We start from the raw sequence: 288358 nt of genomic DNA on the forward strand, positions 1-288358 counted from the left end.
TTGTCTATTCTGAAAACTTCCTCCCAGGCACCTGGGTACCACAGCACTGTGCTCACAGTCTCTTACAGAGGCCTGCAGACTGAACTCCGGTCTCTCGGGGTAGGGGGTGGGGGGATTGTCCCACACTGCAGAGGAGCCTGCTCAGGGACTTCTAGGAAGTGGCAGATCAGAACTCTGTGTGGGAAAATTCTACTCCCCCTTCGGTGGGGCTTCCCCTGCTGACCTGGCTTCTCTGCAGAAATGATAAAATCTTCTGGGGCCAAAGATATTGGGAAACACAAAGAATGTCCCACGGCGCTCCACGTCCATCCTTGAATGGATGTAGCTGGAACTTCCAACAGCAGAAGCTGCTGGAGCAAGGAGAGAGTGCATATGAGGAGTTGGGGCACCCCGGAAAACCCCTGGCAGGTACCAGGTACGCATGGAAGAGAACAAGCCTGTCTTATGACACCACCACAGTCACCCTCCCAGGTATTCAAACAGGAAGAATAAAAATAGTGCTTTTCCCAAAAGAACTGCAGAATAGTGCCAGAATAGTTGTTATTTGTAACTGCCAGGACCTGGAAAAACTCCCAAGGCCCTTAGCCAGGTAAAAAGAAAAGCTATGCTTTTCCTATCTAGAACTATGTTAAGGGGGCCAGGCAGTATCACCGCGGGTTAAGTGCACATAGTACTAAGCACAAGGATCCGAGTTTGAGGGCCCTTCTCTAGCTCTCCACCTGCAGGAGGGCCTCTTCACAAGTGCTGAGGCGGGTCTGCAGTGTCTTTCCTTCTCTCTTTCTCCACCTCATCTCTCAATTTCTTTCTGAACTATGCAAAAAAAAAAAAAAGAAGAAAAGAAAAAATGGCTTCCAAGAGCGGTGGATTCATAGTGCCGAGACCGAGTCCCAGCAATAACCCTGGAGGCAGAAAAAAAAAACACAGATAGCATAATGGTTATGCAAAGAGAATCTCATGCCTGGGGCTCCAAAGTCCCAGGTTCAATCCCCCGCATCACAATAAGCCAGAGCTGTACAGTGCTCTGGTATTTCTCTCTGTCATCTCTCTCAAAAATAAAGTAAATGAAATACTAAAAAAAAAAAAAAAAAAGTTGTTGAGAAAGAGTTGGGGACTTAGATGCAGGGGTCCTGCAGGACCTTCAGTTCATATATATGGCAACATTCTTGTTTTAAGTTTTGGGATACACTTTGAAAAGGGGTCCCAGGTAGAAAGGCTGCATTTCAGTAGGGGCTTCCTGAGAGGCACAGTTCCTGATCAAGGCTACTTGTGGTGGCTAAGCTTTCAGTTCCTGGGGGCCTGAAGAGACAGCTCTTAGGGCACTAGACCCAAATAAGGAACTGGGTATCCGAGAAATGGGGAGACAGTGTCGTGGTCAGATCTCTGCAGAGTCCTCTCCATCTCTCTCCCCCCAAATTTGAGGGAGAAGAGAGAAAAGCACTGAGGTGAAACAGAAGCCATGAGAAGAGTTCCCACCATCCCTCTGTCCTCTCTCCTCCTACTTCTGGAATACCCATCACTCCAGACCTTTCTCAGATTCAGCCTAAATCGACTTCCAAGGAAGAAGGTAATAAGATTCTAGCACAGATGCTGTTAGACGTCCCAGTGCTATTAATGTCTGACAGCCTGAGGCTGAGGAAATGGGTTCTCAGTGGGGGAGTGGCAGCGCCATCATGGAAGAAAGGAGCCCTCCCCACAGCCCTAAATCCACTGCCGCAAAGCTAGATTGGCCTGTCCCTTCAGGGAGGTCTAAGGTTTCTCCCTGAGACAGACTCGGCCCTTTAGATGAGGGGAAAAGAAAGACAAAGTTTTCCAGAGAAGGAAATAAGGTTTCAGGAAACCAGAAATAACAAGCCACAAGCTTCCAGAAGCTGCAGCTCCTTGGGAAGGCACGAGTGCCCTGATCTCTTCCACAGGCTCCCACTCATCACTGTCGTGTGAATAGCAGGTGCCTTTAGACACAAAGTGGGAGAGGAGAGGGGAGGAGAGGGGAGGGGAGGGGAGGGGAGGGGAGAGAAGAGAGGGGAGGGGAGGGGAGGGGAGAGAAGGGAGGGGAGGGGAGGGGAGAGAAGAGAGAAGAGAGGGGAGGGGAGGGGAGGGGAGGGGAGGGGAGGGGAGAGAAGAGAGAAGAGAGGGGAGGCGAGAGAGGAGAGGGGAGGGGAGGAGAGGGGAGGGGAGGGGAGGGGAGGAGAGGGGAGGAGAGGAGAGGGGAGGGGAGGGGAGGGGAGAGAAGAAAGGAGAGGAGAGGAGAGGAGAGGAGAGGAGAGGAGAGGAGAGGAGAGGAGAGGGGAGGGGAGGGGAGGGGAGGGGAGGGGAGGGAAGAGAGGGGAGGGGAGGGTCATAGTTCTGATCCTGGTTACAAGCAGTTTCACACAATTAAATGAAAGCAAGACCTGATAATTGCACAATAAAAATAAACACAGAAGACATATGAATATACCAGCCAAACAAGAGTGCTTTCTTGTAGATCCGATGACAAATATATTCTCTTCTCTAGAAGCAGAAGACACACAGTATTGGTACAATTTTACTTTCTTTATATATATATATATTTTTTAATTTAATTATCTTTATTGGATAGAGTCAGCCAGAAATTGAGAGGGTAGGGGAGATAGAGAGGGAGAGAGACAGAGAGACACCTGCAGCCCTGCTTCACCACTTGCAAAGCTTTCCCCCTGCAGGTGGGGACCAGGGGCTCAAACCCGGGTCCTTGAGCACTGTAACATGTGCGCTCAAGCAGGTGCGCCACCACCCAGCCCCAGCAATTTTACTTTCATATTTAGAAGCATAGTTAAGGAATGTCATGATAGGAACCTTTTGCAATTCAGGGACTTAACAGGGATGGGAGGACCAGCAAAGAAGAGGTGAAGACCTATACTGGAACCCATGAGAAAAATCCCTATTTTGTCTCCCCTGGAAAATACACTAAGATCTGGGAGGGAGTAGGCAGTGGTAAATGCACACACTACAGTGTGCAAGGACCTGGGTTCAAAACCCTGATTGCCACTCACAGGTGGAAAGCTTCATGAGTTGTGAAATAGAACAAAAAGTATCCCTCTGTCTCTCTCCCTTTCTGTCTCCCCCTCCCCTCTCAATATTGCTCTATCTCTATCCAATAGTAAATAAATATAATAAAATAAAGAAAAATAATTTAGACAATGGCCTCCTCTTTTAAACTACTAGGTCCTGTGAAGCGCAAGGACTGGCATAAGGATCCCGGTTCAAGCCCCCAGCTCCCCGTCTGCAGGGGAGTCACTTCACAGGAGGTGAAGCAGGTCTGCAGGTGTCTTTCTCTTTCCCTCTCTGTCTTCCCCTCCTCTTTCTATTTCTCTCTGTCCTAGCCAACAATGACAACAATAATAATAACTACAACAATAAAACAACAAGAGCAACAAAAGGGAAAAAATAAATAAATAAATATTTTTTTTAATTTAAAAAAGAAAATAAAGAAAAAGACAGACACCTATAGACCTGCTTCACCACTTGTAAAGCTTCCCTGCTGCAGGTGGGGGCGGGGGCTCGAACCCGGATCCCTGTGCAGGTTCTTGCACTTAGTACTATGTCTACCACCACCCGGCCCCTGAACTGTTTTCAAGAGTAGTTTTGGGGCTTGGAGGTGGCTCAGCAGATAAAGTGTATGCCCTGGGCGCAGTCCCCAGACTGCAGGAGGACACCACAGACAGCGGCATGGATGATATGGCTATGCATGGCACCATTTTCTTTTTTCTCTCTTCCTTTCCCTCTCTCTCTCTCTCTTTTAATTTCCCTCTCTTTTTTAAAAGGAAGAGTTCTTTTTTTTAACTTTTTAAATTTATTTTCTGTTTTGTTGCCCTTGTTGTCTTTTTATTGTTGTTGTAGTTATTGTTGTTGTCATTGTTAGGACAGAGAGAAATGGAGAGAGGAGGGGAAGACAGAGATGGGGAGAGAAAGACAGACACCTGCAGACCTGTTTCACCGCCTGTGAAGCAACTTCCATGCAGGTGGGGAGCCGGGCCTCAAACCAGGATCCTTATGCCAGTCCTTGCGCTTTGCGCCACATGCGCTTAACCCGCTGCTCTACCGCCCGACTCCCGAAGAGTTCTTTTTTTTAAGTTTTTAAAATATTTGTTTATTTTCCCTTTTGTTGCTCTTGTTTTTATTTTTTTATTGTTGTTGTAGTAGTTATTGTTGTTGTTATTGATGGCGTCATTGTTGGATAGGACAGAGAGAAATGGAGAGAGGAGGGGAAGACAGAGAGGGGAAAGATAGACACCTGCAGACCTGCTTCACCACCTGTGAAGCGACTCCCCTGCAGGTGGGGAGCGGATGGCTCGAACCGGGATTCTTATGCTGGTCCTTGCGCTTTGCACCATTTTGCTGCGCTATATCACCCAACTCTCTCTCTAAAGTGTATAGAATGAAAATAGGGTAGCTGCTCAGCTTTGTAGCACATGCACAAGGCTGTGGGCTCATTCACCGGTTAAAAAATGTATATAAGAAAAATATATAAGAGGAATTGGTTTATTGCACCAAGGTAAAAGACTCTGCGGTGGGTTCAGGAAAACTGGGAAATGTTATGTATGTACAAAACGATTGTATTTTACAGTCAACTATAAACCATTAATCCCCCAATAAAGAAATTTTTTAAAAAATAAAAACATATAAGAGCAATGTTTGCTTCAAGTTCAGGTGCATCGTATTTATAACTTTTGAAAGACAATATGTGTACTTTTAAAATATATATATTTATTTGTTCCCTTTTGTTGCCCTTGTTGTTTTCTTGTTGTAGTTATTGTTGTTGTTATTGATGTCAATGTTGTTGGACAAGACACAGAGAAATAGAGACAGGAGGGGAAGACAGAGATGGGAAGAGAAAGACACCTGCAGACCTGCTTCACCGCCTGTGAAGCGACTTCCCTATAGGTGGGGAGCCGGGGGCTCGAACCGGGATCCTTACTCCGGTCCTTGTGCTTTGTACCATGTGCACTTAACTCGCTGCGCTACCGCCGGACTCCCTGATAATATGAGTACTTCTGTTTTCCCTCTAAGACTATTTGTAGTTGAAAAGAAAAGCACTACATACGACACATTTCTTTATCAAATGTTCTGTTAGAGACTCCCAGAATGTAAGCCCACTTTCCTCTCACCAGCTGCCTTGGTGTTGCTCGTTTCAGATCAAACAGGAGATCTTCTGAACTCAACAGTGTCCCAGCCTACCCCAAAGCTCAATATGGCATTGTATACCAAAGCCTTGTCCATTCAAAGTCTGGCTGAAACATGCTTGTTGCCCTTTTGGGGCTCTACAATTTACCTCGAGCTGAGCTCTCGGAATGTGACAGTTTGAACAGATTGTGGTAACAGATGGGGGGAGGGGGATCACCATCTGACATGGAGAAACAGAATTTAATGAACAATAATTAAAGAAGTCACATTTAGATAGAGAAGGCCGTGACAAATGAGAGAGGTCTGAGGCTTAAACATAGAGAGGTAGGACAAGGGGATGGGGGAGAACTTGTGGAAGGGCATGGAAAATAAAATTCTGAAACAGAAAAGAAGCTGTTTACAAGACTCACTGTCTGAGAGTCGGGCGGTAGCGCAGCGAGTTAAGCGCAGGTGGTGCTAAGCACAAGGACCAGCATAAGGATCCCGGTTTGAGCCTCCGGCTCCCCACCTGCAGGGGAGTGCTTCACAGGCAGTGAAGCAGGTCTGCAGATGTCTATCTTTCACTCCCTCTCTCTGTCTTCCCCTCCTCTCTCCATTTCTCTCTGTCCTATCCAACAACGACAACATCAATAATAACTACAACAACAAAACAACAAGGGCAACAAAATAAATAAATAAATAAATAAATAAATAAATAAATAAATAAATAAAAGACTCACTGTCTTTCAAAGGGAGTGTACACTAATTGGCATCCTGGTTTCTTCTAAGGGTCCTAAAGAATCTCAGGACTAGCTACAGCAATCATTTCTATAAAGTCTAATCCCTATAAAAGCATACATAGCATGCCAGCACACACACCTGCAGTTAAAACTGTGGGTCATAAAACACCCACTGGAAGGGCTGGGAAGACAGCAGAGTAACTATGCAAAAGACTTTCATGTCTGAGGCTCTGAGGTCTCAAGTTCAGTCCCCAACATCACCATAAGCCAGGGCTGATCAGTGCTCCGGCTACTGCTCTCTCTGTATCTCTCTTTCCTTAAAAATAAATAAATAAAATATTTTTTTAAAAAACCCACCAACTAGGAGACGGGCTGTAGCGCAGTGGGTTAAGCGCAGGTGGCGCAAAGCACTAAGACCCCTGTAAGGATCCCGGTTCAAGCCCCCAGCTCCCCACCTGCAGGGGGGTCGCTTCACAAGCAGTGAAGCAGGTCTGCAGGTGTCTATCTTTCTCTCCCCCCCCTGTGTCTCCTCCATCTCTCTCCATTTCTCTCTGTCCAATCCAACAATGATGACAACAATAATAATAACTACAGTAATAAAACAACAAGGGCAACAAAAGGGAATTAAAAAAAACCCAACACCTATGGACATCTAATCTTTGAGAAGGGGACCCAAAGGATTAAATGGAGGAAGGAGGCTCTCTTTAATAAATGGTGTTGGGAAAACTGGGTTGAAACATGAAGAAGAATGAAACTGAACCACCTTATTTCATCAGAAAAAAAAAAAAAAAAACTCCAAATGGATCAAGGACCTGGATGTTAGACCAAAAACTATCAAATACTTAGAGGAAAACATTGGTGGAACACTTTCCCACCTAAACCTCAAGGACATCTTTGATGAAACAAACCCACTTGCAAGGAAGACTAAAGCAGAAACAAACCAATGGGACTACATCAAATTGAAAAGTTATGCATGTAAAAAAAAAAAAAAAAAGAAGTAGAAACGCAAAGCAGAAATTGACTGAGTTTGGAGTATGGCACCAAAGTAAGAAAGCAGAAGTACACTAGAGTTTGCAGTGAGTACCTCCCTAATACTTCCTCTCCACTTTTCCAAGCTTTGGGTCCATGATTGCTCAACAATTTGTTTGGCTTTGTATGTTAACTCTCTTTTCAGTCACCAGGTTCCAGGTGTCATCAGGATGCCAGCCAGACTTCCCTGGATTGAAGACACCACCAATGTGTCCTGGAGCTCAGCTTCCCCAGAGACACACCCTACTAGGGAAAGAGAGAGGCAGACTGGGAGTATGGACCGACCAGTCAACGCCCATGTTCAGCGGGGAAGCAATTACAGAAGCCAGACCTTCTACCTTCTGCAACCCACAATGACCCTGGGTCCATGCTCCCAGAGGGATAGAGAATAGGAAAGCTATCATGGGAGGGGGTGGGATATGGAGATTGGGCGGTGGGAATTGTGTGGGGTTGTACCCCTCCTACCCTATGGTTTTGTTAATTAATCCTTTCTTAAATAAAAAAGAAAAAAAAAAAAAGAAAAAAAAAAAAAAGAAAAGCTTCTGCATAGCCAAAGAAACTACAACACAAACAAAGAAACCCCTCACAGAATGGGAGAAGATCTTCACATGCCATGTCTCCTTTTTAAAATTAAAAAAAAAAAAAACACCAATTATGGTTATTCAGGAAATGTCATGACTACTGCCTTGAGGGGGCTTCACTGTGCCAAGTGGCCCTTGTGCCCTACAGGTAAGGGCTTGCTGTGTCTATTTTTTCCCTGTACTGTGTTGTAAATACTTGATGTCAGACTCTAAATACCTGGATGAGAAGTTTATTCCAACGCAAGGCCCACACAAGAATTCAGTTGATATAAATGGCGCCACCTGTCATTATTAGTTTCTAGAGCAAGCTTGCAGATCTGGTAATGTAAGAGAACAGACAGGCAGTGCCTCTGAAGTCCTGCCTTGAACTCCAGAAAAGCCGTGTGTGTGTGTGTGTGTGTGTGTGTGTGTGTGTGTGTGTGTGTGTGTGTGTGTGTGTGTCTCCAGAACCTGTGTGTGTATGGCTCCAGAAAGAACCTCTGTGGGTGTGGTGCGGTGCGGTGTGTGTGGTGTGGTGTGTGGTGCAGTGCAGTGCGGTGCGGTGCAGTGCAGTGCGGTGCGGTGCGGTGCGGTGCGGTGCGGTGCGGTGCGGTGCGGTGTGGTGTGGTGTGTTGTGGTGTGTGTGGTGTGGTGTATGGTGTGGTGTGGTGTGTGTGGTGTGGTGTGATGTGGTATATGGTGTGGTGTGGTGTATGGTGTGATGTGTATGGTGTGGTGTGGGGTGTGTGGTGTGGTGTGGTGTGGTGTGGTGTGGTGTGGTGTGGTGTGGTGTGTGTGTGTGTGGTGTGGTGTGGCATATGGTGTGGTGTGTATTGTGTGGTGTGGTGTGGTGTAGTGTATGGTGTGATGTGGAATGGTGTAGTGTATGGTGTGGTGTGGTGTGTATGGTATAGTGTGGTGTGTGTGGTGTAGTGTGGTGCATGGTGTGGTGTGTTGTGGTGCGGTGCGGTGCGGTGTGGTGTGTGTGGCTCCAGAATTTGCAGGGAACTGGGAGGAGGTAGGAAGGAGCCATGAAGCACCCAGAGCATTATGTGACTGAGGCACAGAGAAGGGTAATGCCCGTCAGGATGTGTACAGCTTAGACTCTCAGGCTTGTGTTTTTCAAGTCTGATGGAGGGTTGCAGCTAAGTCAACAAAGCCCCAGTTTCGCCTGGCAGGCAAATACCCTGAGTCATTAAGTAGTATTAGGTATATTTAATTTAATTATAAACACAGCAGGACTTCTTCTAGCGTTTGCCCTTCTTCCGTAGCCAGTCAACAGCGTCAGGTTGAGCCTGATGTAAAGTTTTGAGACCTCCTTTGAATCTGGAGAGGTGGCAGTTGTTGACTATGTGGGTCATAGTCTGTAGCCGCAAGGGCAGTTTAGCAGGACTAAAAGCATATTATTTCTAAAGAGGAAGACATGGAAGCCAAGAAAATAAATAGAAATATCCCTGTAAAATGTGTTGTAATGCTCAAGGCAATCAACTCAGTAAGGTGGATGACAGGGGGGCCTAGTGTGGGTGGGGATGGTGGGTTCCATCAGGGGGTCATGGAATGGGGTGCACTGGGGCTTCCCCGCACATGTGTGTGGTGAGATCCTTGCTGTCACTGGAGGCCAGGGGCAGGCACGAGAAAGGCAAGTGGATGTGAACAATAGTTGAGGCATGGGCCAGCAGTGGGTCACTCGGTTGAGTGCACATATTACCAAGTACGAAGACCCGGGTTCGAGACCCCACTCCCCACCTGCAGGGCGAATACTTCATGATCAGTGAAGCAGGTCTGCAGGTGTATGTCTTTCTCTCTCACTCTCTAACTCCCTTCCCCTCGAAATTTCTCTCTGTCCTTCAAATAAAAATAAAGTAGAAAGAAAAATAATGGCTGCCAGGATTGAGAATTCATAGTGCTGGCACCAAGCCCTAGCAATAACGCTGGTGGCAATAATAGTAATAGTAATAATAATAGTGCAGACTAGCAGGGCCCCAGACTGTGCTCTCTGCAGCCAGCTTGGGTGTGGGACCTCACACAGAACAAGCAACACCTGCATTTGGTCAGAGGATGCAGAAGCAGTAGGACGCAGAGCAGCATCTGTATTTGGTACCTCTGTTCCCATGACAATGTTCAAGCACCAGGGGCTGTCTCTCTGCATCTTTCCCACCTTTCCAAACAGCATGACCCGGGCAGAGGGGAGATAACATAATGGTTATACAAACAGACTCTCATGCCTGAGGCTCCAAAGTCCTAGGTTCATTCCCCCACACCACCAGAAGCCAGAGCTGAACAGTGCTCTAGTTAAAAAATAAAAACAAACAAACAAACAGGAAAACAAATAGCATGACCCATGCTGACACCGTACAGTGTGGGGAAGGTGAGCTAAGGGGACATTGTAGCTACCCATCAGGTCACCCTCATGCGGCAACCTGGTTCAAGCCCAGGCTTGAGCCACCCCCTACATATGCCACACCCACAGCCCTCAAGCAGCATGCTGTCCACCTACAGTTAGCTGCAGAAACCATTCTCTATGGGGCCGACAGACAAACATACTACAAGGCAGAGGACAGCCAAGCCAGTCAGCCCAGTGTCTACCTTGGACAGATATTCAAGCTCATTGTCGACCTTGGAAGAGCAACCTCAATGGATAGGCATGAGAGACCACAGAGAAATCATAATAACTTAGGAGACAGAGGAGAATATCTATTCTCACCACCCTCCTCATATGCTAGGGAAGATACTGAAATCAGAAAAAAATTAAAAGTTGCTACTGACAAAAAATGTTTAGGGGGAATGAATGGTAAACTGGTATTTACCATTACAGTGCATTTTTTGTTTCTTCTAAGCTTTTCCCCCAGTTTTCTTTGATAGAAAGTGAAAGACAGAGAAGGATACAGGGAGAGACAGAAAGAAGAAGAGATATCTGGAGCGCTGCTCCACAGCTCATGAAGTTTCTCCCCTGCAGGTGAAGACATGGGGCTTGAACCCAGCTCTTTGTTCATGACAACATGTGAACTCTCACAGATGTGCTGCCACCCAGTTGCAAAGTGTATGTTTAAAATAGAGCTAAAAAATAATAACAATAAGGGCTGGCGATAGCGCAGCGGGTTAAGCGCATATAGCGCAAAGGCCATGTACGATTCCCGGGTCGAGCCCCCAGCTCCCCACCTGCAGGGGGTCGCTTCGCAAGTGGTGAAGCAGGTCTGCAGGTGTCTGTCTTTCTCTCCCCCCCCCTCTGTCTTCCTCTCCTCTCTCGATTTCTCTCTGTCCTATCCAACAGCAACAACAGCTATGACAAGAACAACTACAACAAGCACAACAACAAGGGCAACAAAATGGGAAAAATAGCCTCCAGGAACAGTGGATTTGTAGTGCAGGCACCAAGTTCCAGCTATAATCCTGGAGGTAATAATAATAACAATAACAATAATAATAATGAAGGCTGCACACTGGGATGAATGGATGTGAGATACAGAATGTGGCAGGGTGCTAATGACAGAGTGAGTGGTAGGTATTTGTGCGCTTACTGTCCAATTCTTGCAACTTTTCCGTGCATTTGGAATCTATCTGAACGTGCTGGGGAAGAAGTGAGCAATCAGGAGAATGAAGACGAGATGACAGAAGTTGAAAGATGTCAACATTTTGAAAGTTAGAAAACAGATGGGTAAGCAGTGGCAACCTGGGAAAGGTTCAAGACAGCTTTGCCACAGAGTTCCAGGCTGTCTCAGGATCTGCAGTCCCATGTTCAGATGGCATGGAGAGCAGTGAGTGGAGAACTCAGTGAAAACCCAACAGGACATGAGAGCTCCACAGGCACTCCACGTCATTTCCGTGCTTAGGGCAGTAGGGCATGGGTGATGTGACTAAAGACTGGCATTGAAACAACAGAATGAAAATCATTTGCTGGGGGAAGGGGGGCAGGCAGAGGTGCACCTGGTTGAGCGCACACATTACAGTATGCAAAGTTCCAGGTTCAAGCCCCTGGTCCCCACCTGCAGCGGGGAAGCTTCACGAGAACTTCAGGCATGAGAGTCTTTTGCATAACAATTATGGTTTCTCCCCAGTTTTACCAAAAAAAGCAGGACTTTCTCCTTCTGTGTCTCCCTCTCTTCTGTCAATTTCTTTATGTCTCTACCCCATAATAAATCAATAAAAATAATAATAATTCTCAAAAGAAAGCCACGTGTGGTCAACAAGAAGCCCTCCTGCCCTTCGGATATATTTGGAACAAGGCAGTCAAATCCATGTCCAACCAGGAGCTGAGCAGTTTCTTTCCCAGGGAGAAAAGAAAGAGTCCAAGAGAAAATACTTATTTAAAAAGGAAAGTTGGAATGCAGAAAAGTGTTTGGTCCCTTCCCAAGAATTTCTTGCCTGAGAACAGAGAGATTATAATAACCAATTAGGAATTTGTAGACTTTCTTTTCTATTTATTTTTTATTAGATATGACAGAGAGAACTTGAGAGAGGACAAAGAGATAGAGGGAGAGAAAAATAGACACCTGCAGACCTGCTTCACTCCTTGTGAAGTGGCCTCCCTGCAGTTGGGGAGAGTGGAGCTTGAACCTGTATCCTTACACTTGATAATATGTGCGCTTAACTGGGCACACCACCACCCAGCCCCCAGGAATTTGTAGACTCAAGGATGATTTTAACAGCATAGCATACATAGGTCACTATAGGATAAGCTCTGCAACTGAAAGAAATAGACCAAGGAAAAGGAACTTGGAGAAATATTGAAAAATCACATTGAAATAAATTGTTTTAAAAAAAGAAGCAAAAATTGATCCCCTTTGGATTGAATCTGGGACTTGAAAACTTCAGGCAAGAGAGTCTTTTGCATAACAATTATGGTTTCTCCCCAGTTTAAAAAAAAATTAGGGGGGGAAGGGTTGCTACTTCTTATTTTGCCTAATTTGTGTTTACTCTTAGCACCATCATTGTTTGCATACTGATTTTTTTAGTATTTACTTATGTATTTATTCCCTTTTGTTGCCCTTGTTGTTTTATTATTGTTGTTATTATTATTGTTGCAGTTATTGTTGTTGTTAGATAGAACAGAGAGAAACGGAGAGGGGAGGGGGAGACAGAGAGGGAGAGACATCTGCAGACCTGCTTCACCACCTGTGAAGTGACTTCCCTGCAGGTGGGGAGCCGGGGGTTCGAACCGGGATCCTCACACTGGTCCTTGTACCTTGCACCACGTGCACTTAACCTGCTGCACTACCACCTGACTCCCTGCATACTGATTTTAAAGCAAAAACTGGTACAGTCCTTCACTATGGAGTATTTTCTGTTCAAACTTAGGTTGTCTACTTGGACCTCCTTCTACATATTTCATTTCCTCTTGGATTTTTTGCTTCCAAGAAAATCTCCCCTTGATTTTGGTTAAAACACAGTCTTTGCCACAGCAAGCTTGGCTCCATTGAATAAAACACAGGCAAGCTCTCTATAGGCAGGCAGTGCTGATGCTGTGGAGGCCTCCCATCCCAGAGGGGCTACAGCCAAGATGTCGATGGGAGTGACCACTTCATATTGGTGGCTTAGATGACAGCCTGCCTTGAACATGCTTTTATGTTCTACAGCAAAAATTAAACACTATGTATTTTTCCCAGCAGTTCAAGAGTTCGTAGAGTAGCATTTTTCAGTAGGTTTCTTCATAAAATCATCGCCCAAAATGGGTTTGTGGCAGGTAGGGTGCTGTTTATGGGGGACATTTTGCTCCACCCTGCTGGGACAATGACAGCATGGTCACTCAGTATTCAGTTAGCACAAAGGCTCTTCCACAAGAGTGAGTGGGGCTGGGCAATGCATGAGAGGAAGGCGGGAGCAGGCAAAGCCCTTGACGGAAGGAAGAGAAGCCATGGGGGAGGTAGAGCGGCAATGAAGACTTAAACTTTCCTCTCTGAAGAGTCCATTCTGTGCGCTCTCCGAATCCTGACTAAATAGAGGAGAATTAGGATCGCTGAGTTCTGGTTTCCCAGCAGGAAGCAAACGAGGGGGTCAGGATGGTGTGAGGCTGTGGCCCATGGGATTCAGGGAGAGAATCTTGGACCCATCACACAGTGACCTGTGTCTGCTGGTAACTCCTGGGATATGCCCCTGTTGGGAGGCACCAGCAGCGGGCTCTGCTTGCTGTCAAAACATGGGCTGGGTGCCCGCCGGCAGGTCTGCATGAGGAAATCAACCCTTGGAGTGGAGGCACAGTGTATCTGCGACAGATCTGCCAGCCAGGATGTTCCAGAGAGAAAGAGAGTGAGATTCCATAACACAAAAGCTCCCCAGCCCTATGCCATGATGTCACTCCCTAAGAAGTACTAGGGTTTGAACTTGGGATGCACATATCACAAGGCAAGTGCCCTGCCAGGTGAGCTATGTCTCTGGCCCTGAGTATTTCTTGACTGAGGTATAACTTCCAGATATAGCCATGATTCCCGACATGGCAAATCTCAGAGAATTAACATCTACACATACGTGCAGGTATTGCTGCCCAGGGCCAATGAGCACACATCTTCAGCCTCCATGTGGCTTTCTCCCACCAGATCCACTACAAGGGAGAGCAATGTTGACACTGTGACTACATTTTCCTACTCCAAAATGAGAAGCAGCATCTCGTATGGGATTTCGAGTGCAACTTGTACCAAATTCACCTGTCCCCATGTGTGGGTCTCTTTCTTTTTACTACTGAGAAATATTCCACTCGATGTACTTTTTTATTGTTTATTTTTTCTTTTTCACTTTTTTTTTTGCCACCAGGGTGATCACTGGGGCCCTGGGCCTGCAGAGCAAATGCATTGTTCTCAGAAGCCATTCCTTCTTCTCCTTTTTCTTCTTTTTTCTTTTTACCTGATAGGACAGAGAGAAATTGAGAGGGGATGGGAAGACAAAGAGGGAGAAAGAAAGATAGATAAAAAACAGATAGATAGATAGATAGATAGATAGATAGGAAGATAGATGGAAGCTTTACTGCTCATAAAGCTTGCTACCTACAGGAAAGGACCAGGGTCTTCAGCCCACGTTCTTGTGTACTTTTATGTGTGTGCTCAACTAGTGCACCAGCCTCTGTTTTGTTTGTTTTTAAATTTTCTACTTAGCTCATTCCTATTTGGAATGCCCTCAATACAATTGTTATGAGCTTCCTTGTACGTGTCTTCTGATGACCATACACAGTTAATTTTGTTGGGCACATACCTAGAAAAGGAACTGCCATGATATATATCTATTTCCCTTTCATGGAGCTACTGAATGTCTCCCCATAGTGGCTGCAATGGATGAGTGATCCATTAACTCCACAGCCTCAACACTTTGAGTTGCAGATGTTCCAGTAGATGAGTACCTGCCCCTTTATGTTTACTGTAGCACTGACTACACTAGAATGTTTATGGCAGTCTCTAACTGTTCACCCACATCTACTTTCCCCTCCCCAACTGCCACAGACACCAGCTAGCAGCAACATGTCTCCTGCATGGCTGATGACAGGTCTGCTTGATGGAGTAGGACAGAGATGATGTGGCCTGTGCTTTTCCGCCTTCCAGTTGAAGGGGTGGTGACACTCTGGTGAAGGCTGGCAAAACTGGCTGCCCTAATCTGTATGTCTACGTGACAAAGTTATAGATGAAGTCAACTTCTATCTTGTTTAAACCACTGCATGGTAGGTCTCCTTATCACAGCAGGAAGCCCTCTGATTACTCACTCCCCCTCTGGCTCTGACACAGCTGGACACATGCTGTTTTGTCTACTCAGCTGCACGTGTCTAGGGCACAACTCCTCACCCAGCGCCCAGATTCTGTGAGATTGCTGGCCACGACCAGCTGCAGGTGTAGGCATGCGGCCCAGGTCTGACCTGTTACGGTTCCCCACCCCCACCTAGGGCTAAGGGTAATAAGTATGGTCACAAGACCCATCTGAGTTGACCCATGTTCTATGAGAGTTTCAGAATGGTGAGAGAGAGAGTCTCTGTTATCATTTTGGATGGAGATTGCCAATAACTGTGTGGCAGGAGAGAATGGAATCAACTTCCAAACAGAACGAGAATCAATCAGAGGAAAAGGAAATGAGTCAGGAAGCCAGGCAGCTGAACACCTGCAGAGTGTGTGTGTTAAGATGTACAAGGACAAGCTCCATGAGAGGTGAAGCAGCGCTACAAGTGTCTCTTCTTCCTCTATCCCTCTCTATCTCCCCCTTCCTTCTCCACTTCTCTTTAAAAAATTTTTTTATTTTTTATTATTGGATAGAGTCAGAGAACTTGAGAAGGGAGATAAGGAGGGAAAGAGACAGAGAGACAACCTGCAGCCTTTCTTCATCATTCATGAAGTCTTCCCCCTGCAGGTGGGGACCAGGGGCTTGAACCCAGGTCCTTACACACTGTAATGTGTGCATTTAACCAGGAGCACCAACACCTGACCTCCCCTCTCAATTTCTCTTTGTCTCTATCCAATAAATAAATGGATAGGATACTTAAAAAAGAAAAGGGAGGAAGTTGGGCGGTAGCACAGCGGGTTAAGCGCATGTAGTGTGAAGCGCAAGGACTGGCGTGAGGAACCCGGTTTGAGTCCCCAGCACCCCACCTGCAGGGGAGTCGCTTCACAGGCAGTGAAGCAGGTCTGCAGGTGTCTGTCTTTCTCTCCCCCTCTCTGTCTTCCCCTCCTCTCTCCATTTCTCTCTGTCCTATCCAACAACAGTGACATCAATAACAATAATAACTACAACAATAAAAAAACAAGGGCAACAAAAGGGGAAATAAATAAATATAAAAAAAAAGAAAGAAAGAAAAGGGAAAGGAAAGGAGTCAGCCAGAGGGGGAAGAGCCAACAATGGCCTCTCAGTCCCTGGATCAAACTGTTCCTACAGCACCTTTGATGTAAAGGGGCCAAAAGTTTGAGCTAAGCATCTTGCAACCAAGAGTCCTATAATGTTTATTAAGGTAAGGCAATAAACATGCAATAAACATGTCTAAGGTGATTTTGTACAAGTATCATGGTATGGGCGGGGAATACAAAGTCACTTCCCTTTAAAAATGTAATTCTCTACAGACTCCAGATGGAACTGATTAGAATAAAAAAAAAATACATTCCTTCCCCCACTAACCTCTAGATGAAATTAAGCATTTCCTTCAAGTATCAGTGCAGACAAAAAAACACAGTCATGTTGGCAGAATGTGCAACCTGCCCCCAAGTAGAAATCACAGATATTTTCACATCACATCTCAAAATACCAGGCAGCGTATTGCGACTTTCAAATTACTAGTTATCAGGTCTACTGCGAGACTGTGCTACTCCATGTGTAACCAAGGGAGCAAATGGAATTCACTTTAAAATATTCTGATAACCAAATGTCAGCAGAATCAGCTTCTTGTGTGCTTTGTGTGATGCTTTTTTTAAAAAATATTTTTATTTTTATTTTTTAATATTTTTTATTTTATTTATTTATTCCCTTTTGTTGCCCTTGTTGTTTTATTGTTGTAGTTATTATTGTTGTTGTTGGATAGGACAGAGAGAAATGGAGAGAGGAGGGGAAGACAGAGAGGAGGAGAGAAAGACAGACACCTGCAGACCTGCTTCACCGCCTGTGAAGCGACTCCCCTGCAGGTGGGGAGCCGGGTTCGAACCGGGATTCTTATGCCGGTCCTTGTGCTTTGCACCACCTGTGCTTAACCCACTGCACTACAGCCCGACTCCCTGCGTGATGCTTTTAAGAGCAGAGTTTGGAAAGAGAGCAACGGACTTCAGTAAGCTCTAAAAACGCAAGATGAAGACCAGACAAACAGGAGCAGACGGAGAAAAGATTGAGGTGGTCCCCGCAGCAGCTGTGACTGAGAGATGTGAAGGGTGATGTCACAGTGGAAGAAGGACGGACACTGCTCTACCTAGGTGTGGGGGTGGCATCCCAGGCTCACTCTTGGAAATCATACCCAGTGTCAGAGAAGAGGCAGGAAGCGCAGGGTAATGGTGGCCACAAGGGCTAGGGAGGCACAGCTAGGGCAGGTCACTTAAGGATGCCAAATTTGACTAACGGATGAGCTAACTAAGAGATTCCTTTCACTGTCCCTCCCCCAGCCTAGCATGGCCTTTCTACCGGGAGGCTTTTTTTTTTTTTTTTTTTTTTTTTTGCCTCCAGGGTTAACGCTGAGGCTCAGTGCCTGCACTACAAATCCACTGTTCCTGTGGCCATTTATTTTATTTTATTTTTTTTAATTGAGTAGGACAGAAAGAAATTGAGAAGGGAGGGGAAGATAAAGAGGGAGAGAGAAAGACACCTGCAGACTTGCTTCACCGCTTGTGAAGTGACTCCCCTGCAGGTGAGGAGCCAGGGGCTGGAACCAGGAACCGTGAATAGGTCCTTACGCTTAGTACTATGTGCCCTTAACCAAGTGCACCAATGCCTGCCCCACAAAGGCATCTTTAAGGTAAAGGGCCCTCAGGGAGGCAAGATAGTTCACTTGGATAATGCCCTTGTTTTGTTACAGGTACAAAACTGTTTTGTCACAACAAGTGCAGAACTTGTTTTGTGGGAGTCCGGCTGTAGCACAGCAGGTTAAGCGCAGGTGGCGCAAAGCGCAAGGACTGGCCTAAGGATCCCGGTTCAAGCCCCCGGCTCCCCACCTGCAAGGATTCACTTCACAAGCGGTGAAGCAGGTCTGCAGGTGTCTGTCTTTCTCTCCCTCTCTCTGTCTTCCCCCTCCTCTCCCCATTTCTCTCTGTCCTATCCAACAACAGCGACAACAATAAAAGAACAAGGGCAACAAAAGGGAATAAAGAAATAAAATAAATTTTAAAAAAGATTAAAAAAAAAAACTTGTTTTGTTAACCAGCTTCAAGCTCGGCTCCCACTACCCTGAGGGAAGCTTTCGTGCCTTGCTGTCTTTTACTCTGCCTCTCTTTCTCCAGCTGAAAATTAGTCCCCTGGAACAGTGACAGCATCAGAAAATAAAATAAAATAAAATAAAATAAAATAAAATAAAGTAAAATAAAATAGATGACAGGCCCTTAGAGGCCTCCAAAGGACCCTGACAGAGAACCCTACTCAGTAAGAGAGGGGAGTGTCCCAGTGTCCTCTAGGGCCCACTGGACACAGGACATGGAGGACTCTTTCCTTAAAAGCCACATCCTGGGGAGTCAGGTGGGAGCGCAGTGGGTTAAGTGCACGTGGTGCAAAGCACAAGGACCAGCAAGGATCCTGGTTCAAGCCCCCGGCTCCCCACCTGCAGGAGAGTCACTTCACAGGTGGTAAAGCAGGTCTGCAGGTGTCTGTCTTTCTCTCCCCCCTCTGTCTTTCCCTCCTCTCTCCATTTCTCTCTGTCCAATCTAACAACAACAACATCAATAACAATAATAACTACAACAACAATGAAAAACAAGGATAACAAAAGAGAAAATAATTTTTTTTAAAAAAAAGCCACATCCTGGCAGCAGCATATAAATGAAGGGCTGTGGGCACTGTCATTATTCTCTGTGCTCTGTGCAACATGTTATCTGTCAGACCACTGAGTGCTAACTCCATTTTGTGAAGGAATATAATCTTACCTCCACTTGTACTTTTTTTTTTTACTATCTTTAATTATTTATTGGATAAATAAATAAATCCAGAGGGGAAAATAAAGAGGGAGAGATACATAGATACACCTGCAGCACTGTTTCACCACCTGTGAAGCTTTCCCCCTGCAGGTGGGGACCGGGGGGCTTGAACCCGGATCCTTGCGCACTGTAGCATGTGTACCCAACCAGCTGTGCCACCACCTAGCCTCCACCCATCCTCTTTTGTAGCACCTTCAGCATTCCTCAGTACAGCATGGTTTACCGCGCCATCCTTTGTGATATGCAAGCAGTGCACATATATTACTGTACAGAACTGGTAAATGGGGCCCAGCATCACTCCAGTTGGAACCAAGAAAAAATTCACACTGGGGATAGCTGAACTGGATGTTGGTATGCCATCATGATTGACTGATAGCTAATAGAGGCTGCAGATACGAAGGGAAAAAAAAAAAGGCCACTGGGTAGAGCTGTATGTCACCCCATGAACATACTTGAAGGAACCTGTGTTCCTGGAACACTTGCAGGTGATGGGTGGTGAAAGGCTTTCATCTCACTGAATTCTTTCCTCCCTCTCATACAGAAGTGGCCCAGCAGTGGTGTGATGAGTAAGATATTGGACTTCCAACATCTGAGATCCTGAGTTCCCCAGCACTGTATGTGCCAGGGTGATACTCTGGTTCTCATAAATAAACTTAAAAATAATTTTTTAAGAAGGTAGAGAGATGGTGAAATAGCTCACTTGGCTAGTGTGTTGCTTTGCTGTGGGTGCAACCCACGTTTGAACCCAGCCCCTGATACACTGAAGGAAATTTTGGCACTGTGGTCTCTTTCACTCTCTCTCTTCCTCTCTGCCATACTGTTTCTATCTAAAAACAAAACAAAACAAAACAAAACACCCCCTTGGAATATACCTAAGATAGACCTGCTAGCTTTTTCCAAAATGGAAACTTCCAAATCTTCATGGGCAATATTCTTGTCTTTAGGTCCATGATTAGTCAACAATTTGTTCTGCTTTATATCTTAACTCTTTCTCTGCCACCAAGTTCCAGATGATACCATGATGCTAACTGGACTTCCCTGGGCAGATGACCCCACCAATGTGTCCTAGAGCCCTGCTTCCCCAGATCCCTGCTCCAGTAAGGAAAGAGAGAGACAGGCTGGGAGTATGGATCTACCTGTCAATGCCCATGCTCAGTGGGGAAACAATTACAGAAGCCAGACCTTCCACCTTCTGTACCCTGGGTCCATACTCCCAGAGAGATAAAGAATAGGAAAGCTATCAAGGGAGGGGGTTGGATATGGAGTTCTGGGGGTGGGCATTGTGTGGAAATATACTCCTATTATCTTATAGTCTTGTCAACATTTCCACTTTATAAATAAAAATTTAAAAAAAAGAAAGGAAGAAAAGTAAAAGGATAGAAGCCACCAGGAACTTTCCAAAGATAGCATACTAGCTGGGGGTCACGCATGTTAAGTGGAGTCTCTGTTCTATTCTGCAGAGGACTGAGAAGCATGTGGACAAACCATGTGCACAATGTTACAACATGGTGTCACCAAACAGCTGGGCCAGGGTGCAACAGTCACACCCCCACAGTCCCCTCCAGCAGGTCCCTGCTGTGGCCCCAGAACCTGTCTAGACACTGGCCCTGAAGGACATACTCCTCCAGCCTGCAGATCTGCCAGAAACCTTTCCTGATAGGTGGAAATCCACTTTCTCATCTAATATCCACACATCTGTCTTCACTCTGCCCTTCAGAACCATACAGAGTAATTTTTCTTCCCTGGACAGTTCTGCAAATATTTGGATCTGGCTGTCTTGTGCTCTCTACACATCAATTTTTCCAGGCTGAGGTCTCCCCATGTGTCAACTACACTTCCATGGCAAGCTGGTGGCTGTCCCCTGAAACCAAACAAGGGCACTGTGTTTAAGACATGTTCAACTAGGGAAGAGTATAGCAGAGGCCCCTATCTCTTGCTAACTACCCTAAGAAGAGTCCTTTCTCTGGGCATGAAATGCATTTCAAACAGCACTGCTTTTATCATTTACTGTCAAATTTTAATCCAAATAGGACGAAAAACATAGATTCCCTTAGAGAAGTCAACCACCCTCTTCTCTGGAATAGTCACTGACACTGAAGGCTTTACCCACCATTTTTCCCCCTTTGGGTGCTTGGCACATCTTGGAGATGGCCCTCATCTTTATCTTGAGGAGAGCAGGGCAGGGTTCCCAAAGTCACTGTAGAAACATCAGACCAAAGATTCAAATTGGAATTTACTCCATTCCAGGTCTTGATCCCTAATCACTGAAGGAGAAGAGTGAGTTTCCTCCATGCACACTCAGCATTGGTTTTGTCTTCTTAACCTTTGGTGGTCCACTGGCCATCAGAACCTCAGCACTGAAGGTCAGGAAAGCCTTAAATGGTTGTACTCTGAGGTTTCTGGGCTTTTCCTGTTTTTTTTTTTTTTTTTTTTTGATTTCTCTCTACATCTATTGTTTTTCTTTTATCATTGTATTAGGGGTTAATGGTTTATAGAACATTGGTTCTATAAACATGGGTACAATTTCTCATCTCCCCATGATAGATGTCTGCAAAAATCTCTCACCTCCAATTTAGGGTCTCTTCATTATGCTTGAGGGCCCCCAAAGCCCTTCCCCCCAACTCACACCCTTTTTCCCCAGAGTCCTTTGCTTTGGTGTAACACACCGCACCCAGTCCAAGTTCTACTTTGTGTTTTCTCTTTCTGTCCTTATTTATTTATTTATTTATTTATTTATTTATTTATTTATTTTGTCCTTGTTTCTTAAATTCCACCCATGAGCGAGAGACCATCTGATGATAATTCATCCTTCTCTTTTTGATTTATCTCACTTAACCTCATTCCTTCAAACTCCATCCAAGATAAGATGGAGAAGACTTAATTATTTTTAACATCAGTTCTGGCTTTTAATAGCCTGTGGTCATTAGTGAAATGGCTTTTGGATAGCTCAGTTTTAGAGTATAGGCCACGTAAGCTTAGGACTCCACGTTTGATCTACCCCATGCCAGAGCTGAATGGTGTCCTGGACTTTCTCATAAAAATAAATCTTGTCGCACCAAAGTAAAAGACTCTGGGGTGGGGGTTGGTGGGTGGTGAGAATACAGGTCCAAGAAGGATGACAGAGGACCTAGTGGGGGTTGTACTGTTATATGGGAAACTGGGGAATGTTATGCATGTGCAAACTATTGTATTTACTGTTGAATGTAAAATATTAATTCCCCAATAAAGAAATAAAAAAAAGGAAAGGAAACGGCCAAAAAAAATAAATCTTGTTTATTTATTTACTTAAAGGAAATGGCCTTAGATGTCCACAAAGGCATCTCCAGCTAGGGAGCTCTGGTCAGCCTTGATAAAGGGCACACACATTTGCAAATCTTACCTGGTTCATAGGAAACTGTGTCACTTTAGACAGCAGCACTCAGTAAGCTTGTCGGCCCCACCAGTGCACAGCTTTTGTCATTTCTCTTTCCAGCGTGTAAGCATCACTTAGTTTCCCCACATCTATGGGAGGTCCCATCAAGGGCCACAATGGGGAACCCTTTATTCCCTCCTGTAGAAAGTTGTTTAGCGAACAGTTGGAGATTGGGGGAGGGGGTACACAGAAGGGTAGCAGGCCATGATTTGGAGGAGAGGTTTGTCCATCTCACCCTAGGAAAATAGCAGGGCCTCTGGTTTGGACTGTTCTAAGGTCAGATTAGGTCAGAGGCAGAGGAGCCAAATGTTCTGGGTGCCAGTCTTTTGCCTACTCTGCCCGTCAGTTTCCCCAGCAGAGCTGGCAGTAGGGTCTGCGGGTGTGGAAAATCTGGCGGTATATGTGCGTGGGGAGGCGGGGAGGGGCTGAGGGGGCTGATATGTGTGTGTGTAGGGGGGCGCCAGTGGAATCGGGCCAAGTTCCCAGAAGAGCACACTGGGCCATCAGCAGGTGAAGAGGGGTGAAGTTAGTTCTGAAATTTCAGCAGATTCTCTGCTCGACCCAGCAGAGGCCGGAGGCGGGCCAAGGGTAGCTGGGTAACTGGGCAATTGGGGGCCCAGGGGGCGGGGGACGAGGACGTCGGGAAAGTGAGATGAAAGAGAGGGAGGGGAGGAAGTGAAGGGCTGGTAAGGGAAGAGGGAGGAGTGGAGTGCAGAAAGGTAAGGAGGGGGTTGCAGAGAGGGTGGAGAGAAGCCCGGAGCCGAGGAGAGGGAGGGAGGCGGGGGAGGAGGCCGGGAGGAGGGGCGGAGGCGGGAAGGGGCGGGGGCAGGGGGCGTGGCCTGCGCGCCGCCCCGCGCCCTCCCTCCCGCGCCGGCCTCGGAGCCTCAGCATCCCCGCGCCGCGCCGCCGCCGCCGCTTCCCCCGCCGGGCCTCCCGCTCCGTCTCGGGCGCCGCCGCCGCCGCCGCCGCCGCCGCCATTCCTGCGCGCGCTTGGGGCCGGGTTCCGCGGGCCGCGCGCCGGGACTCGCCGCGCCAGGTAAGCGCCGGGGAGGACCCGGGCCACGCAGGTGCGCGGGGGCGCTGGGACTCTCCCCAGACCCTTTCGGAGTCCTCCTCCCGGGACCCTCCTGCATCCCCCTACCGGCACCCCAGCCCCTCGGCCGGATCCTCCTCGGACCCCCTCTGCGCACCCGCCGGACTTCTCCCCCTCTCCTCCCCGGAGCCCTACCGGGAACCCACCTGGAGCTCCCCCCACACCTTCTTTCCGGATCTTCCCGGAGCCCCTCTGCGGAGCCCCGGAATCTCCCCCGGCTCCGCTCCCGGGTGCAGGTGACCCGGCGCGGGGGCGCGGGGCGCGCAGCCGGCTCAGGCCGGGGTGCGGCGGGGGTGCGTTTGGCCAGGCCCGCGGCGCGCTCGGGCTCCCGTGGCCAAGCCGGCCCGGCGGGCTGCCGTTTCGGTGGCGGAGGCCGCGGCCCCGGTGCTGCAGCCCGCGGAGCGCGCACTCAGACAGGTGGGGCAGGTCGGCTGTGGCCGAGAGGGCTGCAGGCCTCGGCCGGCGTCCTTTTGGGTCTGGGCTGCGTGATTCTAGAACAGCCAAGGAGAACCGCCAGCCCTAGCTCAGCTGCACCTGTTGCTGCCGCCTGGTGAGCCTCTGGGGCCAAGTCCACGGGGTTCTGCCAGTGCAGATGGGAAAGGAGAGTTATGTCGAGTGTCCTTATTTATTTGATCTGGTGGGGGGTGGGAGTGCGTAGGAATCTGCAGGTGGGCACTTGGCTCCAAACGATGCCCATTGTCTCAGGCAGGGCCCTGCTTTCTGGAAGTGGGTCTGCTTTTGTTTTGAAAAATCTCCTTTTTTGCCTTGAACACAACCCAGGCCGTGGGTGGCCTGGTCCCCACAAGCTAAATTAGGCCCAAGACCAAGTAGCTGATCCTTCTGTTCTGACTCTATTCATGTCCACTGGGCACTGTGAAGCGGAAGTTTCCTCTCCAGGCAATGAGGCGAGATCAGTGGCCTGTCACCTCCTATCTGCCCCAAGTCTGAGGCCTGCCTGCTGACTGTCTGGGTGCCGTTATTTGGAAGTGTTTACTGTGTCCCAGAAACAGGCCACCTCTGCTGTGATGGGGCCAGGATTCTGGCAGAGATAATGCCCTGATTGTCAGTAGAACGGTTGGTGTTTGTGTCTTTGGTCTGAAAAAGAATAGAGGATAAAGCAGACTGGTCCTGAGGACCTTGGGATTGTCTTCTCCCAGGGAGCAAGTCTTCAGAAATGAGGGGTGGTGAAGGAATTTCTGTGGCCAAGGGCTATTCCCTGGAGAGGTCAGTCTTTCAGACAGACCTGCATTTCATATAAGTGTCTGTACTCAGCAGGTGATTGTAGAAATGAAATTGGGGGCCAGCCAGTGGCGCACCTGGGTATGCACTCACGTGATAGTATGAGAGGATCCAAGTTCAAGCCCCCGGTCCCCACCTGGAGGGGGAAAGCTTTGCAAGTGGTGAAGCAGGACTGCAGGTGTCTGTCTATCTCCCTCTCTACTTCTCTTTCTCCTCTCAACTTCTCTGCCTCTATCCAGTAATAAATATATTTAAAAAATAGAAATGAGACTAATTGCTGGTACTGAGGGGCAGCTTTGCTGGATATCTTTGCTGGGATCTTACCCTTACCCAGTGTCCTTCCCTTCTATGGCCTCCCTCCTTTAATGAGATTGCTCTGTTGTATGTAGGTCTTCATTTTTTGCCTGGGGGCCCTCTTTTGCACAAAGACCTATTTAGCAGAATCTCTCCTTTCCACGGTGTTCCTTCCTTGAATGGAGACTCTCCCTTTTATGAGAGTTTCCTCCCTGACACAGTGGTGCGGCATCACGGTCTAGCATGGGATGGGGACTCAGGTTTGCCATCTGTCCATCTGTCTGTCTGCCTCTGGAATCTTGCCAGTGATTTCCCCCTGCTCACCTCTTGACTGGTATGTCTTGGAAATGCAGCCTTGCAAAGACACTCCCTCCCCACCTCCACCCCCCCAAAAAAATGACCTAAAACATCACCAACAAACCCTGGTAGTGGGGGCCGCTGCTGGTCTTGCTGGAGGTCCTGGCAGGCAATGCACTTGCCCAGACTGAGGTATGGGGTGCAAGGGCATGCTGCTCAGCTCAACACTGGGCCTGGGTGCAGGGCAGTTGTATCAGGATAGCATCTTGTGAGCCTTTATTTATGGCTATCCAGAGGATCTCATCTGAAATCCCTTCTGCAGGAAGTGGCTTCTGTTTCATAGCCTAGAACAGGCTGGGATGTCTAGGCCAGTGTTTAGGAGTGCTTGCTAATGGCTGGCTGGATGAGGGGAAAGGTCTGCCCACTTGGTGCTAACACATAGCAAAATCAATAACGCTTTGCAAAGATCAGTGGCTTTCTCCTGGGTCCTCTGTGTTTCTGGAGGGAGCCTACCTCTCCCATACCCACAGTGGTCGCCGGCTTCTGAGCTCTCTGTCTCTCTCTGGATCCCATTTGATGTGGTGGGGGAGGGGAGGGGTGGGTGTGGCCCCCTGAGCCTCCTCCTGAGCCTTTGCTTCTTTGCCCTATTTGATGAGCCTGGGGTCAGAGCTCCTGGCTGAGCAGCTGGTACCCTGTGTCTCCCCCATCTCATCCTCTTTCCACCCCTGCTGCTATGCCAGTAAATTAGCTATCTGATTGTTTCATTATTTACAGGGACCTTCTTCTTCATGTTCATTTGTTTGGTTAGGAGAAAGGGGAGGCGAGGTGGCATTGCCTCCAGCCTCTTCCTGAGTGTTAGGGCTAACCTGTTATCAATCCGGGTGTTCAGGGAGCCATGGGGGTGAAGTTGGCTTTGTAAACGTATATGCGTGAATTTGCAATTGGCTGGCTCTCAAGGGTGGTGCCTGGCTGCCATCATCTTGGATCTTAACTGGCGTCAGTTGTTTCTCTCTTCATGATCTCAGTTGCAGAAGGCAGGATGGAAGTATAGAGAATGGTGTGTTGCACCAAAGTCAAAGACTCTAGGGTGGGGGTGGCAGGGGGTTCAGGCCCTGGAACATGATGGCAGAGGACCTAGTGGGTTGTATTGTTATGTGGAAAACAGGGAAATGGTATGCACGTACAAACTGTTGACCATAAAATATTAATCCCCCGATAGAGAAATAAAATGAAAAAAGAAGTGGAGAAAAGTGGTCAAACACAGTGACAAGGCCCAGGTGTGGAGCCCCTGTCATCTTTGGACTTGGTGCCCTCTGGCCTTGACAGGTGCAGCGCTGATGGCTCTAACAACACCACTGAGGTCTGTGGCCTTTTAGGGGACATCAGAGATCAGGGGCAGAGCTCGTCCAGCAGGTTCCCTTGCAGCAGAGACACTGTCAGCCATGTCCAGCTGTCCTGTTGCCAGAGGCGATTCAGGGAAGTCAGGGTTTTAGGAGGAGGAAATATCTGCTGAGTTGGTGAAGAATCTGCCTCCCTGCAGCAGCGGTGGCATTTTCATTATGCCAATTAAGGACATCCTTGAGGTGAGAAGATTGGCGCATCCCATTTTCCTGGAGTGGTCTGCTTTCCTGCTTGCCTAGCCCTCCCCATGTGCGTGCATGTTTACCTGGCACTGCCGCGATGCGCCTGGCAAGCTCTCTGTTGGGTTCCTTAGGATATATCCCCAGGGGGGGAATTGCAGGGTCATAGGGTAGGTCCATTTGTAGCCTTGTGAGAGTTCTTCAGAATGTTCTCCACAGGGGTTGGGCTAATTTATATTTCCACCTGCAGTGAAGGAGGCTTCCTTTGCCCCCACAACCTCAGCAGCATTTGTCGTTGTTATTCTTTTTAATGTATGACAAATCTCTGAGGAGTGAAGTGGTATCTTATTGTTGTCTTTATTTGCATATCTTTGACAATGACTTGGGGCATTTTTCCATATGTTTATTGGCCTTTTGAATTTCTTCTTTGGTGGATTTTCTGTTTATATCTTCTCCCCATTTTTGGCTGGGATCATTTTGTTGTTGTTGCTGCTGAGTGGTGCTGGCCTCCACACAGATACACCCTCTTGTGCCTCAAGTCTGCCTCTCCAGGACCAGGTTCATTGTTCTTAATGTCACAGACATCCGTAAGAGCAGGTAGCCATTCCTGGGTGACTTCTCTAAACAGCACGGGAACTGTAGGCTCTGAGTAAGACCTGACCCAGGCAGGGTTCATGTCAGACAGCATTTGACCTGAGCGGCACTCTTTCCCATAACTATGATATTTATGAGACAGCTGAACATTGGTTGAGTGAATGATGATTTTATAGAATGGTTATATTCCTTAATAACAACGCTGTGGTTGTGTTAAAAAAAAAAAAAGCTCCTTACCTTTACGACACAGATGCCAGGGCATTTGCAAAGGAAATGGTGTAGGGTTTGGGCTTTGTTTCTGAATAGCACAGCTGGGAAGTGGGCGATGTTGGTTGTTGGGGTGTGAGGGTACCTGAGGAGTCACTACTGTGTTCTGCCCACTTCTATGTTAAATTCTTCACCATAAAACAGTAGTAATAATCTTAAGAATTCCAAGTTTCCCAAAGAAGCTTGACTTGGGATCCTTCACTTTTGAAAGAGGCTAGAGCTCTACTTTAAAAGAAGTGGCAAGGGGCCACTTCTTTTAAAGTAATGGGTGGTGGTGCATCTGGTTAAGCACACATGTTAATAGTGCACAAGGACCCAGGTTCAAGCCCCCGGTCCCCACCTGCAGGGGAGAAGCTTCACGAGTGGTGAAGCAGTGTTCCAGGTGTCTCTTTATCTCTCTCCCTCTCTATCACCCCCTTCCCTCTTAATTTCTGGCTGTCTCTATCTAATAAATTAAAAAAAAGAAGAAGAAAAAGAAGTGACAATATACTAAGTAAAAATATCACTCCTTAGTGGATAACTAGTCCAGTTGCATGCGTATACGTGTGTGTCCCCTACCTGTGGAAAGTCTACTGATTACTGGACAGGTAAGTATGAGTGTCCTCTGTGGAGAGGGGTCAGGCCCCACCCCAGGCTTTAGGCAGACAACAGTAAAAGTTACCTGAAGTTCTGGGAGTTTTTTGTTTGCTTGTTTGTTTTGTTTTGTTCATTCCTTATTTTTTTCTGTCCTGTCACAGGAAAATCGGGTTGCTCTAATAGCCAGAACACAATCTACTTTGATGTAGTAGTATTGGGATGTTTGGCTTTCTGATGTGTGGATTTCCTTTGGAAGGACATAAGGTTCCCAAGGGCCTACTCTGAATAAAGGACTGAACCAGGCCCCTCATGTGTAGCCGTGTGGCTGGCAATTAGGGTGGTGGTTTCCCAGTGTTTTCCGTGGCCGTGGGAGGGCATCCCAGGCTCTGATTTCAGCTCAGCCCAGGGTCATATCTGTGTGCCCCTGGACCACCCAGCATCTGACGACCTGACGGAACAGTCTCACATGGTCCTTTCCTCATTCACATCAGACGTATTTTTTGCACCCCAGTCCTTTGAAGAGGCTTTGGTGTCCTGCCTGAATTGAGCTGGACTATCTGGGCTGGGTGACTCTCTCTCTCTCTCTCTCTCCCCTCTCTCTGTTCCCCCTCCTCGTAATTTCTCTCTGTCCTATCCAATAAAATGGAAAAAATGGCCTGTGGATTAGTAGTGCCAGCAGTGAGTCCCAGCAATAACTCTAGAGGCAAAAAAAAAAAAAAAAAATCTATGGTCCGGGAGGAGGTGCAATGGATTGGACTCTCAAGGTTGAGGTCCTGAGTTTAGTCCCTGGTAGCACATGTACCAGAGTGATGTCTGATTCTTTCTCTCCTCCTAACATCCTCATTAATAAAAAAAAAAATCTTTTTTTTTGAAAAAAAAATCTCAATTCCTTCACCTCAGACAAGGATACACCACCTACATCCCTTCTTAACCTTTTTTGCATTCATATCCATGCAGTCACTCATCTGCTGACATTAGATGACAATAGAGAGGGCTTTCATTTTCTTTGAGGCTATCAAAAGAGAAGCATGTATTACTGACTTTTGTGTCGAGTTTCCTCAGTGTAAAATTCTAAAGGTTCCAAGGCTGAGTGGTGGTGCACCAAGCTAAGCGCATATATCACCTGCCAAGTGCAAAGACCAGAGTTTCAGCCCCTGGTCCCCACCTGCAGGTGGGAAACTTCATGAGTGGCGAAGCAGGTCTGTTTTTATCCCCTCTCCCCCTCAGTTTCTCTCTGTCCTATCTAATAAAAATCAGAACGGAAAGAAAATGAGGGAAGGGGACTGGGAAATGGCCACCAAGAGCAGTGGTTTTGTAGTGTCAGCACCAAGCCCTGGCGATAGCCCTGGCAGCAATAAAAAATATTTAAATATAGGTCCCTACACATCACTACACATATGGACGTTTCATATGCTTTGTTGTCGAGTCCTCATTTGTGGTGTCAGTGTGCATAGTCTGTCATTTCACTTGCTTGCTGGTGGGTGGTTGGATCATTTCCCAGTCAGGTTATTGTGAATAAAAGTTCTGTAGCTACAGTTCAGCAACAAAGAGGCAAACAGCCAGTGAAAGCATGAGCAGACAGACATAACTCTTCAAAGAAGATATGTAAGAGATGGATAAGCATATAGACTGTTTCCCATCCATCAGAGTGGCATATATATATATAGAAGGTGAGGGGGAAGGGAGAATAGTGTTAGTGAGTATATGGAGAAATTGAATCTCATACATTGCTATTGGGAAGGTAAAATACTGCAATTTTTGGAAAATAGTTAAACAGAATTCCCTTGTGACCCAGCAGTCTCACTCCTGAAGTATACACCAAAGAATTGAAAATAGATACTCAAACAAAAAATATGGTTACAATTGTTCATAATAACACCATTCATAAGAGCAAAAATGTGGAAACAACTTAAGGTTCATCCATAGATGGATAGGTAAACAAATATGGTCTTCCCAGATAAAAGAATGTTTTTGGGTTTTTTTTTGGCCACAAATGAAATACTAACACACACTATAACACCAATGAACCTTGAAAACACTATAGTGAATGGAAGTAAACATAAAAGAACATGGGCCATAGGACTTTATATATCAGAAAGATCCAAAGCGAGCAAATCCATTGAGACGGAAAGCAGACGAGTGGTACTGGAGGTGGGGGAATGGGATGAGAGAACAGTGACTGTTCATTGCATCCTGCAGCCAGATTCTGGTGATGCCAGAGTGACTGTGGAAGCACTCAGTGCCATTTTTAAATGGTAGATTTTGTGTTATGGGTATTTTTACCATAATAAAAATTGTATGAAAGTGCTATGAATACTCTTGTACAAAATTTAGTCCAGGTTTTAGTAGACATGATTTTCCGTTCTCTTGGTTATGAACCAGGAGTGTATTGTAGGGTTGTATGGTAGGTGTTTATTTAACTTTGAGAAACCTGCACACTTTTCCAAGGGGGTGGCGTCATTTTGCAAGCCTGTTGGTAACGTGCCAGGAGCCTTGCGAACACTTGCTGTTGTCAGTTTTTTTAATTTTAGCTTTTGTGGCCAGTAAATTGTGATGCTATTTCATTGACACTTTGGTTGTGCAGTTGGCTTTTTGTTTTGTTTTTACCAGAGCACTGTTCAGCTCTGCCTTATGGTGGGTGGTACGGGGGAATTGAACCTGGGGCTTTGGAGCTTTAGGCATGAGAGTCTGTTTGCGTAACCATTATGCTATCTACCCCCGCCTTGCTTTTTTTTTTTTTTTTTTGATGTGTGTGTTTACTATCTACTGTTAGTGTCCTCTTTTATGTGTCTGTTTAAATTTTCATCTACTTTTTTTTTTTTTTTAACTTTTTCATGTGATGTCAAGGACTTTGTGCATATATGACTAATCATTTTTCCAGCCTGACTTTTATCTTACATATTTTTGAGAGAAAGAGACAGGGAGAGACATCAGATCATTGCTCCACCATCCATGCACCTACAGAGTTTTCTTTGTCCTGTCCATGTGGCTCTCAGATGGTGTTCGAGATGAAGCCCAGAGCCTCATGCATGGGAAGACGTGCTCCCAGCCCATGCCCATACTAAGTGGATTATTCCCTTATAATTGGTTTTTAAGTGCCTCAGATTCAAATTCTTTGTCAGCTATTTATATTTAGATATTTTCTTTTAAAAAATTTTTTTTTTAATTATTTATTTTCCCTTTTGTTGCCCTTGTTGTTTTGATTGTTGTTGATGTCATCGTTGTTGGATAGGACAGAGAGAAATGGGGAGAGGAGGGGAAGACAGAGGGGGGAGAGAAAGATAGACACCTGCAGACCTGCTTCACCGTCTGTGAAGTGACTCCCCTGCAGGTGGGGAGCCGGGGGCTCCAACTGGGATCCTCACGCCGGTCCTTGCGTTTTGCACCATGTGTGCTTAACCCGCTGCGCTACTGCCCGACTCCCCCTTTTTAATCATTTTATCTTATTTACTTATTATTGGATAAAGACAGAGAGAAATTGAGAGGGTTGGGGCAGATAGAGAGGGAAAGAGACAGAGATACCTGCAGCTTTGCTTCACCACTCATGAAAGCTTTCCCCCTGCAGGTGGGGACCAGGGGCTTGAACCTGGGTCCTTGTGCACTGTAATGTGTGCGCTTAAGCAGGTGCACCACCGTCTGGCCCCTGGATTTTTTTTAAAGCCTATTTTTCACTCTATTTTATTTGATAGGACAGAGAGAAATTGAGAAGTGATGGGGAGATACAGAGGGAGAGAGAAAGAGAGATACCTGCAGACTCGCAGGTGGGGAGCGGGGTTTTGCACCTGGTTCCTTGAGCTGGGTAACGTGCACTCTACTGGGTGTGCCACTGCCCCATAACTGCTTGGATTTTTTAAAAAAAATATTTATTTATTTATTAATGAGAAACATAGGAGGAGAGAAAGAGCCAGACATCACTCTGGTACATGTGGGATTGAACTCAGGACCTCATGCTTGAGAGTCCGATGCGCCACCTCCTGGACCACATCTGCTTGGATTTTTACTGGGTTGCACTATTATAGATCAATTTGAATGCCATCTCAATAATACTGAGTTGGTCTGTTGGTGATCACTGACTCTCTCTATTGGTGTTCATCTTCCTTTATCTTAACAGCAGCTTGTCATGGTCAGTGTACAAGTCTTATGCATGGTTAATCTTATAATTAATATCTATCGTAAGATTATATATTTTGAAATGTTATTATGAATGAACTTTAAAATTGTACTTTCTCATTGCTTATAGTTGATGTATAGAAATATAATTGATTCAGGAACAACTTAACAGACCCCTTTGTGGGCCCTCCATAGGATCTTGCCCTCAACTTGGATCAACAACAGTAGAGAATGTTTCATCCTCCAAAGGGAGGCTGGACAACATACTCTATGCTACACTTGAGGAAGATGGGTCAATATTGGGGCAGCTTGGAATGTTCCTACTCATGACCACAGAAGGTGAGCTCAGATCTACAGGGATGCAGAGGTCACATAGGCTCCTAAGCTGAATTTGGGCCCCAGATCACATCAAATCGATGGGGTTTACAGTCAACAATATCTATACACCTTTCCCATATTTGGGAGCTACTCTCTTCCCTGATCCAGCTTTCTGGTCCTTTTTCCAGCCACAACAACATCATCTCCCCAGACAATAACTTGGATCCACCTGCATTTCAGATTTCAGGCTCAGGGGAAAAGAAAAAAACACTATAGCCCCAGGCCCTTTGGAATACAACTAAAATATATGCCTACTAGCTTTCTACAGAATGGAGACCCCCCCCCCCAATTCATCTTTACTATTCCAGCCTTCAGGTTCATGATTAGTCAAAATTTGTTTGCCTTTATATATTAACTCTTTTTCAGCCACCAGGTTCCAGCTGCTAGCATGATGTCAACCACATTTCCCTGGACAGACAACTCCACCAATATGTCCTGGAGCCCTGCTTCCTCAGAGCCCCACCTCACTAGGGGAAGAGAGAGACAGGTAGGAGTGTAGATAGAACTGTCAACGCCCATGTTCAGCGGGGAAGCAATTATAGAAATCAGACCTCCCACCTTTTGCATCTCACAATGACCTTGGGTCCATACTCCCAGTGGGATGAAGAATAGGAAAGCTATCAGGGGAGGGGATGGGATATGGAAATCTGGTGGCAGGAACTGTGTAGAGTTGTACCCCTCTTATCCTATGGTTTTGTCAATGTTTTCTTTTTATAAATAAAATTTAAAAAAATAATTGATTTTAAAAAGGCTTTATTAATGAGAGAGAGGGAGAGAGAGAGAGAGAGAGAGAGTGAGAGAGAGAGAGATGCAGAGCAGCACTGGCACATACAGTGCTGGGGATCGAACTTGAGAGTCCAACACTGTCCATTGCACTACTTCCTGCGATACTGCAGTTGATTTTTTAAAAATATTATTTGTTTATCTTTGACCTTTTTAAGTTCACTTATTTGAGTAGCTTTTTTTGGTGGTACTTTGAGATTATGTACATACCCAAATATTGTGATCATAGTCTACTTTCTTTCTGATTCACTTTTTCTTTCTTGCCCCGCCCCCTTGACCAAGACATTTCATCAGTGTTTTAACTGAAGTAATAAAAGTAGACATTCCTACTATAAAGTAGGAAGAAAGCTTTTAGTGTTTCTTTCATTAAATGTGTTGTTAGATGAAGACTTTAGCTACCCCTTTTGAAGTTGAAGTTTTCTAGTTTGAAGGGGTTTTTTTATTATGTAGATTTTGGGTAAGATAGATTTCTTTATCTGCTGAGATGATAACCTAATTTTTTCTTTTCTGTAAATATGTTGAATTACATTTTCACTGTCAAGCAGCCTTTAGTACTGGCACAGATCTTAGTCGGACATGATGTAATATCCTTTTTCTGTATCTCTGGATTTTATCTATGTATTTATTTACCAGAACTCTGCTTAGCTCTGGTTTATGGTGGTGCTGGGGGTTGAACCTGGGACCTTTGGTGCCTCAGGCATGGAAGACTCTTTTCATAACCATTATGCTATTCTGTAGATTGGGTGGGTTACAATTCTATTAAAGATATTAGTAACTATATTCCTGAGGGCTGTTGTGTTCTTTTCTTGTGATTGATTCTCTAGTGTCAAATCAGGGTATTGTTGGCCTCATACAGTGATTTGTGAAGTGTTCCCTCTTTGTTTACTTTTTGTAAACAGGTTTGTATAGTACTGGTTTTATTTTATTTTAATTAATTAATTTTATTTGATTACCAGAGCACTGTTCAGCTCTGGTTATGGTGGCATGGGGTATTAATAGTAAACCTGGGACCTCAGAGCCTCAGGCATGAGAGTCTCTTTGCATAACCACAATGCTGTCTCCCCTACTCTATGGTACTGGTTCTATTTCATCCTTAAAGTTTCAGTATAACTTAGTAGTGAAACCACCTGGGGTTTTCTTTAGTTAAGGTTTTGGACTTTGAAGTAGAAATTACATTTATTACGGAAGGATTAGAAGGACTAACAGATTTCTTCTCGTGTCCATTCTGGTTATTTGTGCATCTCAAGGACTCTCTCTCAGCCTTAGCTGTCAAACTGGTTGGCATAAAGTTTTTCATACTATTCCTTTATTGTTCTTTCATTGTCTGTAGTATCTGTATGATGTTCTGCCTTCATTTTTTTGAGTCTGGGATCCTTTCTGAAATAAAAAGCCATTGTTTGTCCCTTTAGTAGCAGTTACATCAGAATCTCTTATGATGGAAGGATGGTGTAGCCCGGGAAGGTGTGGACCAGGGCTTGTTGGGCTGTTGAGGTGACTCTGATGTGCAGAGATGACAGCCTTCTAGTCGATCAAGGAGGATGAACCTTCCTTCACTCACTGGAAGTTAAGAGAGACGTCAGAGGCAGTTGTGGGTGTGGGGGTAGAGGTAGAGGGGTGGAGGGTGTGAAGCCAGGTCTGTGTGGAAGACTCCACTGGGTGGGTTTGGCGGGAGCATGTGGTGTGTCTGTATCTGCAGCCTGTGCAAATGTTTGCTTATCCCTTTACCTATGTTAACTTGATTTATTTACAGGGTTATCGCTAGGGTTTGGTGCCAGCACTACGAATCCACTGCTCTGGGAGCCATTTCCCCCTTTATATTTATTTTATTTATTTTTAAAATTTTTACTAGAAGAGAGAAAAATTGAGAAAGGATGGGGAGAGAGAGTGGGGGGAGCTGCAGACCTGCTTCACCACTTGTGACTCGGACCCCCTGCAGGTGGGGAGCTGGGGGCTCAAACTCTGGTCCTTGGACTTGGTAATATATGTGTTTCACCGGGTGCAGCACCAGCCGGCCCCCTACCTATACTAACTTTAGAGTGAGGTATAAGCTTGAGACATCTGACCACAAGACTTACATTTCTCAGCAGAGCAGTACTGAAAATCAAATTGCATCAAGTATCCTTTGTATCCAACAAAACTCACCCCTTTTTTTTTTTAAAGAATTTATTTATTTATTCATGAGAAAGATAGGAGGAGAGAAAGAACCAGACATCACTCTGCTACATGTGTTGCTGGGGATCGAACTCGGGACCTCATGCTTGAGAGTCTAGTACCGTAGCCACTGTGCTACCTCCCGGACCACATAAAACTCACCCTTTTTCATGTTCTATTCTGTGACTTTCAATGTGTATGCACGTGACTACCATCAGAAATCAAGATATGGAAAATTTCCATCACTCCCTCTTTTCCCTGGTGTCATGACCTCTCTCCTTATAGACATCTCTAGAATGTCTTGTAAGAGGAGTCACAGGTTTGTAACCTTTGAGTTCAACTGCTGTCACTCGACACAGTTGTGCAGTAACTAATGTTTTTAGACCCAGGCCTAGGGATAACAGCACTTCTAAGCAAAGAGCGAGGAGGGGAGGGGCAGTGGTGGGGACGGATGGCCCAGCAGTCTGCACAGTGCCCTCATCCTAAGTGTCTCCCCTCACGCCTTCTATGCTTGTCCCATCAGTCTACCTATGGACTGCCCATTGGCACAGTCCATCTCTTTTTGGTCAGATGAGAGAATAAGAAATATGTTCACAGGGTCACTCAGCCAGACAGTGGCCAAGCCAAAATGTGACCCCGGATTTTTTTTATCAGAAGGCTGCTGGAGATGTTTTCACATGCTTCTAATGCTTGTGTGGACTCTGGGGAGGTGGAGAGTAGTAGTGACAGCTGATTGGGGAGTTTCAGTGTTTTTATTTTGAAAGAATGACAGCAGCTGGGGGCGGGTGGTGGTGCACCTGTTACAATGTGCAAGGACCAGGGTTTGAGCCCCTGGTCCCCACCTGCCATTTGAGCGGTGAGGCAGTGCTACAGGTGTCTCTCTATCTCTCCTTCACTTCTCAATTTCTGCCTGTCTCTATCCAATAAATAAATATAGTAAAAAAAAAAAAATGACTCAGGCTTAGCCATTTTGTCTCAACTTCTAGAAATTTGAGGAATCACAGCTGTGAAGGAGCATTTGTTGGAATAGAAAAACCCATCTATATCTTTGATGGGAGGCTGCTAACAGGATGTCAGGCTTGGTATAGTTAGCTGGACAATCTCTAAAAATCATAGTTCGTGATCAAGGTGAGGAACACTGAATAAGTCCAGGTTTTTTACAACTACTCCTGTAGTAGTGAGGACCCAGAAATGCCTAGAAGCACTAGGTAGGCTGTGTCCAGAATGGTAAGCATGTCATTACTCGGTGCTGGTGGCTTTGCTTCTGCTTCATTCTTGTTTATGTGCTCCCGTTTCCTACAGTAGCACTTGTTATGGAAATCAGAAAGGAAAACACAAAGAAAATGAGATTTCTCTCTCCCCTTTTTAAAATATTTATTTATTTATTTATTTATTCCCTTTTGTTGCTCTTGTTGTTTTTTTATTGTTGTGGATATTATTGTTGTTATTGATGTCATTGTTGTTGGATAGGACAGAGAGAAATGGAGAGAAGAGGGAAAGACAGAGGGGGCAGAGAAAGACAGACACTTGCAGACCTGCTCCACTGCCTGTGAAGCGACTCCCCTACAGGTGGGGAGCCGGGGGCTCAAACTGGGATCCTTACGCTGGTCCTTGCGCTTTGCTCCACCTGCACTTGATCTCAACCTGCTGCACTACCACCCAACTCTCATGAGATCTGTTTCTTTGCTTGAGCACTGATCAGCTCTAACTTAAGGTGTTGCCAGGGAGGGATTGAACCTGAGACCTCAGAGCCTCAGGCCTGAAAGTCTTTTGCATAGCCATTATGCTATCTCCAACAAAGAAAATTAGAGAGAGAGAGAGAGAAAAACCCTGTTGATCACACACATGAATGCATACATACACACTGTTGGTCTTGAGAGCCTGACACACTCGTCCTAGACTTGTTATACCTGCCTTGGTTAGAAAGCATGTGGCTGTTCGGCTGTTCATTGTACCTTTAAGTGGAAAGCACTGTGGGAAGCTAACCAGCAGGTCGGCCTGTCCCAGGCTGGGTGAGCCAACTACTGAGGCAGGAGTGCGTGACCACCTCACGCTGCACTCGGGAGAAGGGAGTCTTCAGACTGGCCTCCCTCATCTCTGTTCCAACATAACCTGTTACACGCCTGTGTGCTTTTGGCCTGGAGTCCTGTCCTGATCTGTCACCCCACATACATAATGCTTTAGGAAGGCCAGACCTCCTTTGTGGGAGAGGCTCCTGGTGTGGGGGATCTGCAAGATCCCAGAATGACAGGGCACTTGAAATACCCCTTCTTGGCAGAGATTCAGCTGGGATGCATGTGGAGTTCAGTGTCGTGTTTTAAACTCAAGCATCAGAGACATTGTAGTGCATATATAATGCTGATAAAAGCATTAGACTATTAAAATTTGAAAACAGGGAGCCTGGCTGCTGTCATATCCTCAGGATGACTCATAGTAAGACCTGTAGTTTATACAACAGTGCACATGTGTGTGTGCACAGGGACATGTACCCACTACACAAAAATCATGAAAAATCATGTATGTACACGTAAGTTTCCCTCAACATGACATGCACCCTTCACAAAATGTGATGCCCTCTGAGATTTTGTGAAATTACATCTTATTTCAAAAACCAAGTTTCTACACCTCGCCTGAAAACTGTTGACCCCTTGATTGGCATCTGACCCTGTGTGTGACTACAGGCTACTTTGAAGTTGTTTGAATAAATACATACAAACCATGTGTTGTCCTGTTATTTCCTGTGTCTGCCAATCTGCCTCTGAACTCCTTCCCTCTTGCCTTCTCCAAGTTTGAGCACAAGCTGGAAACCCAGGAGCACAGGGAGCTGGCTGGCTTCCCCCTAGTGGAGCTGTACTCTCAGGAGATGCACAAAGATGGAGGAACTGGGTCAGGCAGGGCCCCCCAAGCAGGCAGAATCAGATCTCTGAGTGGCTTTGAAACCGATGGCTATGGCTTGGGTTTCAAATGTGGGATCTTGGGAAGCTGCCCAGCTCCCTCTGGCCTCCTGCTTTGTTTATGTCCCCCTCCCTGTGTGGGACCACTACCCTCACACTCATTGGACGAGATCACCGGGAACTGGCTTAGCAAAACCAGGAGGTGGGGAACAAGATTTGTGAAATAGACGCCGAATGCTGAGGGGAGGCAGTCTTTGGGGAGATGCCAGTTCCCGTTCATCTACCAGTGATGTTTTGCCCTCCAAGAGTCCATAGTGTGGTGGTTCCCTGTGAGCACATTATTTCTTCAGAGGGATGGACGGCCCAGCTTCCAGAGGGACGGAGAACACAAACACTGTCTCTGCTTTCGTCACAGAGGAGCCAGCACCAGGCTCCTGAGTAAACATGTTGTGATTTTGAGACTACTGATGAGATGTTTTGTGTCAATACTATTTTGGGGCATTTCGAACACTTACAAAACACTTGCTAAAGTAGGAAAAACACTTCTCCCAAACACAGTCCCGTTCATTGATGACATCAGGTGTGTCAACCTCCTAGACTGCTGGGTGGGAGCACAAGGAGTGCCTGTGGTCCTAATGCTCAGAAGCTGTTTCCTGCAGGCTGAATTTTGTGAGCTTAGTTTTAGCAGTTAGCTGATTCTGCTGGGAATGACTGGGTGCATGTTCCCCACCTCAGAGCCAGAAAATGGAACATGATTTATGCTCATCAGTGCTGTACAGTGGTATTCCCCCTATCTCCCCCCTTTTTTCTTTTTCCTTTTCCTTCTCTTTCTCCTTTCTTCTTCCCTCCCCTCCCCTGCCTTTCCCTTTCCCTTTCCCTTTCCCTCCCCTCCCCTCCCCTCCCCTCCCTCCCTCCCCTCCCTTTCTTGTTTCTTCTCTCTCTTTTCTCTCTCCTCTCCCCTTTCTTTCACCAGTGCACTGTTTAACTCTGCCTTATGGTGGTGCTAGGGATTGAACTTGGACTCTGGGGCCTCAGGCATGAGAACTTTTACATAGCCACTATGCTTTTTTCCCAACCCTAACTGCACTTTTCTTTGTGCTTTGATGGTGCCAGTACCTGTCTGTTCGTCTCTGGAGGGGGCTGCATTTCATGGAGGTAACATGGGCTGACTGTGGTGTCGCAGGTATGTTTCACCTGACTGGGAGAGTGGCCTCTGTGTGCCCTAAGTCCACCCTTCTCTCCTGGGGCAGCCTTTCTGCCTACACACTCAAGCAACCCCAGCAGAAGACAGTGGCAAGACAGTGGCATGTGCCCATGGCATGCTGTGACCTGTGGGAGCTTGGTGGAGTAGCGGACATCTGGGAGAGGCCTCTGACTAGGCATTGGGTTCCTTTGATAAGCCCAGCATCTTGGGGTCTTGTTCTACCCTGCTTCCTTTTGTATTTGGAAACACCATGGAAGGTGTCCAGCCACAAAATGGCAGTGGCAATAGCAGCAAAACCATCTGGCTTTCCCCCTCTTCTCTCTTGAGCCTCATCGAGTTCCTTCTTTCTTCCTCTGGGGGGACATCTGCAAACTTTCCAGCCAAGTGCGTATAGCCTAATTTTGCTCCCAGCCAGAGCCCAATGGTATAGTGCTCAGGACAAGAGCTCCACCAGCCTGACGGTGCTGAACCCTTTAGTCACTGTTCCCAACCCTTCACACAGAAGCACATGTTGGTTGGGCTTTGCTGGGTACATCAGAGCCTGCAGCACACACCCAAGCTCCTGTGTGTGTTGTGGGGTGCTGGGCTAGCGTGGGGATGCCTCCTCCCAGGTGCGTACTCTCTGGGTTGGAGAGAGTGTGACCAGAGCCAGCCTGGGTTGCTACTCACTCAGTGATTCAAGGGAGATGACTCAGGAACCAAACGTGCTCGAAGCAATGCAGAACCTTTATTAATCAGAGAGCCAAGGGTTTTAAAAGGCAGACCTGGAAGTGGCAAGTCGGAAACAGAAATGGCTAGGAAAGGGGCGGAGAAAGGCTGGAAAGGTAGGAACTTCCTTAGCAACTGTTGCAAGGGTTTTAACTGGTGGGATTAATAATACCCTGGAGGCAGGGAGGGTCTCAAGGGTAGAAAGAAGATAGATCAAAGGAATGGAATGGGTTGGGATCTTTCAGGCAAAACATTGATTATGTAGATAGGCCATAGTATCAGGAATGCAGGGTGCTTTGTAAGCCCTGCCAAGCTCAACCACATCCTCACAATTTCCTGACATCAGGGCCATGTGTGCGGATGGCCAGGTCTCATCCTCTGCCCCACTCTCTGACTTTCATCAGGTGCATTCCTCACTTCCATGCCCACTGTGCTTTAGGCTTGGTTTCTGCCTCGAATCCTTAGGAATGTGGCCCATAAACATTTTCTTGTTAGGACACTGGGAATCCCCAATTTTTCATGGTTCTACCTCCCTTGCAGATATCTTGCCTCTGTCTCTAACTAAGCTTCTGGGGTTCATCTCTTAGACCTCATTGCTGACACTGTCCCTAACTCTGTTCTGAAGCCTCTCCCCTCACCATGAGCTGCCCTTGGGAAGGGTTTTGGACTGGTGCCCCACCTGCCCCTGGCTCTCTGCCCCCTCCCCTCTACCCCAGGAGACATAGGGAATCTCTCTAACCACACCCAGCTCCTCTGAGCCCTCTATATCTCCCCACCTGGAGGCTGGAAGAACTCTCCCTACCACCGTAATGTGTCTCTTGCTGAATCATGCCCTGTCCATCCTTCGTGCTACCTTTCCTCCATAGGCAAACAGGCCATCGATGTGGTTTACCATGCGTGTCCCAGGTGGGCAGAAGTTGAGTAACAGGACCGGTTGCTTCTAGTCAATGGGACAGTAGCAGAAAGGCACAATGATGATGGAGGATGCAAATCCATCAAGCAGAGGCCACTAGAAAGCAGTGTCTGTCTTCCCCAGGGGTCACTGTAGCCTCATGACGGCCCGGAGCCCTGAGATGACACGGAAGGGGTCAGTGACCTTGAGGGTACCATGCTCGAGCCCCAGCAACCCCCCTGGGTGTTTCAGGGGACCCTGGTGTGTGAGAGGGCCAGTCTTCATATCCTTGCAGACTTTCATAGCAGGTGAGATCTCACTGGAGCAGAAATGAGGCTCCCTGTGCAGTAGTTTCTCTAGAGAAAGGACTGGGATTTGGGGGTGGGGGCAGCCCAGACACTCTGCTGAATGGCAGCTTGGAGCACATTTTCCTTCCTTCCTTCCTTCCTTCCTTCCTTCCTTCCTTCCTTCCTTCCTTCCTCTTTCTTTCTTTCTTTCTTTCTTTCTTTCTTTCTTTCTTTCTTTCTTTCATATTTATCCCCTTTTGTTTCCCTTGTTTTATTGTTGTAGTTTTTATTGTTGTTATTGATGTCATTATTGTTGGATAGGACAGAGAGAAATGGAGAGAGGAGGGGAAGACAGAGAGGGGAGAGAAAGACAGACACCTGCAGACCTGCTTCACCGCCTGTGAAGCGACTCCCCTGCAGGTGGGGAGCCGGGGCTCGAACTGGGATCCTTGCGCCGAGTCCTTGTGCTTAGCACCATGTGCGCTTAACCTGCTGTACTACAGCCCGACTCCCCAGTTCTTTCCTTTTTAATCAGTTTGGGTTATGCTCTTTTACACATTTTTAAAATATTTATTTATTTATTCCCTTTTTGTTGCCCTTGTTTTATTGTTGTAGTTATTATTGTTATTGTTGGATAGGACAGAGAGAAATGGAGAGAGAAGGGGAAGAGAAAGGTAGGCACCTGCAGACCTGCTTCACTGTTTGTGAAGTGACTCCCCTGCAGGTGGGGAGCTGGGGGCTCTAACTAGGATCCTTACGCCAATCCTTGCGCTTAACCCCCTGCACTACCACCAGACTCCCGCACATTTTCATAGTCTGCAGCTAGGAGGCCTTCCTGTCTTCCTTCTTCACACACTCCCACCTCATAGAATCACGAGCACAATTTTCTGGGCCTGCTGTAATGAAAAAAACCCTACCTGGAGAGGTAGAACAGGAGAATTGGCTGGACATGAAAAGTCAAGGTATCTTCAGGGATGCTCTCACTGGGCTCTAAGGGCATGCACCTGCCTCCTCATTGCTTCCAGCTTCTATTTGCCCTAGGGGTCCCCTGCGGCCACCTAGCACCCCTCTCTACTCCATCCCAAGGCCTTTTTCCGTTGTCCATGTCTTTCCCTGTGTCTCCTGTAAGGATACGACTCACCATTGAATTTTGAACCTTCCTAGAATGATCCGGGATGATCTCATCTAAACTGTCTTACCGTAATCACATCTTCAGTGACCCTTCTGCAAATAAGGTCGTGTACACAGGTTGTGGGTGGGTGTGTGCTTTGCTATTTGCCCTAGTGCACCAGTCCTGCCAGGGCCTGGAAGGGGTGACGGCGCTGGTGGGGCAGGCAGGGCCCTGGCAGCCAAACACCTTCTCCAGGATAGGTTCCAAGGGAGGCCTTATCAGCAGGAAAATGGAAACGGGGCTGCTTTCTGCACTCCTGGGAAGTTATAGAAATGAGAATGTGGTGGAAACTCTTGGCTTTGTAAAATAATTTCGTATTGACTCAGACAGGAAACAGGAAAGGCCTTCTATCTTTTTATGGGAGTTTTATCTCTGCCAGTGGGGCCCTTTCTTTTAAGTAGTGTTTCTACAAAAGTGCTTGCTGAATCCTTAGCGTGAGCAGGAAGTTTGATATGCTGACAAACTTTTCCTCTATTTTAATGGAGTTTTTTTTTTTTATATTTATTTTCCCTTTTGTTGCCCTTGGTTTTTATTTTATTTTATTGTTGTTGTAGTTATTAATGTCGTCATTGTTAGATAGGACAGAGAGAAATGGAGAGAGGAGGGGAAGACAGAGAGGGGGAGAGAAAGATAGACACCTGCAGACCTGCTTCACCACCTGTGAAGCGACTCCCCTGCAGGTGGGGAGCCAGGACTCGAACCGGGATCCTTATGTCGGTTCTTGTGCTTTGCGCCACATGCGCTTAACCCACTGAGTTACTGCCCGACTCCCTTTAATGGACTTTTTTTATGGCGCAGAAAATAAAGCGGGTAGAGAGTGAAGCCACCTTCTGTGCCTGGGCTGGCTGCCCCAGACACCTACAATGTCCCATCTTCTCTCTGCCATTTTTACACACCTGTGCCGATGAGTGTACACACACCCAACACACTTGTGGCAAGTACTGCTTTCCCCAAGATGTAGTCACACCCTGAGCGACGTGTAGCTGGCCTGGTCCATTCTGCATGTGACATAGACACGTGTGTGATCAACCTCATACTATGAGCCACATGTGCCTGTACCCACCCCTTCCACACCACCCCCCTGTGCGTGCCCCTCGGCTCATAGTTGAGGTATGATGTCTCCCCTATCCTGTCCTATCCTCCTCATATATCTGTGAATATCTTTGTAGCAAAGAATCTTAGAATCTGGATATTTGGGGCTGGGGAACATAACATCCTAGTTGTATAAAAAGGCTTTCATGGGAGTCGGGCGGTAGCGCAGCAGGTTAAGCACACGTGGCACAAAGCGCAAGGACCAGCGTAAGGATCCTGGTTCAAGCCCCCGGCTCCCCACCTGCAGGGGGGTCGCTTCACAGGCGGTGAAGCAGGTCTGCAGGTGTCTGTCTTTCTCTCCTCCTCTCTGTCTTCCCCTCCTCTCTCCATTTCTCTCTGTCCTATCCAACAACAATGACATCAATAACAACAATAAGAACTACAACAATAAAACAACAAGGACAACAAAAAGGAATAAATAAATATAATTAAAAAAAAATAAAGTTATTTAAAAAAAAAAACTTTCATGCCGGGGCTGGGTGGTAGCGCACCTGGTTGAGCGCACTATACAACGTGCAAGGATCCGAGTTCCAGTCCCCAGTCCCCACCTCCAGGGGGAAAGCTTTGCCAGTGGTGAAGCAGTGTTGCAAGTGTCTCTCTGTCTCTCTCTCCCTCTCACCCCTTCCTCTCTTGATTTCTGACTGTCTCTAGCCAATACATAATAATAAAAAAGAGACTTTCATGCTTAAGGATCTAAGGTCCAAGGTTCAAAGGTTTAATCCTGAAGACCACTGTAAGCAAGAGCTGAGTGTCATAGAAAAATAAAAAGGAATCTGGGTGTTTGAGTCAAAGTGTATGTGCCTTTTTAGTTTTGAGGGGAGTGTCTAGACCAAATGCCAGGGGGGCCGTGGTGCTCCTGACTCCCGTGTTGTCCTTGCTCCTCCCCAGAGGAGTAGGTCTTATGTCTCGTCTTCACAGTACAACTGGGAGAATGGAAGACCAAGATTCACCATCCTGATGGCTTCTTTGCCGTTTATTGGTTATTGAATCCTTAGTGTGAACAGGAAGTTTGATGTGCTGATGATCTTTTCCTCTATCTTAGTGGCATTTTTTTTTCCTCCAGAGTTCTGCCCTTGGGTTCTTTCTTTTTAATCAGTTTGGGTTATGTTGTTTTATACATTTAAAAAAATATTTATTTCTTCCCTTTTTGTTGCCCTTGTTTTATTGTTGTAGTTATTATTGTTGTTGTTATTGTTGGGTAGGACAGAGAGAAATGGAGAGAGGAGGGGAAGACAGAGAGGGAGAGAGAAAGAGAGACACCTGCAGACCTGCTTCACCGTTTGTGAAGCGACTCCCCTGCAGGTGGGGAGCTAGGGGCTCGAACCGGGATCCTTACGCCAGTCCTTGTGCTTCACACCATGTGCACTTAACCTGCTGTGCTACCTCCCGTCTTTTACACATTTTACTGAGCTAAAGCATTTCTTTCATTTTAGAATATCCTGGAAAAAGAAACACCTATTTGAAATATTTTTTGTTTGCACATTTTTAAAGAAATAGTTGTGATATGAATAAACTCAGAATGGAAACCAGACTGGAGCTGGGAGTGGTGACCTGTGATACCAGGACCCCTCCATGTCCTTTCCTCTTGAATAGCCATCAGTTGTGACTGTGCCAGCCTGGCCCCTGCCTGTAGCACGTGCCCAGTGAATGGCAAAACCTGACAAAGGTACAGGTGCCGCTAAGTCTGTAGTGGTTGGCTATAGCCAAGCATCTGGAAACATGCTTGTATGTGGGAAGGCATGACACAAGTGTGCACGTGTATATGCATGCATGCGTACCTTGTGTGTACACTTGTTCAGATGTGTGCTTGCATGTGTCTGTATAGCATTTCTGAGAAACATTGCCCACCAGAGCTCTACCCATTAGAAGACTTACAGAACCTGTCTGCCTTAAGTTCTGGTTATATTTTAGTCTAATGATCACCTCACCCCTTTCTCTCCTGTTGGCTAGAGAGATAATGCATGGGAGAGGATTCATCCGTCCTAAGTTATGCAGCACGCTTGTTGTTTTAGCTTCCGGACAGACCCTGGTCTGTGTGCCCCTCACCATTTATTTAAGTGAATTGTTTTGGGGTGGTGTGTTTCCATGGAGTTTTCTTCCATAGTGGGGTTCTGCTCCAAAGTAGGCATGGCCGAAACTAGTCCCCGGGAGTCAGGCTATAGCGCAGCAGGTTAAACACAGGTGGGTGGTGCAAAGCGCAAGGACCGGCTTAAGAATCCTGGTTCGAGCCCCGCTCCCCACCTGCAGGGGAGTCGCTTTACTAGCAGTGAAGCAGGTCTGCCGGTGTCTATCTTTCTCTCCTCCCCTCTGTCTTCCCCTCCTCTCTTCATTTCTCTCTGTGCTATCCAATAACGACGACAACAATAATAACTACAACAGTATAACAAGGGCAACAAAAGGGAATAAATAAATAAATAAAACTAGGCCCCGATTGTGTTAGTTCAGGTTTGCCAGAGAAACAGCCAACAAAGTGTCGAGAGAGGTCCAAACAGAAACAGGTGCGGGGGGAGGGGGTGGCTTATTTTTATTAATTTAGTTATTTTTTATTTTTTAGTATTTATTTATTTTCCCTTTTGTTGCCCTTGTTGTTTTATTGTTGTCATTGTTGGATAGGACAGAGAGAAATGGAGAGAGGAAGGGAAGACAGAGAGGGGGAGAGAAAGACAGACACCTGCAGACCTGCTTCACCGCCTGTGAAGCGATTCCCCTGCAGGTGGTGGGGGGAGATCCTTATACCGAGTTCTTGCGCTTTGTGCCACATGTGCTTAACCTGCTGCACTACCGACCGTCTGAGGGGTGGTGGTGCTTATTTTCAGGAATTCTTTCACATGACTAGGGAGGCCCTTGGCACACCCGGAGTCTGCAGGCCAGGCCAGGGGAGGCAGAATTCCTTCAACTGGTGGGAGGTCAGTCTTTGTTTGTACTAAGACCTCAGCTAATTGGGTGAGGCCCACCCACATTATCAAGGATAATCTGCATCACTTAAAGTCTTTTGATTTAAATGCTAATGTCATTCTAGCACTGCTTTCAGGGAAGCCTCTGGAGTAATGTTTGCCCAAATATCTGAGCATCATGTCTTAGCCACTATAGTCCCTAAGTTTGGTCACAGGTAAGTTTCCACAGTGACTGAGTACACGTGGAACTTACTACTCCCTGACCTGGCAGGACTGTGTTTCATTCCCAGAGGCTCTGGAACTGGCTTCGTGGACAAAGGCTCACATTGCTTTGCTTGCATTTTGGCAGCGCTGCCGATGAGGCTCGACCGGCTGTGAGTATCCCTGCCCTCAGCTGCCCCCAGCCTAGTTGGGACGCCTGCCCCGTTGCTGTGAGCAGCTTCCCTGAACCTCTGGTGAGGATTCCTGTTGTCCTCCCACCAGAAATCACTTCCTTTCCTGACTTGGACTCTGAGGGGCTTTAGTAGCAAAAGGTCCTGATGCGCTTTCCCTTTTCTTGGAGAAAAAGTCTCTGTTGGGTCGAAGTCTTGCTATGTTGTTCCACCCTTTGTGAACAGTTGCCTGGCTGTCTCTTCTTGGGCCACTTGACCCTCCTGTTTATTAGATGATAAATAATCTCTGTAAAACAGAAAAAATGCCATGGAGTGTCCAGCACTGGCTTGTTGCCTCAATTCTAATATTTGTGCAGAATTGGAAGTGACCTGTTTGGTAGAGGAGTGGGGCAGGAGCACTGAGGGGCTCTGCAGGGTTCCCATGCTTCTTTGCTGATGGTGTTCAACGTGGATGGATGGGTGGATGGATGGATCAGTCTCAGAGTGGGTAAATGTGTGAGTAATGAACAGATGCATGGTGCTGAAGGTGAATGAATGATTAGATGCGTGGATGGATGAGTGTGACTGAGTAGAGCTGGTCCCAGAGTTGGGGAAAGTCACTGTGACTGGCCATGTGACAGGTGGGTGTCTGGAGACATGGGTGCTGGGGCTGTGAGCCCAGGCTGGGTAGGCAGAAGTTGGCAGTGGTTCTATGAACCTTGATGTGTCTGGTAGGTCTGTCCCCCACCCCCACCCCCCACCCCACCTAGAGTGCTTCTGGACACACAGACTGCAGGTCTTTGCCTTGGATGTGCAGAGTGTGGGCACTTCTCTTGAGGTTTTCTACAAAACTTCTATTCTTAATTCTTAGAAAAGTAAGGCCTTTGGGGTTTTCCCTGAGTTTTGTGGCTCCTCTGATGTTCAGTCTAGCCCTTGGTTCCTCCTGGGCGAGCTGGCAGGGTCTTTGTGGTACCCTGAGCTTAACCTCTTACTCAAGCTAGGATGCTAACTCAGTGGTAGACTCACCGGAGAAGGAAGAGGGGTGGGGGATGATGATGTCAGCACTGAGTCCAACTCCAGGTCCATCTGCCAGGGCGCTCCCCTAACAGTGATGGGACCCGAGCTCACCAGTAATGAACCTGGGTCTAGGTCTTTGGACTTCATAGGAAGGACATACGAGTGAAGTGAAAATTCTTTTTGTTTTTCTATTGTTATCACTTAGGCTTTATTGCTCCAGGCCTTTTTCACATAGACAGGAGGGAGAGAGACCACACCAAAGCTTCCTTCAGCCTGGTGCCGGGATGTGCTTCGTGATATTTTTTGCCCCTCTTTTTCAAAAGACACATATCTGTGAAGAAGAGGCTGGGGAATCTGTCGCTTGATTTTCTGGTTTTTTTTTTTTTTTTTTTTAACCCTGTTCTTGGAATCCTAAAGTTTGAAAGAGAACAGAAAGTGTGTGAAGTTTTACAAAAAGGGCACCTGTGTTCTGAAACTTGGGTTTTATGGGGGAAGTTGAATGGTTGGAGGCCCAAGTAGAGACGAAAAGAAAGAGAAACCAATGTTAGTACTGTTTTCCAAAGGTTATTTACTTGGTTCCTTTATCTGTGTGTATGCAGGAATATTGCTAGAAAAAAAAATTGAAAACATTCAATTCGATTTATTCTTTTTTGTCAAGCATAACGTCTATGATGTTCTTATTTGGATTAAAATGCCAGAGAATTCGTGACTCAACCCCAAGTGCAGGGTTTAAAGGAAGGTTAATTACAGCTGAAGTGCCTGTAATGCAGAGATGGGCAAATGAGTCAGGTTGTGTTTATTGTTGGTGTTTATCGGTGCCAAGTGTCTAGAAGTTTTAATTTGCACTTGGCCATCTTTGGGGTTAAATCTCTTGGCAACCAGTGATAGGTGGGGGGAAGAATTTTCCTCAAAACTGGTATCCAGGATCCATCAAGTGACTGGAATTTTTCCAGATGGGGAACATGGATTCTACAGTGCAAACTCTCAAGCCTCTCAGCATCCAGAAGAGAGAGAGAGAGATCCCTTCTTTACATCAGCTACTGGCCCCACTCTCCAAAGCATTCTGTCTACATGTGGTTCTGTTTAACATTCTGACCAGCTCAAGTAGAGCTACAAAGGCCAGCACTTCTCCAGCTTTGAGATGTAGGTTGCTTAACTTTTGTTTGCCCCCGAGGGAAAGCTAAGCCTGATTCTTTGAAAGTTCAGTGGGTTGGAGGAACTGATGGGCCGTTCACTATCTGATGGGCTGCTGTGTTCATGATGGCACTATGACTGGCCGTGTCCTGTTGGTAAGGGAGGCAGTGTGTGCATCACTGGTGCAGGGAAAGGCTCAGGTGTTTATTTCAATGCCACATCGAACAGCAGTGCACCTGCAGAGTGAGCTTTAATTAAGGTCTTTAATATTTTGTTTTTAGCCATTCTTTTTACTGTTCTCCTTTTTTTTTTTTTCAGTGAAGAAGCATTGGTTCACAGCATGTAAATTGCAAGTATACAGCTTGATTAGTCAGTATTTGTGTGTATCCTACCTTATATTTGCCACCAAAAGTCTTAATTTCCAAACACTGTTTTGTTTTTATTTGGAATATTACGTGTATTTTGTAAACCTGCCCTTTTATACAAAGCAATTTCTAGATTTACTTTTCCAATGAAAAATAAAGATTTGCTTATTATGGTAGGTACACAGATTAGCAAACAAAATGTACTGCCTTATTAATTTTTTCTTTTCTACATTTTAACTGAAGGGTTAGAGCGTCCCATCTTTTTTTAATGGTTTTTATGGGTTTGGCTTAGCTTCGTGCCAGTAAGTACATGTGCCGTGTTCTTCATTTATTCCTGCCATGGTCTCCAGAACTCTTCATCTTGTAAAACGAGAGCTCTAGCCCTCTTAAACACTAACTCCTCACCCTAAGCTCCCTCGGCTCCTGGCAACCACCATTCAGCTTCCTGTCTGAGTCTATCTGAGGGATGGATCTCACAGGAATGGAATCATACCGTACATGTCTTTTTGTGCCTGGCTTTAAAAAGGTCTTAAAACATTTAAAAAATGTTTCAGTAAAGTTGATGTCTTTTATTTTTTTTTCCTATAGAGTTAAAAAAAAAAAAAACAGGGCCATGGAGCTCTGAGTGCTAAAACCTGTAAGATGTGTATGACAACTAAGAAACAGATTACTCTCATCCCCAGAAAATTCCTTGTAATGCTCTATATGGTGAAACCATCCTTCAGCCCAACATACAGCTTTTAATCTAGTCTGTCCCATTTGCTTACTTTTATATATATTTTGCCATTACCATGGCTTCAGTACTCTGGTGAAGCTGTGCATATGTGAAGGCACACCAGAAGCATCTTTTTGAGGGGAATAACGTAATGGTTATATAAAGAGCCTCCCAAGTCCTAAGTTCAGTCCACAGCACCACCATAAACCAGAGCTAAGCAGTGCTCTGATGAAAGAGAGAGAGAGAGACGAAGAAGGAGAAGGAGAAGAGGAGGAGGAAGAAAAAGGAGAAAAAGAAAGAAGAATGAGGAGGAGAAGGAAGGAGGAGGAGGAGGCAAAGGAGAAGGAAGAGGTGATGAGGGAAGGAAGGAAAAGCTTTTAGGTTGCCTTCTTTCACAAAGTCTTTGAGGCTCATGCAAGTTGTTACATGAGTAAACAGGTGACTCTTCTTCCCCACTGAGTAGTATTTCATTGTGTGCTTAAATAGACTGCCATAAATGTGTGTGTGTGTGTGTGTGTACTTCTATGTGAACATAAATTTCATTTTCTTTAGGTTAAAGTCTCATAAATGGGTTTGCTGGTTATGTTATAGGTGTGTTTAACTTTCTAGAAACTACTAGGGGCCAGGAAGTTACTCCATTGGTTGAACATATACAGTACCATGTATAAGGACTTGGGTTTGAGCCTCGCTCCCCACCTGCAAGGGGAAAGCTTTTGAGTAGTGAAGCAGGTCTGTAGGTGTGTGTGTGTGTGTGTGTGTGTGCCTGTGCCTCCTCCCCCTAATTTCTATCTTATCTAATAAAAAATAAATAAAGGTGGGGGGTGAAAGAAAGAATAGTCTCTAGGACTGGTAGATTCACCGTGTAGGCATGAACCCCAGTGATAAAAAAAAAACATATCAACAAACCAACCAACCTTCCAAACTGTTTCTGAGCAATCACAGTGTTTTATATTGTGACTACATGATTTTAAAAAAAATATGTACTTATTTATTCCCTTTTGTTGCCCTTATTGTTTATAGTTGTTGTTGTTATTGCTGTCATTGTTGGATAGGACAGAGAGAAATGGAGACAGGAGGGGAAGACAGAGAGAGGGAGAGAAAGATAGACACCTGCAGACCTGCTTCACCACTAGTGAAGCGACTCCCCTGCAGGTGGGGAGCCAGGGGCTCGAACCGGGATCCTTATGCCAGTCCTTGTGCTTTGCACCACCTGCACTTAACCCACTAAGCTACTGCCCGACTCCCGAGACTACATGATTTTGTGATACCCACCCAACACCGTGCCCCACATCTTTACATATACTTGGTGTGCCTAGTTATTGTTTAACTGTTGTAATCTATATACCGTATTTCTCATTGTGATTTTCATATGGATTCTCTAGTAGTTCCTTATGGTGAGTGTTATTATCACGCCTGCTTATTGACCATCTGTGAACTGTCTGCTCAAGTCATCTGCTCATAGTTTAATTGGATGGTTTATTTTCTTCCTGTAGTTTTGGGAGTTCATTAGGGATTTAGAAGACAAGTTCTTTGTCAGATACGGGATTTACAGGTATTTTCTTCTAGTGTGTAACTTTGTGAAATCCCTTCATGGCCCCCTTCACGGGTCCAGAACATTTTAATTGTGGTAAAGTCCAATTCATCACTTACTAAATGTACAGAAGACTGTAGGGAAAGATGGCTCTTTGCATGTCCCTGTGATCCTGCTAGATTTCTTAGTTCCCGGAGCTTGTGTTTCAGTTTTCCTGCTTGACTGTGTTGTCCCTTTCCTGTGATCATGAGCCCCCTAATGACCTTTCAACAGAGAGTCCCAATAGGCAACTCCATAGAGCTGTGGTATATAGTAGACTTCACCATCTAGGCCTGTATAAATATATTCTCTTAAAAAATCTTATTAGTGATTTAATAGCAATCAGATTGTAGGATAATAGGGATATAATTCCAGACAGTTCCCACCACTAGACGTCCATATCCTATCCCTTCCATTGGAGGCTTTCTTGTTCTTTATCCCTCTGGGAGTATGGACCAGAATTCTTTTTTTTTTTAACTTTCTTTTTTTTTTTTAAGTATTTATTTATTCCCTTTTGCTGCCATTGTTTTTATTGTTGTAGTTATTGATGTCATCAATGTTAGATAGGACAGAGACAAATGGAGAGAGGAGGGGAAGACAGAGAGGGGGAGAAAAAGACAGACACCTGCAGACCTGCTTCACTGCCTGTGAAGCAACTCCCCTGCAGGTAGGGAGCCGAGGGCTCGAACTAGGATCCTTACTCCGGTCTTTGTGCTTTGTGCCACCTGCACTTAACCTACTGCGCTACCGCCCAACTCCCCAGAATTCTTTATGGGGGTACAGAAGCTGGGAGGTCTGGCTTCTGTAAGTGCTTCTCCACTGGACATGGACAGCTACTGCCTGACTCCCAGGGAGACTAGTTCTTAATGCCGGTGAATTTTTATAAAAGTTTAAGAATTTTAAAAATTCTTAGAGATTTAATATTGATTTACAAAATGTAAATGTGATTCTGCACTGTTCCCACCACCAGAATTCTTGCCCCCATCAAGAGGAACTGCAGTAGTTCTCCTCAGGTCACAGATATGTATTATCTATGTGTATCTACTCTCTCTCTCTCTCTCTCTCTCTCTCTCTCTCTCTCTCTCTCCTCTCTGGCCTTTTTATTCACTTCTACAGACTTACCTTCACTTTCTTTTAAAGTCACACCTATGCCTATTACTACTTCTGAGTGTCCTTCCTTTTTCCCCTTCCCTCTCAGATAAGCGAAATAGTACCCAACTTCCTCTGGTATTTTCTGGATTTGCTTTGCTTTCAGTGATGGCCTGAAAACAAAGATTTCTGGAGATAAATGTTTTTGAGTCCTTGTAGAATTGGGTTCCCCCTCTGGTAGTAAGGATCAAAGTTCTTTTAGGGGTGCAGAAGGTAGGAGTTCTGACTTCTGTAATTGCCTCTCTCTCTCTCTCTCTCAAGATTTTACTTATTCCTGGGAGTTGGGCGGTAGTGGAGCGGGTTAGGTGCAGGTGGCGCAAAGCAAAAGGACCAGCGTAAGGATCCCAGTTTGAGACCCCAGCTCCCCACCTGCAGGGGAGTCACTTCACAGGCAGTGAAGCAGGTCTGCAGGTGTCTGTCTTTCTCTCCCCCTCTCTGTCTTCCCCATCTCTCTCCATTTCTCTCAGTCCTATCCAACAACAATGACATTAATAATAACTACATCAATAAAACAAGGGCAACAAAAGGGAATAAATAAATAGATAAAAAAATATTTTATTTATTCCTTAATGAAAAAGATAAGAGGAGAGAGAGAGAGAGAGAGACAGAGAAGAACCAGACATCACTTTGGGACATGTGCTGCCAGGGATTGAACTAGGAACCTCTTGCTTGAGAGTCCAATGCTTTGGACTCTGTGCCACCTCCCGGATCACTGTAATTGCTTCTCCACTGAACATGGATGTTATGCCAATGCGATTTGTTTCTCACTTTAAACCATCACTGCTCTGGGTTCCCTTTCCTCTGAAATCTGCAGCTTCACCCCTCTCCCTACTTCAGCCTTTGGAGTGAGCATCCTTTGAATAGAATATTAGAACTTCTGGAGTCTGTGCTTTTACAGCTCTGTCTTCCGTGTAAAGTAGCAATGCAGATGATCCAAGAAACGTGCACGTGAGCTTTTCTTAGTGGCTGGGCACTTGACTTTCCCCAGTAAGAAAAAAACGCTCTTTTTTTTTTTTTTTTTTTTTTTTGCAAATTAACATTTATTTCTTTATTCCATAATTTTTGTTGTTGTTGAGCTGAAGTAAACATAATGTGAAATTTACCGCATTACAGTGAAGGATTCTGTGACAATTCACACATTTACAGGGTGTAACCAAGTGTCTCTAATTCCAAGACATTTTTCACACCCCAGAAGGATGCCACATCCCCATTAAGCAGTCCCTCCCCCCCATTTTTCTCCCTCAGCCAACTTCATGTTATTTTGAGGTGTTTTTTTTTTTTTCCATCTCCCATGAAGGATTGTAGCATCTCATTAGTACACACACAGGGTTAAATAATATTTTTAGCACATGGTCATTTTTAAAAGCATCTTAAAGCAACCACTGCACCCATGGCTGTGCTGGTTTCTTGTGAGTTTCGAACCACCTTTTGTCTGTACTCAGTGGATGTCATGTGCTGGGGACTGGTTTGGGAATGCGAATCTGATATGAGATCAAGAGGCTGGCTGCTTCACATGTGAGCTTTCACCACTGTCAAAGGAAGAGTAGGGCCCAGCAGCTATTTTTTTCCATTTTATCGGATAGGACAGAGAGAAATTAAGAGAGGAGGGGGAGATAAAGAGAGACACCTGCAGGCCTGCTTCACCGTTTGTGAAGCTTCCCCCCTGCAGGTGGGCATCAGGGACTCGGACCCCGATCCTGGTGCGGGTTCTTGTGCTTAGGACTGTGTGTGCTGAACCAGGTGTGTCACCGCCTGGCACCCCTGTCTGTCTTTATCTGAATAAAAAAAAGCCAGGACAGAAGCAGCAAAATCACTAGTGATCAGAAAAATACAAAGATGCTTTCATCCCATCCAGAATCAGCAATAAAACAACCAGTGGACTCAAGGATGAGTCCCTCCTCACTGCCACTTTTCTGAAAAGCCACACACAGCAGGACTCGCTGGGATCAACACAGCTAAAGAGCTTCATTTCTGTGATAGTACTGTAGCTAGGTTTTCAATCAACGTTAATCAGACTGCCTATGCCTATTAGGAGGAGTCAGCATTTGCTGCTAATGGTGTGAAGTTGATTTCTAAACATTTCTCTTCCGATGGGCAGCTCCTGGGAGCATGAGTGCTTTAGGCAATGTGCAGTTTGGCTCTCAGCAAAGCCTGCCCCTTCTCCTTCCTGACCCAAAAGGAGTTTCTTTCTTTCTTTCTTTCTTTCTTTCCTTCTTTCTTTCTTTCTTTCTTTCTTTCTTCCTTCCTTCCTTCCTTTCTTCCTTCCTTTCTTTCTTTCTTTCTTTCTTTTTTTCTTTCTTTCTTTCTTTCTTTCTTTAATATGTATTTATTCCCTTTTGTTGCCCTTGTTGTTCTATTGTTGTTGTTATTGATGTCATTGCTGTTGGATAGGACAGAGAGAAATGGAGGGAGGAGGGGAAGACAGAGAGGGGGAGAGAAAGATAGACACCTGCAGACCTGCTTCACCACCTGTGAAGAGACTCCCCTGCAGGTGGGGAGCCAGAGGCTCGAACTGGGATCCTTGCGCCACCGGTCCTTGCAAAAGGAATTTCACGGACTGCGGCATGCTGAAACTCTTCCCTTCCTTTTTATTTGCCCCCATGGGTTGACTCATCTGTTTCTGAAGAAACACATGGGAACTCCAGGGGTTATATTTTGAGGCCCATCATTTCTGTCCATATTGCTTCTCTCCAGCATCGGAGGGTCTTTTTGAGGAGAAAAACTTAAGACAAGAAGCAAATGAGAGTAGTTCATTTGGAGATTTTCCTCGTGGCCAGGTCTTGGGTAGAGTAAGGGGATCATCATTGCTTTCTTGTTGTCAAGTAGCAAGCACAGTTGCTACCAGAAAGACACACACCCACTGCTTGTGTCAGCCACGCCTTTGTGTATCCTCTGCTTAGGGAAGAATGTCTTTATCTTTGTACAGCTGCGGGCATTTTAATCACAGACTGTATATATCAAAGTGTTACTGCCTACAACTCCTCTCCCTGCAGGAACCCGGGGAACCTGGGTGCAGGCACATAGCTGTGTGTCCACCTTAGGTGGCCCACAGACCCCTGCCCACCACCTGGAAGAATAGCCGGCTTATGTCATGTGCTCTTTGCTATTCCTAGGAGCTGGATTTGCATGGTGAGGGGAGGGGCTCACCTGTACATGTGATTTTCCTCTGAGATCTCTTGCCTGTCTGTTGACTACCAGAACAGCTATGATGTGGGGGGTCTCTAACTTGCCCCTGCCAGCCTCCTTATTCATGCTGGACCCTGAGCTCATGAAACCAACTATCTCACCTGGCCATCCACCAACAGCTATCGGGTGTCAGCTTGTTTGTAATTGGTTGTCAAATGAAAAACTTAGTAAAACACAAGGGGAGGGGCAGGTATGGCAGCCTGTTCTCAGGGAGTCCTCCACAGACTAAAAATAGTGGTGGATCTAGGGCTTGGGGGTTGGGGGGGGAGGGAAAAGTTGAGCCCAAGTGAGAGAACAAGCATTTTCTTCCAGTTAATGGCTAGGGATGGAGTAATTTTCTTTTTTAAAAAAATATTTATTTATTTATTCCCTTTTGTTGCCCTTGTTGTTTTATTGTTGTAGTCATTATTATTATTGTTGTCATGGTCATTGTTGGATAGGACAGAGAGAAATGGAGAAAGAAGGGGAAGACAGAGAGTGAGAGAAAGATAGACACCTGCAGACCTGCTTCACCACCTGTGAAAGGACTCCCCGGCAGGTGGGGAGCAGGGGGCTCGAACTGGGATCCTTACACCGATCCTTGCGCTTTGAATAATTTTCTTCCAGCTGATGGTCAGGGGTGGACAGTGAGCTCAGCACTGACCAGGCACAGGGCCAAGATCAGAGTCTATGTGATGGAGGACAGATCTGAGTCTTCCAAGCCCTGCTCACAGAGCCCTTTCTGAATCGCAGAGGGACTGAGACCTTATCCCTGCTAACCACAAGTTGGGTAAAATTGCTTCTGTCAGGCAGAATCCTGTCTATGTTAGTGAACTGCCCTGGGCTGTACTCCAGCCACCTGGGCCCAGAAACCTCAGCTGTCACTGCCCGACCAGGCCTGCTCTGCTTGGACCTTTCTCTCAGGGATCTGTTCTGGGGAGGTAGCACTTGAACTGACTGTGACAATGGGAAAGGCTTGTACATGCAGGAGCAGCTCTGGGCACAGAAAGCTGGTTCACCTTCTTCTGGCCCTGCGTTATCAGGCACCTCAGCTCCCATGCAGCCATGGGAGCCCATTAGGGTCTGGAACCACTACCAGGAGATCTTAGTGGGCAGAATGGAACCCTTCCTTGCCAGGTAATCTTTCTGTTTGTTGCTCTGTGTTTCCCCTGCATAGTTGAGCTCCATGTGTATTTGTAAACCTTTCTCTGCCTCTATGATAAGAGACAAAAAACAAACAAACAACCTCCCCCCCAGATTTCTACATTTTTGGCTCCCTTCCTTTCTTCTTTTTTATTGACCCTCCTCTGACACTTCCTCTTCTCTTTGGTCTTTAAAGTCTGTAACTCCCTGAAAACTTAAACATTGCTGAAAGACAAAGCTTAAACACCACATTTTCTTGCTATTTTCTTGCTAAGTGAGTCTAAGTTGGGAACCAATTTGGAAACTCTGTGCAAACATGTTACAGGCACACCTTGTTTTACTGTGCTCACTGTAATTATGCTTGGGAGATGCTGTGTTTGTTCTAACAATTGAAGGTCTGTGACAGCCCTGCCTCAAGTAAGTCTGTCAGTGCCATTTTGCCAACAGCATGTGCTCACATTGTGTTTCTGTATCATGCTTAATTAACGTATATGTACTACATTGTTTTCTTAGACACAATGCGAGTAGACTCCAGTGTAATGTAAACATAGTTGTTTTGGCACTGGGAAACCAGAAATTCATGGTGGTTCACTCTGTTGCCACATTGGCTTCAGAGCAGTGGTCTGGAGCCATCCCCCTGTGTCTCCAATATCACCTTTATTCTGACTTTACTGTAGCTCGCACTGTTTCTGGTGAGGCCTGACTTGCTTTGTACCCACTAGGTGCTCACACTCAGTGTGTACAGGAGCCGTGACTGAGGAGGTGGGGGGGGGGGGTTCAGGAAGTGTAGACTGTGTCTGCACCTCTCAGTACATGCTAGGAGGCTGCAACTGTCTTACCTGGCTGGGTGAGACATGACTGAGTCCCGTGTGTGTGTGTGTGTGTGTGTGTGTAGAAAACCTAGCTCAAAGTTTGCCCTGCCAACATGTTCCTTTTCTGTTTTAGACTCTGCCACCACTACTGGTAGGAAGAAGCCTCATCCTGAGAGCTGAGATGTTTGACAACACCAGTCCTCAGGTAGGGATGCCCTCTAGTTGGAGATCCTGGTTCTTTCCTTTTTCCTTTTCCCTTTCCCCCTTCAGTTTTCCCCCCTTCCCCCTTCTCCCATCTCCAGTGATAACCCTGGTGGCAAAAAACAAATAAACAAAAAACTAAAATTAAAAAAAATGAATAGTAATAAGTAAATAAGTTACCATGACCTCAGAAAGGCTGCATTATTGAGAGCTGTTTTCAGGGTAATGGCCCTGCTTGTTCCCTTGGCCCCTGGCCTTGAAATCCCCCCCACCCCCCCAATTAGGAACCTCCCCCAGCTTTACCCGTCAGTTATAAATAGACCATTTACAAAAGGTGATTTAAAGATTTATTTATTTACTGCGAGAAAGGGCTTTAGATAACAAAAGATGGCTTAAAAGGAAATGCCTAAGAAGATTAAAAAGTATTCTAGAACTTGTTTTGACGTGAAAGGGACCCACTTTGCCGGTTTGAAATGGTTCATGCCAAAGCTTTGCCGTCCGTGGGAACAGGACAGCAAAATATGTCTGTCCCTCCATTGCTGCTGTTGACACTGTCTGTAAGGGTCCCAGGACACTGTGATGAGGAAAGATTGAGCTCTGGGGTCCTGTGTCCTTCCCAGGAAAGCAAGGACCAGGTAGTCCTGCAGGCCCAGCTACAAGACACAAGTGGTCAAGGGCTCTTGGTTGCTCACAGGGGGCAACAGCTTGCCACCAGCTTCTCCACAGCCTAGAGGAGAAGGAACTAGAAGGAACCCTGCCGCCTCACAGGAGTGGTTTCATGTGGTTGGCTATTAGGAGGAGCATAGAGTGGAAGGGCTTAATTTCATGTCTTGCTAGAGAATTCCTCTCAGACTCAAAAGTCAGAAAGCCTGTAATTTTTAAATTTCTTTCTTTCTTTATGTATTTACTTATTATTAGAGACAGGGAGAAATTGAGAGGGGAGGGGGAGGTAGAGAGGGAAAGAGACAGAGAGACCACTCATGAAACTTTGCCCCTGCAGGTGTGGACCAGGTGGTGCCATCGCCTGACCCCTTGAAAGCCTGTATGACTGTGTTGAACTTGATTGCAGAAATGACTTACTTGAGGGCCATCAAAATGGCTCAGCTGGGTAATGTCCTGATTTGTTATGTGGAAGGCAAGAGTTCAGGCCTGGTCCCTATTGCCTTGGAGAAAGCTGTGGGATCTCTCTCTCTTTCTGTCCCTCTCCCCCTCCCTCAAAGAAGTTGGCTTGGAATTGGATGAGGCCCTGCTAAAAATAGAGAGAGATAGAGTGCTGGGCTAACGTGGGGGTGCCTCTTCCTGGGTGCGTACTCTCTGGGTTGGAGAGAACGTGACCGGAGCCAGCCCGGGCTGCTACTCACTCAGCAATAAGGGAGAGAGATGACTCATGAACCAAACTCGTGGCGGGGCAATGCAATATCTTTATTGATCAGAGAGCCATGGCTTTTAAAAGACCCAGAAGTGGAAACGGAATCGCTAGGAAAGGGGCGGAGAAAGGCAAAATGGGGCTGGAAAGGTAGGAACTTCCTTAGCAACTGTTGCAAGGATTTTAACTGGTAGGATTAATAATAATACCTTGCAGACAGGGAGGGTCTTGTGGGTAGAAAGAAGATAGATCAAAGGAATGGAATGGGTGGGGATCTTTCAGGCAAAACAATGATTATGTAGATAGGCCATAGTATCAGGAGGTGCTTTGTGAGTCTTGCCGAGCTCAACCACATCCTCACAATTTCCTGACAATAGAGATAGAGACAAAGGTAGATAGATAGATGAATTACTTGATCCTCCTGGTAGTTTATAACAGTTCCACAGTCATACCAGCTGGAGAGCTAGCTAGCTAGATAGATAGACAGACAGACAGACAGACACCCAGCTTCCCAGGAGTCAGTATGGTCCCCAAAGTAGGTTGCTCCAAGTGCATGAGATGGGTCACCCATTCACAGGAAGAAGTCGGTTTTATTTTTAGTAGCTGGTGTCCTGCAGAGCAGAGTAAGACAACCGTAGATGTAATTACACATATCTGAGAGAGGAGTTAAAGGATGTTGACGAGTGTCTGGAGGCCCAGGAGGATGCCTGCAGTCCTCCTGCTGCTACCTTAGGACATTGTCACCTGGACAAACTCCAGGACTCATATTGGAGGGCATCCAGGGTGCTGTGGGCACCGAGCTGACCAATTTCACATGGGCTTGAGCTTTTGATCCCTGAAAGTGATCTGAGGATAGCACCCCAAGGAACTGGGCAAAGGTCGTCACTCCAGGACTTCCTGTGTGATAGTCATTCAGCTTGGACTTCGCTGGGTCCCTTTATGGTGCCTGGAGCTTTCACACCTTCTTTCATGCCAGGACCTCACTGGCTCCTACATCGGAACTGCATGTGATAGTGGGGCATGTACATGTTTTAAACACTCGGTGCCTGGTGCAGTGGCCAGTGCCATGCCAGGCCAAGCACTCCTGGCGGTTGGTCAGAGCCAGTGAGTCCTGGGAAGCTGGGAGCATGAATCCAACATGTACTGTGAAGACCTGGACATGGAAGGGACTAGGAACATTTCTTGTGTGAGTTTCTATTAACTGTGTGAAGGGGACTGTGTTTTGGTTATGTCATGGATTAAAGTAAAAAAAAAAAAAAATATATATATATTTGTTTAGCCTCCAGGGTTAGCTTTAGGGCTCAGTGCCAGCACTATGAATTCACTGCTCCTGGCAGCCTTTTTTTTTTTTCTTCTCCCATTTTATTAGACAGGACAGAGAAATTGAGAGAGGAGGGGGAGGTAGAGAGAGAGGAGTGAGTTCTCTGCCGCTTGTGAACTGACCCTCCTACAGGTGGGGAGCCGGGGACTCTGAACCAGATTCTTGCACAGGTCCTTGCGTTTAATACTTTGTGTGCTTAACCAGGTGCACCACCACCCAACCCCCAAGTAAAAATATTTTATTTTATTTTTATTGATTTATTTATTTTAAATATTTATTCCCTGTTGTTGCCCTTGTTGTTTTATTATTGCAGTTATTGATGCCATTGTTGGATAGGACAGAGAGAAATGGAGAGAGGAGGGGAAGACAGGGGGAGAGAAAGATTCCTGCAGACCTGCTTCACCGATCGTGAAGCGACTCCCCCTGCAGGTGGGGAGCCGGGGGCCAAGTAAAAATATTTTAAATAACCAACTTTACTTATTGGTCTTTTCCCCTCTCTCCATGTGCTGTGGAGGAGCACCTGAAACTTCCACTGTGACCCACAGGTTCAGCTTGCCTGGGGTTTCTGTTGGAAGCACAGATTCCTGTTCTTTGGTGCACTCTGTATTTAAGTCCTCACTTGCATTGCGGCCCAGATCATAGGGTGGGAGACACTAATTAGTAACAGATCTATCAGGCTTTGCAAAGCCTGATATACTCTCAGCTAGTCCTAAGGACTCTTGTTTCCGCATTGCTTTAGAGTCCCATGTGGCCGACAGCCCCAGTGTCAGTGTCTCACCGGTTGTGCAGGCCTGGCTTTTGCCTCCTGTTTTCTGTAGGAGTGTTCTGACCCCACTCTCTGTTTATAGTAGTATCCCGTACAAGCTGATTTGCATGAGCCTCAGGATGGCTTTGATGAAGCTCCCCGGCCCTCCCTATTTGGGGTAGTGGGAGGAACCACAGTTGAACCTCTCCTGCCCCTGCTGGCTGTACAGCTGTGGGGCACATGGCTAGAGCCCTGGGAGAGACCCGCAGGCATCCCCACATCTGGCTGTGCTATTTATATCCCACAAAGGCCTGTTTTTCTTTGGCAAGAGTGGGCATGTGGTGATGTTGTCATGCACAGGGATGAAGTCAGTGAAATGAGCCTTTCATTAAGTGAATTTTTGGTGCGACCAACACATTTTCATCCATGTGCACAGCTCGGGGTGGGGGGTGATGGTGGTGGTGGTTCGCATCTGCTCTGCTGTTGTTGGAAGAGCCCTTGTGGAGAGCACAGTCCTCTCTCCAGCACAGGGGGAGCCTGGCTGTGCACTGCACAGAAGCAGGAGTAAGTTCTTAAACAGTGCACTGACCCCCTGCACCAGGCCTACGTGTGCTACATACGGGGCCTCCACCATGGAAAAAGCAGCCCAGTGTTGGGGAAGACAGACCACAGCTGCAGAGGTCAGATATGACAGGTGAGATGGTGCCGGGTGCAAAGAAGTCAGGCTGGGCGTTCCTGGCTGAGAGAGAAGCTGGGGAAAAAGCTCTGGGTCTGGGGCAGGAGTATACCTCAGTTCATGAGACACAGGAGGGTGGGTGAGCAGAGGTGGAAGCTGCAGATTTGGACACAGTCCTCCCTGGGGAGAGTCGTCCTAGGAGGTGGGAAGGTGGACCATTTGGGCTTTTTCTTGGAGGTAAAGCACAGGGAACTTGGCTGCCAACCACATCGGATCTGGGGTGGGTTAGAGCTGGAGAGCTGGAAGGTTCACTCACTGGCCAGCAGCATCTAGAGACTTGACAATGTGAAGAAGCAGGGAGCCTGGTTTGGGGGGCATGGGGAACATGGGGGGGGTTGACTTCCAACTGGCCAGCGTCCTCTGTTATGTACTTAAACAGGCCCTGCTTAGGATTCTTAGCTCCTAAAGACTAGCTCCCAAAGAAGGCAGAAGGAGCCCTCCCCACCACCTTAGTGATGGGAGGGACAAGGACATACAAACATAATAATACAGGGGTGTGATCAGTATAATGACCCCCCACACAGGTTACAAGTGGAGTGAGGTGGCCCTTGACAAATGGGAGACTCAAGCAGGAGGCTGAATAGGAAGGGAGAGGATGTAGGTGTGGGAAAGTGAGTGTTGGGGTGCACCCTTACATGGTCTGCAGAGTAAATAAAGCAGGGGGTGGGATGGTGGTTAAGCTGACATATTATAGTCGCAAGGACTCAGGTTCAAGCCCCATGGCCCCCACCTGCAGGGGGGAAAGCTTTGCAAGTGGTGAAGCAGGGCTGCCGGTGTCTGTCTTTCTCCCTCTCTATATCCTCCTCCCCTCTGGATTTCTGGCTATCTCTTTCCAATAAATAAAGATAATAAAAAGAGAGCAAGAAAGAGTAGATAAAGCAGGACCTGTCCTCTCTGTAGGCCATCCTAATTTGGCAGTAGGAGGTGGATTTAAAAGAGAGGCGCCTTTTGTAAAGGTTGCTTCCCTGCAGACCTCATACGGGAATAGTCTGCCTGCCTTATCTCCTTCTTGCTCTGTCACCTCGGGAAGGCATGACTACCCAGGGTCTGGAGCAGCTCACATGTTTGAATCAAAGACACACTCATTTTTGCAGAAATCTCAGAGCCCTATAAATGCTATGGGTAGTAAAAATTTGCCTGTCTGTCCTCACTGTAAGCAGAGAGAGGCCAGGTAGCATTTGTTGTGGTGATGAGATTATGTGACTTCCTTCTTTTTTTTTTTTTTTCCATAAAATACATATTTTATTAATAAGAGGGATAGGAGGAGAGAGAGAAAGAACCAGCCATCACTCTGGTACATGTGCAATGGGGGATCAAACTTAGGACCTCATGCTTGAGAGTCCAATGCTTTATCTACTGCTCTGCCTCCCAGACCATGACTTCCTTCTTCCCTGACCTTATTGATGAGGATGGGAGTGAGTGGTTGATTACCGTGTGGCCAAGGTTTTCTTAGGAACTTGGACCAGGCCCTATGCAGAATATTTTTAATTATCTTTTTTTTTTAGTATAAATATTTTTAAAAATATTTATTTTTTATTTTCCCTTTTGTTGCCCTTGTTTTTTTTTAATTTAAAAAAATTATTGTTGTAGTTGATTATTATTGTTATTGATGTCATCATTGTTAGCTAGGACATAGAGAAATGGAGAGAGGAGGGGAAGACAGAAGGGAGAGAAAAAGACAGACACCTGCAGACCTACTTCACTGCCTGTGAAGTGACTCCTCTGCAGGTGGGGAGCCTGAGCTCAAACCGGGATCCTTATGCCGGTCCTTGTACTTCATGCCATGTGTGCTTAACCCGCTGCGCTACCACCCGACTCCCTTAATTATCTTTATTTATTGGATAGAAACAGCTAGAAATTGAGAGGGAAGGGGGTGAGATATATATATGGAGAGAGAGAGAGACCTGCAGCCCAGCTTCACCAGTCGTGAAGCTTTCCCCCTACAGGTAGAGACTGGGGGCTCGAACCCAGATCCTTGCTCACTATAATGTGCAGTCAGCCAAGTGTACCACCACCCGTCCCCTTAGAAATGTTCACTCCAGTTCCAGGTTTGTGTTGGTCCCTTGTAGTCTGAAGACAGGCCTCCAGAGAGGTTAGGTACTAATCTTTGGAACCCGGCAAGTAGTGACTTGATAATAGAAATAGGGTCGTGGCAAATGTGAGTCCTGTGAGGATCTTGAGATGGGGAGGTGATCCTGGACCTCTTCCAGTCAGTTGACAGGTCTGAGTGAAACAGAAGGAAGAGGAAGTTCCCTCTTTTTTTTTTTTAACTTTTTTTTTATTGGGGAATTAATGTTTTACCTTCAACAGTAAGTACAATAGTTTGTACATGCATAACATTCCCCAGTTCCCTCTTTCTACCAGCGTGTTGAAGGTGGGACACCTGTCTCCTGCCTTCAGGTTTGGACTCAAGCGGGAACCTGTACCACCCGCTCTCCCAGTCTCAGCCTTACCCAATGATGGATCTAGGGGCTTGCGGGTCGGTTTCATAGTCACGGGCTCAAATTCATTTTTGATAAATATCTTTCTGTGTGCACATGCTGTTTCTCTGCCTCTGGAGAAGCCTGTCTAATTGCAGTGACCACAAACTCACCAGTGCTGGAGCCACCAGAAGCTGGAAGAGGCCATAGAGGTCCGTCCATTCATCCGTCCTTTCCCCCCAGCCCCCTCCAGCCTGCTCTTACACCAACTTCAGCCGAATGGAACTAATTTCAGGTCTCTGGCCTCCAGAACTGTGAGAGAACACACTGGGGTTGTCCTAAGTTCACAGTAATTTGTTAAAGCAGCCAGAAGAAAAAAGTCCAACCAGTAGGATCAGCACAGCTGTGACTACCCACCCGGCCTCATGCAGGAGCTGTTTTGTTACTCCGTGCGCAGATTTTGGGTGCTGGCATTAGTGGGTCAGGGCGTGTCTCTTTATCTTAGAGATCTTCTCAGATCCATTTCCTAGAAGGCCTGGCACTTGGGTTTTTCCCTTTAAGGACCGTGACTGTTCTCAGAAGCGCGTTCTTCCTGATCTTGTCCCCCTTGCATGGGGAGGCGAGGGGCGGAACCGCAGCATTCTGACTTGGCGTGTGCCTCTCCCCGAATGCTGCAGAGTGTAGAGTTTGGCTGGACGCTTCCTAGTGCTTTACATGCCTCCTGTGAAATAGCAGTAGCCAAGGCAGATGGCACTAAAAGGAGAGGAAGTCTGTTGTGGGAGAGTGATGTGGTCACGAATCAGACCAACTGTGCCATTGTCAGGGACATGTCACAGTAGGGCTTGCCCCTGGGTGTGGGTACCCACCTCTGGTACTGTGCCTGCCGGAGCATATGCGTGCATGATGGGGGTGCCTGTGCACAGTGGGTAGGGGTAGCGACTCTGCCCTCGGTGGATACACTACTAGCTTCAGCTACCTGGTGTCTGACCTCTGGTTCCTGCTGGTGGCAGTGCCCTGTGTTTCCAAATGTCCCCTTCCCTCCCCTCCTGTGTTCTCTGTACCTGCACTCCTGCTGGGCTGGCACCAGCCACTCTGACAGCCTGGCGAGGTCATGGCCGACACTTACCCTCTGGTGGCCCAGGCTCGCCCAGGCTGCGGGTGGAGGTGCAGCTGGAGCCAACCCCACATGCGGAAGCTGGCTGGGCAGAGACGGGTGTAGGGGTGGGTGGAGGTACCGCAGCCAGAGCACCCAGTCACTCTTCGGGGTTCTTTGGCAGCTGCTACCAGCCTAGCCTGCTTCCTGGGTGGCTGGCATGGGTGGGTGGGGTCTAGGCTGCGCTTTGCAAGCAGAGCTGATTTGTTTCCCAGACACCTGTGTGATCAGAAACCGCAGCGGACCAAACCACGGTGCATGCAGCTTCTAGGTCAGTGAAAGCTACACCAAGAACTCCCAGTGGGGAAGATGGGGTGAAGGCCCTTGAGAAGATGGGGGGCCAGGTCCTGTGGGAGGTGGAAGGATTGGAAGCAGATGGTGCTGCTTTAAGAGGCGTGTCTGTAACTGTGATGTAGCACTTGTGGCAGTGAATCTTGTTTATAAGTGGGAGTGGATGAGTGAAGGTTTCTCCTGTGTGTGGTGAGTGGGTGGCTCGCCACACGTCAGGGCCTTGCCTACATAGGTGAATCTGAGCCCAGTCTGACCAAAGTCTATGCAGGGAGATCTGGCCTGCTTCCTTCTTGGAGAGGGTACAGGATGGCCTGAGGACCAGGGCCATGGCGGGAGCTGCCCAGTGCAGGGGCCTTGACCCCCGGTATTTGCTCATAGGGACAAAGGAACGGAACGGGTAGGCTCTGAATCATTGCCTGCTGCTGGGGATCTGCAGAAGCAAAGCTCCTTTGGCTTTCCAGATCACACCATTGGCTTCCTTTCTCACCAGAGGGAGTGGGCGACCCAGGCCAGGCTCAGTTGCTCTCTGCATGGGTTTCCTTTTTTGCCTGTGTCTCCTGCTCCTTGCTACGGGGCCTCCTTCCTCTGTAGGCATCCTGCAGGCACTTGATGCCATGTACTTCATGTGCTGCTGGGCCCAGTGCACCACACAGAACTGTGTGCAGTTAGTTAACACACAGTGAGACTCACAAGCAGAGTAGTGGGTGGGCCAGTAGCATTTGGCTGGCTCTCTGGGTCCTGGTAAGGAGTAGGGGGGAGCTTACTAACAGGTTTGTGCTTGTCTCTGTGTGTGGCGTTAACACAGGATGTACTTGAGGAGAGGCTTGCTTCCCCAGTGGGGAAGAGAGGACTTTAAACACAGTCATGAGAGTCCATGGAGGTGAATCAGCAGCAGAGTCCATCCCCAGCGCTGCACGCAGAAAGCCAAGAATACAAGCAGTGACCTAGTGCCTCTCACCCTCCTGAGAAGAGCTTTAAAAATAAACACAGCCAGGAAACAGGTGGCCAGGGAGATGCTGTCAACCCTCTCATCTGCCTCTTTGTGCTTATGGTGGGGCTTGGCCTTGCATTGCTGATCAGAGGCCATAATTCAGTGGCTTTAAAACAAGCACAGCTCAGAAAGCTGGAAAACAAAGCTCTGGGCTTAGTGCTGTATGCTGCAGTGCAGGTGGGGGTGGCGGGCGGAGCTGCGTGAGTGCCCAGGGAGCCCTGGTGGCCAGCGGCCTGGGCATAAGACATTCTGGACCCCACTGAGCCGAGGAGGAGCTTCTGGTGCCTCCTGCCTCAGGGATTCCCTCACCCACCTCGTCTCTCATCCCGGCATCCTGGAATCACACCACCCCTGACACTGGCTGGTCTTCAGGTTGATGCTGGATGGGCTGATGACAAGGCATTGGAGACCCAGATCTGAGAGGCTTTCCCCATGTTGTTGATACTTGAAGGAACATTCTTGCTGGCTGTCAGTCTCCTTGTGTGTTCACCACCAGGCTGGGCACTTGACTTAGCGACAGGCCGCCATCACCGTGCTGTGTTCCTCGCAGGCCCTGTGGAATGGTCAGGCCAGTGCTGTTTTGGAGCCCCCATGGGTCGCCACCCTTACAGACACTGTGGCTATCACTGTGGGTGGCAGTGGACAGTACTTGCTTCGGGGGTTGTCCTCATTCTCCCCATCAGTGCTCTGGAAGGGGTGCTAACAAAATTACATGTCAACAGGGTTACAAATCCACACCATTCTCACTACCAGAGTTCTGAATCTCCCCCACTGCAAGCCACTGCTGTTCCCCTAAGCTTGTAGACATGGGCCAGCCATCTTCTCTACAACTATCTGTTCCCATTTATACACAATTGCCCCCTTTTCTTCCAATTCTCTCTTCCCCTCCAAGATACTCATGACAACATTGCAAAGTCTGTATCTGACACACTCGTTGTACTTGTTAGCACCTCACTTACCAGCACTGTGACCATGACACCAGGCCTGTGGCTTTCCCTGTGTTCAAGGCTACTGCTATCCTCAGAAGGGCTGTGTAGCTTGTCTAGTCTTGAAACTCATGTAAGCAGTGTTGGGATCCCCATCATGGCTCCCTTCTGAGGCCTCTGCTTTTCAGAGATGGGCAGGGCTGCTGGGTCCTGCCTTTGCACACTTTCCAGGAGAGCCTGCTGTCTCCACCCCCCAATCCCCAGTTCCCTACAGCTGTCTGTAACCGGCATGCCTAGGTCAGCATCATCCTTGCACCCCGAAGGACCTATCCGTTGTGGAACTCCGTTGTCCTCTCTACACAACTCTGTCTATAGCACTCGAAGGCACCTTCTTCCTTCCTCACCCTGCTGGGCCCTGCCCCGCACCCCTGAATGAACCCACACAAGAGAACAATTGGGCCCACATGACACACAGCATGCCATTCAAAGGGACAAGAATGGGACCAGCGTGTTCCATGGCCCAAGGGGGACTCACTGCGAGGCCTTGTCCCTCTCTTGAATGGTTGTGCCTTGTTGCGGCTCAAGTGGGCCCAGCTGCCCACCACTGTCCCCGTGACACCACCCGGCTGTACCTAGGATGCCTCCACAGCAGCAGTCTCGGGAGGATGCGGTGGCCAGGCCATCATGCACCCTGAAGCCTGTGAGAATAGAAGCAGCCCAAAAACACAGCCCTGGGAGAGGTGAGGCAGTGGCCAGGCAGGACGGGCTCTTCACAGCTTGCTGTCACACCCCCAATGCTCTTTTTCTTCTTTATTTTCATGGAAGATACGATATTTTCTTTCTCTATTTTTTTCCACCATCAGGGTTATCTCTGGGGCTCCGTGCCTGCATTATGAATCCAACATTCCCAGTGGCCTTTATTTATTTATTTTTTCTTTTCTATTTGACAAGACAAAGAGAAATTGAGATGGGGAAGGGGAGTTAAAGAGGGAGAGAGAAAGATGAAGCAGACCCCTATACAGGTGGGAAGCCGGGGCTTGAACCTGGGTCCTTGTATATAGTGATAGGTGCTCTTAACTGGGTATACCACTGCCTGGCCCCCAGATATTCTGTTTTCTATGAGAAAAAAAAAAATCTCTGGTGATGATCTGGAAACTCCTAGGCAGAAGAATGTAAAACCCAGAGTGAGATCTTTGCTGAGTGCCTCTGTGCTTGGTTGTGGTGAAAGTCTCTGAGCAGTGGATACTTACAAGCCCATTTCTGTGTGCGGTAGTGGTGCAGGGAGTTAATGGCCAGTACGCTGGTGTTTTCTTATTATTTGTGTAGACAGGTTTTGTTTCCCCGTTGTCGAAGCCAAGTTGAATGGGAATGAACTTCTAGTCCCATCCTGAGTCACCTTTTTCCAAAACTAGAGAACTTCATCCATGATGTTCCTCTGTCCAGCTGGTCAGCTTCTTCTTCTAGCGTTTGCCCTTCTTCCGTAGCCAGTCAACAGCGTCAGGTTGAGCCTGATGTCAAGTTTCGAGACCTCCTTTGAATCTGGAGAGGTGGCAGTCGTTGACTATGTGGGTCATAGTCTGTCTGGAGCCGCAGGGGCAGTTCGGGTCGTTTCTGGCTCCCCAGCGATGGAACATAGCGGCGCACCGGCCATAGCCTGTTCCATAGCGATTGAGGAGGGCCCAATCATAACGTGCTGGTCAGCATGTATCAAGGGCTCTAACTCTATACCAGGTAACTTAGTTGGCCTGGGGATACTTTTGGATCCTTCCCCTGAGTAGTGAATTCTGGTCACAACAAGATGTGGAGATGGTGGCATGGAGCATTTTACTGTTTAATATGCTTCATCTTTGGGATTCTCTGCTTTGTATGAAGCCCATAAGGAGGTCATGGCCCCTAAAGGACCTGTCATTTCTGGGTGTGGCCATGGGGACTATGTAGCAGCACTGCTTCTGGGCTGAGGGCAGGTGAGACAGGATGAGTGGGAAGTAGCTGGAACAGGTGGGGCTGGCCTGAGGCACTGGAGGCCCTGCATGACGTAGAAACTGACTGGGACCCAGGGTCTCTATTGAAATGGATCCTTCTAGGCCAAGTGCAAGGGAGTACTATATATATGTATATATATACATATATATATATGTATATATATATACACACACACACACACACACACACACACACACACACACACACACAATATGTCTCATATGTGTGAAGGCCAGAAAACTAGGGACAGAGCCTTTCCTGAGGGCTGAAGCCAGTTTGAAAAGGCCACCAGTTGTTTGGCATAAATTATTTTAATAGAGTTTGGTTTTCTTGGACTGACCATTCTATGTTTGCTTTGGTGGTGGTGGTAGGTGGGTGGAGTAAATTATAGGCCCACAGCTGTCTCGTGTTGGTCAATAATCTTGTTGGATTAGTTTTGACCATAAACTTTAGGTTCAGAAAATGCCCTTTTATAGAAAAGTAGACACTTTGGGACAGTAGTGCAGTAGAATAACTGATGTTTTAATTTATATCGAGCTGTCAATGCCAAAATTTCGAGGTGGGGGGTGGGAGAAGGAAACAGGTCTCACCCATATAAACAGTGAAGGAAGAAGCTGGCATGAGGTTTGGTGGAGGGAATGCTCTCAGATTGGGATTTCCATAGGACCTGGCTCTGAATAGGGGTGCTTGTAATCCTTCCAGAATTAGGCTAAAATTTGCATCTGAATAACCAATCGAGTCGAGATGGCCTTGGAATGTACTGGTTTCCTGGTGCCTGCTAATAGTCATTTGCATATTTTATTCAACAAGCACGGTTAAAAGTAATGCTACCTTAGGACAGTGTCTTCACCCTGACTTTCCCTGCTGTAGATTGCTGTGTGGCACTCCTCATTTTGTCCCCGAGTTGTGGGTGGGGTGTCAGCAGTGCCTCCTCCACCCCCCACCCCACCCCCCTTCTGCCTGGCTGTTCCCACTGTCAGCAGAGTACAGGCTGTGAGCAATCAGCTTTCATAATTAGCTTTTGCCTGGAATTCTCAGGACTAAAGAACATATATGAACTAGTCAGCATCAAGAATCAGGAAATCAGCTAAAACTCTCATCTTTTTTCCCCTAGAAAAAATAAACGTGTTACTGAGTGGTGGTGGTAGTGCTGGATTCTGCAGAAGGTAGAGGCAGAGTGATGGTCCTGTCAGAGGCAGATGACCACAGGAACCTGAACCCAGTTGCACCAGGACCTGGAACCTTTACGACCAAGAGCCTTTGTTTCACCCCCTCAATGAGAGAAGGGAAGGAATTCCCCAGGACATCACGCCTTATTTTCCTAATCAGCAAGGGAGAGGGGTAGGGGTGGGGGAAGAGTTAAGACCTGGAAGTTGTGGGTGTTGTTTAGAAAGGTAGTGAAAGGGAGGGCCTTACTTTATTTTTATTTTATTTTATTTTATTTTATTTTATTTTATTTTATTTTATTTTATTTTATTTTATTTTATTTTTGGCCTCCAGGGTTATTGCTGGGTTTCAGTGCTTACACCACAAATCCACTGATCCTGGAGACTATTTTTTCCCCTTTTGTTGCCCTTGTTGTTTTACCGTTGTGGTTATTATTGTTGTTATTATTGATGTCGTTGTTGGATAGGACAGAGGGACATGGAGAGAGGAGGGGAAGACAGAGACCGGGAAAGACAGACGCCTGCAGACTTGCTTCACCGCTTGTGAAGCGACTCCTCTGCAAGCATGAGGGGGGAGCTCTAACAGGGATCTTTATGCTGGTCCTTGCGCTTTGCACCATGTGCGCTTAACCTGCTGCGCTACCGCCTGATTCCCAGGACCTTACTTTATAAAAGCCAGTCCCATTACTTGCTAGGGGGTCTTAACACTGCCTGCCTGAGAGCTTCGACATTTTAAGTAAGTCTCTCCTTCTCCCTCACCCTCTCCCAGCATGTGTGCTCTCACTTTTCCTGAATAAAGTTTAAAATTCCTGAAAGTCATGCTTTTTCTTCTCAGTTCGTCTTCCTTCCATTATGTGGGTTCCCTGGTCCAGCCTAGTGGGAGGCAGTCAGTCAGGCGAGCCATTAAGTCCCTTTGTACGTAGCTAGATGTTCTTTTGTTACTCAGGATTTGCAGCCTGCTATTCAGGTGTTTATAAATGCCTATTTGGGCAAATGGATTAGTTACTATCTTTCCCCCCCTAAGAATTTCTTTTTTCCTTTCCTGCTGTCTTTTACTGTCTCACCTGAATGTAATCATAAAACTTGTTATATGAGATGAGGGCAGTAGCTCAAAGGGTTAAGTGCACATGGCGCAAGGCTCAAGGACCGGAATAAGGATCCCCATTTGGGCCCCGGCTCCCCACCTGCAGGGGAGTCACTTCATAGGCAGTATAGCAAGTCTGCAGGTGTCTATCTCTCCCCCCCCCCCCCCCGTCTTCCCCTCCTCTCTCCATTTCTCTCTGTCTTATCTAACAATGATGATATCAATAACAACAACAATAACTACAGCAACTATTTAAAACAAGGAGAAATAAACAATTTTTTTTAAAAAGTTAGATGAGTGAAGGCAGGAGAGAAGATGCTGTTCTGATGGTGTAAAGGAGGAAGAATACCTTTTCCTTCAGCTTATTTTCACTTCCTGGGGCCTCTCCATTAAAGTGACAAGAGACAGACTAATAGGAGAAAAGACATACACATTTGAATATTTCTTTGCACAGAAGCTACAGGAAATAAAACTAAAAAAAAAAGACAGTTATATTTGTGGCTTTGATGTCCTTTTTAACAAAGGATGGTAAACTGCAGAGATGTGAGTAGATAAGGAAGAGGGATTTGGGCTTCTGGGAGCCTTGAGTAGTGGAAAGGTGCCTGGGGTGTTTGGAGAAGTTTATTAAGCACCTTATTGTCATGTAGTCTCTGGAAGTCTTTTTCAGGTAAAAAGAACAAAGCAGGGGGCTCTTCCTGTGCCTGCCCTTCTTAGTTGTCCTCAGCCCCAAATAATAGCTATGCTAAGGTGGCCTGTTCTGACCCTTCAATGGCTTTGAAGGTATAGGAAAGGGCCTTGAAACAAGGAATGTTAGCTCTTCCAGAAACTAGAAAAGGTAAAACAGATTCTTTCACTCAAGCCTCTAGAAGGAATGGAGTCAACTCTTAGCCTAATGAGTCCCACACCAGACTTCTAATCTCTAGAGCTGTTGATAATATATATACACTATTTAATTTTTTTTTTTTTTAACCAGAGCACTACTCAGCTCTGGCTTATGTTGGTGCAGGGGACTGAACCTGGTACTTGTAGAGCCTCAGGCTTGAGAGTCTTTGCATAACCATTATGTTTTCTAGCCCCATAGTTTTTTGATAATTTTTACAGCAGTCATAGGGAGCCAATACAAGTACCTGAAGAAGAATCTTATGCCCAAAGGAATGTCCCGACCTAAAGAGACAACGCATCAACTGTGAATGAATGACAAAGGAAGTGAAAATCTGGTGTGAGATTTATTTCATCCTATGTACCAGTGGTGGTCTCACCTGAGGGTTGTGCTCACACATGGGGGCAGTGGCCAGTCTCCATGTGTGCCAGTGCAGTTGTAGTTGGTTTTGGCTGTGTTTAACAGGTGCTGTAGGAGCTTGGACAGAGAGCAGCATGGAGGAACTGGAGGTGACATGATCTCAGCTCCACCACTAGACCAGCGGGTGCACTAACAGTCAACAGAGTGTAGGCCAGCTGACAGCCCTCTCCCCTCCCTCCATCCAGTGCTGGGAGTCAGGTATCCATGCTTATGAAAAAGAGAGGAGGGAGCCGGGCGGTAGCACAACAGGATAAGCACACATGGCACAAAGAGCAAGGACTGACTAACCATCCCAGTTCGAGCCCCCAGCTCCCCACCTGCAGGGGAGTCACTTCACAAGCGGTGAAGCAGGTATGCAGGTGTCTGTCTTTCTCTCCCCCTCTCTGTCTTCACCTCCTTTTTCCATTTCTCTCTGTCCTGTCCAACAACAATGACATCAGTAATAACAACAAGTACAACAACAATGAAAAACAACAAGGACAACAAAAGGGAAAATAAATAAATAAAAATTAAAAAAAGAAAAAGAGGAAAAATATACTCTCAAAAATTATTATGACACAATTGCTGATAAAAAAAAAAATAGCAAAGATGTAAAGCTTAAAAAAAACCAAACCATTGGCCATTGGTGTATTGCACCAAAGTAAAGGCCTTTTGGGGTGGGGGAGAGTTCAGGTCCTGGAACATGATGGCAGAGGAGGACCTAGTGGGGGCTGTATTGCTATGTGGAAAACTGGGAAATGTTATGCATGTACAAACTACTGTATTTTACCGTTGACTATAAACCAGTAATCCCCCAATAAAGAAATTAAAAAGAAAACTTGGCCAATAGGAGAAATGAAGATATCTCTCTCAGATTATGTCTCTCCTCCCTTTTTGTCATAGTTACATAGTTATTCTCTTCTCTGTCTGCCTGCAGGATTTCAGGCTTTTTGGCTTCAGTCCTATGTGGAAAGTCATTCTGTGGAGCCGAGTGTTTCTTTTTCAGTGTAGGGTAGTTTCTTTCTTAAAGTGTTTTAATGGTTAACTATTGCACTAATATGTGCAAAATCCCTCCCTTAATAATAATAGATGCCAAACTAAATTTCTTTCATTTATATATTTATTATTTATTTAATAGAGACAGATATTAAGAGGGGGAGAGAAAGATAACCTGCAGTACTACTTCACTGCTTGTGAAACTTCCCTTCTAAGGGTGGGACCCATGGGCTTCAACTTGGGTCCCTGTGCTTGGTGATGTGTTCGTGATACCAGGTACGCCACCTTCAGCCCCCCCCCCCCCAGTGTTTCTACCTTAACAATAATGGATGTTAGTTAGAATTTCTTTTCTTTTTTCCCTTTTTATTTTTTTAAGGAGAGTGCTATTTTTAAAAAAAACATACTTATTTGGGAGTTGGGCAGTAGTGTAGCAGGTTAAGCGCACGTGGTGCAAAGCACAAGGACCGGCATAAGGATCCTGGTTCAAGCCCCCTGCTCCCCACCTGCAGGGGAGTCATTTCACAAGTGGTGAAGCAGGTATGCAGGTGTCTATCTTTCTCTTCCCATCTCTGTCTTCCCCTCCTCTCTCCATTTCTCTCTGTCCTATCTAACAACGACGACATCATCAACAACAACAATAATAACTACAACAATAAAACAACAAAAGGGAATAAATAAATAAAGTTAAAAATATATTTATTTATTGGACAGAGACAGCCAAAAATCAAGAGGAAGGGAGTGATAGATAGGGAGAGAGACAGACTCTTGCAGGACTGCTTCACCACTCATGAAGCTTTCCCCCTGCAGGTAGGGACTGGGGGCTTGAACCCGGGTCCTTGTGCACTCTAACATGTGCACTCAACGAGGTGCATCACCACCTGGTCCAACAGTGGTATTTTTTTTTTAATTTTATTTTGTTTGATAGAAGGAGAGAAATTGAGAGGGAGGGGGAAGACAGAGAGGGAAAGACAGAGAGACACCTGCAGTCCTGCCTCACCATTCATGGAGCATTTCTGCAGAAGGGGACCTGCGAGCTTGAACCTGGATCCTTGTACCTGGTAATACACATACCCAGTGTGTCACCACCTGGCCCCACTAAAATTTATCAGTAATGTTTTTTTTTTCTTTAGTTTCCTCTTGCCCACATGTACAGCCAGATAAATGACCACAGGCCCAAGCATGTCAGAGGGAACTGTGTGAACATGCTTGAGGGGTCCCATCACCAGTGTCTCCTGGTTGACCTACCCAGTCATAAGCCAGTAGCCCTCCCTCCTGGGACTCACGAATTCACTCGCTAATAGTCTCAGTGCGCCGCCTCCCCCTACACTTATCCCTGGTGGGAAAGTGGGAATGTGCCCTGTCACAGGCTTTTGTGTGTCCTCACCTGTAGTTCGGTTTGGCTTATGTGGACGCCAAATGACCTAGAAATTAAGCAAACCGTCCCAGTTGGATATGGGCTGCTTGTTCTACATAAATCTGTGTGTATGTAGGCCTTGGGCTGTCGGGCACCATAGGAGGCTCCACTGACTGGCCTGGAACCCTGTGTGAGCCTGGGGCAGCCTCGCTCTTAAATACTGAGACTCCCTACCCAAACATAGGGGGGAAAAAAAAAAACAAGGTTTGGGGCATCTTTTCCATCTCACACATTTCAGTCTTCCCTGCAGCTGTGTGAGGCTCTCCAGAATTGTGCCCACAACTGTAATTTTTCTTTGTAAGCTTCCTTTGTGACTGTTTTTGGCATGTTGGCTAACAGTTCCTGATCGTGACTTCCCCTTCCTTGCTGTTCTTACTGGGGTTAGGAGGGTAGAAAGGAGAAGGACAGAACTCTGCCCTGAGACTTGTGAACTCAGTTCACTTGTGGAGTGACATACTCTCGGCTCTGTATGTAGGAAATGGTTTTAAGGTAGGAACAAATTTAAGCTAGAGTTATAATGTCCCTGAATATGCCTTTTTTTTTTTGTCAGAATTGGCTCCCAGATTCCACACTAAGAAAATCCTCTTTCCAAACAATACCCAGATTGTGTGTGTGTGTGTGTGTGTGTATGTGTCTGTGTGTCTAGTTCTCCTGCAGTTCTGCCAGCTCTTTGTTTACTTCAGAACACAGACACCAAGATAAGCGTGTACATGTTCACATAGACACATACAACATACACTCACACGCACAAAGACACAAGTTTGCACATACAGATACCACATACACACCTAGACATTCCAGCTGAGCTTAGGTCTCTGGTGGATGTTAGACTGGTTTATGGTGGAAAGAGTTAGTCCCGATGGTGACCGGTACATTTTTTTGGGGGGGAGAGGTGCTCATTTCTACAAGTCTCCTGGACTTGCCTTGCTCGGCGGCCATGACTTCTGACTGTGTCTTCCATGAAGCTTCCTGGGATGCCTGGCGGGGCTGGGGTCTCACGGTGGGTTTAGGTGGGGCCTGGCTGTTTGTGCAGGTGACTTCAATCAACTTTGTAGGAAATATCAGTACGTCTCCTCTCTCCAAGGCCTTTTCCACTTGGAAATGAGTTTCCTGAAAGGTACCTTTTCCACTGCAGAGGTCTGCTTGGCAAAGTTAGCCTTAGTGAACAGGCTGGCTGACTCAACAGGGCAGAAGGTTCCAGAAGGTTAGCAACTGCTGGGGACTCAGTGCTGTGGAGAAGTTCCCTTATGCCACCTGACACTCCCTCTCCCCATGTCAGTGACCTGTGCGCCCCCTTTTCATCCATCTTTTGTTCACACTCATGGGTCAAAGAAGGTCAAGAACCAAGCAGCCCCCCAAAAAGTACTTCCGTGTCAGTGGTGGCACTGTGCTGCCTTTGTGGGTTTGTGGCCCCTGGATTACCAGGCACAGTGCAGGGTGACTCTGGGGGTGTTTGCTGGGCCTCCTTGGGAGGAGCAGTGGACTCGGGCGCCTGTGAGTGTTAATTGAATGTCCCTCCCTGCCTGCAGGGATGGAACAACATCTCTCTGCATGTGTGAACTTGCTGTCTTTTTTTTTTAATTTCTTTTTTTGTATATATATTTATTCCCTTTTGTTGCCCTTGTTTTACTGTTGTAGTTATTATTATTGTTATTGATGTCGTTGTTGAATAAGACAGAGAGAAATGGAGAGAGGAGGGGAAGACAGATAGGAGGAGAGAAAGATAGACACCTGCAGACCTGCTTCACCACCTGTGAAGCGACTCCACTGCAGGTGGGGAGCTGGGGCTGGAATCAGGATCCTTACGCCGGTCCTTGCGCTTCGTGCCACGTGTCCGCTTAACCCGCTGCGCTCCCGCCCGACTCCCTGAACTTGCTGTCTTGGCCATCCTGTTTCATCTTCTGAGGATCCCCTGAACCATTTCCCAGGGGAGGGGCATCATTGAACACTTCTTCCAACCCTGTACCAGCTTCCAGTTGCTCCACAGCCTGGTCGGCACTTTATCATTATTATTGTTCTGAAAGTTGCTATTCTAAAACAAAGTATGGAGTGAGGCTGAGGAGATAGCATAATGGTTATGCAACAAATTTCATGCCTGAGGCTCCAAGGTCTCAGGTTCAGTCCCCAGCACCACCTTAAGTAAGCCGGAGCTGAGCAGTGCTGTGGTAAAAAAAAAAAAAAAAAAGAAAAAGAAAAAAAAAGTATGAAGTGATTGCCTTTGTTGCTTGCTTATTTCTTTCTTTATTTATTTAGATAGAGGCAGAAATTGAGAGGAAAGGGGGAAGATAAAGAGGGAGAGAGATAACCACACACTGCTTTACTACTAATGAAGCTTTCCTCCTGCAAATGGGGACAGGGTTTGAACTTGGGTCCTTGAACATGATTGCCTTGTTTGTTTACCAGAGCACTGTTTGGATCTGGCTTATGGTGGTGCAGGGGGGTTGAACCTGGGACTTCTGGATCCTCGGGCATGAGGGTTTTTTTTTTGCATAACCATTATGCTATCTACCCCTGCCCAGTTGCCTTTCTTTTGAACTGGCCTCCACTTAGAAACTCAACCTTGCCTTCATGTGGTTATCAAGGACCATTTTGCCCCGCCTAAGTGGTACTGCATCTCCAAGGTGTTCTTTCCATGCTGCACTGGGGAGTGGACCAGGAGCAGATGTGGAGGAGGCAATATGGAGTCCAGACTAGCTGGCCAGGTTGCATGGCTCCTGGCCTTCTGCTGCGTCAGTCCCAGCCACCAGCTGGCTGTGTACACTGGCCAGGGCACAGCTGAATAAGGTCTTGTTCTGACCCTCTGAGGACCTTTCAGGTTGAGAAAGATCAGGCCAGCCAGCAGTTTGGGCTTCTCTCTTCTTCCTTATCTGGGGAACCTCAGTCCTCACTGTGTGTTACCTGTAGCATCCCCACATGAGTTGGAAGTGCGGGGCCAACCAATTCCTTGGCGTCTGTGTTTGTGTGTGTATGTGCTGTGAGCATTCACATGCAGGTAGTGTGTGTGTGTGTGTGTGTGTGTGTGTGTGTGTGTGTGTGTGTGTGTGAGTGAAGATCCTTTGCACCTGTACCATCAACCAGTCACCCAAAGTCTGTCAGAAGTGTATAGTGAACAAGCAGGCAGTCTCTACATGAACTCGGAGGAGGGTGCACTCAAGCACTTGCCTCTAGGAGAGCTAATAGCGATGGAACAGCATCATGTCTCGTTTCCGGAGACCCTCCCTTCATCTGAACGGGAATGGAGCTCATCGTCCCTCGTGGGAAGAGCTGCCCCTGGGGGTGGGAGAACCGCAGAGGAAAGGTCTGAGCTCTGAGCTGCTGGGGAGTCTTGGCAACAGATGGCCAGGCTGTGCATGGGCATGGGGGCACCAGGCAGGGGCACAGCCTCTCCTGACCCTTGTTCTCTTTCAGCATGAGGCAACAAATTTGGCTGGTGTCCGGAGAGGGAAAGCTGAGTGGCAGCTTGGCCAGTTCTCCTGCTTTATGGATTATAATAGCTCTTCATCTCTTCTGAGGCTTAAACTCCAGCTACTTACAGATGCTTAAAAGGCATCTAAAGGCAGCCTCCTCCAAGATTGGACGGAGCTGTTTGATTTATGTTTTGAGAGATGGCCATCTCACTGAGAGCCATTATGGGGAGTTAAGTCAATATTGTGTTTACTGAGCAAATGCAGGTGTCTTGGAAGGCTGGCAGCTGTGGGCTCTGCTCCTGTTGCCCCTGCCCTAAGCCTCACTCTCTAGGCCCAGGACATGGGTGGGAGCTCACAGTGGCCAGAGCTCCAGGCACTGGGAATGCAGCACCATTCCCCACAAGTGCAAGGCGCTTGGGCAGGGGACATACCCTGGCCAATCTTGTGACCTCACCACACCCCTCTGACCCTGCAAGAATGGCTTTTGGGAGCCAGGTGGTAGCACAGCAGGTTAAGTCCACATGGAATGAAGTGCAAGGACTGGCGTAAGAATTCCAGTTTGAGCCACCCTCCCCACACAAACACCCCCCCCACCACCACCTGCACGGGGATCTCTTCACAAGTGGTGAAGCAGGTCTGCAGGTGTCTATCTTTCTCTCCCCCTCTGTCTTCCCGTCCTCTCTCCATTTTCCTCTGTCCTATCCAACAACAGCAATAACAACAATAACAGTAACAATAAGGGCAAAAAAAAAAAAAGGAAAAATGGCCTCCAGGAGCAGTGGATTTGTAGTACAGGCACTGAGCCCCAGCAATAACTCTTCCTGCATTGGAATATGAAGGTTTGGGGTCACTCACTTCAGAACACCTGTTCTGAGGTGAGCAGATGCCACGCTTCTGGTGATGTCATCTAGGACAGGAGGTGAGAGGTCCATGTTGAGACTGGAGTCTGTAGGAGATGCATAGACATGGTGAGTGTCTTCACTGCTCCCAAGACAAGGTCTATTGCTTTCCTGTTTCTTTAGTGAAAAGTCTCAGAGAAAGAACAAACTTTGCAACTTGGCAGATTCATGTTTTGTGACTGCCAGACAGCTGCAGTCTGACCATCTTGTGAAAAGCTTTTAGCAAAGAAATGGCCCAAGCCATGTCATCGTAGCAGGTGTCAGTAATGTTTTATTTATTTATTTTTTATTGTTGTAGTTATTGTTGTTGTTGTTAATGGATAGGACAAAGAGAAATGGAGAGAGAAAGGAAAACAGAGAGGGGGAGAGAAAGAAAGACACCTGCAGACAAGCTTCACCGCTTGTGAAATGACTCCCCTGCAGGTGGGGAGCCAGGGGCTCGAACCGGGATCCTTACGCCGGTCCTTGCACTTTGTGCCACATGCGCTTAACCCACTGCGCCACCACCCGACCCCCGTCAGTAATGTTTTAACCAACACACCTGGTTGTATATCCGTTGTCCTGAGAGGTGGTGTAAATTGCCCGCACACTGTTTGATGCCAGCACCATCTTGCATTCAGAATCGGAAGGGCAGTGGAGGTCGAGTCACTGACCTGGGGTCTACAGGTGCTGAGGAGACCCAAAGCTGGAACCCTTGTGGCTATGCCCCAGTGCCCAGTCTCATTGGCGTGTCTTTGAGGAGCAAGTAAGTGGTCCGGCTGGATGGGACAGGGCATCGTCATGTGGGTTGGGAAGTGCTCATCTAACTGAGGAATGCAAGGACTGGAGTTGTAGCCATGAGCACTGCAGTCTTGAGGGTTGGGCCACCTTTCTCTTTTCTCTGACGTGGATTGGAGGGGGAAAAACGAGAGAATCTGATGAAACTGCTTACGTTTGGAAATGACATACTGTTTTGTAAGAAAAAAAACACCCAACATGCATTTTCTAATGTAAAGAGGTTAGGCCAAAGGGTCCAAAAGCGATAATTAAGTTGTCAAGTCCCTGACTAGAGCTGAGCTATGCTGGCCCTCTCTCACCTGTGCCAGGTGGGCACAGTCAGTCTACTGAAATTTGGGTGCACCTGCAGATCTCACCTGCAGAAGCTGGTTTGAACCACACCCTCCCAAGACCCAGAGTCTGTGGGGCAGGTGTGGGGTGTGTGTCTCCCATGACACTTCTGGCGAGAGGTGCTTATGACTTTTTTTTTGCATGAATAAGATTACATTTAAGTGCTGTTTTATCATCTCTTTGCATTTAATAATAACGCTGTGTTGATCCACACCTGTCAGTTGACTGTATAGTTTGTTCTGCCTGCATCATGTTATTTATTTAGGCAGTTCCTTATGGGTGCAAATTTAGATAGTAAATCTTTACTAAAGCTATATGGAGGTAAGCCTCCCTGGGCTGACATCCTCCTGAACTCTGGAGATTGCTGAGGCCCAGGAAACAGGGGTGGCAGAACTAGTTTCAGACTTGCATCAGACGCTCCCAGAAAGCCCTGCCATCTCCACCCTCTGTTGTTAGCAGTAACCTGTGGATCCTCCTCTCACCTGGGAAGCTGGGGTCTCTGAACCCTGTGCTACCTCTTGTTCCAGGTGAGGACTTTGTAGAAGATGGCAAGACCCTCATGAAGGGAGGTGGGGCATTGTTTCCTCCTAGACACAGAAGAGCGGCTGGCCCACCCAGTGGTGGGATTCCCGCAAGCGTGAATGCACGAGGGAGCAGCCCAGCGTTATGCCTCTCAGATGGCTTTGGGGTACAGCAGAGAAAACCAGAGATCACAAGGGGTGGGGGACTGGGTGAGCTGTGATTTCTTTCTGATCTGCAAGTTGGGAGACTGTCGAGAAAAGTAATTTTCCTTCCAGTTCTGAAATTTCATGATATAAGTCCTCATCGCTAAGTAATGCCCTTTGCTGGGGTTGCAGTGTGTCTAGAACCTTCCCTGTGAATGCTTTGGGCTGGCAGACCAAGTCTGGGGCCTGTCGTGGGCAGTCAGGCTGGGGACCTCGTCCCTCACAGGCCCCAGTTCTCCCCAGGGTGGGATAGCAGCATTACTGTGTACAAGGACCCAGGTTCAAGCCCCCTGGTCCCCACCTGCAGGGGGAAAGCTTCACGAGTAGTGAAGCAGGGCTGCAGATGTCTCTCTGTCTCTCTCCCCCGTCTCTCTCAATATCTCTCTGTCTCTATCCAATGATAAATAAAAATATATATTTAAAAAATTTTATTTTCCCTTTTGTTGCTCTTGTGGTCTTTTTATTGTTGTTGTAGTTATTGTTGTTGTTGTTATTGATGTCGTCATTGTTAGATAGGACAGAGAGAAATGGAGAGAGGAGGGGAAGACAGAGAGAGGGAGTGAAAGATAGACATCTGCAGACCTGCTTCACTACCTGTGAAGCACTCCCCTGCAGGTGGGGAGCCGGAGGCTAAAACCAGGATCCTTATGCCGGTCCTTATGCTTTGTGCCACGTGTGCACTTAACCCGCTGCGCTACCGCCTGACTCCCAATAAAAATATTTTTTAAAAAGAAGACAATCTGGAGTTGGTCAGTCGGTAGTGCAGCGGGTTAAGCACACGTGGCACAAAGCACAAGGACCTGTGGAAGGATCCTGGTTTGAGACCCCGGCTCCCCAACTGCAGGGGAGTCGCTTCACAGGTGGTGAAGCAGGTCTGCAGGTGTCTGTCTTTCTCTCTCCGTCTCTGTCTTTCTCTCCTCTCTCCATTTCTCTCTGTCCTAACAACGCCAACATCAATAACAATAATTACAACAACAATGAAAAACAACAAGGACAACAAAAGGGAAAATAAATATTAAAAAAAATTTTTAAAAAAGGAGAGAATCAAGGGTCGGCGGTAGCGCAGTGGGTTAAGTGCACATGGCGCAAAGCACAAGGACCAGCATAAGAATCCTGGTTTGAGCCCCCAGGTCCCCACCTGCAGGGGAGTCGCTTCACAGGCGGTGAAGCAGGTCTGCAGGTGTCTATCTTTCTCTCCCCCTCTCTGTCTTCCCCTCCTCTCTCCATTTCTCTCTGTCCTACCCAACAACGACATCAACAGCAATAATAACCACAACAAGGCGACAATAACAAGGGCAACAGAAGGGGGGGAAATGGCCTCCAGGAGCAGTGGATTCGTGGTGTAGGCACCAAGCCCAGCAATAACCCTGGAGGCAAAAAAAAAAAAAAAAAAAGAATTATTCTGAGCATGAACATAGTCACTTTTCCTTTTATGTGGACTTTCAGTTTGGTGTGAATGATTTCATTTCATGTTTATGCCATGCGCTTAAAGCTAGCAAGAAAAACTGTGCCGAGTACATTCTCAACCAACCTAATCAGCAGCACGTGTCTGTTTGGAGAGGTAGGATTGCTGCTTTCCCCCGAGAAGCGGCTGCAGGGGCACTTGTGGAAGCCTGGAGCCGTGTTTGCAGCATCCTTGCTCAGAATCCAAGCTTCATAAATGTCCAGTGGACACTTGAGATCTGGACAGTATGCTGAAGCCACGTGAGCACAGTAAGACCCAGTTGTGCCTGCTAACCACTGTGACCCCTGACAGGGATTTCTGTATAGGAAAAGGGATATCTGCTTTCTGCCCCCAAGGAGCAACAAGGGTCTCAGGGACAGAGCTGGTGTGGGTTTTGGAAGTTGGTTCTAGTCTTTGACACTGGTATGGCTGTGAAAGCTCCCAGACCTTGCTGTTCTTCTCTGAGGAATAGACATAATGATGGTGACAGCCATGGTTGCTGGGGTACTGAGTCCTGGGAGAACCCCTGGAAGAGGCCAGTACATCCCTGGTGTTGCCTGGTGACTAGCTTCTTTCAGTTCCGGAAGGCACTTGCTGTGCCTGTGGGGAAATCATCCCCAGACACAGCTGAGTTGAGATCGCAGACAGCCAGAGGCCGTGGGCTGGCCCTTGGGAGCTGGGGGTGGGACAGGACAGGGTTACTATCTACACAGATTCTTTCTTGAAGGTCACCTGACTACTGAGGCGCCAGGATGCTGCTTTCTGGGCCTGAGATGGGGATTTTCCCCCCCAAGATGGGGACTTCCTTCTGCTTTCTCCCCACCCCTTCCGGCCAGAACATTGATGACCTGACCAATCAGAGCTAGGGTCCCATAGACCAAAAGGGGACTTGACTGCTGACAGGTGGAAAATGAGGAGGATCGAACTTTCCCTGTGAGGCTGAGCTCAGATCTCCTTTTCTGCTCTTCTAGGAGACGCTTCCTATCTGGGGGCCACCACTTCCCTGTACTGGAGGTAGGGTTGGTGGTGAGTGTTGTTGGAGTCCCTGGGTGGGGTCCTGGTGCCTTGCAGGTGGGGGTTGAGTTGTATAGCGTAGGATAAGCTGCTAGCCTCACTTTGGTTGCTTCCTGTGTGAACTGTAGGGGACAGGGCCTTGGGGCCTCTGAGGGTTTTGAGAGTTGACATCATGTAGATCCCCGGAAGCCTGACCACTCCCTCCCATCCCTCTGCTGCCTGCACCTGGAGCGACCCTGTGCCTTTACTGCACAGCATGTGGGGGCTCAGGTATTCCTGGGAGGTTGTTCATGGGGCATGGTGGGGAGCAGGTACTGAGCCTGGTCTCCAAAAGGATGTGTGGAGGCGGTGAGGTAGTGGTCCTGAACCTGGGACTGTGGGAGGGGGTGAGGAAATGCCACTCGGGAAATGGGCCCCATGAGTGCTCCCACGGCCATCCGGGGAAAGCAGAACTGTGGTGAGGCCTGCTGGCTCCAGCTTTGTGGGCAAGGAGAAGGCTTGGAGCCAGGGATCAGGGACGAGGCCACTGTGTCTGAAGCTGAGCTAGGGGGCTTCCCTCCTCACAGAGCAGCAGCCCACCAAGGGTGGCCACTTGCCCCCCACCCCCCAAGTGTTTTCTGACACAAGGAAAGGCAGGAGCTTGATGGAGTCTCCCTTCTCAGAGCTCCCGACGGACCATGTCACCAGGGACCACTGGACAGGAAGGCCTATACTTGTATTTCTGTGACACCCAGGGACGGCCTTCAGCCATAGCGGGTCTGTGTGAACAGCTATTAATAATAACCCAGGTCCACCTCTGCAGAGACAAGGTCTCCACATTGTTGCCTTCCACAGAGTGGTGGTGTTTGATGTTTATAATCCCCTTACCACGATTACCCGCCGTTTCCATTAGCTTAAAAAACCTGGCAGCCAGAATATAGATTAAGAAGCATAATTATGGGGCCGGGTGGTGGCGACCTGGTTAAGCGCCCGGCCCCCACCTGCAGGAGGAGAGCTTTGCAAGTGGTGAAACAGGGCTGCAGGTGTCTCTCTAACTCCCCCTCCTTTCAGTTTCTGGCTGTCTCTGTCCAATAAATAAAGATAATTAAAACATTTTTTTTTTTAAAAGCACAGTTACTCACCTCTCACTCTTTAGAAGCCAGTATTTCTTACAGAAAGCAACAACAAGAACAACAACAAACACCTCTCTGTGTTTCCCTGGTTTGGAAAGACTTTCCAATGTCAGATGCTATCCGCAAGCCATATTTGGGGTTCCTTCTGTCTGTCCTTGCACTCATGCCTACGGTGGGTGCAAGTATATGGCACCTGGTGTGACTGACCCATATGAAAGGGCATCTTACCCTCTGGGCTGTTGCCAGCAGTCAAACTGCTTGGGTTCAGGGCCCTTCTTCCAAAAAACAGGTGACTGAACTCTGGCACAGAGCTAAGGGATGGCTAAGGGATGGCCTGGCTTATGTTGACAGAAAATGGTCTAAAACCTCTTTCAAATATTTCACTTGAGGGGCTGGGCTGTGCACCTGGTTTAATGCGCATGCTACAATGTGTAAGGACCCAGGGTCGAGCCTCTGATTCCGACCTGCAGGAAGAAAGCTTTGAGTGGTGAAGCAGTGCTTCAGCTGTCTGTCTATCATCTTCTTCCCTCTCGATTTCTGACTGTCTCTATCCAATAAGTAAATAAAGATAATAATAAAAAGAGAAAGTCTACCTAAACATTAAAAAAAATGTTTCAGTTGATGTTGGTTTCTGTGAGCCACAATCTGGTATTGCATTCTCCCAGCAGCTAGTCAGGGCTCCACAGACAGATAGTAAAGCTGCAGGAGATTGAAAGAAGCAGGGACCCCATGACACCCTTTTCTGGAGTTTTCCTGTGTGGACGACGATGATGATTCTTTTTTTTTTTTTTTAAGTGATTTAATAATGATTGACAAGATTGATTCTGACAGTGATATACCAGCCACCACCTTGCTGTGTCTCACACATTCTGAGTCACCAGGAAGGTGGCATGTGGCTCAGAAAAGGAAGCTTTCGGGAGTCAGGCGGTAGCGCAGTGGGTTAAGTGCATGTGGTACAAAGCGCAAGTACCGGCATAATGATCCCGGTTCAAACCCCTGGCTCCCCACCTGCTGGGGAGTCGCTTCACAGGTGGTGAAGCAGGTCTGCAGGTGTCTATCTTTCTCTCCTCCTCTCTGTCTTCCCCTCCTCTCTCCATTTCTCTCTGTCCTATCCAACGACGACATCGATAATAACTACAACAATAAAACAAGGGCAACAAAAGGGAATAAATAAATATTTTTTAAAAAATTATTTAATAAAAGAAAAAGGAAAAGGAAGCTTTCACACCCCCTCACCCCACCCCCGAGATTATTTACACTGCAGGAGGGACAGGACAGGGCAGTGTTTGGGTGGGGAGGGGTGCCGAGACTGCTGGCCCATGAATGGGGTGAGGGCAAGGACACAAAGGAGGTGTTTTTGTGAAGGGTGGGTGTACACCACCCCAGGTGAAGGCTGTGGAGCAGGTACCCTGGGTCACAGTGTGTGTGGTCAGTCACAATGGCCACTAGGCCTCAGGCTGTGCTGTGTGTTTGCTGGACATGCGACACAGGCTTCTCACAGTCTTTTTTTTAATATTTATTTATTCCCTTTTGTTGCCCTTGTCGTTTTATTGTTGTAGTTATTATTGTTGTTGTTCTTGATGTCGTCATCATTGGATAGGACAGAGAGAAATGGAGGGAGGAGGGGAAGACAGGGGGAGAGAAAGATAGACACCTGCAGACCTGCTTCACCGCCTGTGAAGCGACTCCCCTGCAGGTGGGGAGCCTGGGGCTGGAACGGGGATTCTTCCTTGCACTTTGCGCCATGTGTGCTTAACCCGCTGCACTACTGCTCTACTCCCCCTGTCGCGGTCTTGAAGGACATGGGCATTTGACTTTTCTGGGATCACCATCCTGACAATCATTTTCCTTCCATCTGTGACTGACCCTCTTGTCGCTTCTGCAGTTCCTTAGGCTCAACAGACTCAAGACCCCTTCAGGCTGGAGTGTGTCATTTTAGACTTCCCCTCTTCTGTCATTTTTTTCTTTCTTTCTTTTTAAAATTTTATTTACTATTAGAAACAGAGAAACCGAGAGGGGAGGGGGAGATAGAAAGGGAGAGAGACAGAGAGACAACTGCAGTCCTGCTTCACCACTTGTGAAACTTTCCCCCTGCAGTTGGGGACCAGGAGCTTGAACCTGGGTCCTGCCCCTTTGTGTCCGTAACATTCATTGCCCTGATGGTCACACACTAGCGGCGCTACATCAAACCCACCTCTACATTTTAGATTATTTGGAAGGTAGAGGTGGATTGAAATCCCAGCCATTAACACATTACACAGATGATCGGACAACAAGAATCTTAGCCATAGAGGAAGCACAGTGATCCCAGGTTAGGGAAAAAACAGAACCCTTCTTAGGTTTTACTGTGACCCAGGAGGCACCCACCCCCCCACCCCCTGCCCCAGTTCACAGTCAGACCTGTGGTTTCACTGTGTGTCCTTCTGAACGCTCCTGGGTAGCCAGTGTGCCTGCCCGCAGTGACCATGTGGCATTTGTCTGCAGTGTGTGGTCATCGTGGTTGAAGTGTGTTTCTGAGGCCAGAGACTGTGTTAGCACCTTTGCTCAGTTAAATTCAAGGTCTAAGGAAGCACCCCTGAGGTCCTCTTGAAGGGTATAGGAGCCAGGGAACCAGAAGGCAGTGTTTGTATTTGAAGTGTATGCACAGAGTAGTGAGCATGGGGGAGTCGGGCTGTATCGCAGTGGGTTAAGCACAGGTGGCACAAAGTGCAAGGACTGGCGGAAGGATCCCGGTTCGAGCCTCTGGCTCTCTACCTGCAGGGGAATCACTTCACAGGCGGTGAAGCAGGTCTGCAGGTGTCTATCTTTCTCTCCCCCTCTGTCTTCCCCTCCTCTCTGCATTTCTCTCTGTCCTATCCAGCAATGACATCAGTAACAACAACAATAACTACAACAACAATAAAAAAGGGCAACAAAAGGGGAAATAAATAAGTATAAAATTAATTAATTAAAAAAAAACAAGGGCAACAAAAGAGAATAAATAAGTAAATATTTAAAAAAAATTATCACTGAGATGGGGATTTGAAGCCCAAAATGATGAGCTAGTCCACCTCCTTTTGTGTCTTGCCAGGAGGGAGGTGATGTAGGGCCTTCATGGTGCTTTGGCTGGAGCCTGTGAGTTCCCTGATGGAACTGCCCTGCCACAGGAGTGCAGGCCTATCTCCAGAGAGATGCTAGTTGCAAAGGAGAGACTGATCACATTTTGGCCCAGACCTTTAGCCTGCTGAGTGGGATGCTGTGCTGTGGTCGAGCCAGCCTAACTTTGTAATTGTGCTATACATTTTTAGGGAGTCACTAAATCTGGAAGCAAAGAGAGTGGCACTTTGTGGCTTAGAGACCAAAAAGAGGAATACCATCTGGTTCTAAGCTTGCAGAGGCTCCAGGGCTGGGTGTGTCCTTCTGCAGCTGGCCTGGCTCTGGGGATCGCCTGCAGGGCCAGAGGACCATTGCCCTAACCACACCCAGTGCTCTGGTGGACACTTGGAGGGGCCATGACCTGGGCACCCAGGAGTAAGGTCCTGCTGCAGCCTAGGTTCAGCCCCTTGGTTCAGATGGCTCCAGACAGATTCTGAAGCCCCTACTAAAGATTGCCATGCAGGTCTGTGTCTTGACCTCCAGTCTCAAGAAGTGCCAACTCTGCACAGAAACAGGATGTTCTGCAGATAGAGATTTCTAGCCGAGTTCGCCATGCTATGGCTGCCCCAAGCCCATGTCATGGACAGTCCTAGAGCCTCAGGACATGCCAACAGACCCAGAGGCACTGCAAAGCCATAGCAAGGAGGTCATCTTCATCCGACTCTAAACCGGTTGTATTTTTGTGAGTTTGTCTCACTTCTGAGACAGCATTGTTTAAAAAATAACCTTACCAGGGGTTGGGCGGTAGCACAGTACTTTCAGCGCACATGGCGCAAAGCACAAGGACCAGCTTAAGGATCCCGGTTCGAGCCCCCAGTTCCCCACCTGCAGGGGGGTCGCTTCACAAGCAGTGAAGCAGGTCTGCAGGTGTCTATCTTTCTCTCCCCCTCTCTGTCTTTCCCTCCTCTCTCCTGCTATCCAGTAACGACAATAATAACAGTAATAACCACAACAATGATAAACAAGGGCAGCAAAAGGAGAAAAATGGCCTCCAGGAGCAGTGGATTCATAGTGCAGGCAATAACCCTGGATGAGCAAAAAACAAACAAACAAACAAACAAATAAGTAACCTTACTAGCACACTGAGGGGTGTGGGACTTCTGGGGGGCTGTGTTGCCTCTGCTGCTGTCAAAGCAGCAGGGAGGCCATACAGCTAGTATTGCTGCATCAGCGCCGCAGGCCTGTGGCTTTCTGAGGCTCTTTCTCTTGTCTCACACCAAGGGACGCCTTCTAGCGCTCCATTTCTGCAGCGGGGTACGTGCTAAGACAGTAGCTGAAGGGGCAGAGGTGCCGTGCCTGGTTCTAGTTACACAGTGGGGCATGTCTACACTGATTTGGGGGCCCAAACTCTGGTCACCAAACTTGGCCATTAGATGAGGATAAATACAAATGGAACTCATGTCTAATTGGTTTGAAAAAAAAAGTATAAAAAATGATGGTGCTTGGTGACTGGGTTGTGTTTTAAGGCAGAGAACGATGTTTTTTCAAAATAGCTCAGCCAACTTAGCAGACTATAATGAAGTAAGTCAAGGAAATTATATAGCTGTTGCCCGTGGAAGGAAGCAGACCTGTGAACGTGATGCCTAAGTGTCCTAATCTTTCTTTCATGTCTGTGTGTGGGTCCCCACCCCACCCCCAGATGGGAAAAAGGACAGCACCAGTGACATGTCAGGATGTCCTCTGTGTGACCCCAGGATCTGTGGCTGTAACATGAAACATTCTACAGTAGAATGGTTTCTTGGTTGTGTTTTGCTGGTGGTTTCAGTCAGCCTTTAGCCGTGAATTTTAAGTAGGAAGCTGGCAAGATCTGCATGTTCCTTTGATGAACTTGTCACGCTGTATTGTGCACACCACACAGCCATGAAATGTGTTTAGCAGCATTGGATGCACCCAGCAGGACGCCACACAGAGCCTCCCAGGACACGTAGCGTGATTCATGCACAGTGCCTGCCCCCACTGCCAGCCCACAGCCCACAGGGCCTCCTCCCTCTCTCCTGGGAATTCTGGGTCAGGTTCTGGCTGCCGTAGAGCAGCAAGCCCACTTGCCCCTCTCCTGGACGCTGTGTTGCTCTCACTGCTGCACTCAGAGACACGAATGCTTTCCTCTCTGCCAGGGTTTCTTAGGAAAAGAAGGGGCCACCAGGCTGTCAAAACCACCAGAAATGACATCAGGTCTGTCTCACAGGTTCTTCACAACTTCCAATCTGATGAAATCTGTATAGTATGATTCAAATAGGACATTGAAGTATAAATCGTTGTAACCCATGTGCGATTGGTAAAAATGTTTTCTTTCTCTGACCTTTTCTGTACTGTCTCTATATATTTCACACTTAATAGAAGGTTTAATCAAATTAATGGCAAACTCACTGACTGAAGCCTGGGAGGTGGCATAGTGGGTAGAGAGCCTCTGACCTGTGAGCAAAAATCTATAGGCTCAAGGTATGTGTAGTACTCAGTAGTATTCAGGAACCAAATAATTTCTTCTTCTTCTTCTTCTAGCGTTTGCCCTTCTTCTGTAGCCAGTCAACAGCAAAGCTGTCAGGAGCTGCTTGTTGCTGGCTTTGAAAGTGACTGGGATCCATGTGGATTCAGTTGGCTAGGAAGGATCGTCAGTTTCCCCAATGAATGGGTACTCACGGGATGCACCACGAGAAGGTCGATCCAATGCAACCCAAATAATAAAAAATGGAAACACTTCTCTCTCACTGCTGCACTGGACACTCACTGCCAGTAGGTGCTTGATTAGATTTTGATCTGCTCAAGTCACCTTTCAGATTAAGTTAGTTGCAAACACACGCACATACGTCCACACACACATGGTCATAAGCCATGTTGTTTTCATGATGGGATCCTACTCTACACATTATTAGAAACTTAAATTTTACTGTGTCTTAGACCTCCTTGCTGGCAGTTTTTTTTTTTTTAAATCTTTATTGATTGTACAGACACAGCCAGAAATTGAGAGGGAAAGGGGTGATACACAGGGAGAAGGACAGAGAGACACCTGCAGCCCTGCTTCACCACTTGTGAAACTTTCCCCCTGCAGGTGAGGACTGGGGATTCGAACCTGGGTCCATGCGCACTGTAACATGTGCACTCAACTAGGTGTGCCACCACCCGGGCCCCTTGGTGTCAGTTTTAATGACTCTATTTATAAAGATTCATTTTGTTTCAAATGAGGAGGATCTCTTTCTCTACTTCTCCCCCTAGCCCAGCATATGCAGCCTGGAATCAAATCCAGGGCCCCATAGAGCAGTTCCTGTGCTCTACCTGCTGAGCTTTCCCCTGATACCCTACAGATCTCTCTCTCTCTCTCTCACACACACACACACACACACACACACACACACACACACACACACACACACACACACACACTCCCTTTTGTTGCCCTTTTATTGTTGTAATTATTGTTGTTGTTATTGATGTCATCGTTGTTGGATAGGACAGAGAGAAATGGAGAGAGGAGGGAAGGATAGAGAGGGGGCAGAGAACGATAGACACCTGCAGACCTGCTTCACCGCCTGTGAAGCGACTCCCCTGCAGGTGGGGAGCCAGGGGCTCGAACCAGGATCCTTACGCTGGTCCTTGCACTTTGCGCCACCTGCGCTTAACCCACTGCGCTACCGCCCGACTCCCCAGATTTTGTTTTTGACACCAGGGTTATCACTGGGGCACGGTGCCAGCACTATAAATCCACTCCTCCTGGTGGCCATTGTTTCCATTTTATTGGATGGGACAGAGAGAAATTGAGAGAAGAGGGGGAGATAGAGAAGGAGAGAAATAGACACCTGTAGAACTGCTTCACCACTTGCGAAGCGGTGTCGTCCCCCCCCCCCCCCCTGTATTCATGAACGCACTCTGGCACATATGTAAGCATACACATGCATGGACTTCTAGGTCTGTCTTAAATTTTCTCTAGTGAATAACCTTGACTGCTGTGCCTTCTATAATTAGATGGACGCACACTGATATACTGGCAGAGAACTGCTGGGTCAGAGGTTCTTGACAGGGTATTCAGCTTTCCCGGGTGTCTGTCTCAGGCATATGCACACTGACCCTCATCACTGTGCTGACAGCAGCCTGTCCTGTGACTGCCCTTCTTACAAGTGGTATTGCATCCTGATTCAGTGTGCAAAGCTGCCCCTGACAGAGCATGGGCAGTAGGTGCTGATGTCAGTTGAAAGTCTCCATTTCACAACACTGTGCCGCGCTTCTAGGATGGACTTTCAGATTGTTGTGAGGAGGCTGGACAGTGCTGGGGACCCTACTCCTGACAGAAAGTCGACGTGGAGCCAGGCAAGCCCGGTGCCCAGCCTCAAGCTCCTCAGGGGCAGGAGTAGGCTAGGATATGCCTACAACCAACCTCTTGTTTTAGACACACTGAGTCTTCTTAGCAAGATCATTATTATTGGCTCTGTTTCATGGTTGGTAAGAATTATAGTTGATTCTTACGCTTGGCTTCCTCATTGCCAAGTGCTGTTTTCAGCTTTCTACATAGATTATTTGTGGATCATTAGAACAACCAAGTGATGGGAGTCAGGCGGTGGTGCAGTGGTTAAGCACAGGTGGCGCAAAGCACAAGGACCGGCATAAGGATCCCGGTTCGAGCCCCCGGCTCCCCACCTGCAGGGGAGTCACTTCACAGGCGGTGAAGCAGGTCTGCAGGTGTCTATCTTTCTCTCCCCCTCTCTGTCTTCCCCTCCTCTCTCCATTTCTCTCTGTCCTGTCCAACAATGACAACAATTTCTCTCTGTCCTGTCCAAACTACAACAATAAAACAAGGGCAACACAAGGTAATAAATAAATAAATAGATATTTTAAAAAAAGAACAACCAAGTGATGTGTTGCTGTTGTTATATTCACTTTCTGGATGAGGAAACAGGTACAGTGAGGCCCCAGTAAATTTTTCCAAAGATACACAGCCCTGTGTCCTGCCCCAGTATCACTTGTCTTCTCCCCATTCTAAAGAGGCTGCATGGATCCTGGTGACTCCAAGGATCTTTAGATGTGAGGTCATAGTTGCAAAACATAAGATGCCTTCAAGATTAGGCCCATAGCTATGTGGTTATTGTAAATAGTCCTCATCAGTGAACAGTTGCCATTAAGCCCTGAGTTTTGGGATTCCCACACATTCATGCATGTGTGTGTGTGTGTGTGTGTGTGTGTGTGTGTGTGTGTGTGTGTGTGTAAATGCCAAGTTCCTTGTTGGTGACAGGGAAATACTCTCTTCTGATCCACCTCCATTCTTTTGCAGACCCGTTGCATTTCTTCTTCGAGCATTATAATAAGTTAGGAGACACATGGTTAAAGCAACATGATTCTAATTGCATGAGAAGTGTGTCCTGCATTCTTCGGTGTGGTGATAACTAATTATAGCTTGTAGGCTTTTCTTTCGAGTGAAGTGTGCAGCCCAGGTTGGGGCCTCTTGGTTGACTAAGGTCAGAAGAGGGTATTTTTACTCAGAAACCACACGGTTGGAGCCATTTGTGGGGAAGGTTGATAAGATGACTCCACTTAAAGTCAGAAAATGAGGTAGTTGCACAAGTCTGAGTGCTTTGTGTGAAGTTATTAAGAAAACAGGCATGGGGGGCTGGGCAGTAGCCCACCCGGTTAAGCGCACATGGCGCGAAGCTCAAAGACCAGTGGAAGGATCAGGTTCAAGCCCCCGGCTCCCCACCTGCAGAGGAGTCACTTCACAAGTGGTGAAGCAGGTCTGCAGGTGTCTGTCTTCCCCTCCTCTCTCCATTTCTCTCTGTCCTGTCAAACAACAACAATAATAATTACTACAACAATGAACAACAAGGGCAACAAAAGGGAAAAAAATGGCCTCCAGGAGCAGTGGATTCATAGTGCAGGCACCAAGCCCCAGCAATAACCCTGGATGCAAAATAATAATAATAATAATAATAATAATAAAGGAAAGGAAAGAAAGCAGGCATGAATGTGAGCATCTCTGCATGCTGCTGCTAGAGCTGAGGTGATAGGTGCCTTTTCCAACTACAGAACAAACAACTTTGGCTTTTTATTAAAGCTTATTTTCTTACAAGACAAATTTCTCAGTTTAAAAATTCTTGGTATTAAAGTTATTTATCAGACCTTTTATTTTTTCATGAATAGCCACTTTCCTTTTTTTCCCTTAAGTGTTTCTGCAGGTCCCAGGAGGCGCTGACCACCTGCCTGCCAGTTCAGTGTGTGTGCCCATCACTTGCCCCTTGGGTCTGCTCACCCCTGTCTAATTTTTATTTTTAATCATTGTTGTTGTTATTGTTATTGCTGTCATCATTGTTGGATAATAGGACAGAGAGAAATGGAGAGAGGAGGGGAAGACAGAGAGTGGGGAGAGAAAGACAGACACCTACAGACCTGCTTCACCACCTGTGAAGCAACCCCCCCTGCAGGTGGGGAGCTGGGGGATTGAACCAGGATCTTTATGCCGGTCCTCGTGCCACATGTGTTTAACCCACTGTGCTACTGCCCAACTCCTGTTGCCCTTGTTTTTATCATTGTTGTGGTTATTATTGTTATTGATGTCATCGTCGTTGGATAGGACAGAGAGAAATGGAGAGAGGAGGGGAAGACAGAGAGGGGGAGAGAAAGATAGACACCTGCAGATCTGCTTCACCGCCTGTGAAGCGACTCCCCTGCAGGTGGGGAGCCGGGGGCTTGAACCAGAATCTTTATGCCAGTCCTTGCACTTTGCACCACCTGTGCTTAACCCGTTGAGCTATTGCCCGACTTCCCCTGTCCAATTTTTAAACAGGAGTTACAGGCTTCAAGTACTAGGTAGGCACAGCCTTGCCCAGCACATTGTCATATGTGAAGGTAATTTTTTGGTTCCGCATGAGCCATCAGAAGTCATTAGGATTGGAATGATTCAAGTATTGTTATCTGGAGATGTCTGGAGATAGCAGCTTCCCCCCAGGGCCCTTATGCGCTGGGGTGATTGATCCCACTACTGCAGTGCTGTGTGAGAGATATGGGCAGCAATCATGTTTCCCAGAAGCACCTTCTGCTTCTCAGCTGTCTTCAGAAAAATGGTAAGAACTGTATAAATCTTAGAGCTAAAGAAAAATAAAAACACTCCCACAAAAAGTGCTATTGTTTGATTGTGAAACAATCATGAATCGGGCTGAATCATGCCCGATCACAAAGGGGTCAGACCCCATTACCCCAGCCTTCAAGCCATCCATAACCCCACGTAGATTCACAATTTCAGTTTGCCCTTCTGTGAATAAACATTAGTGTTCTTATTAGACAGGGAAAGCTCTGCTTTGGGGCATTGCATCCTGCACTATGAAAAGATAATAAACATGTGACAGAAATGGGCTACACTAAAGTGGAAATTCTTCTGTTTTGCTTAAAAACAATAGTCAGGAACAAAGTGGGGAAAACTCTAAATGGCTTCAGGAAATCGTTTCTTGGTTAACCGGTTTTGCCTGTTTGCTTTCCTCCTTGTCTGATGCTTCTTGATTTCAGTAAAGATAAATTCTAAGGCACACGTATCTGAAGGTCACACAGTCTGATAGTATTTTTTTTTTTTTTTTTTTTTTGATGAATGGCCTCTGAACTGAGAGGCCATATTTAAATGAATTCTTTTGCAGGAAAGTAGCAGTGGTCAGTGATTAGGGGTCTGGGTGGCCAGCTAGTTTCATGTCTTTTATTCATGGGCAGTCCGTTTAGCAGCTACCCCTTGTCTCACTTGCGTAAGTGCATCACAGGTCAGTCAGCTGGGGTGAGGGTGTGGGGGGGGGAGGACAGGGGGAGGGTCCAAGATAAAAACAACATTTGCAATAGTTTCTTTTATGGACTCTTGAGAAGTGATACTGAGTTTATATGGGTGGAAATTTTAAATGCTCGTATTTTCCATTATTTTCGGAACAGAGATCTCCGAAGACTCCTTCCTGGAAACCACTGGGAAGCCCCACGTGGTATGAGGTACAGGCAAACTGATCTTGGTCTTCGATCTGCATTCCAGGCTAGGGAAGTTGACTTCTTGTAGATGTCTCCACGGGTTCCAGCCAAAGGTCGTCCCCAGACCCTTGCGTCCTTTTCCCTTTTTCCACCAAGGCTTGGTTCTTACTGGTGCTTGGTGCCTGCACCACAAATCCACTGCTCTTAGTTGCTATTTTTCCCCGCCCTTTTTTTTTAATTGTCTTTATTTATTGATTGGATAGATATAGCCAGAAATCAAGAGGGAAGAGAGGCAGAGAGACACCTGTAGCACTGCTTCACCACTCGTGAAGCTTTCCCCCTGCAGGTGGGGACCGGGGGCTCGAACCCGAGTCCTTGAGCACCATAACATGTGCGCTCAACCAGGTGCGTCACCACCCGGCCCCTCCCGCCTCCTTTCTTTTTATTCGATAAGACAGACTTAGAGAGGGAAGGAGGAAATAGAGAGGCAGAGAGACAACTGTAGCATGGCTTCATTACTCGTGAAGCTTACGCTCCTGCGGGCGAAGACTGGGGGCTCAAACCCAGGTCCTTAGCACAGCAGTGTGCGCTCAGCCAGGTGGGCTGCTGCACGGCCTGCAGTCCCTGCGCTCTTGATACCAGGCGTCTCATCCTGACTGTTGTCCTAAAGGGCAACGGGTGCAGGCCAGAGCTCTTCAGCCCCCGAGCCTGTCCCCATCCCTGTGTCTTAGTCCCTTTCTCTCTGGCTTGATGATCCCTTGTCTGGTCCCTGGAGGATTCCATCTTCTCCTTTGGGGAGTGTTGAGAGGTCACTAGTGAGTTCTGATGTGTCTCCTTATCCTGCCTGGGGCTGGCTCTGTGATTAGTGTTCATTGTGGTCAACTCCAAACCATGGATTCCCAGTTTTAGAGGGAAGAGAATTACCAGATTCATTTGTGGAATGAGGGAAGTGCCCATTTCCCTCTCGTCCTTCACACCTCATTCAGGTGTCTCAGTTTCCACTTCTGCTGGGCCCTGGCCTGCTGCTGTTAATCTCTGTCAGCTGGACCAGGCACCCCAGGGACCTGTTTTGCCAGTTCGGTGGGAGCGGTTCATAGCTCTACTTTCAGGGATCCGTAGCACTTTCCATGTTTACTGGCTGCATCTCTCTGTTTCTCTGTGTGTGTGTGTGTGTGAGTTAATTACCCGCTGAGTTAGACCAGGACTCTGTGGGTTTCCTCCTGGATATATTTATAGGTTTGTTTATTGAGAATGCCACGACTTGACAGTTCTTTTGTAAGTATTTTTCCTCTCTCAATCACCTGTTTTGGGTGTGTGTCTGTTGAATCCTTTATCTCTAAGGAACATTCTGCAGTCTTTAGCTGTAAAGGCTGAAATCCAATTCTTGTTCTATTTGGTGCTGTGTAACAGTGAATCCCTGTGTAGGGGCCAGGTGGTGGTGCACCTGGTTGAGTGCATGTTACAATGAGCAAGGACCCGGGTGAGTGCGCCAGTCCTCACCTGCAGGGGGAAGAGAAGCTTCATGAGTGGGGAAGCAGGGCTGCAGGTGTCCCTCTGTCTCTTTCCCTATCTCTCCCTTCCCTCTTGATTTCTGGCTGTCTCTGTCCAATAAATAAAGATAATTAAATAAATATAAAATAACTTTAAAAAGAGAGAATTCTGGTGTAAAAAAAAAAATAAGGTGGCGCTCCCATTATTTCTGCTCTGTTACCACAAAGCAGGATTAAGTACAATTCATTGTCTTGTTCAGTGAGATGCGCTTGGAGAAGGGTGAATGGTCTCATCTATGGGTGGAACTTAAGAAATCAGGTGGGAAAGGCAGAGCACAGGTGAAAGTTCGGCTAGATGTGGTCTGTTGCAGCAAGGCCAAGACTGGGGAGAGTTTGGGGAAGGGACTAGGAAGGCCCAGGGACCCAGTGCACAATGGCAGAGAAGGACTTAGGTGGGTGGTGGGATTGGTGCAGATACTACCACAGAAGGGTAAGAAATTGTACCCTTGTTGGGTGGAGGTAGATAGCATAATGGTTATGCAAAGAGACTTTCAGCCTGAGACTTCGAAGTCTTAGGTTCAGTCCCCCACACCACCATAAACCAGAGCTGATCAGTGCTCTGGTAAAATAAGAAAAAAGAAAAAATTGTACCCATGTGGCAACTGTCTTGTAAACAATTATTTAAAAGAGAGCAAAAAAGAAGAAATAATTTTTTGTCTAGAAAACCAATATATGGTGGTCCGGGAAGTGGCGCAGTGGATAAAGCATTGGACTCTCAAGCATGAGGTCCTGAGTTCAATCCCTGGCAGCACATGTACCAGAGTGATGTCTGGTTCTTTCTCTCTTTCTTCTTATCCCTCTCATTGATAAATAAATACAAAAAAAAAGAAAGAAAGAAAACCAATGTGTGGCCAAGTGGTGGTTCACCCAGTAGAAAGCAATTTATTTTTTATTACTATTTATTGCTTCCAGGGTTATCACAGAGACTCAGTGCTTACACTATAAAGCCACTGCTCTTGGTGGCCGTCCCCCCCACCTTTTGTCCTTGTTGTTACTATTATTGTTATTGTTGTTGGATAGGACAGAGAGAAATCGAGAGAGATGGGGAAGACAGAGGGGCAGAGAAAGACAGACACCTGCAGACCTGCTTCACCAACCTGTGAAGCGACTCCCCTGCAGGTGGGGAGTCAGGGGCTGGAACCGGGATCCTTATGCCAGTCCTTCCACTTTGCTTAGCCCGTTCCCCAAAAACAAAATTTTACTATGCATGAGGATCTGGGTTCAAACCCCTGGTTCCCAATCACAGGGGGGTGAGGTTGAAGGAAGCTCACGGCAGGAGGGAACATTGCTGCAGATATCACACCTTCTCACTTCTCTGCCTCCCTTCATTTCTCTCTGTCTCTCACCTTCTAAACAGTGGTTGCTGAGAATGGTGGACTTGTGCAGGCTCTGAGCTCCAGCAATAACCCTAGTGGGGGAAGAGAAATAAAAGCAAAAGTATAAGAAGTTCCCAAGCCACTCTTCCCATCACCACCCCCACCTCCCAAGTTACCACTCTTCAGGTTGACTGTGTGTCTTGTGTGTTTATGTTCACATATGTGTCCTTGGACATGTGTAAGTAGCCATGTATCCCTATGTTTATCCATGTGTTCCCAAGCATACATGTGTCTCCTGTGTTGATATGCATCTGTGTGTCTTTGTGCTCACGTGTGAATAGACCGGCAGCTCCTCCTGAACACAGCATGGTTATTCCAGCCCTTTTTGCCTATGGTGTGTGTGCACAGAACGGCCCCTGCTGAGGTGCCTGAGAGTGCTGTCATTGTGCCAGGACCATCCACACACACCTGCATACTGGCTTGTTTATAGAGTTGTGCCTTGTAGGAGGTGAGAATCTGCATCCGGTTGGGGATTCAGAATCACCCTTAGACATGTCTCTCCCATTCCCCTCTCCCCACCCCAAGTGTATCACCAGCCGTTTGAAATCTCTCTACCTTGGGGCTGATAAGTGGGGCCTTAAAGTACATGGCTTTGATGGTAGGAAGTTTTAGAAGCTCATTTGAGAGGGAGGATTAATACTACAAATAAATTCTAGTCAATGCAAGCCTTTTGTTTTTTAAAATATTTATTTATTTATTCCCTTTTGTTGCCCTTATTGTTTTATTGTTGTAGTTATTGTTGTTGTTCTTGATGTCATCGTTTTTTGGATAGGACCGAGAGAACTGGAGAGAGGAGGGGAAGACAGGGGGAGAGAAAGTGACCGCCTGTGAAGTGATTCCCCTTTAGGTGGGGAGCTGGGGGCTTGAGGGATCTTGACGCTGGTCCTTGTGCTTTGCACCATGTGCACTTAACCTGCTGCACTACTGCCCGACCCCCAATGCAAAACTTTTCAACCTGGTATTATTATCTAAATCTCCTCCCCTCCCAGACTGAATAAACACTGGGGACAGGTAACTAGATTCAGTAGCATTTCCATATCTTTTTTTAAATAATCAATTTATTTTTTATTATCTTTATTTATTGGATAGATAGCCATTGAAAGGGAAAGGGGGAGATAGAGAGGGAGAAAGACAGAGAAACACCTGCAGCTCTGCTTCACCACTCACAAAGCTTTCCCCCTCCAGGTGGGGACCGGGGGCTCAAACTTGGGTCCTTGCGCGTTGTAACATGTGCGCTCAAACAGGTACGCCACCACCCGGGCCCTCATTTCCATGATTTTTTTTTTTGTATCGGTAGTAACCGCTGGGCTAGGCATGTCTGAGAATAGGAGATTGAAGTCTGGCCCTGTAGCCCTTGTGGCACCAGAGACCTGTGGTTAAGTCCCAGCTGAGACACACACCCTCAAGACGTGCCAGCATGCCCCAGTCTAACCCCATGGCCGCTGGGAGCCGGGGCCCAACCTGTAGTCTCTGCGTTTCTTTCAGGGGTACCAACAGGCAAAGTCAGTCTGTGGGAGGGCAGCTGTATTTCCCTCAGTGCTAATCTAAGGCTCAGGGATACAGGTGGGCACCAAATTTCCCTCCGAGTGCTGTCTGCATGCAAGCACAGGGGTCCATGGCACCCCGCCTCACTCTGAGTGGCTGCTGGCTGCCTGGCTGGAGAGTTGAGCCACCCTTTCTTTTTTTTTTTTTTTTTCCTCCAGGGTTATTGCTGGGCTCGGTGCCTGCACCATGAATCCACCGCTCCTGGAGGCCATTTTTTCCCCCTTTTGTTGCCCTTATTGTTGTAGCCTCGTTGTGGTTATTATTATTACCATTGTTGATGTTGTTCGTTGTTGGATAGGACAGAGAGAAATGGAGAGAGGAGGGGAGGACAGAGAGGGGGAGAGAAAGATAGACACCCGCAGACCCGCCTCACCGCCTGTGAAGCAACTCCCCTGCAGGTGGCGAGCCGGGGGCTCGAATCGGGATCCTTACACCCTTCCTTGCATTTTGCGCCATATGCGCTTAACCCACTGCGCCATCGCCCAACCCCCCCTCTCCCCTTTCTTCCTTCTGCCTCCTCTCAGCTCACATGTGCTGGGTCTGGGCGAGGGAAAGAGGATGAGTGAGTCCTGATGAGTGTGCTTGCCCTGTGAGGTAGCTGGAGGGGCTGGTTCTCTAGACATCTGCCGCTGGGTGGGTCCAGCTGCACCTCAGTCCAGCTCCGGGCATGGCCTGGATTGTTCTGAGTTCTGGTAACAAGCACTGAAACTCTTTTAACTATCTGTGCTTTGAACAGAGAACACCTAACCTTGTTCTGTTTCCTAAGAGAAAGGCCAGTTATGAGAGGTGGTGACATCTGCACCATAGCCCTGGTGAGGGAAGGACCCAGGGTGGAAGAGGGGGCATTGGTTAGGAATAGTGGGGTGTGTGTGAGTGTGTGTGTGTGTGTGTGTGTGTGTGTGTGTGTGTGAGAGGGAGAGAGAGAGAGAGAGAGAGAGAGAGAGAGAGAGGTAGCTGTGAGTTCGTTGCTCCAGGTGGGAAGGGGTGGTGTGGCCCACTGCACATTCCTTGCTGCCCTCAACCTGAAGGGAGAGTCAGCTTCTGCTCTGTCCGGGCAGCCAGTGTACACAGGAAGCAGGCAGGGTCCCCAGCCTTCATTGACATCAGCCTGGCAGATCCGTTCTCAGGGGAGCAGCAGGGATACAACAAGGAGATAGATCTTCAGTGATGACTAGGTTCCTGCCGCTGAAGGGAGCACAGGCACCTTAAATGTGGTCATGATGATGTGTCTTCTGCTGCTGCGCTCTTGGGAAGGGAAGCCAGGATGTAGCATGTGTGTTACAGACTCCAGACCATCTATGGCTCACAGTTCTTTAGAAGACACCAACCAGTACTTGGCATTCCCTTGAAGAATGAAACATTAACAGGGCCGGGTGGTGGTGCACTTGGTTGAGTGCACGTGTCACAATGGGCAAGGACCTGGGTTTGAGCCCCTGGTTCCCACCTTCGGGGTGGGGTGGGAAGCTTTGGGAATGGTGAAGTAGGGCTGTAGGTATCGCTCTTCCTCTATCCTTTTCTATCTCTGCCTATCCTTCTGATTTCTGGGTGTCTGTCCAATAAATAAAGGTAATAACAATATATATTAAAATTTTAAAAAATTATTTAAAGAAAAGGATGAAACATTAGAACAAATATTTGTTGTGGTAGAGTGTACTCACACTTCATTGCATGTGTCACGTACTCATATGTGTGCAGAAGCACACAAGCACGGGTGCACGGTCACATAGACACATGCAAGTATGTATATTTATACAGGCGCATGTCCACAGCCACAGGAACAGCTGTTTCCCTTATTGGCTCCTGGGCAGCCTCTTTCTCTGCTGAGACCACTGACTTAACTCAAGGCCATTTGGGTGAAAGCAGCCATGTGACAAGCACTGACAGCCTGAGTGCTAGGTTCACAGCCCCCTCTGTGCTCCATTCTCTGCTGACATTTAAAGTGGCTCCTTGGGAGCCAGCACAGTCAATGTAGGTAATGGGAGCGACATTGTGCGCACTTTCTAATGGATCCTCACGTCAACATGAAGATAGCACTCTCCCACTGAGGAGGAGAGACAGGCAGCCCTGGCCCCTTCACCCCCAGCAAGACACCATTGTTTCTCAGAAAACCAAGCAGGATGGGCACTTAGCTGTTTCCATTTTTTTTTTTTTAACTATTTAGGCAGCAATCTTCCAGTGTTGCTGGAATGAGGGCAGCATTTCTGTGTGGGTGTGATCTGTGCTGAGCTTTCTGGCTTATTCATTGTGCAAAGCAATGTGTGCTTGTTGAAAAAGAAGAAAAAATGAAAACCTCCTGGTGTCAGAAAGTAAAATGTGCACATCTCCCCCATCATCTGGAAAGAGAGAGGGAGGTGTGTGTGTGTGTGTGTGTGTGTGTGTGTGTGTGTGTGTGTGTGTGTGTGTGTGTGTGGTGGGGACTTCCTGATCTTTGAAATTAATGTGGATTGTTTTTTTAATCCACTAGAGGCCAGAGAGAGAGAGTTTGCATCACCCATGTTTGAGTCCTGGCACCACATGGAAGTGCCACAGAACCTGGAGGAATTCCTGTACTGTGATGTCTCTCCTGCTCTCTGTCACTTTTGAAAATATAGGTCAGGTGTGGTGAAATAGTGGATGTGTGCATGAGGCCCTCGCTCTGTAAGAGAGAAGGTAAATAGGAAGAAGAAGAGAAAGAGGAGGAAGAAGAAAAGAACAAAGCAGTGAATTATAGAAGCCAGGAGTCAGGTGTATGCTAATAAAATAAACATGATTTAGAGCTGGGTGGAACCCAGGCTGGGAGGTTTGTACGTGTACACACTCGTGCGCGTGGTTGCCTCGAGGGCGGGCCTGGGAGTGAGACAGACTCCTGGCTGAGTCAGTACCTGCCTGGCTCCTGAGAGGCAGGCGGTGTTGCGTTGGCCTGAGTTGAAGGGAGGGAGAAAAAGGTTTTCTCGCCTCAACCAGCCCTTATAGCCCTCACGAACAGCAGTTATTCCTGGGGGGATCTGGAAGCCTCTGTTGCTTCCAGCAGCGTTTGCTGAAATCATACGGTGACTCTGTCCACCTGACCTCTGTCCTAGAGCTGTCTTTACATGAACATCTTTACAAGGCCTCTCTCTCCTGTTCATTCGGGTGGTCTTGCTTGTGAAACTTGGAGCAACTGATGTCACTGTGGCTCTCCCACCCCTGACCCCCGTTCTCTAACTAGGTGATTATCCATTCTGCCTCAGAAAGGACCAGAGATATTTTCAAGTCCTTTCTCATGCTGTGAGGTCGTTGAGTGGGAAGGGGGAATATGGTGGTGGGGGTAGGGGTGGCAAATTGCAAGGATGTGGTCTTGAATCATGTTAACATGAAGGAGCTTATCGCCAGGAGCTGCAGGACAAGAAAGTTCTAGAAGAGGGATCATCCTTTGTCCAGGCCAGGAGGGGCAGGGCCCAGGACCCCTGTGACATGGCGCCTCTCTGGTTCCTATGATGCTACTTGGCGAATGGTCTCATTTCTATCCAAGTGTGTATCCCCAAATGTGACTATGCAGACTGGCATGTCCCTTAGTCTTTGGGAAGGTGTCCTGCAGGAGTCTCATTCACTGTTGGACCCACACAGACTGCAAGGGACCCGAGCATGGGTTTCTTCTTTAAAAAAAAAAAAGTTTGCTTGTTTATTTATTTATTTTATAAGATAGAAATTGAGAAATTTCCTTTCTAGGGATGGGAAATTGACTTGTGAAGCTTCCCCTTGCAGGTGAGGGCCAGGGGCTTGAACCTAAGCCCTTGTACATGGTAATTTGTGTACTCAACCAGGTGTTCTGTGTCTAATCTCAGGTGTTTTTTTTTCTCCTTCTCTCTTTCTCTTCCTCTCCCTCCTCCTTCCTCTGCTTCTTTTTCTTGTTGTTATTATTATTTACTGAGAAAGAGAAAAATTGAGAAGGGGAGATGGAGAAGAAGAGACACCTGCAGGCCTACTTCACCACTGAAGAAGCTTCCCTCCTGCTGGTGGAGACCAGGGCTTGAATCCAGGTCCTTATACACTGTAATGTGTGCACTTACCCAGGTGCACCACCACCTGGCTCCACCGACTTTTTTTTTTTAATCTGTTCTCTCTTCTTTTTCTTTTTTATTTATATTTTGTTTGTTTATTCCCTTTTGTTGCCCTTGTTGTTTTATTGTTGTTGTAGTTATTATTGTTGTTGTTATTGATGTCATCATTGTTGGATAGGACAGAGAGAAATGGAGAGAGGAGGAGATGACAGAGAGGGGGAGAGAAAGATAGACACCTGCAGACCTGCCTCACCGCTTGTGAAGCGACTCCCCTGCAGGTGGGGAGCTGGGGGCTCGAACTGGGATCCTTACACCAGTCCTTGCATTTCGTACTATGTGCACTTAACCTGGTGCACTATCGCCCAAACCACCCCCCCCCATTTCTTTTTAAAACCTAATTAATTTGGGTCAGAGCTATTAATCCTCACGGTTTTAAGATGCAATGGCTCTTACACAACTGATGAAAGCACCATCCTTCCTCCAGGATTTGCTCACATCCTCTTAGAGATAATTTCCTCTTCCTGTTTTAATCTTGCGGCATAAGAACACATCTCTGGGGAGTTAGGCGGTAGCACAGCAGGTTAAGCGCACATGGCACAAAGTGCAAGGATCCCAGTTTGGTCCCCTGGCTCCCCACCTGCAGGGGAGTCGCTTCACAGGCGGTGAAGCAGGTCTGCAGGTGTCTCTCTTTCTCTCCCCCTCTGTCTCCCCCTCCTCTTTCCATTTCTCTCTGTCCTGTCCAACAACGACATCAACAACAACAACAACTACAACAATAAAAAAAACTCAAGGACAACGAAAGGGAGTAAATAAATATTAAAAAAAAAAAAAAGAACACATCTCTGGAGGTGTCTACTTCCAGAAGGCCGGACTGAGTGAGAGCAGCTCATAAGTTGAAGGACAGACAACCTGTGGTAGTTGTACCTTTTGGAAGATCAAAATCATAGGCTGGGCCAGAATCTGATGCCCAGTTCCAGTTCACTGGGATTAAAAAGTATTTCAGCTCTTACAGGTAGAATGAATTGTGTGCTGGCCACATATGGAGGAATTGCATTGCTGGTCTTTGACTTCAAATTCAAGTCTAAGAAAACTCCCGCTGTGAAAGCAGCATAAATGGATTCTAAACTACCTCACCTTCTCAGTTCCCACTGCCTGGCAAAGCTTACAGCAACTCATGTGATAATTTGTACAATAAATCCTAAGCCTGGGGGAAAAAAAAAGAGCGTAGATATCTGGGTTTAGGACTGGTCTCCAGAGAGGGAGTGTCCTATATCCTCTGCCTGAGTCTAGACTTGGTTGCCCCAGCATTTCACAGGCATCCCAGAGGACTGGATTGAACTGGGGACCTAAATGGAAATGTACTCTTTTTAAAATTTATTTGTTATTGATAATTGGTTAGAAGATTGTAAGATTACAACGGATAGTTCCACACCATACCCACTACCATAGTTCTCATAAGTCTTAGAGACAATTTGCTTGCTTTCTATTTTTGTTTGGATTTTTTGTTTGTTTGGTTGTTTTGGGGCAAGTTCATGCGACTCAGATCTCTGGATTCCACATATGAGTGAAACTATCTGGTGTTTGTCTTTCATCTCTTTACTTATTTTGCTAAGCATAATCACCTCCTGTTCCATCCTTTTGTTCCAAAGGACACAATGTCATCTTTTTGATTACAGAGTAATATTCCATGGAATATATATGCCATAACTTCTCTAGCCAGTCATCTGATGATGGGCATGTAAGCTGCTTCCACTCTTTGGCTGCTGTGAATAATGTAGCTATATCCCTTCTAACTAGTGCTTGAGTGTCCACTGATAAATGCCTAAGAGTGGTATTTACCTGATCATAAGGTAATTCCACTTTTTATTTATCTTTTTATCTTTCTGGAAATTTCTTTTACTTTGAATAAGTTTTTTAACCTAAGGTAGTCCCACTGGTCTATTCTTGCTTTAATTTCTTTTGTCAGTGGGGTTGAGTCTCCTCATGAAGTGTCCAGTTTTTCCAACACCATTTCTTTCCTTTTGATGTTCAGGGTTCTTAAGTATTTCACTAGTGTTTTGTTCTATGTATCTTATGGTTTCTGGCAAAAATGTCCAAGCCTTTAGTCTATTCTTGGTTAATTTTGGTTAGCAGTGTTAGGTGATGGTCTAGCTTCATTTTTCTACACGTTAACTGTTCAGTTTTCCCAACACCATTTATTTTTCCACTTCATCTGGGTTTGGTTCTTTTGTCCTTTATTAGATATCTATATGTGTGTGGGGCTATTTCTGGGATATGTTTTCTGTTGCATTTGTTTGAGTGTCTGTTTTTGTTCCGATACCAAACTGTTTTGGTTACAACTGCATTGTGGTATACTTCAGAGTCAAAAATTGTGATATCTTCATTTTTTTTTTCCTGTATTTCAAAATTCCTCTGGCTATTGTGGTCTTTTGTGGTTCTATATAAATTTGAGTTTTGTAAAACAGACTTCCATTTCTTTGTGTCTTATTATTTTTACTGTAAATATCTTTTTTAAATATTTATTTATTTATTCCCTTTTGTTGCCTTGCTGTTTTATTGGTGTAGTCATTATTGATATCATTTTTGTTGGATAGAACAGAGAGAAATGGAAAGGGGAGGGGAAGACAGAGGGAGAGAGAAAGACTACTGTAAATATCTTTCACCACTTTTGTTAGATGTACTCTAAGATACTTTATCTTTTCAGTTCAGTTGCAAATGATACTGCTACTTTTTTTTTTTTTTTAATCAGAGCACTACTCAATTCTTGTTCTTATGTGTTCTTGTTCTTGGGAGCCATACTATTTCCTTTCTTTTTTAAAAATATCTTTATTTATTTATTGGATACAGACAGCCAGAAATCAAGAGGGAAGGAGGTGACAGAGAGGGGGAGAGAGAGAGAGAGAGAGAGAGAGAGAGAGACTCTTGTGGCCCTGCTTCACCACTCACAAAGCTTTCCCTCTGCAGGTGGGGACAGAGGGCTTGAACCTGGGTCCTTGTGCATTGTAACATGTGTGCTCAACCAGGTGCGCCACCACCTTACCCCCTGACCATTTCCTTTCAACAGAGACTCAGCTTCTGTTGATACCTGACTGAAATGCCCCCCCCCCCCATCTCTGCACTACCCCGACAACGCTTCCTAAACTATGGGTTCATTCTCAGGGGATGTTTGTACTCAGGAAAGTCTTGTCTGAGCAGTTGAGGTTTTTAAAATGTGAACGTTAGTATTTATTGTTAGTTTTTTCCCAAAGTGCTGTTCAATTTTGGTTTATGGTGGTTCTGAGGATTGAACCTGAGACCTTTGATGCTTCAGGCAGGAAATTCTTTTTGCATAACCATTATAGTCTCACTCTAGTGATAACATTTGTTTTTTTCTTTTGCCCCACTCCTTCCACCTCTACTTCACTCCCCACCCCTTTTTCTCTTTTCTTCTTTTTCTTTAACTTTTATTATTTATTTATTTATTTATTTATTTATTCCCTATTGTTGCCCTTGTTGTTTTTCATTGTTGTTATAGTTGTTACTGATGTTGTCCTTGTTGGATAGGACAGAGAGAAATGAAGAGAGGAGGGGAAGACAGAGGGGGAGAGAAAGATAGACACCTGCAGACCTGCTTCACCGCCTGTGAAGTGACTCCCCTGCAGGTGGGGAGCCGGAGCTCGAACCGGGATCCTTCTGCCGGTCCTGTGCTTTGCGCCACGTGTGCGCTTAACCCGCTGCGCTACAGCCCAACTCCCTCGTCTTCTTTTTCTTAATAGTGAAATAGTCCTTATAAATCTTTTAGCTTTATTTTTATTTGATAGAACAGAGAAATTGAGAGGGAGTGCGAGATAGGCAGAGAGACAGAGACACCTGCAGCCCTGCTTCACCACTCATGAAGCTTTTCCCATGCCGGTGAGGACCAGGGGCTTGAACCTGGGCTCCTGTACATTGTAATGTGTGCGCTTCACCAGGCACGCCACTACCCAGCCCCATAAAATTTATTTTCTAAAATAATTTTAACTGGGAGTCTGGCGGTGGCGCAGCGGGTTAAACGCACATGACACAAAGCGCAAGGACCAGTATAAGGATCCCAGTTCGAGCCCCCGGCTCCCCACCTGCAGGGGAGTCGCTTCACAGGCGGTGAAGCAGGTCTGCAGGTGTCTGTCTTTCACTCCTCCTGTCTGTCTTCCTTTCCTCTCTCTTGTTTCTTTCTCTCTGTCCTATCCAGCAACAAGGACATCAATAACCACAACAATGTTAAACAGCAAGGGCAACAAAAGAGAAAATAACTAAATAGATAAATACTTTAAAATAAATAAGTAATTTTAACTTCACTAAACTTAAGCAGAGAGCACAGAATTCCCGTGTACCCCTAGCCCCACCACCTCCCTTGTACCGCTCCCACTCAGAGGGAGGAGAAGTAATTGTCGTCTGTGCCCCATTTGTCCTGCCCTCCCCCCTTCGAACCCTGGTCACCATGAATCTTTATGCTGCCCTAATGTGGAGGGAACATTCTTAGAAACACTTGCCTTTCTGGACACTCAGAGCTGAGCTGTTAGGAGCTGCTGCAAGAACTGTCCAGGCACACAGAGGAATCATTATGTCGGAGTGAACTCTTCACAGGTGGAGGTTCACACACAGGGGGACACTGGAAATGTCCTGAATGGTGCTGACAAGCAGAGAGGGAGCGCAGCCTTGCAGACCGCTGAGCTTCATGTAATTGGCCTAACTAAGGATGGAGAAGTAGAGGAGTGTGGACTGTGATTGTCCATGACCTTGTCAACCGTGATTTAAAAAAAAAAAAAAGTTGGGTTTAATCCAGCTGATAGGAAGGTGTGGACACATTTGATGTGGGAAGTGACAGGCTCTACCTTATGTCAGAGGCATCATTCTGGCTGCTCCTGCTAGTGTTCAGGGAATATGTCATACAGGGAGGTTGTCCCTGCTGGGAACTGTATCTGATTATTAGTGAGAAAAATCTGAAAAAGAAAAAAAAAAACCTGTCATTTCAAGAAATGAATAGTCTACTAGCAAGTTCAGAGGCAAGGTAAAGAAAACAGGTCTCCATTATGTTGTCTGGAACCTTGGCTAGCTCTTGTTTGTTTTCACTTGGCTATTCAATTTTTTTCTTTGCCTCCAGGGTTATTGCTGGGGCTCGGTGCCTGCCCTACAAAACCACTGCTCCTGACAGCCATCTTTTTTGCCATTGTTGTTGTTGCTGTTATTGTTATTGGTGCTGCTGCTGTTGTTGCTGAATAGGACAGAGAAATCGAGAGAGGAGGGAGACAGGGGGAAAGAAAGATAGACACTTCCAGATCTGCTTCACCACCTGTGAAGCGACCCCCCCCCCCCCCCCGCAGGTGAGGAGCTAGGGGCTCAAACTGAGTTCCTTCCACCAGTCCTTGCACTTTGTGCCACCTGCACTTAATCCTCTGCGCTACTGCCCGACCCCTTCACTTGGCTATTCTAAGGAGACTCTTACTATCTTCATGATTTTTTTAAAATTAGTATTTATTTATTTTTCCTTTTGTTATCTTTTTTATGTTGTTGTAGTTATTATTGCTATTGATGTCACCGTTGTTAGATAGGACAGAGAGAAATGGAGAGAGGAGGGGAAGATGGGGGGGGGAGAGAAAGATAGACACAGACCTGCTTCACAGCCTGTTAAGTGACTCCCCTGCAGGTGGGGAAGCGGGGGCTCGAACCGGGATCCTTAACGCCAGTCCTTGCACTACCGCCCGACTCCCATCTTCACGATTTTTAAGGTGTCTGCTATTGCTCCAGCCATCAAATTAAGAGTTCCAGGCAGCAAAATGGGGAAAGGTTGAAGGCAAAAATGGGAGCATTAGCAGAATGGGCCTCCTATTAGTAGTGTCTAAAGTTATTTTTGTATGATTTTGACCAGACTTGCCTTCAGGGAAGCAAAGCAGTGCGGTTAGCTGACCACATTGACATGTCAAGTAAAAACAAGAGTTTCTTAATGAGAATGAAAGGATGTGAATTTTATGCCTGAAGCCAGTGGTCTGTGCCACAGATGGGGGTGGTGCTTGGGGAGAAGGTAGGGAGAGGCTAGGGAGAGGATTGGACAAGGGGAGGGAGTGTGGCTTAGATAGGATGCGAGTGGTGGTGGAGATAGACCTCAGGTGAGCTAGGAGAGGCATCTGGGAGAGAACATTATGGGAACCTGGTGTCTGGGCAGATGTGCAGGACTCCTTCAGGAGCACTTAGCATTCACAGGGCACGCAGGATTGCTTCATGAAATGCTGGCATTGAGGGGCGGGCAGTGGTTGAGCACACGAAGTACAAGGACTGCAGCCCCTGGCTCCCAACTGCTGGGTGGACTCTGCACAAGTGGCGAAGCAGGTCTGCAGGTGTCTGTCTTTCTCTTTCCCTCTCTGTCTTCCCCTCTTCCCTCAGTTTCTCTCTCTCCAGACCAATATAATGAATAAAGAAAGCCTCCAGAAGCAGTGGATTTGTAGTGCCAGCACAGAGCCCCAGAGATAACCTTGGAGACAAAAAAAAAAAAAAAAAAAAGATGGTTGTATTGAGAACACTGCAGTTTAAGAGAACTTACCTGCCTGGTCCTTAGGGCTCCTTTGTGCATTATTTCCCTACTGATGGCAAGAGAACTTGGTGTCCCCCAGTGCCTGGTTGCAGACCGTGTGTGTGTGTGTGTGTGTGTGTGTGTGTGTGTGTGTGTGTGTGTGTGTGTGTGTGTACGTGTACACGCGCGCGCACGCTCACACACACGCGCACTGCATGGTGATGCTCTCCCCTCAGAGCTAGCTCAGCACAGAGTGACTGCTTCTCCTCGCTCTGTGAAGGAGCCCTGTCTTCTCCCTCCTGCCTTTCTTCTGAGTTCCTTGTTGCATCTGGCAGTGTATTTAGAGTTGGGGGGAGGGGGGTTCTGGACTGGTCACCCCTGTGGATTCCCAGTGCAAGTTTTGCCTTTCAGACTGGCGCCCATTTCTCTAAATAGTTGTCTTGGCACACAGCCACACAAAGCCACATATGAGTCTTCTCTGCCTGCGTGTTGCTAGCAGGCTCTAGAAGCCGGACAGAGACCGTAGACCCACAAGGCTGAAAATAATGCCTTTTAGGGGAAAGCAGTGCCAGCCTCTGACCGGGATGTACTGATTTCTAGAGAAAACCAGGGCTCCCCATGTTTCAGAGTAGAGCAGAGGCCTGAGGCCTGGAGAGACGTGAAGCCTTACCGGGATGCCTTCACGCCAGAAAGAGGAAGCAGAGGCCCAGGCAGATGAGGGCCTAGGTCCCACCTCACCCAGTGTCTCTCCAGTGGGTAGGTGCTCATGGTAAAAATTCCTCTTGCATTCACCTGTATGAAGTGAAGCGGGGTTGGTGATCGGTGCCATAAGTGTGAGTGTACTCAAGAACACACACACACACTAAAATGAAATAAGATGCTTTTTAAAAAAATATTTATTTCCATTTTGTTGCCCTTGTTTTATATTGTTGTTGTAGTTATTATTATTGATGCCATCATTTCTGGATAGGACAGAGAGAAATGGAGAGAGGAGAGGATGACAAAGGGGAAGAGAAAGACAGACACCTGCAGACCTGCTTCACCGCCTGTGAAGTGACTTCCCTGCAGGTGGGGAGCCGGGGGCTCGAACCGGGATCCTTACGCCGGTCCTTGCTCTTTGCACCACATGTGCTTAACCCGCTGTGCTACTACCCAACTCTTGAAATAAGATGCTTTTAAGCCCAGTGCACTGCACTGCTGTGTACTGGGCTTTTTAAGACCAGGCAAGAATTGTGGAGAGTCAGGAGGTAAGAGAAGTGACTCCTTAGAAGGCATGAGGAAGGAGCCCTGAGGCGGGTGGTGCTGGTGGAGGAGGGGGTTCACTTCTTAGGTAAACAGGAGTCAAAACCTGTATGACTCTCTTGAAAAGTTTGGCTTGACCCGAATCTCGTGGAGCAACAGGCCAGGCTGTTGGACAGGTACTGGCATTTGGCAGGTTGTGGGGGCCTGTGGGAGGCTGAGGAGAAGACGGTTGGGCAGGGGGTCCCCAAGAGGTGTCCTGTAGGAAGTCACCCACTCAGCATAGCAAGCCCACGTGCATGTGTGTCCATGTGTGCACGCACAAGTGCTCTCACAATTCAGCCTCTTGGAAGCCTCTGGTCTTTCACTCTAGACTTTCTGTCAATGAGATTTGCAGGAATCGGGAAGCCAGAATCTCCAAGGGAAAGTGAAAGCCTGATTCAGCTTCCTTCCCCATCCATCTCCTTACCAGATGGACATAGGCAGTGGTGCAGGGAGGATGAAGGGGGCGGCCAGGAGGGTGTCTGTGTTACCGCCTTCTCCAGCCCACACTGGGGCCCTGTTTCCGTGTCTGCCCTGCATCCTGCTGGCCTGAGGAGTGGGGAACACTGGCCCTATAACGCAGGCACAGCTCCCACACAGCTGGGTGGGCTACCCCCACTCTCTGCCCCAAGAGACCCTGGGTTGTGTGGTGACTGGGACATGGGAAGACAGCTAGAGGAAAACACTGAGCAGATAGAGAACGGGAATTCTGACCACACGTCTAGACTTGTAACCCCTTCTCTTATTTTCTTCCAGTGTTTCTTCTGAAGGCCGCACAGAAGCCGTCATTTAAGAAACACGCTGGTGGCCATAGACATCGTGGTACTGAGAGTGGTCTGTGCTCACTTCGTGTGCTCGGAAATGCTGCTGCTTAGTGGTCTGGCCAGCTCCCAGCTCCAGGTCACGCTGTTTGTCCCTGCTAGAGGTTTCTGAGCTGTGGCTGCTGTTGACAACACCTCTCCCGCAGCCTCCCCTCAGCCCTCAAGTGAACATTTGCTGCAGAAATCTTTCCACTGCCTGTGAGGATGCTGCTCCCCGCACTCGCCATGCTGTTGGGGACGGCAGCAGCCTTTGCACCCACCCCTAGGATCACCTGGGAGCACAGAGGTGAGGGCAGCCGTGTGTGGGCGCTGTGCAGACACTTGTCCACACGTTAGTTCTTGGCACTTCTTTCTGAGGAGACGGCATGCCTGCACTTTCCAGAGGATGCTTCCACAGCTGGAAGTGCTCATGGAAATGTGATTTATTCCTGATTTATTTCTGAGTAAAGGTGTGTGTGTGTGTGTGTGTGTGTGTGTGTGTGTGTGTGTGTGTGTGTGTGATCAAAAAGAAAACTCATCGCCCCTGTGCTTTAGGGGATTGACATGGCTACTGAAATACAAACCCACAATCCTCAAGGCCAAGCCTGCGAGAGAGGGGCATCTGTGGTCTGAGGATAGTTCATTAAATGTAGAGCTGAACTTCAGACTAGTCGCTTCACTTGTAGATCATTTATTGCCATTTTATCTGTTTCCTGTCTGGGGAAACTGGCTTCTGGATGCTTAGATGTGGGGAGGTGCTGGGGACTGGAGGGTAGAAATAAGCAGCTCCTTTTCCAGAGATGGACCCATAGGCAAGAGCTGTTGCCCCCCAGAACACGGGGGCTGAGTGTCTAGAGGGTCCTCTCACCCCCCTTTCAGCACGGGGAGGTAGTTAACCCCTAAAGCATTGACACAGGGCTCTGAAATAACACCAGTGCTCGTGATAGATGGCAGCCAGATTCAAAAGGTTCAGAAACTGATGCTGGCTAGAAGGAAAGGCAAGTTCTTGGCAAACAGTGCTGGCACATTTACGAGATTCCTAAGTAGCTGGTTGTAAAGTGCTTCATATCCTCAGTACCTAGAGGTGCAGTTATTAGATGTGTGAGAAAAAAAAAAACTGCTTGTCTCTGTCTTATAAATTAGTCTGGTTACCCCTCCAGATACTTTGGTTGAAGACTATAGACACACTAGAATTGATTCTTATTTTTAATTGTTTTAAAGTAAGTCATCTTTTTTTTTTCCCCCTAGAAAGATTACAGTTAGGGGGTCAGGCAGTGGCACACCTGGTTCAGCACACACATTACAGTGTGCAAGGACCTGGATTCAAGCCCCTGGCCCTCACCTGCAGGGGAAACGCTTCACACGTAGTGAAGCAGGGCTGCAGGTGTGTCTCTGTGTTTCTTTCCCTCTGTACCTCCCCTGCCACTCTCAACTTCTCTCTGTCTCTATCTAATAATAAATAAATAAAGATTTTTTTTTTAATGTTATAAAAAGAAAGAAAGAAAAATCACAATTAGTCTTACTTGTAATTTGTGGTGAGTAAACACACAAAAACAGAAGACTGGTAAGAGGCAGAAGCTGGGGATCGGGCAGTAGCGCAGTGGTTTAAGCGCACGTGGCCCAGAACGCAAGGACCCGCGTAAGGATCCAGGTTCGAGCCCTGGCTCCCCACCTGCAGGGGAGTCATCTCACAGGCAGTGAAGCAGGTCTACAGATGTCTTTCTTTCTTTTTTTTTCCCCCTCTCTGCCTTCCCCCTCCTCTCGCTATTTCTCTTTGTCCTTTCCAACAATGACGACATCCACAACAACAACAATTACTACAACAAAAAAACAAGGGAAAATAAATTTAAAAAACAAATAAAAACAATAAAACAAGGGAAAATAAATTAAAAGCAAATTTGAAAAAAGAGAGACCGAAGCTGTCGGGACATCAGCACCTGTCTGTGTCTGGGGACATCATTGGCTGAGGGTCACAGTCTTGGGGGATCTGCTCTCCTGGGGCCGTGCTGGGGTGGGGGCATGGTGGTCGTGCTGAGTGCAGGGCTTGGCATTGGGCTTGGCTGAAGGCAGCAGGAAGGGAGGTAGGTTGGTACTCATCCACTCTTGCTGCCTTAGTAGCGAAAGCTCCTGCTCTGCTTGGAGGAGCCTTTAGTTCCTGCTTCCGTGAGGGCTGGCCCGGGCTGTGGGTCCATGCAGAGTCCTTTGAATAGGACAGTGCACACAAGGAAACTGCGCTCAGTGTGTTTAGGCTCAGAGATGCCTGATGTGCTTGCTCTGCCCCCTGCCTCCACCCTCCACAGAAGTACAGCTGGTGCAGTTCCATGAGCCAGGCGTTTTCAACTATTCCATCTTACTGCTCAGTGAGGACAGGGACACGCTGTATGTGGGCGCCCGGGAAGCCGTGTTTGCTGTGAATGCTCTGAACATCTCCGAGAAACAGCATGAGGTAGGACTCCCACCACCAACAACCACCATCTCGCTCCCTCTCCCTCTCCCTCTCCTTCTCCCTCTCCCCCTCTCCCCTGTTGTCTGTACTGTGGCCAGAAGCTGGCTCCTCCTCAGGCCTCAGGCACTCCCTCAGGCCTGTGTCCGTCCCGCAGACATCTGTGCACCCAGGAAGCAAGCTGTTGGCCACGAGAGGCCAAGGGCCCTGTCCTGAAAGCTTCCCTGCGTATCATGGCCCCATCTCAGCATGTCCCCTGGAGCCTTCATCCTCCCTGGCCACCATCTTCTCCAGGGATTACCTTCCCCCCCTTTCTTCCCCCATCCTCATGCTTTTCACTGTTTGCTTCTCAAGGGGGCCAGGGTGTGTACTGAAATGGACTCTTTCATCCCTCCTCACAGGTACACTGGAAAGTCTCCGAAGACAAAAAAGCAAAATGCGCAGAAAAAGGAAAGTCCAAACAGGTAATTTCTTCTGCAAGCTGCAAAACCCGTAAAGATAACTTCTTCCTGTCTGTCTGTTTCTGTTTTGTTTTTTATTGCCTCCAGGGTTATTACTGGGGCTCAGTGCTGGCACTACAAATCCACTGCTCCTGGCGGCCATTTCTTTTTTCCTTTCTGTTTTTATGTGTCAGGATAGAGAAATTGAGAGGCGCGGGGGAGAGGGAGAGAAAGTTGACCAGTTTCACTGCTTGCGAAGCATAACCCCCTGCAGGTGGGAAGGAGGAGGATTGGGGGTGGTGGTGGCTTGAACCCGGGTCCTTGTGCGTCACAGCCTGTCCCCCCTTCTCATTGTTTCAGTCTTGTAATACCATCACTTTTTAAATTTTTTAAATTATTTTTTTATTTTTTAACCAGAGCACTGTTCAGCTCTGGCTTATGGTGGTGCAGGGGACTGAACCTGAGACTTTGGAGCCTCAGGCATGAGAGTCTGTTTGCGTAACCATTATGCTAGCTATCCTCCACCCAATACCATCACTTCTAAGAGGATTTAAGAGCCCTGTGCTCTGAGCATGATGTCAACACCTGTCCAACTGGGTGGGGGACCCCTCTGTCTCCAGCAGGGAGGTGGGGTTTCTCAGAGCCTGTGCCAAACAGAACAGTTCTGCCGACTAAACCTGCCAACAGATTTCTGGTGCCGACTAACTGAAGGTATCAATGCAGGGTGGCTCCCACACACCCCAGTGGCCATAAACCTGAAACAGTGGGTACAGGATTCCTGGGTTTGAGGTACCATTCCTCTCTTCACCTCTCCTAGTGACCTGGATCTCTCAGCATGGTGGTCCTTGGAGGAGTGCTAGATAGGCACCACTTGAGAGCAGGCTGGGGCCACTGGGTGATGGGGGGGTCTCAGCTTCAGAGTGTAAGAACTCTGATTTTAGTTGATAGCTGGCTAGAAAGTTGGGCTATGGTAAATTCTAGCAGCTATTAATTAACTTCAAAAGGGTTCATTTTTTAAAAATGTTATGTTTGCTTAGTTTTTTTTTTTTATAGAATTTATTTTTTTTACTATCTTTATTTTTTTATTTTTATTTATTCCCTTTTGTTGCCCTTGTTGTGGTTATTATTGTTGTCATTGTTGCTGGATAGGACAGAGAGAAATGGAGAGAGGAGGGAAAGACAGAGGGGAAGAGAAAGACACCTGCAGACCTGCTTCAGCACCTGTGAAGTGACTCCCCTGCAGGTGGAGAGCCGGCGCTTAAACCGGATTCTTACTCCAGTCCTTGCGCTTTGCTCCACGTGCGCTTAACCCGCTGTGCTATTGGCCCAACTCCCTTTTTAAAAAATTTTTTTTTTTTTACCAGAGCACTGTTCAGCTCTGGCTTATGGTTATGCGGGGGGATTGAACCTGGGACTTTGGAGCCTCAGGCACGAGTCTCTTTGCATAACCATTATGCTATCTATCTACCCCGCCCTTTGCTTAGCTTTTTGAGCAAAGCTCCAAAATCACTAAATCCAAGACATCTTAAGATGAGAGGAATGAAGCCCCGGAGTCTACCCCCCCACCTAACCCTGATTTTTCTTAATGTTTTTTTTTTTTTACTGGGGCTCTGTTCCTGCACTATGGATCCACTGCTCCTAGAGTCCATTTTCCCCATTTCTGTTGCCTTTGTTGGATAGCACAGACAGAAATGGAGAGAGGAGGGAAAGATAGAGAGGAGGAGAGACAGATAGACACCTGCAGACCTGCTTTGCCGCCTGTGAAACGACCCGCTTGCAGGTGGGGAGCCGGGGGCTCGAACCCGGAGTCTTACAGGGATCTTTGTGCTTCATTTTTCTTTGTTTGAGGAAATGAAGGGAAATGCAGGCCATGCTGTGTAACAGCAGTTCCTAGGTTGCACTGAGAGCTGTCTTAGAGCCAAATGAGACCGAGTATCTTGCCGGCCTCTGAGGATAGGCCACATAAGGACAGAGGCCTCCCAGTTCTTGGGGGTAGGGAAGGGGCAAATTGTAAACTACTTTCAACTAGTTTAGGAAAAGCCATAACAAAGCAAAAAAAAAAAGAAGAAGAAGAAAGCTTTTGTGAGCAGAGATAATTTCAGGCTAGGGAACTGTAACCAAATGTGTTCTGCTAAAATAGTGACTGAGTTCTAGCACAGCATCTGTTTTCCCTGTGAGGCCGTTCTGATGGGGAGCCAGCTTGGAGCCTCTCCTTCACCCTGAGTGGGGTGGGCTGGACACACCCTGTCCCATAAAACAGGTTTTCCACTTCTGTACATTTAGGGTGTGGAGGGCGGGCTCCCCAGAGAACAAGAAACAGAGGGAACCTGTATAGCCTATACCTCTGGGCATCTGGTAGTGCAAGTGGCTAAGTATTGAGTGAAAATAAGGAGTGAGGTGCTGTTAGTGACTGGAGTGAATTCCATTTGGCACTTGACAGCAAAGACAGAAGCACCCAGACCAGCCCCAGCTTTTCCTTTGTCCTGAGAGGGAGCAGGCCTCTAAGCTGGCCCTCCTGGAACTGGGTGGGGACAGAGTTAGGACATACATAGGGTCATTAGAGGGAAGAGGTGGGCACATAATTACACTCAAGGCTGGTCGATGAGCTGTGTGGGAGTCAGTGTCAGTACACGCCCGGCTGGCTGTGTCCCAAGTAGTGGGTTGGACAGTTTGGCTGGGGCTTGGGCGCCAGGGGGATGCAGGGGATGGCTGATCTGCACGTTTTTCTCCTTGTAGACAGAGTGCCTCAACTACGTCCGAGTGCTGCAGCCTTTCAGTGCAGGTGTACTCTACGTGTGTGGGACCAATGCCTTCCAACCCACCTGTGACCACCTGGTAAGCCTGTAGCCCCTGACTGGCAAAGCAGCAGTGTGAGCTCCAGGCTCCTTGCTCTCTGCTCTGTAAATAATGAATCATCTGATCCCCGCTTAAGTTGAGCAGCTAGGGCCCCTCTCTGCTGTTCCCCAAGCCCAGGGTCCTGCCAGTCAATTAAGACGGAGGGCCTGTCTTGGAGTAAGATTGCTGGGAGTAGTAGCACATGGCCAGAACTGCCCCTGAGGGGCCTTCTGGGAGAAGTGCCAGTGTGCATGGTCCAGCATCTCGCCTTCTAGTGCTCGTCACAGTTTGTGTTTTATGTGTGAGACTTGGATGTGATGTGGGTCCTGGTCAAGTAGCTGAAACAGAATATCTCCTGGATTGTATGCCCCTGCTTTATAGATGTTATGAGCTTGATATCTGTGTCCTCAGCCCCCAAATTCACATGGTAAAAACCGTAAGCCAGGAGTCGGGTGGTAGCACATAGGGTTAAGCGCACGTGGTACAAAGCGCAAGGACGGGTGTAAGGATCCTGGTTCCAGCCCCCGGCTCTCCACCTGCTGGGGAGTCGCTTCACAGGTGGTGAAGCAGGTCTGCAGGTGTCTATCTTTCTCTCCCCCTCTCTGTCTTCCCCTCCTCTCTCCATTTCTCTCTGTCCTAACAGTGACAACATCAACAACAATAATAACTACAACAATAAAAAATAAGGGCAACAAAAGAGAATAAATAAATAAATAAATAATTAAAACCCTACGCCATTCTGAGTGTGGCTGCAGATGGAAGTCTATAAGGAGGTGATATGATTAGCTAAAGGCTTAAGGGTGGGCCCTTGCTCAAAGAGGCTTAGTGTCCTTTAGAAGAGGGAGAAACCAGAGCTCTCTCCCTTTAGCTCATGATAAGAGGGAAGCCCTACCCAGGACCCAACTCCACCTGCTCCCCAGTCCCAACATCCAGCCTTTAGACTGTGGGACTTAACTTCTGTGGTTGAAGCTGCCCATCCCAGGTGCTTGAAGCTGATTGGGTGTGTCTGTTGCTTTGGCCTTAGGGTAACGCCATCCTCCTTTATCTGCTGCTGCGGGGGACCTAATTGCCCTCCTATCTACTGTTCTTAGAATCCACCCCCTCTGAGGAGAGGCAGCGCCCCTGTGTGTGCTGTGCTTTTTTTTTTTTTTTTTTAATTATATATATATTATTGTTATTGATTTATTTATAAAATAAAAAAAATATCAAGACCATAAGATATGAGGGCTACAATTTCACACAGTTGCCACCACCATAGCTCCATATCCAATCCCTCCTTTGAAGGCTTTCCTGTTCTTTATCCCTGTGGGAGTATGGACCCAGGATCATTGTGGGATGCAGAAGGTGGAAGGTCTGGCTTCTGTAATTGCTTCTCCACTGAACATGGGTGTTGACAGGTCGATCCATACTTCCAGCCCGCCTCTCTCTTTCCCTTAGTGGGGCAGGGCTCAGGGAAGTGGAGCTCCAGGGCACATTGGTGGGGTTGTCTGCCCAGGGAAGTCAGGTTGGCATCATGGTAGCATCTGGAACTTGGTGGCTGAAAAAGCCTTAAGATATAAAGCAGAACAAATTGTTTAGTAGTCAGGAACCTAAAGGCAAGAATATAGCAGATGAGTTTTGGGATCTCCATTTTGGAAAAAGCTAGTAGGTCTATTTTAGGTAGTTCTAAAGGGGCCCATTTCTTTATTAATTTTTGCGTGAGCCTGACAGCTAACATGCAGGTGGATCAAAGCTATTGTCCGGCGAGATGTTGTCAGAGTTGGAAACAGGATTAGAAAGATGGATCAGAGTAGAGAGTAGCTCCCAAGTATGGGAAAGATATAGAAGTATCATTTTATGGTGTCTTTTTTTTTTTTTTTAGGTCTTTCTACTTGCTTGCTGTTTTGAGTCACTGCAAACCTTTGTGCACTTTTGCTTTAAGGTGTAAATTTCCCCTAACTTATGGGTACATGTGCACATGTGTTCTGTCTCCTGGGCCCTGAGCTGCGTCTAGGTTCTGTAACTTTGTTAGGAGGTACACCACCTGATATTGAATTGAGGAGTCCTGTGAGCTAGGAACAGTCTCACCAGAGTGCTGGAGCTGAAGGGTTGGCATTCCAAGCCTGGTGTCTCTGGACACAATCCCAAGTGAAATGTGTCAAGGTGGTACTGGTTGCATTGATTTGGTTGAGCTCATGTTGTGCGCTTTTTTTTAAAGTTCTTTTAGTGGCCAGGTGGTGGCACACCTGGTTAAGTGCACACATTATAGTGAACAAAGCCCTGGGTTCAAACGGGGGGGGGGAAGGGGGCTTCAAGAGCGGTGAAGTGATGCTACAGGTGTCTCTCTTATTCTCTCAATCTTCTCCCTTCCCTTTCAATTTTTCTGTCTCTATCCAATAAATAAATAAGTAGATTTGTTAAAAAGAAAAAAAAAAAGGAGGGGGAGGGACCAGGCGGTAATGCAGCAGGTTAAGCGCACATGGTGCAAAGTGCAAGGACCAGAGTAAGGCTCCCAGTTTGAGCCCCTGGCTCCCTACCTGCAGGGGGGTTGCTTTACCAGTGTTGAAGCAGGTCTGCAGGTGTCTTATCTTTCTCTTCCTCCCTCCTCTTAAGATTTCTCTGTCCTATCCAACAACAACAATAGCAATGGCAACAATAGCAATAACAAGGTTAACAAAATGGGAAAAATGGCCTCCAGTAGCAGTGAATTCATGGTGCAGGCACTGAGCCCTAGCGATAACCTTGGAGGAGAAAAAAAAGAAAGAAAGAAAGAAAGAAAGAAAGAAAGAAAGATAGATTAAGTTTTTAAATTTTTTACTGTTTTATTTTAATGAGAAAGATACGAAGAGAGACCAGAACACTGCCTGCTTCTGTCTGTGTGCACTGATCACGGAGCCTAACCTATATCTAGCACAGCCTGACCATCAGTCTTTGGATCCTTGTATTAAAGATGAGAAAACTGAGTCTCCAAACCTCAAGCAGTTCACAAGAGTATCAAAGCAAGGGAGCCAGGGACCGGGTCCAGAAGAACAAAGTAAATGCCTTTCTGGAGGTGGGCCCTTGGCGCCACTCATGAGCCCTTCAGAAAAAAACCAGCACATCAAAAAGGCAATGTTGCTATAAAAACTCAGACACTAGGTGACACTGTTCCTTTTCATTCGGTTGTAGAACTTAACATCCTTTAAATTTCTGGGGAGAAATGAAGATGGCAAAGGCAGATGTCCCTTTGACCCAGCTCAGAGCTACACGTCTGTCATGGTTGGTGAGTTCCACAAATGATACTTCCCTGGGAAGCGCTGAGTGGTGCCATGCAGCTCACCTTCCTGTGCTCAGTAGCCTCCCTCTGCTTCCTTCTCAAATTTATCACCCTCTCAAAAGGTATGTGAGCCTCTCCAGAGAATGTCAGTGGGACCTTTTCTATTGGTGGTTCCAAAGGGTACTTGTCACCATCAAAATCTATAAGTCAGATCTGTGGGAAGATCAGAGCACTCTGTATCTGTCCTTTCTGAGAATCACCCAACTTACTTGACCTGTTGAGTCAGTGCTCAGTTTTAAGGAGAGTGTGTGTGTGAGTTATCTTGTGTTTGAAAGACCTTGGAGCCTAAGGTGATCATTCCAAGGGCATCCCTGGTACATGTATTATATTTACTGAATATAGGAATGAGACACTTATGTTTAGTTATTGCCCCATTCGAAGACAAATGATAAATATTTATGTCAAAGAAAGGAGACAGAGTCCAGAGGCTGAAAGGACCATCCTAGAAGCAGAGTAGTATCTCTCCATTTCCCGAGAGGGGTTGGTCAGTTGTGTTAGAATGTGACATTGAGATTCTGTCCTCAAGGGGCCGGGTGGTGGCACACCTGGTTTGGGCGCACATGTTGTGGTGTGTTCAAACTGGGGTTCGAGCCCCCGGTCCCTACCTGCAGGGGGATAACTGTGAATGCTGTAGCAGCATTGCAGGCGTCTTTCTGTCTCACTTCATCTCCATCACCCCCATCTCTCTCGATTTATGATGGTCTCTAGCCAGTAAATAAATAAAGATAATTAAATAAAAGAGTTTTTGTCCCTATCACTGAAGTTAATTGTCTTCTCTTCCTCTCTCCTGGGTCACTGAAGATGGAGATCTTTATTCTGGGACATCGTATAACTTTTTGGGAAGCGAACCTATCATCTCTCGAATTTCTTCACACAGTCCCCTGAGAACAGAGTATGCAATACCTTGGCTGAACGGTAAGCAGGGTGTCTTCACAGAAGTATGTCTCTCCTTGTAACATCTTCCTCCCCTTCTGGGTATCCTGCTGGCTCCCAGCCTCACATGTGTCCATCTGCAGGTCAGCTCTAAGTCTTCACGTATCCCTAGCTTGTGCCATCTGTGTAGTGGGGGTGCTTCTGGAACTGTCCAGGATGGCACAGCTAGCTTCCAACACTGCTTTGTCTTCTTTGCTAAGAGAGCATTTTTTGGGGGCCAGGTGGTGACACATCCAGTTGTTTGCATGTTAATCATGTGTAAGGAACCAGGTTCAAGCAATGCAGCCCTGGTGCAGGTGTCTCTCTTTCTCTCCTCCTCCGATCTTCCTCCCCTCTTAATTTCTCTTTGTTTTGTCAAAGAGAGAGGGAGGGAGGGAGAAAGCACTGTGTTAAGGATGGTCTTTTAGAGGGGCAGGTGGTAGTGCACCTAGTTAAGCGCATACACTAGTGCTCAAGGACCCAGGTTCAAGCCCCTGGTCTCCACCTGCATGGGGAGTGCTGAAGCAGGGCTGCAGGTGTCTGTCTGTCTCTTTCCTTCACTATCCTCCCTCCCCCTTCTCAATTTCTCTCTGGCTGTGTCCAATAAGAAATAATTTTAAAGAGATTTGCTCTTCTCTTCCTTAAAATGCATATGCAGGATTTCACAGAAGGAGAATCCAGCAGACAATGCTTTTGAGCTGGTCGTGTTGATATCCCATGTTATGTCCCGTGATATCATGCCCATGTGATATTAAGGTGCATTGGGACTTTGCCTCTCACCCGGGTCCTCTAAACCTGATCTGGGTAGACTTAAGATTGGGATTACCTCTGACTTTGTCCACACAGATGTCTCTTGCTGGTTGGGGTGTAACATACGTATGATTCTGAAATCCTGGCAGGAAGCCCTCAGGCCCCTCTGCGTGTGCCTTCAATGGGTATCTCCTCTTTGCAGAGCCCAGCTTCGTCTTTGCGGATGTGATACGCGACAGCCTGGACAGCGGGGATGACAGGGTCTACTTCTTTTTCACGGAGGTGTCTGTGGAGTACGAGTTTGTCTTCAAGTTGATGATTCCACGAGTAGCAAGAGTGTGCAAGGTGGGCCTGCTCTTCCATTTCCTCTTTTGTTCTAAACCGTGGCAGTCACATAGCTGGAGGATTGATGAGTGCCCTGACCCAGCCTCCAAACTGCCTCTGAAATGCCCACACTGTTCCTTTGTGCCATAGTTCATTGTGGAAGGGCACCAAGTAGGGTCAAGGCCTCCTCCTTGGAAGGCGTTGGTCTCCCCTGGAGGCTGATGGGGTATTAATACCCCAGTGTGGCTTGTTGGCTTACACTCCTTAGGAAGCCACCTTTTAACAGAGTGCCTCCCTCCGCCTCCACTAGTTGAGTTTTTCTTTAACATATTAATCAAATTCTGTTGGAATTAAGATTTGCACCATTCTACTATATAGATGAAGATGGGTGTTTTCTTTTTAATTTTTATTTACTTATTATTGGATAAAAACAGCGAGAAATTGACAAGGGAGAGGGAAATAAGGAAGTAGACAGAGAGACACCTGCAGCCCTGCTTCGGTACTCATGAAGTTTTCCCCATGCTGGTGGGGACCAGAGTCTTGAACCCGGGTCCTTGTACAATGTAGTGTATGCACTTAACCAGATGCACCACCTCCTGGCCCCAAGAAGGGTATGTTTTCATTGTAAATTAAGTGGCTTAAGCTTTAGGAGATTGTTCAGCACAGGCACCTTACCAAGGCCCTAAGTTTAACCGGCAGCACCACACGGGAACACCACGGACAGCTCCAAAGGGACGTGTATGAAGGTTGCAGTGATGCTCTGCTATCTTTCCCTCTCTGCCTACATTGCCTTTTCCCTCTCTAAGTATATACATCATAAGGTTCCAGTCCCCAGCTCCCCACCTGCAGGGGAGTCGCTTCACAGGCGGTGAAGCAGGTCTGCAGGTGTCTGTCTTTCTCTCCCCCTCTCTGTCTTCCCCTCCTCTCTCCATTTCTCTCTGTCCTATCCAACAATGACGACAACAATAACAACAATAAAAATTACAACAATAAAACAACAAGGACAACAAAAAGGAATATATAAAATTTTTTTAAGTATATACATAACAAAATGGGGCTGAGGAGGCTACTTGGTCATGTAGTCCACGCACAAAGTCTTTGATCCACTCTCTGGTGCCAGGTTAAAAATAAAAAGATACTTCACTCTTCAAGGAGACTCTCATGCCTGAGGCCCCAAAGTCCCAGGTTCAATCCTCACACACCACCAGAAAAAAAAAAAAAAGAAAAAAAAAAAAAAGGTTCAACTGTACATTGTCTGCATGCACAGGTCAGAAGTATAATGTCTTTCTGCAGACTGAGTCGTGTGTGCTTCGCAGCTATCTTTCAATGATCAGCTCACAAAGACGTGTTTAGAGACCCCAACAGACCTAGAAAGTTCAGATGTAATCTCCCACAGGGATTGTCTTCCTTGAGAGAACCCAGACCTGTTCAGACCAGCCTGGGCTGGACTGAGGAGCTGTGGCCGCATGGTCCTGGCTCTTTTGCCTTGTGTGATGGTCACGAATCCAAGACACAGACAGTGGCCAAATGGTGACAGTGGACCTCAGGATGTCTGCTACTGTGAGAGTGTGGGTGGAAACAGAGCGTTGCGTTAGTGGAAGTTGTTGGTTTGGCATCGGCTTTCCACCAAGAGCACTTTGCTAGTGGGGTTTGTGCTTGGAACCACATAGCATTCAGGATCCACGCTGACCTCCAAGTGGTACTGTGGGTCACATTGGTACCCACAGCCGGCTTTCTCATCCTTGACCCTGTTTCACGGAGGGAGAGCTGGCCCGGTTGGGGGCTAGCGCAGCAGTGATCCTGCAGACCCATCAGCCACTTGTGATATCTGTACTACTTCAACCGTGCACATCTTTGCCTTTCAGGGGGACCTAGGCGGCTTGAGGACCTTGCAGAAGAAGTGGACCTCCTTCCTCAAGGCCAGGCTAATCTGTGCCAGGCCGGACAGCAGCCTGGTCTTCAACGTGCTCCAAGACGTCTTCATTCTCCAGGCCCGAGGCCTGAAGGAGCCCGTGTTCTATGGGGTCTTCACCCCGCAGCTGTGAGTGCCCCAGCCCGGTGGCTGGTGGTGGTGGTGGTGGTGGTGGTGTAGGCATTTTCTATGCTCCAGATCCCAGGCAGTCACATTAACTCTTCTCTCCAGGAACAACATAGGGCTGTCAGCTGTGTGTTCCTACAACCTGTCCACGGTAGAGGGCGTCTTCTCCCGTGGGAAGTACATGCAGAGTGCCACCGTGGAACAGTCCCACACCAAATGGGTGCGCTACAACGGAGCTGTGCCCACACCACGACCTGGGGCGGTAAGAGCAACCAGTAGATTTTGGTGACATGCGAGTCATGCTGCATCCCTGTGTGGGGAAGGACAGCCCCTGAGACCGGAAAGAGCTATGGACAATCCCCTACTTCCTCTCCTTCTGGATGCTTCTCCTTTTTGAGTTGTGCAACAGTTGTTGCCATATTTTGCCCAAGCGAGGAGAGTTCCCTGGCTGGCACTGGGTGTTAGTGAAATTAGCATTGCATAATATAATGAGTTCTGTTTCATTTTCTTCTTCTGCAGAGAAGCACACATTTTCTTGGCAAAGGCCTCTGTGCTCCAGTCAACGCGACTATCCCATCATGAATAGGAGTCACACTTTTTCTCGTGGCGCTTGTGAATTTTATAGAGAAACTGTGGCCTGGGTGTCTCTTGGCCAGTCCAGCTTCCACTCATTCTAGGATCCATGTGTGGGACCTGGTATTTATACTCAAGGGTGAAACTGTGACCTAGCAGAATTTCTGGTCATCAGGGCTCACCCCCAGGTGAAAAGTCTCACCAGAACCCAGTTAGGCAGGCCCCCACATCTCAGGCTTTCTAGGCTTCAGAGATGTGTGTAGTTGTAGATGTGTAGTTGATACGTGTGTAGTTGATAGAAGAGAGGAAAAGTAGAAGGATATTTTAAAAACTATTTTAAAAAACTGGATATTTATAAACATTAAATATACATTGAATACCCTCTCTTCCCCCTCACATTCGGGCTTACCTTAGAGTAGAGTAGACACCCCCAGGACTGTCTCTTTTCCTGGGTTCCCACTGCTCTGCGCACACATTATTAAGTAAAATCTGTTGTCTCATCTCTGGGCTGTGCATATCTGGGAGGCAGCTGGGACAGAAGAACTATGTTTTGTTGTTGTTAGTTTTTTATTTCTTTCTAGACAGAGATAGTAAGGCAGCGGGGCCAGGTGGTGGCACACCTGGTTGAGCGCACATGTTATAGTGCATAAGAACCTGGGTTCAAGCCCCTGGTTTCCACCTTCAGGAGGAAAGCTTCTCAAGTGTTGAAGCTGGTCTCCAGGTCTTTCTCTTATCTCTCCCTCCCCTCTCAATGTCTCTGTCTCTCTCCAAAAATAAGTATTTAAAAATAGTCGAGAGAGAGACTACAGCACCAAAGCTTCTTTAACATGGTGGGTGATATCCAGGCTCAAACTTGGGCCGTGCACACGGCAAAGCAGCACACTAAGTGAACAATTTTGCCAACCTGAGAATTATCTGTATGATGTTGTTGGATTCATGGTCTTTATAATCAGAGTGCTATTTTCAGCAATATCACCAGTTTTCTCTTGACTTAGTAAGGCTCTGTGAATATTTGTATTTAGTTCCTGTTTACAAAAATGGTATGCTTTTTTTTTTTTTTTGGCCTCCAGGGTTATTGCTGCGCTCAGTACCTGCACTATGAATCCACTGCCTCGTAGCTTTTTTTTCTCTTTTTTTATAGGACAGAGAGAAATGGGGGGGGAGAGATAGGAAGGAGATACACCTATAGACCTGTTTCACCACTTGTGAAACGACCCCCAAGCAGGTGGGGTGCTGAGGGCTAGAACCCGGATCCTATGTGCACTTAACCCGGTACACCACTGCCTGACCCCTGGTATGCTTTTAAAAAAAATTTTTTTTTATTATCTTTATTTATTGGATAGAGACTATCAGAAACTTAGAGGGAAAGGGGTGATAGAGAGGGGGAGAGAGAGACACCTGCAACACTGCTTCACCACTTGTGAAGCTTTCCCCCTGCAGGTGGGGACTGGGGGTTTGAACCTGGGTCCTTGCACACTGTAATGTGTGCACTCAACCAGGTGCGCCACCACCTGGCCCCGGTATGCTTTTTTTAAAATTCTCATTCATGAATAGCTAGAAAGCACTTATGCCAGGAGATGCAGGCATGACCTATGGATAAGAACATTTTGCAATTGTGTCTTTAGATTCTTGGGGAAAGAGCATCTGTTTTCTTCCCTCCCCCACCCCCTTTTCAAGGAAGTACTGTGTGGCACCCCTGTTTTGAATCTGTGGGTTGTGCTGACTGATGGCTGTGGTCTGTCCCTGCAGTGCATCAACCGAGCAGCACGGGCAGCAAACTTCTCCAGCTCTCTGAACCTACCGGACAAGACCCTGCAGTTTGTCAAGGATCACCCTCTGATGGACGATTCTGTGACCCCAATCGACAGCAAGCCCAGGCTCATCAAGAGTGGCGTGAACTACACACAGATCGTGGTGGATAGGACCCAGGCCCTGGACGGAGCCTTCTATGACGTCATGTTTGTCAGTACAGGTGGGTCCTTTGGGTACATGTCTGCTTCATGGAGCCAGCTTCACCTCAGGTGCCCTGAGCCTGTGGGAGGATTTCTGAGAAGTCATCAAACCTGGGTGCCTTCAGATCTCTGTGACCATCTGACCACCTGGGCATTGGCTCGAGGTGCATGTCCCAGCCCAGATCTAGAAGTTCAGGTCTGGTGGGTCTCGGCTAGAGCAGAAGGTGCCCAGGGTGGTGCCCACACAGCCGCCCAGCCTGACTGCAGATCTGTCCTGACCTGCCAGAGAGACACCTTTCCATCCACCCATGGCCTCAAAACAAGCATTTCTAGAAGAGGAAGTGGTGGCCAGCTGCTGACAGTGCACTGTGGTCGGTCCTTGGTGCTTTCCAGACATGGAGATGAGCAAAATGGAAGCCTTGCCTTCCGTTGGCTGAGACACAAGCCACCAGTTTGAGCCAAACAGTATAAAATGTCAACTTGATTGATGAAGGAGGTTAGAGTCAGTACTAGTTAATTTCCCTTTCGTTGCCCTTGTTTTTTTATTGTTGTTGTAGTTGATGTCATCGTTGTTGGATAGGACAGAGAGAAATGGAGAGAGGAGGGGAAGACAGAGGGGGAGAGAAAGACAGACACCTGCAGACCTGCTTCACCGCTTGTGAAGCGACTCCCCTGCAGGTGGGGAGCTGGGGGCTCGAACCAGGATCCTTACGCCGGTCCTTGTGCTTCGTGCCACGTGCGCTTAACCTGCTACGCAACTGCCCAGCCCCCAGTAGTTAATTTTCAAAAGAAAAAAAAACTGGATTAGTTTGTGCCATTTGGGGTTATTTCTCAAACAGCATTTCTTTTTCCACTTCACATGCAAAAGTATCTTGGTTAGGGGCCGGGTGGTGGGGCACCTGGTTGAGCTCACATATTACAGTGCCCAAGGACCCACGTTCAAAGCCTCTGGTCCCCACCTGCAGGAGGAAAAGCTCCATATCTCTCTCTCTCTCTCTTTATCCCCTTACCTTTCAGGTTCTGCCAAATAAAAAATTAATTAATTGGGAGTCGGGTGGTAGTGCAGCAGGTTGAGCGCACATGGCGTTTGCATGTGCATAAGGATCCGGCATAAGGATCCCGGTTCAAGCCCCCGGCTCCCCACCTGTAGGGGAGTCACTTCACAGGCGGTGAAGCAGGTCTGCAGGTGTCTATCTTTCTCTCCCCCCCCCCGTCTTCCCCTCCTCTCTCCATTTCTCTCTGTCCTATCCAACAATGACAACATCAACAACAACAACAATAATAACTACAACAACAATAAAACCACCAAGGGCAACAAAAGAGAAATAATAATAAAAAATTAATTAATTAAAATCATTTGTTATAAGTGCTTTGTCTGTGGAACCAGTTGAAAGGGTTTTGATCATTTGCCTGGCAGTCCCAGCACTGTCCCCTCTTCAGAGACACCACTGACCTGTGACTTTGACCTTGTAGACCGGGGTGCCCTGCACAAGGCTGTCAGCCTGAACGGTGATGTTCACATCATTGAGGAAACACAGCTTTTCCAGGACTTGGAGCCTGTTCAGACCTTGCTGCTGTCCTCCAAGAAGGTAGGTGACCCAGTAGGGTGGCATGGTCCCCTGGTGGACTTGGGTGATCACTGGTGAGGGTCAAGTGTCCCTTTGTCCACCTGGGTCAGGTGAATGATCTTTGGACCCTTATAAAAACCTTTCTCTGAATGTCAGGTTTGGAGTTTCGGATGGACAGAGGTGAACCTGTTAGTGGCAGCCTTCTCTGAAGAGTTGGCAGGACATCCCTGAGTTTTAAGGAAGACGTGTGAGGTGATGCCTTACCCTGTGACAAACCCTTCTTGTGCTTAAGTTTGGAGACCAAGACCCCGTCAGGGGGTGTGCTGTTAACAAAGTTGAGTGGTCAGTGTAGAGACTCTCAACTCAGAATAGTAATATTATGTCTGTAAACCTCTCACCTTTCATGAAGTGCTTTCTCTTACATTGGAGTCAACAGATTGTGTGTGCAGGCCAGGGAACAAGTACATAGGTACTGAGGGCCGGAGATCCTGGGTCTCTTATGGCTGTAGTGTGAGTCTGGCCACAGACAGTCCAGCAAAGCCTCCTAGTAGACACTGGGCTTAATAGCTGGTTTCATTTTCTCTCTCTCTCTTTCTTTACTTCTTCCTTTCCCTCTCTCTCTTCTTTCCTTTTTTTAATAAATATTTTTATTTATTTATTATTGGATAGAAAGAGAGAAATCGTGCGAAGTGCAAGGATTGGCTTAAGGATCCTGGTTCGAGCCCCGGCTCCCCGCTTGCAGGGGAGTCCCTTCATAGGCAGTGAAGCAGGTCTGCAGGTGTCTGTCTTTCTCTTTCCCTCTCTGTCTTCCCCTCCTCTCTCCATTTCTCTCTGTCCTATCCAACAACAGTGACAATAATAATTACTACAACAATAAAACAACAAGGGCAACAAAAGGGAATAAATAAATAAAATATAAATTTTTTTTAAAAAGCCGACAAGGGCAACAAAAGGGAAAATAAATAAATAAATATTAAAATGTTATTCTTTGGTTCTTTAGTCATTTAAAAAGTGAACTTCATTATTGACCATGGTTTGACTTCAGGATTCCACTGACCATCCCTCACCTTGGAAATGACCCATCTGCTGTGTAGGTGGGTTAGGACCATGAGAGAGTGAGTCTCTGAAGGGGGCCAGGTGGTAACGCACCGGGTTAAGCTCACACAAGCCCTTGGTCCTCACCTGCAGGGGGAAAGCTTCATGAGTGGTGAAGCAGAGCTGCGGGTATCTTTCTGTCTCTCTCCCTCTCTGTCTCCCCCATCTCTCTCAAGCGGAGTAGCTGAATAGTATTCCACTATGGATATATACCATGAGTTTTCTTAGCTATTCATCTGTTACTGGACATCTGGGTTGCTTCCAAGGTCAGGATTTTGCCAACTGTGCTGCTGTGAATGTAGGTGTCCATAGTTATCTTCAGACAGGCATGTCTGCTTCCTTTGGATACGTCCCCTGGACAGGAGTTGCCAGATCCTAGTGGAGGTCCATTTGTAGTGTTCTGACAAGTCTCCGGACTGCTTTCCACAGGGATGGGACCCATTTGCCTTGCCACCTGCTATGTAGAAGGTTTCCTTTTCTCTGCATTTTTGCCAGCACTTGATGTTTCTGTCCCTTCTAATGTATGGCATTCTCACAGGGGCAAATCTCATAGTTACTTCTATTTGCATTTCTCTGGTAATCAATGACTTGGAGCATTTTTCTGTTGTTCTTGTTAGTTGTCATAGTGCTTTTTTCTTTTCTTTTTTCATATGGCAAAACTCTGCTTTTAGTTCTTTCAGGAAGACATGGCAAATGTGCCCTGTCCTGTCCCGCCCCCCTCCGCCTCTCTTCCCCTCAGGGTTTTTCTGGGATTTGGTGTCTGCAGAACTCTACCCCTCCCAGAAGCTGTCTGTTTTCCTTTTTCTTTCCATTTTGAGAGAGGGTGAGAGAGAAAACAGAGCAAAGGAGAAACACCTGCAAACTGTCTCAATACTCTCAAAGCTTTCCCCCACCCCTGTAGGTAGGAATCGATCACTTGAACCTGGGTGGCCCTTCGTGGCAGCCTGTGCACTCTATTGGTGTGTCACCACCCAGCCCCTGGCAGATGTGCTGTCCTTGTGCTCCCTCAGTCACACAGCAGGCCAGATGTGCATGTTTGCAGGGTTGCTACTCCCTTGATAGTGAGGTCTAGCCTACATGGTGGCTTTTGAAGCTCCTTCAGGTCTGGCCACATCCAGGGACCCCCCACCACCACAGAAATAGACTCAGCCTGTGTGCACAGAGACCGGAGTGACAGCAGGAACCCAGAGCTGCAGGGAGGGTGCAAACACCAGATAAGCTGAGGCTCCTCAGGCAGTGGGCAGGAGAGGATGGAGCATGCACTCTCATTGCCCTCACGTGGCCAGGAGTTTTTTGTTTTCTTTTGAAATAATTTAAAATTCATACAAGTGTTGCCACCATAGGGCAGGTACCACTAGATTTGGGCATGTCTGTGTTTTTCTTTTGTTTTTCTACCTCACTTGATAGGACAGAGAGAAATTGAGAGGGGGGAGGTGAGACAGAGGGAGGAAGAAAGACACCTGCAGACTTTCTTCATGGCCCGTGAAGGTCCCCCTGTAGGTGGGGAGCAGAGGCTCAAACCCAGGTCCTTGTATGTATACTCAATCAGGTGTGCCACCACCCAGCAGCCACATCTGTATTTTCTTGAGACTGGACTGGGGTTGAGGATTTGGGGGAAATGACCATGAAAGCATAGTGTCCGGCACATAGAATCAGTGTGACTTCTCAGAGTGATGCTGTTTCTCTCTCTCTTTCTTACTTATTTATGAGAGAGGGAGAGAACCAGCGCATCAGACTGGCACATGCGATGCTGCACATCAAACTCAGGACCTCATGGTTGAGAGTCCACTGCTTTACCACCTTCCAGGTCTGGTGCTGTTCCTTTTCCCATAATGTCCCCCATGTCCTGGAGTCAGTGAGCCTTGCCACTCTGGGGACAAATTAAGCCCCCCATTTTCTGGAAGAGAGTTTTGAATCTGTGAGAGTTTTGAGTCTGTGGCCAGTACCTGGTACTTGTTTGTGGGGAGACCTTGAGGTTAGACCCATGTTCCTCTTGTTCAGTCTCTGCATTCCCACCTGAAGACCTGGATGGAACCATCCCCTTTCCTGAATTCATGAACTGCAATTGGCTAACTGCTAGCAGTTCTGCGTCACGTGACCTTAGATCAGCTCACCACCAGGTGAAGTGTCAGGCAGGGTTCCCTCTGGGCTGCCCAGGGCCAGCTGAGCTCTTTGGCTCTGTGTCTATACTTCTGGTCAGGGAGCTGTTGGAGCTGTCTCAGGAAACTTGCCCTCACCTCTTTGAGCCCCACAACCCCTAACAATGATGCGTGATGCTGTCCTTATTCTTCCTAGCCTCCTCTACCCAGGTTTGCTCCAATGCAGATGGGCTGGACCGGTCTTCTCTGCCACTTACTGGCATCACACACTCGATTCAGAGGGTTTTTAAAAAATACATATTTGTTTATTCCCTTTTGTTGCCCTTGTTTTTTTTTTTATTTTTATATTTATCTATTTAATTCCCCTTTTGTTGCCCTTGTTGTTTTTTATTGTTGTTGTTATTGATGTTGTCGTTGTTAGATTGGACAGAGAGAAATGGAGAGAGAGGGGAAGACAGGGCGAGAGAAAGATAGACACCTGCAAACCTGCTTCACCACTAATGAAGCGACTCCCCTGCAGGTGGGGAGCTGGGGGCTCAAACAGGGATCCTTACACTGGTCCTTGCGCTGCGTCACCTGTGTGCGTATCCCACGGCGCTACCACCCGGCTACCGCTTGACTCCCGCCCTTGTTGTTTTTTATTGTTGTAGTTATTATTGTTGTCACTGTTGGATAGGACAGAGAGAAATAGAGAGAGGAGGAGAAGACAGAGGGGGAGAGAAAGAGAGACACCTGCAGACCTGCTTCACCGCCTGTGAAGCGACTCCGCTGCTAGTGGGGAGCTGGGGGCTCGAACTGGGATCCTTATGCTGGTCCTTGTACTTTGCGCCACCTGCGCTTAACCCGCTGCGCTACTGCCCGACTCACCAGAGGGGATTTTTATTCTGTCAGCTGTGCACACACACTCGAGGGTCTGTGATTTGGGTCGACACATCACAGGCTTGCCAGGATGCAGAGGGACTGCAGGGCATTGAGCTTGGCCTCTGAGTATAGAAGCTGTTCTTGTCTCCTTCTGAAATACTGAGTTCTCTGTGGCTGTGGTATTCTCTTGATGTTAAGCAAGAGGTCTTTTTGGGATATCCACCTGAGAGAGAAGTACTCAGGCAAAGGAGAGAGTAAGTGTGAAGCACCTGAGTAGGGAGTGCCGAGTCAGCTGGCACAACCCAGGTGTTGAGTTCAGCAAAGCAAGGAGAGTCTTTTGCCTGTGTGTCCATCTCTCTGGTGCTGGGGCACTGCTGGAGCTGGCAGAGGGTGGCAGTGTCTCAGGCTGTACACCCCAGAACCTCGGCAAGCCTACTTTGCTCTCTGCCCCTGACTGTGCCTGTCAGTTTCCCTGTCTGCCGAGACACTCGGTAAGCAAGAGCCTGTCACTTCTGTTACTGCTGAAAACACTGTCTGTGCCTGTCCCTCCCCGTTCCTTCAGCATAATCCTCACTGTGTTCCTTGCTGCTAGTGCCTCACCACTCCCATCAACAGGCATGAGACTGGGTTCAAAGGTTATGCCCTTTAACCTCCAGTGAGACCACAATCGTGGTACAGAGTGTCAGGCTAGTGGCTTTCCCTCCACTCAGAGAGGGATGTACTCAGAGGGGTTGCGGAAGGGCCCTGCAACCCAAAGAGACAAGGGAAGGAGGAATCTGGACCAAGGCCAGCATCCCGTGTTAGTATGCAGATTTTTCTCAGAAAACCACACCCAGTCTGTGTTTTCACTATGCTGTCGTTCAGAGTCATTCTGGGCCTCATGTTGCATCATTCTAGCTCTCAACGAGGGGGCTCTTACCCTTCTCCTCCAAGAAGCATCAGAAGAAGGGTTGTTCCCCCCACCACTGACAGCTGCCCCGTGCCCACCATTCTCACCTGCTCTACACCCACAGGGCAGAAAGTTCGTTTATGCCGGCTCCAACTCCGGCGTGGTCCAGGCCCCCGTGGCTTACTGCAGGAATCACATCACCTGCCAGGACTGCGTTCTCACCCGAGACCCCTACTGTGCCTGGAGCCCCACTGAGGCAGCCTGCGTCGCCCTGCACGAGACTGACGGCCCCCGCAGGTACCCGCCGGGGACCCGCTTCGCGCACACACACACTCACCCCAGCTCCCCAGGAGAAGTGCCGCATATGCGTGACCCATGCTCATTGTCTTGCAGGGCTCTAATTCAGGACATGAGTGGGGACGTGTCCACCTGCCCTGGTAAGTCTCACCTTCTCCCTCCACTGTCCTCTGGGATGGCACAGTCAGGTAACCGTCCGTCTCACCAGGCTTTGGTGTAACAGCCTTTGTTGTGCATTTTGCTTCTCTTCCTTCATTCAAAACAGAGGCCAAGCATCTGTTGTGGACCCCATGATCTTGCTGAGTCCCTTTTACCTCAGAGAAGAATGTGTGAAGCCACAGAGTGTGTCTATTTAATGGGAAACTTCTCTGCCCCTCACTGTCACATCCACTCTTGAACTGCCCCCCACCCCCGTCTCTTCCTGGTGTGGAATCCTTACACAATACCCAAACCTACAGTCAGTGAGGTCCAGAGACTCACAAGTGATTGGTAATCTTGTGAGAAGCTCGGGTGTCCCCACTGGGTTTCATGTCCCTTTCCCTGACCCAGCACCATCATAAGTTCAGACAAGCGTAGGACCAAGAGGCTGATGTGCCCGGTAGCTGCTATTGGAAGCGTAAAGGCTTGCTTGACTCAGTGCTGGCACCAGGCACGTACATGGTCTTGTCTCCCCATGGCCTGATGCCTTTTCTCTCAAGAAACCAGGGTGGCAAATGGGATTTTGCTGCTGCTCACAGTTGTCTCCAATTTCTTTCTCCCCGTGGGCTGCCACTCAAGAAGTATCTTGGCTTTTACACTCACGTGCCTTTATCTCCTTAGTTGTTCTGGAAGATTCCATGTTGCTCCAGTGGGTGAAACTCTTGTGTCTTCCTGTTTGTGTTAACCTAATGTTAAGAGAAGTGAAGTGACAGGCGGAGTTGTTGACACTGTGCACGTTTATTTTGATGTTCCAGATAAAGTTAGAGAGAGTTTCCGGCAGCATTTTTTCAAGCATGGCGGCACAGCAGAACTGAAATGTTCCCAAAGGTCCAACCTGGCACGGGTGGTGTGGAAGTTCCAGAACGGTGTGCTCACAGCTGAAAGCCCCAAGTATAGCCTGGTGAGGAGGAACAATTTGCTCATCTTCAACTTGTCGGAAGGAGACAGTGGGGTGTACCAGTGCCTGGCAGAGGAGAAGGTCCGGAACAAGACGGTCTTGCGACTCGTGGCCAAGCACATTCTGGAGGTCAGGGTGCTCTCACCCCAGACCCCAGTAGTCACCATCCCGCCAGCCACCCGGACAGAAGCTAGTAGACTCACCCCCAAAGAGTCAGTGGGACCCACCCAGGTCTTCCCGCCCCAGACTCCGGCTGTGCGGGTCCCCACTCCCAGTGCTGCTGCCCTGCCCTCCAGCTCTGAGCCCACCAGCACAGAGTCCTGTGAACCCAAGATCGTCATCAACACAGTGCCCCAGCTGCACTCAGAAAAGACGCTCTATCTCAAGTCCAGTGACAACCGCCTCCTCATGTTCCTCTTCCTCTTCTTCTTCTTCCTCTGCCTCTGCCTCTTCTCCTATAACTGCTACAAGGGCTACCTGCCTGGGCAGTGCTTAAAATTCCGCTCAGCCATGTTTCTGAGCAAGAAGAAGCCCATACCAGACTTCTCAGACTGTGAGCAGAGTGTGAAGGAGACCCTGGTGGAGCAGGGCAGCTTCTCACAGCAGAATGGAGGGCATCCCAAACCGGCCCTGGACACTGGCTATGAGACAGAGCAGGACACCATGGCCAGCAGAGTGCCCACTGACAGGGAGGATTCACAGAGACTGGACGACCTCCCAGTCCGGAACAAGCCGTTTGACGTCAAGTGTGAGCTGAAGTTTGCAGACTCAGATGCAGATGGGGACTGATGCGTCAGCCCATGGGCTGGTCTTTGTGTTCACCGTCCTGTAACCTTGTCCAGTGCCACCTGGGGTTGTCAGCAAATCCCTCCCCTCAGTTTTCTGTGTCTTTTCTCTTGGGTCAACCTTGTGACTTGGTATCTTTTTGTCCTTTTGGAAAACGGCGAGCATGGTGCCCAGTCCCCTGGGTTGGTTGGTGGGAATGCTGTTGGACGTCCCTGTGGGCAGTGGTCCTGGTGAAGATCCCCCCGCGCCCCCCCCCCCCCCCCCCGGTGGAGATGACTGGGCTGCCACTGACCTGGGAAGGCTCACACCCTGAGTTCCCCTCCTAGCAGCCACTGAAAGATAATTTAATTCCAGATTGGAAATGATGTTTTAGTTTATCAGATTGGTAACTTATCGCCTGTTGTCCAGGTTGACATAAACCTTTTCTTCCATGTAATTATTTTATTTTTGTTTTTAGGATTTGGCTTTAATTGTGTGGGTCTGTTAGGTTATTATTATTTTTGGCTTACTTTTTTTTATGACTGATGCAGATGTTTTAATATTTAGATGGACATTTAGGTTTTGTTGATATTAGGATCAGATCTGGTTCATGTTGCTTCTGATTCTCAGGGATAAATTTACTTTTGCTACCTGTGTTCTTTCTGCTTTTAAACATAGACAGAACCATATCTTGAGCACACTTAATCATTTTTTAATTGTATTTCTTGAGACAAGTTTCATTTTCAAAGATTTTCTTAACTTTTTTCCCCCTCGTTTTAACTATTTTGAAGAGGAGAAGGTGTGTGTGTGTGTGTGTGTAAGGGGGGGTCCCAAGACCACCAGGTTGGGCTCACACAAGGGAAGGGGACCCAGTAGGCCTGGGTGTAATAGGGACAGCCCAACACTGGGACATGAGCGGTTCACAATCTGCCAAAGCCACCGTTCATCCCCGTCAGGACCGGCAGACCTTCCCTAGAATGGTCATCTCAATTCCGCCTTTTTTTTTTTTTTTTTAAACTTTTCTCACTGAGCTTTCATCTCACACCCATTGCCCACCCAGACTTCCTACCTGGTCTGTCTGCGCTGCCCATAACCAGAAGACAAGTGGGAAGAGGGGGTTGTGGGCCGGTGACATCCCCACAGATGCTGTGCTGGCTGACTTGCTCCTGGCACCAACTCCATGTGTCACCTGGGAATTCCCAAAACACCCAGAAGAGGATCCTCCTCCCACCCATCCACCCCCCCAGTGACAAGAAGCAACTAACCGGATATTGATGTGCCCACATGGGTAGCCTCATCTTCCAGCATAAGACTCGACTGTTTTGAGACTGGACCGTTTTTGGTGTAAACATTGTGTTTTATAAGATTTACTTTGTTTTTATTTTTCTACGTATACATTTGGAAAGTAACCAAATAAACTAGATGCATATCGTTGATATGAGATGTGCTTTACTGAGGCTCAGACCTTCCTCCCTGAGGGTGTTGAGGGCAGCAGCTAGGGAGAGGGAGGGAGGGAGGGATAGCCGAGGAGGGGCTTTTGCTCTTACCGTTCGTTCCCTCTCTTGGCACATGTGTGTTCCTGATGACCTCTCCTCAGTACCTCTTTCTTTCTGTCCTCTGTCTCCAGCCTCTGCTCCTATGCCCTTCCCTCCTCGGGGGTCCTCCTCTCTGTCCTGTCTGGGCCCCGACTCATCCTCCTCTCCCCGAAGCCCCTGGCCAGCCTCAGGCTTGGGGCCTGACAGCAGCCTTCGGGTCACCTTCCTGCCGCCCTTGCTCAGCGACCAGGTACAGCACGTATGTGCCCTGGGGACCTTCCACCTCTTCTGCCAGGCCACAGGTGAGTGGGGCTCCTGTCTGGGGGTGGGGCCTCCTCCACATGCATGCCCTCCTGATTGTACCCGTCACCCAGTTTAGCCCCAGTGAAGGTGAACAGCTCTTCCTTGGACATTAGTTCTAATCCAGTCTGGGTGGGAGAGACAGCATAATGGTTATGCAAAAAAAAAAGTTTGATGCCTGAGGTTCCAAAGTCCCAGGTTCAATCCCTCTCACTACCATAAACCAGAGGTGAGCTGTGGTCTGATAAAAAATAATAATAATAAATAAAAATAACCTAATAATAATATTTATTTTTAAAAAGACCAATCCCTTCCCCAGAGTGTTAGCAGTTTGAGGCTCTGTGACCACAGAGGGATGTTTGCCACCATGGCTCAGCTGTATCCCTCAGACTGCCGGCAGGTGTGCCCAGCTGTGTCCAGTCAAACCTTATTTACCAACAGTCTTTACTCCGGGTGTGTCTTCAGGTGGCAGTGTGCTGATCAGATCTCGGGTCTGTGGGGTGACACTGACCTACTAACCATTGAGACTGATATGCAGCACTTAGAGATTTAAAAAATTAACTTCAGAGCCTTCAGAAGAAGTCAGTAACTGGCTTTGGTATTTTGATTCAGAAAAGGAGTGCAGACCCCTCAGACTTGGAGGCTCTCTGTTGGATACTTGCTCTGTGGAAAGTCAACCCGAACCATGTACCCCCTGCAGCCCTTATGTCTGTCCCTTTTGTGTGATCTCAGGAGAGTTCCTACAGAGCAAACCGCGTTGAGGTTAGAGAGGCTTTAGTGAAGGAAAAGGACAATACTGTCTTTTGTAATTTTTAAATTCAGAGGAGCTGCCAAAAATGCTAAGCTCCTGGCCTTCACCTTGGCCAGTTGGTTCTGTGAGCCTTTGAGCCACTGGATGATAACCTGCATGTGTGACTACGTGGCCCTACGTGGGTCATGGGTGCAGGGACAGAAGCTGGCTGTAAATCGGACATCCAGATACAGACCTCCAGAGGGTGGCCTTGAGTAGCCCTGCATCTCCTGCTCTGCACTAGGCTATCTGCTGTTCCTTGCAAACAAACGTGGGTCTCCTTGTGCGGGAAAGCGTGCAGACTTAGTGCTGATTCCTTTGACGGGGCAAAGCCTCAGGGTGCCGTGCTGTCACTGCAGGCAGGTCATGTGACTAGGAGCACCGTGGTTTCTCGCGTGGACTGCACGGGTCTGCGTACACACATGCACACACACACATTTGCTCCTGTAGACTAGTCCCTGTGACAGTGAACTTGTCAGGACAGATACTGAAAAACTCCAGGTATTTCAACAACAGTAGTGTCATGTAGGGCTTTAGTTATAGGGGTGATACAAGACTGGAAGCAATCATGGCTCCCCAGTAACAGTGGAGCAGCGAGTCTCCCCTTCAAGCTGTTGCATGTGGCTGTGAGCTGTGGCCCTGTTGGGTCACTGGTCTCTTGGCCCTTCTCAGCACTAAGGAATTGGGTTGGAGGTGGAGGGACACTCTGAGGCACCCTTCTCTTTTTCTTGTGTGTTCATTTTTTTTTTCTAGAAATACCTGTCTAGGGCTTTTCCCGTGTTCCACTGAGTCCACACACAGGCTGCAAACTCCCCAGGAAGGCATCCCCTTTGTAGGGATCCTTACTGTCCTGTCTCAGAACAGTAGCCCCACATCCACTCAGAGTCCCGGCCAGGAAAGAGGTTCAGGTCTACAGGTACCCCAGTAGGCTCAGGCTGCCGATGGACACTTCACACACATACATGCCACATGAAACATGCACACGAGACTAGGCAGTGCACATGCCCATACAGACCTCACATACATGTCTACAAACAGTGCACAACACATGAACACAGGTGTACAACACAGACTCCATACAAACTACGTGTGTTCACACTGCCACATTTGCAGACACATAGATGGCATACAACACACAGCACACAAAACACGCCACGTGTATACTCATCACTCGTGCAGTACACACAGGAGGCATTCACCACACAGATATGCAAATACATACAACACTGTGACCAGATGCCCAAACCTCAGAGCCAACCAACCCTGATAGGCAGGTGAATAGGGGAGAAGGCCGCCAGGGAGGAGGAGACCACTAGGGAGACCCCACGGTTGATCCGTGAGCTGTTCCTCCTTATAGATGCAGACACGTGCCTTCACTCGGACTCGCTGCAGGGATCAGCCACAGCCCCAGTGTAGTTCCCATCCGTGGAGCCTGCCCTGCTGCAGTGTCTTAGTGTTGGGTGGCTTCAGGGACAGGTTAACGACTGCCACCTCTCCAGATTCAAAGAAGGTCTCGAAACTTTACATCAGGCTCAACCTGACGCTGTTGACTGGCTACGGAAGAAGGGCAAATGCTAGAAGAAGAAGGGACAGGTTCAAAAAGAGCTGAGAGAGCTCATTCCCTTTTTATGTATTCGATTTCATTTATTTTTTAAATTTTTTTGTCTTTTTTAATATTTTATTTATTGGATAGAGACAGAGAGAAATTGAGGGCAGGGAGAGATAGAGGGGGAAGGCTTTTTTTTTTTTTTTTTTTTAAATACCAGAGCACTACTCAGCTCTGGTTTACAGTGGTACAGGGGATTGAACCTGGAACTTTAGAGCCTCTGGCGTGAGAGTCTCTTTGCATAACCATATGTATCTACCCCACCCTCTGCTCAGACTTTGTCAGCTATTTTTTATTTTTACTTTTATGTTATTTTGCTTCCAGGGTGCTGACACAATGATCCACTGCTCCTGGTAGCCATCCACCCCTCCCCATTTTATTGGCTAGGACAGAGAAAAATTGAGAGAGGAGAGGGAGAGAGACCTGATTCACCGCTTGTGAACTGTTCTTCCTGCAGCTGGGGAGCTCGGGGTTTGAACCCAGGTCCTTGCACTTTGTACCATGTGCTTTTAACTGAATGTGCACTGCCTAGTCTCTCAACCCAGGATCTTTTTTTTCTTTTTTCTATTTTTTTTTTTTTTGCCTCCAGGGTTATCACTGGGCCTACACTACAAATCCACTACTCCTAGAGGCTATTTTTTCCCCTTTTGTTGCCCTTGTTGTTTATCATCATTGTTGTTATTGGATACGACAAAGAGAAATTGAGAGAGGGGAAGACAAGGGGAGAGACAGAAAGACACCTCCAGACTTGCTTTGCCATTCATGAAGCGACCCTTTCCCGGCAGGTGGGGAGCCGGAGGCTTGAACCAGGATTCTTGTGCCGGTCCTTGGGCTTCTCGCCATGCGTGCTTAGCCCACTGTGCCAAACCCCCCACCCCAAGTCATTTTTTAAGTTAAAAGTGATGCTCCATGCTAGAGGTAACTTTGGACATTTCAGTTTCTCATTGCCTTTTATGTTTGAGCTAATACACTAGAAGCTCTGCACTGACCATTGGTCCATTTCAATGTATGTGTTGGGTTCCTGAAAGGAGGTAAACAAGAGGATTCAGCCATTTTCTAGAAAGGGTTGGGTCTCCCTTCACACAGGCAAAGCAGATCTGTCACCTGCTGGCTCTCGTCCTTAAGTGTTTTTGCTGGAAGCGGTCTGTCTCTGCTCCATTTCCCTACCTCTATAGCAGAGTGGTCCTGCCCTTTGTTTCTGGAAGCCTTGTGTGCAGGAGTCATCAACAGAGGAAGTGTCTCTCCTCTGCAAGTCTATAATGGAATGGGGTCTTATACACAGGCTTATCTGTGCGCCTTCCCACAACCTGACCCTTTACTGTACATTTATGCCACACTGGGCCCTGTGCTGGCAGAATTTTTTTTTTTAATTTCTTTATTGGGGGAGTAATGGTTTATAGTTGACAGTAAAATACAATAGTTTGTACATGCATAGAATTTCCCAGTTTTCCACATAACAATACAGCCCCCACTAGGTCCTCCTCTGCCATCCTGTCCCAGGACCTGAACCCTCCCCTCCCCACCCCAGAGTCTTTGACTTTGGTGCAACACACCAGCTCCAGTCCAGCTTCTGCTTAGTGGTTTCTCTTCTGGACTTTTCTCAGCTTCTGTCTATGAGTCAGACCATCCCATTTTCATCCGTTTCTGACTTACCTCTCTTAACATGATTTCAAGCTCCATCCAAGGTGGGCTGAAGAAGGTGAAGTCACCATTTTTAATAGCTGAGTAGTATTCCATCGTGTATACAGACCACAACTTGCTCAGTCACTCATCTGTTGTTGGACGCCTGGGTTGCCTGGAGGATTTGGCTATTACAAATTGTGCTGCCATGAACAAGTATACACAAGTCTTTTTTCATGGGTGTATTTGGTTCCTTAGGATATATGCACAGGAGAGGAATTGCAGGGTCATAGGGTAGGTCCACTTCTAGTCTTCTGAGAGTTCTCCAGACTGGCAGTCAGTCTTTACTCAGACACAGGGCACTGACAGCTTTGTGTTGGACTTAGGATGCTCCAAGGAGGAAAACTAAGGTTATCCCTACCCCAAAGGCAGTGTAAACCAAGGCGAGCCTCTCCCCACCTCTGGGTTCTCTTGATTGCCATGCACTTGTGTTTTCTGAACTGTGCAAGGCATCCTGGGCCTGGGAATCTGGAGGAAGCTTACTCATACATGTACCTTCTAGAGCTGGTGGTGATAACGGTGGACCTGGGCATCTGGGGAACTGGCACAAGGATCCTGGATGTGTGTCTGGGGGCACCTAGCTCTGAGGTCTGACTGGATCATGTGCATACAGCCTGGGTGCAGGGGTGTCTACATGGTGCTAGAGAGACCGGGAAGGAGTATGGCACCTGCACACTAGAATGTAACCTTCACACATACCACTTGGGGTCCCTAGCTTCCACCTGCACGGTGGCTGGATCTCCCTTGATGAGTGGCACTGGGCTTGTTGCAGTGTAGGACCAGCTCTGTGCCACAGGTCCCCTTAAACAGTGTAGGGCGCGGGCACAGGTTGGAGCCGACTGCTCCTGCCCTTTAGCCCCTGACGCAGCCTTCCTAAGACCAGGGCAGGTGGCTGTGGGGATGGGCCTAGAACCGACTTTTTCTAGCAGGTCCCATGGGGTAGGGTTGGGTCAGGCTACCTGGGTTCCCCCGATGTCACAGTATGGTGGCCTTGGTGGCTGGTTCTAACTCTTGCTTTCCCTCTCTTTAATCTTTACTGCATTCAGAATGAGCTGGATATTTTTTATAAATGGCACGTAAGTACTTCAGTAATTGTATTGTTTTCTGCAGTTAAATAGAGTGATGTTGGGGGCCGGATGGTAGCACAGCGGGTTAAGCGCACATGGTGTGAAGTGCAAGGACCGGCGTAAGGATCCTGATTCCAGCCCCAGCTCCCCACCTGCAGGGGAGTCGCTTCACAGGTGGTGAAGCAGGTCTGCAGGTGTCTATTTTTCTCTCCCCGGCTTCCCCTCCTCTCTCGATTTCTTTCTGTCCTATCCAGCAACAACAGTAACAACAAGGGCAACTAAATGGAGAAACAATGGCCTCCAGAAGCAATGGGCTTGTAGTACAGGCACCAAGCCCCAGCAATAACCTGGGAGACCAAAAAAAAGAAAGAAAGAAAAAGAAGAAAGAAATACAGAGTCGGATGGTAGAGCAGCGGGTTAAGCGCACTTGGCGCGAAACACAAGGACCAGCCTAAAGATCCTGGTTCCAGCCCCCTGGCTCCCCACCTGCAGGGGAGTCGCTTCACAGGTGGTGAAGCAGGTCTGCAGGTGTCTATCTTTCTCTCCCCACTCTCTGTCTTCCCCTCCTCTCTCCATTTCTCTCTGTCCTATCCAACAATGACGACATCAGTAACAACCATAATAATAACTACAACAATAAAACAAGGGCAACAAAAGGGAATAAATACTACTAATAAAAAATAAATAAAAATAGAGTGATGTTTAGGGGTGTTCATTTAGTCTGGGTACGTCTCAGCACCTGTCATAGTAAGGAAATGGCTGGGGGCCTTTTAGCCCTGACTGTATGATCTATATATCCTTGATCTGAGCATATCAGGAGAAGCTTGAGTAGTTTAAAGTCCACCACGGTTAACAGCTTAGTAGAATGAGGTGGCAGGAACTATGTTGAGCAACTGAAGAGATGTCAGCCCCCACACAGGTGGTGGGTGTGAATGGATACAGATGTGAATGTCCATACACTCACACAAATCACCTTGACCAGGCAAAGCACCAAAACGCTGGGAGTAGCAAGATACATCACAGACCGTCAGAGTGGAAGCAAGCATGTACAGGAGTCGTTAGACTCTGAGCACTGGTCCGCTGTGCCAAACACTTCTGAACAGCCTTCAAGTCTTCCTTCAGAAGCTATAACATATTTCCTTTTTAAAAAAAATATTCCCTTTCGTTGCCCTTGTTTTATTGTTGTAGTCATTATTATTGATGTCATCGCTGTTGTTGGGTAGGACAGAGAGAAATAGAGAAGACAGAGAGGGGGAGAGAAAGACACCTGCAGACCTGCGTCACCACCTGTGAAGCGATTCCCCTGCAGATGGGGAGCCGGGGGCTCGAACTGGGATCCTTACACCGGTCCTTGCGCTTTGTGCCACGTGCGCTTAACCCGCTGTGCTATCGCCCGACTCCCAACATATTTCCTTTTTATCCAAGAACATTTTAAAGATTTTTTAATTCCCATTTTGTTGCCCTTGTTTTATTGTTGTAGTTATTACTGTTATTGATGTCCTCGTTGTTGGGTAGGACAGAGAGAAATGGAGAGAGGAGGGGAAGACGGGGAGAGAAAGACACCTGCAGACCTGAGAGAAAGACACCTGCAGACCTGCTTCACCGCCTGTGAAGGGATTCCCCTGCAGGTGGGGAACTGGGGGCTCGAACTGGAATCCTTACACCGGTCCTTGTGCTTGACGCCACATGCGCTTAACCCGCTGCGCTACCACCTGACTCCCAAAGATATTTATCTTTTTTTTTTTTATTGGATAGAGACAGAAATTGAGAGAAGGAAATAGGGAGACAGAGACACCCGCAGCCCTGTTTCATCACTTGTGAAGCTTCCCGCCTGCAGGTAGGACTAGGGACTTAAACTTGGGTCCTTGTGCACTGTGTGTACTTAACACATGGGCCACCATCTGGCTCCAGAAGCATTTTATTTTTATTAAGAAAGCAAGTTTTTTTTTTCCTGTTAATTTGTAAACTCCAGGAATAATTTTCAAGCGGATAGCTATCAACAGCATCATAGCTATTTTTAGGCCTTTTCTGTGAACACACATGCCTACGTACATGTGTGTGCATACACAAGTGCATGTGTGCACATACATGTTATCAGTCTTCAGTAATATTCCTGATGAACAGGAGTGGCTCTTGTCACCCGTAACGTAAATTGCTGGATGTTGATAACATCTCACGGACAGAAACACAGTCTTGCTGGCTCCTCTTGAGTTTCCATTCTTGCCTGTGATCTATTCCTACGTTGTCTCCAATAAAGGGTCTCATTTTCCCCTGGGAAGAAAGCTCTACATAGAGATCCTGGAGGATCACGGTGGAATATGAGGGACCAGATACGGGTCATCAGGTGCCCGGCTGGTCAGATAGGGGCCTGGGAGTGCCGGGGATCGATCAAGAGTTAGTCAACTCAGAAAGTCTCCTAAAAACACTGAAAATTCTGCCCACTCTCCCCCAAAATAGGAGTGTGGGCCCTACTCGGTGCCTAGTGTGGTTGGTTCTGGTATTTTAGACTTTTCTGATTGTATCACTTGTTTCTCCTATTTGATGAAATCTTGTCACAGACAGTCCTTCTCACTGAATGCCCAGGAAATGACACTTTATTTCACTATCCCCAGCTCAGTGAGCATCTAGGAAGAATCTGTTTTTGAAAGTGCCCATGATGGTTAAGATAGCTCAGCTGGGAGGAGGAAGCCTATGGAAGGATGCTTCATGGGTGGTAGAGTGGTGCTGTGGTCTCTCAATCTATAAATCTGAAATTGAAAAGTGGCTCAGGGCTGTGAAATCACACGTGAGGCCTTGGCACAGCAAGATTGAATTTACCAAAATTAAGTCTAAGGCAGTTTGTGTTTTCTTTTTCTTTCCTCCAGGGTTATTGTTGGGGCTCGGTGCCTGCACCATGAATCCACTGCTCCTGGAGGCCATTTTTTCCCCCTTTTGTTGCCCTTGTTGCTGTAGCCTTGTTGTGGTTATTATTGTTGTTGTTGATGTCGTCTGTTGTTGGATAGGACAGAGAGAAATGGAGAAAGGAGGGGAAGACAGAGAGGGGGAGAGAAAGACACCTGCAGACCTGCTTCATCGCCTGTGAAGCGACTCCCCTGGGGATCCGGGGGCTCGGACTGGGATCCTTACGTGGGTCCTTGCGCTTCGCGCCACATGCGCTTAACCCGCTGTGCTACCGCCTGACCCCCGGCAGTTGTTTTGTTTTTCAAATTGCTACCAAAGTATTTACTGGGACTTGGTGCCTGCACAGTGAATCTGCTACTCTTAGTTTTTTTGTTTTTTTTTTTTAATAAATCTAAAGGGAAGGGGGAGATACACACCTACAGCATTGCTTCACCACTCATCAAACTTTTCCCCCGGGAAGTGAGGACTGGGGGCCTGAGTCTGGGTCCTTGCGCATAGCAATGTGTGTTCTCTGCCACGTGTGCCACTACCTAGCCCCTCAGGTCGTTGTGTGATTAGGTAGGACTGTTTGGTAAAGTCAGTCTTCGGGCATGCTGGAGCCCAGCATAATAACTGTCAGGAATAACCAGAGGGCATTCCCCTCACACACACACAGACCTCAATCACGTTCATGTAGTTTTCCACCTGGGCCACATGGACATTAGAAGACATTAGAAACAGAAGGGGAAGACATTCACACAGGGAGCAGGGACCCACAAGAGGGGTGTCCTGCCAGTATTCAGGTATTGTCCATCTCAGGCCTGACCTGTGCTAGGTGTCTCAGGCCATGCATAGCACAGACCAGGGTACACTCCGGCTACTTTCAAACCTGGTGTCCCCTGGGTCTTTGTTCTAACAAAGTAGATATGGGAATTTGGCTTTTTTTCCTGACTGTAATCTTGCCACTGAATGGCCTCCCATTGGTTCCCACTTGGATACCACTATGCTTTGAATGAGGCGTCTTCTTGCAACTCTTGGTCCACTCTCCTCTGAGCCCTACCTTCCTAAGGCTCTCACAGTCCCTTGTACCCTGGTGACCTCTGTGTGACCTGAGGACAAGGTCGTATAGGTGTGCTTTGGAAAAGCCTGAGTAAGGTCAGAGAGCAGGGCTTGCTGGTCAGTAAGGGGCTGAGGCAGGCATCCGCCACCCTGCACAAGTGGTCACAGGGCCCACAGAGGGGGTCCACTCAGGGACGCTCTAGCAGAAAGGCCAGGGCAGAGCAAAGCTGCCTGCTCCTTCACTCTCAGCAAGAGCCCTGAGTAGGAGAAGCACCCCCACCTCCTGCCCACAGCTGCTGTGGACATTGACTGGTGATGACCCGTGTGCCCCCAGGTCCTGCAGACATTCGTATTGTCTGGGAGAAGAATGGACGGGAGCCAGAGCCATGTATCCCCGTGCAGACCCTCACACTGTCCGACGGCAGGTCCCATGTGCTCAGCTGGCTGCGTGATGCTATCCAGGAAAGCACCCAGTACCGCTGCTCCGTCATCTCCTCAGCTGGGAGCAGGACTTCCACAGTGTGGGTCAGCGTTGTGAGACAAGGTAAGAGTTCCACTGCAGCTGGAAGGGGAGCTTTAACTTCACATGTGCCTTGTTTACAGCAGGTGGGGGTGGTTACAGTGGGCAGGGCAATGCTCTCAGCTTTACCCTGGGTTAGCTTTTTAAAATAATAATATTTTTTTTTTTTGCCTCCAGGGTTATCGATGGGGCTTGGTGCCTGCACCACAAATCCACTGCTCCTCGAGGCTATTTTTTCCCCTTTTGTTGCCCTTGTTTTATCATTGTTGTGGTTATTATTGTTGTTGGACAGGACAGAGAGAAATGGAGAGAGGAGGGGTAGAGAGAAAGATTAAGACACCTGCAGACCTGTTTCACTGCTCATGAAGCGACCTCCCTGCAGGTGGGGAGCCAGGGGCTCAAACCAGAATCATTAACGCTGGTCCTTGTACTTCGTGCCTCGTGCACTTAACCCACTGCACTACCGCCCGCCCCGCTCCCTGGGCTAGCTTCTCACAGCCTCTCCAAGGTCTACACATGTGCGTACACCCCGGTATATAGACAAACTGTGCACACACCACACACACAATGTGTATACACATCACTGCGGCCTCAATATTAACTGCACACAACATATAACCATCATGCATGACACACACACACACACACACACACACACACACACACACACACACAGTGTTCCTGGGACACCCAGCCATGAAATCTGAGCCTCAGCTCCTGGACTCACTTGAAGGGAGAGAAACTGCCGACTCCCACCTACCTGAGCCCCACTAGGCACAGGGAATTAGCATCTTCTGTCTGTACAAAAATGCCAAGGACATGTGGAGGACAGGACCAGGTGGCCTCAGGGCGCAGTGAGTGGCACCAGAGCCAGCAGCCAGGGATATGGACAGCGGAAGCAGCGGCAGCCAGAAAGTTGACGCGCCTGCCCAGTGCCTCCACTGTCAGCTTGGCCCAACGCACGGCCTTACCTGGCTCACAGTGCGGCTGCAGTGAGCACCCACGGGGCCAAGCAGGCCTGTGAGCCAAAGCGTGTCATCTGCTTGTCTTGTAGAGACCACCCAGCAGGAGAAGTGGAGCAGAGAGCTCGCCGCCTGGAAGGTCGTGGCAGGGGAGCACGACCGCATGCTGCAGGGCTGGAGGAAGGCGTGGGTGCGTGACTGGGCCCCAGGGTGGTCCTTCAGGGGCTTGTTCTCTCTGTGGGCCCCACAGGCGGAATTCCACTGCACTCCTTAAACGCTTCTGCTTTCTGAAGCCCTCACCCCTCTGGTGGCAGGCAGTCCCTTGAAGGTAGTCGACGTGGTGGGTGAGGCCTTTCAGGAGATACAAGTGTGGTGGGGTGGGAGGGTCAGGAGGGCCAGCCAGCCTCAGTTCAGATGCCCACAGCCCTCCCATTCCTGGGCAGAGCAGGAAAACGGGCAGGTGGGTTGCACTGGCTTGGATGCCTACTGTGTGGGGCGGGGGTGGGGTCCTGGGGTGGCAGATACAGAAGCGAGCAGCACCTGATCTCCACACTGGGGAGCAGAATAGGCCCCCACCTAGCCCGGGTGAACTGACCTCTTGAGTCACTGGTGCAGCTTTCTGGGTGCTCATGATGGGGCAAGGTGAGAGAAGACTAGGGCATGAGCTTCCATGGAGGAGGGGTGGGAGCAGCTCGAACCCAAGGCTTTGAAGCGTCCTGGCTTCAGTGGCTGCCCAGGCCCATTTAGTTGCCAAAAGGCTGAGTAGTTCTGACCCTCCCCAAGCTCTGCTACCCCACAGGCCTGCTGCTCTGGGGAGACCAGACAAAAGATGGAGGAGCAGGCTACCACTTGACCTCTACCTGACCCCTAGATGTCCAGCGTGGAAAACAGCAGGGTTTCCAAGCCTTGAGCAGGCTGGGAGAAGATGAGACCGAGACCTGAGTGAGACAGGAAGGGTGCTCTGTTCTGGGAACCCAAAGGTTCTTGTTTTCTTCCAGGAGAACTGTCACGAGGACACATTCTAGGCACCGTGAGGTGGCACCAACCCTCAAGCTGACCCAGCACACCACCGAGGAGAGCAAGTGCCTCACCGTGTCCGCTTGACACTGTGTCAGGCATCACCTAACTGGCTGGGCAGTGGGGCACAGCCCTGACTGGAGCTGTGACAGCAGCTGGAACTCCCCACCCCCCTCTAACTAGGTGCTTCACTGTGAGGCTGGTCTGGCGGAAGCAGGTACAGGCGGGTCAGCAGACTGTGCGAAGGTGCATTTTCCAGAAGCACTGTTGGTGGGTCACCCTTGAACTTGCCACTTCTCCCCACCTTTAAATTGTCCCCCTTACCCCTAAGGCCCACAGAGGGGTAACTGAAAGAGAGGGCAGAGCCTATGCTCAGCCCAAGTGAGGAGGAGACGCACGTGGGGAGCTGACGTGAGTCTGAAGTGCTGACTCTGGAACGCCTGGCTGTGGGTTTCATAAAGCAATGTGTATACGCCTGTCCGGTGTCCAGCCCGCTCAGCTGAGGTAGAAAAGCCAGCAGGTCCACTGTGTACATCAGTGCTGCGCTCATATTCCTTCTGAAGCAGAAGCTGAGTATTTCTTAAGCCTGCTGCCCAAATTCTGGCTAATTACAGCGTCATCTCAAGAGGCTCTGCCATCCATCTAAGAGAGTGGGGACTGAGGCCTGAATCTGCTCACCTCTAACTTTAGATAGATAGATTTTTGGTTGTGAAGTAACTTTTTTTTTTTTTTTAATGCAATGACGCTGATCTACAATGAAACCAGACGCTCTGTTAAAACACAGCTGAACTAGATATCCCAGCAAATGACATCTCCTCGGTCTTCTAACCACTTGTGTATCCAGACTCTCGAGTCAGTCTTCCTGACGGCCTCCCCAGCAGAGCAGCATGCAGGCCCAGCCGGCATGACCTTGGGAGCCTCAGCGCAGCAGCATCCCAGGATGCTGACCGGGGTGGACTTGCCCTGTCTGCTGCCACCAGAGTGCTCCCTCGGGCTCCCAGACCACTCGTGCTGGGACACAAGTAAAACATCCTTTCCTGTAAAACATCTCTGGTTATAACTGGCTCTAAAGATGAATAAATAAATAAACCCATCCCTGGTTCTGAGCTCACTCTGTGGGGTCTGATGTGTCTACGACTCTGGGTGATTGCATTCTGGGCCTTGTCCTTGGTGCAGTTGTGCGTCAAGTCCCCAAAACTGCACACAGATCACCAAGTTAAACAGGATGATGAAGACACTGTCAGCAGCTTGAATGGAGGGATTCTGTCAGGAAGCAGAGTGGCATGGATAAGGTTTTGGCTGTCTGCATTGTTGAAGTAATAAAGGGAGTTTTCCACCTGCTCTGCGAAGCGAGTCTGTACTGGGGAGATCCAGTGCCATCTGCTTCCTACGACACCTCAGAAGTGCTGGGCACTGATGTCACCTGCAATGCTGACGTCTGCCAGGAATAACACCTTAGCCAGGGCTGCCAGTATTGATTTATATTAGATGTGGACACTCCAGGAAGCAGAATATGGTGACAGAAACCCCTTTCTGCTCCTTCTCCCCTTCCAAGATTAGCCACACACAGCCCACACCCAGAGGCCTCAGGCTCAGAGGACCTGGCAGAGTCTTATGATCCATTTTCTGAATGTTCACGGTTACTAGGTATGTGGGTACACCTGACAGGCTATTTAATCTTCTTCCTGTCTTCCTTTCTTCCCCCATCATTTTTGTTTTAGTTTGGAAAGAACAAGATAGATGCTCAGCAGCAAACCACCATCCATGGAGCAACACAGGTTGCTCCCGTCTGGTGTCAGAACTTAAACCCAGGTCTCAATCATGGATAGTGCGGGTGGGCTCCTCTCCCCCAGCCCAATAAATAAATAAACAGAGACTGATGAAGGGAGGTGAGGAAGGCCATCTTCTATTCTTCCTGGGATCACCCCCAAGACAGGAACTTGGGGGTGGGGTGGGGTGGGGTGGGGATGAAGCGCGTTCCAAGGACAGCCTGCTACTGCTCCGACTCGCTCAGACTCAACGAAGACTTTTCAAAGCCAAAGCGACACCTTGCTTTGCCTGACGAGAACACAACAACAAAACCCCATCTCTGCCACTTCCCCCATGGCAAGAACTCATGCAGGCAGGACCCAGGTGCAAACACCTGCAAGGCCTCACCCAGGCCAGACACTGAACACATCTCTCTGCTCAGGTCCCTCAGTGCAAAGAGGGGCCCAAAGGGGGGCAGGCCAAGACATGGGAATAGCCAGAGACTGCTGAGAAGCCTACGGTGATCCGTCTCCAGTGATATTAAATGATCACTCTTTATTCAAAATAAATTAAGCCCTCATTCACACAGAAAAATACGAAAAGTAATTTCGAGGCACCTCACCTCTAAAACAGAAACCACATTCAGAATATATTCATTTATCAAAAAAGTGAAGAATCTGAAGATTATCAAAACTGAAATTTAAGAGCTTCTGTATATAATATTTCTTGGAAAAGGATAAAGAACAAGGAGCAATTCATGTCAAAAGGTCATTGGTTAGAGAACCACTTTTCCTCAAGAGGCTCATTTCAGTAAAGTGCCCCCCAAATCTTCTGGCTGAAAGCCACACTGTGAGAGCAACTATCGTTTTGCACCGGCCTCTGCTATGTTTGAGGGTGGCCTCTGTGGAAAGACAGATGGACTCCTCCCTCTACCTCCTCATCCACACCACTAGCAGCCGGTTGGTGCTTTCTGTAATATCACTTGGATCAGCTATTTGGCAACAGAGAGGAAGTTTCCTTGGCAGCAAAATACTGATAACGTACTTTCCGGCATTTTCCAGATTCACAGTATACTCAGAGCCAAAGCTATGTCTCAGGGCTTTTAAAGGCTCCCCATAGCATGCCCAATGCCCGTTCACAGACTCAGCCTTGGGGGCCCACAACGGCTGATGGACATACCCTTCAGAAAGGCCTCTTTCCCAGTGAAACAACCACATCAATAAGTTAGGTCAGTGAAGAACTAAGAAGAATAGGCTCCCCAATTTTATAAACCTCCCCATCCTTACCCGAAGTACAGAAACACATGAAAAGAGATCTTATAAATTCAAGTCCATCATCTGAGAGGTTGAAGCCTCCAGTGAGTCTTCGAGTCCCAAGGTACACTGATTGTATGCTTCCAGATGTTTCCTCCAGATTTCAACTGGAAATGAGAAAACTGACTTGATGAGCAGGCACGGGGTCAGATGGCTTTCAGACAGAAGCTGCACTGCCCAGTGGCTCAGTCCCCGTGTGGTCACAGGCAGACACTCAAGCCACTGTCCCTCCTTGCCAACCTGTGCGCAGCACTAAGTATGTCTTAGCACATGCTGACTGAGACAGAATCTGGCCAGGAACACAGCTCTCCCCAGATGTGGCGGATGTGGCCTGGGGGGGGGGGGCTGCCCTCTGTGAGAGCACTTCTTACAGAGTGACGGGCTTTCTGCAGCCCACGCCACGAGTCCCCATGGAGCAGAGCTGCTGGGGACTGAGGAACCAAAGCTGAAGATGCAGGATGCTCAGTCCCGACCCCTACGCCCTCCCTGGCACTCACTGTAGTGTGGCTCTTCCTTCTCAGCAGGTGCTGGAGGGCCAGGATCCTCAGGGCTGGGGCTCTGCACGGGGGGGCTGGAAGGGGCCGGGGACCCAGACTCTTCTGCCAGTTCTTGGCGCATGTTCTCCAGCAAGGCCTTGTAAGCCTGACGGGCTGCCATCGTCAACTCCACCATTTTGTGAAACTGATCCTTGGGGCAGGAGAGAGCACAGGTGCCGTTCATTCCCTGACCACACAGAGCAGGCTCCTCTGCAAACTCCTTGTGCCCTGCACGGGGCAGTAGGGGACACACACCTGAAGGGAGGCCCCACTGTGACAACAGCGAGCCCAGGGGGAGGTCTGGAAACACAGGGCAGAAGCTAGGACGGTTCTGGGCGGGGGGGGGGGGGGGGGGAGGAAGTGCAGACCACCCATCTCCCCCCTCCCTTTCAAAGGCACCTCATTTTCTCTTTTCTTTCCCTCCTTCCTTCCCCCCCCCCCCACCCCCCAGAGCATTGCTCAGCTCTGGCTTATAGTGGTGCAGAGGACTGAACATGGGACTTCAGAGCCTAAGGTGTTAGAGCCTCTTTGCATAACCACTGTGCTACTTACTCCCACCCTCTCAGGCCGCTCCCCATCTCACCTGCGCCCCATCGTAGCTGAAGATCCCCACCACGCTGACAGGCACACCTTTGTTCAGACTGCGCCCCAGAGCTTTGCGATTGAGCGCAAACACAAAGGGAATGTTCTGCTCACAGGCACAGTCAATGATGGTGTGCAGAGTCTCATCCAGCCCACCTGGTCAAAGAACAAGGCAAACAGCAAGGGAGATGTCGCAGGACCGGCTGCAGGGGCTGCAGGGGGCTTTCCCACAAAACAGTAACAGCACCCCGCCACCTTCTACATCAAAGTCGGGCCTGTGCAGATCTGCACGATGAGTAATAACTCGGTCAGGTGAAAGGGAAGCCCCTCCACCCCCTTAAGGCCCTTTCTTAGCATAGTAAGGTATGTCTGGGTTGTGTCAACATCTGGCATCACAGCGAAACAGAGACCTGGTAGTTAATTACTGAACATGCACTGTGTGCCAGGCAGGCCAGTGGTCTACAGGTGTGTCTTACATTCTCATACAACCCAGGAGAAGGGGGTGGGGGAAGCTGGAGAAGAGAGGTCACCCCATGTCCCAGCCTGCAACATGATTATACCCCAAGTTCACCACCTGGGCCTGACTCCTAGCAAGGTGCCAGCCAGGTCAGAGCTCGTGAAGGACAGTGAGAGACACCAGGAGCAGGAAGGAGAGGAAGAGAATGCGGCCAGCCTGGAAACCCAGCAGCACTGAGGAGACTCGACGCCTGTGAACAGCTTCTCTATCAGAAGCTACAACCTCATATATCCAGGCAGATGTCGGAGTGCATCGGAAAATGCCACACCACCAGCAAAAGCTTCTTAAGAGGAAAGAATTCATTTATTGAGAAATACCTGATGTACAGCATGACTACAACAGGGTATGAATTGAAACACAACAGGAAACTCGTATAGACACAAAGCACAAACGCTCTAGGACAGAGTGAGTCAGACCATAACCTGCCGATTCCGAACTTCAGAACTGACCTTAAAACACTGCAACCTACTACAATGGGGATTTTTGTGGGAAGTAAATACTTTTAAAACCACACAACTTGGGAACAGCTTTCTGAAAAAGACATATGACAGACACCACATTACAAAGCTTCAAGAATGTGAACATGTGTTCAGAAATGATCAGTGTGAGGCCTGACCAGTCAAGTCTTTGGAAGCTCAATGGAGGAGAAAGCACAAAACTGACTGGGTCAGCCTCTCAGAAGGCCCATCTTAGACTGGACTATATTCTATAGAAATATAAATAAAACATGGAAGAATGAAAAAAAAAAAACTAAGTTTAAAAAGGTCTCTGATAACACTGCAAAGTGAAGACCAAGAAAAACATAGAGGGGGGCTGGGTGGTGGTGCAGCTATTGTAGCCCACATGTTACAATGCACAAGGATCTGGGTTCAAGCCTCCGGTCCCCACCTGTAAGGGGAAAGCTTTAAAAGTGGTAAAGCAGTGCAGCAGTGCTGCGGGTGTCTGTATGCTCTCTCCCCCTCTATGACCCTCTCGATTTCTGGCTATCTCTATCCAATAAATAAAAATTAAATAAAAAGAAAAACATATGACCTAGGTGCAACTAAAAAGAACAAAAAGGTACCAAGTACATATACCTGAAGTCCTCAGGTAGCCAAGGGGAAAAAAAAATTGTCAAGAAAAAGGAAAAGAGAAAAAAAGAGGTGGAGGTAGATTATGCAAAGAAACTCTAGTGCCTGAAGCTCCAAAGTCCCAGGTTCAATCCTCTTGCACCACCATAAGCCAGAGCTGAGAAGTGCAAGAAAAAGGAAAACAAAACAAAAGGCAAATGAAAATCCAGAACGGTATTTACGACTTATCCAGAGTCCCAGTCTTGTGCTATACAGGGGCTTGGGTTTCAGGAGGGTTCCACCACACTATACAAGTGGCGTGTGCTTAACCGGAGTGGGAAGAAAGTTCTATAGATGCCGAGCACTAGCTATCCTCCAGCAGTGGGGTTGGGGAATAGCTCACCAGGTAGAGTGCACACCTGTTCAAACCCTGGCATCACATGGGCCCAACAAAGGAGCCCACTGGATGGTAGAGTGGTGGAAAAGTGCCTTGCCTCTTTCCCCTCTCTCAGGAAAATAATGAATGAAAAATTGGGTCCAGGAAGTCACTCAGAAGTATCATGCATGGGCGAGGTCCTGGGTTCATTCCCCTGCACCACGTTAAAAGGTGGAAAACAACAAACAAACCACCCACCCACCCTCTGGGCACTGAGTCTGTCTATATGCCTCCCAGATAGTACCTGCGACTTTGTCACTCTTACTCTGGGGGAATGACAAGTCCCTTTCCCACACTGATGGGCTTCAGCTCCTTACAAAGCACTAATCACAGCCAAGAGGACAATGGCCTAGACTCCTGGAGCCCTCCCCACACATCGCCGAACTGGGGTGCTCTAGGGACCCAACACAGCAGCCAAATATCCCCTTGTTTTGTTTAACCCATCTCCGAGCCAGGATTATCAAAGCTAAAAAGCCTCTTCCACATGCCTTCTGCTCAGTGTTCTACAATGAGACAAGCTAAAACAAGCAAAATGCTTGACCAAACAATAGCCTCTTAAAATTCAAAGTTCAGAATTAGTAGGCAAAGCATCACTCTAAGCAAATATTGTACTTTCACATGACCCAAGGTAGCATTACTACATTTTACCTTTATTAATAACTGTAAGCTATGGCTCTTATCCAATGAAGACACACATATTAAGATGCAGAGTCAAGTTCCTTAATCCTCCAGACAAAAAACCCAGGAACCATGACTTCAGTAAGGAGTATTAAAGGCTTACAGTACAATATTGCTCCATTCTCTTCACAGTGGCTGGCAAGAAGTCAGATGAGCCACTGACTCAATACACAGACACCTATCTTTAAAAGACACAGATCCACAGAAAAATGTGAGGCAAAACCAACAGAATTTCTGGAAAATAAGATGCTGTTGTCAACAGTCTTATATCAACAAGGAAAATCTTCGAACCAGTCATCTCAGCCCTGGAACTAACTCCACAAACCTCACAGCAACAGGCGGTACTGAACATTCCTGGAAACTGAGGGACTCTGTGATGTGACAGCAAGTAGGCCTCCAACAGCCAGTGCCCGGGGTCCCACTTTCTGGGCAACAGGCCAGCAGATTTGTGAGATCCAGGTACCTACGCCTGGGGGGGATATAAGGACCAGCCCACGGGTGAGTGAGGTCCTGCCCTTCTACCCCCAGGAGTGGGAAGTGTTCCCTGGGAGAATGGAACTAACTCACAGGTATCAGAGACTCCTCTGTGTACTCTCTTCCCTTCTTTTTTTTTTTTTTTTTGAGGGGGGGTGGGTAGGGGAGAAGGTTGGGAGTGAGGTCATTACTGGGCCCTCTCTACTCCAAGCTGACTTTTTCAGACAGAGACAAAGATATCACAGTACTAAAATTTCCTTCATTGTGGTGGGAGCCAAACTTGAAATGGGGTTGTGTCCATAACAACAAATGCAGTTTCCATGTGAACTATCTTGCTATCCCACCTCGCAGGGACTTTCCAACACAGCCAAAGTGGACTAGCCATTCTATGGCAGAGCTTCTCAGAGTGAGATTTTACCTAGAAACTTAGGGGGAACATTTGGAGACCTACTCTCAACTGTTCGAGCAGGAACTCCAGAATCTTTGCCTCCACCATCATTCTAGATGACTGATGCTTGCGACAGTTGGAGAATGGCTATCCTACTGCACTACGCACAGCCCGTAGCTCTCAGAAATTAGCACTAACAGTTGAATGACTAATTCTCCAGAAAGCCTAGAAGAGATAGCTGAGGGATCTGTATACAAAAATGAAAGACAGAAAGAGAGGGAGAGAAAGAAAGATATTGAGATTAACCTGGGAGTCGATGCAGTAGCTAAGATGCTGAATCCTCAAACAAGTAGTCCCAAATTCAGTCCCTAGCATCCCAAGTGCCAAAGGGGTATTCTGGCACTTGCTTGCACTCTCTTTCTTTCATTAAAAATAAATTTAAAAAGAAATTATTTTTAAAAAGGGGGGGAATCACAGGAGGCCAGCTCCTAAACACAGAGTCAGAGATGTCAACAAAGCAACAGTGGGAGGAATCAGAGCTCAAACTCAAGAGGAAATACCAGAACGGGGTGTATGTATACTGATCTACCAGTGAAGTTTGGGAGGGTGGGGAGGAGGGTGAGGTTGCGAATCAAAAAGGCTGGATTTTCAAGTATGCATCTTATAGAAGCCACTTAGAACCTATATCCATGCCAGACAAGGTGTACCCCAGACCAAACCAGACGGGGACATGGAGCAGGACTCAATGAACACTACCCTCCACAAGAGAACGGGGGGGGGGGGGGGAGGCTGGCCCTGGATGACAGTTGTGCTAGAGGACAAAGCCTGCATTATGATGATGAGAAGCAACAGAGTGTCTGACACACCATATGTGTCGGGGATTGTGGCAAGGACACGGCCATAACACAACCGAATGACGGGGCCCTGAAGTCTCTCCAATGTCCTATTCCAACTGGTGGGGATTGGACATGCCAAAAGCCTGAATAGGGACAAACCCACCAAGTTGGCAATGAACAGATGTGGCTGTCATTCTGGGGTTATCTGGGGACCACAGACAAAATTAAACCACCTCAAGCCTTCAGAGGGGAAGTGGTAACTGGAGAAGTAGAGTCCGGACACAGGACTTGGAAGTGCAATACTCATATAAGGTGAATGACAGAGAGAGGAATGGGCAGGGAAGGACTCTGAGTGTTCAAGTGATGAGAGGAGCCAAGTGTCTAAGCAGTGGTATTCTTCCCTGGCAGGCCTTCTACTCTGTAGCCCAAAGAGGCTAAACGACAAGGTGAGGGCCAAAGAAGAGGTCCCAGATGGGGGTTCACCCAGCACACCTGCCACATTCCACACAACAGAACTGACCTTCCAGTGCCAGAAAGATGGTCATGGCTGGAGTGATACGCATGTCTTTAATTAAAGAGGACAGGTGAGCCAATCAGATTACAGAAGGAAACTAAAGTGGTCAAGGGCCCCAATGCAAGGAGTGACTGACTGCCAATCACAGAATCCCTGCAGTGAGTCAACAGCACGCTCCCACTGCCAGAGCAAAGCAGCGCCTCACATGGCCAGCTCTCTATAGGACAGAACTGCATGGATGACATCGTGAGTCTAGGGTTGGCTGTGTGAGTCAGGTACTTCAGTAGACAGATGAAGTTTTGGGACAAATTACTCAGCTAGAAAGCAGAGCAAAACCCACTGGGTCCCCTGGCTGTTGACCAGTGTGTGGCTGACCATGAGGGCCCGTGCGTCGCGGGACAACAAGATGCCTTACCTTTCGACTGTATCTTCTCACAGTTGGGAGAAATGATAATGCATTTCAACTTTTTCAGTTTCAGATGTTTGAGGACTTCCCTCAGCCCCAAGACAAGTCGGCGTTTTGTCTTCGCCTTGACAGGATCTTTCTGGTACATTCGGTCCTGGAAACGGACCAGCTCTTTGAGCAGATCAGTAACACAGGCATCTACTTCTTTACTAAGCATCTGGCTGCAGTAACTGAAAAAAAACAACAACACAAGACCATCAACATTCCAGGGACTGGCCACTGCAGACTCACTGCTGCACTGCTGCCTTCACTCCTCAGATGCGGGCCTCATTTGAGAAATCACTCTTTCAACAAGAGGATTATAGGGTCAGTCAGTGCTCTGATCTAAACAAACAAAAATAAGATGGAATTCCTGGCTGGCTTGGCTATTTTTTTTAACATCATTTACTTATTTGTTTATTTATTGGGTATAGACAGACAGAAATCAATAACGAAGGAGGAGATAGGGAATGATACCTGCAACACTGCTTTACTGCTTGTGAAGCACCCCTGCCTGCAAGTGGGGACCCAGACTAAAACCTGGGGCCTTGTGCCTTTTAATGTGTACTCTACCAAGTGTGCCACCTCCTGGCCTCCTGACTTGACTTTTAAAGAAATCCCACTTCCAGTTAGAAGAGAAAAAAATCTCCACCATGGCTAGCCATGCATCCCCACTACAGACTCTCTCCATGCCCTGCCCTCATGGACATAAACACCTGGAGAAGAACAGCAGGGCTCAGAGGAAGTACAGAGATCCTAAGCCAGGTCCCAGAAGCTGTCACTCACCACCACCCACTGCAAAGCTGGGCTTTAGGGTATCTGTGGCACTGTGTCAGCAGGGCAGAAACCTTGAGGATTAGGCAGTATTAGCGTGTGCCTGCCAGGACTGGGTACTGGCTTCCCACCACCAGCAGAATGACTACAGGCTGGCACCAGCCTAGCAGTCTTATTAGCACGCCAGGGCAGGAAGCAGCAACACTCCACACCAGCAGGAGCACAATCACCTGGCCTCTGCAGGAGCACCGACCATGGTTCACTTACTCCCTGAATCTCCGGCTGTGGATCTTGGGGGGGCAGGTGCTGTCAGGGTCTGGGCAGCAGGTCTCTGCCTCCTTCTTGATCTCAGCTCCCGGCTGTTCCTCAGACTTGTTCTCCACGGCAGGAGCAGTAGACGCTGGCTGTTCCACCCCTGCTGCTTCCCAGAGAAAGAAAGAACTACCTAGCATCTGTGTGTTCAGGGATCAGGGTGAGGGGCCCACACAGGGGAGAGCCCGACAGAAAGTGCTGTCACCAGAGCAGCCAGGCTCGGCACAGCTGTCATTAACACAGGCACTAGCTGGGTAGGACAGCAGCCTGGAGTGACGGGAAGGGGAAACACCCAATGAGAGAGATGCAGCTTTGCCTGGAGGTGTCCCATTCATTATTTTCTTAATTTTCACTATGGCAAAAATATTCATGATTCACTGCTATAGCTCATTTAAACGTATGGTCCAGCGGCCAATTTATTCATTATTATTATTTATTTTTTTAACTAATTTTTAAAAATCATCTTTACTGATTGATTGCATAAAGACAGCCAGAAATTGAGAGGGAAGGGGTTGATAGGGAGAGAGACAGAGAGATACCTGCAGCCCTGTTTCACCACTCGTGAAGCTTCGCTCCTGCAGGTGGGGGACCAAGGATTTGAACCCAGGTCCTTGCACATTATAACAGGTGCGCTTAACCAGGTGTGTCAATGCACCACCCTATTTATTTATTTAGCTTATTCATATTTACTTCCTTCAATGAGGTGAGGGTCAAATTCAAATGCTGGTTGTGTATATGGCAAAGCAGCACATTATTCAATTAAGCTATTTTGCTGGCCCTTCAGTTTTGAAATGTAACCTACCCGAAGAGCTTAAGTTTATCAGCTAGTTTTAAAAACATGTTTTTTTTAAAAAATAAAATAAATAAAAATAAAAACATGTTTTAAGGGAGATGGGTGATAGCGCAGTGGGTTAAGCACACGTGGTGCAAAATGCAAGGACTGGCTTAAGGATCCCGGTTCAAGCCCCCAGCTCCCCACATGAAGGAGAGTCGCTTCACAGGCGGTGAAACAGGTCTGCAGGTGTCTGTCTTTCTTTCCCCCTCTCTGTCTTCCCCTCCTCTCTCCATTTCTCTCTGTCCTATCCAACAACGATGACAACAATAATAACTACAACAATAAAACAACTAGGGCAACAAAAGGGAATTAAAAAAAAACATGTTTTAAGTTCTGAATTGTTTGCCCTTAAATACTCCAGGCAGGCTATTCCTTTATCAAATAATCCTTCAATCAGAGCTGAACTTAAATACCTAAACCCTGAGGGCTGCCATAGGTGTGATTTTTGTTTGTGTGTTTAAGGAATTTTTAATTCAAGCAAGAATTTTTCTAATCTAAATCATGTTTCCTTGCTCAGTTGTCAAGTCTATTATTTAAAACAGAACTGTACCATGGGAAAAAGAATTTTCAGCACAGAACAAAAATCTGAAGCATTCCTTTAATTTTATAATTCATAGGTATGATTTTAACACCATATACAATTATGTTATAGCTTACTTTCCCTCAGTGGTTACTACAAGTCTTTCAAAATGCAAGAGAAGAACCACCAGGAGAAGGAGTTCACATACCTACCAGGATAGCACAAAGCTGTCTGTGGGCTGGGCTGGCCCCTAGCCCTAGGTGAGACTAACAGACCTGCACACCTATGGGAAGCACTTCTGTGACCAAGTGACAGGGGACCCTAAGGTGTTGTAATCTTGTCCTAACAGGAGGACAGATGCACAATGTTTATATGTGAGAATGCTTTTTTTTGCCTCTCAGGTTATCACTGGGGCTCAGTGCCTGCACTGTGAATCCACTGCTCCTGGAGGCCATTTCCCCCCATTTTATAGCCCTTGTTGTTGTTACTGTTGTTGTTGTTGGATAGGAGAGAAATGGAGAGAGGAGAGGAAGACAAAGAGGGGGAGAGAAAAATAGATGCCTGTAGACCTGCTTCACCGCTAGTGAAGCGACTCCCCTGCAGGTGGGGAGCCGGGGGCTGGAATTGGGTCCTTACACCAGTGCTTGCATGTCCTACTATGTGCCCTTACTTATGTGCCCACTGCACTACCGCCCAGCCCCTGAGAATGCTCTTTTATACACAGTTACCGTGCTCTTCTGGTCTCACAGGCAGAAACCATTCTCTCACACAGAAACACCCTCACAGTAATCCTGCTTCTATAGCCCCATGGAAATGCCCACCTGCAACTTGGCAAATTCGAACACGTGGACATTACAGAGCAATAACAAGCAGGCGTTCCATCGCTCCACTGGCATGGGCATACTGCCACCTAGACTCCACTGGCATGCTTATTTTGCCGTGTATGCTGACCCAGTTTCAAGTCCAGCCCTCAACACTCTGAAGGAAGTTTCAGTGCTGTGGTTCTTCCCCTCTCTTTCTCCATCTGAACAAAGTCAGCCTAGTGCCATGACAACAAAAAGATGAAACAACAGCAAGACTCCACTGACACAAAGCTCAGATGCTCCACGGCATGCTGAGACTGAGAGTAGATTTGGGGTCAGAGTCCAGGGACTACCGCGACTACTTTGTTCTGGGACTGGATGCTACATTATTTTTCTGAAAGTCCTCAAACTGCAACTTATGATCCATGCACCTTTCTGCATATCTAGTTTACTTCTTTTGCATGGCACTGAGAACTGCACTTATGGGAAGCAGTTAGTTAGTCAGCAGTGCAATCATCGTGTCACTTCAAACACTTGCTCCCACAGCAGGGCCGGGGACTAGTCCGGCTGTCAGCAGGATGCCCCAGCGATGAGTCCTGTGGAAAGCAACCCAGGAGAGACTGGTACCTGAAGGGTCGGCCTGCTCCAGAGACTGGTCTTCACCACCACTCTCTGCATCTTGTACTTCGTCACTGGCAGAAGCTGGGCTTGCAGTATTTTCTTGGAGGCGCTGCTGCTTTCTCTCCTGCCGTTCTTTTAAAATAATCTTTAAAACAATTAACAGACAATGAAAACACCTCGGGACTTATGTTAGCAAATAGGCATTCCTGTAAAATTTCTGCACAAAACGCACCCAACTTCAGCTTTCTGGCAACAGGCATGCCTGCCCCTTCTGCCCTTAACCTCAACTGGGCCCGACCATCTTGCCCAAGTTCTAAGATTGACAATGATACTCCACAGATACACAGAGAAGGGCCCAACACAACTGTCACCTACAGCCAGACTCCTGCCTTCTGATCCAAGCCCAACTAGACACCACAGGCTGCTGTGACAAGTCCAGAAAGGGACAAGTGCCATCAATCTAACAGAACGTCTGTCTGCAAGAGTGCTCAGGCTTCACACTCAGACCAGCGAGGCAGCATAAGGCTACAAAGCATGAAAGAGGAAAGAGCCTTCCTGTGTGCCAGCACATCACTCCAACAATGGGGAACTGCTTATGGAGAGTCAGAAACCCCTCTTGCTACAAAGCATTCGAATAAAAGCAGATGCGCTTCAACGCTGAGAAAGCCTGAGTGGCAAAATAAGCCCGGATTTGGGAGAGCTGAGCTTTACAGAACCTGGCTGCACAGGGGTCACACACCTTTTTCAGCGACGTTGGTTTCTTGGCTTTGGGGACCTCTCTCTGCTTCCCTTTTTTTATCAGAGGGGCACTGGAGTCCAAGGGGTTATGTGGAGTCTTCGCCTGGCTGAGCTGGTGGCCCTTTTTTCCAGATGTGGCCTCTTTGGTGAGGACTGGCACTGCCCCAACTGCAACACAAGAGACACACATACCTCAGACCTCCTTTTGGGGGGGGGGAGGTATGGAAGGATACACACCTCAACACACTCTCAAGGGGAGAGCCCTCAGAAGGGACAGGCTACCCATTCTTGAAGGACACATGGATATGGAAATCCACACTCAGACTCAGTCTAATAGGTGAAGATCAAAGCAACGGACTATATAAAGTAGCAAGGGGAAAACTGCTCAGTAATGAAGTGGGTAGCCATTCAAGTAACATCTGATTTCTTACTGGATAAATGAGCCCACAAGGCAGGAGGTGGCATTCAAAGTAATGAAACCAACTGTCGAGTGGGTATTCCATACTCGGGTCAGGCGGTGGCACGCCCAGTAGAGCCTCTAGCATCTCCCCTGCAGGGGAAGCTTCATGACTGGTGTAGTGGTGCCGCAGGCTCTACTTCTGTCTGTCTCTCTCTCACCTTCCGATGAAAAAAAGAAAAAAAAAAAAAAAGAGGACTTCTGAGGGCATGGCCAAGGCATAACAAAATCTGAAAGACGGTGGTTAGGGGTGGGGAGACCACCAGATAAGGCAGTCAAAGAATACCCAGAGCCTCGTAACACAATCTAGAAATTTTGAGGAAACTGCTGAGAGGCAGGTGTGTGCAAATGGGGTTGGGGTGGGGTGGGGGGGGGTGGCTGTGGCAGCAGAGTGAGAACATGGGACAAAGGTGGCTTGAACCAAGGCCAACTTGGTTCAGCGGCCTAGACACCAGAACAGAAACTCTAAAATCTCAATCTCTGCCTCACCTTCACTGGAAGCAAAGGAAAGGTGTTGGGAGGGAGAGGTCAGGAAGAGGGATGGATGTGGGTGACTCTACATGTAGGGGCACTTGGGAGACAGTCAGAAAGGGAGAACACGGGATGAAACTTGGGCTGAGGATGGTACACTGCACCAAAGCAATGGACACTGGGGAGAAGAGAAATGGGAGGGGGGCTCGGGAGTAGCAGTTTGGGGTCCTTGATGAGGAGGGATGAGAGTATGTAGAAGACACCTGTTACACAGAACTGGGAGCTCAAACACATATCTAGACAAATGTGCTGTAATTCATTAACTGCCTGATACAATTTCAGAAGAAAAGAAAGGAAGAGAGAAAAAATAAAGAAAAAATGGCTTCTGGGGACAGTGGAATTGTCTTCACTGAGTCCTAATGACAACCCTGGTAAAAAAAAAAAAAAAAGGGAGTCGGGCAGTAGCATAACAGGTTAAGTGCAGGTGGCACAAGTGCAGGGACCGGCGTAAAGATCCTTGTTCAAGCCCCCGGCTCCCCACCTGCAGGGGAGTCACTTCATAGGCGGTGAAGCAGGTCTGCAGGTGTCTGTCTTTCTCTCTCCCTCTCTGCTTTCCCCTCCTCTCTCCATTTCTCTGTCCTATCCAACAACAGTGACATCAATAACAACAACAATAATAACTACAACAATAAAACAAGGGCAACAAAAAGGGAATAAATAAATATTTAAAAAAAAAGAATTCCAGTCAGCAAACTACTCTTCACAAAAATCAAGCATGGGATTTTTATGAAACTAAGGGCAAAGTCCTGGGTTTAAGCCCTGATACCACGTAGGAGAACTCCGTCGATGTCACTGTGGTATCTTTCTCTAGCCCTTTCCAAATAAAAACTGAAAAAATTGGGCAAGCACTCAGTAATACTGTATGAGTGTGAAGTCCAATTTATTCCCAATTGATATGTAAAATAAATGCTTAGATTTTTTTTAGTAATTCATGCAACATAGATAGACAGAAAATCTGCTGTTTAGTAAGAGTTTCTGTACCATACGATTGGGAGTCTTTCAAAAGAAATACTGAAGGAAGTGGCACCAGATGGCACCTGAACTGAAAGCAATAAATAAGAGCTTTATGTCAAATGTAACTAAATAGTATAATTATGCTACTGTATCATTTGGTTTATAACATGTATCAGTGTGACTCATATGACCATAACAGCCCAAAAGGGAAAACAGGAAATAGTTGTATTGAAGTAAAGTTTGCCCAATATATAAACTAAGGTGTATATATGTGTTATCCCAGATGGTCCATACTCCTAGAGGGATAAAAAATAGCAAGTTTCAGGGTGAGGGTATAGCATAATGGTTATGCAAAGAGACTTTCATGCCTAAGACTCTCAAGCCCCAGGTTCAATCCCCCACATCACCATAAACCAGAGCTGATTAGTGCTCTGGTTAAAAAAAAAAAAAAAAAAAAAGGAAGTTTCCAATGGAGAAGATGGGACACAGAACACTGGTGGTGGGAACTGTGTGGAATTATACCTGTTATCGTAAAATCGTGTAAGTCATTATTAAATCACTAATAAAAATTAAAAAAAAAATTTTATATCTAAAGGAAAGAAGCAAAAGAACCAAAGTAGTACTCTAAAAAATCTTAAAAGAAAGCAGTTAAAAAGGAAGAGAAGAGAAGAGGGGCCAGGTGGTAGCACATCTGGCTGAGTGCACATGTTAACGAAGTGCAAGGGCCTGGTGTAAGCCCTCAGTCGCTACCTGCAGGGGAAAAGCTTTGTGAGTGGCGAAGCAGTGCTTTAGGGGTCTGTCTCCCTATCTCCCCCTTCCCTCTTAATTTCTGCCTGTCTCTACCCAATAAAGATCACACACACACACACACACACACACACACACACACACACACACACACAAACACACACACAAAAACTTAAGAGCAAGATGTGAAGTATCAGAAAAAAAAAATAACATACAGCTAATCCACAGAAATAGTTCTATTAGATGTGAACAGATGAAAATGTTCCACTCAAGCTGTAATTGTCAGACTGGATAAAGAGAATGTTCCACTGTATCCTATTTATAAGAACACACACACACACACACACACAGAGAGACACAGAGAGAGAGAGAGAGAGAACACATCAGGTGTAAAGAAACTGTTAGCTAGTGCAGGTGGCGCAAAGCTCAAGGACTGGCATAAGGATCCCAGTTCGAGCCCCCGGCTCCCCACCTGCAGGGGAGTTGCTTCACAATCGGTGAAGTAGGTCTGCAGCTGTCTATCTTTCTCTCCCCCTCTGTCTTCCCCTCCTCTCTCCATTTCTCTGTCCTATCCACCAACAATGACAATAATAATAACTACAGCAATAAAAAATAATAGGGGCAACAAAAGGGAATAAATAAATAATATTAAAAGAAGAAACAGTCAGCTAAGAAGTCAGAGAGGTATTTCCCTATGTTGCCCATAACCACCTGCATCGCCTGTTCATTAATCTGGTCAATTAGTCGGAAAGACCTGACCAGAATAGACCAAAGTACCCAGAGGCCTTGAAATCAAGCTGTCTTCTAGCTAGAACCTGCTGCACAGGAATATTTGGCATTGACTTGGCTAAAAATGAAAAGACATTTTTGATTCTACTTAGCTAACTTCCCTATCCCCGTGTAAGGATGATTCTCTTAGCAATGTCAGAAGGGAAGGTCACAGGCACTAGGAAGATTTGAACATTCCTGAAGTGTCTGGTGAAAATATCTTGTCTACACTGTTAAAATCTGATTCTTAATACAGCCTCAATAGCTACAAATATGTCCTGGCGGATGGTGCTCATTCTTTCTTAAAATTTTTAAAATTTTTTTATAAATTCTAAATAATACTGGCTTTAATCAAGCACTTCTCTTTTAGAATTTATTTATTTATTCATGAGAAAAATGAGAGAGAAAGAACCAGACATCACTCTGGTACATGTGCTGCGGAGGATTGAACTTGGGACCTCATGGTTGAGAATCTAATGTTTTATTTACTGCGCCACCTCCAGACCACATAAAATGTTTTACATGTATCTCCATTCAAAAGGTTGAGCTTGACCCAAGCTGCAAAAGAGTTACTGTTTGTTTCTATTTCCTGCTTCCATCTCTGATGGAGAACAGGAATGCTGTCAGCCACAAGTACACTTGCTTCAGACTCCCACAAAGTTACTTTTCACATTCAGAGCAGGGGCGGGTGGTGTCAAAAAATACTTGCTATCTGTTACAGAACCAAAACCTGGCTGAGTGCTTTCTCTGGAGGATCTAGGTTGCTCAAGACACCTGCTCTGAAAAAGACTGGTGCCTGGGTCACTTCACGTACCACTTCTGTTGTGACCCAAGAAACATCAATGCTTCACTTCACCAGCCCTCAAGGCCTACCAGTACTGTCCACGGTGTTCCCTTCAGGGGTCCGAGATTGAACCCAGGGCCTCGCACACCAGGAGAAGCATGATTTCTACCCACTGAGTCATCACCTGGTCCCAGAAACAGCTTTGGATTCAAAGAGAAGAAAATTACAAAGTCATCTATCTGAAAGACTCCCAATGAGTTGCCTGAAATGAAGTTTCTTTTACCTGAGAATACCACTAGTTTAGAGGACTGCTTTGCATTCTGGGAGTGCTGCTTCTTCTCCAGGGCTGTTAGCATCCCCCCTAAATCCAACTGGACTGGAAGTTGGCTTTTCTTTGTGTTGCTTTTAAAATTTTTCTAAAAAGTTAAAAACAGAAGTTTATAACATTATGTTTTACAAACTGAGCTTTTCATTTTATGACTAAGTCATATAGTTAAAAGTAAAATAGATTCTGATGACTATAAGCCTTAAAATTAAAAAGAACTAAAGGGAAACCCCAATCAACCCCACATTATTACCAATATGACTACCATACTTATGGATTTCCTTCTTCTCCAACAGTGAGTTTCTTTTAAGAAACCATGTACATTTGTCTGTCTCTCCCCTGTGAATAGTAAGAGAAACTAGGGCTTGTATGAAATCCTGTACAAAAGTCTGATGTGATGTTAACTGGCTAGTTTTGTTTGGTCATTTGACCATGGTCCCATTGCTTAATAAATGAGTCCATCGGTTGCTATAAAATCTTGGAGATATCCAAAAATTTACACAAGTTCAAATCACAGCCTGCAGATAAGTACTAAATTCAAACACAACATTCGATATACTCAACAAATGTTATGTCAGAAATAGCCGTGACTTGGGTTTTCAGTTCATGTGAAAAGTTGGGGGTGGGGAAGGTCTATGGCTTCCCATGCATGACCACCTCCACTCCTTTTCCTGACACTGAAATTCTGCTGGCTGAGGGTCCTGTTACAAGGTAAGTGCAGCAAAAGTACTGCTGGGATGGGAGGGTGAAGGTGGCCTGCAGGTTGGTGATGGAGGTGTTCACGACAAAGACCTCCATAGGGGCAGAAGACAAACTAACACTGCGATTCACACAGGCATTCAGAAGTTTACTTTTCACAAATATGAAAACAATTATTTTGCTCTGAAAGACAATGATGAGAATGTTAAGGTAGAAATGGCTCAGAGACCAAATTCCCATCCAGATGAGCCAGTCATGTGTGTACCCTGGCCCCAGTGAAGCCACAGCACACAGGAAGCATCTCTTCACCTTGACTGAACTGCTTTGAATAGTTTTGGGTGACTCTCTTATCTTCCTTTTGTCATATACCTTTGCTTCAAAAAGAAATTCTGTTTTCTGAACACAGTGAACCAGCTTTTTAAAATTTTTTTGAAGCGCTACTTCATAGGCAATTGTACCCCCCCCCCCCGCCATGTCTGCAGAACTGTCATCATTACAATAGGCTCAGAACAAAAGGAACAGAACACTGTAGCAAAAGTCAATGAAGGGCTGTGAACCACCTGCCTCAGCACAGAATGAAGTCTGGGAAAGCACTTTTCATGGTAGAATTTAGCTTAGCAAGAAACGTTAAGTCTAAAGCAACTGTGGTTTCCATCTAAAATTTACCTGTGGCTGCTGTTTAGACTGAAATTTCGGTGATTCTACTCTCTCTCTTCTTTCAGATGCAACTGCCAGGTTGGGGAATTCCTCAGTATCCTAAGTAAACCACAGACCCTTTTAGCTCTTCATGAATCAGGAGGATCAAAGATGCCCAACGGCAAACTTTCCCTTGTTCGTATTTTATTTACATTCCCGTAAAAGTGATAAAAAAATTAAAACCCTATATAGAACAGATCAAATTTACCCCCAAAAGGGTCTCAGCCTTATTATACTCTTAGAACAAATGTAAATACTCTAGTTCTAGTCCACTGGTCCAGAGAAATGGTGAAGAGGAAGTGGGGTTAAGGAGGAGAGGGCATGAGCAATTGATAGAAACTGCTTTGAATCATCAGCTGTGTTTTTCAGAAGTATGAATACAGATTCAGGAGATGTATATTTTTTACTGTCTGCTGATCCAAGGCTACACACTCATAAACATCTAAACATAAAGATCTCAAGACATTGAAATCTTAAAAATGTTTCCTATGATTTTGTCAGCATTTAGTACCTTGGAGAAGCAATGGAAATAAGAGTAGAAATAGGAAGTATTTGTTATCCCAAACCATAGTGCTCTGCACATGGCCACAGGGCTTTAAACATACAGTTGTACTACACAGGGATATCCCAAGAGCCTTGGGAGTGCCCACTTTCTGTGGGGATACTCGAGGCTTAACCCTGTGTTGGATGTCTGGGCAACGCGAGGACCCAGGTTGCTGAGTCTGGTTCAGCAGACCCAGAAGGAAGCTAGTCAGAACTCAGGATGGTTCTGGAGGACTGGGACCTGGTGGAGTGTCCCAGGGCAGTTTAGACCGCAGGTTCATTAGATTCTCTTGGCCCATGATGGGTCTATGGTATACCACATTTCTGAGTGGTGAAACACACTGTGATAAGCATTTAAGTAGAAAAGGAGCTCCTGCAGAAGCCAGCACGCTAAAGCGAAGGGAAATAAAGACGGTACTGTGGAATAGAATTTAGTGCGGGACACAAAGGACCGTATTTCCCATAAGTACATTTGTCTCAGACGATTTACCCATACAAGACGATCTATTTTCTGAGTGCCTGCTCTGAGACAGCACCCTGCTGGGATGCCAGGATGAAGAAAAGAGAGAAAACTGGCTGATACCGTAAGAAGATGCTAGAGATTTTCACTTTAAAAGGCCATTATTTCTGACCAGGTGGTGGTGCGCCTGGTTAAGCACATACATTCCAGTAAGCAAGGATGCAGGTTCAAGTCCCTGGTCCCCACCTGCTGGAGGGAAAGCTTCACGAGTAGTGAAGCAGGGCTGCAGGTATCTTTCTCTCCTTCTCTAGCTCCCCCCACCTTTATTTCTGTCTCTACCCAATAATAAGTATAAAGCTTTTTTTTTAAAGGAAACTTTTTTTAAAAGGCTATATTTCTACTATAAAAGACCCATTTAGTATCTCAAACAAGTTGGAGAATAAATATAAATGTACTTCAATCCTCGGTGGCTCTTGAACTGTCGCGACTTCGTAGTTTGATTTCAACTTTTCTTTCTTTTTCTTATTCTTTCTTGAGGCTTCATTTTGCTCAGGATTGCCATTTTGTGGTGCTCTGGGCTAGAACAATGACAAAAGACAAAAAAACTTGGGCTTGTAATTCATCCAACAGACTATTTCATTCCATGTATTAAAGTAAAATTAAAAGACCAAGTTGTACAACTCTCAGTAGTTGGTACAAAGAATGTCAAGTGTATTGATATTAACCTCAAGGGGCCATCTATGTGACAATGACAACTTGCAAATGTTGACAGGATATACCGTTTTTATTTAAAAAAAAAACACACCACCACCTAGAAACAAAATAAACTCTTTTTGTGTCAGTTTTCAGGAATCTAAGGTGAGACGTGTGGGTTTCCCTGGAGGGAAAGACAGACAAAAAAAGACACTCATTCTTTATTTCGATTCTTACATGTGCCACTTCTGTAATACAAACTTCTTTTTTTTTAAAATTTTTTCTTTTTTTAAAAAATATTTATTCCCTTTTGTTGTCCTTGTTGTTTTATTGTTGTAGTTATTATTGATGTCGTTGTTGTTGGATAGGACAGAGAGAAATGGAGAGAGGAGGGGAAGACAGAGACGGGGAGAGAAAGATAGACACCTGCAGACCTGCCTCATCGCCTGTGAAGTGACTCCCCTGCAGGTGGGGAGCCAGGGGTTTGAACCGGGATCCTTATGCTGGTCCCTTGCGCTTTGCGCCATGTGCGCTTAACGTGCTGCGCTACCGCCCAACTCCCAGTAATACAAACTTCTAACACAGATAAAAGCTTCTGAAAGAAAAAGAAAAATCACTATGACGACTCTCACCCTCAGTGTGCATAATGCAAAGTTATCTGTGCTAAACAGTGACAGGACAGTCACTTTCTAATCTGTACGTTGGAACTTTTCTAAAATGAACTTTTCTTATACTTATTACATATATAATATACTTATAATGTAATATATATATTGTCTTATACTTATTATATATGTAATATACTTATTATATAATATATATATTTTCCTAGGAAAATATAATAAGAACCTTTTCACTTTTAGACCATCCACTGCATTATCAGGACAACTGGTTCCAACAGTGATTTCGGTCCTGCAGCACAACAGCCTCGGGTTACCAAGCCCAATGGGCCCTGAACCCATGGCAGCCTCTTTGTGTGCTCTCAGTGCGTCTTGTCCAGTTGCCTAATTCCACCAAACTGCCACTCACCTCCATTCTTTTCTTCAGGTAACTGAGACTGAGCCTTCATTCTCAGGGAACATTACTCTCATCTATGCCAGACAGTCTGGCACAGTTAGGGTATCAAAAAGCCCCACACACTCAGTAAGACTGCACCAAATAAATAGTACAGTATTTCAAGCCCAAAGTAACAAGTTACACTTACTGAAGATCAAGAGCAAAGTCTAGACCAAGAGGAAAAGCTCTACAGCCCAGGAGGTGATGCAGTGGATAGAGCCTTACACTTCCAAGCATAAGGATCTGAATTTGACACCTGGCAGCCCTAGTGCCAGAGTGATGCTCTGGTACGCTCTCTTTCATGCTCTCTCATAAAGGAATAAATCGAAAGGCAGACAGACAAGAGGAGGAGATAGCATAATGGATATGCAAATGACCCTCGTGGCTGACTCTGAAATCACAGCTTCAATCTTATATACCACCATAGTCAGAGCTGTGCGGCGTCTGGCAAAAAAAAAAAAAAAAAGAAAGAAAGAAAAAAGAGAAAAAAAAAAAGGAAAAGGAAAAGAAAAAGAGAAAGCAAAGCTTCTTCAAGAAATAAGCCTGGGGAGCTGGTGCACCTGGTTGAGCGCACATGTTACAATGCACAAGGACCCAGGTTTGAGCCCCCAGTCCCCACCTGCAGGGGGAAAGCTTCACAAGTTGTAAAGCAGGGCTGCAGGTGTCTCTCTGTCTCTCTCCCTCTCTATCAACCCCTTCTCTCTCAATTTCTGGCTGTCTCTAGCCAATTAAAAAAATTTTTTTTAAGACATAAATAAATCAGAAATAAGAAAAAAAAAGTCTGGGGTAATTAAAATAACAGCTTATCTTATTTGTGTTGAATAGAAAAACAGATTCTGAAATGCTATCTTACAATAAGCAAAGAATATACAATTAACCAAGAATCAGTAAGTGATATACATGAATGATCATGAACTGTGGAAGTCAGCTATAATGCTACTGCTACCCTAGTAAGTATATGAAGCACTTTTATACTCCAGACTTTTAGTTCATATTCGAATGTCTGTTCTGTAAAGAGTTCAAAATGGGACTGGGCAGGGGTGCTTCTGGTTAAGCACACACGTTAGCATGCACAAGGACCCGGGTTCAAGCCCCCAGCCCTCTCCTGTAGGGAGGAAGTTTCATAAGTGGTGAAGCAGTGTTACAGGTGTTCTTCTTTCTCTCTCCCCATCTCTAGCTCATGTGCCTCTCTCAATTTCTCTTTGTCCTATCACAAACAAATAAATAAATAAATACAAGGTGGAGAGAGAACTGCCTGCCAGGAACAGTGGATTTGTAGTGCTGGCAAGAATGCCCAGCAATAAACTTGGTGGCAGAAAAAGAGAAGAGGGGGAAGAAAGAAAGAAAGAAAGAAAGAAAGAAAGAAAGAAAGAAAGAAAGAAAGAAAGAGGAAGGGGAAAGGGAATTCAAAATGACTCACAGATACTTTAAGGTAAGTCAGTCTACAATCTATTTCCTCACTCATACATAGAAGCTATCACTTGCCCCTGACTGACATCCAACTGCATTTTCAAGGTGGAGGTATAGTCAGCTCTGACTCCTGTAGAAAGTAGAGAATGAAGCATTCGAATGTGAGCGAAAACAAGACTCGCCAGTGGTATGAACGTTAACATAATCGATCCATAATGCATACCTTTTTAGAAGGATGGGCAATGAATTTCTCTTTGCAGGAAGGATCCAAAGATAAAACTTCAGAAGATGACATACTAACATTTTTAGGATCTGTTGATGAAGCAACCGTCTTTAGGTTTATCATTGAAGTAACATTTTTAGGGGCTGGTGAGGGTTCTGTAGATAATGTCTGCCGAACAACATAACCCATTGGTGTCCAAGATAACTCTGCTCAAAGATAACCAAAATTGTTGAATAATCTCAACAATAAAATAGAAATTCCTCGGAAATTCCAAACATGCATTATATGGGGGATTACTGAGAGCATAATTAAGTTGTCCAAAACATTCTTGGAACTTCAGTATTCATTCAACTTGTTTTTCTTCTTGGAACATGCATACAGAATTAACATGTAAGTAACTGATTTTTCTAAAAAAAAAAAAAATGGTCTTTTAATTGAAAATGCAGTTGGGCAGACAGACAGTAGTTTGGGTTAAAAAAAAAAAAAAAAAAAGAACAATCCATAACTTTGTCCATGTGGCAAAACACACAGAATTAACAAGCTAAAGATAAAAATGTTGGCCCTACTAACCTTGATGTGTACCTTTAACATCAGAAGTCAATGATCTAGACTTCAGCTACCACAGTAACTCGTAATTTATTTCATTTTATGACACAGGCATAAGTACAGCAACACTACTCCTTAGGTGCCCAAGAAACTCTATATACAGACAGAACAAAAGGACATCTATCAGGACGAGGGCAGATCAGGTTTGCAATCTGTGACTGCCCCAGAGAGTAGCAAGATAAACTTCTAATTACCACAGTTGTGCTTTTTTTTTTTTTGAGCAGTACCTAAAAGGGAGGCCTTTTCTGAGCCACATATACACCAAATGTAAAAACACAGAGGAAAAACCACTGTGGTTATACTTGGAATCATACTAAAAAAAAAGTCTCCCATCACAATAAGTGACATACAAAAATGTCATTAAGCGGGATCTTTCGAAGGCACTGAATTCATTACTCCTTGGCCTGGCAGATCATCAGGTCTCTAAGTGTTGTCTGCAGTTCCCAGGACCCTTTCAGGGGTCCACAAAGTCAAAGTTATTTTCCTGGTAATAGAATCATTGTTTCTTTTCTCTCTCTCTCTCCCTCTCTCTTACCTGAGTGTAGAGTAGTGTTTCCTGAGGCTACAGGAGCCAGGATGGTAAACCAGCTGAATAAAGAACAACTACCTGAGTCAGATGGGGAAGAGACGCAGAACTTCACACAAAATTCAAGAGTGTCTATATAAGCCAATGACTGTGTAAGTCTCCTGTCATCATGTGATGTGTCCATTCTTTCCTTGTGACAGTCAAAACAGGCATTATTCATAAATTTGTTGTGTTAACATGCATTGCCATTTTAACTTGCCATTTAAACATCCCTTAAGATTTGTTTTAACTTCAACTGTAACAAATACTGGCACTGATCCAATCCAAATACATAGAAAACCTTCCTTCCTTCCTTTTCTGCAGGTATTATGAGAGCCTAAAACAATAAGCATTGAGAGCCACTGATACTCTTAAGAAACTAGTCATTTCTGAGTTCATAAAATTTCCTAGTTAGCTGAGCAAACATTTCACTTAGAAATCTTTGTTCAGTTTTGACTTTCCTTGTGCAGTTGTGCAAAGTTTTGTTTACATCACTCTCTTTAAACTACTGAAGTGAATTCATCAACAACTGACAGTCTAAGAGAAGATTTTAAAACACAACATCCCATTTGCACTGAACTAAAAGAGAATTTAGAAAACAGACCACTGACTTGTTACAATAATGCTTGGTGATCACTCTTACCTCTTGTACAGGGAGAGGGGTCGGCAGCAGCATTATCAGCTATAGGCTCGGTCAGGTTAGTTTTTTTCGCCACCACTTCACCCTGAAAAGCAAACCAAGTTATTTACTTACTATTTCAAACTGAAAGTAATCGTTTAATACTTAAATACAGCTTCCTTAGCCATTCTTGGTGCTTGTCAGCAATTCTAAACACTTAAGTAATGTGAAAATTTAAATTACTTGTTTACGCCAAATCCTACTCTGTACAGGGAAAAATCCACTCATGGTTTTTTTGTTTTTTGCCTCCAGGGTTATCACTGGGGCTCAGTGCCTGTACTACGAATCCACTGCTCCTGGTGGCTATTTTTTTCTTTCTTTCTTCCTTTCTTTCTTTTCCCTTTTGTTGCCCTTGTGTTTTTTATTGTTGTTGTAGTTATTATTGTTATTATTGATGTTGTCATTGTTAGATAGGACAGAGAGAAATGGAGAGAGGAGGAGAAGACAGAGAGGGGGAGAGAAAGACAGACACCTGCAGACCTGCTTCACTGCCTATGAAGTGACTCCCTTGCAGGTGGGGAGCCAGGGGCTCGAACTGGGATCCTTACATCAGTGCTTGCATTCTGCGCCATGTGCGCTTAGCCCGCTGCGCTCTCACATGACCCCTGGAAACTGATTCTTTTACAGCAAGTGGCCAATTTTAGTCCTGACAGCTACAAAAGACACCACCATCAAGTCTGTGAGTACAAGTGTTCAGACATCAAGAGGAGCACGGGACAGGAAACACATCTTTTCGTAGACAACTCTTAGAAAAGGTGCATCAAGTACCACTACCGTATCATCAACAGTTCAAGCCAAAGCAATACAGGAAGAAACAAATCAAGCTGTAATGTATTCAGCTGACGTGATGGGTCTGAAAAGACATACACTAAGGGCAAAGGAGCAGAGAAGGGAAAACAGGGGCGGAGGGGCCCTCCACTCACCTCTGGTAACGCAGTAGCAGTTTTCCCTGCTTCCCTCAGCAGAGAAATGTCAGCTGGCGCAGCAGAACGTAAAGGTCCCCACTTGGGCTTCTTCTGAATCTCTGTTCTCTCACTGTTCTCTGTACCCTGCAGTTCAGGAAAATCCAAGCTGCTAAATTCAAATTCAGGTTTGGAGGCAGATCCGGTTTTTTCACTGGTTCTGGACTTCCTGTCTGTTCTTTTATGATAACCATCTGTATTTACAAAATTAAAACAAAAATAAGCACGTGCTGGCTGTTTGCTGACCTGTATGCACACTTAAAAATCAGAGTAGAAAGGAACATGATGGGGTAGAAGCTCTACTGCTACTGATGCAACCACAAGGGACTGTCTAGACATGCTCACTTCTGTTACGTTACTGGCTCTATAACTGCATAAAAACCAAAGGACCAAAAGCAACAGTCCTTCTGGTTACGTTATCCAGCAGAGAATCAAAGGTCATTCCTCATGTTTGGAGGCTTTCTAAAGTTGAAGAAACAGCTCCCATGGCCTTGTTATGTACTTGCAAATCCTCTCTTTTTTTCTTTCTTTTTAATTTCCAGTGGTGCTGAAGCTTTGCACACAAGTGATTCCAACTCTGAACCTCATTCATAGTAATATGCTGGGTCTATCAGGTGCATTATATCCTTATTATTCTAAACATACTATACAGTTGCTTTGCAAACTTAGAGGTACACCAGCAATTTTTTCTTATTTTTCATCTTTATTCATTTATTGGATAGAGACAGCCAGAAACTGGGGGGGTGATAGACAAGACACCTGCAGCACTACCTCAATACTTGAAAAGCTTTCCCCTTACAGGTGTGGACCAGGTGCTTGAACCCAGGTCCTTGCTTATTGTAACGTGTGCACTCAACCAGGTGTACCACCACCCAGGCCCTCCAACAAGTTTTAAGTAGTTAATTACCATATTTTAGTTTGCTGTAACAAACTGGAGGAAACCAGTTTATAAACTCTTATATTTATAAGAGTTATAAACTCTTCCCAGCTTTCTCCTTCAAATACAGATGAATGGTAATATTAAGCGACAATACCATATAATGACTGCTTTTGATTAATTATAAGACCATAGTTACTAGGTTCACTGTTCAACTTCCCCTGCAGATTTTATTTCCTTCTGCTTAAGAGGGTTACCTCTGGGGCTCAGTGCCTGCACAGTTTACCACTCCTGGCAGATCGGCAGACATCAGTTAGTTTTAGGTTTTTTTGTGTTTTTTTTATACTTTACTTATTATCAGAAAGAGACAGAGAGAAATTGAGAGGGAGACAGAGGCAGAGAGACACCTGCCTCATGTATTGTAGTGTGAGTGCTTAACCAGATGTGCCACCGCTGAGCCCCTTAGTTTAGTTTTTATACAGACAGAAATTGAGAGGGAAGGAGGAGGTAGAGACGGAGAGAGAGACACCTACAGCACTGCTGCACTGCTCATGAAGCTTATTCCCTGTAGGTGGGCAGTGGGGGATTGAACTGCATATAGTAATGTGTGCACTCTACCCGGCACACCACTGCCAGGCCCCCTCCCTTTGTACATCTATGTATGAGATATTTTTTTTAATAAAGTCAATACAATGAGAAAAATTCAAATACTGTGTAAAATAAGTTACATAAAAAATTGACAGGCCATTCCCAGTATGTATACTATGTATACAAACATGCATAAAACACATTTATGTTATATGTGATATACTACGTATTACTACCTACAACTAGGTAGTATCTGTGATCACACTGCACTAGTAAATAATGTACATAAAAATAAAGATGACCTGTAGAATGAATTTCAATCACACACTGGAATGGTAACTTTTAAGGTCAGAGCAGTTACAACTTCTGGCACAAACAACAGCGTCCTAAAATCACACTGCCCTAACCTATGCCCCTTCCACCCATCAGAAAGAGGCCTGACAAACTCCGGAAGACTTAGTTCAGGAAGGAACATAGTCCAACGCAGTAAAAGGATATATGTAGCTATAATTCGTTTCTATTAAAACAGATGTTTTGAGGGGCCGGGTGGTGGCGCCCGAGTTAAGTGCACACATTACAGTGCTTAAAGACTGGGTTCAAGCCCCTGGCCCCACCTGCAGGGGGAAAGCTTCACAAGCAGTGAAGCAGGGCTGTAGGTGTCTCTCTCCCTCTCTTTTGTAAATTGAAAGAGGTAACTTAAAACTCTTTTTTAATTAATTTTTAAAATATTTTTTTATTAGTTGATAGAGATAAATTGAGAGAGAAGATCTCTTTCCCCCTCTATCCTCTTCCTCTCTAAATTTCTCTGTCCTATCAAAACAAAAAAAGATGTTTTGAGTTCTGTGATTGTCACCTACTAGCTATGTGACTTCAGACAAATTCTTGCATAAGATACAGCAATACATGTTAAGAGCATGTCAAGCAAGCCAAACAACAGATGTCTCATCAGAAGAAAGTTCTCAAGGTTACCAGAAGTCTGAGTCTCAGACCTTCTTAAACAACCCTACAAAAAGAGTTGCACATATCTGGAGTAGACCAGGGTAAGAAGACAGAACACTGCAGACTGTATTAGCCTTACCTGATTTCAAAGTATTTTCAGCATGAGTGGACATAGTATGGGAACCTTTCACTGATTTATCAGATGATAAGGCACCATCAGTCTTCTTACTGTCAAACTTTTGCTCGTCGTACGTTTTTTTCTGCAGAGAAGATTTAAAAATAACTAGAATTAAGAAAACCACCACTAGGCTTGGCAGAACAGCTCACCTTGCTTTGCCGTGTGTGCAGCCCAGGTTCAAGCCTGGCTCCCACTGCACTGAAGAAAGCTTGGGTGCTGTGGTGTCTGTCTGTCTCTCTCTGCCTCTAACAGAAAGGGGGAAAAAAGGAGAGAAAAAAAGGGGAGGGAAAGACAAGATAAGGAAACTACCACTATACACACATGGTTTAAATGAACTAATTCTATTTATTTATTTATTTATTTATTTACTTTTGTTGCCCTTGTTTTATTGTTGTAATTATTGTTGTTACTGATGTTGTAGTTGGAAATGGAGAGAATAAGGGAAGACAGAGAGGGGAAGAGAAAAATAGACACTTGCAGACCTGCTTCACAAGTCACTTGTGAAGCGACTCCCCTGCAGGTGGGGAGCTGGGGGCTTGAACCCAGATCCTTACTTCAGACCCCGCGTTTTGTGCCACCTGTACTTAACCCATTGCACTACCACCCGACTCCCAATGAACTAATTCTTAAGTATAGACAACCCACCTTTGATTTTTTTAAAAAGATCAATTCTTCACACACACACACACACACACAGAGAGAGAGAGAGAGAGAGAGAGAGAGAGAGGGAGAGAGGGAGGGAGGGAGACACACACACACACACACACACACACACACACCACTAGAGGTAGACAGAAACAGACTGGGATATGGATCGACCTGCCAAAGGCCAAGACCACTGGAGAAGTGATAACAGAATCCAGACTCATCCCACCTTCTCCACCCCAAATAAAATTTTCATCTGAGTCAGGTGGTGGTACACCTGTATGACCACACATGTTACAATGCACAAGGACTGGGGTTCAAGTCCCCAGTACATACCCGCAGGGGGAAAGCTTTGCAAGTGGTGAAGCAGTCCTGCAGGTGTCTCTCCTCTTCTCTACCTCCCTCTCCCCTCTGAATTTCTGACTATCTCTATCCAATAAATAAAGATAATAAAAAACATTTTTTAAAAAAAAGAATTTTGGTCCATACTCTCAGAGGGGTAAATGTTAGGGGGAAGATGACCAGAGGGCTTTGCACTCCAACTCCATTAGGAAGGACACTCAGAAGTAGTGGGTGTAACTTAGAAAGGAAGAGAAGGCAGGATCATTGCAAAAATGGGCAAATATAGAAAAATATAGATAGGGAGTTACAGATATAATAGTCAACCCATATCTGTGATCTTGGGAGAACTACTGCAGTTTCTAATAGAGAGAAGGGAGACACAGAACTCTGGTGGTGGGAAAGATGTGGAGTTACACCCATTATCTTAAAATTTTGTAAATCAGTTAAATCACTAATAAGAATAATATAAGCAAGACTTAAGTAACCCAAGTATTTACTGACCTTAAAGAGAGCTCTTGAGTTTTGGGGGAGAGGACACATGTGATCACGCTGTGGCTTCATCATCTGAAAGCCCCGGTAACAATTGGGTTGGTTAAAGTCATAGTGAGGGCCGGGCACTGGGCAGATATTCTGTGTAGACTCGAGGGTGTAGGGAGAATAGGCGTAGGGATGAAGCGTGGTCTCAGAAGATAAGTACTGAGTTGGGAAAGCTGAAGCTCCAAAGGCCACATCTTCAGTATAAAGCTTCTGCCTGAATAAAGCAGGTCAATTCTAGTTAACAGATTTCATGCCACGAACCAAGGAGTTTAACATATTATAAGAAGTAACTTCAAACCTTTTATTGTTTGAGGTCATGCATTTTAGTGTTGGAATATCTCTTAATTAAAAAAATAAATAAATAAGGTGGTCCTGGAGGTGGCGCAGTGGATAAAGTATCAGACTCTCAAGCGTGAGGTCCTGGTTTCAGTCCCCAGCAGTACATGTACCAAAGTCATGTCTGGTTTGTTCTCTCTCTCCTATCATTTCTGATGAATAAATAAATAAAATCTTTTTAAAAAATAATAAGTTGGGAGTCGGGCAGTAGCGCAGAGCCTTAAGCACATGTGACGCAAAGCACAAGGACCAGCGGAAGGATCTAGGTTTGAGCCCCTGGCTCCCCACCTGAAGAGGAGTCGCTTCATAGGTGGTGAAGCAGGTCTGCAGGTGCCTATCTCTCTCTTCCCCTGTCTCTTCCCCTCCTCTCTCCATTTCTCTCTGTCCTATCCAACAATGACGACATCAATAAAAAACAATAGTAACTACAAGGGCACCAAAGGGAATAAATATTAAAAAAAATAATAACTCAAAACCTCTAAGCATTTCTTTCTTCATCAGAAAATTGAAAGATGATGACTTAATTCTTTATTTCCCCTCCTAGGCCATGATATTTATAACAAGAGTATGTCACAATTACCAGAAGACATGGAGAAACTCCAGGAGATGTCAAGTATTTGAGAAAATCTCTCTCGGTAATTCTGGCCAAAAAAGTCAGTCAGACCAATCTTTTAGCACAAGGGACTGTCACAGAGCCCACAATGCCTAACTCCCACCTCAAGTGGCTCCAACCTGTTTCCTTCTGCTGTTCGTCAGCTGCACTGACTTGAAAGACCACAGCTGCAGAGGGGACATGCCAATATTCAATCAGAGGCTTCAGTGCATTTTTAATAAAAGCTGACATGATGGCAATGTGCTGAGCATCTGAGTTAAAATACCAATCACACAGCCTTTCATTCCCCCAAATAAATATCAGTAGCAACTTCTGTGAAATTAAAGTAATCCCAAAGTGTGCCGGTCCATTCAATGAGAGCAAAGCAGACTGGGAGGTGGCACAGAGGGTCAAACACTGGACTTGCCTGCATGAGGTCCCGAGTTCAATCCCTAGCATCACACATACCAGAACTCTGGTTTTTCCTCCCTCAATAATAAATAAACCAGTTGTTCGTTTGTTTAAGGCAGGAAAATCCAGAGTTAACTAGGTCCTTTCAAGGGTACCACCTGGAGTTGTGTATGGGGGCACTTGTTACTATTTCTACTAGGTGGCAAGTAGGAGAGAGAGAGAGAGAGAGAGAGAGTGTGTGTGTGTGTGTGTGTGTGTGTGTGTGTGTATGTGTCTCCATCTATAGGTTCAACTGTAGTACAAGTAGAACATCTGATGCTTCTGGTCTTCCTGCTAGCACAACTCCAGAATGTATACCAGTAAATTTAGACTGTGCAGTTACCTTACAATAAACTAACATCTTTTGGTCCTAAGTTCTAGTAATAAAATACTAAAAGCACTTCCCAGACCTTATCCTGCCTAGTGCTCCTCTTCATGTCATGTCCCAGAGGCTAGTCTCAGAAGTGAAGAGCCAGGGGACACCTAGTTGAGTGCACATGTCACCATGAAAAAGGACGGTGGTTCAAGATCACAGTCCTCACCTGCAGGGGGAAGCTTTGTAAGTGGTGAAGCAATGCTGCAGGTGTCTCTCATTCTCTCTCCCCTTCCCTCTCAATTTCTCTGTCCTATCAAACAACATATTTTTAAAACATGCAAATGTATATACGTATCTACATATATGTATACATATACACATATCTACATATGTGTATACATATATATAGTGAAGACCCACTTTCTTTTTTCATTTTCTTTTACCACTCTAGAAGGGTGGTAAGTGGGGGGTGGCTGTGTGTGGGAGGGGAAATTAAAGTGAGGAATCCATTATTCACAATATAAAGTGGGTTAATGAGGTTAAAAAAAAAGATATGCTATTCTAAGTCCAAAATAGGGTCAATTATGAAGCCAGTATAACTGCAAGGGATGGGGGGGGGGAAGAACAGGATTCATAGGTGGTTTTTGTTATCATCTAGAAAATTCTGGAGATTTTGGTTTGAACTCTAGATTGATCACAATATAATTTTCTACCTAGGACAAGTACTCACTTGTATGTGTATGGAAAATTATCCAAGGAAAATTTCCATACACATACAATGAAAGCAGACAGCACATCGCCTCACAGTGGTAACCCACAGCAATTGTTGGGATTTCAAATGGCCCAAAGAGAAAAGTTCCCCATACGTGAAGCCAAGCGCAAGGACCGGCGGAAGGTTCCTGGTTCAAGCTCCCGGCTCCCCACCTGCAGGGGAGTCACTTCACTAGTGGTGAAGCAGGTCTGCAGGTATCTGTCCTATCCAACAACGACATCAATAACCACAACAATGTTAAATAACAAGGGCAACAAAAGGGAAAATAAATAATAAAATAAAATAAAAGTTCCTAAAGCTGTGAAGCACCTAGATGGCCTCATCCAATCACACGCCTTCTTCACGTTCGCCAGTTAACTCCTATCCCCCTCTGACGCAGCAATGCCCATCTGCAGCTCAGCTCCCTGCCACACGACACCCTCTGGTAGCTGTCTCACTTTCTCTGCCCCAACCCTACCAAAGGTCCCCCAATCTTCTAGTACTTCTCTCCTGCCAACAGGTGCCTTCTTTCAAATCAGGTTTAGAAAAATGTATAACAATGCTTACAGAATCAATGGATTCACCAGGGGCTAGGCAGTGGAGCAACTGGTTGAGCATATATGTTATCATGATAAAGGCCCCAGTCTCCACCTGCAGGAGGGAGGCTTCGAGAGCAGTGAAGCAAGGCTGTGGCTGGCTTTCTTTCTCCCTGTTTCTCCCTGTTCTGTTTGTTTGTCTTAATACAATTTAAAAAAAAAAAAATCTCCAAAGGATATGTAACAAGTCAGCAGCAAAACTCTGAAATTTCCAAAAGATTAGTTAAAGAGGAAAACTCCGGCTGTTAGGCCTCAACAGTTCCCCAAGAAGTTTTTTTTTTACTTTTTTTTTTTTTTTGTTTAATTTTTGTATTTTCCCTTTTGTTGCCCTTGTTGTTTAACACTGTTGTGGTTATTGATGTCGTTGTTGTTGGATAGGACAGAGAGAAATGGAGAGAGGTGGGGAAGATAGAGAGGGGGAGAGAAAGACAGACACCTGCAGACCTGCTTCACCGCTTGTGAGGCAACTACACTGCAGGTGGGGAGCCGGGGGCTCGAACTGGGATCTTTACAACAGTCCTTGCACTTGGCGCCACGTGCGCTTAACCCCCTGCGCCACCGTCTGACTCCCTTTTTTTTACTTTTTAAATATTTATTTATTCCCTTTTGTTGCCCTTGTTGTTTTGTTGCAGTTATTATTGATGTCGTTGTTGTTGGATAGGACAGAGAGGAATGGAGAGAGGAGGGGAAGACAGAGAGGGGGAGAGAAAGACACCTGCAGACCTGCTTCATCGCTTGTGAAGTGACTCCCCTGCAGGTGGGGAGCTGGGGGCTCAAACCCAGATCCTTACTCCAGTCCTTGCGCTTTGCGCCACCTGTGCTTAACCCTCTGTGCTAACACCCGACTCCCCCAACAAAATTTTCTTTTGGCCAGCGTTAGCATAACCAGTTGAGCACACACATTACCATGAGCAAGGACCTCGGTTCAGTCCTCTGCTCCCCACCTGCAGGGGCAACACTTCATGAGCCGTGAAGCAGTAATACAAGCGCCTCTCTTTCTCTTTCCTTCTCCATTTGCCCCTCACCTCTCAATTCTTCTCTCCTCTCAAATAAACTAGGAAGGAAGGAAGGGAGAGGGATGAGGTGAGGGAAAAGATGGCCACTGGGAGCACTGGATTTGTGCAGGCACCAAGCCCCAGTGATAACCCTGGAAGCAATAAAAAATAAAATATTTTCTTTTTCTCTTTCTTCCTTTTATTAACCAGAGTGCTACAGAACTCTGACTTACGGTGATACTGAGGGTTAAACCTGAGATTTCAGAACTTCGAGCATGAAAGATTTTTGTATATCGATTATGGTATCTCCCCTGCCCCCTTAACAAGGATTTCAAATGTTAAATCCTAAAGAAATATGTTCCCAAGAATTTTTGTTTGGATTTCTCTTTGCCCCATTTGCCCTCCCCTCTGCTTCATCTTTCCATTTCATCTCCTATCAGATACATAATAACGTTTTAAATAATATACAAAAACTGAACACCAAAATAGCACTAATAAACACAAGATAGTCTGTATACTTTCTTTGCCCAAAATACTAGAATGGAGAAAGGAGAGCGAAACTCCAGTTTGGGGCACAGGGCACAGTGACTCCTCACAGATGCTTCTTAGTTGAAAAGCATCTCCTCTGGTCACCAAGAGAACTTTCACATGTTTGCCACAGCACAAGTCAAAAGTCTGATCACCATTAAAATGCAGAAATAGGGAGTCGGGCTAGCTCAGCAGGTTAAGTGCAGGTGGCGCAAAGCACAAGGACCAGCATAAGGATCCCGGTTGGAGCCCCCGGCTCCCCACCTGCAGGGAAGTCGCTTCACAGGCGGTGAAGCAGGTCTGCAGGTGTCTATCTTTCTCTCCCCTTCTCTGTCTTCCCCATCTCTCTCCATTTCTTTCTGTCCCATCCAACAATAACGACCTCGATAACAACATAACTACAACAATAAAACAACAAGGGCAACAAAAGAGAATAATAAATATTAAAAAATAAAATACAGAAATAAAGCTGCCAAGACAATAAAGAGAAGGCCAAGCTTTTAGAAGGATACATACTCAGGCACCGGTAGTTCCTGAACACATGGGTAGCAAGTAGTCGCACTGCTATGGAACCCCCGAACTTCTGAAGACTCTGGCCACGTCGCATTATGTCCAGCAAATTTGGGGACAAATGGCTTAACATCTGCTGACAACTTGATACCCTGAGGAATAAAAAGTAAAAAAAAAAAAAAAAAAAAAAAGAATAAAAAAGTAAAAGGGAGGGAGGGTGTCTTGGCTACATAGAGAACAGCCAAGGTAAACAAACCAAAGCTCCCAAGAGAATCGCTGAGTTCATCTCTGGAATGTTGATGTTCAATTATCTACCCATTAAAACCAAGAAATGCTGTGCTCAGTTTCTGCGGCAAACGCTTTCCCCCTGAAAAAGTGGCCTGCCAAATGTGAGAAGTAAAACAGATGGACGAATAACCAGACGTGGGGGAACAACTCAAGGCCAAATCACAGTTGGGACCACCACTAGCTCTTCCTTCCGTACTTTCACCCTGGGCTGAGGATTTGGAGTGTTTGGCCCCGCTCGGCCTTGGACTGTCGGCCGTCACATATACTGCAGCTCTCGGAACGCAGTGCCCAAGTGTCTCTCAAAAGAGGTAGAGGAAACATTTGCTTTTCACGGAATGGATCAGTGAGGGTTTTTTTTTTTTTCCCCTTAAGCTGTTTATCACCATGAGTTCTTGTAATTTCATTCTTGAAAAACCTGAAATATGGCTTTATGTTTTTTTAATTTTATTTATTTATTCTCTTTTGTTGCCCTTGTTTTATTGTTGTAGTTATTGTTGTTGATGTCGTCGTTGGATAGGACAGAGAGATATAGAGAGGGGAAGACAGAGAGGGGGAGAGGCAGACAGACACCTGCAGACCTGCTTCACCGCCGTGACGCGACTCCCCTGCAGGTGGAGAGCCGGGGGCTCGAACCGGGATCCTTAGCCGGTCCCTGCGCTTTGCGCCACGTGCGCTTAACCCGCTGCGCTACCGCCCGATTTCCCGGTTTTATGTTTAATAGACTCATCAAGGTAATTAAATCTTCCTTCACCTACAATTTCCACCCAGGGCTTTAAGTCCAATAGGGACTTTGCGGCTCCCAGGGCTCCACCTGGCGGCCATGGTCGGAGCGCCGAGCCCAGGTTTTAACGAGCAGCCCGCTGAGCGGCTCCGGAGGCTCGCGACCCGCCCAGGTCCGCTGGCCGCCGGCCGGCCTCGCCGCCTTCCCCGCCGCAGGGCGTGCACGCACCGAGGCCAGCCCCGCGGCCACCCACCCGCGGTCCCGCACCGTGCCCGCCCAGCCTCAGGCCCGCGCCGCTGTCCCCACCTCGCATGGCGGCCCCCGCGGCCCTGCCGAGGCCATGGCTGCTGGCTCTGAGGGCTGGTCGGGGGGCCCAGCAGCCGCCCCTTCGGCTGGGGGGTTGGACGCCAGCGCGTTTCCACTAGGCAGTTCCGCTTTCAGATCCGACGCGAGGAAATGCGTCACAGAAACGCGACCCGGCCCGCTCTGCTTCCGGCGGGCTCAGTGAGGCCGCTCTGAGCCTGCGCGGTGACGTGCAGCGAGCATGCGGGGATGAAGGCGGGAAGGCTGCCCGCAGCGCGGCGAGCTTGCAGGAGGCGCTGCCCGCAAAGGCAGTAGATGCTGCCAAGATGCAGGGACTGGGCAGGAGGGCTTGGTGCCCCTGGAGTGAAGCTGGTTTGTGGGAACACTCTCCTTCTTGAGTCTTAAACAGACCTACAAAACCAGCATGGCTCAGGCACTAACCTTTCAGGAAAGAATGTCAGACTGCTCTCTCCCAGCCATCAGAAAACACGCTGGCAAAGGTAGATTTGGAGTGTACTTCTCTGAGGACGAGGGGTGGAGAGAGGGGAGGGCAGGCTGCAGATGTGGAGGGATGCAAGTCCGCTAAGCAATAAGAGCTGATTGAAGACCCTGGGTTGGAGGCTTTTTTTTTTTTTTTTTTTAAGTATTAATTCATGAGAAAGAACCAGACATCACTCTGGTACATGTGCCGCCAGGGATTGAACTCGGGATCTCATGGTTCAGAATCCAGTGCTTTATCCACTGTGCCCCCTCCCAGATCACTTTTTTTCTTTTTTGCCAGAGCACCGCTGCTCAACTCTGTTTTATGGTGGTGTGAGGGATTGAACATGGGACTTTGGAGCCTCAGGCATGAGTCCCTGCATAACCATTATGCTATCTACCCTGACCTGCTATGCTGTTTCTTGCCCCTTGTACATGGGGGGCAAGAGTTGATTGTAGAATAGGAAGGCAGCTCCAACTTGCCATGTTTCAAGTGGGATCTTGTTTCTATCAACCTGGCAGTAAGTAAGGTTGCACATTTCCTCAGAACTGGAGTTCTGGCATCTTTTGTTGGGTTGCTTGCACTGGACCTAAGTTGTGGGTTTGGCCCCTGGGGACAGGAATAGGCTCTAGGAGGCTGATCACCTGAATTGTGTGTTGTGTAAAAGCAACTACTGAGGACTGATAAGACATATAACCCAGGATAGAGTTCTTGCTGTCTGCATTCTCCACTTACCCTTTCTTTTACCACTTTACACGGTCTTGCTCCTCCTGCTGGCAGCAAGGATGGAATCTGCCTGTTAGCTGCTGTATAGTATAAGCAACATGGATGCCTGCCTGCTCAGAACTTCACTTCCTGCTAGCAACAGAACAAGATGTTGCTATACTCCTCATCCTACACTTAAAACTTGGTTCCTTTAGCTACTGGCTGTGGTCTCATTGTTCACCACAGTACTTGCTTTTTAAGTAAAACATCCCCATGTCTATACTGGAAATTCTTTTCCTTCCTCACCATCATCCTATTACGGCTGGGATATAATACTGGCTGTTTTTTTAATTTTTAAAAACTCTGGGGTGGCAAAAAGAGCTCAGCTGGATAGTGTACATTGTCATGCTCACTGCTAACTAAGCTGGTTGCACACACTCCTATATACCCACTGTAAAGTGTGCTTATCGTGGTATCTCCTCCCTTTGCTTTATCTGAAAGTGATGTCAAACACTGACAAAAAATAAAATTAGGTTTCGCCAGCAGTTAGCGAGATAACTCAGGAGGCGACAGGGACTCATGCCTGAGTTTGCACAGGCTCATTAGTAGGCAATGTGCCAAGAGCACCTCTCAGAAATTTTAAATCTCTCCAGCAGAGAAACTTTTGCTTACATTAATCCCCAAGCACTTCCCTGGTAGCCAAAAAAGCGGTTTGACAGATAAAAACACAGGACGGGCAAATGAAGAAATGGACTTCTCAAAATATCTCTAGAAATGGCAATTCTTAGATAACTGGAAGCAACCTAGAGAACTGATTATGAATTAATCTTTCTGTCCAAGTGGAGTCTCTGGACATTTCTCTAGATCCAGGTTGGCAAATCAGACGTAACTGGCTTCTATGGAATTCTCATTACTCAAACTATTTTAAACCATAACCTCCTCAGAATTCAAACTGTAAAATAGAAACCACCTAACACCCACAAAAGTAACTGTAAGAAAATAAACCGATGTAACTTTGATGATAAATGCAACATACAAACTTTATTTAACAAAACATAACAGGTAAAGTCAAACAGGTACTAAATATTAAGAGAGAAAAACAGACTAGAAGAAATTTTGTTTTAAACATCTTGCAGGAACTACTTGCAGTTGCATTTAACTGAGCTCTGTTGCTGTGAAGAATACAGCTCATGCGCAGGTATGGATGAACAATTTGTACAATTTTCTCAAGTATTCACTGAATACTACCTTATATACACATATACATTAAATTTGGAAAAGATTTAACTGATTGTCTCCTATACTTCATTTTTGTTGATCTTTTGGAAGAGGTCGCCTGAAGAGAAGAATATGTGGTTCTGTGAAAAGAAAACATTTACAGCACTTCAGTGGGTTACCCATTTTAATTTATTCAAAATTAAAAGAATTCTCAATTCACACAAAACAATACATGGCAAGTAAGCAAATAAAAGTCACCTGAGGTATCTGATTCAAGCTTTACTTCAAAAGTATTCTCAATAGTATACAACTGCAGTCAACATCCCAGCAGTATAAGCTCTTCCCTCCTTAGTGAAAAGGGGTGGGTGGCATAGAGAAGCTACTTTGGGGAGGTAGTTAAGTTGCTCAGTTGCTTTGCGTTATCTCAAAGTTATGTTCTTGTTTAAAAAATGGAAAACAGGGAACTTTACATCTAACTCAGCTTTCAAATTTTTGTCCAAAGCATTCTAAATCCTTCAGATTGATAACCCAAATATAACCTACAAAGTTTTTGGTACAGTTTATTAGGCACCTAAATTTTTTATAACCAGAGGACTACTCAATTTTGGTGGTTGCAGGGGACTGAACCTGGGACTTGCCTCAGGCATAAGTCTTTGCATAACTGTGGTGCAGAGCTTTGACTACACAAAAGTTCTGAGGACTGAACCTGTGAGCTCAGAGCCTGAGGCATGAAAGTATTTGCATAACCATTATGCTGTCAACCCAGCCACAGAATTCATTAGGTAACAAATATCCTTTAAATGCAAGGCTGAAAAGCACCTCCTATATACAGTACAGAACTGAACAGCATACATAGAAAAGGGCTATGGACTGACTGACCTCAGCTGTTCCGCAGGTAGAATAACGCTTTCAGAATCGAACTTACCTGGTTCGTGAATCATGTAGTGAACCCAGCCTAGACTCTGCTGGACGCCAAGTCTCCTCCACTCCTCTTCAGACATCAGATGGGTTTTGGGTACTTGTTTGGAAAGTTCTCTGGGCAACATAACATGCCTAGTTATAGAATAGAACCAGTTGTTAGTGCTCTGTGTTAACTAGGTCTCTGCCACGACCATCACTTTACACGCCTTTGTCTTCATCATCACCAGGGCTTCACCAAACCAGGATGACTTTTCTCAGATGAGTAACATTAAAGAGGCAGAGAAAGGAACCGTAGCACCTCCAGTGCAGTGGGGGCTGGTTGTAAACTTAGGTCACTATCCAAGCAAGCTACTAGGCTAGCCCTATACCTAACCTACCTTTAGACCATTCAGTATTTATCCAAAACAAAGAAGCCCAGCCTCCCCCCCAAGTTATTTAAAACTGCTACATTAGCAGTGACATCAATCTCAGGATTACTGTTACCTTGGTTTCTAATGGGTCATGTTCAAAAACTAAAGAGGTAAGAGCATACAATTCAGAACAGGTAAAATAGCACTGATAGTGTGTCGCTTTGTCCCGCAATCCAGCTTAGAGCCTAGCCCCACAGCACTGAAGGAAGCTTTAGTGCTAAGGCCTTATCCTTTCACACTTTCTCTCTGCCTCTGCCACTAGAAAGCAAGCAGGCATGTAATTCAAAAGCACGTCTGCATTTGACTAGGACTAACTTGTTTTTCCTTAACAGAGTACAAGCTAGTGATCTTAATCTTGAGGAACAGAATCTCCAGAACTAAATCAGGCACTGGATATTTGAAACATCCTAATTTCCACTGCAGTTATCTTTGGTCATGTGATAAACTCTTGGCCATTAAGATATAAGCAGAAAACAGGCAGCTTCAAAGTGGAAAGCAGCTTCAAAAGATCAGGCCCAACTTTTCTACTCGTATGGGTTATGAAATGCTCACAATGTGTGATGAATGAGTTGGAGAGGCCGCATGGACCACTGTTGGACCACAGAAGGAACATGCACTGAGGATGGCCAATGAATGCAGAGTTGTCACCTGCCCAGCCCTGTGTAGCCTTTTACACAAAAAAGGAAACAATGTGTTTCCTTACTCAGCACTGTAATCTAAAAAGATAAAATTTCCTATATGCTTTATATTTCACTGACCTAGATCCAAATTATATTTGGTTTCTTAGAAGAACCTGTAATATCCTTCAGTGTCAAATAACTAAGACTATAATTGACAATTTCAGCTTCTGAAATTCATTGTCATCTTAGTCTTCATCTCGGGTTTGATTTTCCCGGTAGAGGGAAAGACACCACAGCGCCAGTGTAAGACAAACATAGCAGGGAACCACTGAGGCTATCCACCTGGGCTGAGCTATCTTGATGGCCTAGCTTTTGATTTCTTTCCCCCACCGTTACTTTTGAGGCTTAGTGGCGGCTGGAAGAGGACTCCACTGTAACTGGTGGCCTATCTACCCTGACACCTTTTTACTGATTAAGAGACAGAGATGCAGAGCAGAAAAAGAGACAGCCATAGCACCACTCAGTGCAATTTTCAGGACTTGGACCCACAGCCTGTGCATAGTTACAGTGTGTGCTCTACTGGGTATGCCACCACCCAGGACCACTTCTGAGGTCCTTAATACATCTGGACTCCCTTATTACAATAAAAAAGGTTTCCATAAAACTACAATTCTTAGCCCCACTCTACCATTTCCAGCAGCAGTAAGTTTTACACAGAATCATACGTAACCACCAGTTCTTGTCTAAAGTATGAGATACCAGCTGGAGCTACAGGACAAAATGCACAATCTAGTCACACTTTCTGGCACATAGGAAAACTGAACCTGTCAGCTGGTACCAGCACCATGCTGGCTCAACTTAAGTTCTAGTCTAAGGCTGGTTATGTAAGTAATTTAATACGAGAAGTTATGTCCCAACATCTATCATGGGGAGATAAACTACTTGTGTGACAACTGTCATTAGCTCCCCTAACAATCTAATATTTACAGGATAAAAGTGAGATTATGAGGACGGGGAACTGGGACTGGGTGCGGTGTGGAGCTATACCTTGTAATTCTGTAAAACACTGTTAAGAACAAAAAGATAAATTTTGGGGCGGGCACTACTGTATGGGTTGGCAGGCTGCCATAAGTTTACCAAGTCAAATTATCCTCAATGTCGTATTTGCTGCAAACTAATTTTAAGGCTCTACTAATGCTGTCATCTTACTTCTACCCCCAACACTTAACTGTTGGTCAACCTGTGTAAGGCTAATTAGCTTTTATATTCATGCACACCTACAGAAATTTATCAGTGTATTAAACACTGGTTTCAGGTATCATTCAGCAGAATTAAGTTTTCAGGTGCATAAAAAGAAAACAAATTAAAAAAAGATATAATCACATGCTGGCAAAAATAAACACTAACCTTGGAAATCTATACTACATGATTCCCCACCATATGCAACTCTCCCAGCTCCCCAAACAACACTTAATCAATACTGACTGTTCTTCACAATTCTCTCTGGAGGGGCTTGGTGGTGACTCTGGAGGTTGTGTGCACACATTACCATAGGCAGGGACAACCAATCCAAGGCTTTACAAGACCTGAAGCAGTGCCACAAGTGTGTGTGTGTGTTTCCCTACCTAGCATCACAATTTCTGTCCTAGCAAATTAAAAAAAAAAAAATCAAAAATATATTTTAAAATCACGTACTGGCATTATTAGCGTTTTATAAAGTGCTTCGGTCAAAAAAAAGAAAAGCATTAGTACTGGGCTATAAAGTATCGACACTAATTCTAAGGACAAGACAGTCAAACACAAACCACTTAGTCCAAACCAGTACAATCTGGCTTATCGGGTTCCTACCAACTGACAGCAGGAGTTGACTTGCAACGATAGTGTAACCTTGTCCAGAAAGTAACTTCTCCAGGGGGTGGTCTGGCTTTTCTGCTTAGACACGTCTCATCGCAGCCATTGAAACACATCGGGGAAGACTAGTAGCCACTAGGCCAAATCCCTTTGCGCACTGTGAACAGCTTTTATTGAAGTACTTGTTTAAGCCGAGCTGCTTTTTGTTTTCGAGCTCACATCAAACGTGGCGGAGAGCCCTCATGGGTAAAGCCGCCCCGAGAAACCCCGTCCCTCCCGGGAGCGCACACGGGGCGGCCGAGCCCTGCGGCCCCTGCGGCCTTTTCCCGGCGGGGAGGCCCGTGATCGCCCCGGGGCCTCCGCCCGGACAACCATGCTGCTCGGTTCACACCATCCCTTCACTTTTTGATTGTATTGCAGAGAGAAGAGAGCGGGAAACAGACCAGGAAAGAGACAAGAGGGGGGGGGTGGGGGGTGGGCCTCGAACCCGGGTCCTCGCGCCCCATGACGAGAGCGCTTGACCAGCTGCACCACCGCCCGGCGCCCACAGGTCACTTTCCACACCTGTGTGCGCCTGGGTGCAAAACCCCCCTCGCCCCGAGGAGCCAAAATCCCTCGGCCAGTCTTTGCATTGGCAAGCAAGGGAAAAAGGGGAAAAAAAGAAGAAGAAGAAGAAAAGAAAAGAGAAGAGAAGAGAAGAGAGCGCAGGGCACGCCACCCGTGAAGCGCAGACCCCGGAGCAGCGCCCAGGCCACTCTGTGGTGATCGCCTTTGTCTACCGGACAGACACAGGCCGGGATGGAGCGCGGCGGGCACCTGCAGCCCCGCCTCACCACCTGCAAAGCTCTCCCTCCCGCCCCTGCGGCCGGGGAGCGGGGGCTTCGAACCCGGGTCCCCGGGAGCTCAACCGGGTGCGCCGCAGCCCCGCGGCCCGCTTGCTCACTCTCTGCGACGGGCTTGGTGGAGTCCGAGGGTTTTCCCGAGGGTTGCCCCCGCCGCCCCCTCAGACATAGTGTCGGTGAGCTCCGTCCCTCCCGGAGAGAAACCGCCTTCGCTTCCGCTTTCCACAGGCCGCCCCGACTCCTCCGCCCGGCGAGTCGCCTCCGGTGGCCGGGACCCGCCGCTGGCTTCGGAAGGAGACGCGGCGCACTGCGGCCCCGCGGCCCCTCGCCTCGTCCGTCCGCTCCGCTCGCCCCCAGTCCCGGCTCGACCCCCCTCACAGACCCGGCTCCATCTCCACCCCAGCGCGGCCCCGGCCGTCCTGCCCCGGCTCGAACCCTGCGCCTCCGCCCCCAGAACCAGTCACATCCACCCCACTTCTCAAGCCCCGAGCCGAGGGCTTCCACCCCGGAAGCCCCAGTCTGCGCCCACTGCCGGCCCGGCACTCACCGATACTCGTAGTGCTCGTCGAAGTACTTATCCGAATAGTAGATCTGTTTGTGGGCCATTCTGCGGCGGAGCGGCAGAAGGGAAGGAGCAAAGGGACACACACCACGTCACCACAGAGCAACCGACTCGACTGAGACCAACCGACTCCCGTTCCAACGTTGCCCGTTTGAATCCGACCACCCGCCGCTGATTGGACAGCAGTACCAGCCAATCACTTTCCTCTTTGGGAAGGATGGACTCGCCTTCCAGCCTATTGTCGCCTCCCGTTCTCAGTCTTCGTCCCTGAAATCAGCCAATCAGAAGCTTGTTGCGAGGTAGCCGGAGGGAAGAAATGGATGATTGGCAAAACTTGAGGGCGGTGACTGCTCCGATGGAAAGGGGCGTGGTCCTGAATGAGCCTCCCGGCGTTAAGTCTCATAGAGCGCGTGCGCGGGACTTTAGAATGTTCCAGGTTGGCAAACCGTTGGTCCGGGAACCTGCGAGAGCGTTGAGGTATCGCGTGGATTGGAAATTACTCACCGAGCGGTCACCTCTGCGCAGGCGCAGTTGTGGATCTCCGCTCAGCTCTGCAATGGGGCTTGTGTGTAGGCGGGTTTGCAAAACCCAAACCCGACCGGTGCCTGCATCTTGGGAGACGCGTAGTGTGCAATGGCTGGGACCTCCGTTTGGAAGCCGTCTGAAGCCAGGAGGGTTCAGAAGCGCAGGGGACCCTACGCTGTGCACAGGCAGCGTTCCAGCAGCGCGCGGGGCGTGGTGTTCACGGGCGGGTGCGGGCGCCGGCGGCTGCAGTGACCTTCCGGCTGCCCTGCAAGAGCGGAAAGCAGCGGAGTCCTCAGTGTCTCCACCGAGCAGTGGGGTTCAAAGGAGCTTTTACAACCTCCTTGGGTCTTAGTATAGAACCCTGGTTTGAAATAACCATGTCCACCACAAAGTCGGTTGTCCAGGGGAAAAAAGAAAAAGAAAACAAAACAGCAAAATGGGTTCACTTTAGATGCCCGTTGAAAATGACTTTTGGCCCCTAATCCAATTTTCTATTCCTATTCCTCTCAACCCTCACACTTTCTCCCCAGATAATATTTTTCGTCCGCTTGCGTGCTAGCTATCAGGCTCAGGCAAAAATCACTAAAATCATGGGCCGCCTCGGAACATACCTAAAATAGACCTCTAGCTCCTGTTTCGTAGCTCACTGCTTTTCAGCCGCCAAAGTTGCAGGTGCTACCATGATGCCAACCAGAATTCCCTGGGCAGACGACCCCACCAATGTGTCCTGGAGCCCCGCTTCCCCAGAAACCTGCCCCACTAGGGAAAGAAAGAAACAGGCAGGAAGTATGGGTCCACCTGCCAAGGCCCATGTCCAGCTGAGAAGCAATTACAGAAGCAGTTACACCTTCTGCTCCCCATAAAGGTCTTTGGTCCATACTCCCAGAGGGATAAAGAATAGGGAAGCTTCCAAAGGAGGGGATGGGATACAGGACTCTGATGGTGGGAACTGTGTGGAATTGTATCCCACTTATCTTACAACCTTGTTAATCACTATTAAGTCACTAATAAAAATTTTTATGACCTTTAGAGCGGTGGGGCATTTTTCTTTTCTTCTTCTTTTTTTTTTTTTTTGTATTGACCTGAGTTTTATACAGCGTGTCAGTTCTAGCAAGATAACAAATATGTTTAGGGAGGAGGTGGTAGAAGAAGGGGGAGGTGAAAGACATAGTTAACAGAAGTCGGGCGGTAGCTCAGCGGGTTAAGGTATGTGCAGCAAAGCGCAAGCACCAGCATGAGGATCCCGGTTAGAGCTTTGGTTCCCCACCCGCAGGGGAGTCGCTTCACAAACGGTGAAACAGGCCTATAGGTGTCTGTCTTTATCTCCCCCTCTCCGTCCTCCCCTCCTCTCTCTATTTCTCTCTGTCCTATCTAACAATGATGACATCAATAACAACAATAATAACTATAACAATAAAAAACAAGGGCAACAAAAGGGAAATAAATATTAAAAGTATTTTAAAAATAAAAAAGAAAGACACAATTACTTAAAAGAATAATTAGAAGAGCTGGCTGGAAGTCCCTGAGGTCCAGAGGAAGAGTGCTCCCTGCGTCCCTCTTCCCAGGAGTCCTGTCCTGCCTGCTCTCCGAATGTCAATGTCAGTGTACCCGAATGTCAGTGTACCCGGGGGAGAACAGGAGAGCACCCGGAGAAGTTAGGGAGTTGTTGCCTAATTACTTAGGTGTCATTACATACTCTTAGGGCAAAGATGTGAATAAAAATAAGAGCCCCACTGAAGGAGCTGAGATTAATTTCCTGGCAGAACCTAGTGGGGAAAACAAAGCCGCCTGGGAAATGTTTGTTTTATTTTGTTTTGTTTTTTTACCATAGCGCTGCTCAATTCTGGTTTAGGGTAGTGCTGGGGACTGACCCTTGGACATGGTGCAAAAAGACATGAAACTCGGTTTTCCTTATGCTGTCATCCCAGCCTCAGGAAATAACATTTCTGCCGAAACATGTCCTGGAAGATTTCAAATAGAAAAGTAGAATCCTGTGTCTAGTTATGCAACGTCATCTGTGACTAATCTGCCCGGCTTGTTTCATCTATTACCTCCTTCCTTTTTCCATACTAGGTTATTGTTAAAGAGTCCCAAATACAACGTCATTTCACTCCGAAATACTTGTGTGTATAGTTCTGAATTTACGGCACACACCGTTAGTAAACATTTTCGAAATATTTACTACCACGTCTTAGACTTGTAATCCCTCATTCTTTGATAGTTTGGGTTCATGTTTGCCCCGATGATCTGACAGACACAGTTTGGCAAGTTTGAGTCCACACATAAACTTGGGCTTATACGTTGCACTTGGCTATTGTCTCTTTGCCTTTTTAAGAAGAGAGAGACACCTGCAGCCCTGCTTCACCACTTGTGAAGCTTTCCCCCTACAGATAGAGAACAGGGGCTTGAACCTGGGTCCTTGTGCACTGTGATGTGTGCGCTTAGCCATGTATGCCACCGCCTGGCCCCTTGTCTCTTCATCTTAAATTCTCCTACCACCACTGTCAAGCCACCTTGTTAATGAGAGAATCCAGGTCTTTCGTGCTTGTAGAACATTCCACAGTCTGGATTTGGATAATTGCATCTTTGTCGTTTCACTTAATATCATTTTCCCCCACTAGACTGTGGCATTTAGATCTAGATCTTTAAAAAAGGACAATCCATATAACAAGTAGAGGACAAAACTCAACCGAATGATCTTTTTTTTTTTTTTTAAATGTTTATTTATAAAAAGGAAACATTGACTAAACCATGGGAGAAGAGGGGTACAACATCACACAATTCCCACCACCAGAACTCCGTATCCCATCCCATCCCCCGATAACAACCGAATAATCTTAACCACCATAATTTTAGGTGTGCCTCTATTTGCATGGGAAGTGTCTTTATTCACTATGCCCTTTTTGGGCCTTTCCAGCACCTTGTCCTCAAAAATAGAACAACAGTGGTAGAAATTGCCCTACTCTCTGAAGGGAGGCTTAACACATTTTGCTATTTGAGGAAAACTGGTCCTCAAATGATTACAGCCTAAAATGTTCCTGGCTCTGACCATGGACTGTGAGCTCAGCCTGCCAGGGATGCAGAGGTTACACAGGCTTTTGTGCTGAATATGAAGAGACATGGGCCCTAGGTCAGATTGATGGGGTTTACAGTTAATGGTATTTATATATTCTTCCTATATTTGGGAGCTTCTCTCTGCCCTGATCCAGCTTTCTAGTCCCATTCTCCACTCTGACACCATCTTCTCAAACAATACTTTTAGGCTACCTGCATGTTAGCTGTTGGGCTCAAGCAAAAATTAGTAAAATCACGGGTTCCTTTGAATATACCTAAAGTAGATTTCCTAGCTTCTTTCATAATGAAGACCCCAAATTTCACCTGTTACACTCTTACCTTTAGGTTCATGATTATCAAACAACTTGCTCTGCTTTACAGCTTAATGCTTTTCAGCCAACAAGTTGCAGGTGCTACCATGACGTCAACCCAACTTCCCTGTCTGGGCAGACGACCTCACCACTGTGACTTGGAACCCCACTTCCCCAGAGCCCTGCCCCACTAGAGAAAGATAGAAATGGGTTGGGGGTATGGATAGACCTGTCAATGCCCATGTCCAGCAGAGAAGCAGTTACAGAAGGCAGACCTTCCACCTTCTTCTCCCCATGAAGATTTTTTTGGTTCATACTCCCAGAGGGATAAAGAGTAGGGGAATTTCCAATGGAGGGGAAGGGATACGGAACTCTGGTAGTGGGAACTGTACAGAACTGTACCCCTCTTATTCCACATTTTTTAAAAAAAATATTTTGTTTATTAATTAGAAAGATAGGAGGAGAGAGAAAGAAACACTTATCACCTTGGTACATGTTCTGCTGGGGCTTGAACTCAGGACCTCATGCTTAAGAGTTCAGAGCTTTATCCACTGAGCCATCACCCAGACCACGATATCCCACAATCTTGCCAATCATCATTAAACCACTAATAAAAATAAAGGGAAGAGAAGGCAGGACTATAAAAAAAAAAAGGGCAAATATACATGAAGTAGTTATAGAAATAATAGTCACCTACATCTATGACCTTGGGAATACTACTGCAGTTTCCAGTGGAGGAATGGGGAAACAAAACTGGCGGTGGGAAAGTTGTGGAGTTAGACCCCTGTTATCTCATAATTTTGTAATTCAATATTAAATCACTAACAAAAAAAAAGTAGCTGATGACAGTGAACTCAGTATTACTAGTAGGCCTTCTTAGTTCTTACTTGCTTTAGGAAGGATTTAACCAGAACAGAGAGGGCAGTTATAGTGTTAAGAGAACATTCTTTAAGAAGGATACTTAGAAATGAATTAAGGGTGGGTGCTTCTGCAGAGAAGCAAACAGGCAGAGGTCAAGCACATTTGGGGTTTTATGGCCTTCTTAGCTACACGCCCACATTGTTTGTGATTGGCCAGTTCGTATTTAGGCAGGTTAAAATTAGTCCTTATGATTCTTTGAGCCCCAGCAAGTGGAGGTGAGTGGCCGCTCTAGAGTGGATCACAGTTAGGTCCTGCTTATGTGAGGTGGGCTACAATTTTCAGGTGACCTTTTGTCAATTGGGTGTCTACCCCCTCAAGTGTCTGTCTCCATGGTTACCTAGTCTCTTCCCTCACAGTAGGAACATGGCCATGCCTGTAATTTAAAACGTCTGTTAGTCGCTTCCCTATGAATGTGGATGGAAGTTCTCGCATTCATTTAGAACCATCAGCACACAAAACAGAGCTAAAGTTAAAGCTCCAGATAATTATTCACCACCACACTCTGCTGATCTTCTGTGTAAGATGAACCAGATTGTGTATGCCAGTCAGTGACCACATTCATTGCTTTTCTTTTTTTTTTTTTTAATTTTATTTATTTATTTATTTTCCCTTTTGTTGCCCTTGTTGTCTTTTTGTTGTTGTTGTTGTTGTAGTTATTATTGTTGTTGTTATTGATGTGGTTGTTATTGGATAGGACAGAGAGAAATGGAAAGAGGAGGAGAAGACAGAGGGGGGAGAGAAAGATAGACACCTGCAGACCTGCTTCACCGCCTGTGAAGCGACTCCCCTGCAGGTGGGGAGCCGGGGGCTGGAACCCGGATCCTTACGCCGGTCCTTGCGCTTTGCGCCACCTGCGCTTAACCCGCTGCGCTACCGCCCGACTCCCCCATTCATTGCTTTTCAATGTTAGTATGCTTTTCATGATTCTCAATGAAGTTTTCAATTTCCACTAAATTCATTGAAGTTTTCCTAATATGTTCGTGATAATATCATTCATAAGAATATATATATGGGAGTCAGGCGGTATATATATATATAGTCACAGCAGGTTAAGCGCAGGTGGTGCGAAGCGCAAGGATCGGAGTAAGGATCCCGGTTCCAGTCCCCGGCTCCCCACCTGCAGGGGAGTCGCTTCACAGGCGTTGAAGCAGGTCTGCAGGTGTCTCTCTTTCTCTCCCACCTCTGTCTTCCCCTCCTCTCTCCATTTCTCTCTGTCCTATCCAACAATGATGACATCAATAACAACAATACAAAACAAGGGCAACAAAAAAGGGGGAATAAATAAGTAAATATTTTTAAAAAAAGAATATATATAAAGTCTTTTTCCAGGATTCTTGATTCATGGCTTCCATTACCCCAGGAATTTTCCAGGGATTCGCTATAATACTTAAAGCACTTAAGGATAGGGATTGATCACTAGAGGAAACAACCCTATGATTAGAAAGTTTTAGGGCCAGGTGGTGGCACACATGGTTAAGCACTCATGTTACAGTGCACAAGGACCCAGGTTCAAGCTCCTGCTCCCCACCCGCAAGCTTTGCAAGCAGTGAGGCAGTGCAAGGTGTCCTTCCGTCTCTCTTCCTCTGTATTTTCCTTGAGATTTCTGTCTCTATGAAATAAATAAATAAATGGGTAAAATATTTTAAATATTTGCTTAAAAAAGAAGAAAGTTGAATTGTTTTTTCAATTATTACTTACTTTAGTTAATAGGCAGTACCACAAACTGAATTTCTTTTCTTTTCTTTTCTTTTCTTTTCTTTTCTTTTCTTTTCTTTTCTTTTTGCTTCCAGGGTTATTGCTGGGACTTGGTGTCTGCACTACGAATCCACTGCTTCTGGAGGCTATTTTTTTCCCCATTTATTGTCCTTGTTGTGGTTATTATTGTTGTTGTTATTGCTGTAATTATTGTTAGATAGGACAGAGAAATCGAGAGAGGAGGGGAAGACAGAGAGAGGGAAAGAAAGACACCTGCAAATCTACTTTACCGCTTGTAAAGCGGCCCCCCTGCAGGTGAGGAACCCGGGGCTAGAACCGGGATCCATAGGCTGGTCCTTTCGCTTCAGGCCATATGCACTACCTACCGCCCAATCCTCCCCACCCCCCGCAACAAACTACATTTCTTTTTAGTTCTATCACTTTTTTCTTGAGAGGATTTTCAAACTGCTATTTGATACACTGAAGACTGGTGGGAAAATTCACCTGGGAAGGTCCCTGCTTTGCAATGTGAGTGGTTCAAATTCAAGCCACTAGAACACTAACTGGAACTACTGAAGCCCTGGCAGGAACTTCAGTGCTGTGGTATCTTTTCTTTTCTCTCTTTCTCTCTCTCTTTTGATGTGAAAAAGTTGGCCCAAAGCAGTGAAGCTCCAGCGGCAACTAACTAAATAAATAATAAAATCAAATAAAATTGCTAGGTTTTCTTAGTGAAGAGACCATTTTATCGTTATGCAATGTCCCTGTTGGTCCTGGTTATTTTCAGTGCTGGTGAGCCTCTTCTGTGTGGTGTTAATATGGTCGCTCTACTTTATCTGTACTAGGCTTTGCATCCTATACCTCTTCCCTTTAACATACGACGTCGTTATACTTCCAGTGCTTCCTTTTTGTTCAGTCTTCACTTTTTTTTTTTAAAAACCTTTTTTTAAAAATATTTATTTTATTTATTTATTCCCTTTTGTTGCCCTTGTTGTTTTATTGTTGTAGTTATTATTGTTGCTGTCGTTGTTGGATAGGACAGAGAGAAATGGAGAGAGGAGGGGAAGACAGAGAGGGGGAGAGAAAGACAGACACCTGCAGACCTGCTTCACCGCCTGTGAAGCGACTCCCCTGCAGGTGGGGAACCGGGGTTCGAACCGGGATCCTTATGCCGGTCCTTGTGCTTTGCGCCACCTGCGCTTAACCCGCTGCGCTACAGCCCGACTCCCCAATCTTCACTTTTAAAGGTTTAGTTAACAAAGCAGAGAGAAAACCACCTCATCACTCTGACATCTGTGGTACTGAGGAGCAAATTCAGGTCCATCCACATGCCAAGTTCTGCCTGCTATTACTAAGCCACCTCCCCCGCCACTGTTGTGAATTTCTGTGGGTGCTATATAGTTAAGTAAAACTGTAAGTTCTTCTTCCACCTTTATATATTTGTTGGTGTTTCATCACTATCTACATGTGATTACTGACGTTAATATTTTGGGCTGAAATTTTATTACGTATTTTCTGGTCTCTCTTTTTTCCTGCCTCTTTCTGTTCTTCAACTTATGATGCCAGAGAAAGAGAGTAAAGAATCCTATATCTATTAAATGGAAGTGGGGAGGGGGCTGATGGTAGTGTACCTGGTTGAGTACACGTGTTACAATGCCCAAGGACCTGGATTCAAGCCCCCAACCCCCACTTCCATGGGGAAAGCTTTGTGAGTGGTAAAGCAATGCTGAAGATGTCTCTCTTCCTCTCTATCTCCCCCTCCCCCTCTCGATTTCTAGATGTCTTTATCTAGTAGATAAAGATAATACCAAAAAAAAAAAAACAGAAATCAAACAAATAAAACAAGCAAGTAAACAAACAAACAAAAACACCCAGGAGTAGGAAATAAAAGCCTTATCCTAAAGTAAATACATAACCCTAATAGTTTTACACACAGTGTGTTTTCACCAAAAGTTTCAGAACTAAACTTAATCTGTTAAGTTTTATTTCTTAAATAATTTCCAAAGCAGAAGCATTTATTCTGTTGTTGGAGGACTCCCTCCCCGCCCCAATTTCGTGATGCCTATTACTGACTGTTCAGGACTCCTGGCTTATGCCTACTACTCATTAATACACTGGTTATTTCTAAACGTTTTTTTTTCTCAATTGCTGAGAAGCTACCTATAGAATAAAAGGAATGCTTTACTACCTGTACTAGTTCATGTCCCCCTGCAGCTATGAATCCTGTTCTCTGATGGGCATCTGGTGAATGTCTTACCTTAATGGGCAGTTTGAGCCAAAAGCCCCCAAGGCAAAAGGCCTAAAACTGCATGCTGTGGCAAACACTGCTTCCCTCATAGCTTATGGAATGCACGGTATGGCATAATGAGTGAATTCCTACTGCATAGCTAGAGGGTTACATGACCGTGTGGACTCTTGCAAATACGCTGTTGATGTTTCTCTTTCCATGCTATGATGTAATGCAACACTTTTGGTAAAGACTGTGTTGAAGTTCTGACTGGAGCTGCACACGTGACATAGTTTCAGTGCGGACTGTTTTGTTCTGTATGTGTGCCATTTCCAGACTTCCTCCTACACCAGCAAGGCTGTTTGAAGTGAATCTCTCTCAAGGTATGACGGAGCTCAGGGTTCTGGCTTCTGATATCCTATATCTGGCATGCCCTAATTTTCTGACATTCTGCTAGCTAAGAATAGTGTTGCTTAACAGAAAGGGAAACTCAAAGGAGGATTTGACTAAATCTGGAGTTGGACACCAAAGTAAAAACGCTGGGCTGAGGGTGAGGGTGGATGTTCAGCTTCGGAAGGTGGGGATGGGATCAGTCTTTTGGTGGTGGGAATGGTGTTTATGTACACTCCTATTAATTTGTAGCCATATAAATAACTAATAAATTAATAATTTTTTAATAAAAAAAGAATAGTGTTGCTTCAAAAGCCAAACAAGGACAATATGAGAAAGAAAAGTACAAAGTGTCTCTGTCACTAAAATACACACACATATACATACATTAAATGTTGGCTAACTCAATCCAATTATGTTTTCTTTTTTAAAAAAATTCTTTATTGGGGAATTAATGTTTTACATTTAACAGGAAATACAATAGTTTGTACATGCATAACATTTCCCAGTTTTCCATATAATAATACAACCCCCACTAGGTCCTCTGTCATCCTTTTTGGACCTGTATTCTCCCCACCCCCACCCCAGAGTCTTTTACTTTGGCGCACCAATTATGTTTTCTTAATGATAATATACTATCTTAAAATTCCAAAATAGTTTAATATTAGAAAATATGCTTATGTGATTCAGCATGTTACAGAGTAAAGAAACAATTTATCTTTCCCATGGATACAGAAAAATGCATTTGAAAAAACATCACCAGTTTTTCTATAATGCAAAGTTTTAGCAAACCCAGCACTCAGTGATAATACTCACTACTCTTAATAATTAGAAGTAGGATTGCACCAAAGTAAAAGACTCTGGGGTGGGTGGGGGGAGAATACAGGTACAAACTACTGTATTTACTGTCGAATGTAAAACATTAATTACCCAATAAAGAAATTAAAAAAAAAGAAAAAAAATTAAAAATAAGACAGAGGTTTTAATAAATCACAGTTGAAATATCCCCCAAAAAATAATAATTAGAAGTAGGAGGAAACTTGTCAACCTTATAAAAGCATCTGTTAAAAAACAAACAATATATATATATTTAACCAGAGCCCTGCTCAGCTCTGGCTGATGGTACATGGTGCAAGGGATTGAACCTGGGACTCTGAAATCTCTTCGCATAACCATTATGCTATCTACCCCCCAACCAAATTAATTTTGTTGTTGTTGTTGTTGTTGAAATAATTTTATAGGGAAACATTAAAAGCCTTCTCCTTAGAATTTCCTATTATCTCTACTTATATTGAACCAGTGTACTGACAGTCATAGCCAGCACAATAAAGGGAAGAGAATTAAGGCATATTATTTGAAAGGAAAATAAAGCTGTCATTTGCAACTGATGTAACTATGTATTTGGATATTTGATCAATGTTTAAGCATTGATTGTTGTATTTCTACACACCAGGAAGAAATAGCTGGAAGCATAGCTAAAAAAGAAATATTATTACATTATTATCAAATATCAGGTAACTAAGACTAGGCCTAATATAAAATACAAAATGCCCTGACAAACAAAGTTAAAAAGCTTTGTGATCCTGGAGGTGGCACAGTGGATAAGGCACTGGGCTCTCAAGCTTGAGATCCTTAGTTCAATCCCCGGCTGCACGTGTACCAGAGTGATGTCTGGTTCTTTCTCTCTTTCTGCCCATCTTCTTCATGAATAAATAAATAAAATCTTTTAAAATAAAAGACTTTTATAAAGCATTGAAAGATGTAAAAGAAGATTTGGATAAATGAGGAGATATGCTATGGTCATAAGGAGAAAGACAATATTAGAGGAACCGGGCTGTGGCACACTGGGCTAAGCGCACACAGTACCAAGCACAAGGACCCAGGCAGGGATCCCGATAGAGCCCCGGGCTCCCCACCTGCAGGGATGTCGTTTCACAAGTGGTATAGCAGGTCTGCTGGTGTCGTTCTCTCTCCCTCTCTGTCTTCCTCTCCTCTCTCCGTTTCTTTCTGTCCTATCCAATAAAATCTGAGGTGGTAGGCTTGGCCTTCAGGAGCAGTGGATTCATAGTGCAGGCACCAAGCCCCAGTGATAACTCTGGAGGCAAGAGAGAGAGAGAGAGAGGAAGGAAGAAAGACAATATAGAAAAGAGATAAATTCTCTCTAAGTTGGTCGTAGTGCCAGTCTAATTTCCATAAGAATACCACGTTAAAGGAACTAACTTAACTAAAAATATACGTGGGTAAGAAAAGTGCCAAAAATCACAAAGACACATTTATGGACTCGAACAGCAACAAGATAATTATTAGAAAGTTACATTAATTAAGGCAGTGTAGTACTGAGTTATAAAAATGAAGATAATGTATACTGTGTAGGCACACTGACTTTGGAATACAGCGGCTTCCTCCTGTACACGGTGCTGTGAAGCTTTACTACGTACTGCCGCTAATCAAGTCGACGATAAACTCTCTCACACCTAGTTTACTAAACTTTTATCATTGTATTCCATCAGATTCTCCATGTGTTTTTTATTTCTTACATTTGATTAATTATACTATAAAGACTAATGTAAGTTGTAGCAATCATTCAACAGATGAAAAAAGATATTAGCAATGAGTTTTTAAGAAGAATTAATACTAATGTTGAAAACTAAATAGTAGGAGGAAATTCAGCAGGAGAACTAAAAGTCTGACATGTTGGCCTGGAGGGAAATTTGTGCATAGAGACTGGGATAATTGTGTCTGCCAAGTGGTGTTTTGCCTGTCTGCTAGAGAAAGCCAGTATCAAAGGACAGGAAAACTCAAAGGCTAGACTCTCAAGTCTAAGTGAAGCCGAGTTCTGGGAAGAATATGTGTGTTACTTTTGATATGATGTTTACTCAGAAGGTGACTGCCCTTCTGCCAAGAAAGTGGTTGCTTTTTGGGGGCCTAGGGGGGTGGCTGGTTGGAGTCAGGATCTTACACATGGATGAGCTCACGTCTGCAGCACTGTTTTTTTTTTTTTTTTTTTTTTTTTTTTTGAGAGAGGGAGGGAGAGAGAGAGAGATGAGGGAGCACTACCACAGCACTGGAGTTTTCTCTGGTACCATAGTATTTGGACCTGAGACTCATACCCTACTTAGGGAGCTCTCTCTCCAGGCACTTTTGTGTACACCAAATTTCAAATCCTGAGAACTCATGGATATTTTTCTGTAGAAAAGAATGTGGGAAAGGGGCCTCTCTATAGGTCCTTTTGAATGAGAGTTTGCCTGGAAAAATGTCTTGGGATGGAGAGTGTTTCAGCGAACAGATGTGCTTTGCAGATGAGTCGTGAAGGCTTAAGCTGTGGCACACTTGGTTAAGTGCTCACAGTACAATGGGCAAGGACCTGGGTTCAAGCCCGTGATCCCCACCTGCAGGGGGAAAGTTTCACAAGTGGTGAAGCAGGGGTGCAGGTGTTTCTGTTTCTCTCCCTCTCTCCCTCCCCCTCCCTTCACAATTTCTCTCTGTCTCTATCAAGTAATAACTAACTATATATATTACATATATATATTTTTTAAATGGCTCAGTCCTACCTTGTGTGACCCATACTATATCAGAATTATTGGGAGGTTTGTTGTAAAGGCAGGTTGCTGGGCCATATGGCTTCTGATTCAGTGGACCCCAGTAACTCATATCATTAACATGCTCACCATGTAAGAATTTGGAGTCTTGTTTTCTACAAAAATCATCCTTCCTCCTTCCCCTCCCATTTCCTCACCCTCTCCCTTTCTATCTCCCTCACTCCTTTCAAATTCTCTCTGTCTTATCAAATAAAGAAAAAAAAAAGGCTGCCAGGAGCAATGAATTCATCATGCAGGCACCAAGCCCCCTTGGTGGCAAAATAATAATAATAATAATAATACATAAATGGTGGTCTGAAATATTTTGTTAGTCACTACTAGTTTTTCAGTAACACAACACAGATCACAAGCTCTCTGTAGGATCTTGGTTTCTGATTGTTTGTGGGTGCATTTTAGCTCACTAGACGAGAATCTAATATTTATCAGTGGAAATGTTTGGTAAATGTAAACAGAAAATCAAACTAACCCTTCTCAACTAGTGGACTTTTTTTTTTTCCTTTATTGGGGGGTTAATGTTTTAGATTCAACAGTAAATACAATAGTTTGTACATGCATAACATTTCTCAGTTTTCCACATAACAATACAGCCCCCACTAGGTCCTCTGTCATCCTTTTCCAGGACCTGTACTCTCCCCCCACCCACCCCAGAGTCTTTTACATTGGTGCAATACACCAACTCTAGTCTAAGCAAACTTTCAATCTTAGTCAATGTTATGCCAATGCATAACAACTTTTCTATCCAATTTCAAGGAGAACTACAAATGCTAAAGAGTAATTCTTTTGAAAATAAAACACAAGGGGATTGGATGGTGGAGCACCAGGTTAAGGACACAAATTTCCATATACAAGAACCCAGGTTCTAGCTTTCACTCCCCACCTGTGGGGGCTGGTGGAGAAGCTTCACGAGTGGTGAAGCAAGTACTACATGTCTCTCTTTCTCTCTCTCTCTGCCTCACTTTCTCTCTCTCACTCATCAAATAAAGAAGGAGAAAGAGAAAGAAACCATGAAAACTAATTTAAAAAAATTTTTTTAATTAATTTATTTATTCCTTTTGTTGCCCTTGTTGTTTTATTGTTGTAGTTATTATTGATGTCATTGTTGTTGGATAGGACAGAGAGAAATGGAGAGGGGAGGGGAAGACAGATAGGGGGAGAGAAAGACAGACACCTGCAGACCTGCTTCACCGCCTGTGAAGCGACTCCTCTGCAGGTGGGGAGCCGGAGGCTCGAACAGGGATCCTTGTGCTGGTCCTTGTGCTTAGCGCCACCTGCGCTTAACCCGCTGCGCTACCGCCCAACTCCCATGAAAACTCATTTTTAAAGTTTTATCAGGAGTAAATAAAACAAACACAGGAATAAGCTTATTTCAAGAATCAAAGTGACTTCATGTGGGAAGCTTCTAACCCTACCAGCAATGAGTCATGCCCACAGTGGTTGTAACACATTGTTTCTGCAGTGACATTTAAAAGCTGGAAACATTACCTGGTAAATGCAATATAATCCTTTTAGAAAAAAAGTGTGTTGCTTATATACTTTAAACATGAAGACAAATACAAATAGATGGGGAATTTTTCTATTTCAGATACCTTTTCACAGTATTAAGGAACAATATGCAAACCTCATTTTGTTATTCAGAGAAAGCTTTTCTATCAAGATATATTTTAGTGCCATTTAAATTCTTTTCACAGTCATTTAAGAATTTCATTCTAGATATTATGTATAATGCAGTTATAGGGTGACCAGAGTTGAAGTGTTTTCCTAGGATGAGGACTTCCAGTGCTAAGCCAGGGATATCTCTTGGCAAGCTAGCTACCCTATACCCAAGGGGAGGCTGTGGGGGTGCTGGGTTCCAAACTCTTTTGTCTGTGACATCTGTCACCTTTTCAACAATTCATACTAGTAGTGTTGCAGTGGTGGGGGGCGGGTGGGCGGTGTGGGTAAGACAAAGGCCTTATTCACACTGAGACTCCAGATTGAGTTCCTACTATCAACACAGAAACTGTCAGGGTGGTTTCAGGTTGAGTTAGGTGATGGAAGGAAAAGGAACCCTGTTTTGTGACTGACAGATGGGCAAGCAAGTCTTGGATACAGAGGGCCTCCAGCAAATCTCCCACTTGCAGCTGCCACTTGTAGGGAGGAGACTAAGGAAGACAGGACGAACATAAGAACTGGCAGGACCTAGATGTCCAGGGCCTGTGGAACTGGGCTCAGAGCTTCGGTTTTGTGAAAGAATGGAGAATGAATTCTTCAATAAAGACACCTTCGAGGGTGGTTGAACAAGAGGGTGGTGAGGAGGCTGTATACATATTTTTTGCCTCCAGGGTTATCACTGGGGTTTGGTGCCTGCACTACAAATCTACTGCTCCTGGAGGTCATTTTCTCCTATTAAAAAAATTTTTTTATTGGGGAATTAATGTTTTACATTTGACAGGAGGTACAATAGTTTGTACATGTATAACATTCCCAGTTTTCCATATAACCATTTTCTCCTATTTTTTGTGGGATAGCCAGGAGCTCAAACTGGAATCCTTGAGCTGGTCCTTGCACTTGGAGCCATGTGCACTTAACCGCCTGGCCCCCTAGAAGGCTGTATTTTATTTTAATTAATTTATTTATTTATAAAACGGAAACACTGACAAGACCATAGGATAAGAGGGATACAATTCTCACCACCAGAGCTCCTTATCCCATCCCTTCCCCTGATAGCTTCCCTGTTCTTTATCCCTTTGGGAGCATGGACCCAGGATCATTATGGGGTGCAGAAGGTGGAAGGTCTGGCTTCTGTAATTGCTTCCCCACTGAATGTGGGCATTGACAGGCCGACCCGAACTCCCAGGAAGGCTGTATTTTAATAAGTTTTCACTGGTGTCCTCCTGGGATTTGTTAAATGACTAGGGCATGACATTTTTAGGGTACAGCACCCTGCCTGTGTCATACCAAAATCACAGGAACAGCTAAGCAGAAAATAAAGGTGTCACTGGCTAGAATACAACTTAAATAGGGAAGGTCATCTAACCAGTATAGGCTATAAAACAAGCTTTAAAAAGAGGAAGCAGGGGCCAGGTGGTGGCTTACTTGGTTGAGCACACATGTTACAATATGCAAGGACCCAGGTTCAAGCACCTGGTCCCCACCTGCAGGAGTAAGGCTTCACAAGTGGTGAAGCAGGACTGCAGGTATCTATCTCTCTCTCCCTCTCTCTCTCCCCCTTCCCTCTCAATTTCTGACTGTTTCTATCCAATAAACAAATAAAGGTAATAAAAATTTAAAAAAATAAGAAAAGGAAGTGAGGGCCAGATGAGAGCAAAGCAGCTCATCTGGATGGCATACCTGCTTTGTCATGCCCACAATCCTGACTTGAGCCTGGCCCTTGTTACATCGAGGAAGCGTTGGTATCGGGCTAGCATCTCGCGTGAGAGAAATGACCCAGTACTATAGTGTGCTTTTCTTCTTTCTCTGCCTCTCTCTCTTTCTTCTTAAAAATGTTATTTATTTTGGATAGAGACAGAAGAGGAAGAGGGGACCAACCATTGGCACACCTGGTGGCACACACATTACAGTGCACAAGGACCCGGGTTCAAGCCCCTGGTCCCCTCTTGCAGGGGGAAAGCTTCATGAGTGGTGAAGCAGGGCTGCAGCTGTCTCTCTCTTTCCCTATTATCTTCCCCTCTCAAATTCTCTCTGTCTCTATCCAGTAATAAATAAAAAAATTGAAAATGTATTTTTTAAAAAATTTATTTATTCCCTTTTGTTGCCCTTGTTGCCCTTGTCTTTTTTAAATTGTTGTAGTTATTATAGTTGTCGTCATTGTTGGATAGGACAGAGAGAAATGGAGAGAGGAGGGAAGACAGAGAGGGGGAGAGAAAGATAGACACCTGCAGACCTGCTTCACTGCCTGTGAATCGATTCCCCTGCAGGTGGGGAGTCGGGGGCTTGAACTGGGTTCCTTGCGCCACATGTGCTTAACCCACTGCGCTACTGCCCGACTCCCAGAAAATGTATTTTTAAAAAGGAGGGAGAAATGTATTTTATAAAGGGAGGGAGAGAGAGAGATGGAGAGGGAGAGGGAGAGGGAGAGGGAGAGGGAGAGGGAGAGAGAAAGATCTGCAACACTACTTCACCACCTATGAAGCTTCTCTCCTGCAGGTGGGGACTGAGAGCTTGAACTTGAACTTGGATCCTCATGTGTTGTAACGCGTGCACTCAAGCAGGAGTGCCAGCACCCAGCCCCTCTCCATGTCTTTTTCTATCTGAAAAAGTCAGGTTGGAGTAGTGAAGCCTTGGCAACAACAAAATAAACACGTAAATTAAAAAAAGAAGAGCAAGTGGGGATCTGACTTCATGATGCAAAATGGTCCGGGTCCTGTGGCAAGCTATCACTATTCCGGCATTTTCCAGGGAGAACTGGAGATGAGGAATGCGGGCATGTGGAACTGAGAAACATACCCTTCATCCAGTGTCAGAAATGACAGACAGGCATCACTAGGGCTTATATTTTAGTATGGTATAGAGAAGAGAGACTATAGGCTGGGGGGGGGGGGTTTTCCCTCTGAGTAGTCACCACTGACCAGTCTGTCTAGCTAGGGACCTGGGGTCTTTATTAGCACAGAGAAGTATTTCTTGGTTCAATCCATGTAAAGAGTGTGTTTCTCAGATTCACATGGTCTAAACTGTGGGTTCCAGTCAGAAAATATGATTTTCTTTCTTTTTTAAAAAATATTTTTATATTTTATTTATTATTGGATAGAGGGACAGAGAAATTGAGAGGGGAGGAGACAGAGAGATAGATACCTGCAGCCCTGCATCACCACTCATAAAAGCTTTTTTCCTGCAGGTGGGGACCAAGGGCTTGAACCCAGGTCCTTGTGCTTAACCTGGTGCACCAACACCTGGCCTCCCCTTTTTAGGGAAACAAAGCTTTGTGAAAGACAGTTGTAAATGAATACAATTTCTTTTTTCTTTTCATTTTTTATTTATCCCCTTTTATTGCCCTTGTTTTTTATTGTTATAGTTATTATTGTTGTTGTTATTGATGTCGTCGTTGGATTGGACAGAAAGAAATGGAAAGAAGGGGGGAAGATAGAGAGGGGGAGAGAAAGATAGACACCTACAGACCTGCTTCACAGCCTGTGAAGCGACTTCCCTGCAGGTGGGGAGCCAGGGGCTCGAGCCGGGATCCTTACGCTGGTCCTTGAGGTTTAGCGCCACCTCCGCTTAACCGCTGTGCTACCGCCCAACTCCCATGAATACAATTTCTTATCTTCCCATGATAAGTGTCTGTCCACCTCAATTTTTTCTCGGTCCTAAAGTCTGTCTCAGTTTTGACAAGAAGTTGAGGGCATATAGTTTCACAGAATTTTTATTATGTTGGTTACATCTGTGGCATGACCACTGTACCTCACAGAAAATTCATGTCTATAAAAGGAAGTAATACAGCTACTCTATACCAGTACAAATAAAACCCCACTCTCTCAATAAGGTATTTGAAAATCTGAAGAGCTGTTGGCCCAGCATTAGGCAACATAGAACAAAATAGCACTGCTCTTATAAAGTCTTATATAAAATGTATTTGCGATGAAGCCTGGTCTTGCTACCTTTCTCCTCTGTAGTTCTGTTAGTGGCCACTAGATGGCTTGCTGTTCCTCCAGCTTCTAAGTTGTGGCTTTGGAAAGGACGCCTTTCTCAATGGTTGTTATTTAACTTTGTTGGGGCCTAGTGGACTGGGGTAGGTTTGTGGACACTGATGCTTCAGGAAGGCCTGCAGAGTTTGCCCATTTTCCTGAGGTAACCCTCAGTTCTGCCCACAGTGTAGCTGGCTGGCGGCTGAGTGAAGCCAGTCTGCTCTGGGGAGAAGGAAGCTGGTCACTCCTAGGAAGAGAGCCCTCAAAGAGGAGCAAGGAGCTATGGAAGTGCTCTTTGAAATGTGGGCTTTGTTTATTATGAACTTTTAAAATAGAAAATTTAAATAAATTAAAATAGTTAACAAAATAATTTGTAAAAAAAAAAAATGTATCGCCACCAGGATTAGCACTGGGGCTTGTGCTTGCATGACAAATTCACCACTCCTCATGGCTATTTTTCCTCCTCCTCCTCCTTCCCTCTCTTCCTTCTTTCTTTCCTTTTCTTCTCTCTCTCTCTCGACCCTATCTTTCTCCTTTCCTTCTCTTCCTCCCTCCTGCTTTTTTTTTTTTTTTTTTTTCTCTTTTCTTTCTTTTTTTATTTTATGGTACAGAGAGAAATTGGGAGGGAAAGGGGAAACAGAGAGAGACACCTGCAGCCCTGCTTCATGGCTTCTGAAGCTTCCTCCCTGCAAGTGGGGACTGGAGGCCTGAACCTGGGTCTTCAGAATGGTAATGTGCGAGGCAGAGGCAAGATGGCGACTTCCGAACCACAACTGTGGTGAACTCCAAGAGGCAGCAGCCTGCAACCCAGAATCCACTGGATCTGGTAGGATATTGGGCTGTCTGTAGGAGGGTGAACACAGGCTGGTCAGAGTGACGCCAAAATACAGACCTGTAACTCTCTCTTGGGCTGAGAAACTGGAGGTCAGGGAAACAGGAAAATCCTTTGATTATTTCTGAGCTACCCCCTACCCCCCACCCCAATACCAGCCTGCAGGGGCAGCTCAGGCTCCCCGCTGAGCTATTTTCTTTAACAAGATTCCTGGCTCACCAGGGGTGTCATTCCAACCTCTTCCTTTCACTTCTCTCTTTTTTTTTTAAAGTGGCTGAAGCTCTATTTGAGTGATAAAATACCTGACCAATCAGAGCCTCATCCCTGCCTGGGAGAGAATGGTAACGTGCACTGATGTACCACCAGACTGACTATATATATATATATGTATATATATGTGTATATATATATATATATATATATATATATATATATATGTTTTGTTTTATAGTAAAATAAATAAATCTAACACAGTAGAAAACATGAAAGCAAAAAAAAAAAAAGAAAGAAAAGAAAAAGAAAATAAGACAGCATCTTTCTGGAGCCCAGTTTAAATATCCTCACTAGAAATGTTTCTCCTAGGAGTAAGATCTACTGAGACCCTGAATCAAGGCAATTCATATTGATCTCTATTGCAACACAATACTGTTTTAACTTTCATAGGCTTATTTTTACACTTTGTACTCAAACCGAGATCCTTAGGCAGGTCCTTGCACTTGGCACCATGTGCGCTTAACCCACTGGGCTACCGCCCAGCCTCTCTAAAATTGTATGTTTTGAGAAACCTTCCTGGTGACTCTGAGAAATAAGAAGCCTTGTGGAACATTTTCCCTTCTGAGCTAAAACTGTTCTACTTATGTATTGATTTAAGGTCTACTTTTTATACTTTGAAAGTGTGCTTCTTCCTGTCCTAGTTTATATAAAAGTCATCATGGAATACAGTCATGAGTGACATGATAATATTTATGATAATGATTACATGCACAGTGGTGCTTCCTATATATAGCCTATGGTAGGCTGCACTCCATAGGTTTGTGTAATTACACTCAGTAACAGTCACATAATGGCAGAAGTCCCTTAAAGATGCATTGCTCAAAATGTATCTCCATCGTTCAAGTGATTCATGACTGTAACTCTTAGTTGCAAACAACAGTGCTTAATGTATGTGTAAAACTTTAAAACAGGAATAAAATGAACACTTAATTTAGGATCTTGACTATTACAAGCACTTAATATATTCTGAGGCCTCTTGGAGTAATTTTTTTTTTTTTTTGAGTTAGAGAACATTGGGTTGCAGGTACTATTTTTAAAAATGTCTCTTTTTAGTATTTCAAAGTTCATAGTAGTACACAACTGTCCACTTTTAGATTTAAAGCTATTTCAAAGATGAGAAATAACTCTTCTTCCTCTCTCTCTCTCATTTTTTCCTTCCCTTCCTTCCTTCCTTCCTTCCTCCAGAGCACTGCATAGCTCTGAGGAAAGAAAATGTAGTGCAGAAATTTGAATCTGGGACTTTATTATGCTATCTCTCCCACCTTTAATGTATAACCTTCATATCTCATGAATGTTTTTATGAATAATTTCCTCAAAAAATAAAATGGGGGGGATGGCATCAGAGTCCACTGTATTGGTCAGTTTTGAAGTTGAAACTTATTAGTTTTTATTATCCAAAGCTTACAAATTTTGTCACAATTGATAATATCCTCATTAAAATTCTATGATTCAGTTCCTTTTCTGTGTGAAAATGTCTGGTGCTCAGGCAATGACTGATTAGACTAGCTGTATAAGCATTAAAAGTTAATGCCTTTGTGTTTCATTTATACCCACATATCAGTTACCATGGTTACTGAGAAGGGCCTAGGCAGTGCCAACTTGTGCTAATATGTTTTTCCTGGCTAATCTCTCAGTTACTACAACATTACAGTAACCAATTTTCAGGGAAAGCAGTTTTTCCTATCCTGAGTTAATTTGGGGGGGGGGTGCATATTATCTCTTATTTTGCATCCTGAATTCAACCAACTCTCTCTGCTTAAGGATGCCGTTAATGATTGTAGAAGGGTAGATGCAGGTAACTTATACAGAGAATGATAGCTATTCTTTCTTTCCTATACATTAATTGTTTTTTTTTTTTTTTTTTTTTTTCACTTTCAGCCATCTCATTTCAGTGGTAAGATAGGTCCACATCCTATAAGTCCTTATATTATATTCTCAATGGGGATCCTAGAATTCCTTTGGTTACAAATGACAGTACCCAACAAGAGAAAATAGTGTAACCAAGAAACTGAATGCTTTAGCCTTTTGTCTTCTCTTTGTTGTTTCCTAAGATTTCTTTTGTTGCTGTGATGGTGATAAAATGTACATAATGTAAAATTACAGTTTTAACTAGCTTAAGTATGTGGGTATGTGGCATGAAGGACATTCACACCTGAAATTCCTTCCCCATTAAACAATAATCCTCTGCTCCCCCCCCCCCCATAACCACTATTCCACTTTCAACTTCTAGGAGTCTGACTAAGCTAACTGCCTCATATCAGTGAATCTAAGTAGATTTCGTCCTTTTGTGGTTGATTTGTCTCACTTAGTGTAATCTCTTCAAGAACTATCCATGTTATAGCTTGTATCAGAATTTATTCTCTCTCTCTCTCCCCCACCCCTTCTCTCTCCCCTCAGGATGTTTAACAGTTTATCAGATGGATATACCACATTTATACAGTTTTCCCACTGATGGGCGCTTGGGTTGCTTCTAGGGTTTGTTTGTTTGTTTGCTTTCTGTTTTTGGTGGTGGGAAATGCTGGTATGAATATGGCTTGAAAATGTCTGTCTTGGGAGTCGGGCAGTAGCACAGCTGGTTAAGCGCACATGACACAAAGCACAAGGATCCGCGGAAGGATCCGGGTTTGAGCCCCGGGCTCCCCACCTGCAGTGGAGCCGCTTCACATATCATGAAGCAGGTCTGCAGGTGTCTTTCTCTCCCCCTCTTTGTCTTCCCCTCCTCTCTCCATTTCTCTGTCCTAACAACGACGACACCTATAACAACAACAATAATAACTACAACAACAATAGAAAAGCAAGGGCAACAAAAGGGAAAATAAATAAATATAAAAAAATAATAAAAAGGAAATGTCTTAAGTTTCTGATATATATATATTGCCTCCAGGGTTATGGCTGGGGCTTGTTGCTGGCACTACAAATCTGCTGCTCCTGGCGGCCATTGTTTTCCATTTTATTGGATAGGAAAGAGAGAAATTGAGAGGGAGGGGGAGATAGAGAAAGATAGATACCTGCAGACCTGCTTCACTGCTTGCGAAGTATCCCCTCTGCAGGTGGGGAGCGCCGGGCTCGAACCTGGATGGTTGTGCAGTTCCTTGCACTTGCACTGTGTTCACTTAAAAAGGTGTGCCACCACTAGCCCCCTTAAGTTGCTGCTTTAAATTCTTTGGGGATATTCCCAGGAGTAGATTTTTTTCTGAATGCTAGGATAACTGTAGGTTTGATCTTTTAAGGAATCACCATGCCTTTCCCACTGCAGCTGCATTACTTTAGATATTTACCAGCACTGCCAGAAGTTCTCATTGCTCTCCATTTTTGGGGGGTCCACACTTTGTTATTTTCTGAATTTTGATTTTTCAATTTAAAAAAAAATTATTTATTTACTTATTTATTGGACAGAGATAGTCAGAAATTGAGAGGGAAGGGGGGAGATAGAGAGGGAGAGAGACAGACACCTGCAGCCCTGCTTCACCACTCGCCAGGCTTTCCCGCCTGTAGGTGGGGAGAGGGGGCTCAAACCCAGATCCTTGAGCACTGTAACATGTGCACTCAACCAGGTGCGCCACCATCTGCCCCCCTTTAAAAAGATTTTTTATTAGCTTGTTTTTTTATTTTTTAAAAAATTTTATTTATTTATTTATTTATTCCCCTGAACTTCTCTGTTCCAGTCTCTTGGAAACAGAGCTGGCAGTCAGCTGAGGTAAAGAACAAACACCTCATCACAGACCCTTGCAAGCGTCAACCCGGCTTTGACCTAGCACGTTATGATTGGGCCCTCCTCAATCGCTATCGAACAGGCCATGGCCGGTGCGCCGCTATGTTCCATCGCTGGGGAGCCAGAGACGACCCGAACTGCCCCTGCGGCTACAGACAGACTATGACCCACATAGTCAACGACTGCCACCTCTCCAGATTCAAAGGAGGTCTTGAAACTACATCAGGCTCAACCTGATGCTGTTGACTGGCTACGGAAGCAGGGCAAACGCTAGAAGAAGAAGAATTTATCCCCCTTTTGTTGCCCTTGTTGTTTTATTGTTGTAGTTATTATTGATGTCATTGTTGTTGGATAGGACAGAGAGAAATGGAGAGAGGAGGGGAAGACAGAGAAGAGGAGAGAAAGACAGACACCTGCAGACCTGCTTCACCACCTGTGAAGCGACTCTCCTGCAGGTGGGGAGCCGGGGGCTCAAACCTGGATCCTTTTGCTAGTCCTTGAGTTTGGCGCCACCTGCGCTTAACCCGCTGCACTACCGCCCGACTCCCCTATTAGCTTGTTTTTGATAATAGATATTCTACTGAGTATGAATGGTTATCTCCTTGTGGTTTTGATTTCCATCCCCATAATGATTAGTGATCAGAAGCATCATTCTATGTGCTTCTAGACCATTTCTATATCTTTCTGGAAATGTCCACTCTAGTCCATTGCTCAGGTTTCATTTGGGGCTTTCTTACTGGTGTTGTTGAGTTGTGGGAGTTCTCTCTATATTCTGACCATGATTCCCTTATCAAATGCAGACTTGCACCTATGTTCTCCTATGCCACAGGCTACCATTTCACTCTGTTGATTGACACCTTTGCTTTACAAATCTGTTTAATTTTTGATAAAGTCCAATTTATCCATTTTCTTTTATTGTTTTTTTTGGTGCTTTTGATGTTATATTCAAGAAACCATGCCAAATCCAATATCACATAGCCTTTCTTTCAAAAAAATTTTTATTATATTTATTTATTGGATATAGACAGTCAGAAATTGAGAGGGGTAGGGAAGATAGAGAGGGAGAGAGACAGAGAGACACCCACAGCCCTGCTTCATCTCTCACAAAGTTTTCCCCCTGCAGGTGGGGACCAGGGGCTTGAAACTGGGCCCTTGCACTCTGTAATGTGTGTACTTAACCCATGCACCACTACCTGGTCCCTCATGTAGTTTTATATTTTATTCTAAGAGTTTCCTAGCTACTCAATATTTCCTTTTCAAATCTCCTGTTACTTTTATTTTTTAATATTTTATTTTTATTTACTTATTTTGGATAGAGATAGACAGAAATTCATAGAGGAGGGTAAGATAGAGAGGGAGAGAAGAAGAGAGATACCTGCAGCCCTGCTTCACCACTCATGAAACTTCTTTCCTGCAGGTGGGGACCAGGGACTTTTGTATTAGCTTTGCTCATTTTGAAGTCCCAGAGCCTTCTATATGTGCGGCTTCACTGCCTATGGGCTGACTTTTTATTCATTCTTTTCGTTTTGGAGACAAAACCAAGAGCAAGAGCAGGAGTGCCATGCCTGTGCATGGTGAGATGAGTCCTTAGGGTGACAGTAGGCAGCTTCCAAGAATGAAGAGAGAATGAAGAATGAAGAGTCCTGCTTGCTCAAGGTTCTGCAGGGTTCAAAAGTATCTAGAAGAAGTCCGGACGGTGGCACACCTGGTTGAGCATATACACTACCTTGCACAAGAACCCAGGTTCAAGCCCCCGGTCCCTACCTGCCTACCTGCAGGGGAAAAGCTTCATAAACAGTGAGGCAGTGTTGCAGGTATCTCTCTCCATCTCCTGCTTCCCTCTCAGTTTTTCAGTCTCTATCCAAAATAAGTTAAAAAAAATATATATATTTATATATATATTTTAAACAAAGTGTGGATATTCGGGGTGGGGGCTATAGAGAAAGTGGGATGGTATAGTTTTTCGTTCCCTCACACATCCGCATATGAGGTGGGACCTCATACCAAAGCACTACGTTTTCTTTTGTTTTTTCATTTAGTGGTATGACGTGACAGTGACCACTGACCAGTGCCTGACCCAGATCACACAACTCCACAAACATGTTTATGCAGATAAAAAACATGAAGGTGCTGAGAACTACAGATCTAAAGTAGCTAACATAGCCTGCCTGGAAAGAGAAGCACCTTCAGCTACGATTTCATGGCTGTTTATTTTAACTGCAACATGGTGTAGCTGTGATGCGGTGAGTTCAAAAAGATCAAGTGAGTATCCTCATTTTAGAAAACTCATTAAAACCGTTTATAATAATGAATTTCAGTTTTTCATCTGATCTGTTGGCTTGTGGGGGGGGGTGGTGGGCAGCCTGCCTGGAAGCAGGAAACATATGGAGGCCTGGTGCTAGGCCACCTTCCTAATTGGATTCCTTGATGAGCAGTAATTGGAAAAAATCATCTTCACTCCCTGCTGGGTCCTTCCTGGAGGCTCCTTTGTGGTGGACAGACGACCTGAGAAGACAGAGTGATGCCTGGGGTTTCTGATCACTCATGAGCTACCTGGGCAGGCCACATCTCTCTCTACTCTATAGCCTGCTGCTCTCACCTGGGGCTAATTCAGTGCTGGAGAAGGATCAAAAGAGGAGATCCCAGCTGGTGTCCCTCCCGTCTTCCTTTGTCTCCTGGTGGCCTTGGATGTTACAGGCATGCATGCACAATGGCACACACACAATGGCACACACACACACACACACACACACACACACACACCAATGATTCTGATCTCATTGGTTTAGAGTGGGACCTTGAGTTTGCTTATTTATTTATTTTCAATTTTTTATATTTATTTATTTATTTTCCCTTTTGTTGCCCTTGTTTTTTATTGTTGTAGTTATTATTGTTGTTATTGATGTCATCATTGTTAGATAGGACATAGAGAAATGGGGAGAAGAGGGAAAGATAGAGAGGGAGAGAGAAAGATAGACACCTGCAGACCTGCTTCACTGCCTGTGAAGCGACTCCCCTGCAGGTGGGGAGCCAGGGCTTGAACCAGGATCCTTAGCCAGTCCTTGCGCTTTGCGCCATGTGCACTTAACCCACTATGCTAATGCCCGACTCCCTCTATTTATTTATTTCTGAGAGAGAGAGAGGAGAGAGAGAGAGAGAGAGAGAGAGAGAGAGAGAGAGAGAGAAAAGCAGATCATTATCCCTCTGGTACACGTGATGCTGGGGATCAAACTTGGGACTTTAGGCTTGAGAGTTCACTGCTTTATCCACTGAACCAAGTCCTAGGCCACCTCATTTCTGGGTTAAATCTTCCTTTGGTTATTCAAGTGGATAAAATTTCATCCATTTAGGGTCTGGGCAGTGGAGCACCTGGATGAGTGCATACATTACAATGTGCAAGGACCCAGGTTTAAAAGACCCCAGTCCCCACATGTAAAGGGGAAGCTTCATTAGTAGTGAAGTAGTGCTACTGCTGTCTGTTTACCTCTCTCCCTCTTAGCCACCCTCTCCCCTCTCAATTCCTCTGTGTCCTATTAAATAAATAAAGACTAAATAAGTGGGGCCGGGTGGTGGTGCACCTGGTTGAGCGCACAATGCTCAAGGACCCAGGTTCGAGCCCCTGGTCCCCACCTGCAGGGAGAAAGCTTCACAAGTGGTGAAGCAGGGCTGCAGGTGTCTCTCTGTCTCTCTCCCTCTCTGTCTCCCCTTCCCTCTCAATTTCTGACTGTCTCTATCCAACAAATAAAGATTAAAAAAAAACTAAATAAATATTTCGCCCAGTTGTCGTATTGGAACTCAAATGAATACCTTTTTTTATTATTAATTTTTTATTCATTTAAAATAATTTTATTTATTTATTTATCTTTTACTGTTAACATGGAAATCTAGAACGTGATTGCCTTTGTCTCTGAGACCCACGGCAGCATGTGGGTCCCTGGGTAGCGTCATACAGGCTGCTGAGGGAGTGATAGCACAGTGCTCAGGGCTGCATGGTAAGAATCAGGAGTTGGGGCAGTCAATATACTTCCCCATGTTGAGGAAGAGGAGTCATTCACATGGGCTGAGAGTGTGCTCAGAAACACAGGGAGAATGCTGAGCACACTGGTTGGGACGTGAGAAAACCAGAGGGAGAAAGCACATAGCCATTCATGTGAAATGCAACATACACACATACACAAAGCAGCAGTAGAATGACACACGTTCTCTGAAGCCAAATACATTCCAACTCAACAGGGTGTCAATACCAGAGCAAGGAGGTAGAAATGCAGAGCAAAGGCCTGGGGAGACAGCATAACGGTCATGCAGAAGACTTTCATGCCCAAGTCCTAGGTTCATTCCCCAGCACCACCATAATAAGCCAGAGCTGAGCAGAGTTCTGGTTGCTCTCTGTGGGTTTCTTGTCTTTTTTTTTTTTTTTTTAACATTTTAAAATTCATTTATTTTCCCTTTTGTTGTCTGTTATTTTTATTGTTGTTGTACTTATTGTTGTTGTTGTTATTGATGTCATTGTTGTTAGACAGACAGAGAGAAATGGAGAGAGGAGGGGAAGACAGGGAGAGAGAAAGACAGACACCTGCAGACCTGCTTCACCGCTTATGAAGCGACTCCCCTGCAGGCGGGGAGCCGGGGGCTGGAACCGAGATCCTTCCACTGGTCCTTGGGCTTTGCCCTCTCTGTGTGTTTCTTTCCCTCTGTATGTCTCTATCATAAAAAATACATTAATTAAGCAACAACAACAAAACAAAAAAGATAGGATAAGATAACACAAAAGAAACTTCCTGCATAGGCGGATAATAATTGTAGTCTACAAATTAAGAGTGTGATTAGCAGAGGAGGCAACACAGAGCTTAGAACACAGTGCTTGCATGTGTGAGGGTCTGGGTTCTAGTCATGGCACCACAAAACTGGGTCACTCTGTCATATATAAATAAAGTCTTCTAACAAAGAGGGTAAGCAGCTCATGTTGCCCGAAGTTACAAAGTGCTTTTTCTAAAGATAGGCAAGTTTGCTAGTACTGTTGTCTGGGCAGTCACCAATCAGAAATTATCTGAATGGTATTCTTTGCATAACCATTATGTTATCAACCCTTTGAATGGTATTCATAAGAAATAACATTCCCAACAATTTTATTTTCTCTTGGTGTTTCACAGAAAGCTTAGTTTTTTGCCCAAAGAACCTGGCATTAATTCTTCCATTCTGTGTGATGGCAAAACATGTGTTACCATGGTTTCTTAAAACAAAATTTCAATTAGCAGATGGAGCTCCTGAGAGGAAAGTGGTTGATTGGTGCAGAAATTTGGAGCAGAATTAAGACTAAAATAAACACATTTCATAAAGTCCTACCATTTAGGATTATAACGAGTTACTGCCAACAGTGTGATAGTGTATTAATTATTGTGTTAAACATTCCTAATTGATGTATGGCTCATGAAAATTAGCAAATTCTGTACCAAAACTCAGTTTACAGTATTCTTTATTTTAGTCAATAATATTTTTAAACTTGGAAAATGTTGGATAGAGGTAAATTCAGTAGAGAAACTTACTTAGCATTCACTGTGATGACTATAAGCAATTAAAACATTTTGAAAATGTTGAAATGAGTCAATTGATATCACTTAAATCATTCCGAATTTAAATTACATTATCTTTGCAGAGTGCTTTAAGCGTCAGGAAATTGCAAGGTGTGATGATCAGAATTTATGACTCAAATCTCCTCCCCTCATGGTAAAGTGAGTCTTGTGTGGGTCTGTAGGCTTCAGGATAAAAACTACATTTTCCAGTGCTCTTTGTAGTTATATGTGTTCATGGGAATACTATCTGGATACAGTTTGGGCTATTTCACCTTTCTGGAACTTTCATTAGGCTTCAGCAATCTGCACTGTAGTTGTCTTTCTGTCTTTCTCTTTCTTGATTTTGAGAAAATTGTTTCCACTAAGCTTGGTTTACTCGTGTGAGAGAAATCATCTTCTCTCTGTGGTGTGAAGACTACCTGAAATTCAGAAGAATACCTGTTAAAAGAGTTTTTCACTCCTAGAAAATGGCTACTTCCCTGAAATCCTGGACACCACGAGGACTCACGTGATCCTAAGCCGTAGTGCTCAAGTGTTAGAATTGTTCATAGTTTCACCAAGGCAGTTCCAAGGGCTAGTGCGAGGAGCCCAAATAAAGCATAAAACAAGATTCCCCTACATCTCAATCATTCCTTCTTGCTTAAGGATAGCTTCTAGATGGAAAGGCACTCTTACCTGCTAATACAAAAATCTTCTGTGGAGACATAGCTTCCTGCCAGGCTTGGGTTCATGTATCTCCTAGCTCTGTCATCAAGCTGGGTTTCCTTACAGTGGATTGTCCACAAGGCAAGAGATTCAAAACGCAAATTCCTCCATTAGAGCTTCCCTCCACGGAAACAGGAGTTTTGCATGCTCATTTGTCTGCAGTGAAATTTTAAACATTTGAATGCTGTTACAACAAAGACAAGATTCTCTTGTACCACAAATTCCAATAATTTTAAACATCCTCATAGCAATTTAGTAATATTTTCTCACAAAATGGAAGGGACAGGTAGACAAAAAAAAAGTCATTTTTCCTTGAGGATTTTGAATCTAAATGGTTGGAAGTTTGAAAGGGGGGAAGAAGAGTGGTAAGAGTCACCCAGGACACTGCCTAGTCGGACAAAAGGAATGGCGGCTTTGAAAACAACAACATTCAAGTTTGATAGGCAGAAAACTCAGCCTACCTGGGCCTAAGCTTGCAGAACTGTATTTGTCTGACTCACCTGCCATCCTCCTGATTTTCTATGATATTCTTTCTGAGAAATTCTGTCTTGTGATGGTTTGGATAAATAAAATAAGACAGGCAATTGTGCTGACCCTAGCCCCAAGGAAAAATTCAGGCAGAAGAAAACATAAGATAGTGGTGTCTTCCTTTCTACGTTCTGTAGAAGCCTCCGAGAAAACACCTCTTCCCAATCCCTCAATGATCCATTCACTTCCTCCCTGGGACCCCGGTAACAGGAAATAGCACCAGCAACCCGTTACTGCAGGTCCTCCAAGGACCAAGGAACAGACTCTTGGCCTGCCCACACTGACTTCTGGATGCCTGCCAATCATCTTGATCATCTAGCCTAAAAAAGCACAATGCACAAGTGTAGGAATAGCTGAAAGGAAGTCAGACCACAGTCTGGGCCACTTAGGTACTTTTTCGAGTTGTCTTAGAGTCAGCCAACACCATATCCCTGGTCTTCCATTCTGCTTCAGTATCTATGCTAAATCCATAAGTACTTGCAAACCTGCTCAACACATGTCTTTTTTTTTTTTTTTTTGGTGAATCATTTTAAATTATACTGGGAAAATAGATAAAAAATAGTGTCATATAGTATGTATCTCCATCTACTTGTATCTTTATCCACTGCGCCACCTCCCGGACCCTATCTACTTGTATCTTTGACTTATAGGCTAGTTTTGAATTCTGTTTCCATAACTTGCTACAGGGAAAAAAAAAATCCTGACTAATATAGTCATGTAAGAAGTTTGACAATGTGACTAAGTTAAAATGTGCATATATCTACCAATGACTATTGGCATGCTATTTTAATTTATTAGGCAAAAAGGAAAGAAAATATGTTCTGCTTTGTTTATGTTGCAATATGGTAAGTCTGTTATATTTAGCTAATACATTTGCACAATTTAATGCTATTTATTTTGCATCTTCTTACAACCAAGTTAAAATGTTCTCACCTTTCCAAATATTAGTCAACACCGTTTTCACTGTCTTTTCTCTGCAGGAATTTGTGTATACAGTAGGGCTCTTGTCTAGGGTCAGAAGGGAGCATGTCATAACACGAAACAGTGTTTGACTGGCACAGCTGGCCATTTGTCTCTGCCTCACAATCCAAGACTTACAAGGTCAGTATAATCATTTTTGGAGTTTATGTTTTGTTTGTGTACCCAGACTAAATATATTTTCTTATACCATAGAAATCTGATTGGAACAGTCCTTGTAAAGTTTCTTTTGGATTTTTAACTTTCTCTGATAGCTTTTCTGCTCTCCTCAATTCTGTTCTCTGCTTCTAGTCTGTTAGTTTCTATGGGAAAGGGATGTAAGTTTTATGTAAGAGAACAGACCTGAAAACTAACAGTGAGAAAAAAAACCAAATCACTAATTGAAGTCAAAAGGTAAATGGAAACAGCCATGGGCAACTAACTGGTAATTTAGAATGATTCTCGGCAGGAAATTAGAGACCGGAACATGTGATTCATAGGGGAATGCTTTAATTTTTGTGGTGGGTTACCTGGTTTTCAAAGTCCTCAGCAGAAGCAGAATGTAATTTCTAAATGGACACAAAAGAATAGCATGAAGCAATGATCAGTTTAGAAGAAAGGTTAAAAAGAAAATACTGATGAAAAAGAATCAATAGTTCAATAAATAGTAAAAAATAAACATGGGCTTAACAAATCCACTAAAAGAAAGAAATTTTCATTTGGAGTAAGAACAGCATTTTCGGGGCTGGGCAGCAGCGCACCACATAGAGCTCACATATTACAAAACCCAAAGATTGATGTTCAAGCCCCTAGTCCCTCCCTGAGGGGGAAAACTTCACAAGTGAATCAGGCCTGCAGCTGCCTCTCTATCTTCCTCTTTCCTTTTAGCTTTTTTCCTGTCTCTATCCAAATAAATAAATAAATAAATATGATTAAAAAGAAAAAGAAAAACAGGTGCTGGGTGGTAGCACACCCTGTGAAGCATACATACATAATACGACACACAAGGACTTGGTTCGAGCCCCCACTCTCCACCTGCAGGGTGGACACTTCATGAGTGCTAAAGCAGGTCTGCAGGTGTCTGTCTTTCTCTGTCCCCTCTCCCTTCTTAGTTTCTCTCTGTCCTGTCAAGTATAATAGAAAAAGAAAAAAAAAGAAAGAAAGAAAGAAAAACTGGTTGCTAGGAGCTGCGGATTTGTAGTGCTGTCACTGAGCTCTAGCAAGAACTCTGGAGCCAAAAACAACCAAGCAAACAAACAACAACAAAAACCCCAAATCTGCAAAAATAGAAACAATACAATTGTATGATTTATAAGAGGGATATGTAAAACATAATCACCAAGAAATAATGAAAATGCTGGATCGACAACTTCTTCTAAGATCACCCCAAAAAGATGGTATGTTTCTGATAAACTAGACTCTGAAGAAGAAAAATATTAATAATTAAAAAGGTTGTTACTTGATGATAAAAGAAGAAATTCTAAGAACATACAACTATCTTTAAATGGCACCACATGACAGCTCAGCTCTCTCTGATACATAGAAGAAAACAATCTACAAAGTTAGTGGCAGATTTTAACACATAGATTCCAGAAATGAACAGATCAGTCAGGCAAATATTTAGTCAAGATATGAAATATTTGAAGAGCAAAATTGAAAGCTGGGAATAAAGCACATTCTTGGGACCCAGTGCCAAACTAATTGTAGTAACTGCTAACATTCGCGGAATGTCTGCTGTGTTATTGTTTGGAGCACATTGCATGACCATCTTATTTTGGGAGTTGGGTGATAGCGCAGCAGGTTTAGCACAGGTGGCGTGAAGCTCAAGGACCTGCATAAGGATCCTGGTTTGAGCCCCCGGCTGCCCACCTGCAGGGGGAGTCGATTCTCAAGTGGTGAAGCAAGTCTGCAGGTCTTTCTCTCCCCCTCTCTGTCTTCCCCTCCTCTCTCCATTTCTTTCTGTCCTATCCAACAACAATGACATCAATAACAACAATAATAATAACCAGAGCAACAAAACAACAAGGGCAACAAAAGGGAAAATAAAAAAAAAAAATATTAACAACATAAAATTTTTAATTTTTAAAAATAATTTATTTATTTATTTATTGGATAGAGACAGTCAAAGATAGAGAGGGAGAGAGACAGAGAGACACCTGCAGCACTGCATGGTAACATATGTGCTCAACCAGGCGCATCACCACTGCCTGCCCCCAGTTCTCTATCACTACTAGTCATATATTGTGCCTTTATTTTCACACAACATTGTGGATCTGCAGTGATGGGATGCTGGTGCTATTTCCTACTAACGGGGTGCAGGGGAGGAAGTGACTGGATCATAGAAGGATCTGGAAGAGGTGTTTTCGGGAGTGGAACTGATTACTTCCGGAGGCTTCTGTAGAATGTAGAAGGGAAGAACACTTGTTGAAGGAGTTCTTCACTCCTGGAAAAATGGCGGTGGTCTGGGAGGTGGAGCAGTGAATAAAGTATTGGACTCTCAAGTGTGAGGTCCCAGGTTCAGTCCCTGGCAGCACATATACCAGAGTGATGTCTGGTTCTTTCTCACAGCAATTTAGTAATATTTTCTCACAAAATGGAAGGGGCAGGTAGTAAAAAAAAAAAGGCATTTTTTTCTTCAGGATTTTGAATCTAAATGGTTGGAAGTTGGAAAGGGGGGAAGAGTGGGAGGAGCTACCCAGGATGCTGCCTGGTAGGACAAAGGGAATGGCGGCTTTAAAAACAGTGAAACCAGGGGGTGAGGCAGTAGCACAGCAGCTTAAGCACAGGTGACTTGAAGCTCAAGGACCGGCCTAAGCATCCCGGTTAGAGCCCCCGGCTCCCCACCTGCAGGAGAGTTGCTTCACAGGTGGTAAAGCAGGTCAGCAGGTGTCTTTCTCTCCCCCTGTCTTCTCTCCTCTCTCCATTTCTCTCTGTCCTATCCAACAATGATGACATCAATAACAACAACAATAATAACTACAACAATAAAACAACAAGGGCAACAAAAGGAAAAAATAAATATAAAAAAAATTCACTGCAGACAAATGAGCGTGCAAAACTCCTGTTTCTGTGGAGGGAAGCTCTAATGGAGGAATTTGCATTTTGAATCTCTTGCCTTGTGGACAATCCACTGTAAGGAAACCCAGCTTGATGACAGAGCTAGGAGATACATGAACCCAAGCCTGGCAGGAAGCTATGTCTCCACAGAAGATTTTTGTATTAGCAGGTAAGAGTGCCTTTCCATCTAGAAGCTATCCTTAAGCAAGAAGGAATGATCGAGATGTAGGGAAGTCTTGTTTTATGCTTTATTTGGGCTACTTGAAGTGCAATATTTGAAGAAATGTTTCTACTTTATTTGAGCTACTCAAAAAGGCAGTAAAGTAGAAAAAACTAGTGAGGAACATAGAGCTTTCTCTTCAAGGAGGAACATTTAAAAAGGGAAGTCCATTTCAGAAACAGATGCCAACCTTTCCACTTGTGTGCACTCCAGTACTTCTCTACTTCCTTTCGTCTTTAAGTAAAACATGGACTAATCTTGTTCCTGTCTTGGGGGCCCTTGCTTGGCTTCTGGAGCTCTTACTCTCTTTGAAAATCAACTATTAAGAAGACATGAAAGATTTGCAGTGTTATAGTTCTTACTTAATTCATGTCCATGATATTTTTTCCAGGAAGGATAAAACCATTGCAACTTAAATTTAGAGATCATTTAAAAAAAATTGAGGGGGGCCAGGTGGTGGCACACCTGGTTAGGCACACACATTATAGTGTGCAAGGACCCAAGTTTAAGTCCCTGGTCCCCACCTGTAAGGGGAAAGCTTCACAAGTGGTGAATCAGGGCTGCAGGTCTCTGTCTCTACCATCTCTATGTCCACCTCCCTTCTCGGTTTCTCTCTGTCTCTAATAAATAAACTAAAATAAAAAATAAAATAAAATAAAAAACTAAAAAATATAAAATAAAATAAAATAAAAAAATTTCCCCCTCAGGATTTTGAGAGTTTCTATAACCAGTGAGGGAGTTTCAGGCTCAGTGGTTTCTACTTCTTACTCAGCATGCTGCCCGTCAGCCCCCAGCCTCTTGTGCCTAGCTTTTTGAGTCCCTGGTGGCAGGTTTTTGCTAAGAATCCTTCTATCTGGGTGGTTTAACTCTATTGTGGTAGGCTTCCCCCTCCTCCTTTTTTTTGTTGCCCTTGTTGTTTATTGGTGTTATTATTGTTGTCATTATTATTATTGTCATTGTTGCTAGACAGGACAGAGAAAAATCAGGAGAGGAGGGGAAGACAGAGAGGGAGAAAGATAGAGACTTGCAGACCTGCTTCACCGCTCATGAAGTGACCCCCTGCAGGTGGGAAGCGGGGGTGGGGGTGGGGCTTGAACCCAGATCCTTGCACTGGCCCTTGCGCTTTGCGCCATGTGCGCTTAACCCACTGCACTACCACCCAGCCCCCTGGTAGGCTCTATTTCTCTAGCAACCAAGTCAAATCACCTGGAGAGGCAAGGGTATATGTGATTGATATACTTAAAAAAAATTTTAAATTACCTTTATTTATTGGATAGAGACAGAAATCGAGAGGTAAGAAGGTGATAGAGAGGGAAAGAGACAGACAGACACCTGTAGCACTGCTTCACCATTCACAAAGCTTTCACACTGTAGGTGGGGATCAGGGGCTCAAACCTGGGTCCTTGCACACTCTAACATGTACGCTCAACTAGGTGCACCACCACCAGGTTCCCCTCCCCCCCTTTTGTTTTTAAAGACCGTGACCTGGGCTGAATTGGGACTACTAGAAAATTGGATGAACCTCCCTAGAAAAACTAAAATTGACTCCGTCATCTGTGAACTTGGACATGAAAATACTAAATGCTGAGACATTTCACAGTCTGCCTTGCAGTGACATTTTCAAGAAGATAATGATTTTGAAAAACAAAAAAGAACAAAAAACAAACAAAACAAGACAAAAAAAATGAAGCAGTCAAATCTCTCCACTGAATCCATGGCCCTTCATCGTCTTCTGTAGGGTGGTCTATATGAGCAGCTGTTAGAAAAACTGTATCGACATTGACATGAGCTGTTTCTCCATTTCTGTCTTTTACCAAAATGCAGACTATACAATAGGTAGGATTGATTGTTCTCAGGTTTCTTAAACTACATCACAGGTTTTTCTTTTTTAAAATTTTTAAAAATATTTATTTATTCCCTTTTTGTTGCCCTTGTTGTTTTATTTTTGTAGTTATAATTGATGTCGTTGTTGGATAGGAAAGAGAGAAATGGAGAGAGGAGGGGGAAGACAGAGAGGGGGAGAGAAAGACAGACACCTGCAGACCCACTTCACTGCCTTTGAAGCGACTCCCCTGCAGTTGGGGGAGCTGGGGGCTCGAATTGGGATCCTTAGGCCGGTCCTTGTGCTTTGTGCCACGTGCGCTTAACCGGCTGTGCTACTGCCTGACTCCCTGTTTTTATTTTTTCTAATGAGATAGCTAACATTTTATGTACATTATATTTACATTTCTTTTGGGATTTAATCTCAGCTACTTTCAAACAGATAACTAAATAAGAACTGTTAGTACTCATTACCACAGGACACATTATGTTATCAAGATATAGTTCACATCTATGGATGTGAGGGCGATCTGGCTGCGACATCTGTCATCCCATTGATCGCCAGGGTTGATTCGGCTGATCTGGCTGGTTGGGCAGGTGTCTCCTTCCTCCCTCACTGCTCCTTGTGTGTCCCTCCCCAAGCTGCCTGCTCCTGGAAAAGAAATGGACCGGTCTTCCGTCGAGGGTATATGAGTAGTTGCGCTCCCCTGCTAGAACCTCCAAACAAGCTCTCAAGATACAGTTTATTTATAACCGGAAATTTGTACTTTTTGATCCCCTTCATCTGCTTTGTCAAGCCTCCACCCTCGGCCTCTTGTTACCACCGATTTGTGCTCTTTAGATCTGATCTGGGGGAGCAAATCCAGGGCCTCACATACATGTGATACCACTGAGTTATCTCTCCAGCCAATTCTTTTTTAGCTAGAAAGGCCAAAGTCCTGCTTCACAATTCATGTTTTGTCTTTGATGCATTTTCAGGGGTAGGTTGAATTTTTTAGCATATACAGGCAGCTTCTTCAGGGCTGGGACAGCGCTGTTTATTGCTGAATTCCCGGAGTCTAACATAGTGCCTGTACAAAATGTATGCTCAATAAGAATTTGTTGACTGAAATTGCAAAGACTTTGGGTTTTCAAATTCGGAATCAGATTGAATGGAAAATGAAAGAAAAAAAAGAAAGGTAGGAAGGAATAAAGGAAGGAAGAAAGAAAGAAGGAAAGAAAAAAGGAAAAGGGGGAGTCGGGCGGTAGCACAGCGGGTTAAGCACAGGTGACACAAAGCACAAGTACCCGCGGAAGGATCCCAGTTCAAGCCCCCAGCTCCCCACCTGCAGGGGAGTCGCTTCACAGGCGGTGAGGCAGGTCTGCAGGTGTCTGTCTTTCTCTCCCCCCTCTGTCTTCCCCTCCTCTCTCCGTTTCTCTCTGTCCTGTCCAACAATGATGACATCAACAACAACAACAACAACAACAAAACAAGGGCAACAAAAGGGAAAATAAATAAGTAAATATAAAAAAAGTAAAAGGAAAGCTGGAGAGCTAGCATAAAGGTTATGCAAAGACGTTCATATTTGAGATCTGAAATCCCAGGTACAGCCCCCTACACCCCCATAAGCTAAAAATGGGCAGTGCTTTGAGGGGAAAAAAACGAAAGAAAGGGAGGAAGAAAGAAAAGGAAAGAGAAGAAAAGACAAGAAGGAAGAAAGGATGGAAGAAAGAGGGTTGGGGTGGTCCGGGAGACAGTGCAGTGGATGAAGCATCAAACGCTCAAGAGTGAGGTCCTGAATTCAGTCTCTGGCAGCACATATACCAGAGTGATACCTGGTTCTTTCTCCCTCCTGCTATCATTCTTCATGGATAGATAAAATCTTTAAGAAAGAAAGGAAAGGGGGGTAGGGAGGTAGCACAGCGGGTTAAGCGCAGGTGGCGCAAAGTGCAAGGACTGATGTAAGGATCCCCGGTTTGAGGCCCCGACTCCCCACCTACAGGGAAGTCGCTTCCCAGGCGGTGAAGCAGGTCTGAAAGTGTCTGTCTTTCTCTCCCCCTCTCTGTTTTCCTTTCCTCTCTCTATTTCTCTCTGTCCTATCCAACAACGAACGACATCATCAACAACAACAATAATAACCACAACAAGGCTACAAGGGCAAGGAAAGGGGCAAAAAAATGGCCTCCGAGAGTAGTGGATTCATGGTGCAGGCACTGAGCCCCAGCAATAACCCTGGAGGCAGGAAAAGGGTTGGGGAGACAGCACAATGGCTATGCAAACAAACTTTCATGCTTGAGGTCCCAGGTTCAATCCCTAGTGCCACCATAACCAGAGCCGAGCAGTACTCTGGTCTTTCTGTATCTCTCCTCATTAACTAAATAAATATAAAATATTAAAAATAAGAAAGAAAGAGAGAAGGGAAGTAAGAGAGGAAGAAAGAGGCCATATAAACAAAAAGGGAGGGTTAGTAGCAATTTCAGAGTCATTTATGCTAATGAAGGTTTCAGCCAGCAGTTTTCATTGGTGGAAAGTTGTCAGGTGACTGGTTTAATTTCAATCTTGGCTGATCTTCAGCTTGCTGGTATAGTTTTTCTTTTCTTCTCTGATGTGAATATCTGGTATATTTGAACCTTGCTTCGTCTCCACTCTCAACAACCTGGGTTTTACCCAGACTCAAAATGGCTCTAGTTGTTGTTTTCTTCCTTCCTTCCTCCATTCCTTCCTTTCTCTCTCTCTCTCTCTCTCTCTCTCTTGCTTTTTAAATGTTACTATCACCATGTAACGTTGCTCTGGACACCCTCACTCTTTTGTGTTGCAGGGTTCCCAAACTCCTGCTAGTGTGGAATGAGGCTCTTGGAAGGAGGCTTCTGATATTGCTGAGTCACTTTCTGAGGTCAAGAGCGGGCTCACTGGTATGAGTCTCCTTGTAGCATTGGGAGCAGTAGTGGACAGTGCCAGACTTGACATTTAAGTACAAGCTCCAGATAGACAGGAAATAAAAAAGCAGCCCAGTGGAACTCATGGGTTGACTTAAGTCCAGAAGTCCCCAGTGAGCTGTTTTCTTTATTTTTCAAAAATATTTTTATTTATTATTGGTTAGAGACAGAGAAAAATTGAAAGGGGAGAGAGAGATAAAAGAGAGAGACAGAGATACCTGCTGCCCCGTTTCACCATTCATGAAGCTTTCCCCTTGCAAGTGGGGACCAGGGGGCTGAAACTGGGTCCTTGGGCACCGTAATGTGAGTGTTTAACGAGGTGCACCACCTCCTGGCCCCCTGAGCTGTTGTCTTTATTTCTGCTTTCAGACATTTTTGTTTATTTTCTATCGAATGATTTCTGGATTTTAAGTGGTTTATAGAAGGCAGGAGCCCTGATAGATTTGAAATGAGTCCTGTCACCTTGTTCCAAGCCAGAAGTTGCAATTAACAGTCTTAAATTCTGTATTGTTGATATTAAGAACAGGTGTCCTAGGGGCCGGGTGGTGGCGCACCTGGTTAAGTGCATGCACTACAGTGTGCAAGCACCTGAGTTTGAGTCCCTGGTCCCCACCTGCAGGGAGAAAGCTTTGCAAGTGGTGAAGCAGGGCTGCAGGTGTCTCTCTGTCTCTCTTCCTCTCTGTCACCCCCTTTCCTCTTGATTTCTGGCTGTCTCTATCCAATAAATAAAGATACTAAAAATTAAAAAAAAAAGAATAGGTGTCCTATGTTTTCCTATTTAGAATAAGTTGGGCTTTCTTTTTCTTTTCCCCAAGGTAAAATGACATTAAAAAATAATGTTGTCGGGGCCGGGTGGTGTTGCACCTGGTTGAACGCACATGTTACAGTGTGCAAGGAATTGGGATGGAGCCCTTGGTCCCCGTGGGTCTCTCTGTCTCTCTCCCTCTCTATCCTCTGCTTTTCTCTCGATTTCTGGCTGTCTCTATCCAACAAATAAAGATAATAAATTTTTTTTAAAAAAATAAGAGTTCTCTGAATGATTTTCAGAGCAGACCTCCCAAGCTGAACTCAGATCAGAAGGTCATGATGCTCAAGCTTCCTGCCCCCTAGTCCTCATGACAGGATGCCAGCCCTGGAGCTTGGAGTCCCCTTGTGACAGTCTGATGAAAGTAGCACACTCTTTCTCCTTTCAAGTTGGCGTGTCACAGCATACACATGCTCCCCTTGTGGAGCTGTCTTTCTTTTTCACCTTTGCCTTCTATTCTTAGCAGTTTTTGACTTCTGAAGTAGCAACCTGTGTATTGAGAGGCCAGATTTCAGTCACTTTTATTAGAGAGGCAGGAAACTAAATTAATTGAACTCAGACCCCATGAGCAGTTCTGTGCTAGTTTCTACAAGGCAGGATGCATCAGAGGACGTTTGCTGCCTTGATGGTGGGAAGATAACCTGTAGTTAATGGGGAAAGGGAAGCCAGCAGGTTCAGAAAAGGTGGACAGGTCAGCAGACTGTGGAGAGAAGCGGAGGGGGAGAAGAAAAGGAAGTACTATCCTGTGGAAGGGGAAAGGGTGGTTTTCAGGGGCCCAGAAGTGATACATGCCCAGCATTTGCCTGGGGGAGCTGGAAGCTGATGACTGTCACTGGTAACATCTAAGGATCTTAGATTTGAAAACTCCAAGCAGGGGAGTTGGGTGGTAGCGCAGCGGGTTGGGTGCACGTGGCGCAAAGCGTTAATGGACCGGCGTAAAGATCCCGTTTCGAGCCCCTGGCTCCCCACCTGTAGGGGAGTCGTTTCACAGGTGGTGAAGTAGGTCTGCGGGTGTCTATCTTTCTGTCCCTCTCTCTGTCTTCCCCTCCTCTCTCCGTTTCTCTCTGTCCTATCCAACAACGAACAACATAAATAACAACAACAACAACAACAACAATAACTACAACAATAAAACAACAAGGGTGACAAAAGGAAATAGATAAATAAAATAAATATTAAAAAAAGAAAACTTCATGCAGGGGTGGGGAGATGTCATAATGGTTATACAAAATAGTCTTCCATGCCTGAGTTATCAAAGGTTCCAGGATCCATCCCTAGCCCCACTATAAACCAGAGCTGAGCAGTGCTTTGATGAAAATGAATGAATAAATAAATAAGTCTAAAAACAAAATCAAAATACCTCCAAGTGGGTGAAGAAAATGGCAAGAGGGGAGGAGCAAGCTTGGTTTTGAGCCCCCTGAGAGAAGGGCTTCTGTGGATGAGGCAGCATTTCAGGTCAATTAGGGGAAGACAAGAATGCACGGGGAGGCTAGGTGTCATGGCTCCACTGTCCTGACTTTACCCTGAAGTGAAAGAAAGATTCTCACACATCATGTGGTAAGCAAGTGTGCTTGGAGAGGCTTGCCTCAGACAGGGAAATCCTGAAGGGCAGCACTCAGTCAAAGGTTGGGCTCCTTTGTGGGTGCTTAGTACAATTACATAAGAGGAAACAGCCGTTCAAAGCACAAGTTAGCTAAGTATAAACGATTCAAGGATATGCATATTCAGGGGGCCAGGTTAAGTGCACACATTGCAGTGCATGAGGACCTGGGTTCAGGCCCCTGGTCTCCACCTGCAGGGGGGAAGCTTAAGGAATGATGAATCAGGGCTGTAGGTGTCTCTCTGTCTCTCTTTCTCCCTTTTCCCTCTCAATTTCTCTCTGTCTCTGTCAAATAATAAATAAATATATATTTAATTTATTTATAAAATAAAAAATATCAACAAGATCATAGGATAAGAGGGGTACAATTCCAGACAACCCCCCACTACCAGAGTTCCGTATCCCATTTCATCGCTTGAAAGCTTCCTATTCTTTCTCTCTCTGGGAGCTTAGGCCCAGGATCATTATGGGGTACAGAAGGTGGAAGATCTGGCTTCTGTAATTGCTTCTCCACTGAACATGGGCGTTGGTAGGTTGATCCATACTCCCAGCCTGTTCCTATATTTCCCTAGTGGGGCAGGGCTCTGGAGAGGTGGGGGTCCAGGGTACATTGGTGAGGTCCTCTGCCCAGGGAAGTTAGGTTGGCATCATGGTAGCATCTGGGACTTGGTGTCTGAAAAAGCATTAAGATAAAAAGAACATGATGTATTGTGCCAAAGTAAAAGACACTGGGGTTGGGGGAGGGTTTAGTTCCTGGAACATGACAGCAGAGGAGGACCTAGTGGGGTTGAATTGTTATGTGGAAAACTGGGAAATGTTATGCATGTACAATCTACTGTGTTTTGCTGTGAACTGTAAATTATTAATCCCCTAATAAAGAAGTTTTAAAAAAGATATAAAGAACAAATTATTTAATAATCATGAATATAACAGCATGCTTTTATGAAAATAAAAGCATGAATATAACAGATGAGATTTGGGGTCTCCATTTTGCAAAACGTTAGCAGGTCTATTTTAGGTATTTTCCAAGGAGCCTCTGGCTTTACTAATTTTTGCCTGAGCCTGACAGCTAACATGCAGGTGGAACCAAGGTATTGTCTGGGGAGATGGTGTCAGAGTTGGATATAGGACTTGAAAGTTGAGTCAGGACAGAGAGTAGCTCCCAAATATGGGAACAGTATATAAATACTGTTAACTATAAACCCTATCGATTTGATCTGGGGCCCATATTCTGTGCAGGAGCCTGTGTAACCTCTGCATCCCTGTAGGTCTGAGTTCGCATTATGTGGTCATAGTTTAAAATATATATATATATATATATTTTTTTTTAAAAAAAAATATATTTTATATTTATTTTTATTTATTTATTCCCTTTTGTTGCCCTTGTTGTTTTATTGTTGTAGTTATTATTGTTGTCATTGTTGTTGGATAGGACAGAGAGAAATGGAGAGGGGAGGGGGAAGACAGAGAGAGGGAGAGAAAGATAGACACATGCAGACCTGTTTCACTGCTTGTGAAGCGACACCCCTGCAGGTGGGGAGCCAGAGCTTGAACCAGGATCCTTATGCGGGTCCTTGTGCTTAGCGCCACCTGCGTTTAACCCGCTGCGCTATAGCCCGACTCCCTAAAATATATTTTTTAAAAAGGCTATGCATGTTCTGTGAGACTCCTATGGGCTTTGAGGTACATGCCTTTAATGGGTGGTAGGATCTTACAGTACAAACATTGTGCTATTAGTCTTTTACACTTATCATACACCAAGCTATCATGACCCTTTTCTGTCTTTTTTTCCTAGTTATTATTATTTACTATTTTACTGTATTTATTTTTGAAGAGAAATTGAAAGGAGAAGAGGGAGAGAGCAGGGAGACAGAGAGACTGGTGGATCTACTCCAATGCTCGTGAAGCTTTCCTCCTGAAGGTGGGGACAGGGGCCTTGAATCTGGGTCCTTGTGCATAGTAATGATGACTACTCCCAGCCCTCAAAAAATCTAGGTGAGAAAAATGAAGGGGGGCATTATTTTCATGCCCACCACACACACACACAAAAAAAAAAAAACAAGAAAAAGAATGATACCCTCACATTGCAGGTGTGCAGAAAGCCCTGTGCTGGGAATCATATCTTGGTTTGAATTTGGGGGCTGGGGGTGGGTATCTCCTCCAGTTGCTATCTCCCAGGTCATTGAAGCTTAGGTTGTAGGGGGGCTTCCTGGAAGAGAGGTTATGACTCTTTTCTTGGTGAGGCATGTTTATCATCAGAAAGGAAAGGTCAGACTCTTGCTAGAGGGGCTTTTGCCCTAGACCTAGAACATGCAAACACTTTACTCCTAGCCACAAGAACTAGGCTGGAGTTTACATTTCATGTCCACAACTGCATGTCCAAAGGCCATTCTTTGTACATAATGATTTCTAGACTTCTCTTATGTCTTGTTTCCAGCATCTAAAAGGGGCCAACCTGTGAACACACCTGTCATCTCGAGTCAGGCCTTCTAGTGTGTAGATGACGGATTTGGGGCTTGGGGAGCTATCTGGCCTGATTAACTCCTATTCCAGGCATAGAAGTGGGGGGGAAGGGATGAAGACTTAGCAGACACAGTGTGTATGTGCCCCTCTGAGCCACAGACTGCCCTGCCAGGTGGTGATGGCTGTCCTCCTGACATTTCTGATTGTTTTCAGCAATGTAACTGGGGTAACGGCATCAGCCGTGATGCAGGTGCTTACACTTTGGAAAAATACTTTAAATCAGAATTCCCTGATAACTCATCTTGAGAGAGAGGGTTGTTAAGTGTTTACTCAGCACATCGCTGACTTAACATGTGGAATAGTTACTTCTTACGAGTGCGTGTGTAGCTGGGGCTTCACACATGTGTGATTTTATAATTCCTGTGCCACGTGTTCATTCACACAGGCAGACAGGGATAGAGATAGACCATAGCAGGGGGTAGATGGCATAATGGTAATCAAAGAGTCTCTCATGCCTGAGACTCTGTACCACCATAAACCAGAGCTGAGTAGTGCTCTGGTAAAAACAAACAAACAAACAAACAAAAAGATATAATAACATAGCACTTGGTGGTGCCATAACTCTTTCTTTGTTATTTAAAATTTTAATTTTTTATTGTTATTCTTTGCCATCAGGATTACTGTGGGGTTCAGTACCTACAAACCATAGCCATGGCCCCTGCTGGCTACTTTCCCTCCCTCCTCTTTCCTTTTACCTGATAGAGCAGGGAGCAATTGAGAAGGGAGAGGAGAGAGGGAGAGAGGAAGGGAGACACCTGTAGCCCTGCTTCAACCAGGTTTCCCCTTATTTGCTTGTTCTGCTCTGGCTTATGGTGGTGCTGGTGTGTCGGCAGCCCCCCTGCTCCATCCTCCATTGCTGACACTATGGCCTATTTACATAATCATTGTTTTGCCTGATCTGTCTTCTTTCTACCTTGAGACCCACCCTGCCTTCGGGGTATTAATTAATCTCACTGGTTAAAAGCTTCGCAACAGTTGCTAAGGGAGTTTCTACCATTAGCCCTATCTTTCCTTTTATCCATCCCCTTTCCTAGCCATTTCCTTTTCCGACTTGCTACTTTCATTTCAAAATATATAAAAGCACTGTCTCTGATCAATAAAGATGCGTTCCCACTCCTGGTCTCTCTCCTGCGTTGCTGAGTAAGCTGCAGCCCAGGATGGCTCCGGTCGAGTTCTCTCCAACCCAGAGAGCACGTGCCTGGGAAGAAACACCCTCACGCTAGCCCGGCACTGGGGATTGAACACGGGACTTTGGAGCCTTTTTGCATAACCATTATCCTGTCTCCCTGGCAACAGCCTCTCCTCTATGATAGGAGTGCTTGAACTAGGGCTGCACATATGACAAGAGATGTGCCTTGTCTAGGGTGTTATCTCTCTGGCCTAATAGTTTCTTATTTTTTCTATAAAAGATCCTATCTTTATACAACTTCTTGCTTGAACTGTCGAAATCTATATCATTTACTCTAAAATTTTGTGTTGCTATAAACAAAGTTATACAGACTCATAACCCTGAGGATCCAGTGGTTCTGTGTCAAGCTGGGATTTAGCTCAACCCTCTTTTGCTATTTTCTTTTCTTTTTCTTTTTTTTTTTTATTTATAAAAAGGAAACATTGAAAAAACCATAGGATAAGAGAGGTACAACTCCTCACAATTCCTACCACCAGAACTCCATATCCCATCCCCTCCCTGATAGCTTTCCTGTTCTTTAACCCTCTGGGAGTATGGACCCAAGATCATTGTGGGACACAGAAGGTGGAAGGTCTGGCTTCTATAATTGCTTCCCCACTGAACATGGGCGTTGACAGGTTGATCCATACTCCCAGACTGTCTCTCTCTTTCCTTAGTGGGGCAGGGTTCTGGGGAAGCGGAGCTCCAGGACACATTGGTGGCATTGTCTGTCCAGGGAAGTTTGGTCAGCATCATGCTAGCATCTGGAACCTGGCGTTTGAAAAGACAGTTAACATATAAAGCCAAACAAGTTGTTGACTAATAATGAACCTAAAGGCTGGAGTAGTGCAGATGAAGAGTTGGGGGGAGGAATGTCTCCTTTTTGTAGCTAGCTAGTAGCCATATGTTAGTTATATTCCAAAGGGCCTGTGGCTATACTAGTTTTTTTTCCCCTGAGCCTGAAATCTGATATGCAGGTGGATCCTAGTTATTGTCTTGGGAGATGATGTCATGGCTAGAAAAAGGACCAGAAAGCTGCATCAGGGAAGAGAGTATCTCCCAAACATGGGAAAGGTGTATAAATATTGTTGACTGTAGACCCCATCAATCTGATGTGTTCTGGGATGCTATTTTCTTATTCCTGGAAATCTTCAGGTTTTACTCCTATCACAGTCCACAATTCCAATACCCCTTCACCCCAGCTACTCCTTAATAGATTTTAAAGACACTACCTAGTGTTCTGTTATAATCACTATGTGAATGTCTTGTTCAAATAGCCCACATTTATAATGTTTAAGTTTTCCTTCTTGTACAGCTTAAATATTCCCCCCCCCCAACCTTGGGAGTCAGGCGGTAGTGCAGTGGGTTAAGCGCACATGGCGCATAGCACAAGGACCGGCTAAGGATCCCAGTTCGAGCCCCTGGCTCCCCACCTACAGGGGCATCCCTTCACAGGTGGTGAAGCAGGTCTGTAGGTGTCTATCTTTCTCTCTCTCTCTCTGTCTTCCCCTCCTCTCTCCATTTCTCTCTGTCCTATCCAACAACGACAACAATAAAACAACTAGGGCAACAAAGGGGAATAAATACTAAAAAAAAAAAAAAATTTCCCCTCCACCTTCTCCATTTGCTTGAGTCTCTCTGCTGTGCTACCTTTACTCATTCTTTTTTTTTTTTAGTTTTTTTATATTTATTTATTTATTTATTCCTTTTTATTACCCTTGTTTTACTGTTGTAGTTATTATTGTTGCTGTTATTGATGTCGTTGCTGTTGGATATGACAGAGAGAAATGGAGAGAGGAGGGGAAGACAGAGAGGGGAGAGAGAGAGACACTGCTTCACCGCTTGTGAAGCGACTCCCCTGCAGGTGGGGAGCCGGAGGCTGGAACCGGGATCCTTCCTCCGGTCCTTGCGCTTTGTGCCACCTGTGCTTAACCTGCTGCGCTACCGCCCGACTCCCACCTTTGCTCATTCTACCTCAGACTCTCACCTCTGTTTGCTCTCATGCTCAGCTCTGCCATCCTGGCGTCTCCATGCATGGCTTTCTGGTGTCCCCGTTTCTTGATGAACCCCTGTCTCCGGTGCCTGTGCCTTCTTCCTGCATGAGTATTCCATTTCTATATTAAGTTACTTCTTCAGGTGTGGTTCATCACACTGGGGATCTATCACCTGAGGACTGGTTACAAATGTGGCCGCTGACAAGAATTCTCATTAAATCTAAGACAGTTCTGGAGACTTAATGAGAAGACAGATGCATGTGAGAGAAACCTTTGAGAACCCAAATGTCTAAAAATATCGTAGTTTTCCTCACACAAAATGATAATATATATGTTGCTGGCTATGGGGCACTATTTTAGAAAAAATTCCATAAGGAGTCTTGGTGGGTGTTTTCATTGTTCTCTCGCTCTATGGGCTCCTCACCCTCTCTTCCCTGTACTATGTCAGCAGATAGGGCCTTTTCTTACTTTTCAAATTCCTAAAGGAGAGAATTTAAAAAAATTTATAAAATGGAAATATTGACAAGACCATAGGATAAGAGGGGTACAGTTCCACACAATTCCTACCACAAGAAGTCTGCATCCCATGCCCTCCCCTGATAGCTTTCCTATTCTTTATCCTTCTGGGATACTAGAGTACCAGAGTCTCATGAATTGGGGCCCCCCCAAGGTGTGTGTGTGTGTGTGTGGTGTGTATGTGTGTGTGTGTGTGTGTGTGGTGTGTGTGTGTGTGTGTGTGGTGTGTGTGTGTGTGGTGTGTGTGTGTGGTGTGTGTGTGTGTGTGTGTGTGGTGTGTGTGTGTGTGTGTGGTGTGTGTGTGTGGTGTGTGTGTGTGTGTGTGTGTGGTGTGTGTGTGTGGTGTGTGTGTGTGGTGTGTGTGTGTGTGTGTGGTGTGTGTGTGTGTGTGTGTGGTGTGTGTGTGTGTGTGTGGTGTGTGTGTGTGTGTGTTTGTGTGTGTGAACTAAAGAAGCAGGCCTGCAACAGCCCACCCCTCAGGGTTGCTGCCAGCACCAGGCCTTTCCTTGCAGTTCTAGGTTATCACTTTTCCCTCAGCTGTGATCCAGTCTTAATATGACCATTGGGTAAATATTGGAGGAGGATAGTCTTGGAGCTGCAGGTTTGAACTGTCTGTGATCAGCTGACAATTCCAACAGCTGTCCCTAATTAATGAGGGAAGAGTTATTTTAAAGTGATTTAACAATGATCAGTAAAATTGTGGGAGAAAAGGTGTACAATTCTATACCATTCCCAGCACCAGAGTTCTATATCCCCTCCCCTCCATGGGAAGCTTCCCTATTTTTTATTCTCTCTGAGACTATGGACCAAAGATCTTTATGGGTTACAGAAGATGGGAGGTCTGGCTTCTGTAATTGCTTCTCTGCTGGACATGGGCATTGGCAGGTCTATCCATACCCCCATCCTGTTTCTGTCTTTCTCTAGTGGGGCAGGGTTCTGGGGAGGTGGGCTTCCAGGACATATTGGTGAGGTCATCTGCCCAGGAAAGTCAGGTTGGCATCATGGTAACATCTGGAACTTGGTGGCCAAAAGCATTAAGATGTAAAGCAGAGGTCTAGGTGGTGGCACACCACCTGGTTGAGAGCACATGTTACAGTGTGTAAGGACCCAGGTTCAAGCACCTGGTCCCCACCTGCAGGGGGAAAGCTTTGCGAGTGGTGAAGTGGTGCTGCAGGTGTCTCTCTCTGTCTCTCCCTCTCTATCTCTTCCTATCCTCTTTCTTACTGTCTCTATCCAATAAATAAAAAATTTAAAAAAGGAATAAAACAGAACAAATTGTTTATTAATGAGGAACCTAAAGGTAAGAATAGAGCAGGTGAGATTTGGGGTCTTCGTGTTGAAAGAAGCACAGAAATCTATTTTAGGTCTGTTCCTAGGGGCCCATGACTGTAGTAATTTCTGCTTGAGCCCAATAGCTAACATGAGGGGTGGACTGAAAGTATTGTCTGGGAAGATGGTGTCAGAACTGGGAATAGGATTAGAAAGCTGAATCAGGGCAGAGAGTGGCTCCCAAATATGGGAAGAGTATATAAATACTGTTAACAGAGCAGGGTGTTTCTAAGAGTCTCTGACTGCCAGCAGTGAAGGGTTGCCTCCCTTAGAAACTGTCTGAAGGGGCTGGTCAGGTAGCTCATCTAGGAGGATGCCTGCTTGGTCATACATGAAACTCAGGTTCAAGACCCCGTTTCCTCTCTCCCAGCACAGCACATGGGACCACTATAATGTTGGGAGCTGTGGTATATATATGCCTTTTGTGTTGTATATGGTATGTGTTATGTACAATGTGCATATGCAGTGTGTGTGACACGTGTGAGTCTGGAATGTACATGTGACCACTTATACTACCCACTAGCATTTACTTTATGGTCCTCAAGCTGGCATTGCAGCAGCAGAGCATGGCTTGTGATGTGTGAGCACAGCGGGCTGTTGTTGTTTCAACACTGTCATCTAGCAGATTGGTAGAGGCCAGGAATCATTATTCCTGAGCCAAAGTGGGCCCATAAACTGCATTTGGGCTCCATAAGGTCCTGAACAGAGATTTCAGTGCCTATTTTGGCCAAACGTACACTCTCTAGTGCCGTCAGAAAGGTGTTTTTTTTGTTCTGTTTTTTTCCGTCATGTCAAGCTCAGAGTCTTAAGAAAATGGGATCTGGAAATGTAGCCATTTTTTTTAAATTACCATTTACAGTAACAAAACTTATCACCAACAGATAAAGCATTCAATGAAAATTGGAGGCTTCTGGATTCCATTCAGAATTCTGGTAAAATGTTACAATCTGTTTGCCAGAATATGATTTCAGAGTCGTTGAGAAGGAAACTTCAAAAATATTTTGATTTGCTTCACTTGGGGCTTTCTAAATATTTAATGTTGAAACCCTCTCATATTATCAATTCAAAATGATATTTGCCTCTGACAACTTATGTTTGATTTATATTTGCCATTTATAAACATTCAACACAACCAGTCCCACGTGGCCTTTAATGGTGTTTGTAATGGCTGTTATTGATTTTCTAATAATTCCAGCATTGAACTCACAAGAAGATGAGGGAATGATCCTAAAGGAAAGATTTATGCAATAATAGGAAATGGCATAGAAACTCAGAGGCCACCCTAGGAAGTGTGTGCATTTCTCTCTCCCACAGGCATGGACACTCATAGTTTCTGAGCAAATTTATTATTAGCTTATGGGAAGGAAATGACCCTACATGAAAAATCGGTATTCTCACCATCCTGGCTGCTCAGCCTAGCAGCATCTCAAAGTAGAGATAACTGTGGATGCTCATGGGTCCCTCTTAGCAACGGGATTGCCATGGAAACACATTGTGGCTTGCTGAGAGGAAGCAAGCAGAGCAGGAGTTTGCAAGAATTTCTCATTGAAATAATTACAGGAGTTTTCAGTGTCTTAAGAAATGAGTGCACCGTGACTCTCTTTTCCCCTTTAATATTTTAAAAGCATGTTTACGATAGTCTTGTATAAAGAGTTATTGCTTAAAATGCTTGCTATTTTAAATCTTAATATCGTGTTTTTTAACATCATGCTTAGAATACAATTGATGGTCAATTATTTCTTTAAGAATATTGAAATGTTTGGTCAGATCTGAAAATCCTATGAGGTGAATTGGTTTTGCATGTAATGGGGGAGATTATGTGAAGACATTTTTAAAATTTTTAATCTTTATTTATTTGATAGAGACAGCCAGAAATTGAGAGGAAGAGGGAGATAGATAGAGGAGACAGATACCTGCAGCATCTGTGAAAGATTCCCCCTGCAGGTGGGGACAGGGGGCTTGAACCCAGGTCCTTGCACACTATAACATGTGCGCTTAACCAGGTGCGCCACCACCCGGCCCCGAAGCCATTTTTTTATAGTAGATACGTTAAAGAATTTATGTTAATTGCATGGCTCCGTGTCAAACATACCTTTTTTTCATTATTATTGATAATGAATTGCTATCTTTCAAGGTTGGGTTATATCTCTGCTGTAAGTAGTAGTGTGGGTCTTGAATGTTTGATGAGCCAGGAAATTTTAAGACTACAATGAGACCTTTTGCTTTGATTTAGAAAATATTAGATGCTTCCTTGAATCAAACTGAAGATGACTTTAAGTGTATTGCTCCTAAAGATTCTTTGCAGTGGGAGTCAGGTGGTAGTGCAATGGGTTGGCACAGGTGGCATAAAGCTCAAGGGCCTGTGTAAGGATCCAGGTTCTAGTCCCCGGCTTCCCACCTGCAGGGGAGTCGCTTCACAAGCGGTGAAGCAGGCCTGCAGGTGTCTGTCTTTCACCCTCTCTGTCTTCCCCTCCTCTCTCTATTTGTGAAGCAGGTCTGCAGGTGTCTGTGTTTCTCTCCCCCTCTCTATCTTCCCCTCCTCTCTCCATTTCTCTCTGTCCTATCCAACAACAACAACAACAAAACAACAAGGGCAACAAAAGGCAATAAATAAATAAATATTTAAAAATCTTTTTAAAAAGTTTCTTTGCAGCTCGGGTCTAATTTTTATTTTAAAGAGTAGCCTTTAATTCTGATGAAAAATGTAACTGTGCTCCTAGAAATTTTAGAAATTATATAAAATCGCAAAGCAAAATATGTAGCCCCCCCGAAATCTCACCTCTGAGAGATATACTTATTGTATGATACCTTTTTGTATTGTCTTTAGGTGAATGCGTTGTTTTTCAATTCTGTGATTGTAGTCAGGAAGAATTTAGGATGGCATTCAACTTTCAAAGCAAAAAAAAAGGCCTGAGTTTGGGCAGGGGTAGATAGCATAATGGTTATGCAAACAGACTCTCTGCCTGAGGCTCCAGGTTCAATCCCCCCTCCCTCCCATAAGCCAGAGCTGAGCAGTGCTCTGGTAAAAAAAAAAAATAAAGGTATTAAGGAGAAAAGCCGAAGCACAAGCCAGGCAGGCTATTTGAATACAAAGAGGTTAATTTTTAACTGAGAGATTAATTAAAGTGCTCACTATGGAAACACTATTTGAATATGTGTTAAGGTGATTTACTAAGGACTCAGTGATTTTACCAACAAATCTATTCCTGCAATTCCAACGAACTCTCTCCCCTCTGAAGATTCCTACAGGCGCTTCCGCCAAGCCATCTTCAAAGCAGCTTCCCAAGCCATTCCTCGTGGGAGACGTGCTAACTATACGCCTTGTCTTGATGCTGAATGCGAGCAACTACTAAAGCAGTATGATGAGTCGGGCGACCCAGATGTGGCCGACCATCTCATTGCCTCCCTGGATGCAGCACGCCAAGCCCGCTGGCAACAACTCACGGAAAGTCTGAACTTCACCCACTCAAGTAGGAAGGCCTGGAAGCTTCTTCACAGACTGGGTGTCGGTAGCCAACCCCCTCCCGTCTCCCATCCTCCCGTATCTCCAAACTCAGTGGCCAGTCACCTAACTCAAGTTGGACGTGCTAAGATCGACCCAGTCTGGAAAAGAGAAATTTCCCATGAGTGGTCATCCCACTTCCGGTTATCTTGTCCATCTCCAAAACTCTCTCCCTTTACACTGTCTGAACTGGAAGACGCTTTGAAGAGGGTTAAACCGGGAGCAGCTGCTGGCTATGATAACATCACCCCAGAACTCATTCTTAACCTGGGTCCCCCGGCAAATAAGTGGCTCGCTTCATTCCTGTCCCACATCTTGGAATCTGAGTCTATGCCCAAAGTTTGGCATCGTGCGAAGATTATAGCGGTTTTGAAACCAAAGAAAGACCCAACACTGGCCTCCAGCTATAGACCAATTTCTCTCCTCTCCGTGTGTTACAAACTCCTTGAGAGGCTGCTTCTGTCACGTATTTCTCCTCTTACAGAGAAATTCCTATCACCCGCCCAAGCTGGTTTCCGCCCAGGAAGATCTACCTGCGAACAAGCCCTGGCCCTCTCAACTTACATTGAAAATGGATTCCAGAAGAATTTAAAGACAGGTGCTGTCTTTGTTGATCTCACAGCAGCCTATGACACGGTCTGGCACCGTGGTCTCCTGGTCAAGATCTCAAGATGCCTGCCTCCATGGGTGGCCAACACTATATCGTTTCTTTTCCAAAACAGAAGATTCCGGGTGCATCTGGGTGACAAGTCTAGCAGATGGAGACTTGTCTCAAGTGGCCTCTCCCAGGGCTCGGTTCTGGCTCCTACGCTATTTAATATTTACATCAATGACCTCCCAGAAACTTCTTCAAGGAAGTTCATCTACGCTGATGACATCTGTTGTGCAACTCAGGCATCCAAGTTCGACATCCTCGAGGAAACACTCACAAAAGACATGTCTCTGATATCTGATTACTGTAAAAAATGGCGACTAATCCCTAGCACTGCAAAAACGGTATCATCTGTTTTCCAGCTACACCATGCCTCGGCCTCGCGTGAGCTTAATGTGCAGCTTGGCGATACGAGAATCCGGCATGAAGCCCAGCCCGTCTATCTTGGCGTTACTCTCGATCGCACTCTGTCATTCCACAAACATCTCATAAAAACTGCAGCAAAGGTGGGCGTGAGGAATCACATCATTGCAAGACTGGCCAGCTCCTCATGGGGCGCGAGCGCTTCCACACTGCGATCATCATCTCTGGCATTATGCTATTCCACTGCAGAATACTGTGCCCCAGTATGGTTCCGTAGCCCCCATGTCCACTTGGTCAATTCCAAATTATATTCCTCCATGAGGATCATTTCTGGAACCATCCGTTCCACCCCGGTTCCATGGCTGCCAGTTCTTAGCAACATCGCCCCGCCAGATATTCGTCGGGATGCGGCATCATCTAAGTTCATTTCCCACGTCTACGCTCGACTGGACCTGACAATATACGCGGATATCTTCGCCCACCCTGTCCAACGCTTGACGTCTCGTCACCCAATCTGGTCCCCTATGCCTACACTGAACTTCTCTGTTCCAGACTCTTGGAAACAGAGTTGGCAGTCAGCTGAGGTAAAGAACAAACACCTCATCAGAGACCCCTGCAAGTGTCAACCCGGCTTTGACCTAGCACGTTATGACTGGGCCCTCCTCAATCGCTATTGAACAGGCCATGGCCAGTGCACCGCTATGTTCCATCGCTGGGGAGCCAGAGATGACCCGAACTGCCCCTGCAGCTACAGACAGACTTATGACTCACATAGTCAACGACTGCCACCTCTCCAGATTCAAAGGAGGTCTCGAAACTTTACATCAGGCTCAACCTGATGCTGCTGACTGGCTACGGAAGAAGGGCAAACGCTAGAAGAAGACTAAGGACTCAGCCCCAGGTTGTGGGGGAGGGTGTAGCCAGGAGGTTGCAGGCTAAGCTTTCCATATGTTGTCTGTGGGGATAGCCCCTGCTCCTTGGTCCCCCGCTGGCTGCTGGGTACTCAGGAGTCCCCTACATTTTCATTCTTGTGGATCAAGTTGGAACTGTTATCTATTTTGATGTAAAAAACACAGTTGCAGATTTCCTTAGGTAATGGGCCCTAGAGCTAGTCCATTATGTTTTTCTTTTATTTTTTTTTATTATTTTATTTTATTTATTTATTCCCTTTTGTTGCCCTTGTTGTTTTATTGTTGTAGTTATTATTGATGTCGTTGTTGTTGGATAGGACAGAGAGAAATGGAGAGAGGAGGAGAAGACAGAGGGGGGAGAGAAAGACAGACACCTGCAGACCTGCTTCACCACCTGTGAAGGGACCTGCCTGCAGGTGGGGAGCCGGGGGTTCGAACTGGGATCCTGACGCCAGTCCTTGAGCTTAGCGCCACCTGCGCTTAACCCGCTGCGCTACAGCCTGACTCCTGAACTAGTCCATTATGTTACAACAATAAATGAATACAACACCTAACAGTGTAGTTCTCTGCAATAATAACATTTATACAAGTTTTGCAAAAAATGCCATGAGCACTAAATTCTCCCACACCCAGGGACCCCTAGCAAGGGAGGTTTTGCTCACTGCCTCCACCACAGCACCTCTTTAGCAGAGGTGAAGACATTCCAGTCATAGGCCATAGGCTATCTTATCTATTGACCTCTGGATGGTCCTAGGACCTCTGTCATTAGAATACAGACCATGGCTGAGCTAGAGTTCTTCAAAACATATAGCAGTGGAATTTTTCTGGATTAATCAGGGGCTGATTCCTTTTTCTTTGAAGTACCTTTGAAAGCTGGCTGTGTTCCAGTGGATATTCTATAGAAGAAAGTCTCTTGATTACTGTGTGCTGCATAGAAAGTGCCTGAGGCAGCTTACCAGCTTACAAGAGAGAAATTAATACATGTTTTTCACTGTGGTAAAATATGCAGAACACAAAATGTGCTATTTTAACCATTTTTAGGTATAGTTTATGTGGCATCGAGTCAATTAACAATGTTGTTTTTACCACCACTATCTAATTTCACAACTTTTCCATCAGCTCCAACAAACTTCAGCCCACTAAACAATAACTAGCCATTTCTCCTTCCTCCAGCCTTTGGCACTACCACATTATACTTTTTTTTTAATATTTATATTTTGCTTGTTATTTATTGTGACAGAGACAGAGGAAAATTGAGAGAGAAGGGAGATATAGACAGGAAGAGAGAGGGAGAGACAGACAGACATCTGCAGCAATGCTTTACTGCTTGTTAAGTGTCCTCTTGCAGGCAGGGACATTGGGGGCTTGAATAGGGAATTGGTGAACAAAAGTTGCAATGCACAGGGTGCAGGAAAACAGAGTTTATTGTCACCTGACCCAGATGAGCTCACACTACCAGTTCTAGCCTCTGAATTTCAGCATATTGATTTACAAAATTATAAGATAACAGGGGTATCATTTCACACCTTTTCTACCACCAGACTACCAACAGAGTTTTGTGTCCCTATCCCCTCCACTAAAAGCTGTATTAGTTTTCCCAAGATCAGATATGGGTTGACTATTATTTCTGTCACCCTCTATATTTATATATAATGCAATCATATTTATCTACTACTTCACTTGTGCCTTATAACATGTGTGTTCACATGCACCACCACCTGCTTGTCTCCCTTGTACTTCCTATCCCTAACAATATGATTATTCCAGGGACTTTATATCCATGTAGTCATAGAAAATGTGCCCTTCTGGGGCCAGGCGGTGCTGCACACACTAGAGTGAGCAAAGAACCGGGTTCAAGCCTCTGGTCTCCAACTGTAGGGGGAAAAGCCTCATAAGTGGTGAAGCAGAGCTGCAGGTGTCTCTCTGTCTCCCTTCCTGTCTATCTCCTCCACCCCTCTGAATTTCTCTCTGTCTCTATCCAATAAATAAATTTAAAAAAAAAGATATTTGAGAAAAAAAATCTATATAAAAAAAGAAAATGTGCCCCTCTGTGATGTTTATTTCGATCTATCCTGTTGTAGCATGATAAGATTTACCTTCCTTTTTCAGCCTGAAGAACACTGCGCTACTTCTACATCGCTCACTTTCATGTTCATTCATCCCTTAGTGGATACTTGGGTTGTGGCCACCACTCGACTACTGTGAATAGTGCTGCTGTCAACATGAGTGTACTTGTGTTTGCTAAGTCCCTGTGGCACTCACTCAGACCACCTCACCTACCCATAGTGTTCCAGCCACAACTTCTAACCCCAGAACTCATTTTAAAATTCGTAGTTTCTCCCTTTTTTGTTATTCAAAATGTGGCATGCTACATACACTTGGTTACACTTGCAACTGGAAATTAATTTCTTTTTTACTTTAAAGTTTCTAAGTAAACTTTTACTTTTGTGATGATTTGATTTTCACATATAGTTTTATTTATTTATTTATTATTTTTTTTATTTATTGCTTTTTCCTCCCTTTTGTTGCCCTTGTTGTTTTATTGTTGTGGTAGTTATTGTTGTTGTTGTTATTGATGTCGTCATTGTTGGATAGGACAGGGACAAATGAAGAGAGGAGGGGAAGACAGAGAGGGGGAGAGAAAGACAGACACCTGCAGGCCTGTCACTGCTTGTGAAGTGACTCCCCTGCAGGTGGGGAGCCGGGGCCTCGAATCGGGATCCTTACTCTGGTCCTTGTGCTATATGCCACATGCACTTAACCCACTGCACTACCATCCAACTCCCCACATATAGTTTTAAGACATAATAATGAGAAATTCCCTTAGCTTCCTGCCACAGTAATATCTGCAAAGTCATGGGGAAATATGCCACTCATTGACACTCATTGACACCATCACCACAACCACCCCTCTTGCTGAATTTTCATAGTCTCACTCACTTTTCTTTTTAATTTCTTTATTGAAGGATTAATGGCTTACAGGCGACAGTAAAATACAGTAGTTTGTACATATATAACATTTCCCAGTTTTTTACATAACAATACAACCACCAGGTCCTTCTCTTTTATCATGTTCCAGGACCTGAATCCTCCCCTCCTCACCCCAGACTTTAACTTTGGTGCAATACCCCAAACCTGGTTCTGCTTAGTGTTTTCCCTTCTGATCTTGTTTTTCAACTCTGTCTATGAGTAAGATCATCCCATATTCATCCTTCTCTTTTTGGCTTATCTCATTTCACATGATTCCTTCAAGCTCCATCCAAGATGAGGGGAAGAAGGTGAATTCACCATTTTAAATAGCTGAGTAGTATTCCATTATGTATATAGGCCACAACTTGCTCAGCCACTCATCTGTTGTTGGACACCTGGGTTGCTTCCAGGTGTTGGCTATTACAAATTGCACACTTTTTTTTTTTTTTTTGCCTCTGTCAAAATGAAAAAAATAAATAAATAAAAGAGGAAACAATGGCCACCAAGAATGTGGTGGATTTCTCATATGCAATCCCTGAGCCCCAGCGATAACCCTAGTGGCAATAAAAATATATAAATAAAAAAAAGAGAGGGGCCAGGTGATGGCGAACCTGGTTGAGTGCACATGTTATAATGCACAAGGCCATAGGTTCAAGCTTCTGGTCCCCACCTGCAGGGGGAAAGCTTCACAAGTGGTGAAGTAGACGGCAGATGTCTCTCTGTCTCTTACCCTCTCTATCACGCTTCCCTCTTGATTTCTGGCTGTGTCTATCCAATATATAAATAATAATAATAATAATAATAATAGAAAGAGACAGAGAAATAAATGGGCTTGGGATGCTGGTGCTGACAGTCAACTTCCCAGAAGGCATGCAAACAAAGCATGGTCAGCAGAGATTGCCATACTCTACTGAGACCTGTTTCAAACTACTCACTAATCCTCCTCAGACTCACATAATCCCATGAGAATTTAACAACCAGCTCTTAGGAGCTGAAGCCAGCTGGCTCTTGCAGACTACTTCCGCAGCATAGGATTGGAATCTTCCATGCTGAATGCTTCCTGTCACACTCATTGCTGGGGAGAAGCTGGGGAGAAATAATGTATATCCAAGTGACAGGTCCTTGAAATGTTATACCGTGTGGATTCGTAAGTCTTTACCTTTAGTGCTACTGTCTGCTTTCATTCTAAAGTCAGAACTGGTTCGCTTTCCTGTTGTGGCATTTCTCCCTTGAGAACTGCCAGTAACAACATATTTGACACATCTGCTGACTTTTGAGGAAGATGTGGGTTTCCATTAGCCTAGCTGTATTTCTCAAATGTTTGAATGCCCTTGCATCTCTGAAAGTGGAGGCTGAGTGACTGCAGCTCTGAGTAAGCACCCCCCCCCTCACCCCACCACACACCACCACCACCATGCAGTTTCCCTGTCTGCCCTGAGCTGCTGTCCATCCTGTTTGGGCTTATGGGCTGCGTGGGGGTTGGGGGGGTGTTGCCAAGGCGACCAGCAGATCTGAGGGAGGCAGTGGGAGGCATTCTGCAGTCATGAGCTAGAGATGCTGTCCTACTTGAGACTTAGGGATTTTTGTCACATGACACCACAGTGGGAATTATGAGCAGTTTTGTGAGGGAAGTGACTGCAGTGACGGTGCAACCCTGCTTCACAGTGAGATGAAGTTGTGGGATGCTCACCAGAAAAAGCTCCCAGCCTCCCTGGGGGGAAATTTAACATGTCACAGCCTTAGAGCTTTGATCTTCCTAAACCTAGTATTTTAAAGTTAATTCTCAATCCCACTACTTTGGGAAGAACATAAGGAGATTAATCACTATGTATCCATATTTCTAGCTACCATGAATGCTGGTGGGTTTTCTGAGTATAGTTATACACTGTGCACTTCTTTTGAAAAACTAGTCGTTTTGTTTCAGGCCTTCTCTCAGAATGTCCTGTTCTCCATTGCATGCTTTCCCCTTTCATTTCTTCCCTTTCTGAGGTACAGAAAGCCCTTCCAATTCCATTCCACATTTTGATATTTGAGGTAAATGAGTGGCCAGGGGTGGTGCTTTACCAGGTAGTGTGCACATAAGAGCTGGGTTCAAACTCCCAGTCCCCACCTACAGGGGGTAAGCTTCTCTGGTGGGCCAGTGGTTGCAGTGGTTTCTTTCTTATTTTTGTCTTTGTTTTTGCCTCCAGGGTTATTGCTGGGGCTCAGTCCCTGCACCATGAATCCACTGCTCCTGGAAGCCATCCCCCTCCTTTTTTTGTTGCCCTTGTTGTTGTAGCCTTGTTGTGGTTATTATTGTTGTTGTTGATGTCATTCGTTGTTGGATAGAACAGAGAGAAATGGAGAGAGGAGGGGAAGACAGAGAGGGGAAGAGAAAGAGAAACACCTACAGACCTGCTCCACCGCTTGTGAAGTGACTCCCCTGAAGGTGGGGAGCTGGGGGCTCAAACTGGGATCCTTATATGGGCCTTGTGCTTTGCACCATGTGCGCTTAACCCACTGCACTACTGCCCCCCCCAACTCTATACTTCTGTGTCTCTAGCAGAAAAGAAAAATACCGATAAAAAAGACCACTGGGGTTGGTGGGGTCATCGTGTTAGGCACCAAACCCTAGTGATAACCCTGGTGGCTAAATTAATAAATAGATGCTAGAAAGTTAGAAAATAAATGACTTGCTTCTAATAAGATACTTCTTAGGGTAGCCTCATGTTTGGTAAGCTCCTGGTAAATACTGTTCCAACCTGCCAATCAAAGCCAGAAACAGGCAGCTTGTGTATACACTGTGAATATTGGTTCCCTACACTGCCTCCCGGTCCTCTCCAGAGTAGAGCTCCCAGTCCAGCCTTTTTCAATATTGCACTTGGTTACAAGTTGTTGCTCTTACACTCTTCATGACACGTGCATTTGAAAAATTGAAATGGACCATTACAGTGATGCTAAAAGTCATCTAGGAATGAAATGTTCAGCTTGTGACTATAGTCACTAACACTGTGTTGCCTATTGGAAAATTGCCCTGACCAGCGGGGCGGTGAACAGGGGCTAGGAACCTAAAAGACCTGGAATGACAGGGACAAGAGACACAAAAGACCGACAGCAAGACAAGTTTCTGATCAAGCTGCAAAATTTTATTGTGTTCACAGGCATTATAAGGCTTTGGGAAAGGGGGAGCATAGGGGGAAGGGGGAGGCAGAGATGCTGGAGGAGGAGGAGGGGGAGCAAACTTCAAAGTGGAATGTTCCTTGCAACAAACAATGGCCGAAACCATGTTTATTACCACAACTGTGTGTTGTCTCACTTGATTACTGATAAATGGTTTACCTGAGGGGAAATGGCCTGCCCAGAGGGGAAATAAAACCTGTCTCGAGGGCTTCCATTGTTTCAAAGTTTATCATCTATCAAGCAGAGAAATGGTTCCTGGCATCTCATCCCTTCGTTATAATTTAATTTGAGGCAGGCAATCCGGGGTGAGGGGCAGAGACCTTAACAGCAGGTTTGGTGGGCATAACCAGAGGGGCGAAGTATTGACCCAATTCCTCCCGTGGGGTAAGTGCAAAACCAATCTCCACCGCCCCGCTAGCCAGGGCACATAACATTTCCCAGTTTTCCACATAACTATTCAACCCCTACTAGGTCTTCCTCTGCCATCATGTTCCAGAACTTGAACCCACCCCCACCACCCCAGAGTCTTTTACTTTGGAGCAATATACCAACTCCAGTCCAAGTTTTGCTTTGTGCTTTCCCTCCTATTCTTGTTTTTCAACTTCTGTGAGTGAGGAAATATATTTTTTTAAAAAAACATTCTGACAACCATCTGTTGCACCTTCTTTTCTGTATACACAACATAATTGTAATAGTAGACAAAGCAAGCTATTATGTAGTCCATGTTCACTATCTGGTCACACATCTGCAACAGAACTGAAACACTTGGAAGAGAATAGCAAATACACATATTGATTTTGGCAGTTATTTGATCATCCTTTATAGTTACCCATAATTAATATTCTAACACAGTTTTACAGATGTATCTAAAATTGGAATATGTTATAGGCCAAGTGCCAAGAAATCAGAGTTTCTTTCTTTCTCTCTCTCTCACAAACATTTATATACAAAAACTCACCTCACAGTGAGGAGGGGGAAAGAATGATAGATGTTTACTTCTTGATGATCTTACTTAGAAATTTGCTAGTTTCATTTTAAATATATACATCCTTGTGCCTTACATTTTAGTATTGTTTTTATTTACATATAGATGTGATGCCGTAGTTTTTTAGTCTTTACTATCACCAAGTTTTTTTTTTTTTTTTTTTTTAGTTTACAGAATGTTTCACAGGACTATTATTGTTATAGGGGTGCAGTCATATCTCCCTAAGACAGGTATCAGCACATCTCTCCTACTCTCAGATTGTCATGTCTTTTTACTAGAGCATACTGGGTCCCCAAGCTACTTTCCACCTTCTCCTGCGTCCCTACCTTTAAATCCTTGGATCTGTTGAAATAGACCATAGTTTAGTAGTGTTTCAAACTGTAGTCTCCCTTGCTTTGTTTAAGTCTTACCTTCTTCCGGCTTCTTTCAATTAGCATGAGTCCCTCCACTTCAAAACATGTTTTAGAAAAAGGGAAAATTTCACCTTTTCTTACAGCTGGGTACTATTCCATTGTGTATACCACAAATCATTTGCCAATTCATCTGCTGTTGAACGCTTGTACTGTTTCCAAACCTTAGCTATAAAATAGAGTGTTTCTTGGGACATATGTATGGAAACTCTTTCATTAGGTGTTTTTTGTGTTCTTTGGATGTATATCTAGGAAAGGAATTGCTAGACTGGCAACTCCATTTTTAGTAATTTGAGAAAGACTCTAAAGATTTGTTTATTTATTTATTGGATAAAGACAGAATTTTCTAAGTCACACCTACAACTTTTGAGTGTCCTTCCTTTTTAATTTATTTTTATTAAATTTTATTTATTTGTTTTCCCTTTTGTTGCCCTTGTTTTTTTTTTATTGATGTCATCGTTGTTACATGGGACAGAGAGAAATGGAGAGAGGAGGGGAAGACAGAGGGGGGAGAGAAAGATAGACACCTGCAGACTTGCTTCACCACCTGTGAAGCAACTCCCCGGCAGGTGGGGAACTAGGGGCTGGAACTGGGATCCTTATGCTGGTCCTTGTGCTTTGTGCCATGTGTGCTTAACCCACTGTGCTACTGCCTGACTCCCTTCCTTTTTTATTTTACTTCTTTTCCTCTTCTCTCTCTCTCCAGGTCCTGATGGAATTGGAGTCCAGAGTCCTCTGTTCATCTTCGCTTAATATTTACCCCTCTGGGAGAATGAACTAAAGATCTTTGTAGGATGCAGAAGGGCGAAGGTCTGGCTTCTGTAACTGCTTCTCTGCTGGACCTGGGCATTAATCAGTCAATCTATACCCTCATACTGTTTCTGTTTTTCCTTAGTGGGGTAGGGATCTGAAGAGGTGAGGTTCCAGGAAACATTGTGAGGTCATCTTACAATGCCACTTAAATGAAAACATGAGAGCATTTGACTTACACAAAAAAATCACTGAAATGATAGTGTGTTTCCTGACTTGTCCCAGATGAGTTTCTTGAGTTGACTGGCAGATGACTCACAGGAAAAAAGGAGGGGAGGTCTCCCACTTGGAGACTCTTCACAGGTATCCTGGTGCTACCCACCCCAAACCCCATTACTTGGGTATCCTGGCACTGGCTAGATCACAATGCTCCAGTTTTTTCTTCTTGCCAGCTTTGGGACAGATGTGCTGTGCTGTATACAGCCAGAGGGGTAGGTCTGGATAAGCAGAGCCTCTCATTCTCAGGGGCATGACAACTTACAGTGACAGGTGATGCTAATCCAGGACTAGATCTGGAAGAGATGTAGGTGAGAGATTTAGTCCCACTAGCTGACTACCTGTGTATAGTAGTGTAGCCAAATTAGAGTTGGTGAAGTTGGATGAGTTTTCCTGCCTCAGTCTTAGATGCTTCAGACATATCTACCTGTGCTGGGTTCCTGCTGGAGTGGTAGATCACAGAGGTCATGACACAGGGACTAAATACCTTGCCACTAGGGACAAAGAAGCAACTGCAAAGAGCTAAAGAGTGTGAGCTAGTGTCCTAGATCATGTGTTACTGTCCCATCAACTCATAAAACAGAGTCAGAGATAAAGTTAAGGATCCTGAGATACCGAGAATAGATATAAAATCCAAGGTATAGGTAACTACAGTCAACATTCAGGATACCACTCCAGACTCTTTTTTTTTTGTTGTTGTCGTTGCTGAGCTATGCCATAATTCTGGAGACCTCTGCAGCCTGGCTTCACCTTGTCTCCTATCCACTGCACATGCATGTTATCTACTCGGGGAGGGGAGTTCATCTACCCACCCACCTCCTTAAGGAGGCAAGTTGAATGTCACTTCCTGCGGGATTGGATGACACTTCAAGGGTGGATTAAAGGCTCTTTGGGCCCAGAGGTCCCCTAGATATTGACATAATTACCTGTTCCCTGAATGTTTGCTTTTTGGTATTGCCTCTATCCACCTCCTCACTGAATGTCCAGTGTGCAAGTGGCAGATCTGAGGGAAAAAACATTCATAGTACATAATTGCTAGATGAATGAATGTCTGAGTCTAGCAGAAGATCAAATATACCTGTATGTTTTGGGAGCTTCTGATTGTGAATTTAGGAATGTGAATTTGGAGAAATAGAATGACGTGTGATGTTTAAACTCCAAGTGTATGGGGCCCATGTCCCTTTGGCTAAATCACAACCCATGTAAACATATTACCAAAGGGCTTATTTTTTTATGAGACAGAGGGAGAATCAGAGAGAAAGTATTGCTATTTCAATTATGATATTCTATTTGTTTTATATATTTTGGTTTTATGTATTGCTGAGGATGAAACCCAGCAATATCTTGAAAATCATAGGTAATAATTGTAGTGTGGTAACAAACTACAATAACTACTGTCTACATATATCCTTTATTGGAGTACTAAAGGCCAATTAGAGACTCTGTCCTTACATTGGAGTTTCATTGACTGTAGGTTAAGAACCCTGTTTACTTAAGACAATCTATCTGGGGAGAAAGGTGGGCTGGTGTTTGTTTCCCCCAGTATTAAAAAGTTCATCACACATTATCTCAGCAAAGAATTGAGGAGAGAGCATGATTATTCAGGCACTATAAACTTTTACTCACATGTTAGGGCATGAGAGAAAGAGAGAGAGAGAGACAAAGAAGGAGTAAAGAAAAAGGACCAAGTTAACACTTAGATGATGGTCCCTGGGCTGAGAGGGAGCTCTCACAGATTCCAGCTTTTAAAACCCAAGCCCCGCCTCCACCTTTCCAAGCCACACCTGTAACCACTCTTACTTTCTGGGCGGTACTTTACCCCTCAACAAATCCATTAATAAGGTTTAGTATTCACAGTGTCATTAAGTGAAAGGAGATGAAGTAACATAATTTTATGCATATGTAAAAATACAGTGAGAACAAGAGTTGACTGAAGATTACTAGTGGTTTGGTTTTGTTCTTTATGTGTGTCTGTAATTCAGTTGCTTAAGTTAATCTTCCCAGAACCCTGATATTCCTGTTGTATGAGAATACTGTGATGCCTTGTGCCTCATTTGCCTTTTTTTAAAAATATATTTTATTTTTTATTTTACTGAGAGAGAGATACAGAGAAAGACACAGAGAAAGACAGAGAGAGAGATACAGAGAGAGAGATACAGAGAGAGAGAGATACAGAGAGAGAGAGAGAGATACAGAGAAAGACACAGAGAGAAAGACCAGAGCACTGTTCAGCTCTGGCTTACGGTGGTGTTGGGGATTGAACCTGGGATCTCAGAGCCTCAGGCATAAGAATCTGTTTGCAGACCTATTCTACTGTCTCTCCAACTTCCTCATCAGTCATGAGACTGTGTGGGCACACCCTGTCACTGGAGCATAGTAGGTGGCATTTCTTCATGCCTTCCTCTTTCTTCATGATAAAGTCTCTGGAGCTTTCTACCAAATTACGTGACTTATTTAATTTATGATGTGATTTAATGCATCAATTCATTTTTTATCCATTTTTTTTCAGTTGACTATTCATGGGTCATTTCCTGAAATGCCAATGAATTTTTGTGTCTGTGCAAGGCAGAATGAAGATAATAAAGATATGCGGATGAGTATCTAGGAGCATCTTTGCTCTTGGGAGACCTCACAGCCTCCTCAGTAGAGGGATATGTTGACTGAAAAATATTGCATTAGTCAGTCTCCACTCTCCCAGGGTGATGTTTGAATAACATCACCCCCTGACCCAAAGATTGGCTATGCCACTTGATCTGACCATTGAAATGTGAGTAGCACAGTCATGGGTTACTGACAGGAAGGCCAGTACAAGTGTTTCCACAAGTATAACACAAGGTTATGGGCACAGAAACTTCTCTGCTGAGTCCCCAAGAGAAGATGGCAGTGTTCTCTAACACAGCTAAATGGACCCAGGATACATGTAGAGAGAACAGTAAATGTGCCATGGGTCTTTTGTTTCCATGGTATGACCTAGTTCATCCTGCCAATAATCAAGTCAACCAAGTATATACATACAGTCACAGAAGGAAAAAAATTGATCTTCTTGAAACTGAAAGCATCATTTAATTTGCTATTCTTGACCTGGCATGTTTAAATAAATAAACTTTTCCTATTAAGGGGTAGATGTTACTCAGATAGCTAACTCAAACTTTGTAGTTTTCTAGACTTCATATATTCTGTAATCTTATCTGTTCACAGTGCTGTATAGTAGTCTATAAACATAATTTCAAATGTTTGTACTCAGTCTATAGGACATCTATAAATTCCAGGTTTAATCTCCCTCCATTTCCTCATGTTTGCTGGGCCACGAGGGCTTTTAGGCAAGTTAACAACAACAACAAAACAGACAAACAAACAAAACTGGAAGTTCTCTTCATTTGCAGTTTTTACCTCTCTCAGTCAGTGACATTCTATTTTCATAATATTTATTTATTATGGGTGATTTAATTAACAAGATTATAGGATAAGAAGGGTACAATTCCAAATAATTTCCCCCACCTGAGTTCTGTATCCCAGCCCCTCCATTGGAAGGTTCCTTATTCTTTATCCCTCTGGGAGTATGGACTAAAATTCTTCATGGGGTACAGAAGGTGGAAAGTCTGGCTTCTGTAATTGCCTCTTTGCTGGACATAGGCATTGACAGATTGATCCATACCCCCAGCCTGGCTCTGTCTTTCAGTGAGATAGGGCTCTAGGGAGGTGAGGTTCCAGGATACATTGGTGAGGTCCTCTGCCCAGGGAAGTCAGGATCAATGGGGCTTACAGTTATCAGTACTTATATATTTTCCTCATATTTGGGAGCTACTCTCTGTCTTGATCCAGATCTCTAGTCCAAGTCCCAACTCTGACACCATCTTCCCAGACAATGCATTTAGCCCCAATTGTATGTTAGCTATTGGGCTCAGGCAAAAACTACTAAAGTCATGAGCCCCTTGGAACCACCTGAAATAGACTTCCTAGCTTCTTCCAACATGAAGACCCTTAGTTCCATCTGCTCTATTCTTACCTTTAGGTTCCTGGTTATTAAACAGTTTATCCTGTTTCATATTTTACCACTTTTCAGCCACCAGGTTGCAAACACTATCAGGATGCTATTCTGACTTCCCTGGGCAGACGACCTCACTAATGTATCCTAGGGCCCCACTAGAGCAAGTTAATTTTTTACTATCCCCTCCCCACCCCAACACCATGGCTTACATGGTCAGCATATACCCTAAAATTATTAATCATCACCTCACCTTCCTTTGTGTGCTACTATGGTATAAAAAAGAAATTCCATCAGAACTTGGGGCCCAGAACTTGTAGTTTGAGCTAATTCTAGCTCAGCACCAATAAACTCAGTTTTCATGTTTCTCTGTTGTCGTGGCTTTTGTTCACTGACTCCTCGTTTACAGTAGCATCAATAATGGTTTTCTCTTTTTTAAATCAGAATTTGTTTTTTCCCCCCTGTTTTCAGAATAGACACAATATTGAATTGATGAATGGATCAGAACGATACTTGCATTCTCTATACTAAGTCTTATTATTTCTTTATATACTTAGTTAAGACTGTTCCCTGACTTGTGATGACTTATATAATTTAAAAATCCTTATCCCCCTTTGAAAATCACTGTACTAAGTCAAATAGAAACTGTATTCTAATGACATTTCTATTAATCTCTGTTGACTTTTTTCCAGTCAAGTTCTTTTATTCATACTTGACAGTCAACATATATCTTTTACATTTTTAAAAAGATTTTGTTTATTAATGAGAAAGATAAGAGGAGAGAGAAAGAGCCAGTTATCACCCTGGTACATGTACTGCTGGGGCTTGAACTCAGGACCTCATGCTTGAGAGTTTATCCACTGAGCCATCTCCCAGATCACATCTTTTACATTTTTTATATTTATTTATTTATTTTCCCTTTTGTTGCCCTTGACAACAAAATAATACAAATAATATTATAATAAAATAATATCATTTTATTGTTGTTGTAGTTATTGTTATTGATGTCGTCATTTTTAGATAGGACAGAGAGAAATGGATAGAAGAGGGGAAGATACAGAGGGGGAGAGAAAGACACCTGCAGACCTGCTTCACTGCTTGTGAAGCGAACTCCCCACAGGTGGGGTGCCGGGGGCTCGAACCGGAATCCTTACGCTGGTCCTTCCCCTTTGTGCCATGTGTGCTTAACCCACCGCGCTACCACCCAACTCCCTACATTTTTTTTAAAACCTTTTTTTTAAATTAAATTTCTTTTTTTATATTTATTTATTCCCTTTTGTTGCCCTTGTTGTTTTATTGTTGTAGTTATTATTGTTGTTGTCGTTGTTGGATAGGACAGAGAGAAATGGAGAGAGGAGGGGAAGACAGAGAGGAGGAGAGAAAGATAGACACTTGCAGACCTGCTTCACCACTTGTGAAGCGACTCCCTTGCAGGTGGGGAGCCCGGGTTCGAACCGGGATCCTTATGCCGGTCCTTGTGCTTTGCGCCACCTGCGTTTAACCCACTGAGCTACAGCCCAACTCCCTACTCCCTACATTTTTATACTTAAGTAAAAAGGAAGTTAGGCATCAGAAAGGAAAAAAAAAATGCTTCCAATGAGGATAGATATTATTCTGACAAATTGTTATTCTCAAATGTGTTTAAATAGTTTATATATTTTAAGTATTTTTATCAATAAATTATAATACTTAAATGATGTTTTTATTCCTAAAATTTCATTTGAAAATCTAAATTTTAAAGTCTATTCCCTCTGGAAATACCTCTGATTAAGTGTTTAATTCAGGGATGGAAATGCCAGGCAAAGCTAACCTATAATCACAAATAGATTGTATTAAATGGTGACATGTAGATTCAGGGTAGAAAATGGTCATGTATAACATTACAAGTTATTATAGTAATATAATATGTAGTAATATATCATACAGTATAGTAATATAACATATAATATTCACATAATATTAAATTATCCATGTACGGTGTTATAGATTACCATATCATTACAGATTATTGTCAATTAGTTCTCTGTTATTTTCATCTTCTGAAAGAGTGTTCTTTTTAAAATATTATTTATTTATTTATTCCTTTTTGTTGCTCTTGTTTTATTGTTGTAGTTATTACTGTTGTTGTTATTGATGTTGTCATTGTTGATAGGACTGAGAGAAATGGAGAGAGGAGGGGAAGCCAGAGAGGGGGAGAGAAAGATAGATACCTGCAGACCTTCTTCACTGCCTGTGAAGTGACTCCCCTGCAGGTGGGGAGCCGGGGGCTCAAACCGGGATCCTTACACCGGTCCTTGCATTTTGTGCAAAAGAGTGTTCTTGGGAGTCGGGCTGTAGCGCAGCGGGTTAAGCGCAGGTGGCGCAAAGCACAAGGACCGGCATAAGGATCCCGGTTTGAACCCCGGCTCCCCACCTGCAGGGGAGTCGCTTCACAGGTGGTGAAGCAGGTCTACAGGTGTCTTTCTCTCCTCCTCTCTGTCTTCCCCTCCTCTCTCCATTTCTCTCTGTCCTATCCAACAATGACAACAACAATAATAACTACAACAATAAAACAACAAGGGCAACAAAAGGGAATAAATAAATAAAATAAATATAAAAAAATAAAAATAAAAAGAGTGTTCTTAGGCCAAGCTAGAAGTAGTTGTACTTAAATTTGTGGTAATTATTTTTTTTGCCTCCAGGGTTATTGCTGGGGCTTGGTGCCTGCACCATGAATCCACTGCTCCTGGAGGCTACCCCCCCCTTTTTATGTTGCCCTTGTTGTTTCATCTTTGTTGTGGCTATTATTGTTGTTGTTACTGATGTCATTATTGTTGGATAAAACAGAGAAATGGAGAGAGGAGAAGACAAAGAGGGGGAAAGAAAGATAGACACCTGCAGACCTGCTTCACCACTTGTGAAGCGACTCCCCTGCAGGTGGGGAGCCGGGGGCTGGAACCGGGATCCTTGCTCGGGTCCTTGCTCTGGTCTTGCCCTTGTGCTTCAGGCCATGTGCGTTTAACCCACTGCGCTACTGCCCAACCTCCTGCAGTAACTATTTAAACCTACTATGCTGTGCTGGTTTCCTAAAACCTGTGAGGAGAATCATGGAGATCAGTAAAGCTTGTAATATTAAGTAGTTCATACAAAAAAAAAATGAACTTTTTGTTCAAAAAAATTAACTTTTATAGTAGGTAATAACCGATTAATACTGAACTCGTGTTCTTATAAACTGCTGAGTGGATTATTTTGCTCAGTGTTTCACTTTTGTGACCATCATTCCCCATTTGTAGACTACAAACATCCTTTCTCTCCAGAACAATTAACTTCATCTTTGTTTTCCATCTTTACTGTTGAGATATGTAAGCCCTAAAAGGAGATCTGTTCTAAAAGGAAAAGTTTTCTGATCTCAGATTTCTTGACAGTTGTTGTTAGCAGAAATTCTATTGATTTTACCTAAAGGCTCCAAGTTTAGAAACCATGTCTGGTTGGTTGCTAACAGGTGCCTAGTAAGTAATGTTTCAGGCATTTCCTTTTACCACAACTCCTCCCTCCCCCTTCAGGCAGAAGTATGAAGAGTGTCAAAGAATCATAATGGCAGCCCACAGGCATTAAGATTATGCAAAATGTATATTTGTAACTCCAGTCTCTGGCTACTTCCCTGAAGGGCTTGTGCACAGTAGAGTGACCTGAATATTTCCTGAGGCATCAGAGAATTGCACTTAACTAATGACATTCATACAAAGACTATTGTAATCAGAGGTTCAACATATTCTTGATGTCTCTCATACCTTGAAAGTAAGTCATGCTTTAACAATTGTTTCTATTGTGTTTACCTAAAAAACATCTTTGATCTTTCTGTTTCTTTTGATGTGTTTATCTGTAAATATTCTGCCTTGAGTTCTGATCACAGGCACACATGACAGAGATGCTGTCCCACCAGACTCTTAAAGTCACTGAAGTTATTTTCTCTCAACCCTTAAAGCATCAGATTTCAGGGTCCTGGCATCTGGCTAAGGTTCTCCCACCCATGTATAAGCCATAAAGATCTTTTACTACAAAGCTTTGTCAGATGGTATTCCTTTGTTATTGCACCAAAGGGAAAGATTCTGGAGTGGGGGTGGGGAGGGCTCAAGTCCTGGAACATGATGGCAGAGGAGGACCCAGAAGGGGTTGAATTGTTATGTGGAAAACTGAAAAATGTTACCCGTGTACAGACTACTGTACTTTATTGTTGAATGTAAATCATTAATCCCCCTAATAAATAGAGAGAGAGAGAGAGAGAGAGAGAGAAAGAAAAGAAAATCTTTGTCCAAGAACTTCTAAAACTCCAGAGTTCACCTTTTTCCGGGGCCAGTTTTAGAACTCACAGTTATTCTCTCTTTTTTTCAACTAAGATTGCAGATACTATATTCACTAGCTAGCTCTCTATTCCACTCCATCCCAACTCAGAGAACACTGCTGTTAGCAGTTGCTGAACTACTGGTTGGGTATGATACCTCATCTGAAGAACAAATGCTTTTTGTTTCTGGAGAGAAATTTTGCCAAGTAGAAAGAGTATTTTGCAATGACTTAAGCCCTGGCACTACATGGGAGGTGCTGTGGCATTGTAGGAAGCTCCGGGCTATAACTCCCCCCACCCCAAGCATCTTAGAACAATGAAGATTTGTAAGTCACAAATCTTAAAAAAAAAAAAACAAAAAAAAAAAACAAAATGAATTGAAATCCTAAATTGTAATATCCCTGTGAGAATCAGCATAGGAATGATTTCACACAAAATTGTATTTAGCTTCTGTTTTTGTAAAATATTTATTTATTAAATAATGAAAGGGACAAAGAACTAGAGCATCACTCTGGGACATGCAGTGCTGAACTTAGAACCCCGTGTTTCAGGATCCAATGCCCTGACCATTGTGTAACCTTCCAGCCTGCTAACTTCCATTTTTCAAAACGTATTTCCAGAGTTTTCTTTATATGAACTTCTACTTGGCACCTTCATGTAATGCTGTGGATCAAACTTAGGCCTCACTGATGATGCTTAGTGAAATAAGTAAAGAGATGAAAGACAATTACCAGATAGTCTCACTCATATGTGGAATCTAGAGATCTGATTTACATGAACTTGCCAAAAACCAAACCAACACAAACAAACAAACAAGAACAGAAGCAAGCGAACTGCTTGTAAGTCTTATGAGAACTATGGTGATTAACTTTGGGAGGGTGGAGATACAGAGCTTCAGTGGTAGGTGTGGTGTGGAATTGTACATTATAATCTTACAGTCTTGTAACAACTATTAATGACAACAACAACAACAAAAACCAACTTAGGCCTCACACATACAAGGTATGCACTCTACTCACTCCCTAATCCTCAATGATTTTTCCAAAGCCAGCCTTTGGGGCCATAATTTGAGTATCTGCATAAAAGTCATCTATTCAAAAATATTTACAATTTAAGACTTTTAGTAAATTTACAGGATTGTGCAGCCACAACTCTAATTTAGTTCTAAAACGTTCCCAGAAGGTGTCCTGTGCCCACCAAAAGGAGATCGATTGTCAGTCTACCCCACTCTCACCCCACCGAGGTAGCCACTAATCTGCTTTCCATTGGGAGACATTTGTCTTGTCTGAACATTTCTTGTAGATGGTTTTATACTGGTGACCTAGCTTCTTTTTGTCTCTACATTGTGGCTTTGGGGTCATTGGTATTGCAGAGTGTATCAAGGCAGTTCCTTTGAATTTCTGCAGATTTGCATTTCATTTACCAGTTGATGGACATTTCAATTGTTCCCACTGTTTGGCTGTGGTTAACGATAATCTTATGAACACTGTTGCATAAGTCTTCTGAGGACATGTGTTTTTATTTATCTTGAGGGCATTCCAAAAATGTGGAATTGCCTAGAAGATAACTAAATCTATCTTGTAAGAAAGTGCCAAATTGTTTTCCCCAAGTAACCACGTTGTTTTGTATTCATAGCACATTGTTTCCATGATTGAGTTGCACACACTTCTGTAGTAGCGAATGCTAATGTCCTGCCTGAGGGTGGACCGGCCTCCCGCGTTGTTACCAGGAGTGACCCAAATTTTGTGCACCTATTGTTGGAGGGCTTCACGAGTTCTAGATGCTTGGCAGGAGAGAAGCTAGTCTCAGTCTTCTTTCTGTTTCCAGACCCCAGCAGAAACATTCTTAAATTATTACATGGAGGGAGTCGGGCGGTAGCACAGTGGGTTAAGCGCACGTGGCGCAAAGCTCAAGGACCAGCAGAAGGATCCCCGTTCGAGCCCCGGGCTCCTCACCTGCAGGGGAGTCGCTTCACAGGTGGTGAAGCAGGTCTGCAGGTGTATGTCTGTCTCTCCCCCTCTCTGTCTTCCCCTCCTCTCTCCATTACTCTCTGTCCTATCCAACAATGATGACATCAAGAACAACAATAATAACTACAACAATAAAACAACTAGGGCAACAAAAGGGAAAATAAATAAATAAAAAAAAGTTAAAAAAATTATTACATGGAATCAGTCGATATTTGGGAATTGATAAAAACATCCACATGTTCACTTTCATTCTCCAGTTTTCCTGATAGGAATAGGCAGGTTAGGGTCAGACAGAGGCCCTGCGGAAAGGGCTTCCTGAACAAGATGTCCACACCCCATTAGAACAAAAACTATTATGGGATTGACTATGGATTATAATATACCCACCATGCAAATGAGGCAGCCTGGAATGACCAACCGCTGCCGCCTGACTACAGGGACCAATAGCAGAAGGGGATTGGTCTGCTCTTGTTTATGTCCACCAACAACCTATAGAAGTGTTTGGCCCTGGGAAGCTGGGGTCACTGGCTCTCTGTGGTATCCTGAAAGCTTAAGCATCTCTGCTCCTTTCTCTCCTGCAAATGATGCTCAGCTTGCCCTGCTTACAGTATTCCATGCGTTTGGGCTTCCCAAAGAGAACTGTAACACTCCACTGGACCTGGGAACCTGCATTCCTTCCTGATGCCCATCAGGGCTTCCCTAAGAGAGTGGGAATCTGCATCCCTTGCTACAGAGATGGCATATTTTGGTTAGATTAAACATTCAGTGTTTACAGTTTTGATCATACAAATATTACTGCGATGAACCACACAGTACAGTGCTATTATATTTCCTTTTCCACCACGATTCCTTTTATTTCCTGACAGATTACCATTTGGGACAGGGGTAGATAGTGAAAAAGATGGTTAGGTCTTCTCTTCAAAGGAACATGAATAGGATAATTGTCTAGTACAACTTTTTAAGTAAATTGTCATCTATAACCACCTGTGCTCACTAGTTCTATATTCTTTTTTTTAAAAAAGATTTAAAATAATTATTTATTCCTTATGCCAGTCCTTGTGCTTCACACCATGTGCACTTAACCCACTGTACTACTGCCTTCCCCCCCCAAATTTATTTATTATGAGAAATGAAAGAAGAGAAAGAACCAGACATCACTCTGGTACATGTGCTGCTGGGGATTGAACTCAAAACCTCATGCTTGAGAGTCCATTGCCTTATCCACTGCACCACCTTCCAGATCACTAGTTCTATATTCTTTAGGTCAGACAATGTTTACTTTCAGTGCTTGGTAATCCTCTAGTAGAGACCCTCAGACTCTCTTCCTTTTCCTTATTTAGACAGTGGGAAGATTGTGAGCTCTGAAGCCCAGCCCAAGGATGGAGGAGACAGTTCTGTGTCAGGTAAAAAAGAAGGGAGAAGGGTGAGGGGGCCGCAATGCTGCCTGCCTGCCACTGTTGGCTGCACGCCCTTTTGCAAAAGAATAAACACCTTCTTCAACTCCTTATGTTTTGTCTGGTCAAGTAATTTTAATTGGATGTTATTTACATCACTAGTATAATGGTTATGCAAAGAGGCTCTCATGCCTGAAGCTCCAAAGTCCTAGGTTCAGTCCCCTGCACCATCATAAGCCAGAGCTGAGCAGTGCTCTGGTAATGAATGAAAGAAAGAAAGAGAAAGAAAGAGAGAAAGAAAGAGTGGTTACCTGTTGTCACTTAGAATTAATACAGCCTCCAAGCCCACCAGGATGCTGAACCGCCTCATTCTGTAAGAGTTCCCATCCCTGAGATGTGCTTTTGGGGCCTTCTGCCTACTCATGTGGAGACCTCCTTTAGCACCCGGGGACCAGTGCTCATTCTGGACTTCTCCTTCCCTTGACTTTGAATTGGATTATTTTTCCTGAACCACCATCCCTTCCTCTTATGTGTGTGCCTTGTTGGGTATTAGGAAACACATCCTAGTAGATGCCTGGGAGAAGATACAGTATTTTCTGAAACTCAAAATATTTAAAACAGTCTTGTTCCACCTTCACCATTAAGTGATTATTTTACTGCTATAAATGTCTAGTTTCTTGCAGTTAGGAGTCGGTGGAGGGAGGTGGGGGTGGGGAGCTGGGTCAGAAGATAGAGCTGGGAGTGGGGCTCAGTGGGTTAAGCGCACATGCCGCCAAGCGCAAGGACTGACTAAGGATGACATCAGTAATAACTACAATAATAAAACTACAAGGACAACAAAAGGGAATAAATAAATATAAAAAAATAAAAAATAAATTAAATAAAATAAGATATCTCAAAGAAATAATGTTTACAGTACATCTAAGACCTAAGCTTTATCTTCTTTTTTTAAAATATTCATTTACTTATTCTCTTGTATTGCCCTAGTTGTTTTATTGTTGTAGTTATTATTGTTGTCATCGTTGTTGGTTAGGACAGAGAGAAATGGAGAGAGGAGGGGAAGGCAGAGAGGGGGAGAGAAAGACAGATACCTGCAGACCTGCTTCACTGCCTGTGAAGCGACTCCCCTGTAGGTGGGTAGCTGGGGGCTCAAACCGGGATCCTTACACTGCTCCTTGCGTTTTGCGCCACCCGCGCTTAACCTGCTGTGTTACCACCCAACTCCCTGAGATATATATATTTTTAAGTTTAATTTATTCAGGGCCAGGTGGCGGCACGCCTGGTTAAGCACACACATTACAATGCACAAGGACCCGGGTTCAAGCTCCTGGTCCCCACCAGCAGGGGGAAATATTCATGGTGGATGCTGGTGTCTCTCTGTCTATCTCCCTCTCCCTCTCCCATCTCAATTTCTGTCTCAATCAAATGAATAAAATTAAAAACATTTTAAAAAGTTTTATTTATTTGTGTTAAGAGGAAAAAAAACAGACATACACAGAGATGGAGATGTAAAATGAGAGAACAGAGCACAAGTCTGGCATCTACCATAGCTGGAATGAAACTCAGCATGTGAGCATGCATGAATCCTGCGGTTTACCTGCTGAGTCACCTTCCTGGCTGCCAGGATATTTTTAATGTTTTAAAATATTTTCTTCTCTCTGCATAGTCTGTTAACTCCAAGTTTCTTTCTTTAAAAAAATATTTATTTATTTTAGTGAAGGAGAGAGACAGAAAGGGGGGGGGGGCAGACCATGGCTCAGCTCTGGTTTATAATGGTGCTGGGGACTGAACCTCAAACCTTGGAGCATCAAGCATGAAAGACTTTTTTTCAAAAAAAATTTTTTTTATTGACACCAGGGTTATCACTTGGGCTCAGTGCCGACACTACAAACCCCTACTCCCGACAGCCACTTTTTCTATTGTTTTCTCTCTCTTTTTTTTAAAATTATATTTATTTATTTATTTATTTATTTTCCCTTTTGTTGCCCTTTTTATTGTTGTTGTAGTTATTATTGTTATTGATGTCATCGTTGTTAGGACAGAGAGAAATGGAGAGAGGAGGGGAAGACAGAGAGGGGGAGAGAAAGACACCTGCAGACCTGCTTCACCGCCTGTGAAGCGACTCTCATGCAGGTGGGGAGCCGGGGGCTTGATGTTTTCTCTTTCTATTTTATTTTTATTTGACAAAACAGAGAGAAATTGAGAGCGGAGGGGAGATAGAAAGGGAGAGAGAAAGCTAGAAACCCACTTCGTTGCTTGTGAAGTGTCCCCTCTGCAGATGGGGAGCGGGGGCTTGAACCTGGATCCTTGCTCGTAGTGGTAAGTGCAGTTAGCTGAGGGCACCAACACCTGGTTCCTGCATGAAAATCTCCCAGTGAGTCTCCATCTGAGGACTCTGGAACACAATGTGACTGTGGGAGGCTGAAATGGGAAAACACAACAGCTTTTTATGATTTATTTTTCAAAGAGCTGCTGAAATAGTGGAGTACTTCTGGGACACCATGTCTTCTTCCAAGGGCCCTATGTGGTTGTTACTGAGTCTCCACAATAAAGAGAATAAGAGTATAATTAGTATGCATAAATAGTACACTAACAAATCATATAGGTATGTTAGGATCTATATTGATAATTACATGTTAAAACTGACATCATACATCTGTGTGAAAGAGAAATAGCATATAAAATTGATATTTGTTTTAATTTTGTTTTATTTGTATTTTTACCTCCAGGGTTATAGCTGGAGCTTGGTGCCTGCACTAGGAATCCACTCTTCCTGTAGACATTTTTTGGATAGTACAGAGTGAAACTGAGAGGGGTGGGGGAGACAGAGAAGGAGAAAGAAAGAGAAAGACAGACACCTGCAGACCTGCTTCATCACTTTTAAGGCAACCCACCTCCAGGGCTTGAACCAGGATCCTTGTGTGGGTCCTTATGCTTTGTACTATGTGTGCTTAATCCAGTGCATTGCCACCTGATATTTACATAAATATTATATAACTATAGGCCGTATAATTACTGTATATGATTACCTATAAATCATAGCACATAATTATATAAAAAGAACTTACAATGAAGGTGTATCAACATTATGCTAACATAGGCTAGATAAGTATACTATAACATAATTATATGCAATTTATAATGTAGAACATACTAGATTATATAAATAATGACACATACTGCATTATATATACATATGCATATATGCGCACATAGGCTAAATTGTTTTTAGGAAAGATAAAAATGGTTGACATTTGACAACTGTAGTAAAAGACCCATACAGAGTGTGGTAGAAACTAAGAAGTAAAGTGCCAGAACTATACTGTGAATCCAGATGGATGAGTGCGAGGTCCAAAGCTTGATCTCTGTGTGAAGGGAAGTGTGATAAGAATCTGCATTTGGCCAAGTCCACAGACAGACAGCCTCACATCAAGGTTTGGGAAAAATCTTACCACTTTTGGTTTGAAGCCAACCAGTCAGAATGAAGGAAGACTATGTTCCCCTCTGCACCAATACAAGACTCATAGGCCCTTAATAAGAATCTTACAATTATGAAAACTGCAAAGATGACCAAGATCCGCAGGTGGTGAGGTTGCAGTGAAGGTAATCTATTCTTAGGTGCTGCTGTTGTCAGTGAAAACGAATAAAGGACACAGGGACACCGAAGAAACAATGCCAACCATGAACTCTGAGCGCTTCCATTTCTCTTGTGGTTTATATTGAGAAGGGGTTCAATGATAGAAGCAAGCCAGATGTGCCAAGGCTGTCATTATAGCCAGAGCCCACAGAACTGACAGATTAGAAGCGACCCAAGTGTCCAGTGATGGGAAATGAGAGTTTCTCAACTCCAGAGAACATTATTCAGCTGTGAGAAATATTTGTGGAGATTATCAAAATGAAATGTCTCTAAAATTAGATCTTTCAGAGACAAATTGAGAAACAAAATCATTCCTATACAAAACTAGATGCACTTTTGGTTATGGAATCGATGCGGTTACAGAATCCGTGGATATTTCTCTCTCTCTCTCTCTCTCTCTCTCACTTTCTTTTTGCCTCCAGGGTTATTTCTGGGGCTCAGTGCTTGCACTATGAATCCACTGCTCCTGTGACCATTTTTTTGATAGGACTGAGAGAAATTGAGAGGGAGCAGGAGGTGGAGGGGTGGGGGGAGAGAAAGATAGACACCTGCAGACCTGCTTCACTACTTGTGAAGCGACCCCCTCTCCCAGGTGGGGAACTGGGGCCTCAAACCAGGATCCTTGCTCCAGTCCTTGTGCTTCATACTATGTGTGCGTAACATCCAGTGTGCTACTGCCCGCCCCCCCTGAATATTTTTCTAAATACATTCTTTCTTCAAGAGAAACTATAATTTGTTTTTACAGATGAAGTAAAGATCTTATCTATTTTAATTGAGTAACTAGTTTCTGTATGAGGTAGCCTTTCAGATGTTCTACAGAGTACAAATTCTTGTGACTCCAATATTTTTGTTCCTCTGAGGTTTGTCACTGGAATTAGAATATCGTTTAGAAAGAACTGTTTTCCTAGTAATGTTTCCCACTGTGTCTGTGGTGAGAGTGTATTCAAGTATTTCTCTTCTGTCTTCATTAAATTTTTAAAAATTATCTTTATTGATTGGATAGAGACAGCCAGAAATCTAGAGGGTAGAGGGAGATAGAGAAGGGGAAAAAGAGAGAGACATCTGCAGCCCTGCTTCACCACTCTTGAAGCATTACCCTTCCAGGTGGAGACTGGGGTCTTGAACCCAGGTACTTGTGAAAGTATAACATCTGTGTACAACTGGGTGTGCCAGCACTGGATACCTTTCCCTCCCCTTTGTACTAATCCTCCCCCATTCTTCATGCCAGGCTATCCCTGGATATTCCTATTTATTTATTTATTCATTTAATTATTTTTATCACAGTAGAGACAGAAATAGAACAAAACAAGGAGAGAGAGATAGAGAGACAGAGAGAGACCTGCAGGTTGCTCATGAAGCCCCCACCAACTGGGTCTCCCCCCCATCCCTGGCAGGGGCTTAAACCTGGGTCCTTACACCTTGTAACTTGGGCATTTTATTTCTTGTACCACTGACTGACCCCTGTCTATGGGTTTTCCTTTTTCTGTACTGAGTCTGTGATGACCTGTCAGCCCTCCCCAATTGCAGTAAATATATCTCCTACAGAGGCCGTGAGGAACATGTGTTTTGCCATCAGATCACCATGACAACGGTGTAAGCTGTGGTATTATTCTCCTTACACAGAGAATGTTCTTCCCGCTGAGGTGGGACTGAACAGTAGCAGAGCTTGGATCAGAACACCACCTTTGTGTGAGGTATCTGTGATTTCCTCCACTATCACTAACTAGCCAGATGACCTGGGAAAGTCACTCACTCTGTGACCTTGTGTCCTCATCTATAAAATCAGACATACAGGACAGGACCCTTGTAAAGGGCTCACCACAGGGTCTGGTCCAGTGAGGTGTTGCCTCAGAAAGTGCTTGGTCTCTTTAGAACTGTCTATTTTCTGCTTCACTTCAAATAATGGCACCTTGATCCTTCTCTCTCTTTGGAATGTGAGAAAGTTCACCGTTATGGCAATGGCGCTGTCATATTATGGACCCACCCTCTACTCTGGGTTTTTCTTTCTCATCTTCTGTTTTATCGCCATTCTCTAAACATACCCAACTCTTGCATCACTCATCTTGATTTCTCTGTATATTTCAGGCTAATACCCTATACCTTCCTTTTTGTTTCTTAGAGTTACAGGAAAGGGTAATTTATTATTATTATTATTTTTTATTTTTTATTTCCCCCCCCATGGCTATTGCTGGGGCTCAGTGCCTACACTACAAATCCACTGCTCCTGGAGGCTATTTTTCCCCCTTTGTTGCCCTTGTTGTTTATCGTCATTATTATTGTTGTTGATGTTACTGTCATTGTTGTTGGATAGGACAGAGAAATTGAGAGAGGAGGGGAAGACCGAGAGGGGGAGAGAAAGATAGACACCTGCAGACCTGCTTCACTGCTTGTGAAGCGGCCCCCCTGTAGGTGGGGGCCGGGGGCTCAAACCGGAATCCCTGCACCGGTCCTTGTGCTTCGTGCCATGTGCACTTAACCCACTGTGCTACTGGCTGACCCCTGAAAGGTTAACTTTTTAAATACATTTTATCACCATTCACTGAGTTGACACCATCCTATGACCAAAGGGTTACTTCTCTCTTATCTTTGATAAGTAGTTGTGATGGGTACTTGCCACTTCCATTGCCACCCAGCCCTCCTTTTTCTTTTCTGGTTAAGGCAGAAAGAAATTGAGAGGGGCAGGGAGAGATAGGCAGAGACACCTGCAGCACTGTTTTCACTACTCATGAAGTTTCTGCCCTGCAGGTGGAGATGGAAGCTTGAACCCAGGTCCTTGAGCATGATAATGTGTTTGCTTTACTGGATGGACCAACACCAAACTTCCCCTCCCTCCACCCCATGACTTTTAAGTGACAACTCTTACCCTTACTGTTCCTTGCTACTGGACATCTCTCCATGGAAGAGATGCATTTGCTCACATACGTCTAACCCAGCCTTTCCATTCACTGCCTGTTAGCTCCATTCTGATGGATAGAACCTCAAAGTCCAGAGAATTAGATGCATCATGCCACAACTTCTTCACACCAACTCTCCTGTTCCACTGACTGGTGTGGAGGGCAAGCAACTTTCCTGTCTACTCTCTCAGGCATTCGGCTATAGGGATCACTTTGCTGGAAGCCATCTTGGGGCAGCCCTGGCTACATGAGCAAGGGCCAAGGGACAGTATGCATGTACCAGGAAGACACTCAAGGTGTGTGTGTGTGTGTGTGTGTGTGTGTGTGTGTCTCCACATATTTCCAGTTACCCCTCTGCCCAGTTCTACTTTCCATGGAGAGTGGTCCCAAATAGCATCTTGCATCTCAAACTTGATCTCAGCTTCTGCCTCCAGACAAGTCAGCCTGTCTCTTTTTCCTTCATTATTGTTGCCATCTAGATCATTTTACTTCTCATTGTAACTGGCACCTGCCACCTTCTTTCCATCCCTGCTCTAATTTTCCTTCAAGATCCAACAATTTTTCACTTCTATTATGGATGACCTCTTTGTTAAGGAGTGCATCTAAAAATATACCAGGAAAACAAACCTGACTGTCACTCTGCCAAACCACTGTGGCTCCTCCTGTGTGTCCAATGGGGAAACAGCTGGTGGGGGGGTACTTGGGGGTTATCGCTAATAATCCTGCTTCCTCAAGCTCCCCACCAACCCAATTAATCTTCACAGGATTCCGGAACACACTGAGATCATTTGACCTTGAGCTGTTGCCCAAGTGTGCAGCTACCTGAGATGCCTTGTCCATTCTGTCCACCAGGATATCCCTCAAAACTCTGCTGGGGTATCATCTCCCTTCTGAAGCAGCCCCTGTTACCCACCCCCCAACTCACAGGCCAAGCTGTCAGCATGCTGCACTCTGAACAGCTTTTATATTTCACAATATGAAAGCATTTGTATAGCAGAATGGGCTATAATAGTGATTTTGAGGTTTCTAACTCTTTTTTTCTAGAATGAACCCTTTTAAGGGGCAAAGTCATCCTCCTGAATCCCAGCTCAAAGTATAAGTATATTCTCAGTAACATTGGGGGGAGGAGGCTTTGGAAATGGGGGAAGGCAGGGGGAGGGGCTCTCCCAAAACCTCCAGGAGGGAAAGCCCTCCCCATCTTCTGATCATTTCTGAGCCTGCAGTACTGAGGATAATAAATCTGTTATTTCAAACCACTGACATTGTGGTCATTTGTTACTGCAGCAATAAAAAAACCAATACAGTTATTAAACAGTTAACTTTAAAAAGAAAAAAAAATTCTGGTAAGGCGACCATATGTAGACTGCCTGTCTTTTTTGATTCTTAAACCTGATGTTAATAATAGTTTCGTCAACCCCCCATGCCCCACCCTGTTTTTCTTCTGTGTTCCTCATTGAAAATTTCATCTCTCGTTTATCTCTGTGTTGTCACAGACAGATAAACCAATTGCACAGGACTTTGGGGATACTATCTAAAATAAACAACAAGAGCCTCAAGGGTGTCCTTGGAGGGAGAGGCACAGGGTTGGTCTTGCTGCTTCTATTCTGGCACCTAGGTGTCTCTGGGGCTCTCTTCAGCTCTAAATGCAGGTGTAGCAGCTCCTGCCTGGTCTCCCCCTACCCCTGCTCCCCACCAGTGAGGTTATGCTGTCCTGCTGTGTCCTTTGAATTTGAATCACTTTCTTTGATCATATATTTGATTCTTACATTTAGAAAATTTACATCGCTATGTCTATTTTTAAATGACCAATTTCCCTTCCATTGCTTTAATATAATGAAAGAAAGAAAAAAAATTCTTGCTGGCTAAGGGGTTGGCTGTGTAGCTTTTTTTTCCTCCTTCCTCCATGGAGACTCAGAATGTGGTCTCTATTCCTTTCACACACACACACACACACACACACACACACACACACACACACACACACACACAGAATCAAGGCGAGGTGTCTATGTTTTGAATGTGCATTGACTGTACATTCATAATAAACGGGCACCGAATGCCACATTCATGGTGACTCCTTGATGTAAGTGAATGACTGAATGAAAATCTGCCCCCCCCCCCCCCCCCCCCCCGCTCACCTCCGAGAGCCAATCCTGATCACATTCATAGCACACCAGACCAATGCATCTTGAACCTCCTTAGAAATGAGCTTTACCCCCCTCTCCATGACAGCTGTCCTTTCTCTAGCATCTTTGTAGTCGGCTTGACTCTCCCCACCACCAGCCCTCCCACTGACGTTGGAGAGATCCTGCCTTTGATTGAAATGGAATCTTCCACTATTGAGCCAGCCTTTGTTGAATGAGTCATTGGGGCGGCTGCTCATTGGCTGAGGCCGCTGGAGCCGGGGGATTGCCTGGCGCAGGCTGCAGGGCCTTCTTCATTCACAGAAACACTGGCTCGCTCGCCGGCCCTTTCATTCACACAAACAGCATTTCATTCACATTTTGCTGTTTTTTGTCAGCTTCTAATGAAGACCACGGTTTGGGCATGATAGGGAATTTTCGCTTTAGATCTGGGGGTGCTTTCCTAGCCATGACAACCATCTCTGGGGTGTGTGTTTGCTGTTGCTATGCTAGAAAAGGGAAAGGGGGAAAAGGCGAGCCCTGCGGCTGCTCCGCTAAGTCTGCGGCCCTGGGAGGGCAGCCATCGTTGCTCTGCACTCCTGTCCAAGCAGCTGGCCTGGCCGGCCACCCGGAGTAACATGTGCTACACCCTGCTCCATAAGGCTCTGCATGTGTCACATGTCTAGTCGTGGGTGTGAGAAGACTCAGGGACCTCACACCGTGCGAGAGGTAAATGTATTGCTTGCACCCAAGTAATGGGGAAGCTTGGCCTGGGCACACCTGGATGCCTTGCAGGCCACTTCCATGCAAGCCTGGAAGAGCCCAAGCCAAAGGGGCTGCAGGATCTGAGCCTGCTGTTTTAAGGACTACCTGCTACCGCCTGTGAGGAAGGGGTGTACCTTTCCCTTGCAACCCTAGTTTGACTCCTGAAGAAGAAGAAAACATTGCTCTTCCTTCAGATTTCATGTGGAACCAGGACCACGTCATTGAATTTTTCCCCTTCCTTACTGCAAGGTTGAGGCAACCACGAAAGGGACATTGAGATGGTATTTGTAGTGTCTGAGGCGTCTTTCCAGAGCTTGAACATATGCCCTTGGATTAAAGCTTCAAGACAGCCCCTTTTTGGAATGGCTTTCTGGAGCCTGTTGCCATTCAGTGAAGAAACCTCTTTTGGAAGTAGGTATTCAACTGAACTCTGGCTGAGAATGACGGCTGTGAATTAGCAAGGAGGACTCTGGATTTGGCTCTGTGCAGAAGTTCATATGCAGATTTTTTTTTCTCAAAAAGCTGCGTTGCCACAAAGACACTTGTCATGGCTGCTGTGTTGATCTATAAAGAGAAAAAAAAGGAAAGAGAGAGAGAAATCTAGGAAATTGGCATTTTATGTTCATCTTGAAGTAAATATTCTTCATTTAGAGGGTGAAGGAAGCTATTTAACAATTCTTGCTTCTTTCCAAGTCAGAATTCAAGAGGATTTGATGAAGATCTTAGTCTGTTTTTTTTTTTTTAAATCATCCTTCGTCACATTTTATCTCCTCACTGGCAAAGGCTGTTGGACTCAGACAGCTGAGCTGAAGGGGGAGACAGGGCCTTCTCCCCCACCCCAGGCAGAATAATGGCTTTTTTTGAAAGAGCTTGTGCATCTGAAAGAACTTGGGACTGAGTGAGGAGTTGAAAAATCAAAGGTTGGAAGGAAATATTTGGGAAGGTAGATAAGGGAAAATTGAGAATTGATTGGCTCTATGGTGCTGTCAGTGGGTGTATGTGGTTTCTTTTTCTTTTCTTTTTCTTTCTTTTTTCTTGCTACAGGAAGTGATTTGCAGTGCTCACCGAACCTTTGTTGAGAAGGGTCTCCTCTCCGAGTGAGTCACTCCCTTTTTAAAAATTTTTCCGGTGAGCAGTCCCGAACAGCTGGGCGCGCTCATCAGAGGAAACTATGACTTCTGTACAGCTTAAGCGCAGCCCTGCGCAGCGATCTCCCGGCCCGGGAGCGAGGGGCTGTGGCCAAGCGGGTCTTTAACCGAGGGCGGGCAGGTGCGGTTGTCCTCGGGCGGGCTGTCCTGGGCCTCCGCCCTCCGCCCCCGGACCCCAGGGTGGCCTGCTATGCGCGGCAGCCAGTGCCGGGGTCGGCTCCAACAGCGCCCGGGCACATGCGACGAGCCCACGGAGGGGCATGCTTCCCCGCACCAAATACAACCGCTTCAGGAATGACTCGGTGACATCGGTCGATGACCTTCTGCACAACCTGTCCGTGAGCGGCGGCGGCGGCAAGGTCTCTGCCGCGCGCTCGGACCGGGCGGCGGCCCCCTACCTGGTGTCCCGGGAGGCGCTGTGCAAGGCGCCCGACGATGGCCCGAGCAGCCTGGGCCACCTGCTCCATAAGGTGTCCCACCTGAAACTCTCCAGTTCGGGCCTCCGTGGCCTGTCGTCGGCCGCCAGGGTCCGGGCGGGCGCGCGGCTCTCAGGGAGTTGCAGCGCCCCGAGTCTGGCCGCCCCGGACAGCTGCGCGCCCCGGGGCTCCTGCGGGCCGACCATGTGCGCCGCCAGGAAGGGTTGGTATGGCGAAGAGCCGCGCGCCCTGCACGCCAAGGAGCAGGTGCTGGGAGCTGGAGTCACCTACATCGTCAAGGTGGGTGCGGGCGCGGGCAGCCGGGGGTGGGGAAGGCAAGCAGGGGCTGTCCTAGCAGGCTGTCCTAGCCAGTTCAGCTGGCTGCAGCGGGTGCCCAGTTCCCTTCCACCAGAAGACTCTTTTTGACAATCACCTCTTTAGGCTTTGAAATTTCTCTTAGCTACTCTTAGTTGTACCACCTCTTTCCCCCCTTGTGTCAGCTTCGTGTCTCTTTCTACTTGGGTCCTAACCCTGAGAGATAGGAATGGGGCCTTCCTGGATGTAGAAAACTCTTGGATGCACTGCAGAGCAGCCCCTGTTACAACTGTATGTTGTGCCACGAGTTCTGCTAGTGGTGGTGGGGTGTTGGCTTTGCTATGAACCAGGCACATCCAGTCCCTAGGGAGCAGGTCAAATGGTACCATGATTGATTGAAGATGGGCTGAACTTCCTTAACCTGGCAAGGGTTGTGTGTATGGGTGTATTTATACAGCAGAGCAAAAGGAGAATGTGGCGTTGCCTTCCATACTAGTGGGCTAAAGGGATTGAAGGTGGGGGACCTGGATCCCCAGGCAAGAAAGGAGGCTTTTCCTTTCAAAGCGAAGCAATATAAAACCCTGGCCAATAGGGTCCACAGCATTCCTTCCTTATGTAAGTAAGCCACACAGGTATATGCTGCTTGTCCTGCAGCCACACACCAGCCACACACCACACACAGCTAGACAGACACTGGCCAGACCAGGGACCAGGGGTATATTTTAATGTGTTCACTCCAAAGCAGTCTTTTAACTTACAGAAATGGGACAGGTATCTATCACCGTGGTGTGGTCAATAACATTGATGACTGGAGGATGATCAGTTTCTTCATATGAATGACACAACACAGATAGTTTATTTAGCAGGCCACATCCACAGGAAGAAGGTTGTAGCCTGGAACCCAAATAGTAAAGGAACTAGTTATCTTCGCAAGTTATTCCTTTATAAAGAGGATTTGTGAAGGAACGTTTAAAATGGAACTTCTTTTCCTTTTTAGGCTACCAATTAATTTAATCTTCATCAGGAAGATTTTGAAAGTCGGTTAAATATATTTTATCAAAAGGGAACTAGGTCAGCCTGACACATAGACGTCTGCTTGAATTTCTTATGAAAGAAAATGTATATGATTCCTCTTATGGTCCTTTTTAAAATTACATAATGATGAGTCAAAAAAACAAATCACACAAAAATCCCTGGCAATGTGGAGGTTAAGTAGTGACAGAGGACTGTTGCTAGATTGTGTTAGTTTATTTGTTCTTTCAGTGCTGGTGCTGCTGGTGGTGGGAGCTTGTTTAAACTAGAGACATAGACATGGCAACACTTTTTCTTTCTGTAACGTTAAACATAGTCTTCAAATGGAGAATTACCCAAATTAGGCTTTTAAATTTTCTCTTAAAGATAATTTATTTTGCCCAAGGCTTTCTTGCTCTTTGGAAACCAAAGACTAACTTGCAAGTCTAAATGGTTGGATCTGGCTAAGGAATGAGTAACAAACAAAACCCAGTCAACTCTTTGTGGTTATTCAGTTTACAGTCTACCCCTCCAATCCTGTCCCTCACCCCAACACACACACACACACACACACACACACACACACACACACACACACACACACTCTCCCTCTCTCTCTGTCTCTCTGTCTCTCTGTCACACACACACACACACACTCTCCCTCTCTCTCTCTCTCTGTCTCTCTGTCTCTCTGTCACACACACACACACACACACACACACACACACACACACACACACACACACACACGTTTCTAGGAGCACTGAAACAAACGGCTAAGTCTGGCCAGGAGTCTTCTGAGTCTGTATGCAAGTCACTTTGTCAGGCTTCAACTAAAGGGTGTTGGTAACTTGGAGGTATTTAGTATGGCTGATTAGTTCTTGGTACTTTTCCAAGTCCATCCTTGGCTCTGAACTGTGGGTCGAGTGAACACAAGCTTAATCATCACTCCCTGCTTCTCTGAAGAAGTTTGGAATCACTTAGCAAAGGAGAGCAGATGCTAAGCACAGTGTCTCATATACACATTTGATTCTCATTAATCATCAGAAGGTTCTCAGTGAGAATTTCTGTGTATTGCCCATGCTGAGTTTCAAACAATACTTTCTCCTCCCCTTGAAATGCACAGACTTAAAAAAAAAACAAAACCTTACTGTTTAAAAATTTTTACTGAGGGGCAGGGTAGTGGCACACCAGGTTGAATGTATAGGTAGGTTACCATGGGCAAGGACTCACAGTTAACTCCCCCACCCGCAAGATTCCCCAACTGCAGGGGGGAAGCTTCAGGAGCAATGAAGCAATGTTGCAGGCGTCTTTTCTTACTTTACCTCTCCATCTCCTCTTCCCTCTCAATTTCCTTCTGCCCTATCAAATTAAGTAATAGTAAATTTAAAGTTATTATTGATTTAATGTTGGTTTACAAAACTGTAAGATTTCAGGAGAATTGTTTGATGTGAACTAGTATATACAACTCAGCCCAACCATGAACCATCAAATTTCTATGCCCCTTCTGCCCCCTCCTCATTCCACTCCCTTCGGTATTTGCCCCAACCACCCTCCTCCCCCCAAAATAAATAAAACAAAACAAAAAAAACCTACCTTATGGATATCATTCCCCCCTTTTTTTGTGAATAGTTGTATCTGTATCTTCCCTTTAAAGAGTTCTGGTAATGCAAATTGAGATAGCATAATGGTTATGCGAAAATAGTTTAAATGCTCAGGCTCTGGGTTTACAAGCTCAATGTCTGCAGTCACCAGAAGTCAGAGCTGAGCAGTGCTCTGGTTAAAAAAATAAAATACAGCAATTTTAAAGATTTCTGATATATAGAAGGAACACTCTTTGTAATCTGTACTCTGTACTGTGTATTGATAGCAAAAAATAGTTTAGAACTTGGGAAAGAATTTAATATTCTCTTTGATTTAAATTCATTTCTGAATTTAGGACACCTCCAATTTTCCAGTTTTCTGAAAAGCTCACATGGTGTCATTAATAGGTTTCTCCTATTAAGCTGTTCACAGATGGTGTTAGGCTATCTTACTCATGAGTTATTAATGAAACATATTTTAACTTGAACCTGTGCGTGTAGAAATCACAAAATACTGAGGTCGGGTGAGTTTGGATCATCTAGGAAGCATCTATTTACACAGAAGACTCTAATATTAATTAATGAGGTTTTATAAAAATTGCAAATGGGAAAAAAATCTTGGGTAGTGCCAGAATTCAGAGATCACAGAAGGCCCAGAGTATCCTTCAGGCCAGTGGTCTAGCTTGCTGTTGATAGCACCAGCTTACATAACCGAGCGGATCTCTGTCTTCTGCAACTCCGCATTTGTATTTATACTGAGTGGCCTGACTTGTAACCCTTCTACAACATCCAAGGTTGCTTACAACTTGACTTTTTCTTTGGGTGACATATCCATAAAGAGCTGGAAAATATGCCCTTGAGAGAAAAGAACAACCCAAAGCAGAGGAAATGGTATTTTTTCACTACATCTTCATGGAGAAACTACTTAAAATCGGGATTTGAAAGAATGAAAGACCAATATTAACTGTGCTTCCGTTGCCTTCAAATTCCCCCAGGGCCTTGGATGTTGTTAGTGGTCTGTAGCAAATTCCAAAAGCAGTCACTGGGTCTTGGACCAGGTCCACAGAGTGATGATTTCAGGAAGGGACTATAGACAGGAACAGGTAGGGGGCAACTCTTAAGGACAGCCACTGGCATGATGGAAGAGCCTTTTGAAGGCAAGTCTGACCTTGAACCACCTGACAGAAGACAGTGCTATGTGTCTATATCTGGGTTAGCTGTTAGCTCCAGGATGACCCTAAGAGAGTTGTGGTGGTTTTTTTTTTTTTTTTTTTTTTTTTTTTTTTTTTAACACTAGGGCATTCTTACCTACAGACTCAAAAAATATTATTAGATAGAAGACATAGGGCTAACTTAACTGAACAACAGGAATCAGGAGGCTCCAATGAAAAGCAGCTCCTTTGGGTGTTCACTGATCAGCATGACACTGAGTGAGGAGAGAAATACATGGTCCTTCTACGTGAACATGAACTTGGATGCCCCCTTGAACTGCACGACTGTTTGGGCAGTGTTGCGTATCTACTGCCAATCTAAGTTAGAAGTTACTTGCAGGAGATTTAAACTATTTCCTTGAACGCTTACTTCCTTGTTTTGCTTTTGAAATGAAGTCTTGTTTTTACAAGAATTCTCTAAAAATTGTTTTACTTCCCTTATTTGTGACTACGATGACACTTAGGGTGGCATAATTTACTTGCTTTATTTGTTCTGCTGCTTTTCATAGATTGTCTTTATAAATCACACTTCTTCTAAATTTACTCCTAATTGGTGTTTTTCACTTGTTCTAGTGCCTGTAAAATATCTTATGTCTTCTTTTTCTTACACTATATTCTTTTGATAAACCATGAGCAAAGGTTTTATTAGGAAGTCACCAGCAAATTCACTTCTAGTACAGTTCTAGTTCCTTGGGCGGTGGTAGAATTTTACATGTTGATTTTTTTCCCCTTCCAGATTATTGAAAAATCACATATAATGTGTGAATTGCATATAAATATTGTACAATGGAGTTGACTGAAGTAGTTCAAGGGATTATTTTGAGGGGGGCAGGTGGTGGCACACCTGGTTAAATGCACATATTACAGTGCACAAGGACCCAGGTTCAAGTCCCTGGTCCCCACCTACAGGGGAAAGCTTCACAAATGGTGAAGGAGAGCTACAGTTGTCTCGATGTCTTTCTCCCTTTCTATCTCTCTCATCCTCTCAGTTTCTCTGTCTCTATCCAACAATAAATAAATAAAATTAATTAAGAGAATAAAAAATGAAATTATTGTGAGACCAATAGGCAAAATTATTAATTTAATCTGGGAAGTATTCTCTCTCTCCCTGCAATCACTTGGGCTTCACAGCTCCAGGTCAACTTTTTCAGATAAAAAGGTTGAGATAGACACCACAGCACTGAAACTTCAGGGGGATAAGCTTGAACCTGGGTTGTGTCCATGTGCCAGCTCTCATTTTATTTATTTATTTATTTTCCCTTTTGTTACCTTTGTTGTTTTATCGTTGTTGTGATTATTATTGTTGTTGTTATTGCTGTTGTTGTTGGATAGGACAGAGAGAAATGGAGAGAGGAGGGGAGACAAAGAGGGGGAGAAAAAGACACCTGCAGACCTGCTTCACCCGTGGGGAGCCGGTGGTGGGGG

General features: G+C 45.6%; 4 protein-coding genes and 1 long non-coding RNA gene across 22 annotated transcripts in view; 3 read left to right on the forward strand and 2 right to left on the reverse strand.

The window, feature by feature from the left end:
* Positions 1-23250: 23250 nt before the first annotated feature.
* Positions 23251-153042, forward strand: SEMA4D (semaphorin 4D). Of its 10 annotated transcripts, none has more exons than XR_009552143.1 (19): positions 23251-23456; positions 58499-58570; positions 114245-114595; positions 116589-116734; positions 117133-117195; positions 119908-120006; positions 123154-123247; positions 124103-124216; positions 125166-125308; positions 127153-127328; positions 127431-127587; positions 129648-129870; positions 131324-131439; positions 136487-136659; positions 136756-136799; positions 140148-140357; positions 149772-149981; positions 151012-151247; positions 151918-153042. XR_009552143.1 is itself a non-coding variant. In XM_060200531.1 (19 exons), the coding sequence occupies exons 3-19, from the start codon at positions 114514-114516 to the stop codon at positions 151942-151944; spliced, it is 2175 nt and encodes a 724-aa protein (XP_060056514.1). In that variant the 5' UTR covers positions 23253-23456; positions 58499-58570; positions 114245-114513; the 3' UTR covers positions 151945-153042. The 10 variants fall into 10 exon arrangements, 9 of the variants coding, with proteins under 9 accessions (XP_060056513.1, XP_060056514.1, XP_060056507.1 ...); XM_060200531.1 differs by having other exon boundaries at positions 23253-23456; positions 151012-151109; XM_060200530.1 differs by having other exon boundaries at positions 151012-153042.
* Positions 153043-154220: 1178 nt separating this feature from the next.
* SECISBP2 (SECIS binding protein 2) lies at positions 154221-189841 on the reverse strand. Of its 9 annotated transcripts, none has more exons than XM_060200535.1 (17): positions 189710-189841; positions 188401-188546; positions 183285-183534; positions 181758-181878; positions 179176-179408; positions 178217-178298; positions 176403-176491; positions 173476-173598; positions 171988-172077; positions 170581-170713; positions 166058-166224; positions 165325-165463; positions 162495-162648; positions 161424-161644; positions 156118-156272; positions 155496-155685; positions 154221-155105 (listed from the first exon to the last, which is right to left on the reverse strand). In XM_060200535.1, the coding sequence occupies exons 1-17, from the start codon at positions 189743-189745 to the stop codon at positions 155002-155004; spliced, it is 2433 nt and encodes an 810-aa protein (XP_060056518.1). In that variant the 5' UTR covers positions 189746-189841; the 3' UTR covers positions 154221-155001. The 9 variants fall into 9 exon arrangements, with proteins under 9 accessions (XP_060056518.1, XP_060056516.1, XP_016040473.1 ...); XM_060200533.1 differs by having other exon boundaries at positions 162495-162642; positions 176403-176608; XM_016184987.2 differs by having other exon boundaries at positions 162495-162645; positions 176403-176608.
* Positions 189842-191906: 2065 nt separating this feature from the next.
* CKS2 (CDC28 protein kinase regulatory subunit 2) lies at positions 191907-197468 on the reverse strand. The gene is made up of 3 exons (XM_007539890.3): positions 197302-197468; positions 193036-193163; positions 191907-192250 (listed from the first exon to the last, which is right to left on the reverse strand). The coding sequence occupies exons 1-3, from the start codon at positions 197358-197360 to the stop codon at positions 192198-192200; spliced, it is 240 nt and encodes a 79-aa protein (XP_007539952.1). The 5' UTR covers positions 197361-197468; the 3' UTR covers positions 191907-192197.
* Positions 197469-206371: 8903 nt separating this feature from the next.
* Positions 206372-288358, forward strand: part of LOC132540788 (uncharacterized) — a 496709-nt gene continuing 414722 nt past the window's right edge. Inside the window, exons 1-2 of the long non-coding RNA XR_009551927.1 lie at positions 206372-206429; positions 219159-219316. This is a non-coding gene — a long non-coding RNA (uncharacterized LOC132540788). The remainder of the gene's footprint in view (positions 206430-219158; positions 219317-288358) is intronic.
* Positions 280828-288358, forward strand: part of SHC3 (SHC adaptor protein 3) — a 134305-nt gene continuing 126774 nt past the window's right edge. The window contains exon 1 of the mRNA XM_060200541.1: positions 280828-283113. Coding sequence (XP_060056524.1) covers positions 282658-283113 — 456 coding nt within the window. The 5' untranslated portion in view covers positions 280828-282657. The remainder of the gene's footprint in view (positions 283114-288358) is intronic.

This window comes from Erinaceus europaeus, chromosome 10, assembly GCF_950295315.1.
Source record: "Erinaceus europaeus chromosome 10, mEriEur2.1, whole genome shotgun sequence".
Classification (NCBI taxonomy): domain Eukaryota; kingdom Metazoa; phylum Chordata; class Mammalia; order Eulipotyphla; family Erinaceidae; genus Erinaceus; species Erinaceus europaeus.

Coding starts and splice junctions, on each gene's coding strand:
- SEMA4D (XM_060200524.1), top strand. CDS start 114,514: ATGCTGCTCCCCGCACTCGCCATGCTGTTGGGGACGGCAGCAGCCTTT. Junction 116,735..117,132: donor TCTCCGAGAAACAGCATGAG/GTAGGACTCCCA, acceptor CCCTCCTCACAG/GTACACTGGAAAGTCTCCGA. Junction 117,196..119,907: donor AAAAAGGAAAGTCCAAACAG/GTAATTTCTTCT, acceptor TTCTCCTTGTAG/ACAGAGTGCCTCAACTACGT.
- SECISBP2 (XM_060200532.1), bottom strand. CDS start 189,745: ATGGCCTCGGCAGGGCCGCGGGGGCCGCCATGCGAG. Junction 188,547..189,709: donor CGCGGGGGCCGCCATGCGAG/GTGGGGACAGCG, acceptor TTTATTCCTCAG/GGTATCAAGTTGTCAGCAGA. Junction 181,879..183,284: donor ACTCAAGAGCTCTCTTTAAG/GTCAGTAAATAC, acceptor TCTTCTCTGCAG/AAAAAAACGTACGACGAGCA.
- CKS2 (XM_007539890.3), bottom strand. CDS start 197,360: ATGGCCCACAAACAGATCTACTATTCGGATAAGTACTTCGACGAGCAC. Junction 193,164..197,301: donor GACGAGCACTACGAGTATCG/GTGAGTGCCGGG, acceptor TTCTATAACTAG/GCATGTTATGTTGCCCAGAG. Junction 192,251..193,035: donor CTACATGATTCACGAACCAG/GTAAGTTCGATT, acceptor TTCTTTTCACAG/AACCACATATTCTTCTCTTC.